The sequence below is a fragment of the Heterodontus francisci genome, chromosome 15, assembly GCF_036365525.1.
Source record: "Heterodontus francisci isolate sHetFra1 chromosome 15, sHetFra1.hap1, whole genome shotgun sequence".
NCBI lineage: Eukaryota > Metazoa > Chordata > Chondrichthyes > Heterodontiformes > Heterodontidae > Heterodontus > Heterodontus francisci.
The window spans coordinates 48056949-48260411 of NC_090385.1; the positions used below are offsets into that span (position 1 = coordinate 48056949).

The 203463-nt window shown below is 43.4% G+C and overlaps 2 protein-coding genes across 4 annotated transcripts; both read right to left on the reverse strand.

Annotated features, from left to right (window-relative positions):
- Positions 1-4827: 4827 nt before the first annotated feature.
- On the reverse strand, positions 4828-169767 carry taf1 (TAF1 RNA polymerase II, TATA box binding protein (TBP)-associated factor). Of its 3 annotated transcripts, none has more exons than XM_068047497.1 (41): positions 169223-169767; positions 161474-161613; positions 159286-159403; positions 157328-157444; positions 139462-139602; positions 136532-136860; positions 133683-133895; positions 121708-121944; positions 111404-111635; positions 110947-111069; positions 107725-107892; positions 99922-100049; positions 95129-95236; positions 76991-77164; positions 69853-70026; positions 69504-69608; positions 65975-66175; positions 65747-65888; positions 65349-65479; positions 62826-62906; positions 61824-61973; positions 60992-61111; positions 60584-60759; positions 53622-53863; positions 50312-50525; positions 44809-44974; positions 43955-44166; positions 32523-32631; positions 31611-31709; positions 30435-30612; positions 28904-28971; positions 27902-28024; positions 27704-27796; positions 27506-27590; positions 24892-24959; positions 23516-23632; positions 20051-20185; positions 19233-19337; positions 18948-19098; positions 16578-16755; positions 4828-8928 (listed from the first exon to the last, which is right to left on the reverse strand). In XM_068047497.1, the coding sequence occupies exons 2-41, from the start codon at positions 161588-161590 to the stop codon at positions 8709-8711; spliced, it is 6048 nt and encodes a 2015-aa protein (XP_067903598.1). In that variant the 5' UTR covers positions 161591-161613; positions 169223-169767; the 3' UTR covers positions 4828-8708. The 3 variants fall into 3 exon arrangements, with proteins under 3 accessions (XP_067903598.1, XP_067903595.1, XP_067903597.1); XM_068047494.1 differs by having other exon boundaries at positions 19206-19337; XM_068047496.1 differs by having other exon boundaries at positions 4829-8928; positions 19206-19337; positions 139462-139581.
- Positions 169768-196267: 26500 nt separating this feature from the next.
- LOC137377636 (rho-related GTP-binding protein RhoG-like) lies at positions 196268-199289 on the reverse strand. The gene has a single exon (XM_068047498.1). It carries the CDS (start codon positions 199230-199232, stop codon positions 198657-198659), a length of 576 nt encoding a protein of 191 aa, XP_067903599.1. The 5' UTR covers positions 199233-199289; the 3' UTR covers positions 196268-198656.
- Positions 199290-203463: the final 4174 nt, after the last annotated feature.

Here is a 203463-nt window from a genome sequence, read left to right on the forward strand (position 1 = left end):
CTAATATCTCCATATGTGGCTTGGTGTCAAATTTTGCTTTATAACACTCCAGTGAAGTGCCTTGGGATGTTTTATTGCATTAAAGATGCTATATAAAATACAAGTTGTAGAGACCATAAGAAATGGTTACAAAAAGAAACAATCTTGAGCACAACCATAACATAAGAGTTACACTTTTATAAAACACCTCATCAATCCAGCTTGAAAATCACAATCCCAGAGTGGCCTGATCCTTGCAGCCTCACAGTTCACCTTTAATTGATGACTTGTTAAATTTATTGCTTTTCCAGACTTAGCACACTTTAGTTCTGTACATCCCCTCAGTCTGTCTTCAGGCATTCTTGCAACTCTATGCCAGCAGCACTAATTTATAAAATCAACCCTCTAACATTCAATTTGTGAAGTACAAACATGACTCATTACATTTAACTATGCACCTGTAATTAGTGAAGTCCACTGCAAAGTAATTGAACATTGTGAGGTAATATATCTTGATGTTTCTAGAAATATGCAATTTGGTAGAATGTACATGATTGGGATCGTCTGATGCACTTAATCTTCACAAATTCAGAGCAAAGCTGTGTGTTAGCCACAAAGTCGCAAGACAAGACAAAGCTGTGTACTAGGCTCTGCAGATCTTGAATAAAACCTTGCAATATTACATAGGGTGCATTCACAATACAACAAAATATTTTATCCTTGCACAGAAGTTGGGGTTTTTCTATCAACATAGCTGAATGCAGATTTACCAATCCCAATGTAACCTGTTCCGCAACTTCATAAATAACTGGGTTACTTTTTGTGTCTCACATCTACAAAAATGTACTATTCACATCTATTTCTGAATGAAATTTTGCTCTAATCTTACACTATTTTCACTAGTTTTTAGCCAGATGAACAAACATGAATTCATATCGTTGATACAACGATAATGGAGTAATGTCATGAAACATAATAGTGGCTAAAAACAACCTGGATTGGCAATATAAATGAGCTAGATCAAGAACAAGAATCAAAATAGACAATATTGTAAAGCAACTGGAAAAGATCAAATTAAAACCATCAGCTGCAATTGGAAGGCCATATTTTCTTCACATTTTCTGAGAACTAGCAACATAGAGATTGGAATAAAAATAACAAATACTGGAAATTTGACATAAAAATACATTTCTGGAAATACAGGCCAATCAGCACGTGACAGGGAAACCTGGGTTCATGTTGCAGGTAGGACGTTTTAGCACTAGTCCTGAAAAAGATTAACTCACTTAGCTGACCAAGATGGAATCAGAACTTTTGCAGTGCAGGAGGCAGCTATTTAAGGAGTTAAACAGTAGATTGAAAAACAAGACCTCAAGGGTGATAGTCTCTGGATTGCTTCCTGTGTGCCACACCCTGGACAGATTATAGAAAGGACAATTAGGAAACCTAATGTTTAGCAGTAGGGATGATGTCGGAGGGAAGGATTCACAATGCTTGTGGCATTGACGTGAATTCTGGAACAAGGAAAGGCAATACTGAAGGAATGGTCTTCACTTGAACTAGAACAGTGCCAAAGTCCTTGCAGAGAGACTAAATAGAGCATTTGAGGAGGAATTAAATTAATCCGGCAGGGGGCTAGCGGATTACCAGGTTTGAAGCAAAAGAGGGAGCATGATTAATAAAGACATTAGAATAAAGGCATAGCTGAAATAAATGAAGTGAATATGGGAGAAAAGTAGAAAGGGAGGCAAGCAATCATTTGTACATGAGGTAATGGATATTAAGAAATTCATAGAGAAAAGCAGAAAAAAGAATAAGTGCTAATATTCTGGAAAACTGGAGTCAGAATTGAGTGACATGCATGTGAATGCAAAACAGAATGCGAGAGTTAGGAGCTATAACAGTTCTGGAGGGATGCGATAAGAGTAGCCATAATGGAGATGTGGCTTAAAGTTAACAGGTTAGGAAATGTAATGCTGTATTCCTGGTTAAAACATTTTTCAGGAGAGCTAGGGAGGAGAAAAATGTGAAGATTCTATAACAGCAGTAGAACATAAAGATGTTCTAGGGGATTGCATTAAGACAGAGTTCAGAAGTAGGAAGAGAAATTGTACAATTCTTGGTCACCGAATTTTGGATGGAGGGTAAAATCTGCAGATATGCAAGAGCAACAGGGCAATATTAAGGAATTTAACTATGTGAATATACTAAAGACAATGCATGTTGCAATGGAGGGAATACTTTTTAGAATGAATGCAAGACTGCTACCTGGATCAGTATGTATCTATTTCAGTAAGAAAAAAAATGCTTCATTTAGTCCTGGAGAATTTAAGTGAGGCAACTAACTGATGTGAGAGTAGAACAATGGGGAATTAGTGACTATGACATATTTAGATTCAATGTAGGAACAGAAAAAGGTAATGAAAAGTCAAAGGTAAATAGCACAATGATTGAAAAAAAGCAAAGTTCAGTGAGGCAGTAAGGGGTCTTGTCCAAATTTAATTGGGCAGAAAAATTAGTGAACAGATCAGTGGTTTGGAGTGGAAATGTCCAAATGTCAGATAGAGTGTACAAAATATATACCTAACAGCCAAAAAAGTATCAAAAATTGAATTCCATGCACAAATAGGGAGATTAAAATTAAACTAAAACTAAGAGACATACAATATGGTTAGGAATAACAATACTAAATAAACAACTACTTACATTCAGATAGCTCCATTAATGTTCAATGTAGGAAAGTGTCCCGAGACACATCCAGAAGCACAATCAGTCAAAAATAGACAATCTGACAATAAGCCAAAGAAGGAGCTGCGTTATGGGTGACTCAAAGCTAGATTTAAAGAAAATCTTAAACGACAAGAGATGGAGGTTTAGGGAGAGAATTCCAGAGCTTAGGGTCTAGATGTCTGAAGGCATCGTCACCAATGGTGGAGCGAAGGGAGTGACTGATCGGTGAGAGATCAGAGTTCTCTGAGTTTTCAAAGGTTTGTCAGAATGGAGAGATTACAGAAATGGGGAGGGGTAAGATGATGAAGGAATTTGAACATGAAGAAATTAATTTTAAATTGGTGGTATGGGGAGCAGGACCTAATGTAGTGAGCATGGGGTGTTGAGTGACACTTGATGTGGGTTGATAGAGGCAGCAGAGTTTTGGATGAGTTCTCATTTTTGGAGGATGGGAGGCTGGCAAGACCATTGGAATAGTGGTCTCAACAAAACCATGGTGAGGGTTTCAGCAGCACATGGGACGAGGCAGAGGTGAAAATAAAAGGGAGGTAGAAGGGCCTGAGTATGGAGCGGTAGCTAACATGCACACATGAATGTATGGGGGCCTCAACTTTTCACTATACTTGTAAATGATTTGGATTAAGGGATAGAGAGCCATATACCTTAATTTGTTGACAACACTAAGTTAGATTAATAGTGTGAATGGGAGCAGAAAATTGCAAAGGGACATTGATAAAGTGAGTGGGCAAAACTGTGGCAATTGTTTACTGTGGGAAAGTGTGAGGTCTTTCACTTTGGAGCCGAGAGTCATCTGCATATTTCCTAAATGGCAAGAAGCTAGGAACTGTGGATGATCAGAAAGATTTAGGAGTCCAAGTACAGAAATAACTAAAAGCTAGAGGTCAGGTACAAAAAATAATTTACAAGGCTCATGGTCTTTACCTCAAGAGGGCTGGCAAAATGCAGTTCACCCATCACCTCGATGTTTGTTGATCCCACTGGCTTCCTGATAAATGCCTCCATGCCTTGCCTCTTCCTGTTTCTTGAACCACATCCAGCCCTCCAAGATCTCTGCGCTCCTCCAATTCTGGGCTCTTGCCCATTCCCAATTTTAATTGCTTCATCATTGCTGGCTATGCCTGCAGCTGCTTGGGCCCTAAGTTCTGGCATTCCCCCTCTTAACCTCTCCGCTGCGCTACCTCACTCTCCTCCGATAAGATGCTGTTTAAAACCTTTCTCTTTGGTCAAGCTTTTGGTCACCTGTCTTAATATGTTATGTGGCTTGGTGTCAAATCTTGTTTGATAATGTTCTTGTGAAGTGCTTTCAGGCATTTTATTATGTTAAAGGCAGTATAGAAATGCAAGATATTGTTGAATGCAAAGGGGTGAAAGTTATAGCTGCACAGAACACTGGTTAGATCTCACAGAGCACTGTGTTCAGTTCTGGGCCCACCACACCTCAGGAAAGATATATTGGCCTTGGAGGAGATGCAATGCAGATTCACCAGGATGATAGGGCTAAAAGGGTTAAAGTATGAGGTCAGATTCTATAGCCTGGGCTTGTATTCCCCAGAATTTAGAAGATTAAATGATGATCTACTTGAGGTTTTTAAAAGGAGTTAGTAAGGCACAGATAAACTATTTCCACTGGTGGGGGAATGCAGGACAAGGGGGAATGGCCTTAAAATTAGAGGTAGGCTGTTCAGGGGCGATGTTCAAAAGCATTTTGTCACATGATGGGGAGTAGAAATCTGGAACACTCTCCCCCAAAATACTGTCGAGGCTAAGTCAATGGAAAATTTCAAAATTAAGATTGATAGATTTTGGTTAGGCAAGGATATTAAAGGCTCCAAAATAAACGTGGGTATATAGAGTTAAGATACAGTTCAACTGAGATCTAACTGAATGGCGGAACAGGATTGAAGAGCTGAATGGCTTACTCCTGTTCCTTTGCGAATGGACACACGAAGTTCACATTCCAAAGGCATGGCAAAGATTAGGATATATCTAGTTTACAAGATATACAGAAATTATATATTTTATAGATAATATATAAATACAATATATAATTTACAACCTATCCTGGTAGTAAACAGGATAAAGAGGAGACAAGAGATAAGAATCCAAAGTTGAAGTCCAGAGGTCCCATAGTAGGATGAAGTTAACTTGTAGATATGGTAGAGTCAGTCTGGAGTGTCGATGAACTGATGCCCAAGTTCTGAGACAGTTGTAAAGGGTGAATTAGTCCAGGAGCTGATTTCAGGGCAGATTATCAGTGCTGTATCACTGCTGAAGGTTTTCCCGTCAAAATTATAAAGCGGATGAGGTGTGGAGAGTGACAATGAACCAGCAGAGGCTGAAACAGGGCTCCAATGCAGATGACTAGTGGTCTTGATGATTAGTAATGCACGTCAGTGAATCTGATATACTAATGGAAGAATGAATGGAAGAAAGGGAAGAAAGCAACATAGGTCATTTGGAGGCAACGGTGTAAAATCCAGAACAGGATGGGAACCAGCAGAAACAGATCAGAGCTAGCTCAGTGTAATGTAAGTTTTCTGTTCATCTGTGGAAATCTAAGGACACTGGAACAGAATGGGTAAGAGAAATGTGTAGCAGAGAATACAGTCTCTGCAGAAAGGAGCAGCAACTGTGGAGATCCCTATAAGCTCCAGAAGCCAGTAGAAAAATTGATTTTAAGAAAGTCGTTGAACATGGCATTGCCTCCAAAATCCATGCCCATCATTTCCACAACTTCCTGTTTAAATCCTTCCACTCAGATTTCTGCCTCACTACAGCACTGAAGTGGCCCTAAAAAAAAGTCACAAATGATATCCTCCAAATGACTATGACCATGGTGCAATTTCCTTCAACATCTCTGCAGTCTTTGATACAATCCACCACACCATCCTCCTCCAAAGCCTCTCCTCTATTGTCCAACCTCATTTGTTTCCTCTCTCTTCCCTATCAAACCATAGCCAGACCATTCTTTAGTTCATCCAAAATTTTGCCACCTGTATCCTATCCCACATCAGATTCAAGTTACCAGTCACTCCTGTCCTTGCTGAACAGCATCGCCCCAACCTCTAAACTCTCCATTCTTCCAACCCTGGCTTCTTGTGTAGCCATCCCAATGCTCTGCTGCAGTCTCTCTTTCATCACCTCTCTATTCCTCCACTATCCTACTTGGAAGTCTTCCATCCTCTCGAAACTCTAACTTGTCCTAAACTGAACTGTTAAGTTCCACTCAGCCCCTAGCCTAGTCCTCACTAATCTACATAGGCTCTTCATCTCCTCGTGTACTGAATTTCTTGCCCTCAAATCCATCTACGGCCTCACCCCAATCTGTCTCTGCTTCCTTTTCTAACCTTATTTTCCTTCCTTCGATCTTCGGATTCTGGCCCTGTGCATCTCCTCTCTTTTACTATTGATGGCAGAACTGTAAGGGACTTCAGTTCTGTTCTTCACAGTTCCCTCCCTAAATCCATCCTCCTGACCCCCGACTTTTAATCTTTTCAATAGAGCTTTTAATCACCCCTTCTACCTCACTACCTATCTCGTCCTGGGTCAATTCCTTTTATTCCTCTATTTTTTCCATCCATCGATGTTCCTTTTTAAATTGTCATTAAAGCTGTTATATAAATGCAAGTTGTTATTTTGTTCATTCGAGTTCTTTCAAAGAAAGTGGCAACAGTGAAGTGCAGACAAAAAGTAAACTGCCAAGTCCTGCGAGTTGGAGGGAATCTTCATGTGGAGGTTGATCTAACTTCAAAACTGAGGAATGCCATACCAAAGTTAAACACCTAACATTCTTCATCATTTCCTTGCACTCCCGCAACACAATCACTAAAATACAGAAAATGGAGGTGGAAAATTGGAAATTATTTCAGATAATCCTGAAGCATAGAAGTATGTGTCTTTAATCATCTCAATGCCTCAATAAAACCAGTTTATGTACCAGCTTAAAATACTAACTTGTTGATACTGTTGCAGAAGCTTGTATAGAACCAGCAACGCATATGATGCACCAGTTTAATACCAAAGATAGGAGTAGATGGTTTTGTTCTTTGCGGTTTATAAAAGTTAAAGATTCAGTTGCAATATTTATTCATTGAAGAACCCCAAAATCTGTACACAATAAGGTCTGAGGTACAGCTATGAAACTAGAAAAATCTGTTCTCCAATAAAAACAATCTGTATACAGATTTTAGGCATTGAGTATGTCATTTGCTTCTGAACGGCAGAAATAAAAACTAAGAGCAATGAACAATACACAAGCATTACCTTTACCTGAGATTTGCAACAATTTTCACAACATATAGGTGTATGAACAGCTTCCCAGCAATTTAAGTGTAAAATTTTGGTTTTCAAAATCCTGACATTTCAAACAAGACTGCATTTCAAACAGTAGTTTTAGTTGATCATTTACAGAACACATCGGATGTTACAAAATTGCAACATAGACATCACAAAATGTAACAGGTAGAGTCAAATTATTTTTCTGATCATAATCATCAAAACACTAATCATGATATGTTTTTTGCCAAAATTCCACACCGGTCTCCAACCCTGCCAACCACCCAAAGGCACTGATCCAATGGTATGGGTACGAACTACACTCCTGTACTTAACCAAGTGGCAGTTTTCATAGTAAGCCTAGACAGTAAATGCTAGCAGTACATTTGACTGCAGAAACCGTCACGGTCAAGCCAGTTCTCAGCCACACACATGCAGTTTCCAGTGGGTGTCACTGTATAGAGAACAGGACCAGGAATTCCTACCTCGTGATACTAAAATCAGCTAAGTCTAAATTGGGAAAGATTAGCCACCTAGTTGGTAAAGTTTAGAAGTGCATAAGGTAGTGAGTGCCCTTTCCTACCAAACCATTGGGATATTATCATGATCTAGAAACAGAAATCAAACTAAGGATACATTTGTACAAGGAGGAACTACAGATTTTCAGAAGACAAATATTCTGAGTTATCTATCCAAGACTAGTACAAATAGAGACTGATAGCCAAAATCTTTCACTGTTTATGATGGTACGCTTCCAGAGTGTATACTAATTTCTCAAAATTACATATGGCCTTAAGTATTTTTTTCTTCCATTTTCCAACACTTGTTTGCATTTTGAATCTGGGAGCTGGAGGTTCGCTCTTTTGTCTCCATCATTTTTCCATTTTTGTTCGCTTTCCACTTCCTTGCTGACCATATCCCCAAATTAACTTAAAAATGGCAGACGAAAATCCACCCTCCCCATAATAGGTCTGAATCTTAATTCATCCACTGGTTCATATCTGTTCAGCCTGGAACTCGGCCAAGCTTTGTTCAGTTGTTCATGTTTTTTTAAGCAAGATGTTGTGACAAATTAAAAAAAATCTAGATTGCCAGAGCAATTAGAAAACAAAAGCTGTAATTATATGGAGAGCTAAAGCCAATGAAATAAAAAGGAGCAGGATCACTACTTAGGGTCCATGCCCCTTCAAAAATAAAGAATTCCTGGAAAAGTAACAGCATTAATATTCATTTTTTTGCACCTGTCTATTCAAGTCTTTGATACAACATCACTGATAGTGTGCACTCTTTACGGCTACCTTATGAACAGGAAAACAATACAAATTCCCAAACTCCTTTTAAACACAATCTTTGTACAGCTTCCAGGAACAGCCTTATGTACAAAATCTCATGTATTTTGGTATGATGCATAGTTTGTTACTGGGCTTTGCATTTGCTCTCAATTTTGCACAGGATTACTATCTATCTGTATCACCACAGAGTGTATTGTAGGAATATGGCAAATAATTACTTATGCTCTGCTCAAATAATCCAATGTGAAGCCCTGTGATGTCACAGTAGCATGAGTTAATGAAATCGGTTTCCAACTCGGTGATTATCTATCCTGGAATTGGTGCCTCCCAGTCTTGCAGCCTCCCAGTCTTGCCAACCACAACAGATTGTTATGATCATCTCTATATCCAATTATATATATCACACAGTGTTCAGCTCTCTATATCTGAGTCTATATCACTGTCCCCTTCAATGGAGTGGAATTCCTCACTGTCCTCGTCTTCACTCAGTTGAACCTCATTAAGAACACTTGGTCCATGCCTCTGTTCCTCATCTTCTTCCTCCTCTGACAGCTCATAGTCACATCCTCCACTGCTAAAGGTTGTATCACGAGTATTTGACTTCAGCTCAGTTTCTTCATAGCTCTCGTAGCTGGGGGAAAAAGTTGCATTCGCTGTTTAGTGAAATATGATTTAATTGAACTTCGAAGCAGTTGGAATAAACGTTGGACCCAATTCAACTATATAATACTTAGACTTACATACCACCTTTCAAAATAATTAAATAGTTCAAATTAATTTAATCGTTCAAAATAATCAATTTAATAGTGAATTAAAACACATCAAGGACGGCAGGGCAAGTGATGTGTTGCAGCTGCAGTATATGAGAGCTGGTGGACACCGGTGTGATCAACGGCAAACATGTCTGCAATAGGTATCTGTGGCTTGAGGGGCTTCGGCTCAGAGTCAGTGAGCTGGAGGCTGCTATGCATCAGGGAGGGGGAAAGTTACCTGGACACTTTATTCCAGAAGGCAGTCACACTCATTAGGATAGGGTCATCTGATTTGGTCAGTGGTCAGGGACAGGAGGGTGTGACTGAGAGTGAAGCAGGTAAGGGGATCGAGAAGACAGAAGTAGAGGAGCCTCAGCCTTTGCAGTTGTCCAACAGGTTTGAGGTTCTGTCAGCTTGTATGGATGAGAGCGAGGGCTGCAGGGTGGACGAGCAAACTGACCATGGCACCGTAGTACAAAAAGCCATTCAAGCAGGGGGAGTAAACAGAAATAATCTGGTAGTAGGAGATAATATAGTCAGAGGGATAGATGCAGTTCTCTGTGGCCAAGAGCGTGAGTCCAGCAGACTGTGTTGCCTGCCTGGTGCCTGCCGGGTTCGGGACATCTGCTCTGGGCTGGACAGGACCTGGCAGTGGGAGGGGGAGGATCCAATTTTCATAGTCCATGTGGGTACAAACGACATAGATAGAACCAGGAAAGAGATTCTGCATAGGGAGTATGAACAGCTACGGGCTAAATTAAAAAGCAGAACCTCAAAGCTAATAATCTCTTGATTATTACCTGAGCCACGAGCAAATTGGTGTAGGGTAAAAATGATTAGAGAGTTAAATGCGTGGCTCAAAGACTGGTGCGGGAGAAATGGGTTTCGAATCATGGGGCACTGGTACCGCTACTGGGGAAAGTGGCAGCTGTACTGTTGGGATGGCCTTCACCTGAACTGTGCTGGGACCAGTGTTCTGGCGAGTTGTATAACTAGGGTGGTAGAGAGGGCTTTAAACTAAACAGTGGGGGCAAGAGTTCAATACGATAAATTAAAGAGAGGAGAAGGCAACAGAGCAAGGTAGCGTTAAGGGAAATAATAATCAGAACGTGGCAGGAACGGACAGAATGTACAAAATGAAGAGTGTGCAAGCAGCTAAGGCTAAAGGTTGCGTAAATAGACAGAACTAAAGGCTCTGTATTTGAATGTGTGTGGCATTCGTATCAAAACAAATGAATTGATCGCTCAAATAGAAATAAATATGTATGATCTGATAGCCATTACAGAAACATGGCTGCAAGATGATAAAGGCTGGGACCTGAATATTCAAAGGTGTATGACATTTCCGAAAGACAGGAAACTAGGAAAAGGTGGAGGGCAGCTCTGTTAATTAAAGATGACATGAACACAATAGAGAGAGGTGATCTTAGTTCAGTTTGGGTAGAGATAAGAAATAGTAAAGGGAGGAAGTCACTTGTGGGAGTAGTTTATAGGCCCCCTAACAGTAACTACACTGTAGGATGGGGTATACCGGAAGAAATAATGGGGGCTTGTGAGAAAGGTACGGTGATGATCATTTTAATCTACAGATGGATTGACAAATCAAATTGGCAAAGGTAGCCTGGAAGATGAGTTCATTGAGTGTTTTCAGGAGAGTTTCTTAAAGCAGCACGTTCTAGAGCCAACAAGAGAGCAGGCTACTCTTGATCTGGTCATGTGTAACAAGACAGGATTAATTAATGACCTCATAGTAAATGTGCCCCTAGGTAGCAGTGATCACATCATGATTGAATTTCACATTCAGTTTGAAGGGTGAGAAGAGTGGATCTAAGATTTGTGTTGTAAACTTAAATAAGGATAATTATGAGGGTTTGAAGAAAGAGCTGACTAAAGTAAACTGGAAAATTAGGTTAAGGGATAGGTCAGTAGAGATGCAGTGTTCAGACTCTAAGGGAAGGACGCACCATCCATGGCTAACTAAGGAAGTTAAAGATAGTGTCAAATTGAAAGAAAAAGCATACAATTCAGCAAAGAGTAGTGGCAGGTCAGAAGATTGGACAGAATATAAAAAACAGCAAAGAATGACAAAGAATAATGAGAAAAAATTAGCGTATGAGAGAAAGCTAGCTAGAAATATAAAAGCAGATAGTAAGAGTTTCTACAGGTATTTAAAAAGGAAAAGAGTAAGTAAAGTGAGTGTTGGTCCTCTAGAGAATTTACTCTGGGGAGTTAATAATAGAAAATAAGCAATGGCGGAGGAACTGAACAGATTTTTTGCATCTGACTTCACTGCATAGGCTACAAATAACATTGCAGAAATAATTGTGAATCAAGAGTTGAAAGGGAGGGGAGAACTTAGAACAATCACCATCACCAGGGAAAGGGTACTGAGAAAATTATTGGAACTAAAAGCTGACAAGTCCCCAGGTCCTGACTTCATCTTAGAGTCTTAAAAGAAGTGGCTGCTGTGATAGTGGATGCATAGGTAAGTGGGAAAAAATGTAAATATATGTTGTGACTCGTGGAGAAGTGGAACTAGAATAAACAGTGCATTCCTCCCGTCTCGGTCGTAACAAAAGCAACATATTATTTAAATGGAGAGAGATTGCAGAACTCTGAGATGCAGAGAGATCTGGGTGTCCTCGTACACGAAACACAAAAAGTTAGTATGCAGGTACAGCAAGTGAATAAGAAGATAAATGCAATGTTGTTGTTTCTTGCAAGGGGAATGGAATATAAAAGTAGAGATGTTTTGCTACAGTTGTACAGGGCATTGGTGACACCGCATCTAGAGTATTGTGTACAGTTTTGGTCTCCTTACTTAAGAAAGGATATAATTGAATTGGTAGCAGTTCAGAGAGGTTCACTTGACTGATTCCTGGGATGAGAGGGTTATCTTACAAGGAAAGGTTAGTCAGGCTGCGTCTGTATTCACTGGAGATTAGAAGAATGAGAGGAGATCTTATTGAAATGAATAAGATCCTGAGGGGAGTTGATAGGGTGGATGTTGAAAGGATATTTCTCCTTGTGGGCGAGACTAAAACTTGGGGGCACAGTTTAAAAATAAGGGGTCTCCCATTTAAGAGATGAAGAGAATTTTTTTGTCTCAGAGGGTGGTGAGTCTGTGGAACTTTCTTCCCCGGACAGTGGTGGAGGCAGGGTCATTGAATTGGCAAAGGTAGATAGATTCTTGACAAACAAGGGAGTCAAAGAGTAGCAGAGAAAGTCAGGAAAGTGGAGTTGAGTCCACTAACAGATGAGCCACGATCTTATAAAATGGTGGAGCAGGCTCAAGGGGCCGAATAGCCTACTCCTACTCCTAGTTCATATGGTCCTAAAACGAAATGAAGAGCTCTTCATAAAATGAATTAATTGTGAAATGCTGTAATTTGTTACATTCCACTAGCTAGTCGAGCAGCACGGTCATTACATCTCCTCCAGTGCCTTCACGTTACTTCTGATATACCCCAAAATTTACATCCTTGGACCTTTCCTGTTCAATATGCTTCCCCCCCCAGCAAATTCATTCATAAGTGAGTCAGCTTCCATATGACTACAACGACACAAAACTTTACCTTTCCATCTCCAAGGTGGACTTCAGGATTATTGCTGTGCCAGTTGATTGCATCCCTAACATCAAGTTACAGGATGGCGTGTGACTTGGAGGGGAACTTGCAAGTGGTGGTCACAGAATCATAACAGCACAGAAGGCGGCCATTTGGCCCATTGAGTCTATGCCAGGTGGTGTTCCCACACATCTGCTGCCCTTGTTCTTCTTCGTGGTACAGGTTGGGAGTTTGGAAGGTGCTGTCGAAGGAACCTTGGCAAGTTGCTGCAGTGCATCTTGTAGGTGGTACACACTGCTGCCACTGTGCCTAAGTGGTGGAGGGAGTGAATGTTTAAGGTAGTGGATGGGGTGGCAATCAAAAAGAACAAACTTGCATTTTTACATTGCCTTTCATGACCTTAGACTGTCCCAAAGTACTTTACAGCCAGTGAATTACTTTTTGAAGTGCAGTCTCTATTGTAATTAAGGAGACAATGCAGAAATTTGTACACAGCAAAGTACCACAAACAGCAGTGATAATGACCAGACGTTTTTTTTTAGTGATTTGGTCAAAGGATAAATATAGGCCATGGCATTGTCAAGAAAACCCTATATGCCAAATGGGAAATATTAATTTCATCGTTTGGAAACTTACATTAGACTTTTAATGGAAAAAACCCTATAGTAACTTTTTAAAAACTAGCAGCCACGATGGCCACTGCCATTTACATTTGAAACACCAGGAGATCGAATTGGAGACAAAAAGTCTAACAAGAAGCCCAGCCAGTACACTGCTTTGTCTAACTGAGTAGATTAGTCAGATGATCCTTGTTAGTGAGCCAAAGTCATCCTGAAGCATTCATAAGTGGAGACGTCCCTCCAGGCGTAAACACTGGCAACCCACCTTAGAGAAGTTTTGGGTTTTAGACTTTGGAACTCATAAAAAACAAATGGGATTGATAGAACCATGTGACTGCCTGTTCATCTCTGAAGAAACTAGAAGGTTGGGACACAGACAGCAGACAGGGAATAACTGAGTGTACAGCAATGAAGAAAGCGGCTGCTCCCGTCGCTCTCTCTCTCTCCCCAGAAAATATCAAGCAAATAACTGTCTGCGACTGGGGGACCCTCCAAGACCGCTACAGCAAGCAGCCAGAGGAAAAGAATCAACTACCAATTCTGCCTTCAGGAAAACGCTGAGCAAAGCAAGCCAACCAATGGGTACTTTGACCAGTGAGGACTTCATGAATACAGCTTCAGCTGCGGACTACTGGATTTACAGACTGTATTTAAGTTCCATTTATTCTGGACTTTAACACAACCACCAAATCTGTTTCCCTCTATAATCTATTTGTGTGTGTGTGTGTGACTCTCACGTGAATGTGTGTGTGAATGTGTAGCGTATTTTTTAATCGGGTTAGAGCGTTAAGTATAATAAACTTACCTCTTTCTTGTTTAAACTCAAGAAAACCTGTCCAATTGGTTCTTTTGCAATCACATTAAAGGAAAAAGGTAAAACACTCACTGAGGGGGTAAGCACAACCACTGTTTTTAAAAAGGAATAAACCCTGTTGCGGTCAAATAAGAAGAAGGGCAAGAGGGGAGCCTGAGAACCCCTCCTCACCTGGCTGTAACAGCAATAAGTAAAATACGTTTATTCAGCTGTTCAGTACGTGCCAACAAAGGCCTTCAATGATCATCTTCAGTTAATTTTTTCATTTCTGACAGCCATCAGTGAGTGATGCAAAATTGCAGCTCAAAAGATCAACATAAACGTCTATTCCCAGCCTATACCCTTCTTATTTCTGCACTGAAAATTACTCATTGGCCTAGGAGAGTGTGTTTAAAAATAGCCTGATTTTGTCTCTTGGAGCAGTTTATAAGGCAACATCCTTGAAGAAGTGAAGAAGGTAAATGTTTAATTGTATCACCAAATATAACAAAAAATCTTTGCAAAAATTGTAATCCCTTACAGCTGTCCAGGACCATCTCCCTGCCTGTCCCCTGCCACCACTGGTTCCCTTTTTCCATACAGGCCTCTAAGCAGGGAATCCCAATTACCTGGTCCTGATATCCATCGTTATTTTCAATCCCAAGAAATCCACCCCCACTACTTCCCACCACCCAGTCACTCACCAGCCTATTCCCCACCCTGTGCGGACCTCCTCTCTCCCATCAGAACATTTGAATGAGCAACTGCTCACACGGCTGGATCGCGTGAATATAAAGCTAACTGCTCTTCATCTTGCAATTCTGTAGATGGTTGCTGGCAAAATGAGAGGCCCGGTTCCCCCCTCAATGCGAAACAGTATTTCCACTTTTACAAACTACTGCACAACTTGTACAACCTCTGTCCCTACACACAATTTCCACCACAGAGCATCCTGATCTTTGCAAACCACCGCCTCTCACAACCAATGATTTCCCTCCACTACTATGGTGGCCCCTGTACCCCCCCCACTGAGCAGGACTTCAGCCACTTAGTCATCTTTGTCCATGTCTCTCTTCACCTCCCCCCCCACCTCCACTGAGCAGCATCTTGACTCCTTTAGTCCTCCAACCAAACAGCATCTCCAGCAGCAGCTCCACTCATGCAGCACATATGACCCCTCCTCTGAGCAGCATTTCAGTATGCACTCCCTCACCATTAAATATCTTAGAGCCCCTAATTGAGCAGTATTTTGATTCCCTCATCCACAAGTATTATTTTGGCTTTTATCGGAAGCCTGCGGTGAGCAGGGGAGATTGAAATTTGCCTACACCATCCCTTCTGCCCACTGAGAAGAATGGAAGGACACACAAATGTGAATTATCTAAATTATCATAGACAACACTGGGACATCTGCCAGCATGCATTTATCTACAGAAAATTTTGAAGTGAGATAGATGCTCTTTAAATTGTCAATAGTTCAATAGAAGAGCAAGGCAGTCAATTTCAGGCTGTTTTTAATCTGGCCTGGGGCTAGAAATTTACAAGCACCTTCCAATTAGCAAACTTCCTTCAACAAACAGCAATTAAACTGCAAATATCGTCAGGTCATTTACTCTCAATATTTACACTTTGGGGTCCTAAAGGGATATGCCAATTTACCAACAAGCCCACCTTAGCAGCAGTAAGATACATTTAATACATTGTGCACTACATTGGACAATGTTCATATTCTTATGGAAGTGTTTTTCCTGATTTACCATTAGCTTTGCCATAGATGATTCTCTAGTTACTTAAATAAATGTATGATAGGAAGAAAATATTGGACTCTCCCTTACCACTTTACATTCTCCTTATGACCCTGACAATATATTACTTAGGTTTTTTTGTAGTCCAAAAGTTTATTTGGAACTACTGCATAATTTGTTCAGTCATTGAGATCTCTCATTCCTGATTATGGTCATATGTTTATTAAGGTCAAATAGTCGATGAATTTTCAGGCACATGGCTCTCTTGGACCAACCTTAGTGCTCAAATCCAGTAAGTAATTATTACCTCAGAAACAAACAGTCAAGTAGTTACTAGCGACCAGTAAGCCACTACTCTCGCACTGAATCCTGTCAAATCACAACACCTTGACTGACATGATTCTGGAGCTATGGCAACCAAACATGAATAATCAGGTTGGTCATGTGCTTACCAGCAGCTAATAAGGTTATAGAAAGCAACATGAAAAGAAATATCACACAATCACTTCAGACTAAAGAGATGTGTGAAAATCATCAATGGGAAAGGTCACATTATTAAGATAATGTGACTGGTCAAATGTGACAATACTTAAAATAGACCATTTATCATTGTGTAAACAGAGAGAATGGAACAACCTATGTATAATAGGGTTGAAGCAAGAGGCAACAAAGGGTCCTAACAGTACTATCAAAAGTGCCTGCACTTTTTCTTGTACATCTGATAAAACCTGAAGTTGGTCTCTGTTGATTTGAAGCAAAAAGCTATTTTAAAGTGGTAAACCCATCCTGCCCAAATAATTTTACCTTACATTACTGTCCTCCATGATCTGAGAGGTCTCACCACCATCTCCCTCATAGGACATCATGCTCTCCTCATTCTCCATTCCCATGCGTGTATTCTCAGGTATCAGATGAAGCTTTTTTGGTCGGATGGCAGTTGTTTCAACATCAGAGTCACTGCCACTCTCACTGAGCTGAATAGCTGCTTGAAACAATGGAAGAGTTCTGATATAAAAGCAAAATACTGCGGATGCTGGAAATCTGAAACAAAAACAAGAAATGCTGGAAATCTGAAACAAAAACAAGAAATGCTGGAATCACTCAGCAGGTCTGGCAGCATCTGTGGAAAGAGAAGCAGAGTTAACGTTTCGGGTCAGTGACCCTTCTTCGGAACGTTCCGAAGAAGGGTCACTGACCCGAAACGTTAACTCTGCTTCTCTTTCCACAGATGCTGCCAGACCTGCTGAGTGATTCCAGCATTTCTTGTTTTTGTTTCAGATTTCCAGCAGTTCTTGTTTTTGTTGGAGTCCTGATAAACTGGCAATGTTACACTTGTCACTCAACTGACAATGATAAACACAATATAATAGAGTTAAGTCCCTGGCACCAGGAAGCAACTGTGCTGTATAAAACAAAATGGCATATGGAGCAACTCAATTTCTAAGATACTGGGCAAATAATTTACAAATCAACCAGAAAGTCAAGAGCATCCTAATGTATAATTGTTTGTATTGCTCTCAAAATATTTAGACATGGCCCAGTGGCAACACTTCATAATGTCCAAAGGATTTTGGTCAGTGCACATATCTCTATTACCTCCTGCACAAGGGAAATAGTCATTTAAATCCTTCCAGGTTTTTTTTTTACATGTTGAAACTTTCAATTCTAAATTTTCAGAAAGATGAGGACTTCTATAAATAACTATAAATCGATATCCAAAATTGTTGCTGATGGCATACAGTATAGAGAATTACCAATTAAGTGTGAAACACTCAAGGGCCAAAAGTCTACTTGAACTCAAATCCATAATAAACACACAGCTTCTTGTACCTTAACTGCATTAATAATACATGTAAAAATGTTTAGCTTTCTTTAAAATAATACTTTTCAAACATCAAAATGTGGATACTGGTACTGAAGAATAGAATGCTTTCCACTTATTCTGCATCTAATCATGCTAGACCTGACCTGGAGTGCGTCATGTTAAATTTTCAAATGCAGTCAGTCAAACATTTTTAAAAAGTGCAAATGCTAAAATGTGTGGATCATTTGCAACAGCTGAGATGTTTAATTTTTTCTAACACCTCATGGATCAAATACAATGTTAATGAATGCATAATTAACTTATAACTTCAGTAAATCGCAGACCCTATGTATAATGTGCAACTTTTTTTCCCGTTTATAGAAATAAAAATAATGTCTTTCAGTGTTTAGCAGTCTTCTTTCACTATTATCTTTTACACCAATCTAAATCTGTTCCTAGGTAATGTATTTTCGTGATGCTATCTCAATGACTCAGTGGGCAAAGTATGGTATTGAGCCATACAGAACAGAAATATCTTAGGTTCAATTATTGGTTTGTGCTGAGTTAACTGATCTTAGCCTGGGCATGGCAAGTGGTTTCCATGTCCTAGAGGTACAGAGAAGAAAAATCAGTCAAGCTTTCTGTTTCCAATTATCATCCAGTGATTTCTGCTGCAAAGAGCATGTCTGTGGACATCAGGATTATTGTCTTGTGATGCCATTCAGGATTGGCTAGCTTGCCGACACTTAAATGATATACTGGAAATGGATGTCAACATCAATACTCCAAATAAGAATCATACCGCTATCAGAAGATGAGGGATAAGTTGTAAAAAAACGTAAGTATATTTCATGTAATGTGGTCTTTGCTTCATGTCATACCTCACTAACAGACCTCATGGCGGAATAGGCCTTAGACTCTATTTTGAAGAATAGTCAAGCCTTATTTTAAACATGAACACTCAACCTATGTAATGACAGTAAGCACTATTTGATAATTTAGAACAGGAATAGAAAACAGCCTTGAGCCATCATGTTTCAGGATGCTGCGCCTCTTCCTAATCTTGCCATCTTCAAAAGCCTCCTGAAAACTTACCTGTTTGATTCTGCAATTGATCAAATCCTGTAATTTCTCTCCCACTTCCTACTCAGTGTTCTCCAATCCCTTAAAAAGCACCTGAATTTTCTTTTTTTTTTGAAATACTGAAAAGGCATTCTGTAAGTATATACTGTTGTAAGAATTCCACTTAGGGGACTTGGTTGACTTTATTTAATTATGGCATAAACTCTTATTTTCACATATGTTCTTGATTATTACTCTGAAGTCAAATTCACAACACAATATGGAATAGCAGAGAGCATCCTACTCACAGGAGAATGGATTGTCCCCTTCTTCCTCTTCACTATGATCCTCATCCTCTCCATCTGACATCAGTAAATCCTCATACAACACACTAGCCTGACGTTGTGGTACATTGATCTCATCCTCATCTTCCATTTCACACTCTCCCTCTGTTGTTTCCTGTCACAGATAACATAGCAAAATATTTTATGGCATGTTTTATAACTGAAAACAGAAATGCATGAAAGGGTCAGATGAAACATTCAAGGGTTGTAATGAATTATTACATGCAGAGCATGGTAAAAGTCACTTGCTGGGACAGGGGTCTTCGGTTTACGATCATCATCTTCCTCAAAACCTTCCACATCCACATCAGATTCTTCCTCACCTGTCCTTATACGCCCCTCACGGCAATGACCCTAAGAAATGAACATTCTGTATGAGACTTAGGAAGTAATGCAATCCTAAAAGAGGGACACACATTCCTTCAAAGAAATTTCAGAGCCAGTTAAGACCTGGGATCAATCTCTGGTCTACATTCAGTAAACTTGAATTCAGCTGCAGTGACAATGCGAAGACGACATTTGGCCCTCCGTCTGGATTGAGGAGAGAACATTAAAAAAAAGTCCCCTTCTGATCTCTATCCTGTGACCACTGCTAGACAATACTTGTGTACAAATGTTGGGTGAGGACAGGATTGTGCATATGGTCAAATAGCTTATTGACACTCCATAACTATGTTTAGAATTGAAGAATACCAACTTGCATAAGAATCTGAGAACAGTTTTTAGCATCTAATGGATAAATGCTATTGTTGGTATTCATCCAAACACATCTTGTGATCTGTAAAAGTGTGCTCAAGAATGAATCAGTGGCTTCAGGAAAGAAGGGAGGAAACAAAAGTAATACCAGAATCCAGTCCACAGCTTTAGTGCAAGAGAGGGGGCTGTCTATCATCTCTACTGTCACATGCAGAAAATGCATGCAGATGCAAGATCATAAGATAGCAATACAGAACTCTACATCAGGGTTGCCTAATCAGTAGAAGTTGCACTTTGATAACCCCTTCTAGATTCACAAAAAAAGGCGTTCCAGCTGAACCATTTATTGGAACCATTGCCCTTCCTCTCACCTGTGCCAACCTGTGGTGCATTTTCTCTGGCGTTGTCGTTGGAGTGGCACCAGCAGACATACTGCCTTCCTCATGATACAAAGAAAGGTCCCGAGATGCAATGAGTGACATATTTCCATCTTCAAATTCTGGTGGCTGAAACATCCACAAAGACAGAAAAAGAGGTAATTCTTTTAATTTTTCTTAAAGCATTTGATTTCCTTTTTTCAGGATTGTCTGTGATTGTAAGGAAGTATATCGCCATAAGTAAAATGATTTTCTCCAGTAGTCATCTGATCTGATAAGCGTACAAGGCATACAAACCTTCAGTGTACTTAAGTAGATATATCACATGAAATTACATTTACGCAAGGTAAACAAACATACAAAAATTAATTAACCTCCCTGCGCTCCAGACAGAACATAAGAAATAGGAGCAGGAGTAGACCATACAGCCCATCAAGCCTGCTCTGCCATTCAATATGATCATGGCTGACCTTAGGCTTCAATTCCACTTTCTCGCCTGCTCCCCATGTCTCTTGATTTCCTGAGTGACCAAATATCTGTCTATCTATTAAATGTATTCAACGATGGAGCTCTCTACCCTCTGGGGTAGAGAATTCTAAAGATTCACAACCCTTTGAATGAAGAAATTTCTCATCTGAGATCTAAATGGGCGTCCCCTTATCCTGAGACTGTGACCCCAGCCTTCGAAAACAACCTCTCAGTATCTACCCTGTCAAGCCCCTTCAGAATCTTGTAAGTTTCAATGAGATCACCTCTCATTCTTCTAAACGCCAGAGAATATAGGTCCAACTTACTCAGCCTCTCATAGGACAATCCTCTCATCCCAGAGACCAATCTGGTCAACCTTTGCTGTAGTGCCTCCAATGCCTCCTTGCTTAAATATTCCTTAAATATGGAGACCAAAACTGCACACGGTAGTCCAAGTGTAGCCCTGTACAATTGTAGCAAGACTTCTTTATTCTTTTATTCTAATCCCCTTGCAATAACATGCCATTTGCCTTCCAAATTGCTTGCTGTACCTGCATACTAACTTTCTGTGTTCCTTGTATGAGCACATCCAAGTCTCTCTCAGATCAGCATTTATAAGTTTCATGCCTTTTAAAAAATATTCTGCTCTTCTATTCTTACGATCAAAGTGAATAACCTCACACTTTCCCACATTATACCCCATCTACCACCTTGCTGCCCACTCACTTAACCTGTCAATATCTCTTTGCAGCCTCTTTGTGTCCTCCTCACAGCTTGCATTTCCACTTACCTTTGCATCATCAACACACTTAGATACATTACTCTCTATCCCTTTGTCTAAGTCATTAATATAGATTGTAAATTGTAAACAGCTGAGGGCCCAGTACAGATCCTTGCGGTACTCCATTAGTCACAGTCTGTCAACTTGAAAATGCCCCATTTATGACTACACTTTGCTTCCTGTCCATTAACCAATTCTCTATCCATGAGTGCAAAGAAGATTTACTACGCTGATTCCTGGGATGACAGGATTGACGTATAAGGAGAGATTGGGTTGACTACGCCTATATTCACTAGGGTTTAGAAGAATGAGAGGGGATCTCATAGAAATCTGTAAAATTCTAACAGGACTAGACAGGCTAGATGCAGGGAGGATGTTCCCGATGGCTGGGGAGTCCAGAACCAGGGGTCACAGTCTCAGGATACGTGGTATGCCATTTAGAACTGAGATGAGGAGAAATTTCTTCACTCAGAGGGTGGTGAACCTGTGGAATTCTCTACCGCAGAAGGCAGTGGAGGCCAATTCATTAAATATATTCAAGAAGGAGATAGATAGATTTCTTAATGCCAAAGGGATCAAGGGATATGGGGAGAAAGCGGAAAGTGGAGCAGGCCCAAAGGGCCGAATGGCCTACTCCTGCTCCTATTTTCTATGTTTCGATGATAATATATTACCCCCAACTCCATGACTCCTTATCTTGCATATTAACCTTCTGCGTGGCACCTTATCAAATGCCTTTTGGAAATCCAGGTATACTACATCTACTGGTTCCCCTTTACCTACCCTACTAGCTAAACTCAATCATTGTCAAACATGATTTGTCAAACACAAAGAGGATTTGCAAGTGACGGTGGGATCTATAGGCAAAATATGAGGAAGTGCAAACAGAGTGCAACTAATTTTTCCTCAGTTATTAAATTTCCATGTTCAGGTAGATTATATGAAGGGTTCCTATCATTGTGTGCTTCAATTGTCATAGAATCCATTGCAGAATTTTCCCCCACATAATCAGATTGGATCAATGACAATCATCTTTCAAGTTTGTTAATTCTTGTGCATGGGAATTATCGACCCATTGATCTCAGCTCTTGAATAAACTGGCCTTGCAGAAGTTGAGTTCAATTTGGCAGTTGAAATGTGCAACATGTGAATTGCATGGGGAGTAACAGATTGCAACAAGCAGCTCAATTGGGACTGAAACATTCAAAGCTATCTCATTCAATTGAAATCCCCTCTTTAATAAACTGTCGTTGCAAAAGATCTGAAGCTAGCCACTGAGCTTCTGAGCCTCAAACAAGCCTGCATGATTTAGATATTTGAAGTGTCAGTACTTAGAAATTATACCTATTATGTTTCTCCCATTTAAAATGATGTTGTCTCCCAGTTAATATGCTCGTAAGCTCCTGTTGAATGTAACATAGCTGATTGCTGTGTGTGTTTCTCACAGGTTCCTTGAACGCTTTAGGAGATAGTACTTTGATTTTAAACGCAGTTTAAATAGTACTTTTAATGTTTAGGATCTGCTCAAGATAGTAGTTGATATACTGTAATTAAAGCAAAACATTTTAAATATATTGCCACTTTACCTCTAGCTGTCTTACCTGGCATGACAAATTGTCTTTATTATTGCAATCAGCTGAGCAACACATCAAAACCCAGAGGAAGAGCACAGTAAACTGTTTTGCAACAGTTTAAAACACCTATTTTTTTGTAAACAAGAATCCAGTTCAGTTCTGACAAAGGGCATTGATCTTAAACTTTAACTCTGTTTTCTCTCTGCAGAAATGCTGTCCAACCTGAAGATTTCCAGCATTTTGTTCTTATCCCAGTTTAGCACTGTTGAATGTGTTGTTTCAAAAGTTACTATAGGAGTCCCAACCAAGGGACAGAGCTTTTGCGGAATCCACATTATCACGTTTCAGACTTTGGTCTTGAGGTGTTGCAAAATTCTAGGGGTGGGTGGGGGAGTCATTATTTCACTTAAGTAGGAGAATTACCACAGGAGAGAAAGTGACAATGGTGAGGCCATTTTGGAACACTGAAGCACCAGAATGTTCAATCTTGACTTTGCAGTGAAGTCAATAAAACTTTGTGAAAGAATGAATGTAGAGTTTAGAGAAACATTTTGTATTTTGACTCATGACTATCGAAAAAGTAAAAACTATCTAGGAAAACAAGCATATACTAGACCAACTTGTTTTGGGACCAACCTGAGGAGTATGAGGCCCTGGGGTCAGGGGATCAAGACTGTCAAACTCTGCAGCATCAAGAGCAGCCTCCTTGGCAGATGCAATATCTTTTTCCAGCTGAGTCAGATGTTCGTCGTACTATTTTAAAAAAAGGAAAAGTCAAAAGCATTGCAAAGATGTTTGAGGTGAATTTAAGCTGCATCAAATATTTTCATGTAAGCTCTAAACTTACTAACAGCAAACACTCCACTTTGGTCATGCAGACTGGATTCATAAATGCAGTTACACAAATAGCCTCAACCAAAAACATTATTTAAAGAAAAGTACTATTTCAGGGTAAAACATTTCACGCCTGACTGTACGTGAGCATGACAGCCTGTTGCAAAATATTGTGTCATCACACCAGCTGGAAAGAGTTCACAAGAAGTGTCTGAAGATGACAGTTCCAACTGCACATCAGGTCTATAAATTTAACAGTTTTGGATAAATTCTACATGAGTCTTCCTATTGCCATGATACATGTACTGGTGTTCCAGTGAACCCAACATATATTTATTGTGAATTTTAATAATTTTGACTTTTGAAATTATATAACCCATGAAATTTGAATTATTTAAGGTTGAATATTTCTGGAACAGTTAAAAATTTAAAAATACCATCAAACTAAATAAAACGGAAATCTTATACTGAAGATTAAGATATTATACATCAACTTACAAACTTAATGTTTGAGTAGTTTGAGCCAAAACTTTATTTCAGACCTCTGTCCTATCTATACAGCTGGATCAGCTAGACTGGTCCACATATAAGGATTAATCATAAAAATTGCTGTTAAAAAACCAGCATCCTGCAATCATGGAGAAACTAATGAATGAACAATACTCCTGCAAATTCCCCAGTGCCTGGAGCAGTACTAAGCAATGCAGCCCAGGAAAATGGATCTGTATAGATATTGGGTGAGAACAAGACTAGTCTCAGCTGGAATGGCCCTTACTGTTGAATAGTCTGCTAACATTTAATGTCTGGACTCAAAATATCAGGAATGTCCATTTAGGTGAAGTACAAAGAGCTACCAGTGTCTACAGAGCTATGCCCTGGCTGGTGACAGCATCTTTATGGAAAACTGGAAAAGAAAATAAAGGTCCAGGACACCATCAAATGATAAATCCTAAGAAAAGAATGAGACTTGCAGAGAAAGAGGAAAACATATTTAACAAATGGAGACATGGACTTCTAATACAATCCAGCAGATGGGCACTAACCTGAAATACTTTGCAACTGCATGTCCGTTTTAAAACGAGAACAATAAATGCACTAAGATTTGTCCTACCCACTTACATGCTGTGAAATTGAACACAACCTCAGATTTAATACAGGGTTTACAAAAATATTTCTACCTCAGCCAGAGTTTGGTGACAGACATTCACGATCTCCTGGCCAGTTTTCGTGTACAGACTATCTGTGCCTGCAGATGAAAGAAACAAAGGTAAGTCATTAGTAGGTTCTCTAATAAAGTACATTCCATTAACTTGCTAGAAACATTTCCTACCATAAATATGGTTTTCCTTATTAACTGAATGTTGTTCAACTTCCACAAACAAATAGTCTATCTTGATTAAATGAGGGAAACCATTATGTCATTGTCCCTTTTGAATGCTTGGCATAATTGTACAGCCACATGACTATGTAGTATCTTCTAAAGGCCACATTCCAGTATTATGCATCAGTATTTTTGAAGAAGGTAGAAGCATCAAGCTGTTACAAAAGCTTTGGATATGATCTTAGTACTGTTGTTCTGAATTCCATATTGTATTATGGTCCCATGACCAGATCATGAAGCTTATAAGCACTAAGCAGAACAATAACGTTTCTTTCCTTGAAAAGAGTGCAAATGAAAAGTTAATCAGGTTGAGGGGAGAAATAGCTGCCCAGAATGAATCTTTTTGGACGATATCCTCCTTCATTAAAGCAAAACTTTTATGCGAGGTTGAATGCACGAGGTCCACAATTTGCTCTCCACAATCAACTACCTCTATTTGTTATTCTATTCAAGGCAAAGGCCAAAATTACCAAATCTAATTTTCTTCATTTAATTCATGGGACGTGGGCATCATTGATAAGGTCAGCATTTATTGCTGATCAGTAACTGCCCTTGAATATAACCAAGTGGCTTGCTAGGCCATTTCGGAGGTCAGTTCAGAGTCAACCATACTGCTGAGAGTCTGGAGTCACAGCTATTCCAGCTATTGGAGATAAGCTCAAGCTAACCTTGACTGAATTGCTAAGGCTGGAATTCGGGAAAACATGGCAAGAACAGCTTACACAGGCACCAGCCTTAGAAAATCTGGCATGCTTGCGTTGAGTTTGTCACCAGCTGTGAGACTGCCAAGCCAGGAGTCAGTGGTCGCAAAACCACATTAAATCCAGTATAAAAACAGATTTCCCTGATCAGGCACTCCATCTTGGGGTAGTGGCCTATAGTAACCATTTACTGTCCTGATTACACATATTGTTCGTGCCAACCCTCCCTCTTTAGTTGTTATGGTCATTCTCAATGGTTATAAAATTCTCTCTCCCACCAAAATCATCACTTGCCTGTTTAACTTCAAAGGTCTATTCATGTAGGATATATCAGTGGTTCTCAAGCAGTAGAGCCTAGCATGGGGCACAACTCTTGATCTACCAATTTTTTCAATCTAAACCAATATCCTGTCTGCCCTCTCGGGTGGATGTAAAAGATCCCACAGCACTATTCAAGTTCTCCCAGTGTCCTGGTCAATATTTATTCCTCAACCAATATTGCTTCAAAAATTGTAGTAATTTATCCCATTCCTGACTTATAGGATTTTGCTATTACAAATTGGGTGCCGCATTTCCCTACATTGCCAACAGTGACTACAGTTCAAAAGTACTTAATTGGTTAGGAAGTTTTTGGAATGTCCCAAAATCATGTTAGGCTCTATGTAAATACAAGTCTTTTTTCTTAACAGTAGCTTCATTTTGACTAGATGCTTGCAGTAAACAAAACCCTTTGTCATTTTCCATTCCTGTCAATGTAATGTCATTCATTACATGCATTATAGTCCTTATACTATATAGCAATTTTCCACATTAAGCACAATTTTAATTTCTTTGACAGGTCTATTCGGATACTTTCTATCTCTTCTTTACTGGACAATTGACACAATGTTTACTGTCAACAGCAAATTTTAAAACATTACTAGTAGCATCCATTTCCAGATCATTTATGACCAGATTAAACAAAAGAGGACTTGCTATAAATTAATACAAGAATCAAAAAATGACAAAAACTTCCTCAATCTGTAGCACCATTTTAGTTACTTTAATATTTTATCTTGAAGGACTCTGGTGTGCTACCTAAATATATAAGTCTCCCAAGTCAGGGTGATCACTAATGTGCAAGTACAAAAAATATAAAATTTTTCTTTTTGCTAACAAACTGTAAGAAGGGATCTCCCTTCGCAAAAAGCCAGCTGGCTAGAGTGGAGTGGCCTTCCTTTCCCAGGTGGTTTCTGGTTTTAATTCATTTATAGAACCCATATCTTAAGGGGGAAGAGGCTTTGAGAACATTTGGTGGAAGCCATCTAAAAAGTTTGAGAAGCACTCTGTTGCACCTCCTTTCTTCATTTCATGCCCACTTTCTGTTCACAATCGTGTTTCTTACCTGTCAGTAATATCAACATTTTTCCTGACTGGTATAGTTTTAATTTCTTTGTGAGTAGAAAAATATTAAAGTTCATTCTTGAACACTTTTTCTGCTAATTGACTATTTTAAACCATTGTTTACATTCCCCCCCCCACCCGCCTGAACAGCAGCAGCCACATATTTTTTGATTAGCCACATCCTCCAGAGCTCAATTGTCTATGGTTCTACTTAACAGGGGAGTACAAGGACAGAACTGCGCTTGTTAAATTAAAAAATTATCGGCCATCGATCACAAATGCAGCGATGGTGCTGTTATGGGACTGAAAGCAAGTTATGGATTTTACCATTATACTTGATGCTGTTGGAGAGAATAAGTTCCACATCCTGCAGGAAGACCTCACGATTATGGTATTTGTGTTTGGAAATATTCTGCAACACCAGAGACACGGAGAGATTTTAGTAACTACATGATAGAATTGACAAGTGAATACAGAAACTCCATGCAGTTATTTCAGAAGCTTCCAACAGACTAATCATCATACCTTTCGCACTGTTTCAAGATCCATGGGATTTGTGATCACTTTGTAATAATCAGGAACAAACTTCTTATTGACAGGATGATGGAAGGGCCAGGACTGACAGAAGGAAGGAAGAGTGTTAACAATACAGATCCTAACAGTGTTCTCAATTTAATTTGCATCTGTCCTTTAAAGGAGACAGACACACCAAGTCTGACTTACATCTGGCACAGCCATCATTTTTTGAGTGACGATGTTATCTAGTATAAAGGAGAAGGCAACTTGATCGTCGTCATCCAGAAGAGGATTAATAGCTTTCTCCAGGCGGACCAGTTTATCTTCTTTCTAATAAAAGCAAATAAAATCTTGAAGCTTAATATTATAATAAATAATGAATCCTCTCCCAATGAGTCATCGCTTTATAAATCCATTGAATTAAATCTTAAACTATAAAGAGGGTTGTGAGGGCATTGTGGATTCCCCTCATTGACAGGGGGTCATAATGCAAGTTCAGAGGGAAATAGAGGGGGACAAAAAACAGACTTACCCAATGTTCAATGACAGGTGCCAGTCTTAGAGACTTCAGCACAAATCCTAGGCTAACACTCCAGTGCAATACTGCTGCACTCAGTGGTGGGAAGTTAGACCGAGGTCCCGTTTGGACTCTCAGGTGGACATAAAATATCCCATGGCATTATTTCAAAGAGTAGGGAAGTTCTCCCGTGACCAGATGAGTATTTATCCCTCAACCAACATCTGAGCAACAGATTATCTGGAAATAACTGATTGCTGTTTGTGGGACCTTGCTGTGCACTAATTGGCAGCCGTGTTTCCCATATTTCAACAGTGACTACGCTTCACAAGACCTTTGGGGAGTGAAGGAGGAAGTCTTTAATTTTCTCAGTGTCTGAGCAGTCTTTGGCCAATTTAACTCCTATCCATTCTAAAGGGCACAGTTTTTATAATGACTTCCATCCTTCTTATAAATGGTACATCAAAAATATCTTAAAGTGACAATGACTTTACAATAACCAAAAAGGATTCCTCCAGAAAACAGACTCAACAATGAACACGGCTTTTATTTTATAAATATTTCATTCAAATTTTACTGTATATTCTAAAATTATTTTTGTGATTTAAGCACAGTAGTGTGAAAAAGCAGAGATTATAGGTTGCAGTGGGAAGCACACAGCAAGTTGATACAGAATGAGTCTTACTATTCACCTCTTTGAACTTCAGGTCACAGAGTTCCACCATACTTTGGGCAATTTGAGTCAGAGGATGCTTCGCACCTGGAGAGAGGCAAACAGGTACTCAGTGCAGCCACTCACATTTCACTTCTGTGACCATGCACCAACCATACAACCCACCATTGTGCTCTCCTCATACGATCATCATCATTTATTCATCCATACATGTGCACAGCCTCCATTTCACAACATTTTTTTTATTCGTTCGCGGGATGTGGGCGTTGCTGGCTAGGCCAGCATTTATTGCCCATCCCTAATTGCCCTTGAGAAGGTGGTGGTGAGCTGCCTTCTTGAAACGCTGCAATCCTTGAGGTGTAGGTACACCAACAATGCTGTTAGGAAGGAAGTTCCAGGATTTTGACCCAGCGACAGTGAAGGAATGGTGATATAGTTCCAAGTCAGGATGGTTTGTGACTTGGAGGGGAACTTGCAGGTGGTGGTGTTCCCATGCATCTGCTGCCCTTGTCCTTCTAGGCGGTAGAGGTCGCGGGTTTGGAAGGTGCTGTTGAAGGAGCCTTGGTGAGTTGCTGCAGTGCATCTTGTATATGGTACACACTGCTGCCACTGTGTGCCAGTGGTGGAGGGAGTGAATGCTGAGGGTGGTGGATGGGGTGCCAGCTTCCAAATTACTCAACACTCCTTTTACTCAATCAGATGGAGTTCCAGCTCTCTCACAGAACACAACAACAAAGAAACTGACCATTTCGCCCACCAAGATGTATCCATATTTTTCTCCACATAGCCACGTAGCCTAATCACATTCTGCTTCTCGTGTCTCATGTCATTTAATATTTCTCTTTTTCGAGCAACTATTTAATTCCCTTTCAGAAGAATTTATGGACTCTACTCCAGTAATTCCACATTCTAACCACCTCGCTCTAAAAGATATGTGCCCTCATATTACTGTCTCAATCAGTGTAAATCATATTTTTTAACCTAATAAATGTTCATGATCTTTAAGATTTAGCCTCAGATTGCCCCTTAACATTTTAATGAACAGAGTCCTAACTTCTTAACCCTCTCTCTAAAACTAATCCCTTACCCTATGTAACATCCCAAGAAATCTGTATTGCATCTTTTCCATTGCTTTTATATCCTTCCTATAAAGAGGTGCCCGAAAATGGGAAAATCATTCCAATAGTGGCCGAAGTCTTGTATAAATTCAAGATTACCTCATTTTTATTTTCTATGCCTTTAGACACAAAAACAGGAATTCCATTTGCCTTTTTTATGGTCTTATCTACTTGTGCTATTACTTTTAATGACTTGTGTACCTGCATGTCAGTTTCTCTGCTCCTCTAGTCCACTTATGTTATCTCTTAAGGTTATTCTCCTTTCCTAAATACTTACCTCATACCTTTCAACACTGAATTGGTTCAGTTACCCAATCTACTCAACTCCTTATCTAAGAAACATACCCCTTCTACAATATGATTCATAGCTCTTTTGCGAGCTTAAAAATAAATAATATAAATGATCTTGTAGGAATCACTTTCAGCTCTTACCATTGTAAGTGGCACAGTTTTTTACAATAAGTTCCACTTGCTCTCGGAATTCTTCTCGTGAATGGCACATCCGTTTCCGGACATTCTCTCTCAAGGTCTGTAAGTCCATTGGTTTAGTAATAATTTTATAATAATCCTTCACAACCTTCGCGTTAACTGGAGTGTGGAATGGATAAGTCTGGGAAGAGCAAGAAGAGAACTTAATATGGAAGGTCAAAGGAAATGGAAATGTCTCTCTTGTTGAACCAACATATTATCCTCTCACATATCTACTCAAATTAATTTAGTGGAAAAACGGCACTCAGTGCTATAATGGAGCATGTCAACAGGAATAATGCAAACAGATGCATTTCCAGCACATTCCCCAAGTGGATATATCCTTACCGGGATCAAAGGGCTCAATTTTTTAACCAGTGGTTCTTAAAGTGTGGTCTGCGAGGGTCCTCCAGGAGGTCCACAGTCTAGTCCAAAATGCAAGTCACTGACATGCAACACCATATAATGTCACACAACTAGACCAGCTCCCGCATGCGTGGCATGAGTCGTCATAAGCACGAGCAACAACAATGTAGTTTTATAGACAAGATTTATGCCACTTAGAACACACAGCTGCAAGATAGATTTTCAATACTTGTGGGGCTGAAAACAAAGAGGAGGATCGGCTGATCATGGAGTCCAAGATGAGACTGAAGCTCTCCAACTTGGAACCAGATATCATCACATTGGTGTATCAAAAACAGCACCATTCTTCTCATTAATTCTGTTGAGTTTTTTTGTGGCGGCATGTGACAGTGGGTAGGGTAGGACCAGGAGGTGGTCTGCGGGGTTTTTTGCCCTGCCTAAGTGGTCTGTGGACAAAAATGTTTGAGAACAACTGTTCTAAACCATCTATCTGAAGCTAGTGTTCACTAATACCAATTTAAGGGCTGTTTAGTGCTATAAGCCCATGTCCACAAGGAGCTGGACTGAGATTCCTGAAACCTTTTTTTATATAGTACCCATACAACTAGGAAAGACTTTCATCTCATCAGTCTGGGCTAGATTTTAATGCAGGTCCGAGAGATGAAAGTGAAACATGCTAATCTGCTGTGCTCATCCGGTCTCACATTTCACTTTCCTACTGTTGCCCCTTCTTTCTCCCAAGCCTTAAATTAAATTAAATCTGTGAACCCTCACATTTACTAAGTCTCGCATGTCGTTGATGATTCCTTCCAATATGGATGATAGGGTGACCATCGGGTCCGTCCGTCGCCTGTGAATGGACTTGTGAGGTCGCTGTTGAGAGAGAAAGAAAACAGATGTGAACGGTTTTGCAGTATCAAGAGCTCTGATCACCAGAATAACTTTACTCACCTCTTATTCTACGTAACTATTTGATTTTGGCTGAATCTTACCTTCAGTCTGTCCAAATACCTTCCCAAAATTCTGAAGTAGTGGATAAGTGAGAGTTTCTCCAACTTGACTTCGGCATTCATTACTCTCCCTTGCGCTTCCTCAAACTGATCTTGGTGTCCTGTTTGATTTTATGCTAAGCTTTAAAACCCTCATCCTATCACCGAAATCACATATTTCCATCTCTGCAAAATTACCTGCTTCTGTCTAGATTTCATCCCCACTGCCACTAAAACCATTATCCATACTCTTAACATCTCTGGGTGCAAACTCTCCAACTCTCACCATTGGCCTTTGTGTAGAAAGTAGTTTCTTAACCAATTACTGCTTGACATCTATTCAGAGATCTCTTGTTCCTTTGAGCTTAACTATTTTAAAGATGATACACAAATGCAAATTGTTGTTCTGAAGGACAACATGCTAACTCAGTGCACCAAGCCCACCTTTCTGGGTATATTCACATTTATTAATCTGTTGTTTCCTGCACTTTAAAAAAAAAGATTTCAATAAATTAAGTGTTAGGAACAGTAGGATATTGATGAAATTATATTGTAGAATTTCTTGAACTGGAATTGAATTTATACCAGTAACTGTTCTAAGCCTGTTGTAAGCCTTTACAAATTCAATATATAGTTTTAAATTTGGCTTAGACAGCAACAATTGGTACTTTAGGAAACAAATAAAAAGAGGGCTTACATTTAGGTAATCACAGTGGACTGTAGTTCCCACCCGTCTACGGCGTTTCGGAGGAAGCTGCTGTTTGGGGAATTTGAGGACCAAAGATTTCCTGCGCACTTCATCTGCACTGAAAAACCAAATGATAGAATACTTAGAATAAGGAAATATATAAGTTAGAGAAAAGTTACAGGTAGAGAACGCTTCAGAAATTCAGATGCATAAATCATTATGCTGCACTTGAGAAGACAGAAGTGACTTTGGCAATGCATGACGACACTTTGAAAAGGGCAAATGCATGGATATTTAACATGCAACAGGAAAGCTGGAAACTGACCCCTACAAAAGATGTTCACAGATTGCACAGTTTTATATATTCACAGGAACTCAGGAATTGTTGGATGAAAAAAGAGCAAGGACCATCTACTTCGCCTTCTACAGTCCCGGTAAACAATCACGGAGTTGTTGACTAATCATAGAAATCAATATCTATCAAATAGATTATAACAGACATAGACATGAGGCAAGGAAAACCACAAAGGTGGAGTGCTTTTGGAACCATAGGTCCAAAGACACCAATTTCACTCAAAACTGCTACATTTATCATACTTCTTGTCTCAAATTACTCTTACTATATCTCCAAAAATAATTTCTGAAAGAAATTAATCTAATGTGCATTTGAAAGAGTCAATATTATCTGCTTCCACCATCTCAAGGACAAGGAGTGCTTCAGTATCTGAAGAGTCGCAAATGGTGCCGAACATTGTGCAAACAACAGCAAACATCCCCACTTCTGACCTTATGATGGAGGGAAGGTCATTGATGAGGCAGCTGAAGATGGTTGGGCCTAGGACGCTACCCTGAGGAACTCCTGCAGTGATGTCCTGGGACTGAGATGATTGACCTCCAACAACCACAACCATCTTCCTTTGTGTAAGGTAGGACTCCAACCAGCGGAGAGCTTTCCCCGATTCCCATTGACTCCAGTTTTGCTAGGGCTCCTTGATGCCATACTCGGTCAAATGCTGCCTTGATGTCAACGGCAGTCACTCTCACCTCACCAGTGGAGTTCAGCTCTTTTGTCCATGTTTGAACCAAGGCTGTAATGAGGTTATGAGCTGAATGGTCCTGGCGGAACCCAACTGAGCGTCACTGAGCAGGTTATTGCTGAGCAAGTGCCGTTTGATTGCACTGTCAATGACACCTTCCATCACTTTGATGATCAAGAGTAGAGTGATGGGCCAGTAATTGGCTGGGTTGGATTTATCCTGTTTTTTTTGTACAGGACAAACATTGGGGCAATCTTCCACATTGTCACATTGCCAGTGTTGTAGCTGTACTGGAACAGCTTGTCTAGGGGCGCAGCTAGTTCTGGAGCACAAGTCTTCAGCACTATTGCCAGAATGTTGTCAGGGCCCATAGCCTTTGCTGTATCCAGTGCCTTCAGCTACTTTATGTGGAATGAGTCGAATTGGCTGAAGACTGGCATCTGTGATGCCTGGGACCTCAAGAAGAGGCTGAGATGGATCATCCACTTGTGGCTGAATACAGTTCTGCTGCTGCTGATGGCCCACAGCACCTCATGGATGCACAGTTTTGAGTTGCTAGATCTGTTCGAAATCTATCCCATTTAGCACGGTGGTAGTGCCACACAACACGATGGAGGGTATCCTCAATGTGAAGACGGGACTTCATCTCCACAACTACTGTCCAGTGGTCACTCCTGCCAATTCTGTCATGGACTGATGCAGCTGCAACAGGTAGATTGGTGAAGACGGGGTCAAATAGGTTTTTCCCTCTTGTTGTTTCCCTCACCACCTGCCACAGACCCAGTCTAGCAGCTATGCCCTTTAGGACTTGGCCAGCTTGGTCAGTCAGGGTGCGACCAAGCCACTCTTGGTGATGGACAGTGAAGTTCCTCACCCAGAGTACATTTTGTGCCCGCCACCCGTAGTGCTTCTTCCAAGTGGTGTTCAACATGGAGGAGTACTGATTCATCAGATGACGGTGAGTTGCGGGGGGGGGGGGCGGTCGGTACGTGGTAATCAGCAGGAGGTTTCCTTGCCCATGTTTGACCTGATGCCATGAGACTTAATGGGGTCCACAGTCAATGTTGAGGGCTCCCAGGGCAACTCCCTCCCGACTGTATACCACTGTGCCGCTGGGACAAGACACATCCAGGAATGGTGGTGCTGGTGTCTGGGACATTGTCTTTAAGATATGATTTAGTGAGTATGACTATGTCAGGCTGTTGCTTGACTAGTCCGTGGGATAGCTCTCCCAATTTTGGCACAAGCACCCCAATGTGAATAAGGAGGACTTGGCAGGGTCGAAAGGGCCTAGGTCAATGCTGAGTGGTCCATCCGGTTTCATTGAGTGGCTGATTAGACTATTTCAGAGGGCATTTAAGAGTCAACCACATTGATGTGGGTCTGGAGTCACATGCAGGCCAGATGACGTATGGACAGCAGACTTTCTTCCTTAAAGGACATTATTGAACCAGATGGGTTTTCACAACAATTGACAATGGTTTCATGGTCACCATTAATGAGTCTAGCTTTTTTTGTTTAAATTCCAGGTTTATTAATTGAATCAAATTACTCAGCTGCCATTATGGAATTTGAATTCGTGTCCCCAGCTTGGGTTTGTGGACTGCTAGTCCAGTGACATTACCACTATGCCACCACCTCCCCTTCTGGCCGAGTGGCAGCAAGTAGATGAGAAATAGATGGGGGCTTAGGATAGATCCTTGGGCGACTCCAGAAGTAACAGAGTGAGAGTGAAAAGAAAAGTTATTGCAAGTGATTATCAGGTTACGATTAGTTGTTAAAAATTGAACCCAGCTAGGGCGGTTCCAGCCAGCTGGACGATGGAGGAGACACGTTTGCAGAGGATGGTTGTCATCAACTGTATCAAAGGCTGCAGATAGGTCGAGAAGGATGAAAAGGGATAATTTATAACGGTCACAGTCACAAAGAATGTCATTTGTGAACTAAACAAGGGCCATTTCAGTTCTGTGACTGGGCTGGAAACCTGATTGGAGGGATTCAAACATGGAATTGTGGGAGAGATGGGCACAGATTTGGGAAGTGACAACATATACAAGGACACTACAGAGGAAAGGGAGGTTGGAAATGGGGTAGTAGTTTTCAGGTACTGAGGGGTTAAGAGTAGGCTTTTTGAGGACAGCAGCTTTGAAGGAGTGGGGAGAACACTACCTGAGGAGAGGGAACCAGTGATAAATTCAGCTAACATGGGGCCTACTAAGGAAAGTTGAGTGGTAAACAGTTTGGTCAGAATAGGATAGAGAGAGCAGGATGTGGGTCTGAGGGACAAGATGAGGCCAAACAGAGCACTGCAGGAGACGGATAGAACCTAGTGAAAGACATGAGTTCCAAGCCACAGCAAGGGGGGACATTTAGGGAAATGTGCCTTTAAGGGCTAGTGGAAGAGACAGCTGAACAGATGCTCTCGATCTTTGTGACAAAGATGTCCATGAGCTCCTCGACATTGTTGGAGATGAGGCAGGGAGAGGTTTAAGATGGTTTGTACCAGAGAAAAGGCGGCGGAGATTATCTTTGCATTCCTTGATAATCTTTGAATAATGAGTAGTTTTACAGATGGAGAGCATAGCCTGATAATACTTTAATTGGCTTAACCAGATCTGGCGATGGATGGTTAAACCAGTTGTTTGCCAAAGACATTGAAATCTGCATCCTTTGGACTTAAGGGAATGGACCTGAGGGGTATACAGGGGCACTGATTAGGATGCGAGAGTGTTATAGTTCTAGTGGGGACGAGGGCATTAAAGGTAGTATGATTAAGCAAATCGTTAGCTGCAGAAAGGTCATGATGAATTGTAGCTCAAAAGCTAGATAATTGGGGATTTGAAAATGCAGAGTTAAGTGAAAGAAGTGGGGTTGGAAGGGGAATATAGGTAGAGCACGATACAAGGAAATTATCCAGAAATTGCCTCATCAGTGATCATTACAATAGGAGTAGCAAAGCTATGTGAGAATGACAAAATCGAGAGGTGGCTGAGAATATGGATAGAAGAGTTTACATGGAGGGAGAGATTTAGGGGGGAAAGGAGGGCAATAAGCTCAAAGAAGAGAAAACCAGAAGAGTTGAGATAGAGGTTGAGATCACAAAGAATGAGAAGTCGCTCAGTGCAGAGGCTGAGGGAGGAAAGCAGAGAAGGTCTCAGTGAGAAAGTTGCAGTAATATTTGGGTGGGCGGTACGGAACAAGGGTTTTAAATGAGAGGCGTGAAGGGTGGAACAAGGTGAAATGCTTAAAGGAGGAGAAGTTGCCAATGGAGTAGGGAAATGGATCAAGGTATGGTTTAGAGATAAGAGCTACACCATCACTGTGACAGTTTGTGCAGGGTAAATGGTGGAAATGGTGGAAGGTATAGCCAGGAGGAAAAGCTTCATTAAGGGAAAAAGTATCACCCCTCAGCCATGTCTCTGTCCAGGCCATGATGTCAATGTGATTCAATAAGCTCATGAATGGCAAAGACTTTATACACAAAAGTGAACACACATTCTAAGGTGCAGAGAGGAGCTGAGGTAGCCGATCTGCTGGCAGAATTCAGAGTGCTTTGGCGCAGAGGGATCTGGGTGTCCTCATGCATGAATCGCAGAAAACTAGTATGCAGGTGCAGCAGGTAATAAGGAAGGTAAATGAAATTTTGGCATTTATTGCTAAAGGAATAGAGTATAAAAGTAGGGAAGTGTTGCTGCAATTGTACAGGGCATCAGTGAGACCGTACCTGGAGTATTGCGCACAGTTTTAGTCCTCTTACTTGGGGAGGGATGTAGTTGCATTGGAGGCAGTTCAGATTGATTCCAGAGATGAGGGGTTTGTCTTATGAACAGAGATTGAGCAGTTTAGGCCTTTACTCTCGAGAGTTTAGAAGAATGAGAGGAGATCTAATTGAGGTATATAGGATGATTAAGGGGATTGACAAGGTAGACTTAGAGAGGATGTTTCCTCTGTTGGGGCAATCCAGAACGAGAGGTCATAGTTTTAGGATAAGGGGTAGCAGATTTAAAATAGAGATGAGGAGAAATTACTTCTCTCAAAGGGTCGTGAGTCTCTGGGATTCACTACTGCACAGTGCGGTGGATGCTGGGACATTGAGTAAATTTGAGGAGATAGACAGATTTTTAATTAGTAATGGATTGAAGGGGTTTATGCAGAATGGGCAGGAAAGTGGAGTTGAGGCCAAGATGAGATCAGCCATGATCGAATTGAATGGCGGAGCAGGCTCAAGGGGTTGAACTGCCTACTCCTAATTCTTATGTTCTAATTCATATAGTCAGAGATGGGGTTAATGAGGGGAATGGGAAGATTGGCAAGATTAGCCCACAGCAGGCGTGCAGCGAGAATAGGATGGGGTAAATGGAGTTGCTGCTTGTTAGAAGGCAGCGTCGAATAACTCGGTGGGCCTTTCACAGGATGTTGAAGAGAGGCACAGAGGGAATCTGCAGGATTATTTAAGAGGGAATCAAGCCTGGTACGCCAGCATGAGAGTGAAAAACACGAGTGTTGAAGAAATGAGATTTATGAAGGTAGAGTACCTGAGAGTGGAGAACAGAAAGGAGGCATGATGGCGGGGAGGTGTAAAGAGAAAAGAGAGAGAAAAGGCGAAACAGAAGTGATGGGCTTGGGTCTGGAGTGGCAGCCAAAACACGCATGCAAATGGACATAGGACAGCTAAGCTACATAGGTGGCATGGTTACATGTTTGATCAAGATAGCTATGCCTTGAAATGCATGGTAGTGGAGATGAGAACATGTGGGTAAAACTAGATTTACAGTCAGAGGTTGATAAAGTTGATGTAGTGAAATATTCAAGTATTTTAGAACCTTCTTCACTGATTCCCAAAACCCTTACTTTTATGTCATCAGCAATTTCAAGACAGTCCAAATGCCAAAGTCCAAATAAGCGCACACAGTGGCGCAGTGGTTAGCACCGCAGCCTCACAGCTGCAGCGACGCGGGTTTGGTTCTGGGTTCTGCCTGTTCGGAGTTTGCAAGTTCTCCCTGTGACTGCGTGGGTTTCCGTCAGGTGCTCTGGTTTGCTCCCACAGGCAAAGCCTTGCAGGTTGATAGGTAAATTGGCCATTGTAAATTGCCCCTAGTGTAGGTAGGTGGTAGGAGAATTGAGGGAAGGTGGGGATGTGGTAGGGAAAATGGGATTAATGTAGAATTAGCATAAATGGGTGGTTGATGGTCGGCACAGACTCGGTGGGCCGAAGGGCTTGTTTCAGTGCTGTATCACTCTATGACTTTATAAACAGAAGTGAACTGCCTGTCCCCTTTTGTTCTCGGCGGGGGTCCCTTACAGTTCATCAGCCCTCTGCTGGAGGTTCCTCCTAACACCGGTACAGGACTTAGGGGTGCAGCTTTCACTGTAGGTTGGGGTTTCCTTCAACCTGGCACATGTGGCAACTCCTGCAGTACTCCACCACATCTTTGTGGAGTTTTGGCCAGTCAAACCGCTGTCTTATGTGGGCTTTGGTCTTTCGTATACCTGCATTTACAGCTACTGTAGTCTAGTGGGCCCTTAATATTTCTCCCCGGTACCTCTGTGGCAACACTAACTGGTGAACTACTGTCCACTCCTTGCTCACAGGTCTGTGAGGAGAACTCCATTTCCTCATCAGTACCTCATTCTTTAAATAGGAACAATAAGGGACTCGCTCTGCTTAACTTTCAGACTGGGCAGCCTGTGCTAACTCTCGCAATACTGGGTCGGCTCGCTGAGCCTCACCTGGGGAAAATCCATTTAATTCATTCCCTGGGTCTCCTAACTTTCCAAAGAAAGTCTCGGACAGACAGACCTCATGGTCATTTGCCTGCAGTGTCAATGCAGTCTCCTCTGGGGGAGCTGGTTTGATCATGGCCTGACCCACTATACATTCAGGGACTCTGCAGGGGACCCTCTCTTGCCACCGCCCTGTCTCTCTGACCTCCTGTGGTCTTTCTTTCACTACTGGGGGGGGTGGGGGGGGGGGCGCTATCACCTTCAACCCCTGACACAGGCAAACTAGGGACAATCCCTACAATCACCGGTCCTGAAACTAGGTTGCACTCCAAGTGCACCTGGTGTGCAGGTACAGGCATACACTGCCCTCCAATACCATTCACCCCCATTTTGGTGTTCACTGCACTCTCTGGGGGAATGGTCAGGCCTTTTCCCAGTAAAAGGGATCTGGTGGCCCTTGTGTCCCTGAGAATCACTATGGGCTTGCTTGCCCCATTCGAGGGATTTGGGGTTACTTTTCCTTCAAATACAAAACCCAGATAACCTTCAGGAATCCTATTAACTTTTCCTGCACTGGCCATAGCAAGCTTCCTGGGATGCACCCTTACTGCAGTCAAAGCCACAGCCTGTTCTGTTTTCCATCAGGCCCTCGTCTTCACTGAGCAGGTGTGCCCTGATTAACCCTACCAGTTTCCCCTATAGTTTCCAGCAGTCAGCTTTTAAGTGCCCTGCTTTATTACAATTGAAGCACACAGGTCTCCGGGTCTCACTCTTGCTCACAACACCTTCCTTTTTGGCTGGAGGAGGGCCCCCTGTGTCTCCTGCTTTCCTTTCTCTTTCAGGACTGCCTGGGCGGATATCACCTTCCCACCCTTTTTCCTTTTCGGATTTGTGGGAGTGATTCGGAAAGGTTCTCCCCTGGGAAATCGACTTAGAAATTAAAGCAAACTCATCAGCCAGAATGGTCGCATGCCGGGCTCCCTGAACCCACTGCTCCTCCACATGGGTTTTTATTGAGAATGGGAGTGAGTTTTAAATTCCTCTAACAGGGTTACTTCTCTGAGGCACTCAGTTATGTTCCTTCATATTGGCCATGCTTTCACTAGGGATACTCTGTCACCCCCTAGTTAACTCAAGCCGCTTCAACTCTATCTTCGCATTCTTTCTGGAATATTCCCTTTTCTCTCCTGTTCCTGCTCCTGTCTTTCTTTCTCTCTCTCCTCTCTCGTTCCCTCCCCTGTTTTTGTTTTACTTCACATTCCATCTGGAAGGCTCTTTCTTTCTCCCTCACCTGTCTCTCTCTCTTTCCTTGTCTTCTAATTCAAGTTTCCTTTGTTCCAATTGTATTTTTGCTAGCAGTACCCTCTCTGGGTCTGCTTCTAACACTGCCTCTCCTTCTTCTGATTCAAGGAAAAAATGGTGGGCCTCTAGCCTTAGGAGTTCAGACTTCCTAGCCTTGCTACATACAGTGATCCCACTCTGCTCAGCCATTTTTCTCAACTCCTCCATATACAGTGCTTTTAACTTACCCCAAGTTATTCACCCTGGCTTGGACAGCTACTGGATTCAGTTTATTTATTTATTTAAAATTTTATTTAGAGATACAGCACTGAAACAGACCCTTCGGCCCACCTAGTCTGTGCCGACCAACAACCACCCATTTATACTAAGCCTACATTAATCCCATATTCTCTACCACATCCCCACCATTCTCCTACCAATTACCTACACTAGGGGCAATTTACAATGGCCAATTTACCTATCAACCTGCCAGTCTTTTGGAGGTGGGAAGAAACCAGAGCACCCAGCAGAAACCCACACAGACACAGGGAGAACTTGCAAACTCCGCACAGGCAGTACCCAGAACTGAACCCGGGTCGCTGGAGCTGTGAGGCTGCGGTGCTAACCACTGCGCCGCCCACACATGTTAGTATTCAATCACACACAACCACAAGAAAAACTGTAATCATTTGTTCTTTTTGATTGGGAACAATTTGGTTTCCCAATTCCAATTTCACTCGTTCATCTGTGGGTAACAATCCAGACACTAACACCCAATTTCTGTCCCAACCAGGTGAGAAAGGTGTCAAGGGAGCTTTTGCTATCTTTACCTGGTCTTAGTGTAACAGGGTTTAATTTTAAATACACTGTGCTTTGAGCTCCCCCTTTTGTGAATCCTTGTTCACTGATTTCCAATTATAAGACAAAGAAACCAATTCACATAGGCTTTCTCAGGTTTAAAGATGACATTTTATTAAAACTTAAACTCCAATATGGTTCACGCCTATGGATATATGGCACGCCCATGCTAGCACGCACACGTGATATACACATGCAGATAGGAACAGAAAAGATAAGGTGGAACAGTTTGAGGCAATATCTTGTTACGGTGCTTCGAGCTCACGATTTAGTCCTTTTTGTAAGTAGTCTTGCTTTCGTCGGGGCTCAGTGTTTTTCTCAAACCTTGTTCACGTAGGCGACTTTTCTCTCTTTGCGTTTCATGTATTTTCACAGATTCAGTTCCGTGGGAATGAGATGGGACAGGCAGACACGAGAGGAGGTCATTCTTGCTTCAGTTCCAGGAGAGATCTTTACTGCACGAGCACATGGATTTGTCTGAGTTCAAATCCTTTGTTGGAAGTTCAAGTTCAAAAAGACTCCAGCCAGCTAGTCATGTGACTAAAACTGGTTTGACCACTTCTTCTGTGTATTGGGGAAGCAATGACTGGGTCCCTTTTGTTCCAACACTGCTAGTTACTATACAAAAATGTCCTTCCAGTCAGGGGCTTGCAATTTTAAGTTTTAATGTTTGTGAGACGAAATAATGCGTGCCTCAGTCTTGGTAGGTGGGGGGGGGGTTGCCTGACAGTTTCAATGAGGAGGTCATTTCGCCCATCTAGCTCATTCTTCCAGAATTAAAAAAAAATTCTCCTCATCACATCAAACTGAATGAGTCTAAGGTTTTGCCTCAATTACCTTACCTGGTAGGTTATTCACGTGATGGTCACTTTTGCATCAACAAGCGGTGCCTGTCATCTGCCCTAAATTACACCAGTTTTAGTCTAATCCTCTTGATCTAGTCAATTGGCATCATCTTATCTATGCAAGTTAACATCTCGTGTACATCTATAAGGCCTCCTTCTCTGTTGTTTCCTTTCGAGGCTAACCTGGACTTCTCTTGCCTCATAACTCAATCCTTTGAAATCAGGGAGCTTCCCAGTAGCTCTTTACTGCAACGTGTCCCTGACTTGAATGTTTTCGTTACATCTTAACGACCAAACATAAATACACTACTCAGCGTGCAGTCGACCAGGGAACTTTACAGTTCCACTATGACATCCTCTTATACTCAACTACCCTTGCAAAATAATGTTTGTTTACTGTACAATTTGACATGCAAATTTCTGAATCCACTGACACAGTTTTATTTTTCTATTCCACTTTCAGCTATTTCTATCATATAATGGTGACATCTATTTTTCCTGCTGAGACATAATACTTTGCATTGGTCTGTGCTGAATCTTCTCTGTCACTGACTTGCCTCATCCTTCTCAAAAGTTCCACCCCACTCCCCCATTTAGTATCATGCACAAATTTTACCAAAGTGCATTGAGTTTCTGTATCTAAATCATTAACGTAAATTAGGAACAGTTGGGACGCAGCACTTGATACTTCCTCTCCCCTCACGGACATAAATTACCTAACAAATCACTGCTGCTTTCTTTCCTTCATCAACTCTCAACATGCACCTAGATTTTACTTTGAATTCCTACAGCTTTCAGCTTCAGCAACAATCTTTTCTGAGGAACTGTAATAAAGGCTTTTTTTTTGGAAATCTAAGTACATGTCACAAAACTTGAGTGTCCACTGGAATGCTGCTTCCTCAAAAAAGGCAATTTTTTATCTGCATTGTCTCTTGTATCACCACATCCTTAATAATATTAAAATAAAAGCAAAATACTGCGGATGCTGGAAATCTGAAACAAAAACAAGAAATGCTGGAATCACTCAGCAGGTCTGGCAGCATCTGTGGAAAGAGAAGCAGAGTTAACGTTTCGGGTCAGTGACCCTTCTTCGGAACTCTTCGGAGTTCCGAAGAAGGGTCACTGACCCGAAACGTTAACTCTGCTTCTCTTTCCACAGATGCTGCCAGACCTGCTGAGTGATTCCAGCATTTCTTGTTTTTGTTCCTTAATAATATTAATAACTTGCATTTATATAGTGCCTTTAACATAAAAGAAAGACTCAAGGTATTTGACAACTTCAGAAATCTGATCATGGTGTCATTTATACATGCTGTCAGCCTGCATTACTTAGTTGGGCATCTGTTCTAATTTGTTTAACAAACAGCATGCACCCCAAGGTTGCCACCACATCACATCTCATCACGATTACTCTGTTTGACAGAATATCATAGTCTGTTATAGCAAACTTTTCTTGTACATTTTGTTCAATATAGAACCCACAAAACTCAACTGCAAATTTAGACTGGCCTAAACATTAGGCAGCACTGATTTGTGACAAGATGCCTGTAAATTAACTAGAAACATCCATTTCTCGCCTCCATGACCACAAAACTGCTACGCAGGTTTTGTTCCCATGTTTCAATATATCCATGAGCAGGTTAATTATGCAGAATTCCTTTCTTACCCTCATCACTAACGACAATTTTTTTCTTACCTCTCAATCAGTTGTTTGCCCAACACAATTTTGGTTCCTTCTACTTTGATAAGTTCTTCATTGTCATTGGGGATAACAGTCTTTTCAAGCTCCTCTTCCTGTTCCTCTGTCATTGCAACTGGGTTACTTGGTGGAGCATTTGTTTGGTAATACAAAGGACAAAACTTATTGGTCCTCATGTGGCCAATGGCACCACAGGCACCACATTTTAGCTGTAAGAAGGGAAAAGAAAGAAAGAAAACTTTGAGTTCTTCGCAGAACTTCCAATTGCAACATAATTTTTAAACCCATTGTCTAGCTAAGGACAAAATATGTAGTACAGATTAACAGTAAATCCAAAAAAGCTGGATAAACTGGATCACATCCTGATTGCTATTCCATCCTCCTTTCACTCTGCTAGTGACAGAGCAAAATGGAATACTCTTTAGAAAAAAAGGGCTTGGAAAGTGGTCAAACAAAGGCAATGAGGATGGCAGTGAATCTTAAAATGGAAACAAAAAATTTCAATCAGAACTCCTCAGATCAGCTTACTCACCATGGAAGTAGGCCAATTTACAGGAATTGCTCGGACCATTTCTGGGGCTCTTTCTACTTTGGTGTAAAGGCAATATTCCCACTAAAAGTAAACAAGTCTAACCATTGACCCAAACCTTCGGATAGTTTTCATCTGAAGTCAGACTGATAAATTAGGTCATTTAATTAATAACTCTGTTCTCACTGGAAAAGGGAAGATATGGGCAAGGTACAAGGGGCCAAGAAAGAAATAAATGACAATTGGAGTTCTGAAGTTACAAATGAAACTGGTTTCAGGCCCTTCTGCTTGCGTAAAATCAATACGTGTTCAGATTAGTTACCTTAAGGTCAGGCCTTTCTTTGACCTTTTTGGGTTTTTTCTCTGGTGGTCCTTTCAATTTCTCCTTCTCCTGATTTCGTTTGAGTCGCCGAAGTTGTTCCTGAATTCTGCGTCGTTCTCGTCGCATTTCCTCACGATGTTGCTCATCAAATAGAGCAAATTTGCGGCTATGAAACACAGACACAAGGACAAAAGAGTAAAGACATAAAATGAAAGCTTTTATCCCCATACAGCTTCCAGCTCGTTTCAGTCTTTATTCAATACCTGCTCGATCATCATTTGATGGCTACATGGTTCTTCTATCTCATGAATGGGGTGGCGGTGGCTTAGTGGGTTGTCATTGGACATGTAACCCAGAGACCCAGGGTATTGCTCTGGGGACATGGGTTCAAATCCCACCACAGCAGAAGGTGGAATTTGAATTCAATTAATAAATCTGGAATTAAAAAGCTAGTCTAATGAAGGCCATGAAACCATTGTTGATTGTTGTAAAAACTTATCTGGTTCACTAATGTCCTTTAGGGAAGGAAATCTGCTGTCCTTACCTGGTCTGGCCGATATGTGACTCCAGACCCACAGCAATGTGGTCGATTCTTACATGCCCTCTGAAATGGCCTAGCAAGCCACTCAGTTGTATCTGACCGCTACCGAGTCAATAAAAAAAGAATGAAACCGGACGGACCACCCGGCATCGACCTAGGCACCGGAAACGACAACTGCAAACCCAGCCCTGTCGACCCTGCAAAATCCTCCTTATTAACATCTGGGGGCTTGTGCCAATGTTGGGAAGCTGTCCCATAGACTAGTCAAGCAACAGCCTGAAATAGTCATACACACGGAATCATAGCTGACAGACAATGTCCCAGACTCTGCCATCACCAGCCCCGGGTATGTCCTGTCCCACCGGCAGGACAGACCCAGCAGAGGTGGCGGCACAGTGGTATACAGTCGGGAGGGAGTTGCCCTGGGAGACCTCACCATCGACTCTAGACCCCATGATGTCTCATGGCATCAGGTCAAACATGGACAAGGAAATCTCCTGCTGATTACCATCTACAGCCCTTCCTCAGCTGATGAATCAGTACTCCTCCATGTTGAACAGCACTTGGAGGAAGCACTGAGGGTGCCAAGGGCACAGAATGTACTCTGGGTGGAGGACTTCAATGTCCATCACCAAATGTGGCTCGGTAACACCACTACTGACCGAGCTGGCTGAGTCCTAAAGGACATAGCTGCTAGACTGGGTATGCGGCAGGAGGTGAGGGAACCAACAAGACGGAAAAACATAATTGACCTCGCCCTCTCCAATCTGCCTGCCACAGATGCATCTGTCCATGACAGTATTGGTAAGAGTGACCACCACACAGTCCGTGTGGAGACAAAGTCCCGCCTTCACATTGAGGATACCCTCCTTCGTGTTGTGTGGCACTACCACCGTGCTAAATGGGATAGATTTCGAACAGATCTGGCGATGCAAAGCGGGGCATCCATGAGGCACTGTGGGCCATCAGCAGCAGCAAAATTGTACTCAACCACAATCTGTAACCTCATGGCCAGGCATATCCACCACTCTACCATTACCATCAAGCCAGGAGACCAACCCTGGCTCAATGAAGAGTGCAGGAGGGCATGCCAGGAGCAGCACCAGGCATACCTCAAAATGAGGCGTTAACCTGGTGAAGCTACAACACAGGACTATCTGCTTGCCAAACTACATAAGCAGCGTGTGATGGACAGAGCTAAGCGATCTCACCCAACGTATCAGATCTAAGCTCTGCAGTCCTGCCACATCCAGCCGTGAATGGTGGTGGACAATTAAACAACTACCTGGAGGGGGTGGCTGCACAAATATCCCCATCCTCAATGATGGGGGAGTCCAGCACATCAGTGCGAAAGATAAGGCTGAAGCATTTGCAAAAGTCTTCAGCTAGAAGTGCCAAGTTGATGATCCATCTCGGCCTCCTCCTGAAGTCCCTAGAATCACAGATGCCAGACTTCAGCCAATTCGATTCACTCCGTGTGATATCAAGAAACGACTGAAGGCACTGGATACTGCAAAGGCTATGGGCCTTGATAATATTCCAGCAATAGTACTGAAAACCTGTGCTCCAGAACTTGCTGTCCCCTGGCCGAACTGTTCCAGTACAGCTACAACACTGGCAACTACCATGCAATGTGGAAAATTGCCCAGGTATGTCCTGTACACAAAAAGCAGGACAAGTCCAACCCAGCCAATTATCGCCCCATCAGCCTGCTCTCAATCATCAGTAAAGTGATCTTCAATAGTGCCATCAAGCAGCACTTGCTCAGCAATAACCTGCTCAGTGACGCTCAATTTGGGTTCCGCCATCGCCACTCATCTCCTGACCTCATTACAGCCTTGGTTCAAACATGGACAAAAGAACTGAATTCAAGAGGTGAGGTGAGAGTGACTGCCCTTGACATCAAGGCAGCATTTGACCGAGTATGGCATCAAGGAGCACTAGCAAAACTGGAGTCAATGGGAATCGGGAGTAAACTCTCCGCTGGTTGGAGTAGTACCTAGCACAAAGGAAGGTGGTTGTGGTTGTTGGAGGTCAATCATCTGAGCTCCAGTACATCACTGCAAGAGTTCCTCGGGTAGTGTCCTAGGCCCAACCATCTTCAGCTGCTTCATCAATGACCTTCCTTTAATCATAAGGTCAGAAGTGGGGATGTTCGCTGATGATTTTGGGCAGCACAGTGGCGCAGTGGTAAGCACCGCAGCCTCACAGCTCCAGCGACCCAGGTTCAGTTCTGGGTACTGCCTGTGCGGTGTTTGCAAGTTCTCCCTGTGACCGCGTGGATTTCCGCCGGGTGCGCCGGTTTCCTCCCACAGCCAAAGACTTGCAGGTTGATAGGTAAATTGGCCATTATAAATTGCCCCTAGTATAGGTAGGTGGTAGGAGAATTGAGGGAAGGTGGGGATGTGGTAGGGAATATGGGATTAATGTGGGATTAGTATAAATGGGTGGTTGATGGTCAGCACAGACTCGGTGGGCCGAAGGGCCTTTTCAGTGCTGTATCTGTCTATGACTCTATGATTGCACAATGTTCAGCACCATTTGCAACTCCTCAGATACTGAAGCAGTCCGTGTAGAAATGCAGTAAGACCTGGACAATATCCAGGCTTGGGCTGATAAGTGACAAGTAACGTTCATGCCACACAAGTGCCAGGCAATGACCATCTCCAACAAGAGAGAATCTAACCATCTCCCCATGACATTCAGTGGCTCATTATCATCGCTGAATCCCCCACTATCAACATCCTAGGGGCTACCATTGACCAGAAACTGAACTGGAGTAGCCATATAAATACCGTGGCTACAAGAGGTCAGAGGCTAGGAATGCTGCGGCGAGTAACTCACCTCCTGACTCCCCAAAGATTGTCCACCATCTACAAGGCACAAGTCAGGAGTGTGATGGAATACTCTCCACTTGCCTGGATGGGTGCAGTTCCAACAACACTCAAGAAGCTCAACAATATCCAGGACAAAGCAGCCTGCTTGACTGGTACCCCATTCACAGTCACTCCCTCAACCACTGACGCACAGTAGCAGCAGTGTGTACCATCTACAGGATGCACTGCAGCAACGGACCAAGGCTCCTTAGACAGCAACTTCCAAACCTGCGACCTCTACTAACTAGAAGGACAAGGGTAGCAAATACATGGGAACACCACCACCTGCAAGTTTCCCTCCAAGTCACACACCATCCTGACTTGGAACTATATCTCCGTTCCTTCACTGTCGCTAGGTCAAAATCCTGGAACTCCCTTCCTAACAGCACTGTGGGTGTACCTACCCCACAGTTACTGCAGCAGTTCAAGAAGGCAGCTCACCACCACCACCTTCTCAATGGCAATTAGGGATAGACAATAAATGCTGGCCTGGCCAGCGATGCCTACATCCCATGAATGAATTTTTTTTTAAATTATTTATCTTTCGAAGACATCTGAAGTACTGTGTACATTACTGGTCTCCTTATTTAAGGAAGGATGTAAATGTGTTCCAGGCAGTACAGAGAAGGTTTACTGGACTAATACCTGGAAGGGGTGGGCTGTCTTATGAGGAAAGATTGGACAGGCTAGGCTTCTATCTGCTGGAATTTAGAAGAGTAAGATATGACTTGATTGAAACATATAAGATCCTGAGGGGTCTTGACAGGGTGGATGTGGAAAGGATGTTTCCTCTTGTGGGAGAATCCAGAACTGGGGGTCACCGTTTAAAAATAAGGGGTCGCCCATTTAAGACAGAGATGAGGAGAATTTCTTTTCTCTCAGGGCCGTGAGTCTTTGGAATTCTCTTTCTCAAAAGGCATTGGAAGCAGAATCTTTGAATATTTTTAAGGCAGCGGCAGATAGATTCATGATAAGCAAGGGAGTGAAAGGTTATCGGAGGTAGGTGGAAATGTGGGGTAATCAGTTCAGCCATGAGCTTGAATGGCAGAGCTGGCTTGAAGGGCCGAGTGCCTACTCCTGCTCCTAATTCGTACGCTCGTATGTATTTATCTGTACTGAATTTTGTCTACCATAGATTTACCGAATTGCAGATTTTGCCCAACTCCTTTTCTCAGTCCCTGCTTACCTTGTTTGTCTCAAAAGTGTCCCTTAAATATAAAATCTTAAACATCTCTACTACTGCCATCTTTTTCATGTCAAAAGCAACAACTTGCATTTCTATAGCATCTTTAACATAGTAAAACGTTTCAAGATACTTCACAGGAGTGCAATCAGACAAAAATTGACAGAATTAAAGGAGAAACATTAGGACAAAGCTTGTTCAATGTTGTAGGTTTTAGAAAGGTTTTCAAGGAGGAGAGAGAAGTGGAAAGAAAGTAAGTATGAAATAAAGCCTTGAATTTACATCACGCCTTTCATGGCCTCAATGTGTTCTAAAGCGCTTTCAAGTGCTTTGCTTTTGAAGTGTAGTCACTATTATAATGCAGGAAACATGACAGCCAATTTGCACACAAGACACCAGAAACAGAAATGAGATAATGAGTGATGCTGGTTGAAGGATAAATATTGGCCAGGGAACTTCTTGAAAATGTGACATTGTATCTTTTACCTCCACTTACCTCCGGTTTATCATCTCAAATATCTCATTTAAATAACGATACCTCCAACAGTGCATCACTCACTCAATACTGCAATAAGGTGTCATCCTAGATCATGTGCTAAGACTTAGCAGTGGGACTTGAATCCACAACATTTGGACTCAAAGCGCTCCACTGAGCCCTGGCTGATGGAGAGGTTACGGGATCATCTCACTGCTCAACCTGAAGACCCCATTTGTCCTTCTATGTACTGCATGCTACAAACACATTCAAAGAATTAATTTTCCTTAAATATTTATTAAGATTTCCTTTTCAAAAGCAACACTTTATAAGTCAGGTGTAATTCAGCCTCAAATGTAAATTCCAGCACACTAGTAAAACAATATCATTCTACAGTATAACTGAGAAGCAGTGAACATTCCACTTACATAAAGTCTTCATCTTTTGTTGTCCGTATTCTAACATACGCATCGATTACAGCAGCTTTCCTAACAGTCTCACATCTTACGTACTCCTTTCCATCTTCATCTCGGAATGTGCGATAGATCTTGAGTCGTCGTCCTGTTGCTGAGGAGTTAAGGCTGGTAACAGAGGCTGTGTCATCATCTCTGTGGAACACTCCAGGGGTAGGAGTGCTGCAAGCTGAAAGAAAATTACCTAGTCACCATATTGTTTAATGTCAAATCAAACAGCCATGTAATATTTAATTCAAAGATGAAAGTAAAGCAAAAAGGGATCTGGGTGGACTAGTGGGCTAGACACTGACCGTTCAACTCAGACCTGGGTTTCAATTCAGCTCAGACTAAGAGATGGAAGTCTACTCACTCTGCTGGCTGTCAAGTGTTAATTGTGTAGCGATTGTTTAATTATATGCAGGTGGAGGATGTTAACTGGGGTCTTACTTGAGCACTTACAAGCAGACACTTAGTGAGACTGGTGGAGGTTTTTGAGTGAGGAGCTACGTGTTTATAATCTTTAACTCTGTGCAATAAATGTGAAACTGGTAAAGATAGGCTCCAGCATCATCCTTGTGCAACAAGCTTTCTGGAATTTATCAAGGTCCTACATGAAACAGGTTTGGACAGTATCAAATCAGTTCCTACTGGGTATGGCCCCACAGCACTAAACTCTGCTATTTTCACACTAACTGATGTTTCACTTGAGAGGCCACAGGATGGCTAATACTCATCTGAGGCACATTGTTAGAGCAGAGTTGAGGTAGTTTACTCTGCAACTGCCTACATTATATGTCTCAAAAGTTTAATGTCAACATTAAGGGCCTGAAATGGAAAGAGATTCACTCTCCAGCATTAATATCTTACACACTGATAAACACAGTTTTAAAAAAACGGAGAAAATGAACTTGCTTTTATGTAGCGCTTCATGTGAATGAGGAGCAGCACAATAGTTAAGGTATGGAGATGGTATAAGATCTGGAGAATCCAACTAATGTTCCCTTCTGTCCCATGCCCCAGAAGGCAGGGATACAGTTCCATGGCACTGGTTGCCCTTTAGTACCTCATTTTCATGCCTGAGTCTCGACATAGCATGTTGATAGGCTATTTATCCATGAGAGGCATTGCTGTTGAGCCCAATCTTGTCCTCATCTTAGGTTCACAGATTCACTTTTTGCGGCAGTCACCCATTAGAACTCTCGTGCTCCCATTGACTACCAAATGTGCTAAAACAGGAAGATCCATTTTGCCCAAATAATTCAAAGCTTGAATGCACACTTGATCCTCGTGTTTTTAACTGGACAAATACCAATGTGATTTAATAATTTTCGTTGCAGTAGCCAATGTGTTGCTAACAGGTGAGAAAGGGGTCTAGGCTTCCCTCTCAGCCTGCACCTGGTCTTACTTTAACAGGGTTTAATTTTAAACACACCTTTTTTTTTCACTCCCCCTTCGTGAATCCTTGTTCACTAACTTCCAAATATAAGACAAAGAAACTAGCCAAGCAGGTTTTCTTAGGTTTAAAGAAAAAAGGTTGAACTTTAATAAACTTAAACTCTAATTTGGTTAACACCTACGGATATTCGACACGCTCATGCTAACATGCATACATGATACACACATGCAGATAGAGACAGAAAAGAGAAGAAATAAAGTGGAAAGGTTTAAGGCAATATCTGAAGATGGTTTTGGCTACTGTTCTTCGAGCTTGGTATAAAGTCCTTGATTGTAGGTAGGTCTTGCTTTTTGTTGGGGCCCAGTATTCTTCTTAAACCTTGTTCGATGAAGGAGACGTTTCTCTCGAAGTTCATGTGTCCTCAGTGGGTCCAGAAGCTTGTGAGAAAGAGATGGGAGCAGACAAGAGAGGTCTTCTCACTCCAGGAGCACAGAGTCTTTCTGGAGCTCAAAAACTCTGGCTAGTTCAAAAAACCCTGGACCAGCCAGTTAGTCAAGTGACCAGCTGGTTTAACCAGTCCTGGCTTTTGTGGATTGTGTCACCTGAGCAGTCTCTGGAATGCTCTTCCTTACACCTCCAGTGTCTGGTGATCAAAATCCATTGAGAGGTGAACGTGTCGGAGAATGGTCCTTTGGTCTCCACAAGCACTGTCTGTCAGTATGCGAATGTTTTTCAGCTAAGTGTCTGGCAACTCTTGTAACAGGCCTTCTCTTCTTCCCAGCAAGTTTAAAATCAATGTTCATATGACAAAATTAATATGCCTCATTCGTGGGGGCCTGCATGACAAATGTGTTTATCCCCATAGAAAACAAAATGAAACCAAATAAAACTTGCAGTGAAATGAAGCTCCCTAATGCCCCAGTTAGTAAAGATAGGGAGCAGCTGAGCCAATACGTCTCAACCTTAATCAAGATTTCTGCTGATTTAGCTAATCTCAATCAGCATAGCAAAGTTCCTTAGGTTATGCTCTAGGGTTGGGTCTTATTTTGTCTCTGGAGTAGCTAAGGTTCCCACTCCTGATCACTATCTAGTGACCTCAGCCATATGGATGCCAGGTGAGAATAGGATTGGTCTCAGCCGTGGTGCATTCCAACACTCATCCTCTAGGCCAAGACATGAAGAATTACGAAGTATCAGAGGTTTGTTGGTATCCATGGAACTCTACCCTGACATGGGAGAAAACCGATGGGTGAAATAACAGAACATTGATTGAGACTATAGAAGATCGCAGAAAGATTTCATTGTCTGTCATCTTTTCTATTCTCATGATGCACCTTCAGTCAACCACACTGCAGTCAACAATACAGTCAGTTCTACAGTTTAACCACTTCCTTGGTGCAAAACGCAGTATTTTTCCTAACAGCAAGCACGTCTGTCTATTACAACAAACTTTAATGTACTGAATAGTTAAAACAAAATACAGTAATTTTGTAACTTGCATTCTACACCAAAAAAATCTTAGCTGCAGCAACTTCATAATTCTGTTCACCTGCCTCCAATGTTTAATAGATTAGGTACATTCTGGAGCAACATTTTGACTAGCACGATTACTGTGCATTTGCAGGCAAGAAACTTAACACAAACTACCCAGACCCAATCAACATTTGCACTTCGATGCCTTCAGGTTTTAATTTGCCATTCTCAGCTTCATCACTTACCTTCATACTGACATCCTACAACACCCACCTTTAGGCCCACTTCCTGCAGTACTCAGTTTCAAACCCTCTTCCTGCTGCACTAGCCCACACATAGCTGCAGCTAAATCGTACTGAGCGGTCAGTAAAAATGATACCTCTCCTGCAGACATACAAAGCAAGTGTCACTCACATGAACCTTTCCTGTCTTTCTTCTCCTTTTTGTCACGGTCCTTATCATTCCCGATTTCCTCTCCCATCAACATCCGTTGCAGTTCCTTGCGCTCCTGCTCCTCACGCTCACGTGAAAGTTGCGAGCTTGTTTTCTTATTCTGTAACATGTTTTCAATATTTTTTCCCATTTCCTCAAAATCACTGTCTTCTGCTGAACTGCTGTCTGTATCTGTAGAGAGAACCTCTGTTGAAGACAGCACCCTGAAAGCGAACAAAGCAATTCAACAAACTCTGGAATTAAACTTGCCACTTGTGTGAAAATAAGTTTTTCAGTTTCAAATGCACCAAAAGAATTATCAAACAATGCCATTGTCAACTAGCTTGGAATTCAGCCCAATGATAATACAAACACTGGAGTTGAGCCCCCATCCCTCCTTTGGCATACGTATGAAGATGCAGTTGAACACTTGGGATCTGAACTGACATCAATTATTCTGCAAAAGAACAGATGGTAGATTGCACTAGTGATACTTTTGAGGTGCATACGTTGCTGTTGGAGAACACCATCCTACACGGCACCAGTCAAAGACTCTGACACACAATGGAGCAACAGTTCCTTTCAATACAGAAAATGTACAAACAAAAGGGAGAGTTGGCTTTGAGGCCCAATGAGTGGCCAGCTAAAAGCATGGTGCCTGTTTGAAAAATGAACACAATCCCACAAGTAATCAATCTTCTTCATTCAAAATCCTCCACACCTAGGACTTAGAGCACTAATGCCCTTGAAGAGTAAAGGGTCTCAAACTCCACTAATCAAGTCAGATCAAAAGTGCAAGCAGCTGTGTTTGATAAAGTATGCGCATTACTCCATGTGGTTCTTTTACATGCACATCAATGAACACCCATCACATAATGCCCCTGAATCCGTCAAGGAACAGACTGAATTACTTTTCACTATGAGTTGTAACAAGAATGGTCTCCTAACCATTTTGCACATCTCTATTTGGAAATGAGATGTGCTTGGACCTTGTTACTTTATATTATAAATGGCTGATGTTGCTGGCAAAGCAGTTTGGTACACTTTTTTAATTAAAACACGGAGCTGTACTACCATCCATGTAGTGGAACCAATGTTCTAGTTCTGATTTTGAGGTCTAATTTCAAATCAAACTACCTTTAAGAGGAAACTTAAAAGCCCTAAGAACTCTATTTGTTCACAGAGTGAGGACTTCTCTGGCATAGCCATCATTTATTGCCCATCCCTAATTCCCCTTGTGAAATTGGTGTTGAGCCAACTTCTTGAACTGCTGCAGTCCATATGGTGTAGGTACACCCACAGTGCTGTTTGGTACCAAGTTTAAGGATTTTGACCCAGCAACAATTAAGGAATGGCAAGATAATTCCAAGGTCAGGATGGTGAGAGACGTGGAAGCGAATGTGCAGGTGTTGTTTGCCATGCACCTGCTGCCCTAGTCATTCTTGGTGGTAGTGACTGCAGATTTGAGATGTGTTGTTGATGAAGCCTTGGCAAGTTGCTGCAGCGCATCTTGTAGATGATACACACTGCCACCATACTGCGCCAGTTGTGGAGGGAGTGAATGTTTAAGATAGGATGCCAATCAGGCAGACTGGTTTGTCCTGGATGGTGTCAAGTTTCTTGAGATTGTACTCATTCAGACAAGTGGAGATATTCCATCACACTCCTAACTTGTGCCTTGTAGATGGTGGACAGGCTTTAGGGAGTCAGGTGGTGTGTCACTCGTTGGCAAACATCCAGCCTCTGATCTGCTTTTGTAGTTACAACATTTATGTGGCTGCTTCAGTTAAGTTTCTGGTTAATGGTAACCAAGAGGATGTTGATGTTGGGGGATTTAGCAATAGTAATGCCATTGAGGGGAGGTGGTCAGATTCTCTCGTTGGAGATGGTCACTGCCTGACACTTGTGTGGTATGAATGTTACTTGGCACTTAGCAGCCTAAGCCTGAATGTTGCCCAGGCTTGTGTTGTGCATGCAGGCATGGTCTGCTTCATTATCTGAGGAGTTGCAAATTTACTAGGGCTCCTCGATGCCACATTTGATCAAATGCTGCCTTGATGCTAAGGGCAGTCACTCTCAGCTCTTTTGTCCATGTTTGGACAAAGGCTGTATTGAGGTTTGGAGTTGAGTAGCACTGGGGGAACCCAAACTGAGCATCAGTGAGCAGGTTACTGATGATTAGGTGCTGTCAACAGCACCTTCCATCAATTTGCTGATGATCGAGAGTAGACTGATGGGGTGGTAATTAGCCAGATTGAATTTGTCTTGCTTTTTGTGTACAGGACATACCTGGGCAATTTTCCACATTGTGGGGTAGATGCCAGTGTTGTAAGCTGTACCGGAACAGCTTGGCTAGAGGCGCAGCTAATTCTGGAGCACAAATCTTCAGCATTACAACCAGGATGTAGTCGGGTTCCATAGCCTTTGCAGTATTCACTGCGCTCAGTCATTTCTTGATTACCATGTGGAGTGAATTGAATTGGCCAAAGACTGTCATCTGGGATGGTGGCGGCCTCAGGTAGAGGCCAAAATGGATCATACAGTCGGCACTTCTGGCTGAAGTTAGTTGCAATTCTTCAGTCTGGTCTTTTTTAGTCATGTGCTGGGCTCCACTGTCATTGAGGATGGGGATATTCATGAAACCTCCTCCTCCCATTAGTGTTTTTTAATTGTCCACCACCATTCATGACTGGATGTGCCAGGAATGCAGAGCTTTTCTCTGATCGATTGGTTGTGGAATTCCTTGGCTCTCTCTGTAGCACACTGATTCCTGTTTAGCGTGCACTTAGTTCTGTCGCAGCTTCACCATGTTGGAACCTCATTTTTAGACATGTCTGGTGCTGCTCCTGGCATGGTCTTCTGCATTCCTCATTGAACCAGGGTTGATCCCCTGACTTGATGGTAATGGAAAAGTGAGAGATATACTCGGTCATGAGGTTACAGATAGTGGTGGAATGCAATTCAGTTGCTGGTCACTCACAGCACCTCATGAATATCCAGTTTTCAGCTGCAAGATCTATTCTTTAGCAAGGTGGTAGTGCCACACAACACAATGGAGGGCATCCTTAGTGCAAATACGGTCCTCAACTCCACAAGGACTGTGCGGTGACTGCTCCAACTATTATTGTCAGACAGATGCATCTGCAACTGGGTAGGTTGGTGAGGACGAGGTCAAGTAGGTTGGTTATCTCATAACAGATGCAGTCCTTTAGGATTTGGCCAGTTTGGTCAGTAATGGTGTAATCGAGCCACTCGGTGATAGATATTGAAGACCCCCAACCAGAGTACCTTTGCTACCCTCAGTGCTTCTTCTGAGTGGTGATTAATGTGGAGGATTAGATTCATCAGCTGAGGGAGGGCATTAGGTGGTAATCACCAGTAGGAGGTTTCCTTGTCCATGTTTGACCTAATGCTATGAGTCTTCATGGTGCCCAAAATCAACGTTAAGGACTCCCAGAGCCATTCCTTCCTAAATGTATACCACTGCACTGTCACCTTTTGTGAGTCTGTCCCACCAATGGGATTGGACATATCCAGGGATGGTGATGGAGGAGTTTGGGATGTGGACTGAAAGGTAGGATTCTGTGACTATGTCAGGCTGTTGCTTGACTAGTCTGTGGTATTGCACTCCCAATTTTGTCAAAAGTTCCCAGATGTTGATAACGAGGACTTTGCAGGGTTGACTGGATTGGCTGTGTTTTGTCATGCCCAACTGGGTTGAGTGTGCCTTTGTCATGTCCAATGCCAAGTGGTCCATCCGGTTTTCCTGTTATAGTTTTGTGTACTGGATTGATACAATTAAGTGGCTTGCTAGGCTATTTCAGAGGGCAGTTAAAAGTCAACCACGTTTCTGTGGCTCTGAAGCCACATATAGGCCGCACCACATAAGGATGGTCGATTGCCTTCCCGAACGGGCATTAGTAAACCACATGGTCTTTTATGGCAATCCGATTGTTTTTTTATGGTCACCATTACTGGTGCTAGCTTTTTATTCCAGATTTATTTAATTAACTGAACTTAAATGACCCAGCTGCCGTGGAGGGAGTTGAACCTATATCTCCAGTCTAGACTTCCCGATTTCTTGTCTAGTAATATAATGTTACGGTCAAGTGAGGAGGGGTCAAAGGGCTTCCCTCTTTTCCCTCTCCCTGTTTCACCATAACAGGGTTAACTGTTTCTTAAAGAGGATGTACTGGCTAATTCAGTAGGTGGTTGATTACTTACTTGCTATGATAATAATAAGAACCAGACAAGTTTTCTTGAGTTTAACAAAGAAAGAGATTAACTTTATTGTGCCGAAACTGAACTAATAAAATAATAAACAACGTGCCAACTTTCACTCACACGCACTGGAGGTTTACACACACATAAATAAGTTACTCAGTGGGGGAAAGGTAGATTGATTGAGTTAGAGTCCATAGAAAAAAGGGGTGTACAGTCTGTGGCTAAATTCGGTGGTCCTGAGGCTTTTAGTTTAAAAAGGTTGATGACTGGTTCGGTGGGTCTCTTGGAGACAGCGATGCAGATGATTTCCTCCAATGGGGTTATCATTATAGCCAGAGTATGCAAAGGTGGTCAGTCAACAGGATTTGAAAGCTTTTAAGCCGGAATGGAGAAAGAGACCCCCCCTCAGGTCTACACGTGTCAGAGTCCAGTTGCTTCTCCTCTGCTGCACAAAGACACAAGCTTAAAACCACAGATGGGCAGGAGCTTGTCATATGACAGTCACTCAGTCATTCAAACACGGCAGATAGCAGTATTTCTCTCTTGCTAAAAAGAACAGGTAGTTCCTTTAAACTTCCTGGGTCTTGGTTCTTGCTGGGGCATGAGCAGACATTTCATCTCCCTCCTCACAAGCATTGCAGTTAGGATACAGTGTTGCAAAGTAGGGAGCCATCTTAAGCTGCCAGCAAAGTAATCCTTTCAGCTGGTCTTTTTAAAAATGTATTTAAAAATAAATAAATTCAGATCTCCAATCAGTGGATTAAAGAAAATCATTCAACAAAGCACATAAGCGTAACAATAACCACTAGTGCTAATCAATAACCAATGGATTCAATCATGTGAGCAAAAACCACAGGCACTAATACTACAGTTTTCCACAACAGGGACTTGAGGTTATATATTTGAAGATGCACAACTTGTGCAGGACCCCAGATCAAGATCGCAATTCACATTGAATAATAGTTTATCCATTGAATGGTCATAAAATGACGCAAAGGGACGCTGAAAATGCTGAAAGACTCACATGAATGGAACTGAGTCTCGAATGTAGATCAACAAGATGTGATGGTCTTAAGTTTTTTTGAGACACTGTAGGAGAGAGCTCTAACAGACTAGAACACTACTGAATGCATTTTTTATTTTCAAATCGTACACGCATGCTGATTTACATGACATTACATGTGGGATTTTCTTCTCCCTGCTGCTTTCAGATGCGTTTAAGTCTTCTGAAGAAGGAATTTTCCTCCACACAAGATCAGGGGGCAGGTTGTTCAACCTTGCCCGTCTAACAGCGAAGTCCAAAGTAAGGAAAGAAACATGTGGGAGCAAGCCTTGGTTTAATACTCACCCCTTTCAACAACCACAGCCTGCCAAGTAGGTGTATAATTCAACCTAACTGCTGACAGGTATAACAAGAAAAGACGGTGATTGCTCAATGCCTGGACATCCCTAAATTACACTTGCCAGTAAGTGGGTGAGTGGAGAGTTTAGAGGGAAACCTGAACCACCCATACTTCTGGGAGTTTTTTGCATATGAAGTGAAATGGAAGAAGCAATAATAGAAATAACTGTTTCTCAGAAAAATACAACAGACTTCAAGCAGACCCGTGTGCAATCCTTGAGCAAACAAGTGTTAGTTTGCTGTTTTCTAGCAATTAAAAAAGTCAGTCGTGGAATAACCCAAGTCCAGGGCACCCATTTTCAGTGCTGTAAAATTCTGTGTGAACCCAACCGAGTGGATCTATTGGCAAGCACTGCAACTTGCAGCAAATTTTCTGGGAAGACACAGATAACCAAAGAATTTAATAAAAACAGAAAATGCTGGCTACACTCAGTAGATTAGGGAGCATCTGTGGAGAAACAGAGCTGATGTTTTCTGATGCAAGATCATCAACCTGAAATGTTAACCTGAACTGCTGAATGCTTCCATTATTTTCTGCTTTTATTTCAGATTTTCAGCATCTGCAGTATTTTGCTTTTGTTGAAGAATTTAATAGTTTGGCACCATTCGATAGAGCCAGTGCATACTTGATGGGCTAAATACCTTCCTTCTGTGCTGTACTGTTCAGTGATTCTATAATCACAATCAGAGTTCAGCTTTGCTCTACTAGGTGGTGTATTATTTTATCAATTTTCTCACTCAGAATGGTGGGAAGTTTTGAAGCTAGCCCCAATGTGTGCAAGCAAAGAAACCCAAAGAGGTGTAACTGGTTGAGGAGCTGCATTTCGAGAAGACACCTGTCTGATGCCCACCGTGGCAGCAGCAAATTGCAACAGTTTCACTGCAATTCGTTATTACTTGAATCCTTTCTCTTGACTGGAAGAATATACAGTGCATTTAAATTCTAAAAAGACTAAAACTGCACATTAGTCCATGTTAAAATGTCAACAGATATAGGACACTGATCAGAAAAACTATAATTAGCCAAAACTTAGCACTTACAACATCAACCATACAATGGTGCTGACTGACATAAACGAACAATGTTTTTTAAAACATGTTTTATTAAATTAGTTTTAATTCAATTATATTACCACTACTAATGTGGCATTCTGAGATAGAGAGTTCCACTAGTGTGGCTTTCCAAGGCAGGTAATTTTTTTTTTACAAGTATGGAGTTTCAAAAGAGTGGATTTGGTAGACTGCAATACCGATATGAACCTGGTGTTTGACGGGAGATCATAGTGAAATTATATTTGTTAGCAACAGTCTTTCTTACTTGTTTTGAAGGTCAAAGATTCGCTGACACTCTTCCTTATATCTTTCCTGATGTTCCGCAACTGAAAAACGTGAACCACGAGCAAATTTACTCATGGGAGTATCTCCAGATCGGGCCTGCTCTGTCGACATTGTACGCACAACATCAATAACTTCCCATCGAGAGAGCTTTTTAATCTGTTATAAAATGAATAAAATTCAGTTTTAACTGAAGGTGCCAGCTTTGTGATGTTTGCTACATAAACTTGTACAGTATTTTACCTTGCTGTGCTGACTTACAACTGAAACAAATGGAATCTAACAAATAAATCTGAACGCTGTTAAAATGAGAGTCAATCCACATTTGGCTCCAAAATAAGACAAGTAAAGGGACTTATTGGTGGTAAAATTTGACAAGGCAATAACTTACCTCTTCCTCTGGTACTCCAAACTTCCGAAGGAGTTGTTTGGCATTTTTCAGAGATAGACGCCGCAGGTCAGCATCTGTTCCTGTCACTGTCTTCTTCACAGGTTGGGGCTGGTTGTCATCCTGGAAATTTGGATTGCAAACTGGTTTACTAAACTTTTTCCATTTTATGAGGCAACTTAGATCAATTTGCAAGGACAACACTTATCATCAAAGAAAAGCTGATAAAATTCCAAGGGAAATTTTATGTAATCTGTCACACATTTTTGTTAACAGTCTCAAGCATAAAAACAGAAAATTCTGCTCCAGCAGGTCCTTCAGTATTTAAAATAATAAAACAGGTTCATATTTCTGGTGGGATCAAATCATTAGAGCTTGCCACTACTCTAGTGTCCACAATTATATTCTGCACAGAGTTTCTAAAACCAATGCCAAATCTGTCGTGAAAATTCTTGGGTCAACAGCTTTATGCACATTCTCGGGTCAAGACCATGAAGATAGCTGCCACTTTCACCTACTTGCACTGAGCTCAACTCCATGTGGTATAATATGCTGGTACTGAAGGTTGCCAGCTGGCACAGCCACAACCAGCACGCACGACTAGACCAAAGGCTGGGCTGTGTGTGTTAAGTGCTCATTTACTTTGTTCCTTTTTTTTTATAAAATGAGTAAAGTGCGTGAGGGAGGAGACAGGTGCTGAATTTATTAAGAGAAATGATTTATGCTGGTTGCCAGTATGAAGACTGGAGTTAACTGGGTAATGGTAGATACAGTTTCCAGGGTTGCGAACAGACAGCAGAAATATAAGGCTATTATTCAAACTCTAATAGGTTACCTTTTGTTGTTGTGGTTTGTTGGGAACCTTGACGTAAGAAAACCCTTCACCACAGCCAGTTGGATCAGCAACCCCAGTAACCTCCAATAGACATTTGCCCTTCATTGCAGCGATGAATGCACGTGTGGTATTCCAGGGTGCTGTTCTGACCTAAGAAAGATAGATAAAAGAAAAGTATTTGGAATATGGACTTGGTCAAGTGCCAAGAGCAATAACCATCCTCAGGTTAACAGTCACACACCCTTCGAGCATGAACAACAATCCATGAAAATTCCTTTCACACTTATTGCTAATTTGAATGATAGACACCGCAAATGGCTTCCAATGTGGAGAGTAGAACAAGTTAAATGGATAGGTTGATGCATGATACATGTATTGTAAACAAAATTAGATGTTCTATAAATTATGCCAGGGTCTTTGGCTATTAAAAATGGATTTGCCGTTGTTTCATACTGTTGGGTGTGGATGCAGCAAGAGTTAAAAGATTCCCTTTACTTTTTGATATGTTATGCATAATATAAATATAAATCTACTGAAGTGAAAACGCAGTAGAAACTGAATCAAGGGTCTAATGATGGAAAACAGTACTTAATGCTCCAGTGAAATTAAAGCAGTGTTTCAACATATATAGTTTCCGAATAAGGGTTCATCTATTTAAGATGGAAATGAGGAGGAATTTCCTCTCAGAGGGTCGTGAATCTTTGGAATTCTCTAACCCAAAGAGCTGCGGAGACTGAGTCATTGAATATATTCAAGACTGAGATAGAAAGATTCTTGAACTACAGGGGAGTCAGGGTTATGGAGAACAGACAGGAAAGAGAAGGTGAGGCCAAGATCAGATCAGCCACGACCTTACTGAATGGCGCAGCAGGCTCGTGGAGCCCTATGACCTACTCCTGCTTTTTTTTGTTCTTTTGTTCTATTGTGCATTGATATGAATATAGTAACATTAAGAGTTGGGGTTTTTACTCAGGAGTGAACAGACTGTTTCCTTCTCATTACCTCATCATCAATCTTCATCTGAAATTCTTCTTCATTCTCCTCCTCTGGTGCAAAGAATGATTTTTCACCGTACCCAGCATCCTGCAAGTAAATAATCAACTCTTAATAATGCTAAGCTTCTTGGATACAATCTAATGATTACTTTCAAACAGAAAGTTATATTAAAAGTAACAACTTTTTGGATCTTTCCATTGGAGCAATGCGCTTTACCTGGGTGGCCTGGCTCATATAGCTCAGAGATCAGATTCCAGTGAATTGAAATTCATCTGTTAAGGAAACAACCTCATCATTTCTATAAATAATTCCCATCTCACTCTGAAATCATAGGCAATCAGGTGTACTAACATGACCAGTAGCATTTTGGACATATTTATGTAGGCAGAATCTTCTATTTGGATCATAGCAAATGGTGCAGACTGAACATTTGGTCTAGTATGCAGAAGGCAAAGTGTTAGTGGATCACTTTTCAAATTATTTGATGGAAACAAATTGCAAACAACCTTCTTTATATAAATGGTCTGCAGCACAAACCATATGGTCTCAAAAATCCTGACTTTGACCAGCTATCAGCAGTGAAATACTTAAATAAGTAGTGTGATATAACATTTTAGAATCAAAAGAGCTTTCCCACTACACTGTCTCAGCAGATGAACAGATACAAAAGCTGCTCCAAGAAAACAAAATTACAAAAAATGGATCTTGGCCAAATGAATTAAACTGCCTCAGTAATTTTAAGCATTGTAAGGACAAAATCACAGGTGATTCATAGATTTCTGTACGGACTTTGCCACAGTCAAACACTCAAGAAGCTGTAGTGCAGCACAGGATCGGCATAGTCAGTTCGTCACAAGAAGTCCCTAGCACTTAGCATCCTGAAATGTACAGCCTACATCGCAGTTTAGTTAAAGGAGTTTGATTTAGACACTAACCCAGAGATCAGGCTGAAGTACCAGTTTCCAATCAATCCAGAAAATCAGCCCACTTCACCAATCCTAATTCCGAAATCAGATTAAGTCGGTCCGAAAATGCAATCCTCATAGCAGCGGTTTCTTGAATTAGAATGAATGGACACTCAACGTGTTGTGATTCAACACAGTAATTGGAAGTACACTAGAAGCAAGGTCCTAATATTCTTAAATGTGGAATAGGACTCAGATTTTCCTACAAATATTCATTTCAGCGTCATATTAAGTGAACTTAGCCAATGTAAACTTTTATCACTGTACAAACAGACTCTTGATGTAAGTCGGTACCAGTAACATACAAGCACTGTTCAATCTGCATCAGAATGTTATTTTTAAATCTTATTCCGCAAAGTGCATAAAACATTGCTCACTGGACTCCTAACACTATTAGAATTTCCAATATAATCTGGATAATGCTGCCATTTCTAAAGGCACACTGTTACGACCATGGTGGGAGTAATGTACTGTTAATTCAGTCCCATTTCTCCACAAGTCATCGCATTTCAAATAAAATTTCCCACCTACTGAAGAATAGCCAAATTAAACACTTTATTTATCCCTCAGAATAAAGCACACCAAACCAGGTTTCTTTAAGCAACAGCATTAACTATTTATTAGAAAAGAAATAATAAGTCTTAACTACTAACCAGATAAATATATATATATATATATATATAAATAAAACTTATTTCCGGAACCCTCATGCACACGCACATACATTTTTTTAAAAACGGTTAACCGGGGAAAAAGGACTTTAGGTTAACAGATGTTTCTTAGGAATAGAAGGAATAATAAAAATGATTGAGTTTATCACGTTCTGTTCGGTGGTTTTTGGTACAGTGAGATGTCCCAGAGTTGAATAGTCAGATGCCACTCAAAGTTTCCCCAGGCGAGGTTGATGAACAGTCTGTGATGGGTAGACTTTCAAGGCAATTTGTCTGCAGCAGGCAGCACACAGGCCTTTCAGCAGGGGGGCAGCAACCGGTCTCCCAAAACACAGGAGGCAACAGGAACCACTCTGGATGCGGGAATCCTTCACAGACTGGAGGCAATAGGAATATGCCACCTTTCAAATGCAGGATTCCTTTTCAAGAGATGCACGTCTCCTTTACAGAGAGAGGTAACACTTTTCTGGGTCTTCCTCCCTTGCTCCAGGCAGGTCAAAGCAAAGATTTCAAATGTCTGCGCTTTGTCCAATTCACAGGCTTTTTAAATGGTCCAAGGTGAAAAAAGAACCTTCCTGAACATGGTCACATGTCCAGACATAGTTCCTCCCCATGTCACTCAAAAGCTGTTCTGAACAAAGGTCAAACCCCTGTTGTTTCCTTTCCTGTCCTTGTACAAGTTCAACTTCTTTTCAAAGCACCCATTAAGTTCAACTTTTGTTATAACTTCCTTTCAAAACAGTGCAAGAATTCCAACTATTTGCAATGAGCAAAAAAAATTCCTTTCCTCAGTTTTTTTAAACACACAGAATTCTAAGTTTTTTTTTTAAAAAACAAAACACTTGTGACAACACTCAATGGGACTTCATCAAGAATGCAATATTCCCCCTCACCTTTAAACGCTGCTCTGCTGCTAACATGCTGTAATACGCACAGCACTGCTCTGGAGAGACCATGGCTCGAATCTCTTCCTCTGTAGGTAATCGGAAGTCTGGTTTCAGCACCCACCAGTTTGAATCCATTCCTTTAGAAACAGATTAAAGAAACATAATTAGCATATATAGGCCGGTGGCTGTTTGTTCCTGTGGGAATACAACAGAAAAGTCTTATACTACAACAGTTACATGGACGAAAAGACTTGCATCACTGCAGTAACATGGCAGCAGGCCTTACATTACTGAATTAACATGACAAAGGTACTTTGCAATAGTACAACAATATTGCAGTCACACAAGTGGATGCACTTGCTCATTACTGCCCTGCCAATGTATGTACATTCAAGAGCTTGCACCTGTTCGTTTGAAATCTGCACACAGTTTTAATCGTTTCCTGATGCTGCTCTCAGAGTGGGAAGGAAATGCCTTCTTTATGTCTTCCATACGGATTCGGCGTGGACGATCCTTACTTTTCCAGAAAAGGCGATAAATAAACACCTTCAGAAAAGTAAATAACTATTATACGTCAAATCATATAAAAGGTGTGAAGTTACAATTAACTCAGCCGCAAACAGTAGACGTACCTGAAGAAAGTCTCGCACATGTGTGTTTGCACGCTTTGAGTTTGGACCAGGCACTTCATAGAGTGGGCATTGTTGGCCTACAACAAAAATATCAACCAACTCTCTAACATGGTAAGCCTGGCGAGTTCGGATAATCAGAAAATCAGTTTCTGGCATCTTGTGTAGGTATATTGGACAGCGAAAGAGGTTGTTTTCAAATGCCTGTTAAGAAAAAAGAACCTTTCAATTAAAACTCAAATTATTTTCTCTATTTCCACTTCAGAGATTTTTGCACAGTTTGTTTTATCCCTTGTTTATTCAAATTTACTGACTTTATGGTCAAGACATAGTTGCAGTTCTGAAATTAACTGACATAATTTTTTTTTTTTAAGTGAGACTTCTATTTAACCTGAGAAGCCCAAATGAAGGGCAAAGGCCCAAAGTGCAGGATATCACCAAGGAGATAGATTGAGGTAAGTCAGGTCATAGTGATGATTGGAATTTTAAGAAGTATTTTACTGCAGAGAAATTCGTGATAATTATGGACTGAAATTTTACTGCAGACCACACGCCACACCCCACCCTGCTCAGTCCTTCAGCTGGGTTCTGTTTTCACTGCCAAGCATCTGCTTTCATCTGAAATTCTGGATTCCTCTATTGCAAGGATTCTGCTGCTCTGCTAGGACCACTCGAGACTTCTCTGCTGAGAAGCCTCTGTTCTACTACTGGACCATTCAGGGGTCTCTGCCTACCATTGAAAGGTAATCCTCTTTCACTTGAAATTACTTCCTGGGTTTAGCTTTCGGGCTAAATTCCATTGCTCTGCTCGTTCTTATGCTGAAAACAGTTGCTCCACTAGCCCCCTGGGCTGTGCTTTGCACTTCCTCTGGTTTCCAGGGCATTACTCTGCTCCTCAGCTGTTTCTTTGGTCCAATTCCATTCCTCTGCTAGTCTGCTGATCCAGGAATTAAAGGAATTGGGTTCAATCACCAGTCCTTCACTGGACAATGGGACTCAATTCTCAAAGATCCTAGTCCATTAGAATATGGACCAGAAGTGAGTGGATTTGAGTCTAAGGCTTTAGTGGAGGAATGGTGGTTGATCTGAAAAGCAATGGAGTTTGATTCAGTAGATGCTCTGCTAGCTATTAGATTATTTCTCATTCCTTTGACAAGTCTTGCCTTAAACATCACTCCTCTATTATCAGCCTTTAATAGTGGTAGCACTCATGCTTGAGTCAGAAGGCTGTGGCTTCAAACCCTACGCCAGAGACTTGAGCCCTTAATCTAGGCTATTTCAGTACAGTACTTCATTGTTGGCAACATCTTCTTTCTGATGAAATATTATATCCAGATCCTGGCCTCTTGTTCAGGTGGATGTTAAAGATCCCAGAGCATTATTCAAAAAAGAGCAGGGCTGTTCTCCAGAATTACATAAAACTAAGGCCTGAGCAGATCTGATGATTCACAAGGCTACTGAAAGCAAGATTCAGAGCAGCAGTGTCTCATAACTGCCCACTTTTGGTGATATCCTATTCATTTGTATATAGAGGATGAACAGATGAGGAAAAACATGGTCACAATAAAAGAGAAGACAATTAAAATAAAAATGGAAAAATTAGTATTAAAAAAAGTCAAAGAAGAAAACAAAAATAAAGCCTGTATGCAAAATAAGCCTGAATCTTTGCCCCTTCAGGTAATCATTTTACTGCACATATTGCCATTTAAAACCCCATTGAATTTTGCCGACCTGGCCATTACCCTTCTCTTTTTAATGCAGGCTTTATCTATCTACTGCTCTTCCTTCTTTTCAAAAGCTTTACTGAAACCCAAAAAACTTAAGTAATCTAGAGAAACCATTCAATTAACCAATTTGGGTTGGATTTGTAAAGGAAATATCAACCAAGAGTAATGAGCCAACTCTTTCCTATAACTAGAGTCCATTATTAAAGAGGTTATAGCAGGATACTTAGAAAATCATAATCAGACAGAGTCAACATGGTATTGTGAAAGGGAAATCGTGTTTAACTAATTTATTAGAGTTCTTCGAGGAAGTAACAAGCAACATGGAGAAAGGGGAACCTGTAGATATTTGAATTTCCAAAAGGCATTTGATAAGGTGCCACATCAAAGGTTACTACACAAGATAAGAGCACATGGTGTGGGGGTAACATATTAGCATGGATAAAGGACTGGTCAGCTAACAGGAAGCAGAGAATAGGGATAAATGGGTCTTTTTCAGATTGGCATGCTGTAACTAATGGTGTGCCACAGGGATCAGTGCTGGGGTCTCAACTATTTACAATTTATATCAATGACTTGGATGAAGGGACCGAATGTATTGCAGCTAAATTTGCCAAAGACACTGATAGGAAGGAAAGTATGTTGTCAAGAGGAGGTTAAGAATCTACAAAAGGATATAGATAGGTTAAGTGAGTGGACAAAAATTTGGCAGATGGGGTATAATGTGGGAAAATGTGAACTTGACCACTTTGGGAGCAAAGCTGTATACTATTTAAATGGTGAGAGATTGCAGAACTTGGTGGTACAGAGGGATCTGGGTGTCCTGGTACATGAATCACAAAAGGTTAGTATGCAGGCACAGCAGTGATTAGTAAGACAAATGGAATGTTGGCGCTTATTGCGAGGGGAATTGAATATAAAAGTAGGGAAGTTTTACAGCAGCTGTAATGGGTCTTGGTGAAACCAAGGAAACTGGAGTACTGTGTACAGTTTTGGTCTCCTTATTTGAAAAAGGATATAATTGCGTTAGAAGCAGTTCAGAGAAGGTTCACTCGACTAATTCTAGGGATAGATGGCTTATCTTATGAAGAAGGATTGAACAGGTTGTGTCTATACCCATTGGAGTTCAGAAGAATGAGAGGTGATTGTACTGAAACATATAAGATCCTGAGAGAACTTGCTAGTGTGGATACTGGGAGAATGTTTCCTCTTGTAGGGGAGACAAGAACTAGGGGACACAGCTTAAGAATAAGAGGTCTCCCTTTTAAGACAGAGATAAAGACAATTTTTTTTCCTCAAAGGTCTTTAGTCTGTGGAATTCTCTTCCCCAGAAAGCAGTGAAAAGGGTCATTGAATTTATTCAAGGCTGAGTTAGATTTTTGATAGACAATGGAGTCAAGGGTTATGGAGGGCAGACAATGAAGTGGAGTTGAGACCACAACCAGATCAGCCATGATCTTATCGAAGGGCAGAGCAGACTCGAATGGCTGAATGGACCACTTCTGCTCCTAAGTCCTATGTTCCTATGATGCAGAACTGCAGCACAGATTTGTTTTTCCAAAAACCTTAATTTAGATCCTCAAAATGATTGTGGCTTCCAAGTCTAGAAAGCACAGAATCACAATAAAAAGAAACTAACGGGAAAGACCATCAGCACTGAACTGTCCAAACCAGTGGAGGCAAACCTATAAACTTGAAAAGTTATAACAATTATCAAGAAACAAAAAGCACTGAAGTTGCTTCAACATTACCAGAGCTTTCACCTTTAGATGGTCAACACTTTGCATCCCACCCTAAGGCATACCTACCTGCAATAACTGGCCTGGGTGTAAGGATCCAAGGAATGGAGATGTGTGGCAATAAACTGTCTCGCCATATTTACAGTCCGGTGCACCGGGATCCTTGCCTGGTTTCTATAATGGAACAGTTATAATCCAACAATGTAAGTGGCACATGCAGCAGATTTGGAATTTCAAAGACGCAAACATTTGAACATAAATTGAAATGTTATCTGTCACTTTTAATGAAAGATCAATTTGCTTGTTGTGGTTCAGATTATGGATCTGTTTGTTATTTACAGGATTGATAGGCTCAGTACTTAGTTGTATTTTGAAAAATCTTTACTGTAAAATATTTATTTTAAAAAGTTCAACTCACCCGCTTGTAATAGTTTTTGATTTTGGTTGCCATGCCAACTTGCATCATAAGTGGTGGATATTCTTCACTGTACTCAGCAAGAATGAGGTCACCATCTTTACCCGTCAGATCCTGAGAAGTTCGCATAAAGAACATCTCTCCACCACCAGAGGCTTGACGTTCTTGTTCACGCATCTAAGAGTAAAAACATATATTGGTCATTACCCTAATAGACTCTACAGTACACGAGAACACAGTATTGTGCACAAGGTAAAAAAAACTCAAGAGAAAATGCTAGAGGAATATTAGAACAAGCTAAGTCGGGAAATGGAGATGAGAATTACATCACTGTCTTGGCATTCTGGACAGAGGACATGGTGGGACAAGTAGCTGAACATGCCAGTTTCAATGTGAGGGAGTCAACATCAGTAAGCCTGGTGTCAATCAAGCTGATGATATCAATTAATTATCCAAGCTAAGGATAGTGGGGAAGATCTTGTTTCCAAGGTAAAGACATTTGGTAGGCCAATCTAGATTGGGCTGGTATAGCAGCCCCATCAAGGAGGTCTGGAGTGAAGAGTTGGCTGGCATAAGATTGAACAGGTTTACTCCTAGAGAGCGGATGGGATGGGATTTATGCTGGTACTTGGGGCTAAGCAGTTACTATTGTTGCTCTGAGAAGATGAGCAGTGGGTACCATGACAGATACAACAGTAAACACCTACATTGGAGCAGAAGAAAGCCACAGGGTCATCCAGCAGGTACCTAAGCCTGGGATGGCAGCAGGAAATGAGTGGGTTGGAAGAGTGAGGGGAATACCGCATGAAATGTGGATGGGTGGGGGCGCTGAGTGCCTGAAACCAGAAGAGAAAGGGGAAGATGAGGGACAAGATTAAGAAGTAGAGTGGAACTGGCAAACAGGGGTATAGGGGAACTTGAATCCAGAACTGCAATCAATTCATGTATACAAATAAATATAGAGAAACAAACTTGATTTACATCAGGGGTTATCAACCGGGAGTCCATGAGGAGGACCAGGGGACTGCTGGGTAAGGAAAAGGGTATATATTTGTGTGGTTTAGAATCTCTTTCTTTTAGTTTCGGTGACTGCAGCGTTGATAGCAATGGAGGTGCGTGAACGGGCTTACAGCTGAGAAGTCAATTTCAGCGTAAGTTTAAAAGTGAATTCCCTTTTGTTTTCGGAGGACCAGGGGACTGCTGGGTAAGGAAAAAGGTATATATTTGTGTGGTGGCTGTACCCGAGACACTACACGTGTAGTGTCTCCCACCCACCCTCCTCCTCTAACCATAAAAAAAGGACTCTGGTGTGTTGATAAGGTAAGCTTTTTATTTGGGAAGTTCTGTCCGTTGGATTGCTAACCTAACAAGTTTTGACTTTTTGTTTTTTTGGTTTTTCAGTAGATTTGTTGGGAATTTGGAATAGTGGGAATGGAGATTAAGGCAGTTGTATGTTCCTCCCGCAGAATGTGGGAGGTAAGGGTCGCCAAGAATGTCCCTGCTGACTGCATCTGTGGGAAGTGCACCCAACTCCAGCTCCTCGAGAACCGCGTTAGGGAACTGGAGCTGGAGCTGGATGAACTTCGGATCATTCGGGAGGCGGAGGAGGTTATTGAGAGGAGTTATGGGGAGGTAGTCACACCTCAGGTAAAAGAAGTAGGTAGATGGGTTACCGTCAGGGGAAGGAGAGGGAACCAGCAGGCAGTGCAGGGATCCCCTGTGGCTGTTTCCCTCAACAACAGGTATACCGTTTTGGATACTGTTGCGGGGGACGACTTACCAGGGGTAAGCAATGGGGTACAGATATCTGGCACAGAGTCTGTCCCTGTTGCTCAGAAGGGAAGGGGGAAGAGGAGCAGAATATTAGTCATTGGGGACTCCATAGTTAGGGGAACAGATAGGAGGTTCTGTGGGAACGAGAGAGACTCACGGTTGGTATGTTGCCTCCCAGGTGCCAGGGTTCGTGATGTCTCGGATCGTGTTTTTGGGATCCTTAATGGGGAGGGGGAGCAGCCCCAAGTCGTGGTCCACATAGGCACCAACGACATAGGTAGGAAGAGAGATGGGGATTTAAGACAGAAATTTAGGGAGCTAGGGTGGAAGCTTAGAGCAAGAACAAACAGAGTTGTTATCTCTGGGTTGTTGCCCATGCCACGTGATAGCGAAGCGAGGAATAGGGAGAGAGAGGAGTTGAACACGTGGCTGCAGGGATGGTGCAGGAGGGAGGGATTTGGTTTCCTGGATAATTGGGGCTCTTTCTGGGGTAGGTGGGACCTCTACAAACAGGATGGTCTTCACCTGAACCAGAGGGGTACCAATATCCTGGGGGGGAGGTTTGCTAGTGCTCTTCGGGGGGGTTTAAACTAATTCAGCAGGGGAATGGGAACCCAAATTGTAGTGCCAGTGTACAGGATGTTGAGAGTAGTGAGGTCAGGGATATGGTTACAAGGAAGCAAGAGGGCACTGGCAAGCAAGAACCTGGTTTAAAGTGTGTCTATTTCAACGCCAGGAGCATCCGGAATAAGGTGGGTGAGCTTGCAGCATGGGTTGGTACCTGGGATCTCGATGTAGTGGCCATTTCGGAGACATGGGTAGAGCAGGGGCAGGAATGGATGTTGCAGATTCCGGGATTTAGATGTTTCAGTAAGAACAGAGAAGATGGTAAAAGAGGGGGGGGTGTGGCATTGTTAATCAAGGAGAGTATTACAGCGACTGAAAGGACGTTTGAGGACTCGTCTACTGAGGTAGTATGGGCTGAGGTTAGAAACAGGAGAGGTGAGGTTACCCTGTTGGGAGTCTTTTATAGACCTCCGAATAGTTCCAGAGATGTAGAGGAAAGGATAGCGAAGATGATTCTCGACAGGGGTGAGAGTAACAGGGTAGTTGTTATGGGGGACTTTAACTTTCCAAATATCGACTGGAAATACTATAGTTCGAGTACTTTAGATGGGTCAGTTTTTGTCCAGTGTGTGCAGGAGGGTTTTCTGACACAGTATGTAGACAGGCCAACCAGGGGCGATGCCACATTGGATTTGGTACTGGGAAATGAACCCGGCCAGGTGTTAGATTTAGATGTAGGTGAGCACTTTGGTGATAGTGATCACAATTCGGTTAGGTTTACCTTAGCGATGGGCAGGGACAGGTATATACCGCAGGGCAAGAATTATAACTGGGGGAAAGGAAATTATGATGCGATTAGGCAAGATTTAGGATGCGTAGGATGGGGAAGGAAACTGCAGGGGATGGGAACAATCGAAATGTGGAGCTTATTCAAGGAGCAGCTACTGCGTGTCCTTGATAAGTACGTACCTGTGAGGCAGGGAGGAAGTTGTCGTGCGAGGGAGCCGTGGTTTACTAAAGAAGTTGAAGCGCTTGTCAAGAGGAAGAAGAAGGCTTATGTTAGGATGAGACGTGAAGGCTCAGTTAGGGCGCTTGAGAGCTACAAGCTAGCCAGGAAGGATCTAAAGGGAGAGCTAAGAAGAGCAAGGAGAGGACACGAGAAGTCATTGGTGGATCGGATCAGGGAAAACCCTAAGGCTTTCTATAGGTATATCAGGAATAAAAGAATGACTAGAGTTAGATTAGGGCCAATCAAGGATAGTAGTGGGAAGTTGTGTGTGGAATCAGAGGAGATAGGGGAAGTGTTAAGTGAATATTTTGCGTCAGTATTTACAGTAGAGAAAGAAAATGTTGTTGAGAATACTGAGATTCAGGCTACGAGGCTAGATGGGATTGAGGTTCACAAGGAGGAGGTGTTATCAATTTTGGAAAGTGTGAAAATAGATAAGTCCCCTGGGCCAGATGGGATTTATCCTAGGATTCTCTGGGAAGCTAGGGAGGAGATTGCAGAGCCTTTGTCCTTGATCTTTATGTCGTCATTGTCGACAGGAATAGTGCCGGAAGACTGGAGGATTGCAAATGTTGTCCCCTTGTTCAAGAAGGGGAGTAGAGACAGCCCTGGTAACTATAGACCTGTGAGCCTCACTTCGGTTGTGGGTAAAATGTTGGAAAAGGTTATAAGAGACAGGATTTATAATCATCTTGAAAAGAATAAGTACATTAGAGATAGTCAGCACGGTTTTGTGACGGGTAGGTCGTGCCTCACAAACCTTATTGAGTTTTTCGAGAAGGTGACCAAACAGGTGGATGAGGGTAAAGCAGTGGATGTGGTGTATATGGATTTCAGTAAGGCGTTTGATAAGGTTCCCCACGGTAGGCTATTGCAGAAAATACGGAAGTATGGGGTTGAAGGTGATTTAGAGCTTTGGATCAGAAATTGGCTAGCTGAAAGAAGACAGAGGGTGGTGGTTGATGGCAAATGTTCATCCTGGAGTTTAGTTACTAGTGGTGTACCGCAAGGATCTGTTTTGGGGCCATTGCTGTTTGTCATTTTTATAAATGACCTGGAAGAGGGTGTAGAAGGGTGGGTTAGTAAATTTGCAGATGACACTAAGGTCGGTGGAGTTGTGGATAGTGCCGAAGGATGTTGTAGGGTACAGAGAGACATAGATAGGCTGCAGAGCTGGGCTGAGAGATGGCAAATGGAGTTTAATGCGGAAAAGTGTGAGGTGATTCACTTTGGAAGGAGTAACAGGAATGCAGAGTACTGGGCTAATGGGAAGATTCTTGTTAGTGTAGATGAGCAGAGAGATCTTGGTGTCCAGGTGCATAAATCCCTGAAGGTTGCTAACCAGGTTAATAGGGCTGTCAAGAAGGCATATGGTGTGTTAGCTTTTATTAGTAGGGGGGTCGAGTTTCGGAGCCACGAGGTCATGCTGCAGCTGTACAAGACTCTGGTGAGACCGCACCTGGAGTATTGCGTGCAGTTCTGGTCACCGCATTATAGAAAGGATGTGGAAGCTATGGAAAGGGTGCAGAGGAGATTTACTAGGATGTTGCCTGGTATGGAGGGAAGGTCTTACGAGGAAAGGCTGAGGGACTTGAGGTTGTTTTCGTTGGAGAGAAGGAGGAGGAGAGGTGACTTAATAGAGACATATAAGATAATCAGAGGGTTAGATAGGGTGGATAGTGAGCGTCTTTTTCCTCGGATGGTGATGGCAAACACGAGGGGACATAGCTTCAAGTTGAGGGGTGATAGATATAGGACAGATGTGAGAGGTAGTTTCTTTACTCAGAGAGTAGCAAGGGCGTGGAATGCCCTGCCTGCAGCAGTAGTAGATTCGCCAACTTTAAGGGCATTTAAGTGGACATTGGATAGACACATGGATGAAAATGGAATAGTGTAGGTCAGATGGTTTCACAGCTCGGCGCAACATCGAGGGCCGAAGGGCCTGTACTGCGCTGTAATATTCTAAAAAAAATGTTTCAAGGGGTCCACTAAATCTTCAGGTTGCTTCTAAAATGATTTCACGTTGACTTTCTATGGCTTTATATTCAATGATCACTGGGGTTATTGAATATCATTCTGTGGACAGACATGGGGTTTAGAAGATTGACAACCCCGTCAAGGACAACGGTCTCAGTCTGATTTTAGTACCTGTATATCGAAGAGACGCTTGTGCAAGAGGCAGCCTGCTGACAGAGTGGGTATAGGACGGTATTGCTGGTCTAGCTGCTCCTTTGCCTTTCAACATCCCACGATGCTGTGAGATAGCTTTCAGGGAGCAGTGAATGTCGGATTAAATAAATTAATTCCTGAATGTGTCAGAGCGATGCAAAGGGAATCACCAAGCATTGTACTCTGACACATGCAGCTATGTTTGTTTTTTTGTATGCTTTTGCAAAATATTTCATTTTAATTCTACATACTGGTTTAATGCCCGTGAAATAATTTGAAAGTCAGCCAATGCAGTAGCGGGCTGCCTGGCTTTAAACAGAATTTCAAAAACAGGTGTATTGATTTGTAGGGGTCAGCTTGACAAGACATCAGAGTGTGATCTGTTTCATCTCTCTCTGGAGGTGCAGCCAATATAAAAATACATTTCACCTGAAGCAACAGCACCATATTATGAACACAGATTCCTGATTAAATAAGCAACAGGCTGAAAACACTAAATTATAATTTTCTGCTCTAAATCCACAAACCGCCTCCTTGGTCAATCCTACTTTTGCAGTGTCCTGTCTGCTAAATTTACAAATATTAAGATTGAACGTTGAGACGTTTGGTTTGACTGGTTTGGTGTTTCAGCAAGTTTTCAAACACGAGAAGCAGAATCCCAATTTATCATTGTGAGACTACCACAAAGCGTGGAGATTTAAATATTTGTCTAATTGGTAAAGAAGATTTGATAGTCATAACAGTGATCGGCCATTTTAATGTTGCAGATTACCGATACACAATGTGCCCTGTTCATCGTAACAACACTGGTGCAAAGATGAGTGAATTTATTAGATACTTGCTGCTTGCTTGCCATATCTTCAGTAAATAAATGCAACCATTCAGAATCCTGCAAAATATGTCAACACATCCTTTTGTTTCTGACAGATATGCAAGATAAACTAGTGAATTTTAGGAAATTGAAACCATATAAATGATGAATATGGATTAATGAGTGTGATGCAGATCAATTCATCCTCATCAATGTGTACATTCTGACCTTAACATGCCAGAATTCATCAAATCTTTGCATAAATTATATATTGTTTAGAAATAAACTATCGGAAAATAGCTGCTCAGATTGAATATTGCTGGAGATTTTGGTGCCTGGCATGAGAAATGTTGCTGAACTATCACTAAATAATGTTAATATTCTGTTTCTGGCTCACACATTTCTATTTTATTGAGATATCTGGTGGGTTAGGTTGGGGTTTCTATGCAAAATCATATACCTGCTTTTTATCAATGGATTCATGGTATTGTTACATGAAGTACTGAAGGAGTCTTTCTTTCAGGATAACTTTTTGAAGGATGATACCATTTGTACTCAGCCAGTACAAAAGTGTTGGATCACCTTTCATAGAATTGCCAAGCACAGGAGAAAGTCATTTAGTCCATCATATGTGTGCCGCTCTTTGTTAAATTATACAACTAATTATTATGCAGAAAAAATACTTGCGTTTTATTACAGGGGTCTGTGGATTTTTATAACATGGGAGGGGGACCTCAGAAACCTCAGGTTCAGAATACCCCTACTTTACATGAGCAAAACATACACTATACATGGCTAAAGGAGTTCTTTACCTTGGCTTTTTTCTTGATATGTTTCAGCAGTGGGTAAACAGAATGAGGTCCTGGCTGTGACAAAGCTCCAAAGGAATATTTCTTCAGCGTTGGCCGGTGGGATTGCCTGAGTTTCATTGGGCCCATGTGAGTTGGGAAAAATGGTTGCCGGAGTTCCACAGCAGGAATAGAGTGCTGCAAGAGTTTAGACTAAGTTACTAGAAATAAGCACAATCCAATGTTACACACTGTATACAATACTCAGTGATAACAGCTTGACTTAGAAATAAAATGGATTTTAAAATGATCAATCGTCAATGTATATCCGTTCTTCCTGAATGGTTAATACCATACTAGATGCATTCCAGTCCTTAGGTACTCACCTCACCTTTCAAGCAGCTACTAAATATTTCTATCTGAGATCCTTGCTTCATCCTCTATTTTCATAAATTACCCAGGGATACTTACGGAAATAAAGGACGAAATGAGGATAGCCTCCCTCAAATTTTGCGTTGAGCAACTTCTCATCCTCGGTGATTTCAATCTTCATCTCAATTCTCCTTGCCCTCTCCTGAATTCATTGCCTTCCTAAACTTCTCCTTTCATATGAACTCTCCCACCCATACTCACAGCCATTTCCCCAACCTTGCCATGTCGCATGGCATTTCTACTCCCTGGTTCTTGATCACAGACAAGGCCATCTCTAATCACTACCGTGTATCTCTTATTACCCAAATTAACCTACTCACTTCCAACACCACCGCCTTCTATATCCACCCTAGAGAAATTTTCATGTCCCAACTGCTTAGCCTTTGGCCTGCCATTTGTTACAGAACTTCTGCAGCCATCAATCTGCACAATCACTCTCTTATCTCCATCTTTGATGAACTTGTCCCAAGCAAAACCTTTACTCTCCATCATCCCGGTCATTTCGCCTGGCATGGCCTCCCCTCAGGTCTAAGGAGAGTAGACTTGAGTGTATCTGGTGCACAACTGGCTTAACCATCCATCACCAGATCTAATTGGACCATATAAAGCAATATCAGGCTTCACTCCTTTCCTCTGAAACTGTCCACTACACCAGGATCATCCTGGAATAAAGATAACGTTCAGCTTTTTTATTGCACTAACACCCATCTCCTTATCCCTTCTTCCCAGTCCCCTCCACTCTCACCACTAGCAAGTGCAAGGCACTCATGAAGCTCTTTGTCACCAAGATTAAGACCCATCCATTTGGCTGTCTTTGCCACATTCCCCTCTGAGCCACACTGTCCTTGCAAACTGATGCCTCATCGTTGAAGTCTGTTTCTTCTCTGAAGGCCTTGAAGGTGTCTTACACTCCCACGTCTGTGTACATCATTATTGCAACTTACTATTTGAACCTCCGCAATTAGCTTTCCAACTGTCACAGCATCACCATCCCTGGAGAGCAACCCCACCCCCCCTCCCCCCCCCGACAATGATCCATCCTTGACCCCCTCCTCTTCCTCATGTACAGGCTGCCCTTAGCAACATCATCATCAGACACAGGATCAGCTTCCACCTGTACATAAATGATGCCCACCTTAATCACTTCTCTCAACTTTTTGTGTTCAAATCCCTCCATGACCTCACTTCTCCATATCACTGTGACTCTTTCCATCACAACAACCACCAACACCCCCATCCCCCACCCTAGAACTGCCCCTTCCTACAACTGCAGCCTTTTGTTCAACCCCTTAATATCGGCAGCCCTGCCATCAGTTGCCTCGGTCATCTGCTCTGGAATTCCCTGCCGAAGCCCCTTTGTCTCTTCACCTCCCGGTTCTCCTGTTAAGACCCTCCTTAAAACCTACCTCTTTGACCAAGCTTTATTCATCACTCATAGAAGCTCCTTCTTTGGCTCAGCATTCATTTCTTTTTGATTATTCCTCTGTGAAACACCTTGGGACATTTTTCTATGTTAAAGGCGCTACATAAATGCACGGTATTATTCTTGTTGGGTGTAAACTGACCTGTCCCAGTGCCTTATCAGTTCTCTCCCTCTCTTCAACTGATTTACTTCTCCACATAGTCCCAAACTATTACCCAGATATCTTGTTTGTTGGAAAAAAAAATATTCCCACTTTCTTCCTTTGTGACGAGTGGTGAAATCATTTGAAGATTCTCCTTAAGCAGATCTTCTATAAAATCTTGATCTTGGGAAAATAGAAATCATAGAAATTACAGCACAAAAGGAGATCATTCAATCCATCAAACCCATGTCAATGCTATCTACTCTAATCTCATTTTCCAGGTCTTCTCCTTTAGCATTCCATATTCTTCCTTTTCCTTTTCAAATACTTAGCTAATTCAGTGTCCAAAGACCTCTACTCTTCACAATTTCATTACTGATCAATCTCTTGAAGAAACAGAAACCTCTTTATATTTAAGGACTCATTCCCCCTACAAAAAGCCCCATAGTGAACTGTTGCAGCCATGGCGGAACAGAACAGCAAATTTCACCTCTCCCCTTATTCTTCTGGCACATGTACTTTTTTTTTTATTCATTCATGGGATGTGGGCGTCGTTAGGAAGGGAGTTCCAGGATTTTGACCAACTTCCCGAAACACCACACCCTCTCCCATGCATCCTGCCTCTCATTTAAAATCCACAGTGCTATTACTGAGATCTCTTCCCATCTCTCCTCCATTAGCCTCTGCACAGAGTAACACTTCACCTTTGTTGATTTCAACCTAAACTCCCATACTCTCATCAGATTTTCTGCCTTCCTGTCAATCAATCTCACTCTTCATGTAAATGCTCCAATCCACACCCTCTCCACTGATCTTGCCATCTCACGCTACCTCTCCATTTCAGAGACCTTGATCATTGATGAGGTTCTCTCTGACCACATCATCATCTCCATTCCCACTTAGATTCCCCCTCATTCTTCCACTCCCACCACCATCAGTCCCCATCCCTGGAAAAACCTCTCCCCTTGCACCCTCACAAATTTACTCTCAACTCTCTCTTTTCTGGCCCTCTATATGTCCTCTGCTGCTGTTGACCTGCTCTTTCCTTTTGTTTTAAATGTCTCTGCTCCTACCAAATCACTCACCATCTCCCACTCATGCTACTTTCCCTGGCAGGTTGACCTACCTTAAGTTGGAGGGTGTCAAATCCAAAGACATCAGGCAAAAAACTCGCACTGGCTTTCACTGCTAGAATTAAGCCTCCAACTCTTCTCAGCAAAATTCTCCTATTGCTCTAGATTATCTAGGATGGAAAGACAATCCAACCCTCCTTTATTCTGTGACTAAGCATGTCCTCAAACACCTCCCTGCCCACCCCACACCTTCCCATGCAACACTGAGTGCGAAGAACAGATCGAGAGCATTCAGGCAGACGTAAAGCATCTCCCCTTAGACCTCCCACTCCCAAATATGCCCAGCCACCCACTACATCTATCCCAATTCTATCACTTCAGTTTTTCACACATCTCCCCTGCCTTCTTCAAACTCATTGCTTCCATGGACCCACTACTTGCCCCTATGATATTACATAAGGAACATAAGAACTGGGAGCAGCAGTAGGCCATACAGCCCCTCAAGCCTATTCCAACATTTAAGATCATAGCTGATCCTTGACCTCAACTCCACTTTTCCACCCAAACCCCATATCCTTGGCATCCCTGAGATATCAAAAATCTATCTACCCCAACCTTGAATATACTCAAACTACTGAGCATTCACAACCATCTGGGATAGAGAATTCCAAAGATTTACAACACTTTGAGTGAAGAAATTTCTCCTCAAAATGGCCAATGCCTTATCCTAAGATTATGCCCCGTAGTTCTAGATTCTCCAGCCAAGGGAAAAATCCTCTCAACATCTACTCTGTCGAGCCCACTGAGAATCTTTTATGTTTCAATGAGATCACCTCTCATTCTTTTATACTCGAGAGAGTACAAGCCCATTCTATTCAAGCTCTCCTCATAGGACAACCCTCTTATCCCAGGAATTAATCCAGTGAACCTTCATTGCACCGCCTGCCCCCCGCCCCCCACTCCTTAGGTGCAGAGACCAAAACCATACACGGTACTCCAGATGTGGTTTCACCAAAGCCCCTACACAATTGTAGCACGACGCCCTTACTATTTTACTCCAATCCCCTTGCAATGAAGGCCTACACAATCATTTGCCTTCCTAATTGCTTGCTGAACCTGCCTGTTAAGTTTGTGCTTCTTGTACAAGGATACCCAAAACCCTCTGAGCATCAACATTTAATAGTTTCCCACCATTTAAAATATATTCAGTTTTTCTATTCTTCCTATCAAAATGAATAGCCTCACATTTCCCCCCACACTATGTTCCAACTGCCACATTCTTACCCACTCACTTAACCTATCTATATGCCTTTACAGACTTTTTGTGTCCTCCTAACAGCTTCCCACCTAGCTTTGTATCATCAATCTTCAAAAATTACACTTGATCCCTTCATCTAAGACATTAATGTAGATGGCAAATAGCTAAGGCCCCAGCACTGATCCTTGTGGCATCACACTCGTAACAGCTCACCAACTTGAAAATGACCCATTTATTCCTACTCTCTGTCTTCTGTCCTTTAAACATAAGATCATAACATAAGAATGGTTGCAGCACAGAAGGAAGGCATTCAACAAGTCATGTCCGTGCCGGCTCTCTGCAAGAGCAACTCAGCTAGTTCTACTCCCCCGCCTTTTTCCCCATAGCCTTGCAAGATTTTCTCTTCAGATAATTAAGCAATTCCCTTTTGAAAGCCACAATTGAATCTGCCTCCACCACACTCTCAAGCAGTGCATTCCAAATCCTAATCACTCACTGTGTAAAAATGTTTTTCCTCCTCTCTCCTTTAGTTCTTTTGCCATTCACATCAAGTCAGTGCCCTCTGGTTCTTGACCCTCTGCCAATGGGAACAGTTATTCCTCATTTACTCTGTCTAGATGTCTCATGATTTTAACACCTCTATCAAATCTCCTCTCAAAATTGTCTTCTCCAAGGAGAACTGTCCCAGCTTCTCCAATCCAGCCACGAAACTGAAGTCCCTCATCCCTAGAACCATTCTCATAAATCTTTTCTGCATCCTCTCTAATGACTTCACATCCCTCCTAAAGTGTGGTGCCCAGAATTGGACACAATACTCCAGTTGAGGCCAAACCAGTGTTTTATACAGGTTCATCATAATTTCCTTTCTTTTGTACTCTATGCCTCTATTTATAAAGCCCAGGATCCCGTATACCTTATCATCCGCTTTCTCAACCTGCCCTGCCACATTCAACGATTTGTGCACATATTCCCTGATATACATATGTATATATAATACACACAATATAATTATAGGCCAATGCTCTATCCATGCTAATATATTACCTGCAACCTCATGTGTCCTTATCTTGTGTCTTACCTTGCCCTTACCTTTCGGATGGCACTTCATCCAATGTCTTTTGAAAATCCATTTATACCAAGAACATAAGAAATAGGAGCAGGAGTAGACCATATGGTCCCTCGAGCCTGCTCCGCCATTCAATACAATCATGGCTGATCTTCTGCCTCAACACCACTTTCTCACCCACTCCCCGTATCCCTTGATTCCTTCAGAGGCCAAAATTCTATCTCACCCTTATATATATTCAACGATAGAGCATCCAGAACCGTGTGTAGTAGAGAATTCCAAACATTCACAAACCTCGACGTAAAGACATTTCTTATCTTAATCCTAAACGATTGATCCCTTATCCTGAGACTTTGCCCCCATGTTCTAAATTCCCTAGCCAGGCGTAACAAGATCGCAGTGTCTACCCCGTCAAGCCCCTTCAGAATCTTTTATGTTTCAAAGAGATCACCTCTTATTCTTCTAAACTCCAGAGAGTATAGGCCCAATTTACTCAGCCTCTCATAGAACAACTCTCCCATGCCAGGAACAAATCTAGTGAACCTTTGCTGTACCACCTCCAATGTAAGTATTCTTTTGGGCCTCCTTATCTCGAGAGACAATAGATACGCGCTGGAGGTGGTCAGTGGTTTGTGAAGCAGCGCCTGGAGTGGCTATAAAGGCCAATTCTGGAGTGACAGGCTCTTCCACAGGTGCTGCAGAGAAATTTGTTTGTCGGGGCTGTTGCACAGTTGGCTCTCCCCTTGCGCCTCTGTCTTTTTTCCTGCCAACTACTAAGTCTCTTCGACTCGCCACAATTTAGTCCTGTCTTTATGGCTGCCCGCCAGCTCTGGCGAATGCTGGCAACTGACTCCCACGACTTGTGATCAATGTCACACGATTTCATGTCGCGTTTGCAGACGTCTTTATAGCGGAGACATGGACGGCCGGTGGGTCTGATACCAGTGGCGAGCTCGCTGTACAATGTGTCTTTGGGGATCCTGCCATCTTCCATGCGGCTCACATGGCCAAGCCATCTCAAGCGCCGCTGACTCAGTAGTGTGTATAAGCTGGGGATGTTGGCCGCTTCAAGGACTTGTGTGTTGGAGATATAGTCCTGCCACCTGATGCCAAGTATTCTCCGAAGGCAGCGAAGATGGAATGAATTGAGACGTCGCTCTTGGCTGGCATACGTTGTCCAGGCCTCGCTGCCGTAGAGCAAGGTACTGAGGACACAGGCCTGATACACTTGGACTTTTGTGTTCCGTGTCAGTGCGCCATTTTCCCACACTCTCTTGGCCAGTCTGGACATAGCAGTGGAAGCCTTACCCATGCGCTTGTTGATTTCTGCATCTAGAGACAGGTTACTGGTGATAGTTGAGCCTAGGTAGGTGAACTCTTGAACCACTTCCAGAGCGTGGTCGCCAATATTGATGGATGGAGCATTTCTGACATCCTGCCCCATGATGTTCGTTTTCTTGAGGCTGATGGTTAGGCCAAATTCATTGCAGGCAGACGCAAACCTGTCGATGAGACTCTGCAGGCACTCTTCAGTGTGAGATGTTAAAGCAGCATCGTCAGCAAAGAGGAGTTCTCTGATGAGGACGTTCCGTACTTTGGACTTCGCTCTTAGATGGGCAAGGTTGAACAACCTGCCCCCTGATCTTGTGTGGAGGAAAATTCCTTCTTCAGAGGATTTGAACGCATGTGAAAGCAGCAGGGAGAAGAAAATCCCAAAATGTGTGGGTGCGAGAACACAGCCCTGTTTCACACCACTCAGGATAGGAAAGGGGTCTGATGAGGTGCCGCTATGTTGAAATGTGCCTTTCATATTGTCATGGAATGAGGTGACGATACTTAGTAGCTTTGGTGGACATCCGATCTTTTCTAGTAGTCTGAAGAGACCACGTCTGCTGACGAGGTCAAAGGCTTTGGTGAGATCAATGAAAGCAATGTAGAGGGGCATCTGTTGTTCACGGCATTTCTCCTGTATCTGACGAAGGGAGAACAGCATGTCAATGGTCGATCTCTCTGCACGAAAGCCACACTGTGCCTCAGGGTAGACGCGCTCGGCCAGCTTCTGGAGCCTGTTCAGAGCGACTCGAGCAAAGACTTTCCCCACTATGCTGAGCAGGGAGATTCCACGGTAGTTGTTGCAGTCACCGCGGTCACCTTTGTTTTTATAGAGGGTGATGATGTTGGCATCGCGCATGTCCTGGGGTACTGCTCCCTCGTCCCAGCACAGGCATAGCAGTTAATGTAGTGCTGAGAGATTAGCAGGCTTGGCACTCTTGATTATTTCAGGGGTAATGCTGTCCTTCCCAGGGGCTTTTCCGCTGGCTAGGGAATCAATGGCATCACTGAGTTCCGATTTGGTTGGCTGTATGTCCAGCTCATCCATGACTGGTAGAGGCTGGGCTGCATTGAGGGCAGTCTCAGTGACAGCATTCTCCCTGGAGTACAGTTCTAGGTAGTGCTCAACCCAGCGGTCCATCTGTTTGCGTTGGTCAGTGATTATGTCCCCCGATTTAGATTTGAGGGGGGCGATCTTCTTGATGGTTGGCCCAAGAGCTCTCTTCATGCCATCATACATTCCTCTGATGTTTCCGGTGTCTGAGGCCAGCTGAATATGACTGCATAGGTGTTGCCAGTAGTCGTTTGCGCAACGCCTAGCTGTTCTTTGTGCAGTACTTCGGGCTGCTTTAAGTGCTGCGGATGTTAAATCGCTGGGGGCTTTCTTGTAGTTCACCTAGTGAATCTAGTGAACCTTTGCTGTACCACCTCCAATGTAAGTATATCCTTTCTTAAATATGGAGACCAAAATTGTACACAGTACTCCAGGTGTGGTCTTACCAAAGCCCTATACAATTGTAGCAAGACCTCCGTATTCTTATAGTCCAATCCCCTTGCAATAAAGGTCAACATGCCATTTGCCTTAACTACTTGCTGTGGGGGCATGTTAACTTCCTGTGTTCCTTATACGAGTACACCCAAATCTCTCTGAACATCAACATTTATAAGTTTCACACCTTTTTTAAAAGTATTCTACTTTTCTATTCTTACTACCAAAGTGAATAACCTCACACTTCCCCACATTATACTCCATCTGCCACCTGGTTGTCCACTCACTTAACCTGTTTATATTGCTTTGCAGCCTCTTTCTGTCTTCCTCACAGCTTACATTTCCACCTAACTTTGTATTGCCAGCAAACTTAACATTACTCTCGATCTCTTCATCTAAGTCATTAATATAGACTGCAAATAGCTGAGGCCCCAGCACTGATCCTTGCGACACTCCACTTGTTACAGTCTGCCAGCTTGACAATGCCCTGTTTATCCATACACTCTACTTCCTGTCCGTCAAGAAATCTTCCATCCATGCTGCTGTATTACCCCCAACTCCGTGAGCCCTTATCTTGTGTAATTGCGGGTGACACCTTATCAAATGTCTTTTGGAAATCCAAGTAGACTACATCTGCTGGTTCCCCTTTGTCTACCCTACTAGTTAAATCCTCAAAAAAAACTCCAATACATTTATTAAACACAATTTCCCTTTTCTCAAATCCATGTCAACTTTGTCCGTTCACACTGTGCTTTTCTAAGTGCATTGTTAAAACTGCCCTAATAATACATTCCAGCATTTTCCCGATGACTGATGTCAGGCAAACTGGCTTGTAGTTCCTTGCCATCTCTCTCTCTTTTTTCTTGAACAGCAGTGTTACATTTGCAACCTTTCAATGCACTGCAACCATTCCTGAAACTTTGAAATTTTGGAAGATCACAACCATTGTATCACTATCTCTGCAGCCACCATTTTTAGAACCCAAGGATGTAGGCTGTCAGGTGCAGGGTATTTGTCAGCTCTCAGTCCCATTAATTTCTCCAGTACCTTTTCTTTACTAATATTAATTAGATTAAGTCCTTCACTCTTATTCACTCTGGTTCCCTCAATTTCTGATATGCAATTTGCACCTTGAGCTGTGAAGACAGCCACAAAATATTTGTTCAACGACTCTGCCGTTTCCTTATTCCCCAATATAATTTCTCCTGGCTCAGACTCGGCTCTCTTTTGTTATTTACTTGTAGATGTTCTTACAATTTGTTTTTATATTCCTGGATAGTTTACTCATAATCTACTCCCACCCCGCCGATCAATTTTTTGGTCGCCTTTTGCTGGTATCTAAAGTGCTCCCAAACCTCAGACGTGCTACTCTTGTTGACAATATTATAATCTTTTAATCTAATACTATCCTTAACCTCTTTAGTTAGCCATGGTTGGATCACTTTTCCCTTGGAGTTTTATATTTCTCAATGGAATGCAGACTCATTGAGAATGATGAAATATTTCTTTTAATGTTTGTTATTGCTCATCTACTGTCATACCTTTAAATCTAATTTCCTAATCTACCTTCGCCAACTCATGCTTCATGTCTATGTAATTGGCTAGATTTAAGTTCAACACCCTAGTTTCAGATTTATGTATGTCACTTTCAAACTTCGTGTGAAATTCTTCATATTATGATCACTTTCCCAGAGGATCACTTACTATGAGACTACTAATTAACCCAATCACATTACACAAAACAAGGTCTAAAAAAAACCTCTTCTCTGGTTTGTTCCATGACATATTGTTCTAGGAATTTGTCTTGAATGCATTCCATAATCTCGTTCTCTAAACTACTTTTGCTGATTTGATTTGTTCAGTCCAAATGAAGATTAAAATGCCTCAACGATTATTGCACTGCCTTTGTTAGAAGCTCATCTTATTTCTTGATTAATACACTGTCTGACAGTACAGCTACTGTTAGGGGGCCTAAAAACTACTTCCACTTTTCTGACCCTTGTTCTTTTTTTAAATCTCTACCCATAATGATTCTACTTCCTGCTCTTCTAAGCCAAGATCTTTCCTCACTACTGTCCTTAATGTCATTCTTTATTACCAGGACTACCCGTTTCTTTTTCCATTTTATCCATTTTTTTGAAATGTCCGGTACCCTGGAATATTTAGTTCACAACCTTGGTCACCACGCAACCACATTTCTGTGATGGTTATTAAATCAAACCGATTTTATCCCTTTGTGCCATGAATTCATCTATCTTTGTGCATTCAGATAAAGTGCCTGATTAGACCTTATTCACTGATGCACTATTATTGTTAAATCTTTGTCCCTTCCTGTCAGATTCTGCTTACCTTTACACAGAATAGTACCCCGCTCCATGGTCTAGATTTTTCTCTTCAGATTTATAAGTTTGTCCTCACTTGAACATTCACCCACCACTTTTTAGTTTAAAGACCCAGCTACAGACCTAGTTTTTTGATTCACCAGGACAGTGGTCCCAACCTGGTCTAAGTGGAGGCCGCCCCAAAGGAACAGCTCCCAGTTTCATCAGTATAGGTTCCAGTGCCTGTAGAACCGAAGCTCCTGTCTCTTATACCTCTCTTTGAGCCACATATTCAACCCTTTGACTCTATGCTAATTTGTGCCTGGCTCAGTTAGTAATCCAGAGATTTTTTTCCTTTGAGATTCTGCATATTCATACCCCTACATCCCACAACCACTTCTGTTCTGTCATGAATGAGTCAAAATCCTCTACAGGTAAGGATGGGAAAACCAAAGCTATCATTTTCAATCTCTGCCATAAACTCCATTTCCTTGCTACTTGTTAGTGTCGAATAAATTCTGTTAATAGATGTTAAATACCTAGTAGTTGAAGGTAATAGGGTGAACAGGGGTTGGGTGTTGATTAGTTAATTGTACTCAGATGTATATATAAAGAGCCATCCAGCACAGGTGGGGTGCTGTTAGGAGTGGAGAAATAGCTCTGTGATGAGCAATAAACAATCTCCACCAAAGCATCCCAATCTCAGTGTCTTCTTCACAAACAGGCTTGGAAGTTTCTCTAACATTGATAGCAGAGGGTGGCTGCCTGAAAGTGAATATTGGAGACTAAAATTTGTTTTCAGACAGGAGATTAGAATTGGAGTTTTTTTTTTAAATCACTAAAACCAGGTGCAAGATTTAGTTTTAGTTTTAGAGATACAGCACTGAAACAGGCCCTTCGGCCCACTGAGTCTGTGCCGACCATCAACCACCCATTTATACTAATCCTACACTAATCCCAAATTCCTACCACATCCCCACCTGTCCCTATATTTCCCTACCACCTACTACCTATACTAGGGGCAATTTATAACGGCCAATTAACATATCAACCTGCAGGTCTTTTGGCATGTGGGAGGAAACCGGAGCACCCGGAGGAAACCCACGCAGACACAGGGAGAACTTGCAAACTCCACACAGGCAGTACCCAGAATTGAACCCGGGTCGCTAGAGCTGTGAGGCTGCGGTGCTAACCACTGCGCCGCCCTAAAGATGTTGGGATATGATTTTCCACAGCTGTTTTGTAAAGCCGAACCTTTGATCAATGGAAGAATGAAGTTGATCTACGGACACGGGTTACGTCTTTACCAAAAAGAAAGCAAGGAATGGCCCTTGCACTTTCATTTGCTGCCAGAAGCAAGATCAGAGGCAAAGGGCTCTTGGAGCTAGAGGCTCATCATCTGGACAATGAGGAAGGTTTGGAAAATCTCTTAAAATTTATATGAAAGGTGACTTATTGAGTGCCAATGAGGTGTGGTTGGACTTTAATAAATTTAGAAAAATGGATGCTTCTTCCATGGAAGAATACATTATTAAGTTTAACTGACTATATGCAAGGTTGCAGTGATTCTACTCGGAAATTCCTAAATCAGTACTTGCCTTCAAATTGTTGGATTGTGCTAGGATATTGAACATGGATAGGCTCTTGGTATTAACTGGAGTTAGATTCAAAGTGTCAAGCTAGGCCCCCACCTGCCAAGAATAAGGCACATCAATTTTGTTATGAACATTGATTTTAAACTGTGATTGGAGTGAGGGGAGGACTTGTTGAACGAATCAGCTGTGGCTGGAAAAGACATTTGCATATTAACAGACAGTGTTTGGAAGGACAAAGCATCCATTCCCTGACATTCAATCCACAATGGACTTTTGATCACCAGACGCTGAAGGTGGGGGAGCTCGCATTCCAGGATGACTGCTAAAATGGCTGAATACACAAACTGACAGTCATGTAACTAGCTGGTTTGACCAACGTGCTGGGCAACCTGAGCTTTTTGAATTTGTATAAACAGTTTGGACAGAAAAGGCTGTTCTCCCCTGGACTGAGAAGATCTCTCCTGTCTGCACCCATCTCTTTCTCACAAGCCTCTAAATCCACATGAATCCCAAGAGAAAAGTCTCCGACAGCAAACAAGGTTTAAGAAGAATACTGGGCCCCAATGAATAGCAAGATCTACCTACAATCAAGGACTCTACAGCGAGCTCAAAGAACCGTAACAACTACTCTTCAGATATTGCCTCAAACTTTTCCACTTTATTTGCATATGTGTATCGCATATGCATGCTAGTGTGGGACGTAGAGTGCATCCATAGGCGTTAACCGAATTAGAGTTGAAGTTTATTAAATTTCAACTTTTCTTCTTTAAATTTGAGAGGCTGTTTGTGCTGGTGTCTTTGCCTTATAATTGGAAAGCGGTGAACAAAGATTCACCAAAGGGGAAACTAAAAAGTGTTTTAAAAAAATAAAACCCCGTTACAGTAAGACCAGGTGAAGGCTGAATGGGAACTCTAGACCTCTTTCTCACCTGGCCGTAACAAAAGAAAGATACGCTTTTTGATCAGATGTCTGATGCTCTGAAATTTTTTTTTTTTAGGAAAACCCTTCCTTTCCGGCCGCTTTCATGGCGCAAATAGGCTCTTCAGTGGTGACGCTGTAAGTGGAGGATACAATGTTAGCGGCATTTCAAGGCCGTTCAATTATTGGGTCCAAACGTCAGTACCAAAGGAGAATCACAAAACTCATGAGGATTGAGACTCTTTTGGTAGCTATAGCAGATGGCAGGAATTGGGCAAGTATGGCAGAACAATGAACCCCAGGAATAACCAAGGGGTGGTCAACAGGTGTTTCCGGTGTGACTCAAAGTATCATTATGCATTGCACTGTCCAAAAAGGAACAACAGGGTTTTTGAGATGACCCATGATATGGAAAGTTTGGAAGGCGAGGATGACTCTACTGAGCAATCAAAGAATTCTACACTCCATGAGAAGCTTCAGTTTGGTGAGGAGTGTCCTAGTCGCAGATTTGTTCAATTGCGCAGTACGAGACAGTGGGTGTACGTCCACAGTACGTTGAGTGGACTGGTTAAGGTGTTACATGGATCCTTTACGTAAGGAAGACCGAAGTAAGGTCAAAGAATGACAGTTCTACCTATTTCAGGTTTGGGGATGACAACATGTTGAAATCACCCAAAAAGAGTGGTAATTCTGTGTAAAATAGCAGGGGTAAACCATTTTATTAGTACAGATCTAGTATCCAGTGAAATACCTTTACTGTTAAGTAAGCCGTCTATGAAAAAGGCTCAGATGAAATTAAATATGGAACATAAGGCAATTGTCTTTTTGTAAACTGCAAAGCTACAGATTTCCCAATCATTGTATTCCTTTAGTGAGACTTAACATCTCTAAGCAGGATGTTAGAGGTATTAATGGCATCCGGGGGTAGGGAATTAAAGGAGAAAAGGCAAATTATTTCAAAACTACATCGACAGTTTACACATCCATCTTGTCATAGGTTGAAAATTCTGTTACAAGCAGGGGTAATAGATGACTTCACCAAACTTATTGAAGATATCTGTGAAAAATGTGATCTCTGTAAAAAGAAATACAGGAGGACGCCATCGCGACCCGTAGTGAGTCTCCCATTAGCAAGGGACTTTAATGAAACCGTAGCGATTGACCTGAAGGTATGGGATAAAGACAAAAACATTTTTTTTCTACTATTTATAGCCATAGTGATGAGATTCAGTCCATCAACAGTAATTTTTATAGTAAACACAAAAAATAGTGGACAAGATAATGGAAAGGTGGATAGGAACGGAACTGGAAGCATCGGCCAGATTTCTAACTGACCATGGAGGAGAATTTGCCAATGAGGTCAGGAGGATGTGAGAAAATATGAATATTGTAGCAATGCACATGGCAGCAGAAAGTCCTTTAGTAATGGGATGTGAGAGAGAAAACACCCCGTGATTGATTAAATGCTCTGAAAAATTTTAGCCGACCAGCCAAATTATAAATTGACTACTGCTCTGGTATGGGCAGTACATGCAGAAAACATGCTTCATATAGTTCAGGGCTACAGCCCCTATCAATTAGTTTATGGCAGGAATCCAAAAATACCTTCTATAATGTATGATCATCCACCAACTTTAGGGGGGACTACAATTAGTTACATTTTTGCACAACATTTGAATGCCATGCATGCAGGGAGACCATTTATTAAAGGTGGAGGTTTCAGAAAAAAAATCAGAGCTTTGAGGTATTGGATCAGACCATCAGAAAAGAATTTTAATACTGGGGGCAGGGTGTATTACAAAAGAGAAGGGCAGAAAGAATGGAGAGGCCCAGGAAACATTATAGGAACTGATGACAAAACGGTAATTTTGCAACATGGCCAGAGTATATTCCTCAGCTTATTAGCAATGATTATACATTAACAGAATCTGAACAAATGATGGACACAGATGCACCATGTACTGCGCATGCACATATGTCAGATCTTTACAAGCAACAGATTGTGGCAGATAACAGACTAAGAGTGGACCAAGTGCGAGTGAAGATCAAGATAAGGCCATTTATGCCCAAGGTCAACAATCAAAAGGTGGGAATAGAGTGATGTGTATCCCAGAAGGGACTAGTGAATGGAGGGAAGCTGCTATTATAGGAAGGGCCACAGGGAAATACAAACATTGGCTGAATATGCAAGACAAGGGACAGGATATCAGACTGATAAATTGGCAAAAGGAAGTGAAAATGTGGAAGGCCAGAAAACAGTAAGTTCAGGCAGTGAAGATGATAGTCCAAGGAAAAGGTCACAAACTTGTGAAAGGAAGTCTGGTCGTAGGAGGGACAGCTCAAGTAGTAGCAGTCCAGAGGGTATTGGAAATTTTGCTCGTGAAACCACGTCCCCTATTAGGACCAGAGAGCAGGCAAAGAGCACCACAAGTAGCAGCCCTTACGACCGAGAAGCTCTAGTGGCTACTAACATGTTGGATGGTAAGTTGGTAAAGGATGCAAAACAAAGAACGTAACAGTTGGAGAGAGTTTGGCGTATACACGAAGGTGCCAGATAGAGGGCAACCAGCATTGTCCCACAGATGGATCTGTACAGAGAAAGTACATATAAAGGTCCGATGTTCCCGATGGTACATATAAAGGTCCGACCAGACTTGTAGCTCAGGGATTTGAGGAACGACTCGACGACCAAGAATTTAAAGTAGACTCCCCAACAGCAGGAAAAGCAAGTTTGAGGATTTTCCTAGCCCTTTTAGCGACACTCATGGAAATGTAAGTCAGCTAAAAGCAGATCCAGCGATGTTTGTTTTATTGGTACTATGAAGAAAAACTAGCAGGCATTTTCTTGATGCACATAGACAATTTTCTCTGGGGAGGATCTGCAGCATTTGAGAAATTTGTGGTAAATAATGTTCTATAGGAACTTAAAATTTAAATTGGGCTTCCGGAGCTTTTAAATATATAGGGTTGAATATTTAGTCTGACTAAGTTGGGGGTAACCCTAAATCAACAGTCTTACCTAGAGAATGTTAATAGGATCCCAATAAATTGGGCCAGATCCTCACAAAAGGAAGACTCTACAACGAAGGAAGAAGCAGACGAGTTAAGGAGCTTAATCAGGCAATTAAACTGGTTATGCACACAAACTAGGCCGAATGCTTGCTATGATGTATTAGAATTGAGCACCATGCTGCTGTTGGAAGTGCTGAAAGCAAATAAGACATTGAAGAAATTGAATTTCGACAAATGTACACTCAAGTTTCCAGCATTGGGTGACCCAGAAGAACTGAAATTAGTCATTTTTAGCGAAGCCTCACACGCTAATCTTCCCGATGGTTATTGGAGCGCAGCAGGGTTCATTATATTTTTGGTAGGAAGAAATGATAAATGTTGACCATTAACCTGGGAATCGAAGAAAATTAACAGGATAGTTAAAAGCTGAGACACTTGCACTGATAGAAGTGATAGATATGGGTATGTATTTATTGAGTATTTTAAAGCAACTCTTTATATAAGGAGCAATCTGAGAGGTTTTCCTATAGAATGTATTATATTTTACCATTCTCTCTGGGACAATGACCATTTGACAAAGTGGTACAGAAAAGAAGTTGAGGATTGATCGAGTATAAAGGAAATGTTGAAAAGAAATTTCCAAAATAAAATGGATCGATGCAAATCATCAGTCAGATTGTTTTACGAAGACAAGTGCTTGTTCAAAGAAATTGTTGGATGTCCTCAGAGGGCCATCTTGTGTTACGATGAGTTAGGAAAACATGGACATTTTTTTTTAAAGTTAAGATTGCTTTGTGATTCTTCCCCTTTTTTCTTTAAAAAAAACCGTTAATATACAGTATGCTAGATAGATTCAGTATCTATCATTATTTTGTCTCTTTTTTTTTACATATACTTTTTATTTAAAGAGGGGCATCTGTTAATGTAAATAGGGTGAACAGGTGATTGTATAAATATATATACACACATCTGAGTACAATTAACTAAAGAGCCAGACAGCACTGGCTGGGTGTTAGGAGTGGAGAAGTAAGCTCTGTAGCCAAGCAATAAACAGTCTCCACCAAAGCATCTTAGTCTCAGTGTCATCTTCACAAACAGGCTTGGAAGTTTCTCTAACACCACTGACTCCATTTTCCTCCCTAGCTACACTTCTGGGTTTAATGGACCCACGTGTAATTTTGTTACCCCTTGAACGACACATCCTATCCATCACCAAGACTGCTCACTTTGACCCATGTAACATCCGCCACCTCTATTCTGACATCGACACTTCCACAAAAATCCTGATCTAACTTTTGTCACCTCGACTTGATTTCTCCAAGCTTCTTGCTGGTCTTCTATCCTTCTTTGTAAAAAAAATCTAATACTGCATCTGCTCTGGTGCTCTGACAGACATGGTTCGTACTAAGTAAATCTGGATTAAATACCCAAAAGGAAAAGCAAAATACTGCGGATGCTGGAAATACTCAGGTCTGTCCACATCTGTGGAGAGAGAAAGAGTTTAAGGTTTCATGCCTGTGACCTTTCATCAGAACTGATGAAAGCTTCTGGCGAACATCAGGTTCGGATGTAAGACCCGAAACGTTAAATTCTTTCTCTCTCCATAGATGTTGCCAGATCTGAGTATTTCCTGCAGTTTTTATTGAAAATTTCCATCATCCGCAGTATTTTGCTTTTGCAAAAACTTACAATGCTGCAAATATACAGCACATAACTCAACATTTGTGAAGTGAAAAGAGGTTATAATCTTCTGTCCGAACTAGTCTGCTGTGCATTTGCAGCATTTTCTGTTTTTTCTCTAACTTGGCACTCCCTTCTAAGGCAGTAAGCAGCTGAGCCATAGAAACTAAAAGTCAAAGGTTCAAATCCGAGTCAGTTCCTAATCTCAAGCAGGTGACAGGAAGGCTACTTATTATAATTAATCACAATAAAAAAAGTGACAAGGATTTCTGTTCCCGCTTGCGATTCCCTAACCTTTGTGGTATAGATTATATCCCTTCCTTTTTGTTCTACAATTATAATTTAGTGACTGTACAGCTCTGGAGCATGACTAAATAAACCCCACAGTTGGGGAGAACACAAGTGCCCAGCTCTACTCACCTGGATAATGTTGCCTCCAAATGTCCCTCGCAGTCCTTGCTGTTTCGGATAGTAAAACTCATCATTTGAAAGGTTCCAGGGATCCTTTACTTCTGGCTGTGACATGTTCTATCAAAAATAAGGAGGAGGCTAAGCTAGTACCAATATTTTTTTAAGCCAATACTATGGTTTGCATGGTCAAGATCATAACTGGTTATGAAGTGTAGGCACAAGTGTACCACTGGGATAAAAAGCCCAATCTGACATTTGGTGAAAGTGCAAAAGAGAGTATAAGCATATAAGAAACCAGAAGGTAGAGTGTACACATATGAAATATTGGCATGCATAGGTGACTATGTACTGACAGATGTGTGAGTGCAACTCACCACTATTGGCACACATATATGCACATGTTAACAAATACCAACATTTCTCTTCAATAATAAAAAACGATAATGCTGTAAATCAGGGTTGTCCAACCTTTATGCACGGTGGGGGGGGCTACGTTACAATTTTTGCTTTACATTGGGGGCCGGTAAGAATTTCAGGAAGATAAAGCCATTAAAAATTTATCTTGCTATTAAAACAATAAATGTGCTTTTTTATGAAGAAGCTTTAAATGAGAAAATCAATTTATTGACTTACTTTCTCATCACTATGTTGGACACTGATTTAGTGAGATACCTGGCATTTTTTTGCTTCTACAAGTAGTCAACGGTTGCCTGCACACTTATTGTAGTAATGCGGAGTATTCCGGATAGATGTCCATCTGTCAGGAGTGATCTCTCTGTGTTCTTCCTCCCCTCTGCCTACACACTCACTTTTTTTCTCTCTTTCTCCCCCCCCCGCCCATCCTCCCTCTCTCTCTCCCCCCCCGCCCATCCTCCTCCCCCCCATCTTCTCGCCCACTCTCTTGCCCCCGCCCATCCTCCCCTCTACCCATCCTCTCTCTCTCCCTCCCCACCTCTGCCCATCCTCTCTCTCTCTCTCCCCGTCCCCCTCTGCCCATCCTCCCTCTCTCTCTCGCCGTCCCCCTCTGCCCACCCTCTCTCTCTCGCCGTCCCCCTCTGCCCATCCTCCCTCTCTCTCTCTGCCCATCCTCCCTCTCTCTCTGCCCATCCTCCCTCTCTCTCTGCCCATCCTCCCTCTCTCTCTTTCTCCCCGTTCCCCTCTGCCCATCCTCTCTCTCTCTCTCCCTGTCCCTCTCTGCCCATCCTCCCTCTCTCTCTCTGTCCCCCTCTGCTCATCCTCCCTCTCTCTCCCCGTCCCCCTCTGCCCATCCTCCGTCCCTCTCTCTCTCCCCGTCCCCCACTGCCCATCCTCTCTCTCAACCCCCCCGCCCATCCTCTCTCTCTACGCCCCACCCCAGCCCATCCTCTCTCTCTACCCACCCAACCCCGCCCATCCTCTCTCTCTACCCCCCCACCCATCCTCTCTCTCTACCCCCCCACCCATCCTCTCTCTCTACCCCCCACCCCTGCCCATCCTCTCTCTCTCTCTACCCCCCACCCCTGCCCATCCTCTCTCTCTCTCTACCCCCCACCCCTGCCCATCCTCTCTCTCTCTCTCTCTCTCTACCCCCCACCCCCGCCCATCCTCTCTCTCTCTCTCTCTCTACCCCCCACCCCCGCCCATCCTCTCTCTCTCTCTCTCTCTACCCCCCACCCCCGCCCATCCTCTCTCTCTCTACCCCCCACCCCCGCCCATCCTCTCTCTCTCTCTCTACCCCCCACCCCCGCCCATCCTCTCTCTCTCTCTATCCCCCACCCCCGCCCATCCTCTCTCTCTCTCTATCCCCCACCCCCGCCCATCCTCTCTCTCTCTCTCTCTACCCCCCACCCCCGCCCATCCTCTCTCTCTCTCTCTCTACCCCCCACCCCCGCCCATCCTCTCTCTCTCTCTCTCTCTCTCTCTCTACCCCCCACCCCCGCCCATCCTCTCTCTCTCTCTCTCTACCCCCCACCCCCGCCCATCCTCTTTCTCTCTCTACCCCCCACGCCCGCCCATCCTCTCTCTCTCTACCCCCCACCCCGCCCATCCTCTCTCTCTCTCTACCCCCCACCCCCGCCCATCCTCTCTCTCTCTCTCTACCCCCCACCCCCGCCCATCCTCTCTCTCTCTCTTCCCCCCACCCCCGCCCATCCTCTCTCTCTCTCTACCCCCCACCCCCGCCCATCCTCTCTCTCTCTCTTCCCCCCTTCATGGTTGAAGGAACAAAAACATTCCAGAAACAACAAGGAACGAAGGATCTAGTGAAAATGAGTAACTAAAGGAAATTCGTATTAGTAAACCAATAGTACCGGGAGAAATTAATGGTAATAAAAGCCAACCAATTCTCTGGACCTGATGGCCTACACCCGAAAAGAAGTGGCGACAGAGATAATGGATGCATTGGTTTTGATATTCCAGATTCAAAAACAGTCCCATGAACTGGGCGGTAGCAAACCTAACCCCACTATTCAAGAAAGAAGGAAGAGAGATAACAAGGAACTAGAGACCAGTAGCATAACATCAGTAGTGGAGAAAATACTATAATCTTTTATTGGGGACCAGATGACGGGGCAGAGTCAACAAGGATAAACATTAACTGTTTCTTCCACCACAGATGCTGACAGACCTGCTGAGTATATCTAGCATTTTCTGCTTTTATTTCAGATTTCCAGTATCTGCAGTATTTTGCTTCTGTATTTATGAAAGGGAAATTGTGTTTGACATGTTAGAGTTTTTTGAGATTGTAACAAATAGGGTGGGATAAGGGGGAACCAGTGAATGTAGTGTATTCGGATTTTCAAAAGAACATTTGGTAAAGTGCTGCAAGAAAGGTTATTACACAAAATTCATTCTTATGGGATTGGAGGTCATATCGTAGTATGAATTGAAGATTGGTTAACGGACAGAAAACAGTAAGTAGGAATACAGGTCATTTTCAGGTTGGCAAGCTGTCATCAGTGCAGTACTGCAAGGATCAGTGCTTGAGCTTCAACTATTTACAATCAATACCAAGGATTTAGATGAGGGGACCAAGTGCAATGCATCCAGGTTTACAGATAATACAAAGTTAGGTGGGAAAGCAAATAGTGAGGAGGATGCAAAGAGATTAATAGGGTTTAGACAGACTAAGTGAGGGGCATGAATGTGGTAGATTGAATATAATGAGGAGAAATGTGAAGCTACCCCCTTGACATGACAAAGCGAAATATTTTATAAATGTTGAAAAACTGAGAAATCTTGGTATTCAGAGAGACTTGGGTGTCCTTGTACACAAATCACAAAGCAAACATGCTGGTACTGCAAGCAATTAGGAAAGCAAATGGTATATTAGCCTTTATTACAAAGAGATTGGAGTATAATAGTAAAGGACTCTTATTGCAATTGTATAGGACCTTGGTGCGACCACACCTGGAGTGCTGTGCACAGTTTTGGTCTCTTTACCTAGGAAGGATATACTGAGAGGGTGTGCAACAAAGGTTCACCAGACTGATTCCTGGGATGAGGGAATGGTCTTATGAGGAGAGACTGAGTGGAATGGGCCTATATTCCTTAGAGTTTAGAAGAATGAGGGGTGATCTCTTTGAAACGTACAATCCTTCAGTGGCTTGACAGTGGAGATGCTGGCGGGCTGCTTCGCCCGGCTGGGGAATCTAGAACTAGGGGTCACAGTCTCAGAATAAGTGGTTGGCCATTTAGAACTGAAATGAGGAAAAATTACTTCCCAGAAAAAAACTGGCAGTTTATATAGCGTCTTTCAAGACCACAGTTCATCCCAAAGCGCTTTGCAGCCAATAAAGTATTTCTGAAGTGTAGTTACTGTTGTAGATAACGTGGCAGCCAATTTACACAAAGCAAGCTCCAACAAACAGCAATACGATAATGACCTGATAATTTGTTTTGGGATGTTGATTGAAGGATAAATATTGGCCAGGGTAACTAACCTGCTCTTCTTTGAAATAGTACCGTGGAATCTTTTATGTCCACCTGAGACTGGGCCTCAGTTTAATGTCTCATTCAAAAGATGGCACCTCCGACAGTGCAGCACTCCCTCAGCTTTGATTTTTGTGCCAAGGTCCTGGAGTGGGACATGAACCCACAACCTTCTGACTCAGGCAAGAATGCTACCAACTGAGCCACAGCTGACAGGGTTGTGAATCTTTGGCAATCTCGACCCCAGACAGCTATGGATGCTCAATTGTTGAATACATTCAAGACAGAAATCTCTAAATTTTTGGATAATAAGGGAATCAAGGGATATGGAAACAGTGCAGGAAGGTGTAGCTAAGGTAAAAGATTAGCCATGATCTTATTGAATCACAGAGCAGGCTCAAGTGGCCTATTTCTGCTCCTATTTCTTATTTTCCTAAGGGAGGTAGAACAGTTGATGTAAGAGAAATAAATATATCTGATATTGTGAGAGAGGACCTGGTTCCAGCACTGGTTGAGCTAGCCTCCTTTGGATGCATTTACTGGATGGCTGCCAGCTGTCAGACAAGAAAGCATTAATCAGTGAAGTTAGTGGTATGCCCTGATTGCACAATCCTGAACAAATGACTAGCTACTGCAGTTAGATGCCTTTGTACCACCTGATAAATGGATGTTAAGGGGCCTTTTGCATTTATAGGTGAAGCTACAAAGTCTGATGAAAGGATCTGCAAATACTCATGCAACAAGTCGTAAATGAGTTTTTCTGTGGTCTCAGCCTGATATTGCAAACAGATAGTGTTATGCAATAACAGACTTTGAAAAACTATCAACAGAAATCATTACTTCATTACATCGTCTCTCATCTGCATGCAAAACTTTATCTTTAGCCTCCTGACCTGTTGCGGCTCATCCTTGATTACACCAGTTTTACCCAACAGGATGCGACTCTTGCGAGCTGATGATTCTTTCTTATTCTCCTTGGAAGGAGAGTTAGATGTCATTTCTTCTTTCTCATCAGGAATTTCTGGAATAAAACAAAGCAGGTACAAATGTCCATGTAATAGTACACTTCAATACCAGTCTGAATAAACAATGCAAAATCTGGCATTTATATGAACTTCATGATGTCCCAAAGCAATTCACAACCATTAAGTATGCTTGAAATGCAGTCACTGTTGTAAAGTAGGGAGAGAAGGCAGTCAATTTGCATGTAGTAAGGTTCCACAAACAGCTGTGAGATAACTTACCAATTAAACAATTGTAGTAATGTTCACTGAGGGACAAATGTTAGCAAGACGCTGGGAGAACTCCATTGCTGCTCTTTCATTAGTACAATGGGATCTTACCATACAACTATACGAATTAAGAGCAGAAGTAGGCTATTTGGCCCCTTGAGCTTGCTCCGCCATTCAATAAGATCATAACTGATCTGTTTCTGACTCGACTTCCACACTCCTATCTACCCCAGATAACCTTTCACCCCTTGCCCAAGAATCTATCTACCACCCCCTTAAAAATATTAAATGACCCGACTTCCACCACCTTCTGAAGCAGACAATTCCAAAGTCGCACAACCCTCAGAGAAAAAAACTTCTCCTCATCTCTGTGCTAAAAGGACGATCCCTAATTTTAAAACCGTGCCCCTGAGTTCTCGACTCACCTACAAGAGGAAACAGCCTTTCCACATCCACCTTATCAAGACTGTTCAGGATCTTATATACTTCAATCAAGTCTCCACTCACTCTTCTAAACTCCAGTGAAAACAAGCCCAGTCTATCCAACCTTTCCTTATAGACAACACACTCATTCCAGGTATCAATCAAGTAAACCTCCTCTGAACTGCCTCCAACGCATTTACATCCTTCCTTAAATAAGGAAACCAAAACTGTACACAGTATTCACGATGTGGTCTCACCAATGCCCTGTATAAGTGAGGCATAACATCCTTACTTTTATTTTCAATTCCTCTCGTAATAAAGGATAGCATTCCATTAGCCTTCTTTATTACTTGCTGTACCTGCATACTAACCTTTTGTGACTCATGCACGAAAGCACCTAGATCCCTCTGCACTTCGGAATTCTGCAGTCGTTCTCCATTTAAGTAATACTCTGCTTTTTTATTCTTCCTGCTAAAGTGAACAACTTCACATTCTCCCACATTATACTCCATCTGCCAGATTTATGCCCACTCACTCAACCTATCTATATCAGTTTGCAACCTCCTTACATCCTCTTCACAACATACTTTCCTACCTATCTTTGTGTCACCTGCAAATTTAGCTTCCATGCCATCACTCCCCTCATCTAAGTCATTGATATAAATTGTAAAAAGTTGAGGCCCCAGCACAGACCCCTGTGGGACTCCACTCATCACATCCTGCCAATCAGAAAAGGACCCGATTACCTTGAGTCTTTCTAAGTGTCCAGCTATAGCCTCCTTAATGATCGATTCTTACACCTTCCCCACGGCAGACGTCAAGTTAACTGGCCTATAGTTAACTGTTTTCTGCCTCCCCGCCCTTCTTGAATAGAGGGGTTATATTTGCTACTTTCCAGTCTGATGGAACCTTTCCAGAATCTAGCAAATTTTGAAAAATTAACACCAACGCATCTACGCCCTCATTAGCCATCTCTTTTAAGACCCTAGGATGAAGCCCATCAGGACCCAGGACTTGTCAGCCCGCAGCTCCATCAGTTTGCTCAGTACCGCTTCCCTGGTGATTGTAATTTCACCAAGTTCCTCTCTTGCACCTCCTGATTTACAGCTATTACTGGAATAATTTTTGTATCCCCTATAGTGAAGACAGCAGCAAAATAGTTTTTCACTTCATCAGTCATTTCCTTATATATTAACTCCCCGTTCTCACTTTATTTTTTTCCTTTTTAAATACCTGTAGAACCTCTTGCTATCCATATTTACATTTCTAGCTAGCTTCCTCTCATACTCCAATTCCTTTCTCCTGATTAACCTTTTCGTCATTCTCTGCCGTTCTTGATATTCTGACCTGCCACTCATCTTTGCACAATTATATGCTTTTTCCTTAAGTTTGATGTTTTCCTTAACTTCTTTAGTTAACCATGGAAGGTGGGTCTTGCCCTTAGAATTTTCCTTTACAGTAGGAATATACTTATTCGTATTCTGAAATATCCCCTTAAATGCCTGCCACTGCTTCTCTACTGATCTATCTCCTAGCCAAGTAACCTAGTTCACTTCAGCTAGCTCAGCTTTCATACCCACACAGTTGCCCTTATTTAAGTTTAAAATACTAGTCTTAGGCCCACTCCTCTCTCTTTCAAACTGGATGCAAAATTCAATCATATTGTGGGTGCTGCTACCTAGATGTGCCTTTACTCTGAGGTCATTAATTAAACCCGTCTCAGTACACGATACCAAGTCTAATATAACCTGCTCTCTGGTTGGTTCCGAAACGTGCTGCTCGAAGAAACTATCTCCAAAGCATTCTATGAGCTCCTCATTTAGGCTACAATTGCCAATCTGATTTTTCTAGTTTATATGTACATTAAAACCACCCATGATTATTGCCGTCCCTTTATCACAAGCACCCAATATTTCTTCCTGTATACTTCGTCCTACATTGATTACTGTTCGGGGGCCTGTAGACCACTCCCACTTGTGACTTCTTTCCTCTCCTATTCCTCATCTCCACCCAAACCAATTCTACATCCTGATCTCCTGAACCAAGGTCATCGGTAACAACTGCACCAATGCCATCCTTGCTTAACAATGCTATCCCTCCACCTGTAGAGGAGAAATTCCTGGAGTGCATATGTGATGGTTTTTTTTGGACCAATACGTTGAGGAACCAACTAGAGAACAGGCCATCCTAGACTGGGTATTGTGTAATGAGAGGATTAGTTAACAATCTTGTTGTGCGGGGTCCCTTGGGGAAGAGCGACCACAACATGATAGAATTCTTCATTAAAAGTGAGAGAGTTGATTCCGAGACTAGGGTCCTGAATATAAATAAAGAAAACTATGAAGTTATGAGGCGTGAGTTGGCTATAATAGATTGGGGATCGTTACTTAAAGGGTTGACAGTGGATAGGCAATGGCAAGCATTTAAAGAGCACATGGATGAAATACAACAATTGTTCATTCCTGTCTGGCAAAAAATAATAGAGTAAGGGTGGCTCAACCGTGACTTACAAAAGAAATTAGGGATAGTATTAGATCCAAGGAGGAGAAATATAAAATGGCCAGAACAAGCAGTAAACCTGAGGGAGCAGTTTAGAATTCAGCAAAGGAGGACAAAGGGAGGATTAAGGAGAAGAAAATAGAGTATGAGAGTAAGCATGCAGAGAACATAAAAACTGACTGTAAAAGCTTCTATAGATATGTGAAGAGAAAAAGATTAGTGAAGACAAATATGGGTCCCTGACAGACAGAAATGGGGGAATTTATAATGGGGAACAAAGAAATGGCAGACCAATTAAATACGCACTTCGGTTCTGTCTTCACAAAGGAGGGCACAAATTACCTCCCAGAAATGTTGGGGAACATAGGGTCTAGTGAGAAGGAGGGACTGAATGAAATCAGTATTAGTAGGGAAATGGTGTCAGGGAAATTGACAGGGTTGAAGGGTCTGATAAATCTCCATGGCCTGATGATCTACATCCCAAAGTACTTAAGGAAGTGGCCCTTGAAATAGTAGATGCATTGCCGGTCATTTTTCAAAATTCTCCACTATGGAACAGTTCCAATGGATTGGAGGGTAGCTAATGTAACCCCACTACTTAAAAAAGGAGGTAGGGAGGAAACAGGGAATTATAGACTAGTTAACCTGACATCAGTAGTGGGAAAAATGCTAGAGTCCATTGAAAAAGATATAATTGCGGAGCACTTGGAGAACAATGACAGGATCAGACAAAGTCAACATGGATTTACAAAAGGGAAATCATGCTTGACAAATCTACTGGAATTTTCTGAGGATGTAACTAGTAGAATAGATAAGGGAGAACCAGTGGATGTGGTGTATTTGGACTTTCAGAAGGCTTTCGATAAGGTCCCACATAAGAGATTAGCGTGCAAAATTAAAGCACTTGGGATTGGGGGTAAGGTACTGACATGGATACAGAACTGGTTGGCAGACAGGAAATAAAGAGTAGGACTAAACGGGTCTTTTTCTGAGTGGCAGGCAGTGACGAGTGGGGTACCGGAGGGATCAGTGCTAGGACCCCAGCTATTCACAATATATATTAATGATATAGATGAGAGAATTAAATGCAAACATTTCCAAGGTTGCAGACAACACAAAGCTGGGTGGGAGTGTGAGCTGTGAGGAGGATGCAGGTAATATTACCTGAGCCATGTGCCAATTGGTAGAGGGCACATAAAATTAGTGAAATTAATTTGTAGCTCAAAGGCTAGTGTGGGAGAAGTGGGTTTCAGTTTGTGGGGCACTGGCACCAGTACTGGGGAAAGAGATTATTACCCTTGCAGTTCTGCTCTTCAGTTTGATGCCTGACTCCTCATACTGTCTAAGCAGAACCTCTTTCCTAGTCCTACCTATGTCATTGGTACCTACATGGACCACGACAACTGGATCCTCCCCCTCCCACTCCAAGTTCCTATCCAGCCCTGAGCAGATGTCCCGAACCCTGACACCGGGGAGGCAACACAGCCTTCTAGACTCACGCTCTTGGCTGCACAGAACAGTATCAATCCCCCTCACTATACTATCACTACATTCCTTTTTTGCTCCCCGCACTTGAATGGCTTCCTGTACCACAATGCCACGGCCAGTCTGCTCATCCACCTCGCAGACCTCGCTTTCGTCCACACAGGCTGAGAACACCTCACACCTGTTTGACAATTGCAAAGTCTGAGGCTCTTTCACTACTGTCTGCTTGTTCCCTTAACCTGCCTCACTCATGGTCACATCCTGCTGTCCCTCAGTGCTGAACAAAACAAATGGCAATGTTCTAAGAGGTGTGACCGTCTTCTGGAACAAAGTGTCCAGGTATTTCTCCCCCTCCCTTATATTTGCAGCTCGACATCCAGAGCAATAATCCTGATCCGGAATTCCACTAGCTGCTTACACTTTCGGCAGACTGGATCTGTTTGTCCTGGATCGCCTTGGCATCCAAAAACTCCCACATACCACAGCTGTAACTTAACACCTGTCCTGCCATTGTTACTTATGCTATTAGTTAATTTACTTTAATTACTTTCTTAATTAGATATTTTACATCCACTTGACAGAGTGGATGGAACCTTGGTTTAACGTCTTATCTAAAACCTGACATCTCCAACAGGACAGCACACTTTCAGTACTACACTGCAGTTTCAGCCTGTATTATGTGCTCAAATGTTGGAGCGGGACTTGAAACTGCAACGTTCTGATTCAGAGGAGAGAGTCTGAATACTAGGCCAAGGCTGACACCTTAATTTAAAAACAGAACTGTACATGACATTTTTAAAAAAAATATTTTTTCTTTTACTATTACGTTGTAGCAGTAAGATCGGAACTTTCAAATGGACAATAATGATACACTAATGAGTTTTTGATCCAATGTAAGCAATTGCTGTTTAGATGGCAACAAAATATGAAGACTGAACAAACATCCTACGCATCAATGCAACTGTGTTCTTAATGAAAAAATATTTTCTGCGATTGTCAAATATACTGATCTAGTGTTACCAATAACTGATGTTTAAGAACCAAGACATCCCTTAAGTTACCCTAATGCAATGTTTAACCAGTTTCCAAATTTCTCAAAACTGCTTGTATCTGCAAATTCTTTCACAAGTTTGTCTTTCAAGAACTGTTTCTTCTGTAATCAGTCAATCCACACACTATAACTAGGATTTTAGGGAGGTTTTCAGGTCATTACGGTCAAGTGTGTCAGCATCAGAACAGCAGTTAGAAGCCAATATCAAACTCATGCAACCCAAAATTCACACTAAATGGAATGGATTTTTTCCTCCAATTTTCTCCTTTGCTGATGTTTTCAGAGTTGTCAGCAGCCTTCTTGCTCTTGCACCCAAGTGCTCAATTCTTCATATATTAGTTTGAATAGTAAATGTCAACAAGTTATTTGACTGTGAGGACATCACTGCTGAGCCAACTCATAAAAAGAGATCCTGCATTTATATAGCACATTTCACAACCTTGGAACATCTGCAGTCACGGTCATGACCCCCAAATGTTGATGGCGGAAATTTGGCAATGATGGTGCCAATGAAGGTCAGAAGTAGGAAGGCTTTCTCTTGCTGGAATTGGTCATTACATTTCTGTGGCACAAATGTTACTTGCCACTTATCAGCCCAAGCCCATATGCTGTCCAAGTACTGCTCTCGGCTGACGTAAGTCACTTCATAACTAGTGGGGTTGTGAATGAAGCTAAACACTGGAGAATTCGCCAGCAAAGAAAGTTGTCCCTGACCTCGTCAAGGAAGGAAGATTATTGATGAAGCAACTGAAGATGGTTGTGCCAAGGGCACTGCCCTAAGAAACTTCTGCAGCTATTTCCTGCACTGTGATAATTGGCATCCATAACCACAACAATCTCCCTGGGAGTCAGGTTTAACTCCAGCCACTGGAGGATTTTTACCTTAGCCCCTATTGATACCAGTTTTGCTAGAGGTCCTTGGTGCCATAGTTGGTAAAATATTGCCATTCTCAATTACCATCTGACATTCAGCTCTTGCATCCAAATCTGGATCAACAACTCTGCACTTTCAGCTGAAGATGCCTGCAAATATTGCAGCCTTGTGTCTTATACTCACATGCTGGATTCAACAATGATTGTGGAGCGGGATGCTGAAGGAACCTGCTCTGCCCGTTAGATGACTGACCTCTTATTATTTAGCTTTAAGCTTAGCCACCATTCTCTACTAGATGTCGCAAGACTAGGGAGCTGCCTAAGAGCCTCACTAGGTAGTCCCATGAGATCACAAACTCTCAGGTCTGGGAATTACAGGGCTAACAGTTTGCCAGCTGGGATACAGCAACTCAATACCTGGGCCCTGACCTCACTGTCAATTTAATTTATCTGTTCTTATTAAGATGAATGATATGCAAGGTATTCAGTGCCTTTTCTTTTTTACAATGCCTTCATTTGCTTCAACTGTTAAGTTCTCTTATATCACAACATCTCCAGCTGAGAACAGACAGGCATTCTGTCTCAGCTTCTTTCAATGTGATCCTAAGACAGCTGCTAGGAAGTGTGAGACACTGGCAAATGTTGGGTCATCTTGAGAAATATCTGAGCTCATCAGAGCTTCCCTGAATGGTGTGGCTCAAACAGGGAGATCAGTGCATGGAATCACGGGTGTGATTAGTTATAATAATTCATGACACTATGCAACAACACCCCATCAGTCACTTAAAAATATTTTTTAAAAACTCACTTTCTCTTATTCCAAAAAGAATTTTTCAATCTAATTTTATATAGCTCAGCCCTAAATAATCATACTCTATTCTACTGCTCTCTACTTTCAGTAGTCATATGAAATCAACATCACTGTCAGCCATGATTGACTATCATCTCTGACATACACTGAAAAAAAATTATCCAAATCATGACTTGCCAACATTTCAGAGCTGTGATTGGTTCATAGTCTAGGTTCTATCCTGTACTGTATTGTACTAAAATCATCCTGAATCTGTTAAGTCTGGGGAGCTGTAAATTGTTTTTAGGCTTTTCTGCTGTAAAGTGCCTCCAGAAAGACATACCAAGAATGATGTTTTCATCATTAGGGTCAAGAGTTAACACAGGCGGTTCCAGAATCTTGTCCATGGCTTGGTCATCCCAGATGATGTTATCTTCCCATCTTCCATACACCAGTTCCTCATTATCAATAGGAAAGATGGAATACCAAGTTTTATCATCTTCTTGGCAGGCTAGTGAGGGAAAGAGACAATAAGCATGAAGAATTTTACTAAACTGTCTTTGTGGCATCATCCACTATTAATAATACATAATAAAAATTAATTTATATAACAATCATGGAGTAAAATGTCCCTAGGTACGTCACAGGTGTGTTAGGAAACAAAATCTGACAACGAGCCACAGGAGATATTAGGGCAGGTGCCAAAAGCTTGGCCAAACACACTTTTTAAAAATTCTTTCACAGGATGTGGGCATCGCTGGCATTTATTGTCCATCCCTAATTGCCCTCGAGAAGGTGGAGGTGAGTTGCCTTCTTGAACCGCTGCAGTCCATGTGGTGCAGGCACACCCACAGTGCTGATAGGAAGGGAGTTCCAGGATTTTGACCCAGTGACAATGAACGAATGGAGATATCGTTCCAAGTCAGGATGGTGTGTGGCTTGGAGGGGCATCTTAAAGGAGGGAAGGGAGTTGAGGAGGCAGAGGGGTTTTGGAAGGAATTCCACAGCATGGGGCCAAGGCACTTCCAGACCAGGAGCCAATATATATCTGAGCACAGAGGTGATGGTTACACAGGACTTAATGCAAGTTAGGATACGGGCAGCAAAGTTTTGGATAAGCTCAAATTTTCCCGGAATTTTCCCCCCAAAATTGGCCTGTGTTTTCATCCAGTTTTTCATCTCTCCCAGGAGATCAAATGGTTTTGGATGGGATACACAGTGTACACTATCATGATACATAAGGTATTTCAATTGTGTGGGACAGGTTGGATGGACCAGAGGGTCTTTTCCTGTCTGTCACTGTTCATATGTTTGGAAGTTTACTGAGTGTGCAACATAACAGGCCATCCAGGAGAGCATTGGAATGGTTGAGGCTAGAGCTAACAAAGGCTTGGATGAAGTTTTCAGCAGCAAACAGGTTAAGGCAGTGGTCATGGTGGAGCTGGAGCCAGGGAACGGAGTTTGTGAACGACAATGGCTTCAGTCTTCTAATGGGAGGAAATTTCTGCTTATCCAATACTAGATGACGGACAAGCAACAAGTGGATGAGAAATAGGAAGGGACCAAGGAGAGATCAGAATGAAAGTGATTCACTAAACACCAATTGTTCACACAGTATTTTTTGCACATTAAAAATGTTTAAAGAATTTTAACAAAATAATTCATAGAGCACGCAACACAATCCTATAATTTTTCTTTAATACAAAAACTCGTTTTCTAATTTCAATTAAGAAGTTCAAAATTTATTTTTCATTTTAACCCACACAAATATTTTGCTGCACGATTCTGCTCACTGAATTCAGCTCTTCTTCGTTCTTGGAATGTAGACATTGCTGGCAAGGCTGGCATTTATTGCCCAGTTCTACTCACCCTGAGAAGGTGGTGGTGAGCTGCCTTTTTCAACACACAGACTGCAGTGGTTCAAGTGCTCCCACATTGCTGTTCAGTACGGAGTTCCAGGATTTTAACCCAGCAACAATCAAGGAATGGTGATATATATCCATGTAAGGATGGCGTGTGACTTGGAGGGAAACTTGGAGGTGGTGATGTTCTCATTCAGAAGCAACCCTTGCCCCTCTAGGTGGTGGAGGATGCAGATTTGGGAGGTGCTGCTGAAGAAGCCTTAGTAAGTTTTTTTTTATTGGTTCATGGGATTTGGCATTGCTTACTTGGTCAGCATTTATTTCCCATCCCTAATTGCTCTTGAGAAGGTGATGGTGAGCTGCCTTCTTGAACCGCTGCAGTCCTTGGGGTGTAGGTACATCCACAGTGCTGTTGGGAAGGGAGTTCCAAGATTTTGACCCAGCGACAGTGAAGGAACGGCAATATACTTCCAAGTCAGGATGGTGTATGGCTTAGAGAGGAACTTGCAGGTGTTCCCATGCATCTGCTGCCCTTATCCTTCTCTGTGGTAGAGGTCGTGGGTTTGGAAGGTGCTGTCGAAGGATCCCTGGTTAGTTGCTCCAGTGCATCTTGTAGATGGTACACACTGCTGCCACTGTGTGTTGGGGGTGAAGAGAGTGAATGCTGAAGGTGTTGGATGGGGTGCCAATCAAGCAGGCTGCTTTGTCCTAGATGGTGTCGAGCTTCCTGAGTGTTGTTGGAGCTGCATTCATCCAGGCAAGTGGACAGTATTCTATCACACTCCTGACTTGTGCCTTGTAGATGGTGGATAGGCTTTGGGGAGTCAGGAGGTGAGTTACTCGCCGCAGAATTCCCAGCCTCTGACCTGCTCTTGTAGCCACAGTATTTATGTGGTTGGTCTAGTTCAGTTTCTGGTCAATGGTAACCTCCAGGATGTTGATAGTGGGGGATTCAGCAATGGTAATGCCATTGAACATTAAGGGGAGATGGTTAGATTCTCTCTTGTTTGAGATGGTCATTGTCTGGCACTTAGGTGGCAAGGAACATTCAGCATCAGCCTGGATCTTTCCAGGTTTTGCTGCATGCAGGCATGGACTACTTCATTATCTGAGTAATTATGTATGGATAATGAAGACTGTTTAAAAATCAATAAACAGCCCCACTTCTGACCTTATCATGGAGGGGCAGCGATTGGTAAAGCAGTTTAAGATAGTTGGGCTGAGGAAGCTACCCTGAGGAACTCCCGCAATTTCAGTAGAAGTGAATAATATTTTATCAACTAAAAACTAAAGGTAAAAATCTTTTTAAGGTCCCCCTCCCTAAATCCACCATTACCCCCCACCTTGTAATACTAAACACCCTAAGACTTGCTTCTACCTTCCCCAGCATGCTCTTAGCACTGCCTGCTGTACAATATACACTTCTTCCCCAGTTCACTGCTACCCACTTCCTTCCAACAAATACTATACTTTCTTATCCTCAGCCTGCCACTCCAAGAGTAACATGCTTACCATACCTCACCTGCTATAACTCCTCTGCATTCAGAATAATAAACATCCTTGCTCACCCCACTCCCAGAATACACACCCTTTCCCTGTCTGCAACTATCTACCCACCAGTGTCGAACACACACACATTCCCATCCTACTATTCCTTCCTCGTCCCCAATAAAACACATGCACTGTTTGCTGAAGTGCCATACCATGCTGCTCTGGTGCATGTTTGTCCTTCCCTTTGGCTGGGATTGGAGGACCTGGCATTGTAGTTTTCTGAACTGGTGTGGGAGGCACAGGATTCGACAACCAAGAAGTGCCGCGGTTGAGCCCTTAACAGAAAACAAATGAAAGTGCATGAAATGATGTTGGAAAGGAAACTGTTACTAAAGATGGAGACCGTCAACAAGAAAAATATACAACTTACAATTAACCGAAAATAAACAAATAGTACATGAATGTTGCTGGCTTTTCTGTGGCCTGAAAACAGTTGTTTTTTGTTAGTAGCTGTCTGGCGAGTGATGATTTTGGCTCCTGTCCATTTCATATACAGAACATGATAAATAGCTGTGAAAAGCGTGCCAATCCAGCCTATGCACCTACATGTCCCCACTGGTAAAGAGCTCTAATCCACAACAATTAGCAGAATGCGACAAGTGCTCATACCTTGTTGTGCATTGTACGCAGTGGCATTTCGAGTCATGCTGGACGGCAACCACCCGGCTAGGCTGGCACGCTGGGATTTTGTAGTCTTATGTTTGACATCCTCGCCATTCCAAATAATGTCCTCTTCCCAAGGCAGCTGAGTGACCATGAGGAAGTGCTCATCCAGAAGAGCTTCCATTTCACTCTGAAACTCCTTCTCATCAGTCGATTTCTCCATCTCCTCAGACGGCTCCTAAAATCATGTACATCGATATTTACAATCAATGACACCACTAGTAGAAACATCAAACTTGGGTGCTTTACTAGGACAGGCACTGCTATAATAGAATGTCAACAAAGAACAAACCAGTTCCACTTAAATAAAGTCTTTCATATCTTTAGGACACCCCAATGAATTACATTTAAACCAGTGTTTTATCACTCAGCAAAATCCCACAAATAACCAAGAGATAAATGACCAGTTAATCGGTTTTTATATTAACTGAGCAATGAATGTTTGCTGGGACACCTGGACAACCATACTCTGCTCTGAATAGTGGCGTGTTTCTTTATTTCATTCTTGGCAATGTGAGCATCGCTGGTAAGGTAGCATTTACTGTCCACCCATAATTGCGCTTTAACTCAGTAGCTTGCTAGGCCATTTCAGAGGGCAGTTCAGAGTCAATCACATTTCTGTGGGTCTGGAGTCACATGTAGGCCAGACCAAGTAAGGACGGCAGATTTCCTCCCCTGAAGGACATTAGTGAACCAGATGGGTTTTTGAAACAATTCAGCAGTTTTGAGACCAGCATTTTATTCCAAACTTTTTAATTGCATTTAAATTCTCCCAGCTGCCTGGGTAAGATTTGAACTCATCTCCTCAGAGGATTAGTGCAGACCTCTGGATTACTAGTCCAGTAAGATTATCACTTTGCTATCGTTGCCCTGAACAAATGTGGCTTTGGGTTATCAGACCATCCAAAAGAAAGCACCTCTAATATTGCAGCACCCCACACCCGCCGCCCCCCCACTCCTCTCGCGCATCCCCCGTCACTCGCGTCCCTTTCTTCCCCCCCCCACCCCCACCCCGACCCTTTCAGGTTCCATTCTTCTCGCATGTATGCGCTCATCATTGTCGTACTTCTCCTCCTCCCCTTCCTTTGACCCATTCTTCCTCTCCCCTCCCTCACTCACAGTCACCCCACCCACCACCCGCTATCCCATTCTTCCTTGCTCTAACCCCCCCCCCCCCACACCTTGTGCACGTCCCTTCCTACCTCTCCACATGACCCTATCTTCTTCCCATACCCTCTCATGTACAACCTTTTTTCTTTTCTTCCTTCCTCCTTTCCCGCATCCCACTCTTCCTCTTCTCCTTGCACGCGTCCTACTTATTTTCCTCTCCCCCGCACTCCACATGCGTCCCACCCTCGTCTCCCCCACACGCGCGTCCCATTCTTCTCCACTCCAGTCCTTGCACGCGCGTCCCATTCTTCTCCACTCCAGTCCTTGCACGCGCGTCCCATTCTTCTCCACTTCAGTCCTTGCACGCGAGTCCCATTCTTCTCCACTCCAGTCCTTGCACGCGCGTCCCATTCTTCTCCACTCCAGTCCTTGCACGCGCGTCCCATTCTTCTCCACTCCCCTCCCCCTCCTTTCACGTCCCATTCTACGTTTCCTCACACATATTCCATTCTACATGCATCCTATTTTACTCTCCTCATACATCCCATTCTACCTCAAATCACACATCATCATGTTCTACCTCTGCTCACATTTGGACCGCTAGCTCTCCTTTCCATACACAAGGGCTCGCACATTTAGGAGAGTAGATGATATGAAAAAGGAGCAGCAATGATGCACACAGTATGAATGTCTGGGCTTAAATCATAAACAACCTTAAATATCTATTCATCTTGACAAACAGTGAAACCAAACTATCATAATATGGTCTCTCAATCATTATCGATTAACTTAGACTGCTTCAATTAACTTGCGGTTTCCAGGCTGGTATGTGTAGCTCCGTCAATGCTAAAGCTAGGCGCTCATTGGCCATGGTCCATATACATGATCAACAACCCAATCCGCATCATAAATCTGCCTGTCAGAAAGCATTAAGTACTCCTTGAGAATAAACTCATTGATCAACTTCATCTCCGGCTGTGTGTCTTTGATGAGCCATGCCTACTGTGGGCCTTTCAGCTCTAGGCTGCGTTCTGGACCACAGAGCTGCTAAATGTGAGTTCACCTGTGTCTCGCTCTAATCCAGGACTGGCAACAAAATGTTCTGCCAATCCGATCACTTTAATCAACTTCTACTGCTCCACTCACAAGCCACCTGGCTGCTGGGGAATTTTCCCCGAGCCTCTCTCCCTCCTGCAATCCATGACTAATAAATCCAGAACACCTGATCTTCTGAAGCACAGTCTCACGCAGGGCTCTGAGGCCTTGTCAGGCTCTTTGCCGTCCCCTCTTCCTACTCACATTTCGACACCACCCCCCACCCTACCAGGCATACTCGAACTCGTTGCTTCTCCAATCGCAGTTTCCCACTCTCCCATGCTCGCTGCTCCTCCAATCACAGATTCCCTGTCACATGCACAATGCTTCTCCAATCACAACTGCACTTTATCCCACTCTCCAGCTGCTTGCATTTTTGCTGTTACAGTTTAGTGGTCAATCCCGCCTCCAGCTCAAGCTTGCTGTTGTGAGCAGAGTGTTTATTACAACATTGTGTCTCCTGACATCCCAAGTGCGCCCACATTTGCTATCATTAATCCGTGCATGCTGATGTCAGCACGCATTTTACGCCACCGTGTGACGAGCGATCGGGAGTGTGGGGGAAGCAAGCTGGGGGGTGGGGTGGGGAGAAGCAAGCGCTGTGCTGAGCAGCAGGTGGGAGGTTGGAGAGTGAGCGGCGAGCAGACGGGCATGGGAGGGAACACCGAGCAGTGGGAGGGAGCACCAAGCGGTTGGGAGCAACAGGAGAGAGTGACAAGCAGTCTGGCGCAGGAGGAAGTGCCAAACAGTTGGGAGCGATGAATGGTGAAGCAGGCACTGAAGGCGGGGGCGGAGGGGTTTTGCAATTTGTGCCAAATTGAGCAGTACCATCTTTATTACTGGCAGTCGCCTGAGACGTCGCAATGACATTTCAGTCAATTGTGCACGCGGTAGTAGTGTGCCATCTAGTCGTGACATTGTCAGCAAACACATCCTTATTACAATGCATTGTACATTCCAGATAACTGCGTGGCTGTGCATGCATGCACCTTCGAAGAAACATGGCCACTGACCAATTGAAAGGATTTGGGAATGAGTTATAAATAAAGACTTGCATTTATATAGCACCTTTCATGACCTCGAGATGTCCCAAAGCAGTTTACAGCCAATGAAGTGTAGTTACTGATGTACTGTAGGAAAAGTGATAACCAATTTACAATGTGATAATGACCAGATAATCTGTGTTTCTTTTAGTGACGTTGTTTGAAGGATACATATTGACCAGGTCATTGAGAACACCCTACTCGTCGAAATAGTGCCATGGGATCTTTTACGTCTACCCAAGCAGAAAATAAGGCCTCAGTTTAACGTCTCATCTGACAGATGGCATTTCCAAATGTGCAGCACTGGGGTGTTAGCCCAGATTTTGTGCTCAGGTCTCCGGAATAGATCCTGAACCCAAAACCTTCTGACTCAGAGGTAACAGTGCTACCAACTAAGTCACAGATGACACCTTGTTTAAATGTGTTTTAAAATTGATTTTAACAGGGCAGGAAGTGGGCAGCAACCTGTCACCCCACACCACCACCCTCCCCCTGAAAATAAAATTTCAAGTCCCGAGGTTCAATCACATCTCCCAACACTGGCAGAAATGATATGGAGGCCAGCAGCCAAGCGTGGGAAATCACAAAGTGGCAGTTTGCTGCCGAGGACTCACTCAAATGATTGGGGGTGTGGGGGTTTGGGGAAGAGGATTAGGAATAATAAGAGTTGGGGTGGGTTGGGAGCCTACGGAAGAGAGGCCCAAGGTCTCCTTGTGGGACCACAAGAAGCAAAGAATGTATACTACAGTAAATGCGTTGGGGGGGGGGGGGACATAATGAAAGCAAATAAATGGGTATTATCTGATAACCATTACAGAGATGTGCTTTCAAGGTAACCAAGGCTGGGAATTGAATATTTAGGGGTACTTGACATTTCTGAAGGATAGGCAGAAACAAAAAGGAGGTGAGGTAGCTCTATTACTAACAGATGAGATCAGCACAATATTGAAAAATGATCTTGGCTCAGAAGATCAAGAAGTATAATTAGTTTGGGTGGAGATAAGAAATAGCAAGGGAAGAAGTCACTGGTGGAAATCGTCAACAGGCCCCCTAACAGTTGATACACAGTGGGACAGGGTATAAAGCAGTGGCAGACATTTAAGGAAAATTTCATAACTCTCAAACATATAGTCCATTGGGAAAGAAAGCTTATGTGAGAAGGATGAACCATCCGCGGCTAACTAAGGAAGTTAAGGATGGCATCAAACTGAAAGAAAAGGCGTATATGTTGTGAAGTTTACTGGTAGGCCAAAAAATTGGGAAAATTTTAGAAACCAGCAAAGGATGACTAAAAAACAAAGGGAGAAAATAGATCAGGGCAAACTAGTAAGAACTAAAAACAGACAGTAAGAGCTTCTACAACTATATAAAAAGGAAAGTAGCTAAAGTAAAAATTGGCCCCATGGAGGATGAGACTAGGGAGTTAATAATGGGAAACAAGGAAATGGCACAGACTTCAAACAAATATTTTCTATCTGCCTTCATGGTAGAAAACACTAAAATCATCCCAAAAACAGTAGAAAATCAGGGAGCAAAAGTGAGGGTGGAACTTAAAACAATTATCACTAGAGAAAAAGTACTCTATTGGGTCTAAAGGTTGCAAAGTCCCCTGGTTGCCTGCATCCTAGGGTTTTAAAAAATGTGGCTGCAGAAATGGTAGATGCATTGGTTGCAGTCTTGCAAAATTTCCTAGATTCTGGAAAGGTCCCTGTGAACTGGAGAACTGCAAATGTAACACCCCAATCAAGAAAGGAGACAGACAGAAAGCAGAAATTTATAGGCCAGTTAGCCTAACATCTGTCATTGGGAAAAAGCTGAAGTCCAACATTAAGAAAGTAGTAGCAAGACATTTAGAAAATCATAATACAATCAAGCAGAGACAACATGGTTTTATGAAAGGGAAATCATGCCTGACAAATTTATTAGAGTTCTTTGAGCATATAATGAGCAGGGTGGATATAGGGGAACCAGTAGATGTAGTATATTTGGATTTCCAAAAGGCATTTGTTAAGGTGCCACATAAAAGGTTGCTGCACAAGATAAGAGCTCATGGTGTTGGGGGTAATATATTAGCATGGATAGAGGATTGCTAATTAACTGAAAACAGAGAGTCGGGATAACTGAGTCATTTTCAGGCTGTCAAACTGTAACTAGTGGAATGCCTCAGGGATCAGTGCTGGGGCCTCAACTATTTATAATCCATATTAACGACTTGGATGAAGAGACTGAGTGTATTGTAGCCAAATTTGCTGACGATATAAAGATAGGTGGGAAAGCAAGATAGGTGAGGAGGACACAAAGAATCTGCAAAGAGATATAGATAGGTTAAGTGAATGGGCAAAAATTTGGCAGATGGAGTATAATGTGGGAAAATATGAGGTTATTCACATTGGAAGGAAGAATAGAATAGCAAAATATTAACTAAATGGAGAGAGACTACAGAATGTTGTAGTACAGAGGAATTTGGGTGTCCTCATACATGATTCAGAAGTAAACATGCAGTACAGCAAATAATTTCAAAGGAAAATGGAATGTTGACCTTTATTGCAAGTGGGATGGAGTGTAAAAGTAGGGAAGTCTTGCTATAACTATACACGGTGTTAGTAAAACCACACCTAGAATGCTGTGTATAGTTTTGGTCTCCTTAGCTAAAGAGGGACATACTTGCATTGCAGGCAGTTCTGAGAAGGTTCATTAGGTTGATTCCAGGGATGAAGGGGTTATCTTATGCAAGATTGAACAGGTTGTGCCTATACTCATTGGAGTTTCAAAGAATGAGAGATGATCTTATTGAAACACAAAATTCTGAGGGGGCTTGACAAAGTAGATGCTGAAAGGGTGTTTCCCCTCAGGGGGGAATCTAGAACTAGGGGGCAGAGTTTCAGAATAAGGGGTCACCCGTTTAAGACAGAGATGAGGAGGAATTTCATCTCTCAGAAGGTCCTGGATCTTGGAATTATCTACCCCAGAGAGCTGTGGAGGATAAGTCATTGAGTATATTCAAGGCTGAGAGACAGATTCGTGAACTATAGGTGAGTCAAGTGTTATGGGGAACAGGCAGGAAAGTGGAGATGAGGTCAACATCAGATCAGCCACGATCTTAATGAATGACAGAGCAGGCCCGAGCGGCCATATGGCCTACTCCTGCTCATATTTCTTATGTTCTTATGCAGAAACTGGCTGGCGATGGGGAAGTCATGGTGGGAGTATCCATGGATATAAAACAGTCTGTAGATGGATTATGGGAAGAAACTGACACAGGAACACCATTATTTGAAAAACCACTAAACTGTCAGTATCGCTGAGAAATGCTCAAAATAATTCAAGGTGGGAAAAGGCTTGAGCAGAAGTCTTTAAAAGATGACTAAGCTAAACCGTTCCAGACCCTAGCCTGCCTATAAGCAATGGCATAGATGCTCTGCTGACAATGTTAAAAAAATTCGAACTAGGTTGTTAGTTTTCAATAACCCTTTCTTTTTACAATAAACATGTTTGAAAATAGCAAATTGGCATATCTCTATCTAATTTATAAAGGAATGGGATTTGAGAATAAAGTTTCATCTTTTATCAATAACAAGATTGTTTAACAAAAAAAAGGGAATTCCCTGAAACCTGGAAAATGCAAGTAACATCTTCAAATCTAATTATCCCTATTTTTGAATGAATGTTGTAAAATCAAATTAGAAAAATGGATAGAACATGCTTCCCTATACAGATCATCCTTCAAATAAACAAAAACTAATCTTGCTGCAATTTTCATTTTGGCGCACAAGTAGCCCAGCAAAACTAAATGAATAGGAAAGAAGAAAATTGAGAAACCATTGACAACGAACAGAACACGAGCTGGGGGAAAGCATTGTGACTGGAATTGAAACTGGCTTTCATGTTATTCTCCAAGATCCAGTTCTATCGCAATCCAAACCCAGGTTCAAACAAAACTCTGGGATCATTTAAGTTTGCCAATAGCAACAAAGTTCCTCAGCAAAAAAAACTTCACTTTAGTGAGGAGAGAACATGTAACTCTTAGTGCACAATTATTCAGTACATGTTTAAGCCTGGATTTATGCTGCATTCGAGGATAATTCAAACTAGTGTTCTGACCGAGGTGGGAGGAGTGGACTATTTATTCTAGCTCCACTTCTCCACAGGTCTCAACATATACTTAATTTTTTCCCACTTACCAATATGGTCAATTATAGACTCTATTTTCATCCCAGAATAAACACACCAACCAGGTTTCTTTAATAAGCAACTAAATTATCAGTTTATTATAAAACAAGTCTTAACCAGTAATGAAGTAAAGCATAAACACACAGATTGAAATATTAAAGTTCCTTTTTTTATCTTAGCCCCTCATATTCACAAACACACACATACATCAGCTAACCAGAAAAATAAAGGATTCTTTTGTTTTTAGAGCTCGATTACGAACGAACAAAACACGGACTGAATATTTGCTCATTCTTGAAGAAACAGATGAGATATGTTGTGTTCCAAAACTGATAGACAGTCTGGCCTTCGAGTACACATAGACGGGTCACTGGAACCTTTTAGAACAGTTCTTTTTAGGCGGCATTGAAAAGTAATTTAACAGGCTTTTCTTCAAAGACAAGAGACGAGATGATTTGACACAGTGGACTTTCACAGCATCTTTTAAAGAGGAACATAAGAGTAGGAGCAGGCCCAGCCAGCCTGCTCCGCCATTCAATATGATCATGGCTGATCATCCACTTCAATGCCTTAATCCCACACTATCCCCATATCCCCTTGTGTCATTGGTATTTAGAAATCTGTCAGTCTCTACATTAAACATTCTCAATGACTGAGTTTCCATAGCCCTTTGGGGTAGAGAATTCCAAAGATTCACAACCCTGAGTAAAGAAATTTCTCATCTCAGTTCTAAGTGGGTTCCCCCTTATTTTGAAATCATGTACCCTGGTTCTAGACTCCCCAACCAGGGGAAACATCTTACCTGCATCTACCCTGTCTATCCCTTGAAGTATTTTGTAGGTTTCAATGAGATCACCTCTCATTCTTTGAAACTCTAGAGAATACAGGCTCAATTTTCCCAACCTCTCTTCATAGGACAGTCCTGCCATCCCAGGAACAAGTCTGGTGAACCTTCATTGCACTCCCTCCATGGTAATAATATCCTTCCTGAGGAAAGGGGACCAAAACAGCACACAGTACTCCAGGTGCGGTCTAACCAAGGTTCTATACAATTGAAGCAAGACTTCACTACTCCTGTACTCAAGTTCTCTTGCAATAAAGGCGAACATACCATGAGCCTTCTTCACTGCTTGCTGCACCTGCATGTTAGCTTTCAGTAACTTATTGACGAGGACACCCAGATCCCTTTGTCCATCTACACTTTCTAATGGCTTACCATTTAAGAAATACTCTGCACATCTATTCCTCCTACCAAAATGGATAATCTCACATTTTTCCCATTATATTCCATCTGCCACGTTCTTGCCTACTCACTTAGTCTGTCCAAATCCCCTTGAAGCTGCTTTGCACCTTCCTCACAACACACATTCCCACCGAGTTTTGTGTCATCCGCGAACTTGGAAATATTACATTTGGTCCCCACATCCAAATCATTGATATACAGTGAACAGCTGGGGCCCAAGTACTGATCCTTGAGGGACTCCACTAGTCATAGCCTGCCCACGTGAGAATGACCCGTTCATTCCTACTCTGTTTTCTGCCTGTTGACCAAGCCTTAATCCATGCCAGTATACTACCTCCTATCCCATCTGCTTTAATTTTGCTAACCAACCTACTGTGGGGGACTTGATCAAAAGCCTTTTGAAAATCCAAGTATACTATGTTCATCGATTCCCCTTTATCAATTCTGTTAGTAACATCCTCAAAAAACTCCAACAGGTTCATCAAACATGATTTCCCATTCATAAATCCATGTTGGCTATGCCCAATCAGATCATTATCATCCAAGTATCCATTTATCACATCCTTTAGAATAGATTCTAGCATTTTCCCAACGACTGATGTAAGGCTAACAGGTCTGTAGCTCCCTGTTTTCTCTCTCCCTCCCTTCTTAAATAGTGGGGTGACATTTGAGACCTTCCAATCTGCAGGAACCGCTCCAGAATCTATAGAACTTTGGAAGATGATCACCAATGCACCCACTATCTCCATAGCTACCTCTTTCAATACTCTGGCATGTAGAATATCAGGTCCTGGGGACTTATCAACCTTCAGCCCCATTAATTGAAGAGATGCTGGAAAGCTGAGCTTTAGACTTTCTCTCCTCTCCTTGGACGTCCCCTCCCTTTTTATACAGTTCAACCCCAACACAAAACAATTCAAAAGTGAGAACGGGAGGTCAACCTTTTGACCGCCATCAATCTTGATCTGTCACTTCTTTATAAACAACTTCTCCAGGTGTCCAAAGTTCTCTATTGTTTATTGAGCTGGAATTCAGGTGGTTTCCCGGAAAGGCTTGTTTTCCTCACAAGACCTCTCAGTGCCCCTTTTAAAAAAACATTTGCAGGGACTGTTTTTCAAAGTCAAGTGGCCTTTACATCACCCCCTTTGAAAACCCCTAAGTTTAATATTTCTTCAATCTTTCAAAAATGAATCTTCAAAAAATATATATTTAACACTAGTCTGAGACATTCCCCTAAGGGAAAAGGGAGTCTTGTATCACAAGGATTTAGTGTGCTTAGTAGTCTTCTGACTTATACTGCTACTTTTATATTAATGTGCTTCCCGTGGGCATGGTAGTATAAGATGGATTACAATCATTATGCAGCAAACATTCTTTGCCTCCTGATAATTACAGGTGTAAATGAACATTCTCTGAACAGTTTCGGAGCTAGATTATCAGTCATTGACAAAATGGATGGAAAATCTAGCTCTCATTTCTAAGTAAAGACACAGAAAGCACAGTGAGCCTAAAGGAAGAGGCAGAAACAAGGGCATTCAGCCCATTTTGACAAGCCCACAGAATTTTTCCCCATAGTCTTTTTTACTCACCTGTACCTCTACGAGGCAGGTTACTTCTTCCTCCAGCGTCTCCTCTTCCTCCATTGTTTCCTTCAGTTTAAAACCATAATCAAATCCCTCGCCATCCTCTGGTACCCCCAGCATATCGTACCAAAGCTGTGCGGGCCCGTAGCGCCATTCTGCAACTTTTGGTCTCATGTCCATTATATTATCAGTATCACCAGTGGATTGCGAGAACTTGGACTCCACAGGAGCCATCATTGTAATCTGAAGGTAGAAAGGACAGAAAATGGCTGCATGGCTTATTGTGGATACTAAATAATATCACAGAATTTTACAAGGTATAAAGGCTCGAATAACGAAAAAATTCAGACAATCATCAGTATAAGATCTTTCAAGCACCTCACTTTGTTCCAACTCCCTCCTTTAAAATCCTCAATGTCTACTACCTCACACCAAGTTTCTCACGAAAATATCCTTCCTCAGCCTTATGAATTTAATGTCCACCCATTGTCCATTTCCACATTAGTTTCAGCCCATCTGCTGCTGGAGCCCTCATCCATTGCAACCTTTAGACTCAAAAATTTCAATGCTCTTCTGACTAGTGTCCTATCCGCTGTAATTCTCAGCTCTTATAAAACTCTGCTGCCCCTCTCCTATCCTGCACTAAGTCCCGCTCAAAAGTAACCCCACCTCACTGATCTACACTGACTTTCGATTCCCCAATGTCTCTGTTGCAATGCACAGTAAACTATGGTGATGTATAACTGCATTTTATACTTTACATCATCTGAAGTATTTGCTTAATCATATTACTTAAAGCTAGTTACAAACTGTGAGTACAAATGCAAATGTAATAAATTGAACTGAGAACAAATGCTTATGCTCTGTGTTTTACGATTCATAAAAGGATAACTTTCCTCTCATGCTGTAAAAGCATCTCAAAAATACCTTTGCACCATCAGATAAGGACCCACAAATTGGTGGTCCTTCGGATTCTTGAGTCACTGGGCCCTATAATTTCAATTAGTTCTTTTGCTTTCTCTTTGGATGCTTAGACAACTTAACTGCTCTTGCTTCCCTCTCTCAGAAATAGAGAGAAAAGAAAAAAAAAGGGGAAAAAAGAGAAAACTAGCAATTACCTACATAGTCAGGACAAATGTGTTGTTGCCACTTTAACCGACTCAACAATCTAGATCTAGGAGATGTAACACTAGGAAGGGGTGGGTTCAAGCCCTTTTCCAGAGACTTGAGCAAATAATATGGGCAGACACTTCACTGCAGCATTGAGCTAGTGCTACATTGTCCAAAGTGCCATCTTTCAATTGGGTCTGCCCACTATTATGAAAGTGATTCTGTTTTTGTTAATTTTTTTTTTGAGGAATTCATAGTCAAACTGAAGAAATGTTGGACCAGGGTTTTTCAAGAGGGTTATCAAGAGGACACTGAAAGGACAACATTTACTGGTTGTCCATGACTCAGGATAAAAATAGAACAGAAACCTTGGTAACTGGAGAAGATGTGTGGAGAGAAGTGACAGGTCAGAAAGTTGACTCTCTGGTTTCCGGTTGCACTTTTGAATTGTTTGAGTTGGGAATGAACTGTTTAAAGGGGGGGGTGGCGTTTTTAAAAAATAAAACTGAAAGACAGAACCCCCAGCTCAGCCCAGCCTGTTCCATCTCTTTAAAAAGCTGAAGAAAAGAACTTCCAAGGAAAGAAGAGAATTCCCAAGGAAGGAGAAAAGACCACAACCCAGCTCAGCTTTCCAGCACCTCTCGAAAAGACCCCGAGAAGTCCACTGTGCCAACTCATCCCTCGTCTCCTGTCTTTGAAGAAAAGCCTGCTAAATTAATTCTCAACGCCGCCTGAAAAGAACTGTTCTAAAAGATCCCAGTGACCCATCTACGTGCACTCGGAGGCTAGATTGTATACCAGTTTTGGAACACAACATATCTCATCTGTTTTTTCTTCAAGAATGAGCAAGTATTCAGCCCAAATATGTTTTTGTCTGTAACAGAGCTCTAAACAAATATCCCCTTTATTTTTCCGGTTAACCGGTATATGCATGTGCGTGTGCGACGAAGGTAAAAAGGGAACTTTAATATTTCTATCTGTGTGTTTATGCTTTACTTCATTACTGGTTTAAGACTTGTTTTATAATAAACTGATAATTTTGTTGTTCATTGAAGAAACCTGGTTAATGTGTTTTATTCTGGGAAAAATAGAGCATATGATTGACCGTATGGTAAGTGGGAAAATTTAAATATATGTTGTGACCTGTGGAGAAGTGGGACTAGAATGAGCAGTGCACTCCTCCCGCCTCAGTCGTAACATATAATTGGGGGCTCTTTACGGGATAAACCCAACGCCGATGACGTACAATTGTAAGTGGGGTATTAATAATTGAAAAAGAAAAACTAAAAAGAATAAGGTTTCTTGTGTAATAGAGTAAAGTCTACACCACCGGATTGTCTTTAACTGTTGCTGCGACTTTTTTGGGGAAGGAGGATGTATCCCCGAGTGATTTGAGACACTTAACCAAGGTTAAACTAAAGAATATGGCAGAACTGTTGGTGTTAGAGTTAAAACCATGAGCTAAGAAAGCAGACATAATTGAAGTTATAGCACATCATTTGCAACTGGAAGAAGGAGGCAAACCAGAGTGTAGAGCACTTGCATTAGCTAAAGTGACAAATGAAAAAACTTGAATAGTTAACAGGAAATAGAAAAACGTAAGATTGAACAGAAAATGGAGGAAAAAGAATTGAAAAAACTTGTGTTTGAAAGAGAATTGAAAATGAAGAAGCTTGAATTTGAAAAAGAGGAAAGGGAAAAAGAGAGAACATTTCAAAGAGAAAAAGAAGGAAGGGAATTCAAAGTTAAAAAGATGGAACGAAGACAAAGGGGTGGTCTTGACTGCAGTGAAAGTTCTGGTGAGGACAGATCTGACTCCAGCCCAGGACCCAGTGGACAGCTGTTTAAATTTGTCAAAGCCCTCCCGAAGTTTGAGGAAAGGGATGCAGAGGCATTTTTCATTTCTGTTGAAAAGATAGCCAAACAGATGAAGTGGCCAAAGGAAAGCTGGACACGGCTATGCAAAGCAGGTTATTGGGCAGAACTCATGAAGTTTATGCCATGCTTTCTGAGGAGGCTTCTGCAGATTATGAGATGGCAAAAAAGGCTATTCTCGCTGCTTATGAGTTAGTCCCTGAAGCTTACTGACAGAAACTTCAGAACCTCCGGAGATTACCTGGGCAGACTTATACAGAATTTGAGGGTAAAGCAAATTAATTTTGATCGATGGATATGGGCACTAAAGATGGAGGCCACGTATGAGATCCATAGGGAACTAATTCTCCTGGAAGAATTTAAAAATTCACTCCCTCCGTTAGTAAGAACCCATATAGAGAACCAGAAGGTTTCAACGGCCAGACCGGCAGCAGAAATTGCTGATGATTATGAGCTTGTGTATAAGCCTAAACCCTTTGTCCATCACCCCCACAAACCCAAGAAGGATAGAAGATGGGAGGATGAAAGGAAGCGGGGACAGCTGAGAATGCCCCAGGATCTCCTCCTCAAGCCAGAAAGGAAGATGCTAAGGGTGGAAGTGAGGTCCGCAAGCCGAAGTGTTTTCATTGTCACAAGGTGGGACACCTTAGTGTAGAATGCTGGAAGTTGTGGGGTAAACCCATGCGACTTATTGGGGTACACAAAGCCAAAGCAGAGAAAGGGGCCCTGATCGAGAGTACAGCAGATCAGGTTGTAGCTCTGACTGCAGCTATAAGGCTAAATACAAAAAACACTTTGAGTGCAGGGGTTGTGAATAAGATACCTGACAGTTATAGGGAATTCCTGTCGAAAGGAATAGTAACTCTTTATCCCTCAAGTGAGGCAGGCAAACCTACAGTTATACTTAGGGATATAGGAGCCACCCAAATTCCTTTGCTGGGGCAAGACATAACATTTCCACCAGAGAGCACACTGGTGGGGAGTATCAGATGCACCTAGAGTATGACCTATTGTCTGGAATGGTAACTGTAGGAGTTGTCCATAGTTTGCCAGTAGATGGAGTTGACCTACTCCCGGGGAATGATTTGGCCGGAGCAAAGGTAGTCGCCTCTCCAGTCGCCACAGAAAAAACAAATGAAGTTAAGGAGACAGAACAGTTGCAGGAAAAGGTTCCAGGAATTTTTCCTTCATGTGTGGTAACCCAAGCAATGGCTAAACAAGTTCCATTGTCAGAGGTAAAATTGGCACCGTCAGATAGTCGAATACCTGAAACTTTCTTTGGGGATTTGGATAATCTGAAGGAAATGTTTAATAATTCTTCTCTGATCAAGGCTCAGCAAGCCGATCCAGAGCGAAATGAAGTAGCACAATCAGCTCTAACAGAAGCCGTGGCAAAAGGAGTTCCAGAAGGCTACATATTAAAAATGGGATTCTGATGAGGAAGTGGATTCCTCCTCACAGACCTGCAGATGAAGAATGGATGGTAGCTTATCAGATAGTGGCACTGCTAAAGTATCGCCAGGAACTATTAAGGATAGCGCATGAAATTCCTAAAGCGGGACATGGGGAGATCCAGAAGACCCAATCACGTATAAGTCGACATTTTTACTGGCCAGGTCTTTCCAAGAATGTGCTGCAGTTTTGTAAAATATGCCATACGCGCCAGATTGTGGGAAAACCGCAACCTGCCATAAAACATGCACCACTAATTCCCATACTTAAATAGGGTGTTGGTAGACTGTGTAGGGCGTTTACCAAAAACAAAAGCGGGATACCAATATATATTCACTATCATGGATATGGCGACTCGGTTCCCAGAGGCCATTCCCTGGAGAAGAATTTCTGCTAAGGTAGTGATAGAGAAGTTAACCCAGTTCTAAACTAGATATGGATTATCGATTGAGATTCAGTCGGATCAAGGTCCCAATTTTATGTCCAGGATTTTTCAGCAAATTATGGGTAATTTGGGTATAACACAGTTAAAGTCATCAGCATACCACCCACAGACACAAGGAGCTTTAGTAAATAAGGCCAGTAGGACTAAGAGGAAGAGCAGGCAGGGAGATGTTGCTGAGCACAGCGGGACTGGTGGTCTGAAGTGCATTTGTTTCAATGCGAGAAGTATAACAGGTAAGGCAGATGAACTTAGAGCTTGGATTAGTACTTGGAAATATGATTTTTATTTTATTTATTTAGAGATACAGCACTCAAACAGGCCCTTCGGCCCACCGAGTCTGTGCTGACCATCAACCTCCCATTTATACTAATCCTACACTAATCCCATATTCCTGCCAAACATCCCCACCTGTTCCTATATTCCCCTACCACCTACCTATACTAGGGGCAATTTATAATGGCCAATTTACCTCTCAACCTGCAAGTCTTTTGGTGGTGGGAGGAAACCGGAGTACCCGGCGAAAACACACGCAGACACAGGGAGAACTTGCAAACTCCACACAGGCAGTACCCAGAATTGAACCCGGGTCGCTGAAGCGGGTCCAGGACCAGCATGTGAGGCTGCGGTGCTAACCACTGCGCCACTGTGCCGCCCATAGTTGTTGCTATTACAGAGACTTGGTTGAGGGAAGGGCAGGATTGGCAGCTAAATGTTCCAGGCTTTAGAAGCTTCAGGCGGGATAGAGGGGGATGTAAAAGGGGTGGGGGAGTTGCATTACTGGTTAAGGAGAATATCACAGCTGCACTGCGGGAGGACACCTCAGAGGGGTCATGCAGTGAGGCAATATGGGTGGAGCTCAGGAATAGGAAGGGTGCAGTCACGATGTTCGGGGTTTACTACAGGCCTCCCAACAGCCAGCGGGAGGTAGAGGAGCAGATATGTAGACAGATTTTGGAAAGATGTAAAGGTAACAGGGTTGTAGTGGTGGGTGATTTTAACTTCCCCAATATTGACTGGGACTCACTTAGTGCTAGGGGATTGGATGGGGCAGAATTTGTGAGGAGCATCCAGGAGGGCTTCTTGAAACAGTATGTAGATAGTCCAACTAGGGATGGGGCCATTCTGGACCTGGTATTGAGGAACGAGCCCGGCCAGGTGGTCGAAGTTTCAGTGGGGAAGCATTTCGGGAGCACTGACCATAATTCCATAAGTTTTAAGGTACTTGTGGATAAGGATAAGAGTAGTCCTCGGGTGAAGGTGCTAAATTGGGGGAAGGCTAATTATAACAATATTAGGCAGGAACTGAAGAATTTAGATTGGGGGCGGCTGTTTGAGGGTAAATCAACATCTGACATGTGGGAGTCTTTCAAACGTCAGCTGATTAGAATCCAGGACCAGCATGTTCCTGTGAGGAAGAAAGACAAGTTTGGCAAGTTTCAGGAAGCTTGGATAACACGGGATATTGTGAGCCTAGTCAAAAAGAAAAAGGAAGCATTCGTAAGGGCTGGAAGGCTAGGAACAGACGAAGCACTTGAGGAATATAAAGACAGTAGGAAGGAACTTAAGCAAGGAATTAGGAGGGCTAAAAGGGGTTATGAAAAGTCATTGGCAAACAGGATTAAGGAAAATACCAAGGCTTTTTATACATATATAAAGAGCAAGAGGGCAACCAGGGAAAGGGTTGGCCCACTCAAGGACAGAGATGGGAATCTATGTGTGGAGCCAGAGGAAATGGGCGAGGTGCTAAATGAGTACTTTGCATCAGTATTCACCAAAGAGAAGGACTTGGTGGATGATGAGCCGAGGGAAGGGAGTGCAGACAGTCTCAGTCATCTCATTATCAAAAAGGAGGTGGTGTTGGGTGTCTTGCAAAACATTAAGGTAGATAAGTCCCCAGGGCCTGATGGGATCTACCCTAGAATACTGAGGGAGGCAAGGGAGAAAATTGCTGGGGCTTTGACAGAAATCTTTGCATCCTCATTGGCTACAGGTGAGGTCCCAGAGGACTGGAGAATAGCCAATGTTGTTCCTTTGTTTAAGAAGGGTGGCAAGGATAATCCAGGAAATTATAGGCCGGTGAGCCTTACGTCAGTGGTAGGGAAACTATTAGAGAGGATTATTCGGGACAGGATTTACTCCCATTTGGAAACAAACAAACTTATTAGCGAGAGACAGCATGGTTTTGTGAAGGGGAGGTCGTGTCTTACTAATTTGATTGAGTTTTTTGAGGAAGTGACGAAGATGATTGATGAAGGAAGGGCAGTGGATGTTATCTATATGGACTTTAGTAAAGCCTTTGACAAGGTTCCGCATGGCAGACTGGTACAAAAGGTGAAGTCACACGGGATCAGAGGTGAGCTGGCAAGATGGATACAGAACTGGCTCGGTCATAGAAGACAGAGGGTATCAGTGGATGGGTGTTTTTCTGAAAGGAGGGATGTGACTAGTGGTGTTCCGCAGGGATCAGTGCTGGGACCTTTGCTGTTTGTAGTATATATAAATGATTTGGAGGAAAATGTAGCTGGTCTGATTAGTAAGTTTGCGGACGACACAAAGGTTGGTGGAGTTGTGGATAATGATGAAGATTGTCAGAGGATACAGCAGGATATAGATCAGTTGGAGACTTGGGCGGAGAAATGGCAGATGGAGTTTAATCCGGACAAATGTGAGGTAATGCATTTTGGAAGGTCGAATGCAGGTGGGAGGTATACAGTAAATGGCAGAACCCTTAGGCGTATTGACAGGCAGAGAGATCTGGGCGTACAGGTCCACAGATCACTGAAAGTGGCAACGCAGGTGGATAAGGTAGTCAAGAAGGCATACGGCATGCTTGCCTTCATCGGTCGGAGTATAAAAATTGGCAAGTCATGCTGCAGCTGTACAGAACCATAGTTAGGCCACACTTAGAATATTGCATGCAATTCTGGTCGCCACACTACCAGAAGGACGTGGAGGCTTTGGAGACGGTACAGAGGAGGTTTACCAGGATGTTGCCTGGTCTGGAGGGCATTAGCTATGAGGAGAGGTTGGAAAAACTCGTATTGTTTTCACTGGAACGATGGAGGTGGAGGGACGACATGATAGAGGTTTACAAAGTTATGAGCGGCATGGACAGAGTGGATAGTCAGAAGCTTTTTCCCAGGGTGGAAGAGTCAGTTACTAGGGGACATAGGTTTAAGGTGCGAGGGGCAAAGTTTAGAGGAGATGTGCGAGGCAAGTTTTTTACACAGTGGGTGGTGAGTGCCTGGAAATTGCTGCCAGGGGAGGTGGTGGAAGTAGATACGATAGCGACGTTTAAGAGACATCTTGACAAATACATGAATAGGAAGGGAATAGAGGGATATGGGCCCCGGAAGTGCAGAAGGTGTTAGTTTAGGCAGGCATCAAGATCGGCGCAGTCTTGGAGGGCCGAATGGCCTGTTCCTGTGCTGTACTGTTCTTTGTTCTTTGTACCATCAGACGCTCAAAACAACAATCCAGGCATACTGTCATGAATATTCCCATGCTTGGAATAAAGGGCTGGAATTTCTTTTGTTTGCCACTAAGGATTCATCTAATGAAGCTACCAGTTTTAGTCCTTTTGAATTAGTTTATGGACATGAGATAAGAGGTTCTCTAAAACTAATTAAAGCAAGGTTTTTAGAACAGAGGGACGAATCCTCTGTGCTAGATTATGCATTTGTGTTCCAGGAACAGCTCACGAGAGCCTGCAAAGTGGCTCAGGAACACCTTAAAGCTTCCCAAATAACTATGAAGTAATGGGCAGACAAGCATGCCAAGACCCGACATTTCAACCAGGGGATGAGGTGTTAGTATTACTGCCTTTACAGGATGAACCATTAAAAGCATGGTTCAGTGGTCCATATAAAATGGTCAAGAGAATTGGTAAAATAAATTATTTGATTGACATCCCTGATCGCCAAAAAAAGAATCGGCTGTGTCATATCAATACGTTAAAACAATATCATTGCTGGGAGGAGGATAAGCAAGTATGTCAGGTATTAGAGACAGTGAAGGATGACAGGGATAGTGAGTATGAGGCAGAAGGAGGCCTAGACAATTCTCAATTTGAACCTCCTACTATCTGGTTAGCTAATACTGAATTGTTAGGGAGATTTGACACTGCTTTCATATTTCGATGCAGAACAATGAGAAGACCTAACAAGGCTACTCACAGGATTTAAGAGAGACGGTACGGATAAGCCAGGATGTACAACCTTAGCCACACATGATGTGAATGTAGGGGAATCCGTTCCTATAAAACAACATCCTTATTGCTTAAGTCCAAAGAAACAGGTCCAGGTAAAAACAGAAACTGATACATGTTGGAAAACCACCTAATTGTTCAGTAGTATTAGTGCCTAAACCTGACAGTTCAACTAGACTCCATATGGACTATAGAAAGGTTAATGCAGTAACAAAGGCAGACTCCTACCCAATTCCTCGCTTGGAAGACTGTATTCACAGAGTGGGCAGTGCCACGTTTCTTACAAAGATAGATTTGTTAAAGGGATACTGGAAAGTTCCTTTAACACCCCGAGCTGAAGAAATATTGGCCTTTGTCACACCAGACAGTCTTTTCCAATGTTGAGTGATGCCATTCGGGCTAAAAAAGAAATGCTCCAACAACCTTTCAGACACTAATGAACCAAGTGGTAGCCAATGTTCCTATTATCTTAATGATATGATGGAATAGTGACACTTAGAACAACTAGAAGCTCTGTTTAGAAAATTACAATCAGCTTATTTAGTAATAAACCTTGCCAAAAGTGAATTTGCGCAAGTGAGTATGACCAACCTCAGGCATACAGCAGGGCAAGGACAAGTGTTGCCAAGAACCGTGAAAGTACAAGCATTGGTGGAGATTCCTACCCTAAAACTAAGTGAGAAATCATGAGGTTTTTGGGCTGTGTGGTTTCTCCTCAAAGTTTGTACCAAATTTCAGTACCATAGCTGCTCCACTGACAGATTTACTACAGAAAAAGAAAACTAAGATAGTGTGGTCAGGGGAGTGCTAAGCTTCTTTTGAGAAGCCGAAAGTCATTTTGACTAATGAACCAGTGTTGGCTGCTCCAAATTTCACTAAGCACTTCAAGTTAGCAATTGATGCTAGTGACCTGGGGGTCGATGCAGTCTTATTACATGACGATGAATCGGGCATAGAAAGGCCAGTGGGATACTTTTCCAAAAAGCCAAATCAACATCAAAAAAGATATTCAACAGTGGAAAAAGAAACACTAGGATTATTATTGGCTCTTAATTATTTTGAAGTCTTTGTCCGTCACGACTACTGGTATATACTGATCATAACCCCCTAGCCTTTGTGGAAAAATTTACAAAACAGAATGCCAGACTATTCCAATGGAGTTTACTATTACAACGTTATCACTGAAAGATTATCCACACTGTGGGCAAAAATAATGTTATTGCAGATGTTTTATCGGGAATCTAACATTGTTTTGAGTTATCTGAATGAAAAGAGGGTATGGAGCAGAATTGTATTAACTACAGGTAAAGAGTGAATGGGGATGAGTGTGAAAATGCGTTTTAAAATGTTTTCATCTTCTGTATTTTATAGTTTGTAATAAAACGCATTTAAAAATGGTGCTTCATTCCTCCAAGGGTGGAGGTGTTATGAAAGTGATTGTAATTTTGTTTAATATAATTTTTTGAGGAATTCATAGTCAAACTGAAGAAATATTGGACCAGGTTTTTTCAAAAGGGTTATCAACAGGACACTGAAAGGACACTTGTTTGACAACATTTACTGGTTGTCACATGCCTCAAGTTAAAAATAGAACAGAAACCCTGGTGACTGGAGAAGGTGTGTGGAGAGAAGTGACAGGTCAGAAGGTGGACTTTCTCTTTCCGGTTGCACTTCTGCATTGTTTGGAGTTGGGAATGAACTGTTTAAAGGGGGTTGGAGTTTTCAAAAAAACTGAAGGACAGAACCCCCAGCTCAGCCCAGCCTGTTCCATCTCTTTAGAAGGCCTACAGAAGAAGAGAACTTCCAAGGAAAGAAGAGAATTCCCAAGGAAGGAGAAAAGACCACAACCCAGCTCAGCTTTCCTCTAAAAGACCCCAAGAGGTCCACTGTGTCAACTCAACTCATCTCCTGTTTTTGAAGAAAAGCCTGCTAAATTAATTCTCAATGCCGCCTGAAAAGACCTGTGCTAAAAGATCCCAGTGATCCGTCTACATGTACTGAGAGGCTCGACTATATGCCAGTTTTGGAACACAACATATCTCATCTGTTTTTTCTTCGAGAATGAGCAAGTATTCGGCCCAAGTGTTTTTTTTGTCTGTAACAGAGCTCTAAACAAATACCCCTTTCATTTTTCTGGTTAACAGGTGTATGTATATGTGTGTAAGACTGTGAGGGGCTAAGGTAAAAAGGGAACCTTAATATTTAAATCTGCGTGTTTATGCTTTACTATATTACTGGTTTAAGACTTGTTTTATAATAAACTGACAATTTTGTTGTTTATTGAAGAAACCTGGTTAGTCTGTTTTATTCTGGGAGAAAGTGTGTATGATTGACTATCGGTAAGTGGGAAAATTTAAATACATGTTGTGACCTGTGGAGAAGTGGGACTAGAATGAACAGTGCACTCCTCCCGCCTCGGTTGTAACACCACTCAGGTGGACGTGAGAGATACCAGGGTATTATTCGAAGAGCAGCAGGGGAGTTCTCCAGTTCTGACCAACATTGGTGCCTCAACCACACCACTAAGGCATATTATATTGTCAATAATCGCACTGCTGCTTCTGGCATATTGACTGCTACATTTCCCTACATTACTACAGTGACAACACTTTTTTAAAAAAAGGATTTTATTTTTTTTGAAGTGCTCTGGGACATCATGTTGAGAAAGGTATCAATATATAAATTCCAGTTAATTAGCTTGCTTGTTGCTTTGATTCCTCTTGTGGGGATTGCCTGGTGTCCACTGCTGTGATAGCCACATAGTTCAGGCAGGCAACTCAGAGGCATAAAGTAGGGATGGATAGGTTCCTGAAAATGTACCTCAGTATATTTTTTAAACCTCCCATCTCTTACTCATTCCGTCTATTGCTCCAAACTATACGCACTACATACCTCATCGTCAGAAAGGCACTGTTCAGGTGGTGGGGGTGCAGCATAATGATACTCCCAGCCAGATTTTTGTTCCTTTGCTGTTTCTTCGCCCTCTCCTGGTATGGAAGCCTCAGGCTGTGGCTCCCGGTGCTTCTTTTTTCTTTTCCTCCGAGCACTTCGCCAAACTGATGGGATATTTTTTCCAGGTCCAAACAGACGCAAAAAACGCAACACCTGCAAGATAAGGAAATTAAATGAATGAATCATCATCCATTGTGTCCTTACCTAACCATCACAACCAGGAGTCCAAGGAATTGGAGATCAGAAGACATCCGCTGAAAAATTAACTTATGAAAGGAACTATATCCACTAAAATTATGCGACATAATCCAGTAAGGCAACACACCATGCTATCTTGCATTCCCCTCCAGTAATACATCTAGGAATTGCCAGAAAATCAATAGCTAAAATGGTTGATACACATCATCATATGCTGGGTCTTACTTGTGACATACAGCAGAAAAAGTACAATGGAAAGACAATAATCCAAGACTAAGCAAAGAGGTGCTGCATAGCCACTGGTCACGATGATCCGCAAACATTGATTTGCAGTACAGATTTCCTGCTTAACGATATAGTGACACATTTAAAACTGAAAGCAGACATTTAAAGCACCATCTATAAACATAATGGATACTGACAATACATGACACTTTTAAAATGGTTTTCTCCATTAGCTGAGCCTGACATAAGAAGTTTAGGTAAACTTTAAAAGGAAATGTGACCCAATCAGCATTCTTTGCTATTTAATAGATTATAACAAAAGTAGATCTCCCATGGCATTGGGCATGATGAGTGGGACCATATGTTGTTTTACGATAAGTAACATACAAAATATAATCAAGGCCACGGATTTAGACTGACCAAGTGAAACTGCATTTTTGTCAAGTATTAAGAGAGCTTTAGTGAAATTTTTGGGTTCAAATTATGATCACGTTTTTAATTTTCAGAAATTGTAAATTTGTGACCTTCACCATTATATATTTCTTCAGCTACATACTTCATTTTAAGTTTTAGCAGATAAGATGTCAGGTGATTCTTTTCTCAGAGTATAATAGACCTTTAGCTTGCTACTAAGTATCATCACCTCATTCCATGACAATATGAAAGGCACAATTCAACATGGTGGCTCCTCCTCAGAGCCCTTTCCTATCCTGAGTGGCGTGAAACAGGGCTGTGTTCTCGCACCCACACTTTTTGGGATTTTCTTCTCCCTGCTGCTTTCACATGCGTTCAAGTCCTCTGAAGAAGGAATTTTCCTCCACACAAGATCAGGGGGCAGGTTGTCCGTCTAAGAGCGAAGTCCAAAGTACGGAAAGTCCTCATCAGGGAACTCCTCTTTGCTGACGATGCTGCTTTAACATCTCACACTGAAGAGTGCCTGCAGAGTCACATCGACAGGTTTGCGGCTGCCTGCAATGAATTTGGCCTAACCATCAGCCTCAAGAAAACAAACATCATGGGGCAGGATGTCAGAAATGGTCCATCCATCAATATTGGCGACCACGCTCTGGAAGTGGTTCAAGAGTTCACCTACCTAGGCTCAACTATCACCAGTAACCTGTCTCTCGATGCAGAAATCAACAAGCGCATGGGAAAGGCTTCCACTGCTATGTCCAGACTGGCCAAGAGAGTGTGGGAAAATGGCGCACTGACACGGAACACAAAAGTCCGAGTGTATCAGGCCTGTGTCCTCAGTACCTTGCTCTATGGCAGGGAGGCCTGGACAACGTATGTCAGCCAAGAGCGACGTCTCAATTCATTCCATCTTCGCTGCCTCCGGAGAATACTTGGCATCAGGTGGCAGGACCGTAACTCCAACACAGAAGTCCTCGAGGCGGCCAACATCCCCAGCTTGTACACACTACTGAGTCAGCAGTGTTTGAGATGACTTGGCCATGTGAGCCGCATGGAAGATGGCAGGATCCCCAAAGACACATTGTACAGCGAGCTCGCCACTGGTATCAGACCCACCGGCCGTCCATGTCTCCGCTATAAAGACGTCTGCAAACGCGACATGAAATCCTGTGACATTGATCACAAGTCGTGGGAGTCAGTTGCCAGCGTTCGCCAGAGCTGGCGGGCAGCCACAAAGACGGGGCTAAAATATGGCGAGTCGAAGAGACTTAGTAGTTAGCAGGAAAAAAGACAGAGGCGCAAGGGGAGAGCCAACTGTGCAACAGCCCCGACAAACAAATTTCTCTGCAGCACCTGTAGAAAAGCCTGTCACTCTAGAATTGGCCTTTATAGCCACTCCAGGCGCTGCTTCACAAACCACTGACCACCACCAGGCGCGTATCCATTGTCTCTCGAAATAAGGAGGCCCAAAAGGAGCTTGTGTAGTGAACACTGACTCACTTCAACCTTCAAGAGAGAGCTAAAAGTATAGTTCGTGTCGGGATACATGAGAACATACGAACCTAAGAACTAGGAGCAGAAGTAGGCAATTTAGCCCCCTTGAGCCTACTCCGCCATTCAATACGATCATGGCTGATCTCATCTCAGCCTCAACTCCACTTTCCTGCCCATTCTCCATAAACCTTCAACCCATTACTAATAAAAAATCTGTCTATCTCCTGCTCAAATTTACTCAATGTCCCGGCATTCACCGTACTCTGGGGTAGTGAATAATAATATAATTATCTATATATGCCACCAATGATTCCAGACTTCAACATCCCTCTCCCAGTAGTGCCCCACCCAGGCATTTGCCTCCCTAATGATCCCAGACAGCAGATATATTTATACATACAGTTACGTACCCTACTTAATTCATTGCATATGGTATCAAAATGAACACAGTTTCCCACCTGTCCTGGGCGAAATTCTGGGAAGAGTTCTGTAACATTGGGTAATTGCTTGGTTGAATCTCGCTGCATGATACCAGCCAGTGGCAATGTGAGTTTATCTTCCTTCTGAGATTCATTCTGCCTTGATCGTGGAATATGCCGGTCTGTCTCAGACTCTGAATCGGAGGAGCTGCTAAATTCAATCTTCTCTGAGGAGGATGACGGAGCAATTATGGAAGGCAAAATAATTCCATCGTTCTCATCGGCTATTGTACGAGGGAAAAGGGCATCAGCAGCACAAGATCCTCCAGTAGTGCTGGAATTGAGCACTGCTGAATTTACTCCATTGGCTGTGAAGAGAAAAAAAAGTTACAAAAATGGCAAATTGCATTCTCTGCACCACAACCTTGTAGTCAAGTGCACACGTTATAAGATCCCATTGAGACAGCTCACACTACACTTGCTCCTGCTCACTGGGTAAATGTCTATCATACAGCGCTCTTGTATAGCGACTTTTCTGAGTTTATTCTCAGTATTGACTATCCCACCATCACCACACCCCCACCACCAACCTCCCCAATTTGGTGTCATTGGCAAATTTAGGAATTGTGTTTTTGATTCCAAAGTCCAAATCATTAATGTAAATTGTGAACAGCAGTGGTCCCAGCACTGATCCTTGTGGAGCACCACTACACGCCCTCCGTCACTCTGAATAGCTCTCACCATGCACTCCTCTGATATCTATGTACTTTATTATGCCTCTTTCCCAAGTCTCAATTGTTTTGTTATTCATCCATGAAGTCTCATTAGTGTTTAGTTCTTTCCTTTCATCAGAATATATTTTTGTCTTCACTCCATTGAACACCATTTTAAATGTTTCCTATTGTTGTTCTACATCAGTGTTTGCCAATATTGTTGCCCATTTTATTTTCCCAGGTTCCATTCTCAGCCCCTCAAAATCAGCGTTCCTCCAATCCATTAACCTGGTTTTCATCATACTTATGTTCTTCTCTGTTATCATCTTAAAACTTATTACGGTCACTATTGTTGAGATGTTCCCCTACTTTTACTTCTCTTATTTGCTCTGTTTCATTCCCCATTACTAGATCCAATAATGAATCTTCACTTGTTGCCTCCAGCACCCGTTTTATTACAGACACTGTACATTGCTGTACAAACAGTTTAACTAATTTTTAATCGGTTTTCCTCTCACTTTATGTTTAACTATCTTTTTCTACTCCTCTTACTTCTACAACTCTATTTACTCCCTTGCCATCAATGGCTCCCTTATTTTATTCTTTCCTATGCTCTCTTTTCCTGTTTTGTTCACATTTAGGCTGCTTATGTTTCTTACAGATCGTACCCCACTATCTTACTAGTTTAAAGCCTTTCCCACCTCCCTATTTACCCTTTCCACCAGGACACAGGTCCCATCCCAGTTCAGGTTGTGTCCCTTCCCACTGGTACAGCTCCTTCCTGTCCAAGATCTGCTGCCAGTGTCCCATGAAAAGGAACCCCTCTTTCCCAAGCAGCCCTTTAGCCACATGTTAATTCTCCTGAGCTGTCTGCTTCTATGCCAATTTGCATGTAGCTCTGGCAATAATCCAGAGATTATTATCCTTGAGGTCCTGCTTTTTAATTTAGAGTCTAACTCCTAATATTCTTTCAGCAGGACCTCCTCCCTGTTCTTGCCTATGTCATTTGCTCGAACATGGAGCATGACAACTGCATTTATCCCCTCCCTTTCCAAGTTCCTATCCAGCCATCGTGAGATATCCCATATCCTGGCACTGAATCCCTTCAGGATTCTCATTCCTGGCTGCACAGAATGCTATCAGAGAATCACAGGAAGTTCACGGCACAGAAAGAGGCCACTTGGCCCATCGTGTCTGCGCCAGCCGAAAAACAAGCCACCCAGCCTAATCCTACCTTCCAGCATTTGATTTGTAGCCCTGTAGGTTACGGCACTTGAGGTGCATATCCAGATACCTTTTAAATGTGTTGAGGGTTTCTGCCTCTACTACCCTTTCAGGCAGCGAGTGCCAGACCCCCACCACCCTGTGGGTGAAAATATTTTCCTCTTCTCCCCTCTAGTCTTTCTACCAATCACTTTAAATCTAGCCCCCTAGTCACTGACCTCTCTGCTAAGGTAAATTGGCCCTTCACATCCACTCTATCCAGGCTCCTCACAGTCTTGCACATTTCAGTCAAATCTCCCCTCAGCCTCCTCTGTTCCAAGGACAACAACACTAACCTATCCAATCTTTCCTCATAGCTGCATTTTTCCAGTCCTGGCAATATCCTCGTAAATCTCCTTTGTACCCTCTCTAGTGCAATTACATCCTTTCTGTAATGAGGTGACCAGAACTGCACATAGTACTGAAGTTGTGGCCTAACTATTGATTTATACAGTTCCAGCATAATCTCCCTGCTCTTATAGTCTACACCTCGGCTAATAAAGTAAAGGATTCCATATGCCTTCTTAAACACCTTGTCAACCTGTCCTGCTACCTTCAGGAATCTGTGGACATTCACTCCAAGGTCCCTCACTTCCTCTGCACCTCTCAGTATTCTCTCATTAATCATGTATTCCTTTGCCTTGTTTGACCTCACACTATCCCCCTAATAACACTACCTAATCATACAGTTCTATATTACGACTACATTTCTATTCTGCTCTTCCCCCACCTTGGACAGCCTTCTGAGCCACTGTGCCCTGGACTTTTGGGAGTTCCTGTCAATTGGATGAAATTGTGGTGTCTGCAGTATCTAGATTGTTATAGCAATATAACTCAGCACTGCTATAATTACTAACCCATTGAAAATGCACACTGATTCCATATTACCTAACAGTTCAAGAAAGTATATGACACAACTCAGAAGAGTAATCCACAATTTTTTATTTCTCTCTGTCTCTCTCTTTAATTAATAGGCAATTCACTTGAACTCACCAATTAATTCCTGTGAAACTGCCTCTTCCTTATTTAGTGGTGGAGGTGGTGGTGGGGGAGGCATGAGCTTTGAGTCCACATCCTCACTGTCTGCATCATAATCATCGTCGTCATTTTCTTCTGCAGCCAGCAAGATAGATCCTTTAGTATACAGTTTCCATTACATGGAGGCAGGTTTTATTAATTAAAAGGGTTAACACATGTTTTAAATTAAGCCTAACGATAGCCACGCTCAACTCCCTGGAATATTTAATATCAGCATTTTCACAAACTTTCAAATTTGAGATTTTTGTAATAAAAATATTTTCTACTCTCCTGCAAGCCTAAAGCCCAACCAGATAGAGATCAGATTCAAAAGCATATCAAAAATGAGGAGAAATCAGTAACAGTAAGCTGAAAAAATGTGAAATGATTGAAATATAAGGCATCATAGATCCTGTATTCCGACCTGAACCCACGAGGATGGAAGGGGTTGTCAACAGTGCTATCAAGCAGCACTTGCTCAGTGTTAAATTTTTTTGTTAAATCTTTTTGAGGACTTGGGTTTTAAAGCTGAGAAAAGATTCCATAGATCCTGAAACTTTGTGTTTTTCTAAAAAAAAATGTTATCAGAAGGTCTTTTGGACTGAACTTGTAAACAACAGTTCCTGGAAGAATGAAGGAGTGCTAAAAACAAGCCCTTACTGCAAGGCACCTGTCTTCAGATAATTACCCAGCAGTATTTTTTTGATTTGGGGTAAGATGTTTACAAAGAAGTGACAGGTCAAGATTTATAGGAGTCAGGAAGCATAGTTGTGACATTGTTTTTGGTTTCGCTTTGGACAGTGAGTGGTGTCAGGAAAACCCTACATGTCAAATGGAAAATATTAATTTAATCGGTTGGAAACTTACATTAGACTTTTAATGTGGGAAAAAACCCTACAGTAACTTAAAAAAAAACTAGCAGCCAAGATGGCCACTGCCATTTACATCTGAAATATCAGGAGATTGAACTGGAGACAAAAAGTTTAACAAGAAGCCCAGCCAGGATAATGGCTTGCTTTAAGTAATTGAAATACCTAAAATGGCTTCATTAGCATAGCAGTCAAGGCCTTCCTCACACACTGACTTTGAAAGAACCAATCCCCTCCAAGTGTGAATGGGCATCCTGGGGCATGTAGAACCTTGAATTTCATTGAAAGATTCCAGAAAAACCTCATTAGAAACAAAGGGGATTGAGAGAACCATGTGGCAGCCTGTTCATCTCTGAAGAAACTAGAAATTTTGTTACACAGACAGAAGACAAGCAGTAACAGAGTGTGCAACAACAGAACGCTGTGTGCTCCCCTTTCTCTCCAGAAAACATCCACTTTACAAATTGCATTTAAGTTCCATTTATTCTGGACTTTAATCCAACCACCAAATCTATTTTACCTCCTGTAATCTATTTGTGCGTGTGATTCTAGTGTGAATGTGTGCGTGAACATGGAGTATATTTTTAGTACTTTTAAATCGGGTTAGAGTGCTAAGCAGAATAAACTTACCTCTTTCTTGTTTAAACTCAAGAAAACCTGTCCAATTGGTTCTTTCACGACCACAGTAAAGGAAAAAGGTAACACACTCACAGGAGTGGTAAAGCACAACCACCATTTAAAAGGAATAAACCCTGCTGCGGTCAAATGAAAGGAAGGGGCAAGAGGGGAGCCCGAGACCCCCTCCTCACCTGGCCGTAACAGTGGGGATATGGAGTGTTAAAAAGAAAAGTTGGAGAAAACTTGCCAAGGGAGAAGACCCCAACTCAGATTGTTCCATCTCTTTAAAAAAGCCTGCCAACTTTTCCATCTCTTTAAGAAGCGCTGAGAAGCAAGTGTAAGAAACTGCATGAAACCTGTTGCTGCATTTTTCCTGGACAGCCTGCCCAAGCTGATCTTCAACGACGCCTGACAAGAACTGTTCTCGGAAGATCCCAGTGACAGCCGTCCATGCGTATTAAGGACACCAAACCAAAACAAAGGACATCTGAAATCTTCCCATATCTTCTATTTTTTTTGTCAAGAATTAGCAAGTATTTGGCCAAAGTATTCTTTTAGTCTGGCTTTTTTTGCAACAGAGCTCTAAAGAGTAAATCTCTAATTTTTTCAGTTAACCGGTGTTATGTCTATGTATGTGTGCGCGTGTGAGGGGCGAGGTAAAAAGGGAGCTTTTATATTTCAATCTATGTGTTAATTCTTTGCATTGTTACTGGTTAAGACTTGTTTTATAATGAACTGATAATGTTGTTGTTTATTAAAGAAACCTGGTAGGTGTATTTTATTCTGTGATAAAAAGAGTCTATGCTTGACCGTATTGGTAACTAGGAAAAAATTTAAATTTATGTTGTGACCTGTGGAGAAGTGGAACTAGAACAACAGTGCACTCCTCCCACCTCGGTCGCAACACTCAGCAATAACCTGCTCACTGATGCTCAGTTTGGGTTCTGCCAGGGCCACTCTGCTCCTGACTTCATTACAGCCTTGGTTCAAACATGGACAAAAGAGGTGAACTCCAGAGGTGAGGGGAGAGTGACTGCCCTTGACATCAAGGCAGCATTTGACTGACTGGGGCATCAAGGAGCCCTAGCAAAACTGGAGTCAATGGGAATCGGGGGGGAAACTCTCTGCTGGTTGGAGTCAATGCTAGCACAATGGAAGATGGTTGTGGTTGTTGGTCAATCATCTCAGCTCCAGGACATCACTGCAGAAGTTCCTCAGGGTAGTGTCCTAGGCCCAACCATCTTCAGCTGCTTCATCAATGACCTTCCCTCCATCATAATGTCAGAAGTGGGGATGTTCGCTGATGATTGCACAATGTTCAGCACCATTTGCGACTCATCAGATACTGAAGCATCCCATGTCCATATGCAGCAAGACCTGGACAACATCCAGGCTTGGACTGATAAGTGGCAAGTAACACTCGTGCCAAGTACGAAGCAATGATCATCTCCAACAAGATAGAACGCAACCATCTCCCCCTTCATGTTCAATGGCATTACCATTGTTGAATCCCCCACTATTAACATCTTGGAGGCCACCGCTGACCAGAAACTGAACTGGAGCAGCCACATAAATGCTGTGGCTACAAGAGCAGGTCAGAGGCTGGGAATTCTGTAGCGAGTGTAACTCAACTCCTGTCTCCCCAATGCCTGTCCACCATCTACAAGGCACAAGTCAGGAGTGTGATGGAAGATTCTCCACTTGCCTGGATGGGTGCAGCTCCAACAACACTCAAGAAGCTCAACATCATCCAAGACAAAGAAGCTCGTTTGATCTACAAGATGCACTGCAACAACTCACCAAGGCTCCTTCAACAGCACCTTCCAAACCCGCGACCTCTACCACCTAGAAGGACAAGGGCAGCAGATGCATGGGAAAACCGCAACCTGTAAGTTCCCTCCAAGCCAAACACCATCCTGAATTGGAACTATATTACCATTCCTTCACTGTTGCTGGGTCAAGATCCTTGAACTCCCTCCCCAACAGCACTGTTGGTGTGCCTACAGCCCAAGGACTGCAGCGATTCAGGGAGGCAGCTCACCACCACCTTCTCAAGGGCATTTAGGGATGGGCTATAAATTCTGTCCTAGCCAGCGACACCCACAACCCCCGAATGAATTTAAAAAAAGGTTCTTTTATCTTGCACACATCCACTCTTCCTAACATCAAGCCCACCAGCTCCTTTTCTCATATCTGAAAGTATAATACATGCTTTTTATTCTATTTTCTGTATATTGAATCTGTTACTTATCACAGCTCTGCAGTGACAAAAGCAGGGGAGAATGTGGCATAGTGGTAATGTTAATAGACTGGTAATCCAGGGCGGCACAGTGGCGCAGTGGTTAGCACCGCAGCCTCACAGCTCCAGGGACCCGGGTTCGATTCCGGGTACTGCCTGTGTGGAGTTTGCAAGTTCTCCCTGTGTCTGCGTGGGTTTTCTCCGGGTGCTCCGGTTTCCTCCCACAAGCCAAAAGACTTGCAGGTTGGTAGGTAAATTGGCCATTATAAATTGCCACTAGTATAGGTAGGTGGTAGGGAAATATAGGGACAGGTGGGGATGTGGTAGGAATATGGGATTAGTGTAGGATTAGTATATATGGGTGGTTGATGGTCGGCACAGACTCGGTGGGCTGAAGGGCCTGTTTCAGTGCTGTATCTCTAAACTAAACAATCCAGAGACCCAAGCTAATACCCTGGGGACATGAGTTCAAATCCCACTATGGCAGCTGCTGGAATTTAAATTTAATTGATTAACAAATTCAATTGATTCATAAAAATCTGGAATTGAAAGCTAGTCTCAGTAATGTTGACCATGAAACTACCATCAATTGTCATAAAAACAGATATAGATCCCTGGTGAGACCTCACCTGGAGTACTGTGTGCACTTTTAGTCTCCTTACCTAAGAAAAGATATATTTGCCATTGAAGTAGTGCAATGAAAGTTCACCATACTAATTCCTGGGATGGAGGCATTGTCCTATGAGGAAAGATTAAATAGACTGTACCTTTATTCTCTGGAGTTTAGAAGAATCAGAGGTGATCTCATTCAAACAAACAAAATTCTTACAGGGCTTGACAGGGTAGATGCAGGAGGATGTTTCCCCTGGCTGGGGAGTCTAGAACCAACGGACACAGTCTCAGAAAAAGGGGCAGGCCGTTTAGGACTGAGATGAAGAGGAATTTCTTCACTCTAAGGGTGGTGAATCGTTAGAATTCTCTGCGCCAGACAGATGTAGAAGCTCAGTCGTTGAGTATGTTCAGGACTAAGATTGATAGATTTCTATATATTAAAAACATCAAGGGGTACAGGGATAGTGCAGGAAAGTGGTGTTGAAGTAGATGATCAGCCAAGATCTCACTGAACGGCAGATCAGGCTCGAAGGGCCAAATGCCCTACTCCTGCTCCTATTTTTTATGTTATGTTCTTAAAACCCATCTGGTTCACTAACGTCCTTTAAGAGGAAATGTGCCTGGTCTTGCCTACTTGTGACTCCTGACCCACAGCAATGTGGTTGACTCTTAACTGCCCTCTGAAATGCCTAGCAAGCCATTCAGTTGTACAAAACCGCAACACAACTGTTGAAAAGGAATAAAACTGGACGGAACACCCGGCATCGACCTAGGCACCAGAAAGGACAATGGTACATCCAGCCCTGTCGACCCTGCAAAGTCCTCCCTATTAACATCTGGGGGCTTGAGCCAAAGGTGGAAGAACAGTCCCACAGACTTGTCAAGCAACAGCCTGACAGTCATATCCACGGAAACCCACCTTACATCCAATGTCACAGACACCACCATCACTATTCTTAGGTATGTCCAGTCCCACCAGCAGGACAGACCCACCAGAGGCAGCAGTACAGCAAGAGGGAGTTTCCCTGGGAGTCCTCAATGTTGATTCGGGACGCCATGAAGTCTCATGGCACCAGGTCAAACATGGGCAAGGAAACCTCCTGCTGATTACCACCTACCACCCTCCCTCAGCTGATGAATCAGTACTCCTCCATGTTGAACACCCCTTGGAAGAAGCACTGAGGGTAGCAAGGGCACAGAATGTACTCTGGGTAGGGAACTTCAATGTCCATCACCAAGTGCGGCTCGGTAGCGCCACTACTGACGGAGCTGGCTGAGTCCTGAAGGACATATTTGCTAGACTGGGCCTGCGGCAGATAATGAGGGAACTAACAAGAGGGACAAACCGACTAGACCTTGTCCTCACCAGGTTGGAGCAGCCCTACCATTCTTGCCCTAGGCATCCAAGTTCAAATCCCACCATAGCTGCTGGTGGAATTTAAATTCAATTAATAAAAAAAAAATCTGGATTTTGTGAGCGGCACGGTGGCTAGCACCGCAGCCTCACAGCTCCAGCGACCCAGGTTCAAATCTGGGTACTGCCTGTATGGAGTTTGCAAGTTCTCCCTGTGTCTGCGTGGGTTTTCTCCGGGTGCTCCGGTTTCCTCCCACAGCCAAAAGACTTACAGGTTGGTAGATGAATTGGCCATTATAAATTGCCACTAGTATAGATAGGTGGTAGGGGAATATAGGGACAGGTGAGGATGTGGTAGGAATATGGGATTAGTATAAATGGGTCGTTAATGGTCGGCACAGACTCTGTGGGCCGAAGGGCCTGTTTCAGTGCTATATCTCTAAAATCTAAAAAAAATCTCTGCAGTGCACAATTTGTGCTATGTGGGAACTCCAGGATGCTTCTCGGGTCGTGGATAACCATATGCGTAGGAAGTGCCGTCAGCTGCAGCAGCTTGAGCTCCACGTTTTGGAACTTGAGTGGCAGCTGGTGACACTGCGGTGCATTTGTGCGAATGAGAACTTCGTGGGTTGCACATTTATAGATGTGATCCCGCAAATTAAGAGTATGCAGGGAGAGGGGGAACGGGCAACTGCCAGACAGTCAAGAAGAAACAGGCAGGTAGTACAGGAGACCCCTAAGTGCATCACACCCTCCAACAGGTATTCAGTTCTGAATGCTGAGGAAAATGATGGTTCATCTGGGGAGTGCAGCCAGAGGCAAGGCCTTGGCACTATGGGTGGCTCAGCTGTACAGGGGGGCCACAATGGAGACTGGAAGAGCAATAGTGATAGGAGATATGATAGTCAGGGGAACAGACAGGTGTTTCTGTGGCTGCAGACATGAATCCAGGATGGTATGTTGCCTCCCTGGTGCCAGGGTCAAGGATGTCACTGAACGGCTGCAGAGTACTCTGAGGGGGGAGGGTGAACAGCCAGCAGTCATGGTCCACATTGGCACCAACGACATAGGCAGGAAGAGAGATGTGGTCCTGCAGAAAGTTTAGCGAGCTAAGTAAGAAATTAGCAAGGAGCACCTCAGAAGTAGTAATCTCCAGATTACTCCCAGTACCATGCGCAAGTGAATACAGAAATGGGAGGATAGAGCAGATGAATGCATAGCTGGAAAGATGGTGCAGGAAGGAGGGCTTTAGATTCCTGCACATTGAGACCAGTTCTGGAGAAGGTGGGACCTGTACAGACCAGACGGGTTGCACCTGAACACAGCTGAGACAAATTTTCTTGCGTTGCAATTTGCTAGTGCTATTGGGAAGGGTTTAAATTAATTTGGCAGGGCTGTGGGAACCAGGAGGAAATAACAGAGAAGAATACCAAATTGCACAGTATACTGGGAGAGATAGGTAGCACTTGAGTAGAGAATAGTAAGTTATTAGGTGGGTCAGAGTAAGGGAGGGGGGTGGCAGTATTGATTAAGGAGAGCTTTGCAGTGCTGGAGGAAAAGGTGTCCCAGAGGGGTCAAAAACAGAATCAATTGGACTAGAGCAACGAAACAAAAAAGATACAGTTACATTGCTCGGTGTTGTCTATAGGCCACCAACTAGTAGAAAGGACGTGGAGGAAAAAATTTGCAAGGAAATTACAGAGGTACAAAAATAATAGGATAGTTATAATGAGGTACTTCAATTATCCAAACATTGACTGGGATAGACTATTTAAATGACTTAAAGGCCCAAATAGAGGTAAATGGGTATGATCTAATTGCCATAACAGAAACATGGCTACAGGGTGACCAAGACTGGGAACTGAATATTCAAGGATATTCGACATTTAGGAAGAACAGGCAAAAAGGAAAAGGTGGTGCTGCACTGATAATGAGGGATGGGATCAGTACATTAGTAAGGGAGGATCTCAGATCTGAAGAACAAAATGTGGAATCTATTTGGGTGGAGCTAAGAAACAGCAAGGGGCAGCAAACATTGGTAGTTGTTGTTTATAGGCCAAACAGTAGTGGCAGTGTGGGACATGGCATGATTCAGGAGATCAGAGAAGCCTGTAACATGGATAATACAGTAATCATAGGTGAATTCAATCTGCACATAGGCTGGGTAAACCTAATGGGCACTAATGCTGTGGAGGACGAGTTTCTGGTGTATGTTAGGGATGGTTTTCTAGAGCAGTATGTTAAGGAACCGACTAGAGAACAGGCTATTTTAGATCTAATATCATAAGAAAGGGCTAATTAATAATCTTGTTGTAAAAGAATCTTTAGGGATGAGTGACCATAACATGATAGAATTTTACATTAAGTTTGAAAGCGAGGTAGTTCAATCTGAAGCCAGGGTGTTAAATTTGAACAAAGGAAATTATGATGGTATGAGGAGCAAATTAGCTGAGGTGGATTTGGAAAATACATTAAAAGGTATGACAGCACATAGGCAATGGATAGTCTTTAAAGAATTATTACATAGTTTACAGCAACTATACATTCCTTCAAGGCACAAAACCCCACAAGTAAAGCCAGTCAACCGTGGATAACAAAGGAAGTTAAGGATTGTATAACATTTAAAAAAGGCCTATAAAGTTGCCAGAAATAGTAAACCTGAGGATTGGGAGGATTTTAGAATACAGCAAAGCTGGATGAAAAAAACTAATAAAGTAGGAATAGAATATGAATGTAAGCTAGCAAAAAATATAAAAACGGCCTGTAAAAGCTTCTACAGGTACGTAAAATTGAAACGTTTGGCTAAGACAAATATGGGTCCATTACAGGCAGAGTGAGGAGAATTTATAATGGGGAATAGAGAAATGGCAGAGAAGCTAAATGATTACCTTGTGTCTGTCTTCACTGAGGAAGATACAAGAAATCTCCCAGAATTAGAGATCCAAAGGATTAGGGGGAATGAGGAATTGAAGGAAATGAGTATTAGTAAGAAGGTTGTATTGGAGAAATTAATGGAGCTGAAGGTTGATAAGTCCCCACGACCTGATATTTTACATCCCAGAGTGTTGAAAGAGGTAGCTATGGAGATAGTGGATGCATTGGTGGTCATCTTCCAAAATTCTATAGATCCTGGAGCAGTTCTTGCAGATTGGAAGGTTGCAAATGTCACTCCACTATTTAAGAAGGGAGGGAGAGAGAAAACAGGGAATTACAGACCTGTTAGCCTTATATCTGTCGTTGGGAAAATGCTAAAATCTATACTAAAGGATGTGATAAATGGACACTTGCATAATAATGATCTGATTGGGCATAGTCAACATGGATTTATGAATGAGAAATCATGTTTGACAAACCTGTTGGAGTTCTTTGAGGATGTTACTAACAGAATTGATAAAGGGGAGTTGGCGGATGCGGTATACTTGGATTATCAAACGGCCTTTGATAAAGTCCCCCACAGGAGGTTGGTGAGCAAAATTAAAGCACATGGGATAGGAGGTAATATACTGGCATGGATCAAGGATTCGTTAACAGGCAGCAAACAGACAGGAGGAATAAATGGGTCATTCTCGCGTTGGCAGGCTGTGACTAGTGGGATACCGCAGGGATCAGTGCTTGGGTCTCAGCTGTTCACAATACATATCAATGATTTGGATGTAGGCGACCAAATATAGTATTTCCAAGTTCACAGATGACACAAAACTAGGTGGGAATGTGTGTTGTGAGGAAGATGCAAAGCAGCTTCAAGGGGGTTTGGACAGACTTAGTGAGTGGGCAGGAATGTGATAGATGGAATATAATGTGGAAAAACGTGAGGTTATCCACTTTGGTAGGAGGAACAGATGTGCAGAGTATTTCTTAAATGGCAAGAGATTAGAAAGTGTAGATGTAGAAAGGGACCCGGTGTCCTCGTCAATAAGTCACTGAAAGCTAACATGCAGATCAGCAAGCAATTAAGGCGGCTAATGTATGTTAGCCTTTATCGTAAGAGGATTTGAGTACAGGAGTAGTGAAGTCTTGCTTCAATTGTATAGAACCTTGGTTAGACCGCACATGGAGTACTGTGAGCAGTTTTGGTCCCCTTACCTTAGGAAGGATATTATTGCATAGAGGGAGTGCAACGAAGGTTCACCAGACTTGTTCCAGGGCTAGCAAGACTGGCCTATGAAGAGACATTGGGGAAATTGGGCCTGTATTCTCTCGAGTTTCAAAGAATGAGAGGTGATCTCATTGAAACCTACAAAATACTTAAAGGGATAGACAGGGTAGATGCAGGTAAGATGTTTCCCCTGGTTGGAGAGTCTAGAACCAGGGGACACAATTTCAAAATAAGGGGGAAACCACTTAGGACAGAGATGAGGAGAAATTTCTTTACTCAGAGGGTTGTGAATCTTTGGAATTCTCAACCCCAAAGGGCTGTGAAAGCTCAGTCATTGAGCATGTTTAAAGCAGAGATTGACAGATTTCTGAATAGAAATGGCATAAGGGGATATGAGGACAGTGTGGGAAAAAGGCATTGAAGTGGAAGACCAGCCATGATCATACTGAATGGCCGGGCAGGCTCGACAGGCTGAATAGCCTACTCCTGCTCCTATGTTCCTACCGTAAAGGGCAGTGAGAGGCAAGAGTTCCTAGAGTGTGTTTAGGAAAATTTTCTACAGCAGTATGTTTCTAGTCCAACAAGAAATGAAGCACTGCTAGACCTGGTTCTTAGGAATGAGATGGGCCAAGTGGATCAAGTAGCAGTCGGAGATCATTTAGGGGACAGTGATCATTGTATCATCAGGTTTAGGCTGAATATGGAAAAGGACAAAGAACAATCCAGAGTAGTAATAATTAACTGGGGCAAAGCCAACTTCAACAGGGTAAGAACTGGGACGAATAAATTGCAGTCAAAGGTTGGCAGGAAAAATGGTAGCTGAACAAGCTACCTTCAAAGAGATAGGTCGGGCACAGTCAAGGTATGTTCCCTCAAAGGGGAAAGGTAGGATAAACAAATCCAGTGCTCTCTGGATTACAAAAGAGGTAGAGATTAAGATAAAGACAAAAAATTGTGCTCATGACAGATGCCAGGTAGAATACACTATTGAGAACCAGGCTGAATATAGAAGGTCCAGAGGGGAAGTAAAAAAGCAAATAAGAGAAGCAAAGAGAGCATGAAAAGAGACTGGCAACTAACATTAAAGGAAATCCCACAGTTTTCTCCAGACATATAACTAGTCAAAGGGTGGTAAAAGGAGGAGTTGGGCCGACTAGAGACCATAAAGGAGATTTATACATGGAAGCAGAGGGCACAACTGAGGGATTAAATTAATACTTTGCATCTGTCTTTACCAAGGAAGAAGATGCAACCCTCTTCTTCTTTCTTCTTTGGCCTCCTTATCTCGAGAGACAATGGGTAAGCGCCTGGAGGTGGTCAATGGTGTGTGGAGCAACCCAGGCAATGATGAAAGAGGTGGTAATTCAGACACTAGAAGGGTTTAAAATTTATACGGAGCACATAATAGATAGGCTTTCTGTACTTAAAGTGGATCAAGCACCAGGACCGGTTGAGATGCATTCAAGGATAATGAGGGAAATGAGAGTGGAAATCGCGGAGGCACTGGCCATAATTTTTCAGTCTTCCTTAGACTCGGGGGTGGTGCCAGAGGACTGGAGAATTGCAAACGTTACACCCTTGTTCAAAAAAGGGTATAAGGATAAGCCCAGCAACTACAGACCAGTCAGTTTAACTTCGGTGGTGGGTAAGCTTTTAGAAACAATAATTTGGGACAAAATTAATAGTCACATGGACAAATGCAGGCGAATTAAAGAAAGCCAGCATAGATTTCTTCAGGGAAAATCATGTTTAACTAACTTGCTGGTGTTTTTTGAAGAGGTAACAGAGAGGGTTGATGAGGGAAATGCAGTTGATGTGGTGTACATGGACTTTCAAAAGGCATTTGATACAGTACCACACTACAGACTTGTGAGCAAAGTTATAGCTCATGGAATAAAAGGGATGGTAGCAACATGGATACAAAATTGGCTGAGTGACAGGAAACAAAGAGCAGTGGTTAATGGATGTTTTTCGGGCTGGAGGAAGGTTTGTAGTGGAGTTCCCCAGGCATCAGTGTTGGGACCCTTGCTTTTCCTGACATATATTAATGACCTAGACCTTGATGCACAGGGCACAATTAGAAAGTTTGCGGATGATACGAAACTTGGAAGTATTGTGAACTGTAAGGAGGATAGTGTGCAACTTCAAAAGGACATGGACAAGTTGGTGGAATGGACAGATAGGTGGCAGATGAAGTTCAAGGCTGAGAAATGTGAAGGGATTCATTTTGGTAGGAAGAACATGGAGAGACAATTAGAATAAAGGGTCCAATTCTAAAGGGAGTGCAGGAACAGAGGGACCTGGGTGTATATGTGCATAAGTCATTGAAGGTGGCAGGACAGGTTGAGAACGTGGTTAATAAAGCATACAGTATCCTGGGCTTTATTAATAGGGGCATAGAGTACAAGAGCAAGGAAGTTATGTTGAACTTATATAAGACACTAGTTCGGCCTCAGCTGGAGTATTGCGTCCAGTTCTGGGCACCCCACTTTAGGAAAGATGTGAAGACATTGGAGAGAGTACAGAAAAGATTCACAAGAATTGTTCCAGGGATGAGGAACTTCCGTTATGAAGATAGATTGGAGATGTTAGGACTGTTTTCCTTGGAGAAGAGAAAGCTGAGAGGTGGTTTGATAGAGGTATACAAGATCATGAGGGGTCTGGACAGAGTGGATAGAGAGAAACTGTTACCACTCGTGAAAGGATCGAGAACAAGAGGGTACAGATTTGAAGTCACGGGTAAGAGAAGCAAAAGCGACATGAGGAAAAACATTTCCACACAGCGAGTAGTTAAGGTCTGGAATGCGCCGTCTGAGAGTGGGGTGGAGGCAGGTTCAATTGAAGCATTCAAAAGGGAATTAGACTGTTATATGAAAAGGAAGAATGTGCAGGGTTACGGGGAGAAGGTGGGGGAATGGCATTAGATGAAGTGCTCTTTTGGAGAGTCAGTGCAGACACAATGGGCTGAATCACCTCCTTCTGCACTGTAACAATTCTGAGATGAATCAATCGTGGCTAACAAAAGTTAAAGACTGCATTGGATCAAAGGAAGTGGCTTAAAAGGTTGCCAAAAAAGTGATTAGCCTGAAGATTGGGAGCAATTTAGGATCCAGCAAAGGATGACCAAGAAACTGATAAAGAAAGGGAAGAGAGAGTATTAATGCAGGCTAGCAAGATACAAAGACGGGCTGTAATATCTTCTTTAGGTGTGTTGAAAGGAAAAGATTAGCAAGGACAAATATGGGTCCATTACAGGCAGAGACAGGAGAATTTATAATGGAGAATAGTGGAATGGCAGAGAAACTAAACAATTACTTTGTGTCTGTCTTCAAAGAGGAAGATACAGAAATTCTCCCAGAAATACTAGGGAACCAAGGGACTTGTGAAAATGACGAATTGAAAGAAATTAGTATTAATAAAGAGTTAGTACTCCAAAAATTAAGCAGATCGAAAGTTGATAAATCTCCTGGACCAAATGAGCTAGATCCCACTGTGTTGAAGGAGGTGGCTATGGAGATAGTGGATGCATTGGTAGTTATCTTTCAAAATTCTGTAGATTCTGGAAAGGTTCCTGCAGACTGGAAGGTAGAAAGTCTAACTCCACTATTTAAGAAAGGAAGGAGACAGAAAACGAGGAACACAGGAGGAGCGCAGTGGTTAGCACCGCAGCCTCACAGCTCCAGCGACCCGGGTTTGGTTCTGCGTACTGACCATGCGGAGTTTGCAAGTTCTCCTTGTGACCGCGTGGGTTTCCGCCGGGTGCTCTGGTTTCCTCCCACAGCCAAAGACTTGCAGGTTGATAGGTAAATTGGCCATTATAAATTGCCCCTAGTGTAGGTAGGAGAATGGTGGGGATGTGGTAGGGAAAATTGGATTAATGTAGGATTAGTATAAATGGGTGGTTGTTGGTCGGCACAGGCTCAGTGAGCCGAAGGGCCTGTTTCCGTGCTCTACAACTCTATGACTAGACCTGTTATTTTGACGTCAGTAGTACGGAAAATGTTAGAATCCATTATAGAGGATGTCATAACTAGACACTTAGAAAATAATGATATGATTAGGCAGTCAACATGGATTTATGAAAGGGAAATCATGTTTGACAAACCTGTTGGAGGTTTTTGAGGATGTTACTTGTAGCATAGTGTTACGACCGCAGCGGGAGGAGTGCACTGTTAATTCAGTCCTACTTCTCCACACGTCACAGCAAATCAATAAAATGTTCTACTTACTGAAACAGCCAATTAGATACTCTATTTGTCTCCAGAATAAAGCACACCAACCAGGTTTCTTAAAATAAGCAACAATTATACGTTTATTATAAAACCAAGTCTTAACCAATAATTGAGTAAATATATATATGAATTGAGATATTAAGGCTCCTTATTTTTTCCCTAGCCCTCACGCTCATGCACATACATCCAAAAACCAGTTAACCAGGAAAAAGGAATTTTGTTCACAGCTGTTTCAAAGGAATAAAAAAAACTTAGACTGCAATGACCTGGAACTAAGTTCTTTGGTTTGGCAAGGTGTCCCAAAGTTGAATAGCTGGATGCCACTCCAAGTCTTTCCAGGTGAGGTCAATGAACTGTCTGTGTTGGGTAGGCATTCAAAGAAATTCAACTGTAGAATGCTTCACATAGGTCTTCCATCAGAATGCTTCACATAGCAACAGGTGCCAGTTCGATGCAAAAGTCCCTTTAAAGATGCAAGGTTTCTGCAAATTCAGGGTTTCTTCAAAAATGCAGGAGGCAACAGTCCCACTTCGTATAAGCTTTTGCTTTTCAACAGCAAGGATTCCTTACAGAGAGGTAACACTTGTCTTGGTTCTTCTTCTGATCTCCTGGCAGGTCCAAAACAAATTCCAATTGCCTGCTTTAGTCCAAACCCACTGGCTTTTAATGTTCAAAAATTAAACTAAATTTTTCCAGAAACAAGTCACATGCTAAGTCATAAATTCTCTCTTGTCGCACAAAGGTCAAACCCCCTGCTGGTTTCCTTGAAATTACCCGGCTTCCAGTATTTGTTTACAGGTCAAAACCAGGAACCTCTTGTTGACCTTGCTTTTTTTTTTAAAAAAAGCATCCATAAAGTTCAGCTACCTCTAGATGTTGCAATACCCACTGAAATCCTTTTCAGTTTCTAAAAATAGAGAATCCCAAGTTTTAATACAATAAAATAGAAATCCTCGTAACAACAGTTAAAAGAGAAGTGGATGTGGTGTATTTGGATATTCAGAAGGCTTTTGATAAGGTCCCACACCAGGAGGTTAGTAAACAAAATTAGAGCACGTGGGATCGGGGGCAATATACTGATATGGATTGAGAACTGGTTAACAGACAGGAAGCAGAGAGTAGGAATAAACGGGCCATTCTCAGCATGGCAGGCTGTTACTAGTGGGGTACTGCAAGGATCAGTGCTGGGGCCATAGCTGTTCACAATCTATATAAATGATTTGGATGTGGGGATCAAATACATTATTACCAAATTTGCCAATTAACACAAACCTAGGTGGGAATGTAAGTTGTGAGAAGGATGCGAGGAGGCTTGAAAATGACTTGGACAGGCTAAGTGAATGGGCAAGAATATGGTAGATTGAATATAATGTGAATAAGTATGAAGTTATCCACTTTGGTAGAAAAAAAACAAGAGTATTTCTTAAATGGTGAGAGGTTAGGAAATGTTGATGTCCAAAGAGAACTGGGTGTCCTTGTTCATGAGTCAGTAAAGCTAGCATGCAGGTGCAGCAAGCAATTAGGAAGGCAAATGGTATGCTGGCCTTCATCACAAGGGGTTGAGTACAGGAGTAAAGAAGTCTTGCTACAATTGTATCGAGTCTTGGTAAGACAGCACCTGGAGTACTGTGTAAAGTTTTGGTCTACTTATCTAAGGAAGGATATCCTTGCCATAGAGGGAGTGCAACAGATGTTCACCAAACTAATCCCTGGGATGGTATATTGTCTTATGAGGAGAGATTGAGGAAACTGGGCCTGTATTCTCTAGAATTCCAAAGAATGAGAGGTGATCTCATTGAAACCTACAAAATTCTTACAGCGTGGATATAAATAGGATGTTCCCCCTGGCTGGTGAGTCCAGAGCCATGGGACATAGTCTCTGAAAAAAGGGTCGGTCATTTAAGACTGAGATGCGGAGGAATTTCTTCACTCAGAGGATGGTGAATCTTTGGAATTCGCTATCGCAGAGGACTGTGGAAGCTCAATCATTGAGCATGTTCAAGACAAGAAATCAATGGATATCTGGATAATGACATTAAGGGATCTGGGGATAGCGCAGGAAAGCGGCATTGAGGTAGATGATCAGCCATGATCTAATTGAATAGTGGAGCAGGTTCAACGGGCTGAATGGCCTACTCCTGCTCCTATGTCCCTAGGAGGAGGAGGCTCCACAAATATCCTCATCCTCAATAATTGAGGCGCCCAGCACATCAGTGCAAACGAAAAGGCTGAAGCATTTGTGACCATCTTCAGCCAGAGGTGCCAAGTGGATGATCCACCTTGGCCTTCTCCTGAGGTCCCCAGCATCACAGATGCCAGTCTTCAGCCAATTCAATTCACTCAACGTGATACCAATGAACAGCTGAAGGCAATAGATACTGCCAAGGCTATGAGTCCTGACAACATCCTGGTAGTAATACTGAAGACTGCAGAACTAGCCACACCACTAGCCAAGCTGCTCCAGTACAGCTACAGCACAGGCATCTACCCGACCATGTAGAAAATTGCCCAGCTATGTCCTGCCCATAAAAAGCAGGATAAATCCAATACAGCCAATTACTGCCCCATAAGTCTACTCTCAATCATCAGCAAAGTGCTGGAAGGTGCCATCGACAGTGCTATCAAGTGCCACTTAAACAGCAACAACCTGTTCACTGATGCTCAGTTTGAGTTCCACCATGGCCACTCAGCTCCTAATCTCATTACAGCCTTAGTCCAAACATGGACAGAAGAGCTGAACTCAAGAGGTGAAATCAGAGTGATTGCCCTTGATATCAAGGCAGCATTTGACTGACTGTGGCATCAAGGAGCCCTCGACAAATTGAAGTCAATGGAAATCAAGGGGAAAACTCTTCACTGGTTGGGAGTCATACCTAGCATAATGAAAGATGGCTGTGGCTGTTGGTCAATCATCTCAGCTCCAGGACATTGTTGCAGGAGCTCCTCAGGGTAGTGTCCTAGGCCCAACCATCTTCAGCTGCTTCATCAATGGCCTTCCCTTCATCATAAGGTTAGAAATGGGGATGTTCAGCACCATTTACAACTTCTCAGATACTGAATCAGTTGGTGTCCATATGCAGCAAGACCTGGACAACATTCAGCCTTGGGCTCATAAATGGCAAGTAACATTTGCGCCACACAAGTGCCAGGCAATAACAATCTCCAACAAGAGAGAATCAAACCATCTCCCCTTGACATTCAATGGCATTACCATTGCTGAATTCCCCACTATCAACATCCTGGGGGTTGCCATTGACTTTGCTGCCCGTATCCTAACTTGCTTCAAGTCCTGTGTAACCATCACCTCTGTGCTCTCAGATCTATATTGGCTCCCGGTCTGGAAGTGCCTTGGCCCCATGCTGTGGAATTCCTTCCGAAACCCCTCTGCCTCTTCAACCCCCCTTCCCTCCTTTAAGATGCTCCTTCAAGTTCCCCTCCAAGCCACACGCCATTCTGCCTTGGAACAATATCGCCATCCCTTCACTATCGCTGGGTCAAAATCCTGGAACTCCCTCCCCAACAGCACCCTGGGTCTCCCCGCATTAGATGGACTGCAGCGGTTCAAGAAGGCAGCTCACCACCACCTTCTCAAGGGCAATTAGGGCTGGGCAACTAATGCTGGCCTTGCCACAACATCCACATCCCATGAAACAATTATAAAAAAGAAAAATTAGAAAAAGGAAACAATAGGGGCACCCTTACTGTCTTAATTTTTCAGTATTAGCAGCATTATTGGCAATAATGAAAATGTCAGACTTCACTACTAAACCATTCATTAACTGGTAGTTAACCTGTTAATATATACAGAATAATCCGATTTACCCAGTTTCCTCAGTGGTTGAAGATTTCCCATCACCTGACGGTACCTGCGGGTCTCATCCTCTGCCACCTCATTGATATCTGAGTAATCAATGGCATCATCTTTACTCTGAATCCAACCTGTATAGAGCAGGATAATCATTAATCAGATCAGGTAAATGCTGCCCCAGGCTGAGACAAACACACAACAGCGATGAGCTTATATGCAGATCTTCAGGAGAGAGGCAATGTTTTGCATTTGTATAGCATTTCACAGAGGGATATGAAAAGAATGCCAAGCCAAAGGAAGAGAGATTAGGAGGGATGACCAAAAAAGGTGGGTTTCAAGGAGGGTCTTAAAGGAGGACAGGGAAATAGAGAGGCATAGTTAAAGGCACAGATGTTACTGACATGGCAATGGGAGGATGCACAACAGGCCAGAATCAAAGGACTGGAGAGGTCAACCAAGACAGCATTAAAGTTATTGAATTGGGAGGTTACAATGGCATACATGAGAGCTTCAGCAGCAGATGGCTGAGGGAGGGGCAAATGTAGGTAATGTTACAGAGATGGAAATCAGCATGACGATAGGGCTGAAGAAGCTGGGAACATTCTTATTTGAATGGGTAACAGCGTTGCATCCAAGAAACTTAGTACAAATGGCTACCACTAACCTACACATTTGACTGGAACAGCTGCTTGCACTTACATTGTGCCTTTTATGTAGAAAGCAACATTCCAAGTCCCTCCACATTTACTAACCCAAACAGAGATTATGAACAATGATCAAAGGCTTGATCAAAGTGATGGGTTTTAAGGAGGATCTTAAAAGAGAGAGAGAGGGGGCAAGGCAGAGAGATTTGGGGAGGGAATTCCATGAGAGTCAGGCCTGTGACTAAAGTCGTAGCCAGCAATGTTGCAGTGAAGAAGGGGAGGTGCACAAGAGGCAAAAATCAAAGGGCTTGTACAATGTGGGCTGATGCAAAGCCATGACAATAATGGGATTTAAAGACAAGAATGAGAATTTTAAATTTGAAAGGTAGACCAATGAGTTTGTGAGGGATAGGCAAGTTAGACTTGGGCGGGACAGGACACGAGCAAGCGTTTTGGACAAGCTGAAATTTCTGGAAAGAGGAGCAATGGAAGCTGGCAAGGAAAGCACTGGAGTAGTGAAGCTTGTAATTGCTCTTCGAATATGGGCAAAGCTTGCAAGTCTGCATTTATTGGCCATCCTTGGTTTCCCTGAGAATATGACTGCTGCAGTGCTGTGATGATGGTGCTCCCACATGGTGTTAGGTAGAGAATTACAGAATATTAATTCAGTGACAATGAAGGAACGGCAATATATGCTCAAATCAGGATGGTGTGTCAATGAGGGTTTCAACAGCAGATGGGCTGAAGTGGACTATAATACAGATATGGGCATAAATCGTCATTGTAATGGAGAGGAGATTGGGGCAGAAACACAAATTTGGTGTCAAACAAAACTACAAGACTGCAAATAGTCTAAATAAGGCTAAGATTATAGCTGGGGAGGAAGGGACACTCAATATTCAGGACTGTCAATAATGTATTTGAGAATTTAACATCAAGTAAATAATCAACAGTCACTGAAGAAGTTTTTGGAGGTCTGCAAAGAGTCAACATGGTGGGCAGGTTTAAGAAAGAGTTATGGCTGAAGACTCATGCATCAGTGCTGGAGCAGAGGAAAGGAGGTAACACAGTAGACTAGAGCTGGACGAGTGGAGGGTGCATATTAGAACGCAAGGTGAGAAAAGATTTCTGCAGAAGAGTGGAGCAAAGCCCTAGGGAAACTTGAGAATGAGGACCATCAAGTTGATGATACCTGATCATGAAAGATATGGATGTAGAGTTCTAGAATTCATGTAGGGCACATCTGGATGGCCAGCAAGGAGTGCAACCTTAACATAAATACTACCTTTCAAACTAAGTTAGCGTTTCTAAGGAAGGACATTACATACCCTCTGCGTTGCTGCTCCTTTCATCGGAGTCCATTGCATCATCCTCATTGGCTGTGATTTCCTTGATGAGGGTCCCAAGACCCAGTGTCCCCAAACCATCCAGATGCTTCTTTGACTCCTGCCAGCATACAATGTGCATGTTACATTTCACTGAAAGTGACATGGATCAGTCAGACAGACAAGCAAGACACTGAAACAGTGGTTAGCACCGCAGCCTCACAGCTCCAGCGACCCGGGTTCAATTCTGGGTACTGCCTGTGTGGAGTTTGCAAGTTCTCCCTGTGTCTGCGTGGGTTTTCTCCGGGTGCTCCGGTTTCCTCCCACAGCCAAAAGATTTGCAGGTTGATAGGCAAATTGGCCATTATAAATTGCCCCTAGTATAGGTAGGTGGTAGGGGAATATAGGGACATGTGAGGATGTGGTAGGAATATGGGATTAGTATAAATGGGTGGTTAATGGTCGGCACAGACTCGGTGGGCTGAAGGGCCTGTTTCAGTGCTGCATCTCTAAATAAATAAAAAAAATAATAAAATGATACCTTTCTTTTAGAACTACAAAAAGGATCAGGGAGAAAATGTCGCATTGACAGGAATGATGACACCACAACAGCAAATGAACTTTTAAAACATTTTATCTTATTCTCTCCCTCTCAATTATATGTTCACTTCTTCAGTTGCAAAGAGAATGCTGGTGGCAATATTGGTCCTAATGAACACTGGAAAGGTGCATAGGGTTAGTTCAGAAAGTGTTTCCTGCTTGGAGGTGGGGTTGACCTTGATTGATTTTTCCCATCATGAAAACAGTGCTTCATTATCACAGTGTTCCAATCCAGCAACTGTTACTATCTTGCAGCTGTCCAGGGGGAAATTGCTTAGGGAGTTCAGTGACAGGTAGATATAAATTGAATGAAATGCCAACATGGAAATCTAAATCATTGCTGGGTAGCTACCATATAGGCAATTAACTGCCCAATTTACAAAAGGTATTAAAATATGCTGCAAAGGTCACCTCGAGATCAGAAGTTAATTTATTTACATGGCTACTTGCAAACTTATGTTTCTGAAGTGCTTGAGGTAGAGAAAAGCCTCACAAAGAAGAAAGAAGCTGCAACTGAACTGCAGGAAAAGAGAGAAAGCATACAAAAGGACTTGTGGGGGTGGGGGTGGGATAAGCAAAAAGCATATTTTTAAGAAGGCTTTTGAAAACAAAGGTGGGAAGGTGAAAGTATTTCGGGCGTAAGTTCCAGAAGGTTGGGGTCTAATGGTTGAAAACCAGCTGCTGATAGTGCAATGGAAGGAGTAGAAAGTAAGACTGGAGGAGAATAAGAACCTGGTGACCAACCAATTAGATCAAAACTCTGCAGTCCTGCCACATTCAGTCGTGAATAATGGTGAACAATTAAATTACTAACCAGAGGGGAAGGCTCCACAAACATCCCCATCCTCAATGATGGGGGAGCCCAGCACTTCAGTGAAAAAGACAAAACTGAAGCATTTGCAACCATCTTTGGCCAGAAGTGCTGAGTGGATGATCCATCTCGGCCTCCTCCTGAGGTCCCCACCATCACAGATGCCAGTCTTCAGCCAATTTGAATCACTCCACATAATATCAAGAAACAGCAGAAGGTACTGGATACAGCAAAGGCCCTGACAATGTCATTACTGTAGTACAAAAACTGGTGCTGCAGAACTAACCGCACCCTTAGCCAAGTTCTTCCAGTATAGCTACAACACTGGCAACTACCTAACAATATGGAAATTTATCAAAGCAGGCACAGTGGCTAGCACCGCAGCCTCACAGCTCCAGCGACCCGGGTTCGGTTCTGGGTACTGCCTGTGTGGAGTTTGCAAGTTCTCCCTGTGACCGCGTGGGTTTCTGCCGGGTGCTCCGGTTTCCTCCCACAGCCAAAGACTTGCAGGTTGATAGGTACCTATCATTTAATGCTATCACACAAACGACTAACAGACATTAGGCATTAATAGTGTTGTTATTTACTTACTCAATAGCTTACATGATGCTATTTCAGTCCATGGGTTTAATGATATAAACAAGAGTTTGGACGTCTGTCGTGACAACTTCTACTTGCTAGGATGTTTAATTCCGCTCTTTAGGTACACACATGGAGATACTGTTATATACTTTCTACCCAATTGTGTTACAGTGATTATACGCTTAGCAGGCACATTACCTTGTCAAGAACGCTGTCATCCTCCAATTGTCCATCCTCATTGATATTCCCAAACAGAAAGCCAGTGAGAGAGAATGGCTGCTCATGATCTTCATCACTGTCCGAGTCCGACATCATCAGAGGTTCCACCAATCCACTCTCTGGGAACAAGAGCAAAAATAAGTCCCTCTGACTGAAGGATTTAATCAGCTTGTTGATTCACACTCAGCTTGAATTTTTAATTGTACTGCCATGCACAATATTTCTCAGTCTTAGTACAGTACTGCTGCTTCCTTAAATATAATGAATAGTTCATTTTAATTGTTGTATCAGAAGTGCATGGATGGTGGTTGAGCGGGGTGGTGTGGGCGAAGGTGGGGTGGTGAAACCTTCCAGGTTACACACAGAAAGGCTGTTCAGGTGGATTTTTAACTAGTTTTGAAAAACACAAGGTACACCTATCATTCTCTACTGAACACTTCTTTCATGAGATCTATCACAGCAGCTATCACAAGCAATCTCTTACATGGAAATTTGAAGCTTTCTGCATCTGCCCTTTAAGAGTTGGTGATTTCTAATCTGTGTTGAAAATGTTCCAACCAACTTGAGATGGATGGACAATACCAAATTCAATCAAAACCCAAATTTCCACATGGTCAAAAATAGGTGGAGAAATTATGGACATGTGGATGAATACTTTCTTAACTCCTGGAGCTTTACACAAATGCTGGACAACATTAAGACAGTAAGCAATACTTATAAACAAACAAAAAAAAAGACTTTGAATTAGACCTCGATGGAAACCTATAACTACTTACCTACTTCACTGTCCCCCAAAGTACATGAACTTCTAGTGCTGTTCTAAATAAAACAAACCTCGCTTCTGTCAAAAACTCACAAATACAATAGAGGATACTCAGAAAGCTTCATGAAGCAAAACTTTGAGAAATCATAATGCATGACATCTCACTGTTTTACAAGTGCTGCATCTGCCTAAATAATGGACAGAACTGAAAGGCCCCAACAACAGCATTCACGCATTTTGGTTTCCATTCTCTTATGGCCAGGTGGGTGATGGCATGGCTTGTTCCCACTGTTCACCTCCCAATTGACCACAGCAAGTGTTTTTGTTACTGAGGTTTTAACCCCTTTTGCTTCATTTGTCAAATAAACATACAGCGACAGGTTTTCTTGTAGGTTAAAAAAAATAACTACTTAAACAAATCCCTAGATGATCGCAACACCACTCATGCACACATTCACTCTCACACGCGCTCTCAGGAGAAGACAAGACAGAAAAGTACAGGGTAAGAGGTTTTCAGAGATCAGGTTGTAAAAGCCTGCTGTTTCAGGAATAACCTATAGGATCCTCCTCAGACGGTGAATTTTTAAAGTTTGCTGGGTGTCTGGTTTTCATGGGCTGTTGCAGTCTCCTGGCAGTTTGCTTTGGGTTGAAGACAGTACTGAAGAAAAGTCGTTTTGCAAGGGCACTCTTGTCTCTTTGCTGTAGCTAACAGGGTTCAACCATATTGGCTGGAATCGATATCTCCCTCTTCGCCTTGCTGGAATTTAAAATGTTTTTTTTGTTGTTGAACTGCGAGAGCTGAGGACAGACCAGACTAATGCTGTTGGCTCTAGTCCTGTCCTGAAAAGACTCTCCCTTTGTTCCTCACCTTTTAAGGTGAATCTCTCACATTAGCCTCTTTTGGAAGACGCATGGTCCCCTCCCTGTTTTGACCACACAATGGCCCAGGATGTGGCTACTTCATACCTTCTTTGTTTCAGAAGAACCCATTCAATTCAGCAATGTCTGTTGACGGTTTTAGGATGAGTGTAATTGACACTTCCTCGTCCAGAATGTACCCTCCTATTGTCCTTTAGGGAAGGAAATCTGCTGACCTTACCTGGTTGACTCTTAACTGCAACAATTATCTCAGGCTTCTTTCTCCACTACCATCTCCTTAAACCCTCCACCCTCCCTTCTACAAGTGCAAGGAGCTCATCAACTTTTGTCACTCTGAATCAGACTATTCCCTCAGCTGCCTCTGCTGCATCCATCTCTTTCCTTTGCCCACCAAGACAACCTTCTCCCTTCCCTAATTGTGGACTTGCCTCATTCTCTAGTTTCTCATCTATTTCTTCTCATTTCATCTCCACGCTAATCTTGTCCACAAGACCTTCCTCCTATTCTCTGTATCCTAATCCTAGTAAACTCTTGACCACACAATTTCCCTTCTTAGCTCCCAGGCTATCTAGTATTATAAAAGGTTCCCTCTCCTTAGGTACTGTTTCCCCCTCCCCCAAACATTTAAATCTGCCATCATCCCCTCCTCTTAAAAAAAAAAACCACCCTTGACCTTTCTGCTCTTGCAAACTTTCGCACCATCTCCAACCTCCCTTTCCTTTTTGAAGTCCATGAACATGTAGTTACCTCCCAAATCTGTGCTCATCTTTTCCATAACTCCATGTTTGAACTTCACCAATCAGGTTTCCACCACTCCTACAACACTTAAATTACCCTAATCAAAGTCACAAATGGCATCCTCTGTGATTGACCATAGTGAACTATCCCTCATCTTTCTTGACCTGTCTACAGCCTTTGACACAGTGGACCACACCATTCTCCTTTAACGCCTCTCCTCAAAGGTCCAAGTGAGTGGGACATGTCTTTCCCTGGTTCCACTCTTAGCTATCCAGTCATAGCCAAAAAACCTCCTGCAATGTTTCTCTTCCCACACCACACCATTCACTATGGGGCTCCCCAAAGATCCATCCTTACAAAGATACGAATTGGGAGGAGGAGGCGGCCACTTGGCCCCTCGAACCTACTCCGCCATTCAATAAGATTATGGCTGATCTGTTTGTAACATCAACTCCATATTCCCGCCTATTCCTGATAACCTTTCACCCCCTTGCTCATCAAAAACCTATCTATCTCTGCCTTAAAAATATTCAAAGACTCTGCTTCCACTGCTTTTAGAGGAACAGAGTTCCAAAGACTCTCAACCCTCAGAGAAAAAAATTCTCATCTCTGAGGACTCCTAGTTCCAGATTCTCCCACATCCACCCTGTCAAGACCCCTCAGGATCTTATATGTCTCAATCAAGTTGCCTCCAAAGGCTCCAAGCCTAGCCTATCCAAGCTTTCCTCATAAGACAACCGCCCAGTCTAGTAAACTTTCTCTGAATTGCTTCCAATGCATTTACATCCTTCCTTAAATAAGGAAACCAATACTGTACAGAGTACTCCTTCACCCCTTATTTCTCATCTACATGCTGCCACTCAGTGATATCATCCAAAGACACATCAGGTTATATATTTACACTGATAACACCCTGCTCTACCCCAGTAGCACCTCTCTTGACCCCTCCACTGCCTCTATGTTGTCCGATTGTTTGGAGGTGCCAAAATTTCATTAAATGACCATTGGGAAGACCAAAATCATTGTCTACAGCAAGTCTGGCAGCATCAGTGAAGAGAGTTAAAGTTTCAGGGCCGTGGCCAGTTCTGGAAAAAGGACATCACCCTGAAAGGTTAACTCAGTTGCTCTCTCCACAGATCCTGCCAGACCTGAGTGTTTCCAGTAATTTCTGTTTTTATTTCAGATTTCCAGCATCCACAGTATTTTGCTCTTGTAATATTGTTTACTGCCACCACTGAACCAAGTTCTCTCACCACTAATTCCATTGCTTTCCCTGGCCAGTGCTTCAGGCTGGAACAAATCGTAAGTGCCTTCGGGGTCCTTTATTACCTTGAGCTGAGTTTCCAACCCCATATCTTCTCCGTCACAAAAGACCGCCTACTTCCACCTCCATAATAATTGCCCATCTCTACCCCTGCCTCAGCTCACCTGCTACTGAAACCCTCATCAATGCTTTCCAAACTCAAATATTCCAATACTTTCCTGGCTGGTCTCCCATCGTACACTCTCCATAAACTGGAGCTGATCATATCGCTCATATCTAGGGCCCTACCAAATTCACGACCATGAAAAATGCAACACAGACCATGAAATCTCAGGTCCTCCGTGAAATCAGCCATCTTACAAACTTTGTGCGTTTTATTCATTGACACAAGGCTTGCTGATTGGTAGAGGAGGGAGGGCTTCCGGTGCAGTTTTGAGAGAAGCAGTCTCAAGTATTAGCAGACAAAAGAGAATGCCAGTATAAGCAAATCAAAAACAGTCGCAACCATTGCTGCAGCACATCAAGTGAAAGAATTTGGTAGCCAAATTCTGCATGCCGACCTTGTTTTGTACAAGCTGCAATGTTTCATTGGATCACACATGGTGGGCAACGTTTCAGCTGCTTAAGAGTCTGAAAGCCATTGCAGCAGAAAGAGAGCATCCAACACCACACTGCTGGAAACCGAACGCACAAAAAAAACAAGCAACGATTTCATCTCTTTTTAAGAAGTTGACAAAGAGCTCAGAAAATTGTCAGTTGGTTACAATTGAAATTGTGGATGCTTTTGAAAGCGTCAATATACTGGTACGACCAGACAAGAAAGGTGTCTACGGGTCTGCTACTATCTTCACCTGGTCTTATTGTAACAAGGTTTAATTTTAAACACACTGTGTTTTGAGCTCCCCCTTTGTGAATTCTGGTTCACAGCTTTCCAATTATAAGGCAAAGAAATGAGCACAAACAGGCTTTCTTTGTTTTAAAGATGAAAAGTGAAATTTATTAAACTTAAAGTCTAATATGGTTCACGCCTACGGATATATGACGCGCCCACGCTAGCATGCACATGCGATATACACATGCAGATAGGGACAGAAAAGAGAAGAAAAGATACAGTGGAACAATTTGAGGCAATATCTTGTTACTATTTTTTGAGCCCGTTGTAGTCCTTGATTGAAGATCAAGATCTGGCGTTTCGTTGGGGCCCAGTATTCTTCTTAAACCTTGTTCACATAGGAGACTTTTCTCTCTTTGGGTTTGCGTGTCTTCAATGGCTTCCGAAGCTGGTGAGAGCGAGATGAGGGCAGACAGGAGAGAGGTCTTATCAAACCAGGAGCTTTCTGATTTCGAAATCTGCTTTTCCAGTTTAAAACTCCCCTAGTTGGTCAGCAGGTGGTCACGTGACTGACTGGTTTGACCAGGTCCCTTCTGTGTATTGGGGCAGAGACTTGTTTCCTTGTTCCACACTGTCTGATACTATGAAAATGTCTTACCAGTCAGGGGCTTGCAATTTTTAAGTTTTAATGTTCATGTGGCAAAATAACGTGTGCCTCAGTCTTGGCAGGTGGGGGGGTTTGCCTGACAATACCATTGGAAAAACTTGATCACCCAAAGCTGTGGGTATTCATTCATCATAATGTGCAAAATGGTGGTTGTTTGCCAAGTGCAAACAGACTATGACAAGAGTAAAGCCGGGCTATCCTACCCCGACTACATGTGTCGGGTTCAGGTCGGGTCAAAATTCCGAGTCCAGCATTCGGGCTTGGGTCGGGCTGGACACTGCGTCTGGGAAGTCAGGCTTACCCATGATTCGCCACAACTCCAGCTGCAGAAATAGCCTGCTGAGGGAACGGATGAAGGAGATTCGGGTCGGGTCGGGTCAGGTCAGGTAGGGCGCGAAAAAAATTCAAGGGCTTGGGCTCAGCTTGGCTGTGGTCAGGTCGGGTTTTAATTTTATACCCGAGCCAGGTGTTAAACAGGACTACCTACCAAAGGTTTTTGCGACACGAGTCTTAGATTAACACATGTGAGTCTTTTGCAATTATTTGATGAGCAAGACAACAATATGCTACATGGTTTGTTTCATTTTATGTTTGTTAAGGCCAAAGATGTACAGTCAGGAAAGCTGACAACATTTCTCACAGTCTATGTCTACTTAGAAGGTGTTAATTACACCACAGTTTCCCAAGTGATAATCAAAACCGTTTCAAAACAGGATTCAAATTTCAATTGGGTGTCTGTTTTCATTAGTGACAATGCAACTTACATGACAAAATATTTCAAATCTGTGCTCCAAGGTGTAAAGCCTAATGCTGTCCATATTACATGCAATATGCATATAATTTCTTTTGTCACTGAGCTGTGGAAAAGCAAATCTGGTAAAGTTGACAAACGGGTCACCTACATTAAGATGATCTTAAAACACTGCCCTAGCCACAGGCCTCAATACAGGCAACACGTTGAAAATGCAGCTGAAATGGCCAAAATTGGGGAACAAAACATTGCCCTTCCTCCACAGTCCGTAATTACACATTGGAATTCTTGGTTTCGGGCAGTACAGTATCATGCAGATCACCTGAAATACTACACAGCCTTCATCTCAGAAGAACTCACACTGACACTGAAAACAGACATTGTAACCCTTCTAAACGATGCACAGCTTAATGAGGAGGTTCAGTTTGTTGCCAAGAATGCGACATGACTGATGGATTTAATCACTTGGCTTGAATCTCAACACATCACAATCCACAAACCTTACAATAACTTAACAGATGTACTGTTCTGGACTGAAGCACAGTCAAACGAACAACACTCTGATGATGCTGAATTAAATGCCTGTGCTCAACCGATGTTTTCTTGCATGGCAAAGAAGCTCAAGCAATACTACTGCTACAGGGAAGAGTCAAGCAGTGAAGATAAAGCAGCTCAGAGGTTTCAACAATCTTCTGCAGCGTTCCTGAAGGCTGTGCGTATCTTTGACCTGCACAAATGCACCTGTTGATGTTGGGTTTAAACTTGTTTGATGTGATTCCTGGCTTTGACAAGAACTGTAGGCTGGAGATTCCTGCTTATAGAAGCATTGTAAAAGAATCCAGATTGGACTTTGCCTGTGTTGCAGTTTTGGAACTCTATGGAATGCAGAATCCTCCACCTGGCAAGTCTAGCACAGGGCTGTCTGACAATTCCAACAAACTCTGTGGATGCAGAGAGCTGTGTCTAAACACAGACAGGTGTTCACAGCGCAGAGACAGGGAATGAAGAGACAGCTGCAGGTTGCTCCATGCTCACATTCAACCCCTGACTTCAGTAAGTAAAGAATGTGGCCAGTTTAATCAGCTTTTTACAATACTTTTGGAGTATACAAATAAATGCCATTTGAAACCAGACACCTCCCTCGTCTTTCTAGTTTTAAATAGATCAATTTCATGATTTGTTGTGACACTGAAATTTATGATTTAAATACGTGAAATTCATGATACTTAAAATGCTGTGACTGTAAAATTTGACTGAATTTGGTTGGGACCTACTCATATCCTCACACAAGTGCTATTCAGCCATCACCACTGTGTTCACTGTCCGAATTGGCTTCCAGTCCATCAATACCTTGATTTTAAAATTCTCAACCTCATACTCAAATCAGTCTGCTGCTTCTTCCCTCACCATCACTGTAACGTTCTCCACCTCTACAACCTTCTGCAAACTCTGCATTCCTCTAAATCTGGCCTCTTGTACATCCTCCATCTCCTTTGCCCCAACACTGTCAACCATCTGTCATAAGCGCTAGAATTCCCTTCCTAAATCTCTACCTCCATGTCCTCTCCTTTAAGAGGCCCCTTAAAACTTAATTCTTTAACCAAGCTTTTGATCACCTGTCCTAGTATATCCTCCTTTGGGTCAATGCCAACACTTGTCTAAAAACGCTTGGCATGTTTCACTACGTTAAAGGCGCTACATAAACACAAGTTGCTGTTAACGCTATCAATCACTACACCAGACCCCTGGGGCAAGTAAAGCAAACAAAGACATGAGAAGTTGACTAAATTAAAGCCTCAAGCCCACTATATAGGCATATTTGAAAGCCACTGACCTGTTTAAACTCTGGGATGGAAGCAAGGAGGTTCAGCAGATGGGTACTGAGTCTACTCCAAAACACATCCTGTCCCCAGTCTCACAGGAGGCAATGGTGAGAAACAAAGTCTTCGTGGAGCAAAGTGAGGCCCGTTTCGTAAACACTGAAACACGGATTCTGCCACATGCAGCAAAGTTGAAAGGCACCGATCCAGTCACAGCCTCGGACACTCCAGTACCAACCGGAGGGTTGGGGCTCCCACCGGAACATTAACCTCTCTCTCCTCAGATGTACCTCTGGAGCTTTTCTTCAGACTAACAGCCGCCGTTCGTTTTCTCGCCGCCAGCCCATTCCCCGCGACCTCCCCTGTTCAGCCGCCTCAACTCCCTGTCCTCCTCTGCAGCTCAGGACCAGCCTCGGTTCTCAATATACTCCGCGTCCAATCCCGACTAAGCCTATTATACAAGAACTGCTTCCAGGATTTCGGTTCATTCTCCCCGCTGCCCACCCTCAACCGTGACACAGAATGCAGCTGCTTCCCCTGAAGGACAGACAAACCTGGGCAGCCTCCGGTCACAGCGCCGCCCACTGGCCTGGAGGGTCACAGCGCCGCCCACCGGCTTGGAGGATCACAGTACCGCCCACCGGCTTGGAGCATCACAGCGCCGCCCACCGGCCTGGAGGATCACAGCGCCGCACACCGACCGGGAAGATCACAGCGCCGCCCACCGGCCGGGAGGATCACAGCGCCGCCCACCGGCCTGGAGGATCACAACGCCGCCCACTGGCCGGGAGGATCACAGCGCCGCCCACCGGCCTGGAGGATCACAGTACCGCCCACCGGCTTGGAGCATCACAGCGCCGCCCACCGGCCGGGAGGATCACAGCGCCGCCCACCGGCCTGGAGGATCACAACGCCGCCCACTGGCCGGGAGGATCACAGCGCCGCCCACCGGCCTGGAGGATCACAGCGCCGCACACCGACCGGGAAGATCACAGCGCCGCACACCGGCCGGGAGGTTCACAGCGCCGCCCACCGGCCGGGAGGAACACAGCGCGGCCCACCGACCTTAAGGATCACAGCGCCGCCCACCGACCGGGAGGATCTCAGCGCCGCCTACTGTCCAGGACGATTATAGCTCCGCCCACTGGCCGGGACGATCGCAGCGCCCCCCACTGACCGGGAGGATCGCAGCACCGCCCAGACCGGAAGGATCACAGCGCCGCCCACTGGCCGGGAGGATCACAGCGCCAACCACGAGCCGGGAGGATCACAGCACCGCCCACTAACCGGGAATATCGCAGCGCCGCTCAGTGACAGGGAGGATCGCAGCGCCCCCCACTGGCCGGGAGGATCGCAGCGACGCCCAATGACCGGGAAGATCACAGCGCCGCCCACAGGCCGGAAGGATCACAGCGCCGCCCACCGGCCGGGTGGATCGCAGCGCCGGCCACCGGCCGGGAGGATCACAGCGCGCCCACTGGCCGGGAGGATTACAGGGCCGCCCACTGGCCGGGAGGATCACAGCGCCGCCCACTGGCCGGGAGGATCACAGCGCCGCCCACTGGCCGGGAGGATCACAGCGCCGCCCACTGGCCGGGAGGATCACAGCGCCGCCCACTGGCCGGGAGGATCACAGCGCCGCCCACTGGCCGGGAGGATCACAGCGCCGCCCACTGGCCGGGAGGATCACAGCGCCGCCCACTGGCCGGGAGGATCACAGCGCCGCCCACTGGCCGGGAGGATCACACGGTCGCCTATTCCAATAGAGCATCACCGGAAATCACAGCTTTACGGATAAAAAGGGTGCAGCTCGGACAGGCGGGGAAGTTTGGCACCCACATAAGCGCCAAATGATTGAACAGGAGAGTCAAAGACAGTAGCCCTTCAAAATATTTGGCAGTGCGAATTAGCAATTCCGTTTTTCTCGATACATCATCGGAAATACTGCAGTAAACGACTTTTATGTCTGTAAGACTATTGGAGTCTGTTGTGTCTTCCCTATCTTTATCCTGCAAGCTGAAACTAGGGATGGAGCAGCCTGGGTAAAAGGCAGCAAGAAATTGAAGAATTTGAGGCTAATCATGATAGAGAGGAATTGCCTGCAAAAGCCAGCTGATCAGAGTGTACAAAGAACGAAGAACAGTACAGTAAAATAAAAGCAAAATACTGCGGATGCTGGAAATCTGAAATAAAAACAAGAAATGCTGGAACCACTCAGCAGGTCTGGCAGCATCTGTGGAAAGAGAAGCAGAGTTAACGTTTCGGGTCAGTGACCCTTCTTCAGAACAGACAAATATTAAAAATGTCACAGGTTATAAGCAAGTGAGGTGGGGGTGGGGCAAGAGATAACAAAGGAGAAGGTGTAGATTGGACAAGGCCACATAGCTGACCAGAAGGTCATGGAGCAAAGTCAAACAATATGTTAATGGTGTGTTGAAAGGCAAGCATTAGTACAGAATAGGTATTAACAGACTGAATATTGAACAGCAGCAAGTGCAAACATGAAAAAAAAACAGTGGGTAAGCAAACTGAACAAACTAAGATGAAATGAAATAAATGCAAAAAAAAAGGGTTGTAATAAATTAAAAACAACTAAAAATGAAAGTAAAATGGGGGGCTGTCATGCTCTGAAATTATTGAACTCAATGTTCAGTCCGGCAGAACAGTACAGCACAGGAACAGGCCATTCGGCCCTCCAAGCCTGCGCCAATCTTGATGTCTGCCTAAACTAAAACCTTCTGCAATTCCGGGGACCATATCCCTCTATTCCCATCCTATTCATGTATTTGTCAAGATGCCTCTTCAACGTCGCTATCGTACCTGCTTCCACAACCTCCCCCGGCAGCAAGTTCCAGGCACTCACCACCCTCTGTGTAAAGAACCTGCCTTGCACATCCCCTCTAAACTTTGCCCCTCTCACCTTAAACCTATGTCCCCTAGTAACTGACTCTTCCACCCCAGGAAAAAGCTTCTGACTATCCACTCTGTCCATGCCGCTCATAACTTTGTAAACCTCCATTATGTCGCCCCTCCACCTCCGTCATTCCAGTGAAAACAATCAGAGTTTATCCAACTTCTCCTCATAGCTAATGCCCTCCAGACCAGGCAACATCCTGGTAAACCTCTTCTGCACCCTCTCCAAAGCCTCCACGTCCTTCTGGTAGAGTGGCGACCAGAATTGCACGCAATATTCTAAGTGTGGCCTAACTAAAGTTCTGTACAGCTGCAGCATGACTTGCCAATTTTTATACTCTATGCCCCGACTGATGAAGGCAAGCATTCCGTATGCCTTCTTGACGACCTTATCCACCTGCGTTGCCAATTTCAGTGACCTGTGGACCTGTACACCCAGATCTCTCTACCTGTCAATACTCCGAAGGGTTCTGCCATTTACTGTATACTTCCCACCTGCATTAGACCTTCCAAAATGCATTACTTCACATTTGTCCGGATTAAGCTCCATCTGCCATTTCTCCACCCAAGTCTCCAACCGATCTATATCCTGCTGTATCCTCTGACAATCCTCATCACTATCCGCAACTCCACCAACCTTTGTGTCGTCTGCAAACTTACTAATCAGACCAGCTACATTTTCCTCCAAATCATTTATATATACTACAAACAGCAAAGGTCCCAGCACTGATCCCTGCGGAACACCACTAGTCACGTCCCTCCATTCAGAAAAGCACCCTTCCACTGATACCCTCTGTCTTCTATGACTGAGCCAATTCTGTATCCATCTTGCCAGCTCACCTCTGATCCCGTGTGACTTCACCTTTTGTACCAGTCTGCCATGAGGGACCTTGTCAAGGGCTTTACTAAAGTCCATATAGATAACATCCACTGCCCTTCCTTCATCAATCATCTTTGTCACTTCCTCAAAAAACTCAATCAAATTAGTGAGACACGACCTCCCCTTCACAAAACCATGCTGCCTCTCGCTAATAAATTCCTTTGTTTCCAAATGGGAGTAAATCCTGTCCCGAAGAATCCTCTCTAATAATTTCCCTACCACTGACGTAAGGCTCACCGGCCTATAATTTCCTGGATTATCCTTGCTACCCTTCTTAAACAAAGGAACAACATTGGCTATTCTCCAGTCCTCTGGGACCTCACCTATAGCCAATGAGGATGCAAAGATTTCTGTCAAGGCCCCAGCAATTTCTTCCCTTGCCTCCCTCAGTATTCTGGGGTAGATCCCATCAGGCCCTGGGGATTTATCTACCTTAATGCTTTGCAAGACACCCAACACCTCCTCCTTTTTGATAATGAGATGACTGAGACTATCTACACTCCCTTCCCTAGGCTCATCATCCATCAAGTCCTTCTCTTTGGTGAATACTGATGTAAAGTACTCATTTAGTACCTCACCCATTTCCTCTGGCTCCACACATAGATTCCCTTCTCTGTCCTTGAGTGGGCCAACCCTTTCCCTAGTTACCCTCTTGCTCTTTATATACGTACAAAAAGCCTTGGGATTTTCCTTAATCCTGTTTGCCAATGACTTTTCATGATCCCTTTTAGCCTTCCTGACTCCTTGCTTAAGTTCCTTCCTACTGTCTTTATATTCCTCAAGGGATTCATCTGTTCCAAGCCTTCCAGCCCTTACGAATGTTTCCTTTTTCACTGTAGTTATCAGTGTGAGTTAATTGTCTAAACAATTCAGTAATAGCCTTGTTCCGCAATAAGTAACATCTCCAGCGAGTTACTAAATCCCCATGCCAAATAAAGCTAAGACAAGACGGTATAGCAATGGGCGGCACAATGGCGCAGTGGTTAGCACTGCAGCCTCACAGCTCCAGCGACCCGGGTTCAATTCTGGGTACTGCCTGTGTGGAGTTTGCAAGTTCTCCCTGTGTCTGCGTGTGTTTCCTCCGGGTGCTCCGGTTTCCTCCCACAACCAAAGACTTTCAGGTTGATAGGTAAATTGGCCATTATAAATTGCCCCTAGTATAGGTAGGGGAAATATAGGGACAGGTGGGGATGTGGTAGGAATATGGGATTAGTGCAGGATTAGTATAAATAGGTGGTCGATGGTCGGCACAGACTCGGTGGGTCAAAGGGCCTGATTCAGTGCTGTATCTCTAAATAAATAAAAAAAACACCTAGGAATGAAAATTCATATCTCCCAAACAATATAGATTGGTCTATACTGAAGTAATTGTCAAGGCATATGCTATTATCAGTCTGTGGAACTTTTATTAACCCTTGTAGTGTGTGCTCAGTATATTTTTCCCTAATTCTTCCCCTTAATCAAACTTTACACCTTCCATTTACACCTCCTCTAGACCTATCTTTTGTTTCTTTACTTGTCCCATTACCTTGCCCATCATCCTTTTGTCATTTAAATCTCTCCTGCCTTCCACGCTATCACAGACCTTTGTTCTTTCCCCTCCCAACCTTTCTCTGCCTTTGTACTTGCTTAAAACCTGTTACACCTCGAACTTTTTCCGGTTCTGATGAAAGGTCATCTTTCTGAGTCAGCTGCTGAGTATTTCCAGCATTTTCTAATTTTTATTTCACATTTCCAGCATCTGCAGTATTTTGGTTTTGTTCTTCTTTGGCCTCCTTATCTTGAGAGACAATGGATAAGCGCCTGGAGGTGGTCAGTGGTTTGTGAAGCAGGTTTTGCATTAGTGTTTAATTCACTGTCACTGCCAGTTCCAGGATGCACACATTGAAGATGTTCTGGTCTTCTCTGTGAAAGGATTTCCATTTGTCTCTTTTACCCTGTTCATCTTCATTGCTTTCTGTTTTCCTTCTCGTGTTTGATCAGGTCTACCAAAACTTGCTTTCACAGCCATATGTCTTTCCTCAGTATCTGCTTCCGGCTCTGACTTATTCCGCATGGATAGCAGCTGAAATTCCAATCTTCATGCTTCAGATCTACTTATAGATGTCTCCAAAATACTCAGCGTTCCTCAAACCACTACTCCCACAGCAACGGAGGCCCAACCAGTCCCCATTCACCACCACCCTCTTCTGCCTGGTTGAACTTATTCTTAAATTGAACAACTTCTCTTTTGATTCCACCTCCAAATAAAAGGTGTTGCTATGGGAACCCATATGGGTCCTAGCTATGCTTGTCCTTTTGAGGGATATTAGTTTAGTTTAGAGATACAGCACTGAAACAGGCCCTTCAGCCCACCGAGTCTGTGCCGACCATCAACCACCCATTTATACTAATCCTACACTAATCCCATATTCCTACCACATCCCCACCTGTTCCTATATTTCCCTACCACCTACCTATACTAGGGGCAATTTATAACAGTCAATTTACCTATCAACCTGCAAGTCTTTTGGCTGTGGGAGGAAACCGGAGCACCCGGAGGAAACCCACGCAGACACAGGGAGAACTTGCAAACTCCACACAGGCAGTACCCAGAATTGAACCCGGGTCGCTGGAGCTGTGAGGTTGCGGTGCTAACCACTGCGCCGCCCACTATGGAACATTCTTTGTTCCAGTCCTACTCAGCCCCCTCCCTCATCTCTTTTACTGGTACATTGATGACTGTGTTGATACCATTTCCTGCTTTTACCTTGAACTGGAAGATTTCATCAACTTTGCTTCCAATTTCCACCTTTTCCTTACCCTCACATGATCCGACTCTGACTCTTCTCGTGACTACTCTTCCTCCCACCCTGCTTTCTGCAAGGACTCTAATCCATTCTCCCAGTTTCTCCATCTCCGTCACATCTGTTCTGATGATGCCACCTTCTATACCAGTGCTTCCAATATGTCTTTCCTCTTCCTCAGCTGAGGAGTCGCCTCCACTGTGTCTATTCCACTTCCAGCATTTCTCCTGTTACCCCTTCCCTCCCAGAACCACAATAGGGTTCCCCTTGTCCTCACCTTCCACCCCAGCAGCCTCCGCATTCAACGGATCATCCTTCGCCATTTCCACCACTTCCAGCATGCCGCCACCACAAAACACATCATTTCCTCCCCATCCCTTTCAGTATTCAAAAAGAGTTCCCTCCATGGCACCCTGATCCACTCCTCACTCACTCCCAATGCTCCCTCCCCTTCCCACAGCACCTTCCCATGCAAGTGCAGGAGATGCAAGCATTGCCCTTTTTCCTCTTCCCTTCTCACCATCCAGGGCCCTAACCACTCCTTTGAAGTGAACAGTGATTTACTTGTACTTGTTTCAATTTAGTATACTGTATTCGCTGCTCACGATGCGATCTCGTCAACATTTTGAAGGATGTGGATTGGATGACTATGGAGCACATCCGTTCAGTCCACAAGTACGATCCTGAGCTTCTGGTCCCCTGTCATTTTAATTTTCCACCCCACTCCTATGCTGCCCTCTCTGTCCTTGGCCTCCTACATTGTTCCAATAAAGCTCAACTTAAGCTCGAGGAACAGCACCTCAGCTTTCGATTAGGCACTTCACAGCCTTCCGGACTCAACATTGAGCTCAACAATTTCAGATCAGAACATATACCCCCATTTTTCAAAGGCAGCTATTGTTGATGATTCTGCTATTCCCATTTGCACCTTGTCTTGACACATTTTTTTCCTTATCCCGTTACCAACTCCTTTTGTCTTGCACCATCATCCTTTTGCCATTTAAACTCTTCTGCCTTCCATCATATTACAGACCTTCCCTTTTGTTCTTACCCACCACCGCCACCCTCCTCCCTATACCCCCAAAACCTGTCCCACCTTTCCCTGCCTCTGTACTTGCTTAAAACCTGTTACATCTCTAACTTTTTCCAGTTTTGATGAAAGGTCATCAACCTAAAATGTTCACTCTTTCACTCTCCACAGATGCTGCCTGACCTGCTGAATATTTCCAGCATTTTCTGTTTTTATTTTGGATTTACAGCATCTGCAGTATTGTACTTTTGTCAAACTTTATTGTGTATGTCTTATGTTTCTGAACCTGCTCTCCTGTAGGAGAGGTGAGCTTGCTGTTGTCTGGATGTATATGCTTGTCTCAAGGGTTAAAGGTGCCCCAGTCCCTCCTTCTGTTTGATCCAAAGATGGCCATGCAAGTGGAAGTCGCATAACTAGTAATATATAGCTGCATGGGCCTGTATGATCATTGATTCTGTTATACCATTTCACTGGGAGGCTGGGAGTTTGGAAGTTTTGCCCTGAAAAACGACAACTGTCATTTTCCAACTGCTGGGCACTCCTCAACATGATCAGGAATCCATGTGGGTGCAGACCTCTTCAGAAGGGGAAGAGAAGTGAAAGGAAGGGGTGGAAGGGATAGAACATGAGAGGGGAGAGAGAAAGAGAGAGAGAGAAGGTGGATGCCAATTTGTGCCTTAGTGGGCATTAGTTGTCAGGTGCTCATCTTGGGGCAGAGGGGTAGGGAGAATTGATGGTGTGGATACTGTCTCAAATGAGAGGACAGTTCATCACCAAGTTGTGTCTTATGGGATAGGTTACAAATTCGTACATTGGGGGTGTTGATTGGTGGTTCATTGGTGCTTACATTAATTGGTTTCTACCTCATTGGCAAGTGCACTTCATTTCTGAATGACCATACCATCCTCTATGCTTCTAATGTTTATGAATCCCTTTCTAATTCAAGCTATTTTAATATATTTTCACGTGTTGTTTCCTGGCTGCAAGGTTGTGTTGACAGTTTTTCTTTTAGGTGGCCCTGTCACACATTATTAGGTGGTGCTCCATTATTTTTAACATGTCACATAGCATCATATTTATAGCAGTTGCAGTACCTTTAGAATCTGGAGACCACTGATTATTTTTAATATATTTATATAACTGGAAGGTTTAGATTCATGATGTAGTTTCAACACAGTGTTTTAAAAGAAGCGAGAACATTGCAGATGCCTTAACTATAATTTTCCAAAGTTCTCTCACTTCAGAAACTGTTCCGCTATTTAGAATCATGGAAAGTTTAAGGCACAGAAAGAGGCCACTTGGCCCATCGTGTCTGTGCCAGCCAATAAACGATCCATCTATTCTAATCTAACCTTCTAGCATTTGGTCCGTAGCCCTGCAGCTTACGGCACTTGAGGTGCATATCCAGTCTCCTTTTGAATGAGTTGAGGGTTTCTGCCTCAACAACCCTTTCAGGCAGTGAGTCCCAGACCATCACCACCCTCTGGGTGAAAAAGTTTTTCCTCATCTCCCCTCTGATTTTTCTACCAATCACTTTAAATCTATGCCCCCTCGTCACTGACCTCTCTGCTAAGGTGAATAGACCCTTCACCTCCACTCTATCCAGGCCCCACAAAATTTTGTACAGATCAATCAGATCTCCCCTCAGCCTTCTCTGTTGCAAGGAGAACAACCTCAGCCTGTCCAATCTTTCCTCATAGCTGCATTTTTCCAGTCCTGGCAACATCCTCGTAAATCTGCTCTGAACCCTCTAGTGCAATTACATCCTTTCTGTAATGAGATGACCAGAACTGCACACAGTACTCAAGTTGTGGCCTAACCAATGAGTTATACAGTTCCAGCATAACCTCCCTGCTCTTGTATTTTATGCCTCAGCTAATAAAGGAAAGGATTCCATATGCCTTCTTAATCACCTTACCCACCTGTCCTGCTACCTTCAGGGATCTGTGGACATTCACTCCAAGGTTCCTTACTTCCTCTACACTTCTCAGTATTTTCCCATTAATCATTTATTCCTTTACCTTGTTTGACCTCCCCAAATGCATCACCTCACACTTCTCCAAGCCAAATTCCATTTGCCACTTTTCTGCCCATCTGAGCAGACCATCAATATCTTCCTGCAGCCCACAGCTATCCTCCTCACTGTCTACCACACGGCCAATCTTTGTATCGCCTGCAAACTTCTTGATTATGCCCCCTAGATTTATGTCCAAATCGTTAATATACACCACAAAAAGCAGGGAACCCAGTACTGAGCCCTGCAGAATGCCACTGGAAACAGCCCCCCAGTCGCTAAAACACCCCTCAATAATTACCCTTTGTTTCCTGCCACTGAGCCAATTTTGTATCCACCTTGCTGCATTTCCCTGGATCCCATGGGATTTTTTTTTAACCAGTCTGCCATGTCGGACCTTGTCAAAAGCTTTACTAAAATCCATGTAGACTACATCAACTGCACTACCCTCATCTATCTTCCTTGTTACTTCTTCAAAAAATTCTATTAAGTTAGTCAAACAAGATCTTCCCTTAACAAATGCATGCTGACTATCCTTGATTAACCTGTGCCTTTCTAAGTGACAGTTTATCCTGTCTCTTAGAATAGATTCCAGTAATTTGCCCACTACTGAGGTTAGACTGACTGGCCTGTAATTATTCAGTCTATTAATAAAGGTAAAAGGGGGAAAGCAGAGAATTATAGACTGGTTAGCCTAACATCTGTTGTTGAGAAATTACTGGGGTCTATAATTAAGAGTGACTAAACATCTTTTAAATTTTCAGCATATCAGAGAGAGCCAGCATGGAATAGTACAGGGTAGGTTACGCCTGACAAACCTGATTTAATGTTTTGAAGAGGTGACTAATGTAGTGGCCGGAGGAATGTCTATGCATGTTATTTATATGGACTTCCAGAAGGCATTCAATAAAGTCCCTCATAAGAGGCTTCTTGATAAAGTTGAAGGTCATGGAATTAAGGGCAAGTTATTGACCTGTTTAGGAGATTGGCTGAGTGGCAGCAGATATAGAGTAGAGATAATGGGCAGCTACTCTAATTGGCAGGAAGTGACCGGTGGCACCCTACAGGGATCTGTGTTGAGGCCTCAACTACTCAATGTATTTATTAACTTGAATGGCATATAGAGAGCCACACATTCAAGTTTGCCAATGACACAAAGATCGGCAGCATTGTAAGCAGTGCCAATAGATGGAAGCATGAAATTACAAAGAGATGTTGATAGATTAAATGAATAGGCAAAACTGTGGCAAATGGGGTTCAATATAGGCAAGTGTGAAGTCATCCACTTTGGACCTAAAAAGGATAGATAATTTTTAACTCATGAAAAGCTAGAAGCGCTGCAGGTCCAAAGGGATTTAGGAGCTGAGTACGTTGCTTGTTACAATGTCATGGACAGGTACAGAAAATAATCAAAAGGTTAATGGAATGCTGACCTTTATATCTATAGTACTAGAATACAGGGGGTTAGAAATTATGCTACAGCCATACAAAGCATTAGCTAGACCACATCTGGAGTTCTGAGCAGTTCTGGGCACCACACCATTGACCAGACTCTGAACTGGAGTAGCCATATATATACTGTCATTACAAGAGCTGGGGCTAGGAATCCTGTGGTGAGTAACTCACCTCCTGACTTCCCAAAGCTTGTCCACCATCTACAAGGCACAAGTCATGTGATGGAATACACTCCACTTACTTTTAGATTAGATTAGAGATACAGCACTGAAACAGGCCCTTCGGCCCACCGAGTCTGTGCTGAACATCAACCACCCATTTATACTAATCCTACACTAATCCCATATTCCTGCCAAACATCCCCACCTGTTCCTATATTTCCCTACCACCTACCTATACTAGTGACAATTTATAATGGCCAATTTACCTATCAACCTGCAAGTCTTTTGGCTTGTGGGAGGAAACCGGAGCACCCGGAGAAAACCCACGCAGACACAGGGAGAACTTGCAAACTCCACACAGGCAGTACCCGGAATCGAACCCGGGTCCCTGGAGCTGTGAGGCTGCGGTGCTAACCACTGTGCCACTGTGCCGCCCTTGGATGGGTGCAGCTCCAACAACACTCAAGAAGCTTGATACCATCCAGGATAAAGCAGCTCACTTGATTGACACCCCATCCACAAACCTTCACTCCCTCCACCACCAATGCACAGTGGCAGCAGTGTATACCATCTACAAGATGCACTGCAGCAGCTCACCAAGACTTCTTCGACAGCACTTTCCAAACCTGCGACCTCTACTACCTAGAAGGACAAGGGCAGCAGATGCATGGGAACACCACTACCTGAAAGTTCACCTCCAAGCCACACACCATCTCGACTTGGAACTATATCACTGTTCCTTCACTGTCACTGGGTCAAAGTCCTGGAACTCCCTTCCTAATAGCACCGTGGGCGTACCTACCCCACATGGACTGCAGCAGTTCAGGAAGGCAGCTCACTACCAACTTCTCAAGGGCAATTAGGGATGGGCAATAAATGCTGTCCTAGCCAGTGACTCCCATATCCCATGAATGAATTAAAAAAACATCTTAGGAAGGATATATTGGCCTTGGAGGAAGTGCAGCGCAGATTTATTGGAATGATACCTAGACTCCTAAGGTTAACTTATGAGGAGAGATTACAGAAACTAAGGTTGTGTACCAGGGAATTTTGGAGATTAAGGGGTGATTTGATCAAAATTTTAAGATATTAAGAGGAATTGATAGTTTATCTCTTTACCCCATTCCCACTGGTTGGGGAATCTAGGACTAGGGGATATAGCTTTAAAATTAAAGCCAGGTTTTTCAGAAATAAAGTGAGAAAACACTTCTACATATAAAGGGTGCTAGAAGTTTGGATCTCTATTCTGAAAACAGCAGTTGATACTGGGTCAATTGTTAATTTTAAAATCTGAGATTGATAGATTTCAGTTATTAGGGGATATGGGGCAAAGGAAGATTTATGGAGTTAGATCTCAGATCAACCATGATCTCATTCAATATCATTGAGGGATAAATGTTGGCCAGGCACCAGAAGAATACCCTGCTATTCTTCAGATAGTACCATGGGATCTTTTACATCCACCAGAAATGACAGGTCGGGCTTCAATTTTAACATCTTATACAATAAAGCACTCCAACAATGTATCATTCAGATCAATAAAACCAGTGAAGCCCTGAGCAATGGTTGTCGAAAATCATTTGTCAATCCTGTCAAAATTGGCAGCAAGAGTCCTCTTCACTCTGATGTCCACCCACCTTCTACCAGGAATAAACATTGGAGCTCTTGCGGGGTGGCGGGTGCATAGAAACCAACAAAAGCATTTGCAGTCAAGAAATTTGGATGGTAGGTACGAGCTGCAAGGTTATAACAATCTGCGTCCTACCTGAGGTACAATAGAATGTCAGCAAACTAGATCATGAAACTCTTACAGCTTCCATGCTTCTGCCCCTGCTAGCACTCGATTGCACACACCATCATGCATCCTGTTCCTACCAAGCACCTGCCCAAAGACATCCACTCAAAATGCATTTGAGAATTAGGAAACATCATCTTTAGGGCCTTAGGGCCAGATCGCGAGTCCTGCTTTTAAGAGAAAGATGCTAGTTGGGCATCACAGATAATGTGCAGGCACTGGGGATAATCTCCAAGAATGCGTGAAGATAGTGGATTGGAGGAATTCAACACCCGTTTCTGAGGCGCTGTAATGGATCATTTTGCAGCTATGCAGCAGTTCCGGGCTGATCTGCTGTATAGTGCTCTATAACAAAGACCCGAAAAATAGTCCTAGTTTCTGTCCCTGTCTCAGCTCATCGGCTGCTGAAATCCTTATTCATGCCTTCATTACCTCTAGACTTGACTATTCCAGTGCACTCCTGGCTGGTCTCCCACATTCTACCCTCCCTATACTTGAGATCATCCAAAACTCTGTTGCCGTGTTTTAACTCATACCAAGCCCCATTCATCCAACAGCCCTGCTGACCTACATTGGCTCCTGGTCAAGCAACGTCTTGATTTTAAAATTCTCATCCTTGTTTTTAAATACCTGCCCTACCTTGCCTCTCCCTATTGCTATAATCTCGTCCAGCGCCACAACCCTGAGATATCAGCATTCCTCTAATTATGGCCTTGTGTGCATCCCTGATTTTAATTGCTCCACAATTAGTGGCCATGCCTTCAGCTGCCTATGCCCCAAGCTCTGGAATACCCTCCCTATACCTCTCCAGTTCACATTCCTCCTTTAAAACACTCCTTAAAACCTATCTCTTTGACCAAACTTTTGGTCATCTGACCTAACATCTCCTTATGTGATTCGGTGCCATACTTTGTTTCATAATGCTTCTGTAAAGCGCCTTGAGAAGCCGCAGCGCGTTTCAGACGTTCACCAATAAATCCGGCATCGGTATCATCGAAGGACAGGAAGACCACATGGCTGTGTTCGGGGCTCTCACTCTTTCTCATTAAGAACAGGTATCGACCTCCCATTTTCAGTACCCATGAAATCCAATCGAGTTGCTGTGCTGGGAATCCCCCCCCTTCCCCTCGCACCATCTTCCCCTCTCACCCCCTTCCCCTGCACCCCCTCCCCTGCCCCCCCTTCCTTCCACCCCTCCCCCCCCACACCCCCTTCCCCCCACACCCCCTTCCCCTTCCCCCCACCACCTCCCACTGGCATCCACCTACCCCTGAGCAGGGGCCCTAACAACCCCACTGCCTTGTGGGCGTCTCGGGAGAGACCAAGGCAAAGGGAGTAAACCCTAAGAAAATCCGGAGCGGAACCCCGAAGGCGGTCATATGTCACCTCTGGCATGTTTCCGGCAATTCCTGCAGCCATACCGGTGCCAAACATCATGCTCTGCACTCCTTTGGACCCCACCAGAAAGGCCGAGAGGGGGTTTTGATGCTTGGGCAACTCACAACCTCCATACATCCGCCCAGGCATGCGCCATGGAGAGGTCACTCCATAGTCGCCTCACAGCGACCAAAACAACACGGAAGGCAGCAGTTACGGGTTATAAGTCCAGCTCAATCGGTGTAGAGATTGGACGCCACGGGTTGCCTTTGTCAGTGGGAGAGGTCATCGCATCTCACTGGACAGCTACCTCCCGCCTCAAACTGGGCAGCCCCCAGTTAGTAAAGTTCTGTCCCACCACAGTCCACCTGCTTCAATGGGTGCTTGGAGCTCAGGGTCATTGCCCTACAAGTGAACTGTAAATACCACACCAAACAGCACGACAAAAAAAGGAAAGAAGGTACCAGCCCTTCCAGATTTTCAAGCTGGAACGTCAGAACAATGTGTCCTGGCCTGTCGGAAGACCTTACACAAATCAACGATTCTCGGAAGACCGCCATCATTAACAACGAGCTCAGCAGACTCAATGTGGACATTGCAGCACGTCAGGAGATACGTCTCCCTGCGAGCAGATCTCTAAGAGGGCAAGACTACACCTTCTTCTGGCAGGGTAGGGATCCTGCAGAACCAAGACAGCATGGAGTGGGCTTCGCCATCAGAAACTCTTTGCTCAGCATCATAGAGCCACCCTCAAATGGCTCGGAATGCATACTGTCCATCCAACTGCTCACCGCCTCTGGTCCAGTACACCTACTCAAAGCACAAAGAACAAAGAAAATTACAGCACAGGAACAGGCCCTTCGGCCCTCCAAGCCTGCGCCGATCCAGATCCTCTATCTAAACATGTCGCCTATTTTCTAAGGGTCTGCATCTCTTTGCTTCCTGCCCATTCATGTATCTGTCTAGATACATCTTAAAAGACGCCATCATGCCCGCGTCTACCACCTCCGCTGGCAACGCGTTCCAGGCACCCACCACCGTCTGCGTAAAGAACTTAGCACGCATATCCCCCCTAAACTTTTCCCCTCTCACTTTGAACTCGTGACCCCTAGTAATTGAATCCCCCACTCTGGGGAAAAAGCTTCTTGCTATCCACCCTGTCTATACCTCTCATGATTTTGTACACCTCAATCAGGTCCCCCCTCAACCTCCGTCTTTCTAATGAAAATAATCCTAATCGACTCAACCTCTCTTCATAGCTAGCACCCTCCGTACCAGGCAACATCCTGGTGAACCCCCTCTGCACCCTCTCCAAAGCATCTACATCCTTTTGGTAATGTGGCGACCAGAACTGCACGCAGTATTCCAAATGTGGCCGAACCAAAGTCTTATACAACTGTAACATGACCTGCCAACCCTTGTACTCAATACCCCGTCCGATGAAGGAAAGCATGCCGTATGCCTTCTTGACCACTCTATTGACCTGCGTTGCCACCTTCAGGGAACAATGGACCTGAACACCCAAATCTCTCTGTACATCAATTTTCCCCAGGACTTTTCCATTTACTGTATAGTTCACTCTTGAATTGGATCTTCCAAAATGCATCACCGCGCATTTGCCCTGATTGAACTCCATCTGCCATTTCTCTGCCCAACTCTCCAATCTATCTATATTCTGCTGTATTCTCTGACAGTCCCCTTCACTATCTGCTACTCCACCAATCTTAGTGTCGTCTGCAAACTTGCTAATCAGACCACCTATACTTTCCTCCAAATCATTTATGTATATCACAAACAATAGTGGTCCCAGCACGGATCCCTGTGGAACACCACTGGTCACACGTCTCCATTTTGAGAAACTCCCTTCCATTGCTACTCTCTGTCTCCTGTTGCCCAGCCAGTTCTTTATCCATCTAGCTAGTACACCCTGGACCCCATGCGACTTCACTTTCTCCATCAGCCTACCATGGGGAACCTTATCAAACGCCTTACTGAAGTCCATGTATATGACATCTACAGCCCTTCCCTCATCAATCAACTTTGTCACTTCCTCAAAGAATTCTATTAAGTTGGTAAGACACGACCTTCCCTGCACAAAACCATGTTGCCTATCACTGATAAGCCCATTTTCTTCCAAATGGGAATAGATCCTATCCCTCAGTATCTTCTCCAGCAGCTTCCCTACCACTGACGTCAGACTCACCGGTCTATAATTACCTGGATTATCCCTGCTACCCTTCTTAAACAAGGGGACAACATTAGCAATTTTCCAAACCTCTGGGACCTCACCCGTGTTGAAGGATGCTGCAAAGATATCTGTTAAGGCCCCAGCTATTTCCTCTCTCGCTTCCCTCAGTAACCTGGGATAGATCCCATCCGGACCTGGGGACTTGTCCACCTTAATGCCTTTTAGAATACCCAACACTTCCTCCCTCCTTATGCCGACTTGACCTAGAGTAATCAAATATCTGTCCATAACCTCAACATCCGTCATGTCCCGCTCCTCGGTGAATACCGATGCAAAGTACTCGTTTAGAATCTCACCCATTTTCTCTGACTCCACGCATAACTTTCCTCCTTTGTCCTTGAGTGGGCCAATCCTTTCTCTCGTTACCCTCGTGCTCCTGATATATGAATAAAAGGCTTTGGGATTTTCCTTAACCCTGTTTGCTAAAGATATTTCATGACCCCTTTTAGCCCTCTTAATTCCTCGTTTCAGATTGGTCCTACATTCCCGATATTCTTTCAAAGCTTCGTCTTTCTTCAGCCTCCTAGACCTTATGTATGCTTCCTTTTTCCTCTTAGCTAGTCTCACAATTTCACCTGTCATCCATGGTTCCCTAATCTTGCCATTTCTATCCCTCATTTTCACAGGAACATGTCTCTCCTGCACGCTAATCAACCTCTCTTTAAAAGCCTCCCACATATCACATGTGGATTTACCTTCAAACAGCTGCTCCCAATCTACATTCCCCAGCTCCTGCCGAATTTTGGTATAGTTGGCCTTCCCCCAATTTAGCACTCTTCCTTTAGGACCACTCTCGTCTTTGTCCATGAGTATTTTAAAGCTTACGGAATTGTGATCACTATTCCCAAAGTAGTCCCCTACTGAAACTTCAAACACCTGGCCGGGCTCATCCCCCAACACCAGGTCCAGTATGGCCCCTTCCCGAGTTGGACTATTTACATACTGCTCTAGAAAACCCTCCTGGATGCTCCTTACAAATTCTGCTCCATCTAGACCTCTAACACGAAGTGAATCCCAGTCAATGTTGGGAAAATTAAAATCTCCTATCACCACCACCCTGTTGCTCCTACATCTTTCCATAATCTGTTTACATATTTGTACCTCTATCTCACGCTCGCTGTTGGAAGGCCTGTAGTACAGCCCCAACATTGTTACCGCACCCTTCCTATTTCTGAGTTCTGCCCATATTGCCTCACTGCTCGAGTCCTCCATAGTGCCCTCCTTCAGCACAGCTGTGATATCCTCTTTGACCAGTAATGCAACTCCTCCACCCCTTTTACCTCCCTCTCTATCCCGCCTGAAGCATCGATATCCTGGGATATTTAGTTGCCAATCATGCCCTTCCCTCAACCAAGTCTCAGTAATAGCAATATCATACTCCCAGGTACTAATCCAAGCCCTAAGTTCATCTGCCTTACCTACTACACTTCTTGCATTAAAACAAATGCACCTCAGACCACCAGTCCCTTTGTGTTCATCATCTGCCCCCTGTCTACTCTTTCCCTTAGTCACGCTGACTTCATTATCTAGTTCCTTACAGGCTTTAGTTACTACCTCCTTACTGTCCACTGACCTCATTTGGTTCCCATCCCCCTGCCACATTAGTTTAAACCCTCCCCAACAGCGTTAGCAAAAGCACCCCCAAGGACATTGGTTCCAGTCCGGCCCAGGTGTAGACTGTCCAATTTGTAATAGTCCCACCTCCCCCAGAACCGGTCCCAATGTCCCTAAAATCTGAACCCCTCCCTCCTGCACCATCTCTCAAGCCACGCATTCATCCTGACTATTCTTTCATTTCTACTCTGACTATCACGTGGCACTGGTAGCAATCCTGAGATTACTACCGAGGTCCTACTTTTTAAACTTGGCTCCTAACTCCCTAAATTCTGCTTGTAGGACCTCATCCCGTTTTTTACCTATATCATTGGTGCCTATGTGCACAATGACAACTGGCTGTTCACCCTCCCCTTTCAGAATGTTCTGCATCTATGCTCCAACAGTCTGCTCCCCACCTGAAGCTAAAGACCAGTTCTACGAGGAACTCCATAATATTAGTAGCATCCCCAATGCCGAACATCTGTTCCTGCTGGGGGACTTTAATGCCAGGGTTGGGGCCGACCAGGACTCATGGCCTTCCTGCCTTGGGCGCTATGGCATTGGAAGGATGAATGAGAATGGACAGAGACTGCTTGAGTTGTGTACCTATCATAACCTCTGCATCACCAACTCGTTCTTTCACACTAAACCCTGTCACCAGGTTTCTTGGAGGCACCCAAGATCACGTCGTTGGCACCAGCTGGACCTCATCGTCACAAGGCGAGCCTCTTTAAACAGCGTTCAAATCACACACAGCTTCCACAGTGCAGACTGCGACACTGACCACTCCCTGGTGTGCAGCAAGGTTAGATTCAAACCAAAGAAGCTGCATCACTCACTCCAAGCAGAAGGGCCACCCTTGCATCATGAATCTCTCATCCACAGCTGTTACATAGGTTTCTAAATTCACTTGAAAAAGCCCTTCAAAACACTCCCACAGGGGATGCAGAGACCAAGTGGGCCCACATCAGAGACGCCATCTATGACCACCTACGGCAAACGTGTGAAGCGGAATGTAGACCGGTTTCAATCTCACTTTGAAGAGCTGGAACCTGTCATAGCCGCTAAGCGCATTGCACTGCTGAACTACAAGAAAGCCCCCAGCGTGTTAACATCCGTAGCACCTAAAGTAGCCAGAAGCGCTGCACAAAGAACAGCCAGGCGCTGCACAAATGACTACTGGCAACACCTATGCAGTCATATTCAGCTGGCCTCAGACACTGGAAACATCAGAGGAATGTATGATGGCATTAAGAGAGCTTTTGGGCCAACCATCAAGAAGATCGCCCCCCCCCTCAAATCTAAATCAGGGGACACAATCACTGACCAACGCAAGCAAATGGACCGCTGGATGGAGCACTACCTAGAACTGTACTCCAGGGAAAATGTTGACACTGAGACCGCCCTCAGTGCAGCTCAGTCTCTGCCAGTCATCGACGAGCTGGACGTACAGCCAACAAAATCGGAACTCAGTGATGCCATTGATTCTCTAGCCAGTGGAAAAGCCCCTGGGAAGGATGGCATTACCCCTGAAATAATCAAGCATGCCAAGCCTGCTATACTTTCAGCACTCTACGAACTGCTTTGCCTGTGCTGGGATGAGGGAGCAGTACCACAGGACATGCGCGATGCCAATATCATCACCCTCTATAAGAACAAGGGTGACCGTGGTGACTGCAACAACTACCGTGGGATCTTTCTGCTTAGCATAGTGGGGAAAGTCTTCGCTCGAGTCGCTTTTAACAGGCTCCAAAAGCTGGCTGAGCGCGTCTACCCTGAGGCACAGTGTGGCTTTCGTGCAGAGAGATCGACTGTTGACATGCTGTTCTCCCTTCGGCAACTACAGGAGAAATGTCGTGAACAACAGATGCCCCTCTACGTTGCTTTCATTGATCTCACCAAAGCCTTTGACCTCGTCAGCAGACGTGGTCTCTTCAGACTACTAGAAAAGATCAGATGTCCACCAAAGCTACTAAGTATCATCTCATTCCATGACAATATGAAAGTCACAATTCAGCATAGCTGCAGCTCATCAGACCCCTTTCCTATCCTGAGTGGCGTGAAACAGGGCTGTGCTCTCGCACCTACACTGTTTGGGATTTTCTTCTCCCTGCTGCTCTCACATGCGTTCAAGTCTTCAGAAGAAGGAATTTTCCTCCACACAAGATCAGAGGGCAGGTTGTTCAACCTTGTCCGTCTGGAGCGAAGACCAAACTATGGAAAGTCCTCATCAGGGAACTCCTCTTTGCTGACGATGCTGCATTAACATCTCACACTGAAGAGTGTCTGCAGAGACTCATCGACAGGATTGTGGCTGCCTGCAACGAATTTGGCCTAACCATCAGCCTCAAGAAAACGAACATCATGGGATAGGACGTCAGAAATGCTCCATCCATCAGTATTGGCGACCACGCTTGGAAGTGGTTCAAGAGTTCACCTACCTAGCCTCAACTATCGCCAGTAACCTGTCTCTCGATGCAGAAATCAACAAGCGCTTGGGAAAGGCTTCCACTGCTATGTCCAGACTGGCCAAGAGAGTGTGGGAAAATGACGCACTGACACGGAACACAAAAGTCCGAGTGTATCAAGCCTGTGTCCTCAGTACCTTGCTCTCTGGCAGTGAGGCCTGGACAACGTATGTCAGCCAAGAGCGACGTCTCAATTCATTCCATCTTTGCTGCCTCTGGAGAATCCTTGGCATCAGATGGCAGGACCGTATCTCCAACACAGAAGTCCTCAAGACGGCCAGCATCCTTAGCATATACACCCTACTGAGCCAGCGGCGCTTGAGATGGCTTGGCCACGTGAGCCACATGGAAGATGGCAGGATCCCCAAGAACACATTGTACAGCGAGCTCGCCACTGGTATCAGACCCACCGGCCGTCCATGTCTCCGTTTTAAAGAAGTCTGCAAACGCGACATGAAGTCATGTGACATTGATCACAAGTCGTGGGAGTCAGTTGCCAGCGATCGCGAGAGCTGGCAGGTAGCCATAAAGACGGGGCTAAAGTGTGGCGAGTCAAAGAGACTTAGCAGTTGGCAGGAAAAAAGACAGAAGCGCAAGGGGAGAGCCAACTGTGTAACAGTCCCGACAACCAATTTTATCTGCAGCACCTGTTGAAGAGTCGGTCACTCTAGAATTGGCCTTTATAGCCACTCCAGGTGCTGCTTCACAAACCACTGACCACCTCCAGGCGCTTACCCATTGTCTCTCAAGACAAGGAGGCCAAAGAAGAAGAAAAGCGCCTTGAGACATTTCATTATGTTTCAGGTACTATATAAATATAAGTTGTTGCACTGAGGCAGTAGACAACAGACTGGGCAGGACTATTTCTTCTGGCTTCCACAGGACTGATGAGCAATTACAACCATTACACAGAAGTTATCAATCACTCTTTGACTTGCCAGCCTCGAGGCCAAAATAGTTAAAAGCTTTATATACTAGTGGTAAAACTTTGAAAGCAAAGGACAGGCTAAGCTATTCAACACTATTTGATAAATGTGTATGTCGATGCCATTTAATATCCGTTACTGAATTGGTTTCATGTAGATGTTCCATAAAGCAGTATTAAATTGTACAAGTTGTTACAATCATCTAGTGCATGGTTTGTATTGGAGGGCAAAAAGTGTTCGTTGAAATTTAAAGTTTATACGTCTTCATGTTCTGATAAGATTTTAAGTTTGAAGAATGTGATTTCCAATTGTTGTGTTAATGTTAGTAGTATTAACTTTTTATAACTCCTGTAAAGTTTTTTTTTTGTTTAAAATATTAAATCTTGTGGCATAATTCTTTCAGTAATAACAGAGTTCAAATTTCTTTATGTTATGGTTTCTAACAGGATTGTAACAAAACTGGGGGCTCTGCGGGATTTCATCCACAGACTGAGATGGGTACGCTGGGATTTGCCAAAGTTTAAGTGAACAATATTTCATGGTGACTTTTACTATAGTTATTGTAAAGCAGAATGGCTTTGTCAAGGGAGGTGGTGGCATTGTGGTAAGGTCACTGAAGTAGTAATCCAGAGGCCCAGGATAATGCCATAGGGACACAGGTTCAAATCCCACAGGTGGAAATCTGCTGTCCTTACCTGGTCTGGCCTACTTGACTTCAGAGCCACAGCAATGTGGTTGACTCTGAAAAGTTGTCAAGGGCAATTAGGGATGGGCAACAAATGCTGGCCTTGCCAGCGACGCTCACATTCCATGAAAGAATAAAACAAAATTGCTAAGACCTTTCTGGGCCTGGAAGATCTATCCCCGAGTGTTTTGCAACAATTAACAAATGTTAGGTTGATGGCATTAGCAGAAGTGTTGAAGATAGAGTTAAAATCATGGGCTAAAAAAGCAGAAATAATGGATACTTTAGCACCGCATTTAGAATTTGAAGAAAAGTTTGACCCAGACAAAACACAGGTTGGGTTAGCGAGGATTCAGTTGCAGATGAAGCAACTTGAATTGGAAAAAGAAATGAAGCAATTTGAATTGCAAAGAGAGGAAAGCAAAAACCTGAGCTCAAGAAGGAAAAAGTGAAAAAACTTGAACTCAACGAAGAGGAAAAGGTTTGGGTTCCGCCAGGGCCACTCAGCTCCTAATCTCATGACAGCCTTGGTACAAACAGGGACAAGAGCTGAACTCAAGAGGTGAGGTGAGAGTGATTGTCCTGGATATCAAGGTAGCATTTGACCAAGTATGGCATCAAAGAGTCTTAGCCAAATTGAAGTCAATGGGAATCAGGGGAAAACTCTCCACTGGTTTGAGTTATACCTAGCACAAAAGGAAGATGGTTGTGGTTATTGGAGGCCAATCATCTCAGCCCCAGCACATTGCTACAGAAGTTTCTCAGGGTAGTGTCATAGGCCCAACCATCTTCAGCTGCTTCAATGACCTTCCCTACATCATAAGTGGGGATGTTCACTGATGATTGTTCAATGTTCAGTGCCATTCACAATTCCTCAGATACTGAAGCAGTCCGTATCCACATGCAGCAAAAACCAGACAACATTCAGGCTTGGGCTGATTAATGGCAAGTAATATTTGCGCCACACAAGTGGCAGGCAATGACCATCTACAACTGGAGAATCTAACCATCTCCCCTTGACATTCAACAGCATTATCATCACTGAATCTCTCACCAGCATCCTGGGGGTCACCATTGACCAGAAGCTGAACTGGAGCAGCCACCTGAATACTGTGGCTACCAGAGCAGGTCAGAAGCTGGGAATTCTGCAGCGCATAACCCACCTCCTGACTCCCCAATGCCTGTCCACCGTCTAAAAGGCACAAGTCAGGAGTGTGATGGAATACTCTTCACTTACCTAGATGAGTGCAGCTCCAACACCATTCAAGAAGCTCAACACCATCCAGGACAAAGCAGCCCACTTGATCAGCATCCCATCCACTGCCTTAAACCTTCGCTATCTGCACCACTGATGCAGCGTCAGCAGCATGTACCATATACAAGATGCACTGCAGCAACTCACCACACCTCCTAAACTCGCAACCACCTCCACCTAGGACAAGGGCAGCAGATGCGTGGGACCACCACCTTTTGCAAGTTCCCCTCCAAGCCACACACCATCCTGACTTGGAACTATAACATCGTTCCTTCACTGTTGCTGGATCAAAATGCTGGAGCTCCCTCCCTAACACCAGATGGACTGCAGCAGTTCACCATCACCTTCTCAACAGCAATTAGAAGTGGGCAACAAATGCTGGCCTAGCCAGCGATGCTCACATCCCATGAAACAAATAGAAACGGTAGATGCTGTAAAGCCAAAGGCCCCCTCTTCCTCAAGCATTTTCCTTCCTTCTCTCCATTTGTATGGTTGTGTAGGGCCTCCAGCTACTGCCCAAATGATCTTACTTTGCACTTTAATAAAGTGCTGGAGGCTACCACTCCATAGACAAGCCATCTTCGAGCTAACCATCCCCAAGGCATAAGCAGGCCTCCAGTGACATAACTACTGCGATCAAGTGGTAGCCCTAACATGCATCAAAGCGGACTTTCAGTACCAACAAGACCGCTGTAAGCACTCAAGCACTTGACAGCAGCATATGGCAGTATGGAATCATGGATTGCTTTTCAAGCTCTCCATTTTACCTTGCAGAAAAATGAACCATCTCAACTCCATGCTTAGCAATCAACACTTCTGTATGTACATCTGCACTCAGAAGATTAGATATAGGACTGAACAACAGACTCCCACGAAGTTCTGTCCTACCACCCTTGTTATTAAACTTTTATGTCAGTGATCTGCCTGGAACAGAGTTACAGAGGTTCAGATGTGTTGATGACATTGCTTTGGCACACAAAACAAGAATCAGTCCGCCACCAAGGATCCCCTGACTGGTGATTTAGAGGACGGAGGCCTACTTCCACCAATGGTGACCTTGGCCAAACACACAAGAGACCATCACTTAAACATTCCACCCCAACACCAATCAAGCAAACCAAGCCCTGAAAGTCTCCATGTGTGGCACCAAGGAAAACCATGCCCAAGGGACCGTAGCATAAAGACCTGCTCCCTGACCCGGACCCGACATGTGTCGGGTTCGGGTCGAGTTGGGTTGCTCCTCTGGGTCCGGCTTTCAGGCTGGGGTCGGACACACAGAGGAAGTCTTGCATTTTGCTCTGCTGGACTGGAGAGTGTAAAAGTTGAAAAATCTAGCTGAGCTGGAGTCTGCGACGGCAAGGAGGGAAACTCTGAGTCTGCACAGTGAGCAAGTGAGCTTCTCAATGACATCATCACGTTCATGCTGCGGCTTCCTTAATCCAGAAGCGGTACAGTACGCGAGTGCACTATGGAATCAAGGTAGGTAACCATTCCGGTGGTCAGGTCGGGCTCGGGTTGGATGTGATTGTCAGGTTTGGGTCGGGTTTTTTATTTCCTGACCTGAGCAGGCCTTTACCATAGCAGAGTAGTAATGTTACTGGACCAGTAATCCAGAGGCCCTGGCTAATACTCCAGAGATATGAGTTCAGATCCCACCACAGCAGCTGGGGGAATGTAGATTCAAAAAAATAAATAAATCTGGAAGATAATGCTAGTCTCCTTAATGATCATGAAACTACTGGATTGTTGTGAAAACCCATCTGGTTCACTAATGTCCTTCAGAGGAGGAAATCTGCCATTCTTACCTGGTCTGGCCTGCATGTGACTCTAGATCAACAGTAATGTGGTTGACTCTTAATTGCCCTCTGAAATGGTGTAGCAAGCCACTCAAATTGCAAACCTCTACTGAAAAAAAAGCATTGAGATTGTACCTATACCACATGAACTACAGTTCAATAAGATGGCTCACCACCACCTTCTCAAGAGCAATAAAGGGATGGGCAATAAACGCTGGCCTCGCCAGTGATGCTCACATCCCAAGAATGAATTTTAAAACAAAATCCTATTTAAGAGTCACGCTTCATCGCACTCCATCATATCGATAGCATCTTCAGAACCTCAGGAAGAAGCCAAAAGTAGGGTCAACCTGATCCAGAAACTGGTCAGATCCACATGGGGAGCAGATGCTCAAACCCTCACTCTGGCAGCAACCAACCTGGTGTACTGTTCTCTGGTATGGCTATCAAGTCTGCATGTCAGATCTGTTGCTGCCCAACCAAATGCTCAATTAATCGCCAATATACCTTTTATTGACACCAATACCCTGGCTGCCTGTGCTTGCAAACATCACATCACTTCACCTACACCATGAATATGCAGTCTCCAGAGAATGTAACCTCCACATCAAAGACATGCTGATCCAGACTGACTTGTCCAACATACCAACCCATCTCAATTCTAGGGAGTTATTTTGGGTGTTGCCAAAGCCCTTCAGTGATCTCCCGAGCTTTGATGACCAATGGCATAATGATTGGAAGACCTGCAACATACCTTTATGAACCCCACAGTGCAACATGAAGGGTCAAACCTTTCTCGCAAATGGTGGACAACCATCAACCGCTTCAGAACTGGTTATGATAGCAGCTGCCATCTTCTCCATAGATAAATTAAAGCATTCCCATCATGTGACCCTGCAGCAGATGGAACACGGTCCTCAGAGGAAATTTGCAGACAGCCGACAAGATATCCACACTGTTACACTGGAAGCTTTGGCCTGGATACCTGACATATTGACCTTGGATTTGTTTTTTGCTACTACCATATGAAAGACAACCCACCAGCCACTAACATTTTGCACAGTCATAAGGTTTTTGTGTGAATGGATCCCATTTATAAAAAAAATGATATGGGTAGTTTGTGTCTTTTCTTGAACTGCAAACAATAAAAGACCTGTACGAAAAAGTTGGAAGATTGAAGGCTATAGGTACAAATTCAGTAGAATGCAGACAGGAAAGCAAAACCTCTAATGTTGCTGAATATTGCAAAGCACCCAGTTATCAAATACAGTACTGATGTGGGTAAGATTACACGATGCAGCAATATCAACCTGCAGATTACAGTTAAATGTCTAAAACTGAAACAATAATGATCCACATGTGACCACATTAGACTGAGGTTCAGTGTAGAACTGAAAAACATCAAGTCAAATTACAATTCGGGAAAAGCACAACATAATGGCTTTTTGCTGACCTAGATCTGAAAAACACTATCACTACTGGCTGGTAACAATATACCATGATGTAATGTAAAAATAGCATCAATTCACAATAATGCTATTAAAATTTCCTATATAAATCCTTTCTATACTGTGCTCTAATTCTATATTTTTATGCATAAAACATTCAAAACTAGTAAGTCTGCCATTTGGCACACTAGTCACCCAGAGTTCAGGAAGGACATAGCCACTTCAATTATAAACAAATGAGACTTAATTTTATTTCATCAGTACAATTTTTTATGAATCATTTCAAAACATTGCAGTCCTAATTTAACAATTGTTTATTCTAAAAACAGAACTCAGGTTTCTAGTGCATAGTTTTAGCATTGCCCACCATGGTTACAGCATAGTGAAAAGCATGATAATGATGAGACAAAACACAAGGGATGCTTCATAATCCTCAGTCTTACTCTTAAAAAATCTGCAGCATTTTCCTCTACACAAGCTTCACATCCACCATTGTACCAATTACAACAATTGAGAGAGACACGCTGGATCCCAAATTTAATGGATATCGTGGTACATAGAACTGGGCCTTACTGAAACAAGTACACAATGTAACATTGTACCATATTGAATGAATGAAAGGGCCTATTAAACAGAAATTAACAAGTGTCCTCAATAGCATGATGTGGGACAAGTGAGTTTCGGTTTCAAGTATGCAAGAGAAACAATTTCAAAGATAACCTTAGGCATTAAAAGGTTAGATTTTTGAATGCATTAGAAAAAGCAAACAACTCTAAGATTTTATACTGGTTAAACATTAAGTGATATACCCTTTCCCCCCTCTATTGTGTTGCTAATCGCCTTTACCATACATAACTCCACCAAAAACCAGACAATTAACTTGTTCTCAGACACCAAACAACTGTTTGTAACCAGTCCAGGTGCACTCACTCACCACTGGCTGTCTCTTCCTTTCCACTCAGTGCACCCTGCCAACAGGCTACCATCAGCAGCTCTGTTTTTCCAGAGAATCAAAGTAAACAGACCGGAGACCACCCTTCAACACAGAAAAGTTTTCCTTTAGAACAGTTCAATGGGAGTTACAACACAAAGGCAGAGAACTGAGTATCACTGGTTCACAAAAACTGCTGGATGGAGATATTATTGATTTGATGGTTCCATTCTTGGTAGGGTTGTACTGTATAGGCCTGTGTATACATGTTGGGATTGGATGCTCTGGTACAAAATATAGTTAGGAAGAACCCTAAAGTATTAGGAGTGGTAGGGGCATTGGCGAAATAAACAATAGCATCTGGGTTTATCTCAAATTGTCCTGTCCAAGAACATTTGATAGGGGTGTACACCAGATCTGTCTACCTTTAACAAAGAAGCGTATTTAATACAAGTGTGTGATGTAATGCAAACAAGCTATCTGCTGCACCTTGGCAAATGTCAGATTTTTAAAAATTTTCCCTTTTATCCTATGTCCGTACCATCTGCAACTTACTTCTATACCTGCAAGTAAGTCTGAACCTAACACATTTAGCCAAGCTGACTCCCAAATTCGTACCTTGTCAAACCTTTCAGTTGTGCAACGTAAAAATTATGACTGGTATACAGTGATGGTAAAGTTTGGTAACAGAATCTATCCAAACACACGCAATCCATTTTTAGTAATTGGAGCTGTACTCTTAAAAAAAAAAAATTGTCACCAAGTGAACAAAATACCCGACTTATACAAAAACCAGGATTGCAACAAAACCCAGTGAACTTTACCATAACTATTCTATATACCAATAAATGGGGCTATTGAGGCCAGCATCATACAATTTAAAAAACACTAAGATTTCATAAATAGGCCAGAAAGCCAAAGAGCCATTTCACATTTGGCCCATTTTAAATTTGACAAGAAATTTATCGATGAACACTGCTGCTTTTTTTTTTAGGTTGTCTATTGTGCAAAATTTCTCTTTTGCCAAAACAACCTTGACACAAAGTCCCAATATGTATGGCACTAGCAAGATTTGTGTTTCACTATTTAATATGGCATAAAATTGTAATAGCTATTAGTTCAGGATTTCACATAGAAATCAATGGTTTGCCAATTTATGCTCTCAGTGCTACTGTGTGAAATCTGCACTGCTTCCTGTTATCCAAACAGCTGTAAAAGCAAATATTAATCTGAAACCTGAGCAGTGGAAAAAAAAAGCAGTGACCATTTGTTAAACAAAACACTGATCAGAACATGTAAATGTTTGTTAATGGCAAAGCAGTCAAATCATGGTCTCCAAAAATCAATAAAAATTGAGAAGAAAGCATTAACAATTCAGATTAGGAAGATTCATAAGGGGATCTTTAAAGGTAGCTCCTAAAAGGCAAAACTTTCAGTCCAGCTCAGGGATTGCAAGCTAGAGTCCAGTGCCATTACATCAGATTAAATCTCATTAAGGGCCTGCATTTCTGTAAAAACACCCAGCAAATAAAGCAGCATTTCAACAGTTTCCAGTTTCAGTCATACAAACTTATTTTGTGCAAGATCCTTGCGTTACACCACAATGCAATCTGAAGCGCAGCTGATCCATGGCTTCAAAGCATGCTTCCAATCTATGTGCAACTGAGATGTTCACATCCTCAGGCTACAACAGTACACAATTTTTGCTTTTCTTCTTCCTATGAGGATAGAGGACTGCTCTTACGGCCTCCACAAACACTTCTCGGATCCCATCCTGATTGAGTGCTGAACATTCCAGGTACTTAACCGCTCTGATCTGTTTGGCTAAGGTCACTCCCTGGTGCATGGTTGTTGGGGAAAGGCTTTGCTCCTTGAGCTTTTTTATGGTTTCCGAATCATTCCTTAAATCCTTCTTCGTACCAACCAAAAGTATGGGAACATTTGGACAGTGGTGCAAAACCTCTGGCTGCCATTTATGACGGACATTGGCATAGGAGGAAGGGCTAGCAACAGAGAAACAGATAATGAAGACATTACTCTGTGGGTATGATAGAGTGCGGAGACGGTCGTACTCTTCTTGCCCTGCAGTATCCCAAAGGTTCAGGCTTACAGTTCGTCCATCCACAGTCATCTGCGCACTGTAGTTGTCAAATACAGTGGGGACATATTCTCCAGGAAAAGCATTCGTTGTGTAACTAATGAGAAGGCAGGTCTTCCCAACTGCACCATCTCCCACAACCACGCATTTTATAGTCTGCATTATTCATATGGCACGAAGGTCAAGCTTCACACTGTCAACACAAAAAATGAACCTACATTAAAACAAAATACTTAACAGTATCCAGTCACCTCACTACAACCTATAACCATCAGTCATTTACAGCACAGATGGAGGCCATTCAGACCATCGAGTCCATGTCAGCTCTCTACAGAGCTATCCAGTCAGTCCCATTCCCCTACTCGAACCCTGAAGTCCGACAAGCTTATTTCCTTCAAGTGGCCATCCAATTTCCTTTTGAAGTCATTGATTGTCTCCGCTTCCACCACCCTCGTGGGCAGTGAGTTCCAGATCATTACCAACCGCTGCATAAAAATGTTCTTCCTCATATTCCCCCTGCATCTCTTGCCCAAAACCTTCAATCTGCGTCCCCGAGTCCTTGTACCATTAGTTAATGGAACAATTTTTCCTTGTCTAACTTAGCTAAGCCTGTCATAATCTTGTACACCTCTATTAAATCTCCCCTCAATCTCCTTTGTTCCAAGAACAACTCCAGATTTTCCAACCTAACCTTGTAACTAAAATCCCCCAACCCTGGAACCATTCAGGTAAATCTCCACTGCACCCTCTTAAGACCCTCACATCCTTCCTAAAGCGTGATGATCAGAACTGGATGCAATACTACAGTTAGATTAGTCAAGTGTGATCTGCCTTTTACAAATCCCTGCTGGCTATCCTTAATTAACTCTAACCTCTCCAAGTGTGTATTGATTTTTTTCCAATTATTGTTTCTAAAACCTTATCCACCACTGATGTTAAACTAATTGGCCTGTAGTTGCTAGGACTTTCCTTATACCTTTTCTTGAATAAGGGTGTTACATTTGCCACTTTCAAATTGTCTGGCGCCTCCCTCATATCCAGGGAAAACTGGAAGATTATGGCAAGCCCTTCTGCTCTCTCCAACCCCACTTCCTTTAGCAACCTGGGATACAAGCCATCTGGACCAGGTGACATCTCCCCTCAGCATAGCCAGTCTTTTTAGTACTCCCACCCCCCTCCACCCTTCTCAATTTTTACCCTATCCATTGCTTCTACTCTCGCTGTTTCTACTGATATTTTGTCAGATTCCACATCCTCAGTGAACACTGATACTAAGTACTCACATTGCCCTACACCTCGAAGCATATATTACCCTCTTTGTCCCTAATAGGCCCCACTCCATCTCTTCTACTCGATTACTATTTACACGCTGGTAGATGATTTTTGGGTTCCCGTTTATGTTGACTGCCATTCTACTCTCATTGCCAGTCTTAGTTTCTTCTTCTTGCTGCTGTAGATGGCCTTGTTCTCACTTGAATCCACCGGACATGCATCATATGCCTTTTTTTTTTTTGTTTCATCATAATCTCCATCTCCCTAGTTATCAAGGAGCCCTGTTTTTGGTTCCCTTACCTTTCACCCTTGTTGGAATGCATCTAGCAGTATCTGAAGCATCTCTTTCTTAAATATAACCCATTGTTCCGATACAGCTCATCCCATCAGTCCATCCCCCACCCCACCCCTCCTCCTCTTCCTTCCCCCCCACCCCACCCCTCCTCCCCCCTTTCCCCCCCCGCCCCACCTCCCTCTTTCATCCCCCCCGCCCCACCCCTCCTCCCTCTCTCCCCCCCACCCCACCCCTCCTCCCTCTTCCCCCACCCCACCCCTCCTCCTCTTTCCCCACCCCACCTCCCTCTCTCCTCCTCCCACCCCTCCTCCCTCTTCTCCTCCTCCCACTCCACCCCACCCCTCCACCCCCTCTCCACCCCACCCCCCCACCCCCCTCTCCACCCCACCCCTCCACCCCCCCTCCCACCCCTCCACCCCCCCTCCCACCCCTCCACCACCCCTCCCACCCCTCCACCCCCCCTCCCTCTCCCACCCCTCCCTCCTCCCTCTTCCACCCCTCCCTCCTCCCCCTTCCACCCCTCCCCTCCTCCTCCTCCCCCTTCCACACCACCCCTCCTCCCCCTTCCCCCTCACCCCCCCTCCCCCTTCCCCTCACCCCCCCTCCCCCTTCCCCCTCACCCCCCCTCCCCCTTCCCCCCTCACCCCCCTCCCCCCCACCCCTCCTCCCCCCCTCCCCTCCTCCCCCTTCCACCCCACCCCTCCTCCCCCTTCCACCCCACCCCTCCTCCCCCTCCCTCCCCACCCCTCCCCCCTCCCTCCCCACCCCTCCCCCCACCCCTCCTCCCCCCTCCCTCCCACCACCCCTCCCTCCTCCCCCCCTCCCTCCCCACCCCTCCCTCCACCCCACCCCTCCCCCCCACCCCACCCACCCCAACCCTCCCCTCCTCTCCTCCCTCCTCCCTCCCCTCCTCCCTCTTTCCACCCCTCCTCCTCCCCTCCTCCCTCCTCTCCTCCCTCTTTCCCACCCCTCCTCCCCCCTCCCACTTTCCACCCCACCCCCTCCTCCCCCCTCCCACTTTCCACCCCACCCCTCCTCCCCCCTCCACTTTCCACCCCACCCCTCCTCCCCCCTCCCACTTTCCACCCCACCCCCTCCTCCCCCCTCCCACCTTTCCACCACCACCCCCTCCTCCCCCTCCCACTTCCACCCCTCCCCTCCCTCCCCCCCACCCCTCCTCCCCCCTCCCCCCCCACCCCCTCCTCCCCCCTCCCCACCCTCCTCCCCCCTCCCCCCTCCCCACCCCCTCCTCCCCCCTCCCCCCCCCACCCCTCCACTCCACCCCTCCCACCCTCCTCCCCCCCTCCCCCCTCCCCACCCCTCCTCCCCCCTCCCCACTCCTCCTCCCCTCTTCCTCCTCCACCCCCACCTCCTCCCTCTTCCTCCCCCACCCCCCTCCCCCTCTCCCTCACCCTCCCCCCTCCCCTCCTCCCTCTCCCTTCCCTCCCTCTCCCTTCCCCTCCCTCTCCCTTCCCCTCCCTCTCCCTTCCCCTCCCTCTCCCTCTCCTTCCCCTTCCCCTTCCTCTCCCTCCCCCTTCCCCTTCCTCTCCCTCCCCCTTCCCTTCCTCTCCCTCCCCTCCCCCTTCCTCTCCTCTCCCTCCCCCTTCCTCTCCCTCTCCCTTCCCCTTCCTCTCCCTCTCCCTTCCCTTCCTCTCCCTCTCCCTTCCCCTTCCTCTCCCTCTCCCTTCCCCTTCCTCTCCCTCTCCCTTCCCCTTCTCTCCCTCTCCCTTCCCCTTCCTCTCCCTCTCTCCTTCCCCTTCCTCTCCCTCTCCCTTCCCCTTCCTCTCCCTCTCCCTTCCCTTCCTCTCCCTCTCCCTTCCCCTTCCTCTCCCTCTCCCTTCCCCTTCCTCTCCTCTCCCTTCCCCTTCCTCTCCCTCTCCCTTCCCTTCCTCTCCCTCTCCCTTCCTCTCCCTCTCCCTCCCCTTCCTCTCCCTCTCCCTTCCCTTCCCTTCCTCTCCCTCTCCCTTCCCCTTCCTCTCCCTCTCCCTTCCCCTTCCCCTCCCTCTCCCTCTCCTTCCCCTTCCTCTCCCTCTCCCTTCCCCTTCTCTCCCTCTCCCTTCCCCTTCCTCTCCCTCTCCCTTCCCCTTCCTCTCCCTCTCCCTTCCCCTTCCTCTCCCTCTCCTTCCCCTTCCTCTCCCTCCTCCCTTCCCCCTCCTCTCCCTCACCCTTCCCCCTCCTCTCCCTCTCCCTTCCCCCTCCTCTCCCTCTCCCTTCCCCTCCTCTCCCTCTCCCTTCCCCCTCCTCTCCCTCTCCCTTCCCCCTCCTCTCCCTCTCCCTTCCCCCTCCTCTCCCTCTCCCTTCCCCCTCCTCTCCCTCTCCCTTCCCCCTCCTCTCCCTCTCCCTTCCCCCTCCTCTCCCTCTCCCTTCCCCCTCCTCTCCCTCTCCCTTCCCCTCCTCTCCCTCTCCCTTCCCCTCCTCTCCCTCTCCCTTCCCCCTCCTCTCCCTCTCCCTTCCCCCTCCTCTCCCTCTCCCTTCCCCCCTCCTCTCCCTCTCCCTTCCCCCTCCTCTCCCTCTCCCTTCCCCCTCCTCTCCCTCTCCCTTCCCCCTCCTCTCCCTCTCCTTCCCCCTCCTCTCCCTCTCCCTTCCCCCTCCTCTCCCTCTCCCTTCCCCTCCTCTCCCTCTCCCTTCCCCCTCCTCTCCCTCTCCCTTCCCCCTCCTCTCCCTCTCCCCTTCCCCCTCCTCTCCCTCTCCCTTCCCCCTCCTCTCCCTCTCCTTCCCCTCCTCTCCCTCTCCTTCCCCTCCTCTCCCTCTCCCTTCCCCCTCCTCTCCCTCTCCCTTCCCCCTCCTCTCCCTCTCCCTTCCCCCTCCTCTCCCTCTCCTTCCCCA

What these genes read in the sequence shown, in the direction of transcription:
- taf1 (XM_068047494.1), bottom strand. Translation starts at nt 161,590, where the DNA reads ATGATGTCGGACTCGGACAGTGATGAAGATCATGAGCAGCCATTCTCT. An exon ending in TTGGAGGCAACATTATCCAG is followed by an intron (nt 77,165 to 95,128) that starts GTGAGTAGAGCT and finishes AAACTCTTGCAG; the next exon opens with CACTCTATTCCTGCTGTGGA. An exon ending in AGATGAAGATTGATGATGAG is followed by an intron (nt 61,974 to 62,825) that starts GTAATGAGAAGG and finishes TATCTTTCTTAG; the next exon opens with GTCAGAACAGCACCCTGGAA.
- LOC137377636 (XM_068047498.1), bottom strand. Translation starts at nt 199,232, where the DNA reads ATGCAGACTATAAAATGCGTGGTTGTGGGAGATGGTGCAGTTGGGAAG.